Consider the following 288,358-nt stretch of genomic DNA (forward strand, 5'->3'; position numbering starts at 1 on the left):
CTACATTAGCTTAGTTCAAGTGGCAGGTCTTAATTCCAGTATAGAGGAGAAGGCAAAAGAGGTCAAGCAAGTGGCAGCAGCAATTACACTTCAGAGGATGTTCCAGGGGTATCTGGATGACGCAAAAGAGGTGTATGTGGATCACAACCCATTGGTGTATTGGCATGGGAAGATGCGTTAATGGCACAGAATGTGCTGCTAGCACCAATCAGCACGAACAGGCGGTCAAGCAAAACTACGCCCACTCACAGAGTGAGGTAGAATCTCACTTAGTTTCTTAGGCACTCTGCGGACTTCTACAAAGCAGAACTCAGTGAGTTCTGCCCAGGACTATTCCTATGGTCATAGAACCTTTTACTATATCTGGTGCGTCTTCTCCTGCCACCTTGAAAACCTGGGGTTCAGAAACCTTTTTGCTCCAAAGACCTCTGGTGGCTCGGGAGAAACCCGTTAAGCTGATCTGATCAAGGGGCTTTAAATCTGGGCTGAAGACCCAGGTTTCCATGATTCCACATCCTTTTCAGAGGAAACCCATAGGGAGGTGTTCAGGCCTCTTGGAGTCCTCTTTGGCTACAACCTGCAGCCTTGCCAACTGGAGGAGTCTGAGCTCACACAATTGGCTGAGTGCAAATGAAGAAATCTTGACTGGGTGATGGGGCCAAAAGTATCTGGCCAGAGAGTCACCTTTCCTGGTTGCGAAGTTCAAATATCTCCTGCTCAGAGTTTTCCTGCCAAAAACCGGTGACTTCACCGGGACTTCATTCAACGGCTATCTGACTTTGTGGAGCCATTCTTGCCTACAGCCTGCTTCCTTGCACTGCTAAGGATTCTTGACTTCCAATTTTGAGGCTAATGGACTGATTAAAAGTTTGGAGGATGGTTTACATTGTCACAAATGTGACAGATATCTCATTTACCATAGTACAAGTACCATAGGTTGTAATGCACTTGTTATATGATGGATAGGATATCCATCATGCTTGTGATGGAGTAACCCATCCCCCAAACTCTAAATCAGGCCGTAAGTCCAAAGGTAAAGCCACTAACTGAGTCAAACCTTGTTGCTGTATCCAACTTGCACCCTATCACAATTGGCCTCAAATCCCACTTATGTCCCGGTCAATATTAACCAATAAATGCAGTTGGTGTTTAGTGCTTTCTGGTACTAGTTTTTCAATTGAACTGTAAAAATATATATCTCTAGTTTCTTTTTATTAGGTTGTTGTGGTGTTTGTGTATTTATGCACAGTGTTGTCATCAATGATGTAATTTCAAACTTTGCAGTGATGTTATCAACGATGTTATAGAACATATCTTGAGCAATCTTTTTCCATGGGGACATTTTTGTATTTAATGGAATGGGATCATGAAGCCTTTATGGCCCGAGGACCCCAGGGTCTCAGATGGGTACTCCTGTGCCCGCCAAGGGCACCCACAAAACCCTACATTGAGGCCAAGGGTGGAGCACCATAAAGGGGCTGGCAGGAGCTGGTGCTTTTCCTTTTCTCTTACCCTGGCAGGAGACATATTTTACTAATGCTACTGCTTGGCTGAAGCAAAGTGGAGTCCCTGCCTGGGAGAGAGTCAGCACGCTATGTCTACAATCTCCCAGACAAGGAACCACAGTGTTTTGTGGGTGGACTCCTAAGGATATGGCGTATATAACACCCTGGGAGTTGGAGCCACCAGGGTGGACACTAGCACTAGCTTTGTAAATTTTTGGCCCTGGTAGAAGGATTCCCTGGGACACAACAAAAGCTTCAGGAGGGGAGTTATACCCTCCACCCCTTATTTATTCTAAGGAGTCAACCCTAGGGGATGGGGTCCCTAGGGCCCAATAGAGGCTTGAGAGGAGGTTCCATGTCTCCAACTCCTGGAACAAACAGTGGAACCAAATTTGTGATAATAAGTTACTGCAGCCAAAAAGCAGCAGTAGTAAGACCAACAACACAAATGTCCAAATTCTGATACTGCAACACCCTCCCATAGAAAATAATGAAGAGATAGAGACTTAAAATATAAACCCATAGGGATTAATCCATTACTTTCCATTGAAGGATGTTGCAGTACCAGTGGTTGGCCATGAGTGGTACTGGAATTACTTTGGTTTTCAGATGGAGCATATTTACTACTGCGTTTTGACTTTAGTGATTTTAGAAGTTCAGTTTGTCAATCAGAATAGGCTTGCTCTTTTTTGGGTGGGTGTACATTCCTCCCTCAACCCCTTTCTTGCCTTCCCTAATCCCCTTCTTACTCCTCCTGAAACCCCCTGCCCCACATTTAGTAGTAAGTATGTCCCTTTAGCCAGCCATTCAAAGCCCCCATTGTCTACTAACTACTATCTACTAAATAGTAAACATACATGTGTGATGATCTCCCCATAGAAAAGATAGCAGAAGTTTTGGTGGATATTTACACTCATAGGTTTGTAAATTGCCTATTGTGGTACGTAAGTTGTGCTTTATAAATGCCCATTTATATTAAGAGGCCGACACTAGGTCAGCATCAGAGGTCTCTTCTGAGATAGGCTGTGTGTGCGCAGGTAGGGGCCTGAGCCAGACGCAGTTTGGCCGGTGGGGACCCGGGGATGCTGGCGGTCAGTGTTTTGACCGCCAGCATGAGCACGGCGGTTGTTACCGCCGTGTTCATAATGAGGGTCTTTGTGTGCTTTCCATCTTGTGAAGATCTCCAAGGGCTTGATTTAGAGCTTGCCTCCTGTTGTTTGAAGTTTCAGGGACAGCAAAGACTTCTCTCTGCCAGCACCTGGAGTCTCTGGAGAGACTCCTACTCTGCCAAGTGGTGCCCATCCAGTTCCTGTGACCCTGAAAGGAGAAGCTGACAGCCTAAGAGTAAGAAATCCACTCACAGAACGCCGTGCGGGGAAAAGATCGACGTGACTCCCATCTGCGGCTGGAAAATCGACGTGCCGCTGGCTTGGTGGCTGAAAATCGACACTCGCCTGCAACACGACCGGAAGATCGATGCACAGATCTGGGGAAACGACGTGCAGCATCGCTGACAGAGGCTGGTGAGATCGCAACCTGCGCTGCGTGGTTTTTGGATCACCGTGCGGCTGGACTTTTGACACAAACACCAACAAGCTTGTAAAAACAAAGCAAGGCCTGCCTGGACCCAAGCGTGCTGACCGGATCGGCCCATCGCTCTCCTGCGGAAAGAAGAAATGACGTGCCCGACGCGACGAAAGGATAAACAACGCAAGGTCTCGCTTGTGAGTGAAATAGACACATCACAAGCCTTTTTTGACACACACTCGCCCGTGCGGGGTTTTGACGCACCCAAGGTACATTTTCACGTTAACAGTGCTAGTGTGTTTTTAAAACTACATGAAGACTCTTTTTGCTTTTTAATTGATAACTTGACTTGTGTATTGTGGATTTCTGTTCTTGTTTTGTTTAGATAAATATTTTATGTTTTTCTAAACCTGTGTTGTGTCATTTTGTAGTGTTTACATTAAGTTACTGTGGGTGTTGGCACAAATACTTTACACCTAGCACTCTGAAATTAAGCCTACTGCTTGTGCCAAGCTACCCAGGGAGCAAGCAGGGGTTAGCTGAGGGTAATCTAACTTCAATCAAAGACCCCATTTCTAACACTGGTGATCAGCGGTTGGGATTGGACTTGTATTTGTACTTGACATTTAGGCCCTCATTACGACATTGGCGGGCTACAAGATCGGGCTGCCGCCAATGCGGGTGCACCCCCACCGCGGCCATTTGGAGATCCCCGCTGGGCCGACGGGCGGAAACTTAGTTTCCGCCCGCCGGCCCAGCGGGGATCTCGGCTGCAACACAGGAGCCGGCTCCAAATGGAGCCGGAGGTGTTGCGCCCGTGCGACGGGTGCAGTTGCACTGCATAGAAGACAGTGAAAAGCTGCACGCGGCCCTGTCAGGGGGCCCCTGCACTGCCCATGCCAGTGGCGTAGCACTGCCCATGCCAGTGGCATGGGCAGTGCAGGGGCCCCGCGACTCCCCGTACCGCCAGCCTTTTCCTGGTGGTTTGAACCGCCAGGAAAAGGCTGGCGGTAGGGGGACTCGTAATCCCCTGGGCAGCGCTGCAAGCAACGCTGCCCTGGCGGATTACAACCGCCGGGGCCATTGTGGCGGGAAACCGCCGGCCCCGGTGGTGCGACTGCGGCGCTTCCGCCGCGGTTGTAATGCCCTGGGAAGCACCGCCAGCCTGTTGGCGGTGCTTCCTCCAGAACAGCCCTGGCGGTCTTGGACCGCCAGGGTTGTAATGAGGGCCATAGTAATTAAGTGTACACTACTGTTTTCATTTTGGACCACTACGTGACCACATACTACTTATCTTGTGATTTTGCTTTTTCTCTTTGGGACTCCTTTTTGTTCTACTTCCATGATTTTGCTCATCCCTTCACTGATTCTCTTTACTTCATTGGGAACTTGTTTTCTGCCTTTGGAACTTTGCAGTTGTTGCCATCATGTCTCAATCTGGAGATGCAACAGCTGGAGCTGTTTTTGAATTAGGGAAACTGGAAAGGAACTCAGTTGCTCAATTAAAACAGTTCTGTAAAGATCTTGCCTGTCCTGTTAAGAGCTCCACCTGGCAGGGGGAGCTGCAAGAGGCACTGAGAGCCTGGGTGCCAGCCAAGGAGTCTGGGGGGCACACAGAGGATATGGATGGGGAAGTGCAGAGTTTACACAGTGGTTTAGTGAAGGTACCTGTTACACCTGGGGAGGGTCTCTAGGAGAGGTAGCAGTAGGTCCTCCAAGGGTCTGACTCCTGAAGGACAGACAGGCAGAAAGGGCTCGCCAGTTGAAGTCAGACAAGTTGAGGATGCAAAGGGAGTTCCACAAGTGGAAAAGGGACTTATAAATATTTTCTATTTTTCTAAATCTGTGTTGTGTTTTTATTAAGTTAGTTTGTGTGTTGTTGCAAATACTCTACACCTAGCTCTCTGAAGTTAAGCCTACTGCCCGGTCACCATTGCAGGGGTGCTGGCAGACCTTCTCAACACCAGGAGGGACACAGTGACACTAGCCTGGACGACGAACAGCTCTCCACCTCCGCTGGTGCTAATGGACAGGAGGCACAGCCACAGGAACAACAGGCCTACAGCACCCCAGCCCCTGCAGAAGGAGAACCACCTTGCAAACGGTCCCTGAGATCCAGGAACAAGACAGAGAACATTGCCAAGACCCCCGCCAGGAAATAAGACCCCCCCTGAATGTCACCCTTCTGTCCCAATTTGTCACCCTGTCCACCTTAAACTGCCATTGCTCCACTTCCTATGCCCCATTGGACAATGCACCTGTGAAACAAATAGACTGGACTCTGCCATGGACATTCCTCCACTATCACCCCAGCCAATTTCACACCCCTCTCCACTTATTTGCACAGAAATAAACACAGTTGAATCACAAAACAATCTGGAGTCAGTCTGTTCTTTAACTAATGTGTAATTGCAAAACCTCTGGAATATAGCAATGTCAATGTACTTGTTCACATACCAATGTAACACAGCTGTAGGCCAGCAGTAAACATAGCAGAGGGCACAAAGTGGGACCCAGATCTGTGAAATGGAAAGGCAAAGTAACAAGTCAGGGTCCATACACTGAGTGAAATGACAGACTTATGCTAGCTCCAACAATAGTATGAGATGTGGGAAGCAGTTACATCTTCTTACCTGTGTCTCACTGGAAGTATTGCATGATGATGTTGTTTCGGTTGTCAACATCTTCTTCTTCTACCTCCTCTTCTTCACTGTCCACAGGCTCCACAGCTGCCACAAGACCACCATCTGGCCCATCCTCCTGCAGAAAAGGCACCTGGAGTCCCAAAGCCAGGTTGTGCAGCGTACAGCAGGCCACGATTATCTGGCACACCTTCTTCGGTGAGTAGTATAGGGAGCCACCTGTAAGATGGAGGCACCGTAATCTGGCCTTCAGGAGGCAGAAGGTGAGTTCTATAATCCTCCTAGTTCGCCCATGTGCCTCATTGTAGCGTTCCTCTGCCCTTGTCCTGGGATTCCTCACTGGAGTCAGTACCCATGACAGGTTGGGGTAACCAGAGTCACCTGCAAATATCGAGGGACAAGTGTTAGACAGACACTAACCCATAGGGACAACCCCATACCCAGACACTTATGTGAACTGTGTTGGGACCTTGGCCTCACCTATTAGCCACACACAGGGCCATATTTATACTTTTCGACGCACAACTGCGCCAAGTTGTGCGTCAAAAAATCTAACGCCGGCTAACGCCATTCTGAAGCGCCATGCGGGCGCCGTATTTATTCAATGGCGTTAGCCGGCGGAGCTGCCTGGTGTGCGTCAAAAAAAATTACGTACACCAGGCAGCGCCAGCGTAGGGGAATATGGAGCTTGGGCGTCAAAAAATGGGGCAAGTCAGGCTGAGGCAAAATTTTCGCCTGAACCCGATTTGCGCCATTTTTTTTTACTCCCAACCACCATTGTATTGACTCCTGTCTTAGCAAAGACAGGAGTCATGCCCCCTTGCCCAATGGCCATTGGGCTTAGTGGCATGTAGGGGGGCACAAATCAGGCCCCCCTATGCCACAAAAAAAATATATATATATACTTACCTGAACTTACCTTAAGTTCCCTGGGATGGGTCCCTCCATCCTTGGGCGTCCTCCTGGGGTGGGCAAGGGTGACAGGGGGTGTCCCTGGGGGCATGGGAAGGCACCTCTGGTCTCCTTCCGAGCCCACAGGTCCCTTAACGCCTGCCCTGACCAGGCGCTAAAAAACGACGCAAAAGCGGCTGGACGTCATTTTTTTTGACCCGCCCACTCCCGGGCGTCATTTTTGCCCGGACTGTAAATACGGCGCACATGCCTTGGAGTCATTTTTTAGACGGGAACGCCTACGTTGCATATCATTAACGCAAAGTAGGTGTCCACGCTAAAAAATGACGCAAACTCCATGAACTTTGGTGCTAGACGCGTCTAACGCTAGAGTATAAATATGGAGTTTGTTTTGCGTCAAATTTGCGTAAAAAAAACGACGCAAATCCGGTGCAAACAGAGTATAAATATGTCCCACAGTGCCTCAGGAGTTGCCCCATCACATAAGGGATGCTGCTATTCCTCAAAATGTAAGCGTCATGCACACAGCCAGGATACTTGGCATTCACTTGGGAGATGTACTGGTCTGTCAAACACACCATCTGCACATTCATGGAATGGTAGATTTTCCGGTTTCTGTACATCTGTTCATTCCTGCGGGGGGGGACAAATGCCACATGAGTACCATCAATGTCACCAATGATGTTGGGGATATGTCCCAGGGCATAGAAGTCAGCTTTCACTGTGGGCAAATCCTCCACCTGAGGGAAAACGATGTAGCTGCACATGTGTTTCAGCAGGGCAGATAACACTCTGGAAAACAAGTTAGAGAACATTGGCTGGGACATCCCTGATGCCATGGCCACTGTTGTTTGAAAAGACCCACTCACCAGGAAATGGAGTACAGACAGAACCTGCACTAGAGGGGGGATTCCGGTGGGATGGCGGATAGCTAAAATCAGGTCTGGCTCCAACTGGGCACACAGTTCCAGGATTGTTACACGATCAAGTCTGTATGTGATAATGATGTGTCTCTCTTCCATTGTCGACAGGTCCACCAGGGGTCTGTACACCGGAGGATGCCGCCATCTTATCACCTGCCCCAGCAGACGTGCCCTATGGAGGAGAATAGCGAGCAGAGTGTCATCCAACACTTAGGTATCACAATGTGTTGTTCGCTAAAACGTTGGAAAATCGCAATGTGCCGGTATCTGTCTGTATTCCAGGCCTGGATAGGTGTGACGCAGTTTTTTTCCCATCCCATCTGGCCCTTCTGAAATGGCAGCTGCCTGACCTGTAAGGTGGGACAAGGGGAAATGAGGTAACTGCGCTGGCGTTGTTCACCGTCGCGGCGGGCGGCCGAAGACCACTGCGCAATTCAGCACTGGTTAACATTGGGCCCTATGGGTCCCAGGAGCCAATGACGATGTACGCCGGCGGTGACATTACGCACCGCCGCGGACGTGGCCGCCATTTTCTTACTATTCACTCACTTGATACCTGACCTTCAACAGGAGAGGACCTACACTGCAAGTGCTGCTGTGACCTGTGTCTGGAAGCGACGATGGCTACAGTGTCTGGGGAAAGGGCCCCTGCCTTCACTTCGGAGGAGTTGGAGAAACTGGTGGTTGGGGTCCTCCCCCAGTACACGCAACTGTACGGTCCTCCAGACAAGCAGGTTAGTACACTGTGAGCATGGTGGATGGCACATGAGTGTATGGAGTGTCGTGGATGGAAGAGGGTGGGGAGGGGGGCAGGCCAGCATGTCAGGATTGTGTGTGAATGTATGTCTGAGCCAGGGTGGGAGGTGTTTGGCAATGCGTTAGATGAACTGTATGTGCTAGAAACATCCATTTTTACTTCACTTTTCCTCTAGGTCAGCTCCCACCAGAAGAAGGGTATTTGGCGTGCCATCGCCAAGGATGTCCGTACCCTGGGGGTCTACCATAGATGGAGCACCCACTGCCGTAAAAGATGGGAGGACCTGCTCCACTGGAGCAAGAAGACGGCGGAGGCCCAGCTGGGGATGGCCTCCCACCGTGGAAGGGGTTCCCTTCGCACCATGACCCCCCTGATGTACCGGATCCTGGCGGTGGCCTATCCGGAGTTGGATGGGCGCTTGAGGGCATCACAGCAGCCACAAGGGGGTGAGTACATTCTAATTCAGCTGACTCTGCGCGCTTTACGAGGTGTCTGGGTGGTCGAAGTGGGCTGTGGGTTCCCCTAGGCCAGGGCGAACTTGGCAGGTTAGGTCCCCTGTTAGGCAGGATCTGTGGCACCCCAACCCCACTACTGGTAATAGCCATCTACACCTCGTCAGGCTCCTGTGACTTCCAGGTGTGCAGCAATTGGGCTTAGGCCTCGTCCCCCATGGGTACGTGAATTTGCTAGGAACTTTTAGTGCATGGCTTAGTGCAGAGGGCTGCTCCCGGTGTGTTGTGTCCGCCAACGGTAGTGGTGTTGCATGCACTGAACATGTGTTTCTTCTGTCTTTCCTCTCCCTTTTTGTTTTGTCTCCCTGTTCTTGCGTGCAATAGCATCAACTGGCGGAGGAGCAGTAGCACTGGAGCAGGAGGGAGCTGCAACCCACTTGGCCCTAGAGTGTGAAGCAACGGAGTCTGAAGCCACCAGTGGGACGGAGGGCGAGGAGAGCTCCACGACGGGGACAGGAGCATACAACAGGGACAGCGACTCCTCCTCTGAGGGGAGCTCCCTTGCGGTGGCGGGCACCTCTGTGCCCACCGCATCAACAGGTACAGCCGCCACCCCCCCCCACCAGCACCGCCCTCCCAGCAGCCCCTCAGCGTGTGTCCCGTGCCCGATTACCCAGGAGGGTGGGCATCTCCTTCGCTCCAGGCACCTCAGGCCATGCCCCAGTCAACCCTGCTGCCCTCAGTGAGGAGGCTATTGACCTCCTGAGATCCCTCACTGTTGGGCAATCTACCATTTTGAATGCCATCCAGGGCGTTGAGAGGCATTTGCAACAAACAAATGCATACCTGGAGGGCATTCATTCTGGGTAGGCGGCCCAACAGAGAGCATTTCAGGCTCTGGCCTCAGCACTGATGGCAGCCATTGTCCCTGTGTCCAGCCTCCCCCTCCAACTTCCTCCACCCAGATCCAATCCCCTGTACCTCAGCCTATCCCAAGCACACCATCAAACCAGCATGCACACTCATCAACACACAAGAGTGGCCATGGCAAACATAAGCACCACACATCCCACAGGCACTTACATAAGCACCATCCCCATGCAGACACACCAACATCCACTGCCTCCAATGTGTCCCCCTCCTCCACGTCCTCCTCCTCCCTCCCTGTCTTGTCTCCACTCACACCTGCATGCACTACATCCTCAGCCACTACCTCCATCACTAGCACGTCCATCACCACACACCGCTCACGTGCAATCACCATCCCCACTACTATGCACACATCCCCTGTGTCCTCTCCCAGTGTGTCTGTGAGCCCTCCTCCCAAAGTACACAAATGCAGGCACACACCCACCCAACAGCCATCCACCTCACAACAGCCTCCGGCCCATGCACCTTCAGCAAATGTACACCTCCTACAACCACTACCTCTTCCTCCACTCCGAAGCCCTCTCCATCTTCCCGTCCCAGTGTGTCTAAGAAGCTTTTCCTGGCTAACATTAACCTCTTCCCTACACCTCCCCCCATCCTTCCCCTAGGGCCAGGCTTTCCAGGTCCCAGCCCAGCACCTCAGCCACCAAATCCCCAGGCACAGTGGTGCCAGCAACTGCGGGGTCATCAAGTGCGCCACCCATCAGGGCTGCCAGTGTGTCACCTTGCGAGGCCAAGGACATTCCGCCACCTGCCAAGGTGAAGAAGGTGCCAACATCCCAGAGGAAGAAGCCGCACCTACCAGCCTCCAAGGGCTCCACCAAAACAAAAGGGGACAGTGGCAAGACACCTGCGGCACCATCAAAGGTGGGGAAGGGACAAAAGCAGAAAAGCAGGCCAGGACAGGGCACAGTGGCACTGACTGAGGGACTAGTGTCACCCCTTCTGTCAAGGACTACACCAACCTGTACGGTGGCAAACACCGCAACCTGCCCCGCTACCAGCACCACCACTTGCACCGCCACTAGCACTGCCACCTGTACCGCCACCAGCACCGCCACCTGCACAGCCACCTGCACCGCCACTTACACGTCTGCAGCCTCAGCAACAGTCCCCAGCATCTTCCCCAGTGGGCAGCCATCCGAGGCTGCAGGCGACGTCCTGCTGTGTCCCTCAACAGGTGCCGACACATGCACCACCAACAGCACCGCCGCCACAGACACTGCCGCAAGCACTGCCACCAGCCCCGCAACGTGCTCGGACAGTGGCACCACAGCTGACATGGATACCATCACCAATGGGCAGTCGTCCGAGGCTGGAGGAGACTTCCTGGACCCTGCCCAGCTTCCATGAGGCATGACTTTCATCACTGTTTGCACCTGTAGGTGGCAGGCAAAGCCGCAGCAGGGTGGGGTATGTCTCTGCCTCCATGGCGTATCATGCTACCTGTCCCTAGGCAATCTCGTGGCACACACACCGAGGTGAGGGAATGGGACCGGCCACACTACATGTGGAGCACTCTGGGCACCAAGCCCCCTCCAGAACCAGCGGAGAATCACATCCACTACGTAAGTCCTTGGCAGGATGAAGCACTCTGGGCACAAGGCCAGAACCAGTGGAGAATCACATCCACTACATCAGTCCCTGGCAGGATGAAGCACTCTGGTCACAAGGCCCCCTCCAGAACCAGTGGAGAATCATATCCACTACCTCAGTCTTTGGCAGGGTGAAGCACTCTGGGCACCAAGCCCCCTCCAGAACCAGTGGAGAATCACATCCTTTACCTAAGGATAAAGCACTCTGAGCACCAAGCCCCCTCCAGAACCAGTGGAGAATCACATCCACTACCTCAGTCCTTGGCAGGATGAATCACTCTGGGCACAAGTCCCCCTCCAGAACCAGTGGAGACTGTTATCCACTTGAGAGACTGTGGCTTTGCACTCCCCAGGATAAAGCAGTGGGCAAACCACCCACTGTAAAGACTTGAGAGACTATGGCTTTGCACTCCTCGGGATAAAGCAGAGGGCAAACCACCCACTGGAAAGACTTGAGAGACACTGGCTTTGCACTCCCCAGGATAAAGCAGTGGGCAAACTACCCACTGGAAAGACTTGAGAGACTGTGGCTTTGCACTCCCCAGGATAAAGCAGTGGGCAAACCACCCAGTGTAAAGACTTGAGAGACTGTGGCTTTGCACTCCCCAGGATACAGCAGTGGGAAAATCACCCACTGGAAAGACTTAAGAGACTGTGGCTTTGCACTCCCCAGGATACAGCAATGGGCATGGAGCCCCCTCGAGGAGCAGTGGTGTCGTGTGTTCATCTGGCTGAGGTGCCCCCCTCCCCTTCCCCCTTAGGTGCCTGTTTATTTTGATCTGATGCCCCTGCAGTGTTCTCTCCGTTTTTCGCCCATGCATTTTGGGACCACTGGTCCACGGACAATGATTGGTACACTATCCGGACTTGTGTAGTTGGTGTACATATTTGTATATACAGATTTTTGAACTTTCACTATCTGATTATTCATGATAACAATAATTACAATCATTTAATTTTGTCCTTGCGTTCTTCCAGGGGGGGGGTGTATATGTAATGTTGTTGCATGTATTTGTGTGTGTGGTGTTGTGGGTGAGGGTGTGGGTGGGGGTATTGCGTGTTGCGTGTGTGTGTCATTCTCTTTTTCCTCCCCCCCTCCCCTGTGTTGTAGGTGCAGAACTCACCGTGGTCGTCGACGGCGTCTGTCCTGCTCCTGATAGAGCAGGAAGAAGACCAGCATGGGCAGTACGTGTAACTTGGGCTCCATGGCGTCCTGGTTCCTCTTTGGGTGTCGAGAGGTGAGTGGTTTCCCTTCTGTGTACTGTTTCCGCCGTGCTTTTGATAGCGTTGGTTCCGCCCCGGAAAAGGTGGCGGATAGGCCTCTTGTAATACAGTGGGCAGAACCTTGTGTTCCGTCTGTCTGTAGGCGGTTACCGCTGCGGTGTTTGTTTCTACCGCTGTGGTGGTTGGAGTGTTAAAGTGGCTGATTATTTTAGCGGTTTCCGCCACGATCATGATTCCATATTTTTTCCACCGGCCTGTTGGCGGTATTACCACTGCTTTACCACCATCCACTAGGTTTGTAATGAGGGCCTCAGTATTTTGTATTGTCACTGTCATGTTCCTCATCATCATCAGAAACAACAACTGTAACAAATTTAGCAGTGCCTTTATTTTTGCAAGATCATTGAATGGTGCACAATATTAACTTTATTGCAATGTATAGAATGACTAAAATTAAAATCTATTGCAAGAATTGACTCAAATATTTTCATTGACAAGGGTCGAAAGACTCCACCTGTAATGTCTCAATACCATTGGAGCTTGGGTCTGGCCTATTCTATATCTTGTATAGTTTCTTAGCAGGCTCCTTAATATTATATTTCTGCTCATGTATACTACTGCAAGATGGATGCAACACTGATTATCAAAGACAGCACAACCCCCCCCTTTGGCTCTTAAAGGTTAACCTAATATCTTCTATTTTGAATTAACATTAGTTGTACTATCTGCAACCTCAAAGTTATTGCTGTAGAATTTGAAGTTTATTCTGTGTTTCCTATTTCATTTAAAGCAGCAGTTATCCACACAGTATTAGTAATGGCCCACCTACCCCTCCTTTTTCATATGGATGATCATCAAATGTCTCAGAGCAGGAATGATGTATCCTGGATAACAAGTGTCAACCCAATTTAAGTGTAGCCATGAAGTGGCTTGTGACCTGCAAATGAAATGTGCATGATGTCCTTCTGGGTAGCCCTTAAGAAACAATAGTGGTGGGACTTAAAAGAAGGTAATTCAAAAGGAATATTCTATTTTGTTAAATCACATTTACTGTGTCCAAGAAATACACTTGAAATGTTTGCTTGTCAGTGATCATAACTAAATCCTTGTTGAATCATCGCAAGGCAGCTGGCAAGTTACAGTCCAAAGGATTGCTCACAGTGGATAGATGAAGTCAAGTATCACTATTACCGATGGGTAATCTGATGCAAGGAATGCTGTCTCCCACATTAACAAAAGGTGTATTCAAAACTATCCAAAGGAAGAATTAATTGCATGTACTTTTCCAACAACATCACATAGGAATTACCTTTGTAGGTTTGCTGCAGGAATCTATATTATCACCAACCAAACACTCAGAGCATTAGCAAAGAAAGCATGTCAGACACACAGAGTTCTAGTATATTGAAGGAGGAGGCTGCTTGCCCCAGACAGAGGTAGTAGTGATGAGAAGGTTTAAGGTCAACATCATGTGGTGGGAGTGGCACAGAAGGTAGAAACAAAGAACTTAATCCACCAGCAGATCACGGGGGAAGAGCAGAAACACTTTCAGTAGGTGATCTGGGGCCACAGGCCCAGAAGCAGGAATACTGTTATATCAAGGCTGAGTAACACACTTGTAGGAAGAAGAGTGGATCCAAGTTGCCAAACCACAATAATTGACAAGTATTGTTAGAAATGGGGTCTCTAGTTGGCAGAGGTATACACCCTTGTCCAAGTAGGGACCACAATCGTAGTCCGGGTAAGTCACACACAATCCAAATTATCCTGTGCCCACCCTTTGGTAGCTTGGCACTGAGCAGTTAGGCTTAACTTAGAAGGCAATGTGTAAAGTATTTGTGCAATAAATCATGCAATAACATAGTGAAAACACCACAAAAATACACCAACCAGGTTTTGAAAAAAATAAAACATTTACCTGATTATACTAAGGTCAAAACGATCAAGATTTGATAAGCACAACTTGAAATATCACTTTTGCAATGATGAGAAGAATCTTAAGTCTTTAAAAATCAACAATTGTCTCTTGTGTGCACAAAGTACCTGGTTTGCATCAAAAAAGGGTGGAAAAAGGAAGGTGTGTGTTGGGTTGCTTAACGCGGCACAGACGATGCATAATATTTCCCATGCTGCAAGGGCTTTGCATCGATTTCCATTGATCTTCACTGCGATACGGGGTCTTTTGACGCCCGGGACGATGCATGGAAACCCTGGGCATGTGGGACGAAGTCAGAGGTGCTGCGTCGATCCGGTTGGGGATGCGACTGAGTTTCTGTTGCATGGCAGGCGTTGCGTTGATTCTTCACTTAGGAAGTCGGGCTGCATCGTTCTGGCTTGGCTGTGCATTGATCCAGTATGGCTGTGCATTGAAGTTCTGGTCGCAATGCAGGCGCTGGTGGATCTCCACTTGGGGAATCGGGCTGCGTTCTTCCTGTTCGGCGATGTGGCAATTGTCTCATCACTGGGCAGGCTGTATGTCATTTCCAGCAGGCGGTGCATCGATTTTTGCTGCACAAGGAGTTTCCTTGAAAAGAGGAAGTCTTTTTGGCCCTCAGACTTCAGGAACAGGAGGCAAGCTCAATTCAAGCCTTGGAGAGCACTTCTCAGCAAAGTCAGAAGCCATCAAGGCAGCAGGACAACAGCAAGGCAGCAGCCCTTCACAGCAAAGCAGTCCAGGTGAGTTCTTTGGGCAGCCAGGCCTCCTCTTGACAGGTTGCAGGATCTGATCCAGAGTGTCTGTTCCAGGAAGTATCTGATTTGTTGGGGTCAGGGACCCAGTTTATATACGCAAAAATGCCTTGAGGTGGGGGAGACTTGAAAGAGTGATTTCGAAGTGCACAAGGTCCCATTTCAGTACAGGTCTGTCTACCAGGGTCCCAATAGAGGTTTGGCAGTCTACTGTGTGAGGCAGGCCACTAGCCTTTGAAATGTAAGTGTCAGGCCCTCCACCCTTCCAGCCCAGGAAGACTCATTCAGTATGCAGATGAGTGCAGTTGTGACTGAGTATCCTGTATTTGTGGTTGTCTGGGTGAAATGCACAAGGAGGATGACAACTAGCCCAGACGTGGATTTGAGACAGTCTGTAAGGCACAGATGGATTTGAAGTGCAGAGAAATTCTCACTTTCTAAATGTGGCATTTCTAAAATAGTAATTTAAAATCCAACCTCTCCAATAAGTAGGATTTTCTATTACCATTGTGGCCATACAAACAATGACCTGGCTACCCCTTTCTGATCAGAATCTACCACTCAAATAGTATATGAGGATAGCCCTAATGCTATCCTAGGAAAGGAGAAGGTTTCACAGTAGTGGAAAATTAATTTGTGGTTTTTCCACTACCAGGACATATAAAACACACATGTATATGTCCTGCCTTTTACCTACACAGCACCCTGCCCTATGGGTTGTCTAGGGTCTAACTTAGTGGTGACTTACATGTAGAAAAAGGGGAGTTTAGGGCTTGGCAAGTACTTTGAAATAACAAGTCGAAGTGGTAGTGAAACTGCACACACAGGCCTTGCAATGGCAGGCCTGAGACATGGTTAAGAGGCTATGTATGTGGGTGGCACAACCAGTGCTGCCTGCCTACTAGTAGCATTCAATCTACCGGCCTTCGGCACATGTAGCACACTTTACTAGGGACTTACAAGTAGATCAAATATGCAATTGTATATGAACCAATATTACCATGTTTATGGGAGAGAGCATATGCACTTTACCATTGATTAGCAGTGGTAAAGTGTGCAGATCCTAAAACCAGCACAAACAGTGCCATAAAAGTGGAGGGAGGGAGGGAGGGAGGCAAAAAGTTGGGGGATGACCACCCTAAGGCTGTCAAGTCTAATAACTATGTTTGTGATAAACAGAAATGAATAAGGCTCACTCCAGTGACTCTGAAGTGTAGTCTTCCTCTAGTGTGTTCAAATATAAACCTCTCACCAGGCTGGAGAGAATGGCAGGTCTCAGTCGCACACTTGGGTAAGGTTGCATGCACCTGCAGATGGAAACTGTAAAGACATTGAGGCCTATTCACAAATTTGATATTACATTGTGCAGTACTACATTAGTACTACATTAGTACTACAAACTTTCTAGAAAATGCTATCCACAAATCCACAAGCAAAGCCTTTGCTTCTCCTATCTTTATCTGTACGGAGATTTTCACCTGGCCACCAAGTCTCAGCACACATTAGTACATGTTTTAGTGCTAAATGTTGGAGGGATGGGGGAGTGGGTCAAACATGAGCAATATTTACCAATAAAGAAGAAGGTCTTATAGAGATGTAAGTTGTGGTCAGGAATAATGTTTAAAATATACAAATAGTAAATATTTCAGTTAATTACATAGTGTTTTCATAATGCTTTTGCATTTAAAAATCATGTGATCATAAATTTTATAAAAAAATATTAAATTACTTTTAATGAAATCTATATATAACTTTTAATCATTTTTAATGTATGTTTTTCACTTTGTTTAGGTAGGAATTTATTTTTTTAATTTAAACTTGGGAAATACAATTAATTTAATATAATTTTAAGTTAAAGGTGGTGTAATATGTTTCCTTTAGTTCTACATTTATAATACACTTATGAAAATAGTTTACAGAAAAACTTAACATAAAACATTTTTACAAACGTTTTGTAAGTTTAATATACTTTTGTTTTACTTTTCCTTATACTTTACCCTAGGGAGACCTTGCAGTCTGGGTTGAGCTCTACATATGATAAAATATAGGGAAAAGTTCCTTATCATTTACCATAATGAAATTTCTGTAGCCTGGGCAGATATTTTAGTATGGCAATATGTAGGGACAAGTTTCAGGTTTTATCAGGTACTCAGGTATATAGTTATCTTTTTCTCCGAGTCAACTTTTACCTTTCTGGATTATACTGAGTAGATGAATCCCACATCATTGGCTGTTTTGGACCACAATGTGGGTGGTAACTGTGAAAGCAATTCATTTTAATAATGGAAAGTAATAACCTTACCACCTTCATCTTTGCAATTTAATCTGTCACATAATAGTGCAAGTTCCTGGTTTCCTTGTTATATAAAACACAGTATAATTGATCTACATAAGATATCCATGCCTAACAATTTCATTGGGGAGGTTGGGCTAAGTAAAAAGGAATGCTTATAACTAATGGGTCCCTTGGAAATGCATACGGTGTCAGTAATGTAATGAAGAATTTGTCATCTAGAAATATTGACTGCATCTGTGGACATGTCCAAGAGAGGTAAACAGGGAAAGTCTGAGGTTTTGAGGGTGAGCAACTACCATTTGTGCCTATTAAGCAAGTAGTATATTTTCCATCAATTACACAATTAATATAAGGGCCAGACTGATATACTGAGATTAGGGTATACATAATAACATTGAAACTTCTTGGCTCTCCTAAAATTCAGGTTAAAGGTTTTGGACAACTTGATAGAAACCATACTAATTGGGAAGGTCTGGTGTATTAAACACAGTATTAGGACTGTCTCATTTCCAATGCCTCAGCTAACCAAAACTGAAACAATAAAATCCCACTGCAGAGGCCGCCCACCAGCTCCTTGCACTCCCTCTCTCAACTCTCCCACTTCCCTGTCATCCCTTTTGGTCAACTCCTCTGTGAAGCCCTGTGTGCCACCACATTGACTGTTTTGCTGCCATCACCAGTTCAGTCAGCCTCTGCTGTGTAATGCAGATTGTTGTTAACTGACACCTAACATAAAAGTCCCTGGACTAAAACAGCACCTACAACTTCATGAACCATCTTAATCAAATGGGTCATGTACTGCTACCTTTCAAACACATCCTTAAATCTTTCCACCTGGTGCTCATCCATATTTTGTGTATAATCTTCTTTCATCTGGCTTTCAATGGGCACCCATCGACAATTGCATTCAACAATTCATCCTGCTCAATTCCCCATCATTTTCAAGAGCAACTCTCAGCCATGACACTTTCTCCACCAGTCGATCTCTCACCTGCCTCAGCACCAACACTTGCAATAACTGATTCACATCTGCACAATTGCTTCTGTAAATCTCACATGCACTTGGTAGTTCTTCTTAGAACTGATGGGATTTTCCCAAAATTTGGGGTATTGTTTCTCATTAAATTGGAGGGAGTCCATGTGACATAGATCATAATTCTACCTACAGAAATAGGGTAGTCTGCCAAGGGGAGAAGTGGGGGTTCTCATCATCTGCATCACTTGGATGGGTACAAGGAAGATATATTCTAGATAACTATTCTGCCATCTGTCTCAAGCTTTCTAGGGTAATAGTAGGACTTCATTGTCATTGGTCTCTACATCCTGGAATGGATTGTGCGTGCACTCGAGACTCACCCACAGTAGTGAAATGTGTCTTCAACCTGGTCCTTTTACTGCTAGCCAATCACGTGCAGTGCTTGTTTGTGTGTACCTCCTTATGCCCCAGTCATGGGAGGTCCCACAAAAACTATTCTAATTCTGGGTACATCAGCAGCTGTATCTATGGTCCCAGTTCCCGACATGTAAAATATGTGTTCTTTCTCCTTTTGTGGTTAAGGGATCTGAGGGAATAGATAAGGAGGAGGCAAAGCAGCTGGAACACACGCCTCAAAGGTTTGTTGATGGTCCAGTATCTCCTGGGTATCTCTCATAACTTAGACTTTAAATTTGTGCCTATATTTGTGTACCTCCTCATGCACTGAATGAAAAGAGAGTTTTGTTCATTAGCTATCTTACCTGTAGGATCCCTCAGATACTTCTGTAGAAAGCTAATCATTCTATATCAAAGAAACATTAAAGGACTTTTCCCATTCTCATTAATGAGTGAGAACCACTTTTCACATTCATTTAGAATATTGTTGATACATAGTATGAACAAAAGTTCCTTTTTTCCTTATAATGGGAGCTTGCTATGTTCAGATTGTCCATTCCTCATCACCATTCTTTATAGCTTACTCACACCAGGTAACAAGGAAAAGGGTCTACAAGCGTTCTGACCTTAAGTCATCCCATTGAGGGAGGAATGGAAAACAGGATAACATTCCCTTCAGGAGGAACTGTTGGATGTAACTGATCTCATGGAGGGAGGGGTGAGAATATTGTTCATTCACATCAAAAGATCTGTTTGCATTCAAAGGACATTCAGTCAGCACCCAGAGGAGGTCATAAAGGAGTAAGGTGGCTAGGTCAGAGAGTCTCTTTCCCTCTCAGATGTTCATCCTTCAATGGTCTGTGCTTCAAGTTCTAGAGCTAGCTGCAGTTCTGATGCAGTGACTGACTGCAAAATGATGCAGGTCTTAGTGGCTGTTCTGATCCATGCAGAAGCAGAGATCCCCGTGCGACCACCTCTTTTATTTTAATATGTCCCTGGGACCTGGCCCAACCGGGCTCCTGCACTTGTTTTTTTTTTTTTTAAATTGCTGTGAATTTGCAATGCTGTTGTGAATTTGAGGCAAAACTTTAATGCAAAATAGTGTTTTTTTTTTTACCTGGCAGGGTCCCTCTAGGACCCAAGAGCTAAGGGGTCATGGTAACTATACCCGTCACCCCCACCTTATTTTTTGTACTTTTTTTGTGGGACTCGGCTGAAGCCGAGTCTTAATATGTCTGGCAACACTTCCTGGTTGAAGTGTTTGCAGCCAATCAGCGCTCTGTAGCACTATATACCTGAGTACCTGATAAAATCTGTGCACAAGCTCTTATTATTCGCAATATCGTTGGGAAGGATCCACAGCCCTAAACAAACACATTTATTTTCCCTTTGATATCTCAAAAGCTACTGAACAGATTTACACTAAATAACAAAAAGTCTAATCTGTTTACCAAAAGCTACTGTTGTGCCTAATTTGGTGTAATTTCATCTAGTGATTCAGGCTGTAATATTGTGTTTGAAACTCCTAAGGGAATTAACATGGGAAACACATGTTTTCTGACCCCCCTTTCCCTTGGAACCCGCTTGATGGATCACCCTGAAACTTCCCATTTGCAACAAGAATTGCTAGCACACTTTTTTGGGAAAATTTGGCAAAGATTTGTCAAACAGTGGCAAGATGTAGGCAAGTTAAAAAACGCTTTTTCTATGGAAACATGGTCCTAACTATAACTATCTACTGGCGACTGCCCGCCAGTAGGTAATGTATATGTAAATATGTATATGTATATATATATAAATATATATATATATATATATATATATATATATATATTGTTTTATTTGCCCTTAAATTTCTCCTAAACTACGGAACAGATTTACGCCAAATAAAAAAAAACATAATCTGCAGACCGGCACCCAGTGATTTGGGCTGTAGACATGTTGACAGGTCCTATGGGAATATACTTGAGAAACGCAGCGTTATTTGAGCCCCCTTTATTTTGGCCCCCGCTTGCTGGATCACCCCGAAACTTCCTGTGTGCAACAAGAATCACCGGGCCACATTTTTGGAATTTTTTTTGAAGATTTGGGAAAAGGTGTAAAGATATAGACAAGTAAAAAAATACAACATGGTCCTAATATATATATATATAGTTTTATATATATATATATATATATATATATAAACACTTAACTTCGGCAATTCCCTTGCCGCTCCTAATCGCCAATGGTGCCTGGATAAGACGCGCGCCACCACGTCTGACATACAAACACAACCTTATTTTTTAATAAGGCAACCGGCACTCCGTGAATGTGCAGATCTAAGGTTTAATACAAAAAACAGGAACGCGTTTCGGCGTCTCCGCCTTTCTCAACCTGTGTGGGCCGCCATTTTTGCCCCATTTAAATACAAGTGCATTTCTTAAAGCAACAAAGTAACAAAAATACTGATAGTTAAACATATAATATTTACAACATCCATCATTGCGCCTAATTGCAAAAACATGTGTAAATGCATATATAAATAAATGCCTATGAATTTTACCACTTATTTTACATGTTTTGTCTATGAAAACCTTGTGCTTATCCAAAAACGAATCTAATCTAAGTAGTAAATAGAAGCAAATATGTAGGCAAAGATAACAAAAAGAAATTGAATTGAAACTCTCATACTAGTTATTAACTAAGCATAATTCAAAGATTAATTGCATACCTTAATCAACGATTTACCAACAACAAAAACGAAGCTATACTATACTATGTAACCATGAAAAAATCTTAGAAAAATCGTAAACATGTTGGAAACACATATAAATACTGCAACGACCATGATCTAACACAATAGCAATAACTATGTACTTAAACCTGTGGAATATTATGGTACCATTGTTTTCACGACAGTAAAGAAAATATTATTAATTTTTTATTTTTAATTTTTAATTTTTATGAAATGGTACCATATGTCTCATGCAGAAAAAAATGTGTGTATCAACAGACAGAACATGTGACTAAAAAGGCCTAAATGAAAGAATATGCTGAATAAGGAACCCACTTAGTTCAAATGAATATATAATTCTTCACTGGAGTTTAATCCTACTGGCTCTCTAGAATCAAGTGTCAAAATATATCTGGATTCCAACTTTCTCAGGTTTTTCTCCCTGTCCCCTCCACGTACATCTTTTTTTATTCCGTCAATTACACTATATTTGATACTTTCCATTCGTCCTGCATGGAACTCATGTACATGTCTAGCAACAGGGTATGAATCGTCTTTGTTGGTTATCGCCCTAAAATGTTGGAGTATTCTTTTGTGCACTTGGAGTTTAGTACTACCAACATATATCTTGGGACAACTGCATTTTAAAATGTAAATGACATATTCACTCCTGCAGTCGTATCTGCCTTTTATGGTGTGAATAGTTCTGTCTCCTTGCTGGATACTCTTAATGTTTTCACCATTTTTACATGCTTTACATTTGGCACATTTAAAAAATCCATTTTGCGATTGAAGCCAGCTACTTTGCATGGTCTTCCCCTGTCTCACATCGCTTTTCACAAGGACATTTCTCATTGACGTCCCTTTTCTATATGTTATTGTAGGCCTATTTTTCAAATTAGTGCCTATCACAGGATCACTTTTTAGCATGTGCCAATGTTTCTGTAAAATCTTTCTGATGGATTCATGAGCCCTATTAAACGTGGTTATGTATCTAACATTAGCAGTATCATCATGTGTATTGCTATTTTTCTTTCCACCTTTACTGCTTTGTTCTGAAGCAAATAGCAACTGATCTCTGGACCTGGATTTGACTCTAACTGCACTGTGTTGTAATAACTCACTGGAGTATCCTCTCTGTTTTAATCTGTCAATCATGTTGTCTTGTACTTTTAAATAATCACTTTCTTTACTGCAAATTCTCTTGGCTCTCAAAAATTCTCCAAAAGGAATGTTATTCTTCAGAGGTTGAGGATGGTGACTTTTAGCATGCAGGATGCTGTTCCCTGCTGTGGCTTTGCTAAACAAGGTTGTCTCAATTTTGTTATTTTCAATGAATACTCTGATGTCTAAGAATTCAATCTCATGGTTGTCAATTTTCCCAGTGAATTTCAAATTACAATGATTAATATTTATTTCTTTGATAAAATTGCTAGCAGTACCTCGATCACCCTTCCAAATTATGAAAATATCATCGATATATCTGAGCCACAGAACGATGTTATCATTCCATTTATCTAGCGGGAAGTTGTTAAGTATCTGTTCTTCCCACCACTCCATGAATAAGTTGGCATAACTTGGAGCAAAGCATGTTCCCATTGCTGTACCGCATACCTGCTCAAATATCTCATTATTGAAGAAAAACATGTTATGTTGTAGACACCATCTTATCATTTGGCTCAGCATTTTGCTATGGTGGTAAAAACTGATTGATCTCATTTTCAAAAAATATTCTACTGCCTGGATTCCCAATTCATGTGGGATACTTGTATATAATGCTGTAACATCAAGTGTCATCAACAAGTATTCATTGTCCCAGCCAACATCAAAAATCCTCCTCAGAAAATCACCACTATCTTGCAGATAGGAAGATAGATTTCTAACTAGTGGCTGTAAAAACTTGTCTATGTATTGTGATACGGTTTCAAACAAACTTCCTTTAATGGACACTATAGGTCGCCCAGGGGGTTTGTGTACATCTTTGTGGATCTTCGGTATCAGGTAAAATACAGGTAACTTGGGAAAGTCTACTTTCAGAAAACTGTATTCTTGTTGACTGATGAGACCTTTGTCACGCCATTGTATCAATTCTGAATCAAATTGTATTTTAACACTCTCAACGTGATCAAGGTCAATCCTTCAATAACATTTGTTGTCATTCAATTGTTTGTATGCTTCATCCATGTATTGTTTTGTTGACCAGATCACTATATTCCCTCCTTTATCGGAGCCTCTTACTACAATGTCTGGGTTATTGGAAAGTTTATCTAATGTTTTATAATATCCACCCTTTTTGTTGTTGAATGCACTCCAAGTTCTGGCTCTCAAAATTTTCAATTCTTTAGTCACAGTCTCTGAAAATTGGTCAATCATATCTCCACTGGGTGAGGGGACAGTTTTTGACTTTGGTTTCAGACCTGATGCTCCATCTTTGTTAAGACAGATTCCTTCTGATTCCAATCTGTCTAACATCTGTTCTTCATTAATTTCACCCATTGTGCTCTCTTCCAATTCCCAAAGTTCTCTCATTAGTGACACATCCTCAATTGTTAGATTATGACTGATTAGTCTTTGTGTGTTATAACTGATTTCTTCTGTACACTCCCCTTGTGTTGTTACTTTTTTACACTTCGCTTGATGGATTTTTGACAATTTTAATTTATGTATAAACAGAAACAAGTCTATACGGCTTTGCACATAATCAAAATCACTGGGTTGGCAGTACGAGAGGCCTAACGATAAATTAACTTTGTCCTCCTGGTCCAATTGTATGTCTGATAGATTAACCACAGTTTTATTGTCAGTTAGTACCGTTTGCTGCTGCGAGTCATCTTGCTTCCCTCGTCGCTGTGGTTTTCTTTTGCCCCCTCGTCTTTTCTGCCTCTGCCTCTTCCTCTTATTCGAGTTCCTCCTCTCCATGGTCTGTGATTTGTTCTCCGATCCTTCCTTAAAAAATCAAACTCTTCTTGTAATGTGGTGTGTGACTTTGTTCTTGATGTTTCTTCAAAATCTGTATCAGAACTCTCACTCATGCCTACATTGGATGTCCTTCGTGCAGTGCTTTGAATTTGGCTTGCTGATTCCTTCACTTTCAATTGTCTCCAATAATCAAATTTCCTAGCAAATGTGTAAATTTGTCCCGTCTCATAATCAAATGCGTCTCTGTTGAATTTCCGTGATTTCTTGGAAATGATCTCTTCCTCGATCTTGTTCAATCGCTCTTCCTTGGCATTACTCAAAGATTCAACTAACTTTTTGTCCGAAAAAGCTTCAATTCGCTTAGTAACACTATTGATTTGTTCTATAACTGTCTCTCTCTCGATTTGTGCATACTTGATTAATATTCTCATCATTCCTGCAGAGCTTGCAGCATTGTGAGCTGCCCATTCCTTTAGAAGATCAGGATTTGAGTCATCATAATTAGGCATAATAAAAATTCTTAAGCCCCTGGGTACTCTATCCACTTCCAAGTACTTATTAAGAGACTCACATTCCCACCATTTGCTTAGTTCTTTCTTTTTCAATTTTTCTAGTTCTTTAAATGCCCCATAAATGTCCGTGCTTGCTGCTGGGGAGTCCCCCCTGGTTGATTGATCATTCCCATTGTTAGTACATTTAGCAAAGGCTAATTCTGCTCTTAATTTTCTGTTTTCATAGACATTTGTAGTTTTGTTAGCCATTATTTTGTGTGTATATGTAATATGAATGTCTATATCCAAAAAATACCTTTCGATCCTCCAATAAATTACTTATACTCTAATGTTGGTCACATAGCCGTACATCCCTTTTATGCACAAAGGCGCATCACACTGAATTCATGATGACAAAAATCTTCGCATTAGGCAAAAAATATATATTATGCGGCTACTCTCGTCTTGATGTGGGTTTCTCTTGAAAACGAACATGCCACGCTCATTTCATAATGACTAAAACATTCGCGTTTTCCAAAAAGTCTTTTTATGACTTCTCATATCTTTAGAAAATCTGTTGTCAATGTGCGCCTGGGTATAATGTTGCCAATCCCTTGTGAACACCACCGGTCCGTACTCCAATCTACACACTATTCCATGGTTAAATAAGCTTTGAAGTCCGTCTGAAAACAGTACTTTGTTTATATTGAAAAATAATTATGCTGCGTTCAGTTCGTGATAACTCAAAAGTTCGTGTTTCCCCAACACTGTTATACGGCTTTTCGTGTCTTTGAATAGTCTGTTTTCCCAAATGAACATGGATACATTGTTGCCGATCCTTTGTAAACACTTGTACTGATATCGTTTTCTTTCAGCATTCACGCACCGTGTAAAATGCAGATAACTCCTGATCTCTGCTCGGCGCTTGGCTCCGTTTTGAAGAAAATATTTATGAAACTAAACGAGAACCTTTTGCTTACCGTACAACTCGACTGTCGACTCCGGTGTCCTCCGACTCCGCGTAGACTGTCGGGAACGGTATGCAGGTCTCTCTCAGTGAAAATCCATTACGGGGGCAGCGAGGTTAATTTAGAAACACTTAACTTCGGCAATTCCCTTGCCGCTCCTAATCGCCAATGGTGCCTGGATAAGACGCGCGCCACCACGTCTGACATACAAACACAACCTTATTTTTTAATAAGGCAACCGGCACTCCGTGAATGTGCAGATCTAAGGTTTAATACAAACAAACAGGAACGCGTTTCGGCGTCTCCGCCTTTCTCAACCTGTGTGGGCCGCCATTTTTGCCCCATTTAAATACAAGTGCATTTCTTAAAGCAACAAAGTAACAAAAATACTGATAGTTAAAACATATAATATTTACAACATCCATCATTACGCCTAATTGCAAAAACATGTGTAAATGCATATATAAATAAATGCCTATGAATTTTACCTCCTATTTTACATGTTTTGTCTATGAAAACCTTGTGCTTATCCAAAAACGAATCTAATCTAAGTAGTAAATAGAAGCAAATATGTAGGCAAAGATAACAAAAAGAAATTGAATTGAAACTCTCATACTAGTTATTAACTAAGCATAATTCAAAGATTAATTGCATACCTTAATCAACGATTTACCAACAAGTTATATATTTATATATATCTCAAAGCCACCAAAGAAAATGCTGAACTCTGATGAACGGGTGCTACCCATGCATAATGGTGGAATCACAATAAAAATATACAAACAAAGTTTGGGAGCATTCACAGGTAAGTTAAATCCATTTGATTTTGCCCACAGACAAGTTTCAGCAAATACTGCCTTTCTCAATGTTATTGGCGAACACTAGGTCTTGTTAAAGGGATAAAGTAGATTACGAAACAGGGCAGATATACACGTATGCAAAACAAAATTATTTTTGGAGGAATCAAAATGTTAGTGAGTCACAAACCAAAATCTTAAATGTGGAAAGAAAAAAGTCCAATGTGGACATTAGTGAAAGTTCGGACACGGATGCCGACGAATCAACACGATTACAAACTCATACATCTTTACAGGAGGAGTTTGATTTTTTAAGAAGAGACCGTAGATCCAACCACAGACCATGGCGGGGAGGAAACAAACTAAGAGGAAGAGGCAGAGGTAGAAGAGACGAGGGGGGAAAAAAAGTTCATTCAGAAGGACACGAGAAGCTAACCCGAAGCAACAAACGATATTAGTGGATGATAAAACTGTTGTGAACTTATCCAAGCTGGTATTGGAAGAAGAAGATATAAAAAATCTTTCTCTCTGCCTATCATACTGTCAACCTAACTATTTTGAGTACGAACAAAGTCGGATAGACCTTTTTTTGTTTATACGAACACTGAAGTTGTTAAAGATTCATAAACTTAAAAACAACAAAACACCACAAGAGGATAAGTCATTGGTAGTTGATGGTGATATTCAAAGTAAATTGTTTAAAGACAATTTATTAATTGAAGATGCTACATTAATGAAAGAATTATTGGAATTGGAGGAGAATATCAACACAATGGACGATCAGCAAGTCAATACTAGATCGGAGCTGGAAGGGATAGTAACTGATAAAACTTAAGTTTCAGGGCTAAAACCCAAATCCAAAACCGTTCCAGCACCCAGTGGTGATTTAATTGATCAGTTTTCAGATACCATAATCAAAGGTTTAAAGGCACTGAGAACAAGAGAGTCGAAGAAGACAAGGAAGACCAAGAACAGTTACCTCAAAACTCTGGATAAGTTATCTAAGAACTCACAAATAGTAGTCAGAGGATCGGATAAAGGGGGGAACATTGTGATTTGGCCGATTGAGGAATATATGGAGGAAGCTTACAGACAGTTAAATGATTCAACATGTTATGAGGGAATGAACATGAAATATGTGGAAAGTGTAAAGCACAATTTTGATATGGAATTACAGCAATGGAAAGACAAATGTTTAATTACTGATGATGAATATAGATTTTTAAAAGTTGATCATCCTAAATTACCTGTTTTTTACTTGATACCCAAAATACATAAGGACGCAGTTAAACCACCTGGGAGACCTATAGCTTCAAGTAGAGGCAGTCTCTCTGAACCTTTATCGCAATACATAGATAAGTTCCTGTCCCCTCTGGTTTGTAATTTGTCATCTTATCTGAAGGACAGTACAGATTTCCTAAAAAGGATTTTTGATGTTAAATGGGAGGAAGACTTTCTGCTAATGACGCTAGATGTGATAACATTGTACACTAGCATACCCCATGATTTGGCAATCAAAGCCATTGAACATTTCTTGAAAGTTAGACCTATCAGGTTTCGCCAACATAGCAAAATGTTAATGAATATGATTCACTAGTGTTTACGACACAATATGTTTTTTTACAATAATGAAATATTTGAACAAAAGTGCGGAACAGCGATGGGAACCTGTTTCGCTCAAAGCTACACTAATTTGTATATGGGGTGGTGGGAAGAACAAGTTTTAAATAATTCCCCCCTAGATCAGTGGAACCAATATATTGTTTTGTGGCTCAGATACATAGATGATATTTTCATCATTTGGAAAGGAGATACTACGACTGCACTACAATTTTTGCATGATGTCAATAATAATAATTGCAATTTGAAATTTACGGGAAAAGTGCATTCTACCGAAATTGAGTTCCTGGTTGTGAATGTGGTGATAGAAAATAATAAAGTAGAGACAACAGTGTTTAGAAAGCCAACTGCAGGCAACAGCATCTTACATGCTACCAGTCATCATCCTCAACCATTAAAAGATAGCATTCCTTTTGGCGAAATGTTGAGGGCCAAAAGAATTAGCAGTACAGAGACTAAGTTCAAAGAAGTACAGGGAGAAATGACGAAGAGGTTGCAGAGTAGGGGTTATGCTGACATGACATTAGAAAGAGCAAGTAGAAAAGTGAAACCCCGGACTAGAGAGGAGTTGCTGTTCTCTTCACATCGCAACATAAATGAGAAAAATAAAATAAAAAACTAAGGGAAAAGTGTTGACAATACAGTGAGGTTTATCACCACATTCAATGTGGCACACAAACAGGTGCGCAATTTACTGCAAAAACACTCGAACGTATTAAGGAGTTACCCAGTGATAGGGCAAGATTTAGCAAGGAGACCTCAGATAACCTTTAGAAGAGGGAAATCAATGAAAGATGTTCCGGTCAAGAGTGACATAAGACAGTATAGTAAACAGCATACATGGCTCAATATGCAGGATGGCTTTTACAAATGCATGAAATGCAAAGCGTGCAGAAATGGGGAAAACATCAAAAGTTTATCTATTGGCAATATGACACTGCATACTATTAAAGGGAGATACACGTGCAAAAGTGATTATGTAATTTATATCCTTAAATGCAGTTGTCCTAAATTATATGTAGGAAGCACGAAGCTCCAGGTACATAAAAGAATCTTACAACATTTGAGAGCCATTTCAAACAAGGACGACACATACCCAGTGGCTAGGCACATGCATGATGTTCACGGAGGGAGAGTGGAAGAGCTATGTTACAGCGTAATTGATGGAATTTCTAAAGAGAGCAGAGGGGGAGATCGAAAGAAGAATTTACGTAAGCTAGAGTCGAGGTACATATTATCCTTAAACACCAAGGAACCGAAAGGACTAAACATTAGTGAAGAGTTATATATTCATCTTCACTAATTCATGAAATTAATGGAAACATCATTGACCATGATATGCTATAGCATATCATGGACTATATATAGGACATAAGTATTAGAAAATGTAGTCAAGTGAATCACAACCATGGGTATAAAAATATGAGTACCAACGGCAAATATCGGCTTGTGCCCGCAGGACAAGGAGAAATGGTGTCATGTGGAACAGTAATTTGCATGCTCTATGTAAATTAGGTTTTCGGTTTTAAATACAAATGAATGATGAATGCTAGATTTAAGGAATAGTTGTTTAATTTTATCAACTATACGAATTATGAGAAAAATACATATAGCTTAAGTAGGTCATCACAAGCATCAGTTAAAGACAAAAGTAAAACGGGGAACAATAATGATTGAAACATTGTTTTATGACCACAGGACGAGTAATAATACCAGCAACCCGAACTTTGAAAAGTAATTCTATCAACATCGTTATATGAAAGTTTGATAGTTTTTGTACGCCCAAAGAGAGATCAATATAAGTGTAAGTTGTATGAAAGAATTCTCATTGACATGAATTACGTTAACTGCAGTGCAGGTCATTATAAGCATTAGTTAAAAACATAATTAAAACGGTGAACAATAATGGTTAAAACATTATTTTGTGGCCACAGGATAAGCAACAATGCCAGCATACCAAAATGTAAATTGTAAATCTATCAACATCGTTATATGAAAGTTGGATCGTTTTTGTAAGCCCAAACGAGAGATCAATACAAGTGCAAGATTTATGAAACACTTTGTGAGTAGGATAAACACATACTTTGGTGCGAGGGGGCGTAGGTGATTAATGATATATCATCATGTCGAAATTTAATTGCATTTTTTTCAACATCTCTATACAGAAGTTGAAACGTTTCAGTAAGCATATGCGTGAAATTAAAATAAACATAAGATTTATTAAATATATTTTTTCAAATGTTAGGAATTGTACTGAATGTAGATAGTCGCAATATGATTTTGAGAGTTAAATAGTAAGATTTTCTGTTGTAAAGTAGGGTAGGTAATCAACGATGGGATCACATGATATAAAAAGTAAAGTAAAATGGCGAACGATAAGCTGACGAAGGTGGCAACACCAAAACGCGTTCTTGTGCAAATAAATCCTGATAAACCAGGATTGCCATGGAGTGCCGTCTTTCCTTCAACCAGGAAAAAAGTGTGGAGAATTAGGCGAGGTAGCGCGCGCCATTTGACGAGCATCAGGAGCAAGACCGGCACGCTGACATGAAGTGTTCATATATATATATATATATATATATATATATATATATTATTCTTTTTTTTGCATAATTTATGAGTCACTGTTTCTGGACAAAGCCAAACTCCTCTGAAGAGCTCCAATGAGAGCAAAGCACGTGTCAGGGGGTTGCTTATACTCATTCTAGGTTGGCTTGGATGGTATTGTACCAGTCCAAAGCTGTAATACTGTGACTGGAGTGGTAAATGGCTTTTGTCACAGCTCAGTGAGGATTACACTGTGTCAATCCTATGCTTAAAGATTTAGCTGTACAAATGGCAAAAGACTTAGGCCTTCCTTGTGACATAGGCGGTAAATGCCGCCTACCGCCATGGTGAAGGCCGCCAAAAGACCGTCGCCGTGGATACCTCACGTCTGCCATATTATGACCTTTGCTGGAATTCCGCCATAAGGGTGGTGGAATTCTTGCTACGATCATGGCGGTGAAAGGCAGTAAGTTGACACTGCTGCCAGCAGCAGCGCAATGCCAGTAGACCGCCGCCGACCGTATCATGATCCATGATACGGCCTGGCTGTGTTCTGCTGTCAGACGCTGCTGCTGGTAGCAGCGCTGCGTCCTGTCTCCTACCGGAGGACCCCCTGCAAGCAGGTAAGTCGGGTGCTCCGCCAGAGGAGGGAGGAGGGGGGTGTGTTGTGTGTGGGTGTGTGTATGTTTCTGTGTGCTTGCATGCGGGTGTGGAGGCGATGGAATGCGTGTTTGCATGAATGGATGTGCGTGTCTGTTGTGATGTGTGAATGTGTGTGTGCTTGTATGTATGTCAGTGTGTGGATGCGTGTGTTCATGGATGTATGCATGCGTGGGTCAATGTAGGTATGCGTGTGTGGATGCTTGTGTATGTCTGTGCATGTAGGTGTGTGTATGTCGGGGGAGGTTGGAAGGGGAAGGGTGAGGGTGCGGGAGGACCCAGGGGAGGGGAGGGGGACATGGGAAACCCCTATCAGTGCCAGGGAAGGAATTCCCTGGCACTGATAGTGCCTACCACCATGGTTTTCGTGGCAGTAAAAAAGCCACGGAAACCATGGCGGTGGGCGGGGTCATATTACCATGGGTGGCATAGTGACGGCCACCGGGCTGGAGACTGTAGTTTTCAGCCCGGCGGTCATTAACGTTGTGTCGGTCGGTATGGTACATTGGCGGTTTGGCTTTTGCCAAACCGCCAATGTCATAATATGGCGGTATGTACCGGCAGCCTGTTGGCAGTACTACTGCCACTATAACACCGACCGCTGGGGTCTAAATGACCCCCTTTGTCCCTATCTGGCTCGGCATGGATAGCACTGTGCTGATCCTATGCTTTAAAACTTGGCTAGATATATTTGCCGCCACAAGTCTGCCTTTTTTTTCAATTGTTTAGGAACATACCTGCATCAGGGGTCCTACATGATCTGTATAAATACATCTCACACTGTCAAGGTCATTAGAGGGATTCCTACCCGATTGTATTGATGCCAACTATGCTGCACGTCATCCTGATGCAGAGCTAGCCTTTGTGTCTCCACAAAGTCTGATCTAGACCTCATTCCAAGGTGACAAGGGTTGAGGGTGCTTCTCATGGACATGGTACTGGCAGAATAGGTTTGTCACACCTAGCTTTCGGTAGGTTAGGATTAAGTTCCCTGTGTTAGGAATTTTACATTTCATGTTTATTGCAATATGGTGGGCGTCTTTGTATTCACAACTCTTTTCTTAACAAGCATGCTTCTTTTTTGTGCATTATCCTAATCATTGCAGCTCATGCATTTTAACGTAGATTGCAGCCTTTTTAATAAATATATTGAACACTCTCCTGTATCTCTTTTATTGCCTGTGTGTGACTAAGACTCATTGCTAGCGTGACTCTCCTGTATCTCTTTTATTGCCTGTGTGTGACTGAGACTCATTGCTAATTTCTTCCATTCCACCACAACTCTCCTGAGATGTCACACTCTAGAGTCCATGTGTAAAGGCTGCCAGAAATTACCTTTTACTGTTTGGGTTTTTGGTGAGGCACTGCTTCTGAGCCGGAAGGGTTGGACTGACAGTTGCGACTTATTGTAGGAATGGCCTAGTCACCTACGAACAAAAGGGCTGTCATCCCTAAACCAGAGGTCTCTGCTAGGAGTGAGAGTCCAACTACGACAGTACCATCCTGGCCGAGCTGTAAAATGACAAAAGTCTTTGACCACTCCAGGCACAGTTTACCATCTTGGCTGTAAAATGACAAAATGAGGTGAGCAAATCTAGAGTGTCACTGTTGTTGTAGAGTGTTCCTTACTCGAGTTGCTCTCCACCTAAACTTGGGAACTACCTAGAGTTCTCTTTTCTTTTTTGATTAATTTATACATCACTCTAACCCTGAAAGGGCTTTGTTTTGACTTATAACGGGTAGTCCTTTGTGTCTGGACAAAGCTAAACCCCTCTGAAAAGCTCTAATGAGAGCAAAACATATGTCAAGAGTTGCTTTTACTCATTCCAGGTTGGCTTGGATGGTATTTTACCAGTCCAAAACTGTAAGTCTGTGCTTGGAGTGGTAAATAGCTTTTGTCATTTTACAGCTCAGTGAAGAAGACACTGTGTCAATCATATGCTTAAAGATTTTGCTGTACAAATGACAAAATACTTTGTCCCTATCTAGCTGGGCATGGTTAGCTCTATGCTGATCCTGTGCTCAAAAACTTTGCTTGATAAACAGACATTTGAGGTGAGCAATTCTAGAGTGTCGCTGGTGTTGCAGGCTGCTCCTTGCTGGAGCTGCTCTCCACTTAAACTTGGGAACAACCCAGAGTTCTCTCTTTTATTTTGTATATGTATGTATATATATATATAGATATATATATGCACTCTGGGGGGCACTATATATGCCCTGGGGAACACCCAGGAGACATGGCTGGTCCCCAGGAGATGGGATCCAATGGGCTGAAATCAGCCCAGGGATGGAGGCCGCACAGCCCCCCTCCCCTAGAGTCCATGATTCTCCATTTATTTTGCTACAATTATGCAAATGTGCAAATCACCTGCATGGCCCTGCACTGTCTACCTTAGTAGTATGCAAATGTCTTCCTGCCTTTTGCCAGGATGATGTACAGCTTTTGGTGGTGCATTCTTGATGCCAAGGAATGTGAAGACTCCAGAAAACAAAAAAAAAACACTTAGGTCATAAAGACCCTGGTCTGGTGAGGATTTATGTCTTTATTGTCTTTTTGGCCTCACTATATGTGGATTCATGTTATCACAGAATTCCAGAGAAAGATGCAATGGGAACAATCATGCTGCCAAAATGCACACAATGTCACTGGTGACATTTCCTTGTGCTACATTACACAGCTGTAGTGTAGAATACATACTGGACATTTACCCAAGGAGGTAGAGAGAACTCCACTTGGGTAGCTACTTTGTGCAAAACTGTGAACTGTTGTTGAATAAAAGGGCAGTTGAGGCCAAATTACTCACAGAGCTACTGACACACCCACACAGACACTCAGACACCCACACACAGATGCACTCAGAGACTCCAGCACTCACTCACATACAAACTTATACACGCATGAACCTACTTACACACCCACTCAGACATTCACGCGCCCACTCACAGACCCACTCAGAATTTCACACACCCACTCATAGACCCACACAGACACTAATACACCCACTCACAGAGACACTCAGAGACTCCTGCATTTGCTCAAAGACCCACTTAGATACGTATGCAACCACTCACAATCCCACTTAGACATTCTTGCACCTACTCACAGACCCTCTCAGACTCTGAATGTGAGAAAACAGGGCTGATTGCCGAGGCCTTCTGACTTTTTGCCCCCATTTTTCACTTTTTGCTGGTGTTTTCTCGACTCTGATGGTGCCCTGGGTACTGCTAAGCCTGTGCTGTCTGTAAAATCAGTATGTAAATTAGGCTAATTATAATTGGAAATGTCAACCTACCTATAAGTCCCTAGTATATGGAGGGAATGTAGCCTAGGTAGTGCACTCATAGGTGTATGGCTGATGTGCCCAATGTCATTTTAAAGGCAGGCCTGCCTTGCTGGCTGCTTTTAAATTAAAGTTACATGCAAGGACCGCCGGGGTCGGCGGGAGCACCGGCAACAGGCTGGCGGTGCTCCTGAGGGCATTCTGACCGCGGCGGTATGGCCGCGGTCAGAACCGGAAAACCGGCGGTGTCCCGCCGGTTTTCCGCTGCCCTGAGGAAAGCTGCGCCGCCATGGGGGATTCCGACCCCCTCACCGCCATCCTGTTCCTGGCGGTTTCGACCGCCAGGAACAGGATGGCGGTGAGGGGTGTCGTGGGGCCCCTGGGGGCCCCTGCAGTGTCCATGCCAATGGCATTGGCACTGCAGGGGCCCCGTAAGAGGGCCCCACTTTGAATTTCAGTGTCTGCTTAGCAGACACTGAAATTCGCAACGGGTGCTACTGCACCCGTCGCACACCTTCCACTCCGCCGGCTCCATTCGTAGCCAGCTTCCTCGTGGAAGGGTGTTTCCCACTGGGCTGGCAGGCGGCCTTTTGGCGGTCGCCCGCCAGCCCAGTGGGAAACCCAGAATGACCGCCGCGGTCTTTTGACCGCGGGACAGTCTTCTGGCGGTCCCAGCCAGGCCGGCGGCTACCGCCGCCGACCGGGGTCAGAATGACCCCCAAAGAGTTTTAAACTTTTCCTAAAAAGTTTCCAACTTCAGCCATGTAGTGCTTTCCTCTGATTGGGCAGCCTTTGGCAGCCTGGCCAGGCTGCCATGATGAGGTGGGAAGTAGCCTGGGCTGAACACAAAGAGATGTGCCCGGAGGAGGATAAATTCCCCCAGCAGATGGAGCAGCAGGAAGGGGGGCTGCAAAACTGGTCTCGAAAGGCAGGGAAGGACATTTGGAGCAACCCAGCACCTCCCTCAAATCCTGTACACCCAGACAATTAGGTTCCCCCCTAATTAGATCAGTAGAGGGTAGGAGAAGGGTGTGTTTAAGATTTTTAGCCACATCAGTGGGTGGGCGCAGCCACGTGTAACCTCCAAAAATCAGTTTCAGCCATGATGGATTTTTGAGGAATGTTGCTCCCTGGGATTGATTTTTGCCACACTTCCCATGAAGTGGTCATCACAGGGGGAATGACCCTGCACCTGATTGGAGAACCAGACCCTCCTGTTTGTCACCCAGGAGCAAGGATAAATATGGCAGAGCTGCACCCACACCTCAGTTCCCTACCAGATCCCAGCAAGGAAGAACATCACAAGAAGAAGGACCGCCCTGCTCGGCCCCTGACCTGCACCTGGCCACTGCACTCAAAAGGAATGCACCAGCTGCACACTTGGGCTTCACCACTAAAATAACTGTGCCTGACTTTTACTGCTTCAAAAAGGGACTCACTGTTTGCTACAGGTTCAAAGGAGCTGCCCAGAGTCTCTGCATCGAGTCCTGCACACAGAGCCCAGCTGGCCAGCGTCCAGTGGCCATTTGAGGATTCTGACCAGGTACATTCTGGGAATTGTAGTCCCAACTCCCAAGAAGCAACTCAGAGCTTCTAGAACCTTGGATCAAGTTATGGACACTTCAAGGACTCAAACAATTACATCTGGAGGAAGATCCAGAAGTTTGGAGATGTTTGGAGCAACTCCATAAGTTGAAGAAGTGCATTGTGGGAGTTGTAGTCCCAGACCCCAAGAGGCAAACCAGAGCCTCTGACCCCTTGACACACCCACTCACAGTCTCACACAGACACTCACACACCCACTCACAGAGACAACCAGATATGCCTTCTATTTCCTAGCAATAACGTCCCTGTATCCTTTGATTTTTCAGTGAATTTCTATGTATCTAGAATTTAAAAAAACATAGAAATTCACTTAAAAACCAAAGGTTACAGGGTCGATATAGTTAGGTTCTGAATTTCGTCGCACAAAAACTTAAAAATTTAGCAGTTATATGTATAGTTATTTCAAGTAACTATAACTCATGCCCCAAGGTAACTATAACTGGAGCCCTCTCCATGCACTGATATTTACCCAGATATTACTCATGACAATGGAGAGGGGGAGCAACCACCAAAGCACAGTGCCACATGGGAAAGCATCACAGTGAACAAAGCACCAATAATGAAATAATGAATGAGAAAAAGTTGACTGTTGTTACTCTCTCTACCCTTGAACTTACCCCTAATGAATTATCACTGTTGGAATTAGGACTGTCCTTATGTCCTGTGGCCAATTTTGAGTACAGTCAAATGTGCATTGATCTACTTCTATTTGTGCATAAATTGATGAAAGCTTTTTTGCAGCAGGAGAACAAGAAAAATTTGAGTGTGGCTTTGCCCATAAGGACTACCTGTGATACCTTTGATAATTTGTAACTCGAGGACATCAAGGGGCTAGCTAGCCTTGTGGAATTGGGAGGTGATGAGTCAGGTTGGGCTTCAGAGAGGGACTTTTTGCAGCTTCTGGGACTTAAGATAGATGGAACAGTGATAAGCAAATTCAAATCTTAATCTAGGTGTAATCCATCACTACCACATGATACCATAGACACTCTTCAAGATGTCATGATATGTGAATTGATGCGGATTTGGACGAACACTAAAAACAGGCATGCACATAATCTCACTGTGCGATAAAGGGTGGCACTCAGTACCCTGAGCAGGGGTCCCAGTTTTATTATCAAACACTCAGATAAGGGAGGAATGTGGTGCTGTGGGAAATAGAGGAATATAGACAGGAAGCCAACAGACAACCCATGGCTTCAGGTAACTATGAGGTAGCTACGTTGGAAGATTACATATTGATGATTATGAGGTATCATGATTTACTCCTTAAGCTTAAAATGGAATGAGAGGGGTTTGCTTGTGGAGGAATATCAATTCCTATGCAACAAAAAACCGACTGTGTCATGTTTGTATATGTTTCCCAAGGAACACAGGAGTATGATAAGTCCTCCTGGGTTACCAATTGTCTCAGCAAATGGTAGTTTGCTTGAGCATACATCAATGTACTTGGATTATTTTTTGTTCCCATATGTTCTAAATCTTCCCTCCTATTGTAAGGACAGTACAGATTTTCTTAGCAAGATAGGGGTGATACTTTGGCCACCTACTTACAGGTTGGTCACCATTGATGTGGTTTCCCTATACACCTGCATAGAGCATGAATTGGGGATCAAAGTGTGCAACATGTTTTCAGTGATAGACCAATATAGCTGTATGATCATTCAATGATGTTGATTGATATGCTTAGATTTTGTTTAGAATATAATTTTTCCTATTCAAAAACAGATGGTATAAACAATTGGTTGGGACTGGCATGAGCAGTTGTTTTGCACCCAGTTATGCCTGTATGTTTTTGGGATGGTGGGAGGAGCAGTCTGTATGGATTGTGACTAGTCATGTGATATTCTGGACTAGGTATATTGATGATTTGTTTGTGATCTGGGATGGTTCCAAACCGGATTTGGATGGATCTATTGATCGGATTTTGAAGAATGATTTGAACCTATGATTCACATACAAATCGCATCAAACTGAAATGTATTTTTTGGGATTTGGAGATAAGGATTGTAAATAAAATCATTCAGACCACTTTACGCAGGAAGGAAACCTTGGGTAATAGTATTTTATATGCCCAGAACCACCATCCTAAGAAATTGAAGGAATTGATCAAAGCAAAACAGAATTGTAGTATGCCACAGGCATTTGGTGAGGGGAAACAGAGGGTGGTGGGAAGACTTAAGATCAGGGAATATTTCCCCAATACACTTAGACCAGCTTGTCTGAAAGTGGGGAACCTCCCCAGAGAGCACTTCCTGGTTAAAAATCGGACAAGGCAGAGTCAGAGCAGCAGTGTGAGAATGATTACCACATACAACACTGAAGCCCTCATTGTGACCCTGGCTGTCTTAAGATGGCCAGGGTCATGGTGGCGGTTGGACCACCGCCAGTGTGGTGGTCCAACAACCACAATATGACCGCTGTGGTAGCACTGTGGTCGGACCGCCAGCACTGCCACTTTTCCGCCACAGGATGGACTGGCAGTGCTGGCAGTCCTAATCCACCAGGGCAGCCCTGCAAGCAGTGCTGCCCTAGGGATTACGACTCCCCTCTCCACCAGTGGTTTCATGGCAGTAGCACCACCATGAAACAGCATGTACTTGACATGGGCACAGCAGAGGTCCCCCTGGCCAGAACCTGTCACGAAGTTCACTGTCTGCTTTGAAGACAGTGAACATCACAACGGGTGCTTGTGCACCCTACGGACTACAGCATTGACGGTGGTTCTATTATGAGCTGGTGAAAATGCTGTAGGCCATTTCCTACTTGCCCATTGGGAAACTTATAATGGGGCCTGTGGGGAGGTGGCTGCACTGGTGGCAACCTGCCCACTGGGACTTCGGCAGACAGGTGTTTCCATCCACCAAAGTCATAATCAACGTCTGAGTCTCCAACCATTCGACGAGTACTTAATAAACACTGACATTTGGTTAAAAATGATCCTTTTTTAGGAAATAAAGTTATGGCTTATCCTTTGATGACATACCGTAAGTCTAGGACTTTACAAGTATTGCTGGTGAGGAGTTACCTACCAAAAAATAAGCAAACAGGATGGTTGAATGAGCAAAACGGATTCTACAAATGTGGACAATGCAAGGCATGCAAGAATAGTAAAATTAAGAAAAGTAACTGTCTCATGACAGGGAAAATGGGTAATGTCAAGAAGTTTATTACTTGTAATAGTGATATGTCCTACAGTGTCTGTGTGGTCTCCAATACATGGGGAGCACAATCTCCCCTGTGAAGAAGAGAGTGCTGGAGCATCTGAGGGTTATCAAAAATGCTGATTTTTCTTATTCCACTGCAAAAATATTGGAGTAAATTACACATCAGCGATGCTGATTAGGTTTCTTTTTCTTCATTGATAGGGTGGCTTTGACCCCATGGGGTGGCGACAGGGAGTAGAAGCTGAGGATCCTCGAGTCAGAGTACATTATTCTCCTGGCAGTAAATCTCCATTTGTCTTAATCAGGATGAAGAAATGTTTGTACATATTGGACGATCACCTGATTTTTATATATATTGGTTTGTATATATTAGGCTCTATGATCTGTATTATAGCACATAGCTGTCTGTTTAGTCCTGATTTGCACCTGAAGATAAAAAACCAATTTTTCAATTTTTCAATGTGACATATTAGTGACTGGTGGGTTTTAACCTTATACTTTTCATTTTTTCTTTTCTTTAATTTGAAAGGTACTGAGGTGGTATCACTCCCATGTTAAGTATATCCATTATGCATTCCTTTAGTGTATTTCATGTTTTGTTAATGGGTATGGTGTCTTTGTGGAAATAGCGTAATATATGTGTGCAATACTATCAGGTAGCAGAGGTGATTAAACACCTTTATGCATATTCTTTTGGACTTTGGAGTTTTACTTAATGGGAGGCAAATTTATGTAATCACTTAATGGGTCACTTGATGGCAAAGTATGTGTTTTGATGGGTTAATGTGATCAAGGTCCGGTCACTTGACCTTGTTGGCAAAGTATGTGATTTGTTCCATGTATGCCATAGATGGCAAAGTATGTGATTTGTTCCATGTATGCCATAGATGGTGAGATAATGTGACTGAGGTCACTTGACCTTTACCCTGTCTCAAATTACTTTCTGTAAGTTTGACCTTGGCCACTGCAGATCAGCCATGGTGGGCATTTCAAGTTGAATATTTTTTGTCACATGTTGCTACGATGGTAATTATTATTTTCATGCACTGTCCATTTATAATGTGGATATAATTTACCCCTGTAATATGTATTTTGTTCTTTTGGGTGATGAGTCTGTCGATGGGCTCTCAACAGAGTCTGTTGTTGATGTTTATCCCAAGCAATGAGAATCTTGTCTGTCTTCTGTGTTGCCAATGTTTAAATATTTATATGGTGCAGAGCCTGGTTGTTTTAGGCTGTGATAATGACAGCAAGGTCGAAACGAGTTACAAGCAACAATAACTTTTTTACTGAGAATGTAATCCTGGAGAGCGACTTCTCCTCCCAGCATCCTGGGCGGGGGGAAACTAAAATATATATATACATATATATATATATACAGTATATATATATATATATATATATATATATATATATATATATATATATATATATATACGTATAACCTTATGGCGGTCATCACAAGGTAGTTGAGAAAAAGGGGGGAGGGGGGTCAAAAAACATACGTTTCCAGTGTTAATTTTCTTTGGAGTTTTGAACATGACTACAGCCCAAACCGCTGGATGGAACTACATCACATTTCCCAGAAAGGTAGCTTTCAGTACGCAGATTACACTATCAGTTATTTGCTGTAAAACCATTCAGTAGTTTTTGAGATATTAAAGGGAAAATAGATTTGTATATCTACTGCCACGGATCTTTCCTGATAAGTTTGCGAATAATAACGAGCTCGTGCACAGAGCTGCTGCACTCTGAGTGGCTGCCAACACTTCAACCAGGGAGTGTCTGCAGTCATTTTGGGCACTCAGCTCCAGCTCCAGCTGAGTCCCACAAAAAAAGTTAATAAGAAGAACCCCGTCCGGACTAAAAATTATTATTATTTTTACATTTCTGCTGCTATTTCATGACACCTTCACAAATTTGCAGGAAAAATTAAAAAACAAACAAATCGCAGGCTGCTGCACATGTTTTTAATAAGGCCCCAGGTGGGCCATGTCCCGGGGACATTGACCTTTTGAATGTGTGAGGTTTACCCAGCCTCCCTGCAGCCCCAGGGGCCACCACCTCCCCGGGTAAAGTTTCTCATTAAATGCGGGGGCCACCTGGCGTCCACCTGCAGCCCCAGGACCACTCTCTCCCCAGGGCACAAGTTGAAATCAAATGCAGGGGGCTGCCCGCCCCTCCCCCCTTGCAGGCACGGGACTGCCAACTCCCTGGGTCTTTAAAGTAAATACACATGAGGGGCTACTCAGCCCCCCACAACCAAGGGGACCACCACCTCCCCAGAAGACTATTGCTAATGAAATGCAGCCCTGGGGACTTCCACCTCCTGGGGCACAACATTTATTGTTATGGAGGAGGGCCCATGCCCCCCCTGCAGCCCCGGGGACCACCACCTCCCCGGAGCTTTAAACTAAATACATGCGGGGTCACCCAGCCCCCTGAAGCCCTAGAGACCGCCACCTACCCGGGGCACTATCACTAATGAAATGCAGGGGGGCCACTCAGTCACCCTGCAGCCCCGGGGACTTTCACCTCCCATGGACACAACATCTATTGTTGTGGAGGAGGGCTCACGCCCCTTGCAGCCCTAGGGACCACCACCTCCCCAGAGCTTTAAACTAAATACATGAGGGGGCCACCCGGCCCCTCGAAGTCCCAGGGACCACCACCTCCTCGGAGCACAACTTCTATTGTTATGCAGGAGAGCTGCACAGCCCCCTGCAGCCTTGGGGAATGCCACCTCCCAGGCCACATCTTCTAAATCTAATGTGGTGTGGCTGCCCTGGCCACCAGCAGCCCCGGGGCCTGCCATCTCCCTGGTGCTAATTTAAAAAAAGATAGGGGGTCTGTTGTGAATCCCTGGGCCTCAGGGACCACCACCTCCCCAGGGCTATTTACATTGGAGGGGGGGCTGCATGACCGCCTCGAGGAGCCACTGATGAGCCTGGGTATAGCAACCCCGCCCAGGGATAGCTCCTTCTATGTCCTGGGGGTGCCACCCTTGGGACATACCTGTTTGCTCTGACTTGGTGGGAGCTTTGGCAGCTCCCGCCAAGTCAAGCAAACACTTCACTTTCTGCAATTGAGAGCTGTCAAACTGCTCTCACTTGCAGGCAGTGAAGTTTTCATCTGTTTCCCTGCACTTAAATATTCGTGCAAGGAAACAGATGAAAACATTGCTCCCCCAAGGAGGGAGCTGCCATTTAATGCATATACTGCACCACGTGCTGCTGAGTACCCCTTAAATTATGGCACTCATGAAACCTTTGATAACATAATTGTTAAAATGAATGTAATATTCGCAGTAACATTTTTGATTAAAAAAACTGTGCATGGTGGGGGCTAGAGTTAGAGTTACCTTAGGGCACGAGTTACAGTTACTTGAGAAACTAGCGGATTTCTATGATTTTGCAGGTTTAAAATGTGAGTCTAACCTAACTTCCCTGTAACCTTTGAATTTTTAAGTGAATTTCCTTATTCTATTTCTTATCTATAACTATTAGCAGTAAAATTATTGATGAGATAACTGTGCATGGTGGGGGCATGAGCTATAGTTACGGCTCGGAACAAGTTTAGTTACTTGAAATACCTCTAACTATAACAGGTGAATTTCGATGGTTTTGTGCAAGCGAATTCAGAACCTAACTATTACGTCCCTGTAACCTTTCTTTTTTCAGTAGAAATATATATATATATATATATATATTTGTGCAAAAAAGAGTTTTGGCGGAGAGCAGTTCCAGTAAGGAGCACCCTGCAACATCAGCAACACTCTAGATTTGCTCACCACATTTTGTCATTTTACAGCCAAGATGGTAAACTTGGGAACTACCCAGGGTTGTCTTTTCTTTTTTGCATAATTTATGCATCACTCTAACCCTAGCAGGGTTTTGGTTTCACTTATACTGGGTGCTCTCTTGTATCTGGACAAAGCGAAACCTCTCTGATGAGCTATAATAATAGCAAAACATGTGTTACGGGTTAACTTTGCTATTTCAGGTTGGCTTGGATGGTGTTATACCAATCCAAAGCTGTAATATTGTTCCTGGAGTGATGAAAGGCTTTTGTCATTTTACAGCGCGGCCAGGATGGTACTGTCATAGTTGGACTCTCACTCTTAGGAGAGACCGCTGGTTTAGGGATGACAGCACTTTTGTTTGTAGGCGACTAGGCCATTCCTACAACAAGTCGCAACTGCCAGCCCAATCCTCCCGGCTCACAATCAGAGCCTCACCAAAAACCTAAATAGTAAAAGGTGATTTCTGGCAGCCTTTACACATGGACTCTAGAGTGCGACATCTCAGGAGAGTCGGAGTGGAACGGATGATATCCTTTTCTCACATTAGCAATGAGTCTCAGTCACACACAGGCAATAAAAGAGATGCAGGAGAATTTTCAATATGTTTATTTAAAAGGCTGCAATTTATAATAAAATGCATGAGCTGCAATGATTAGGATCATGCATAATAAAAGAAGCATGATTGTGAAGATGAGAGTTGTGAATACAAAGACCCCTACCATATTGCAATAAACATGAAATGTAAAATTACTAGCACAGGGAACTTAGGGCCAGATGTAGCAAATTCTGAAAGTTGCGATTCGGAAATTGCGAGTCGGTGCGACTCGCAATTTCCGAATCGCAAATTCGGATGCAGAACGGTGTCTCAGACACCGTCTGCGAATCGCTAAGGGGTCGCAAAGACCCACCTCATTAATATTAATGAGGTGGGTTGCATTTTGCGACCCCATAGCGAGTCCCTGCACTCACAGGGATGGTGGCCTGCTGAAGATAGCTGACCTCCATGTCTGTGACTGCTTTTTAAATGAAGCAGTTTTTTTTTTTGTATTGCAGCCCGTTTTCCTTAGAGAAAACGAGTTGCAATACAAAAAAAATAACGAAACCATTTGTTTTTGTTTTTTCATAGTAGGCAGTGGTTCATTGGACCACTGCCTGCTCTGAAAAAACATAAATGGCGACATTCACAAAGGGGAAGAGGTCCCATAGGGACCCCTTCCCTTTTGCGAATGGTTACCACCAGTGTGACACTGGTGGTAACTGCGAATTGCTTTGCGACCGCGTTCACGGTCACAAAACAATTTAGCATCACGATGTGAGTCGCAAATAGGAAGAGGACACCCCTTCCTATTTGCGAGTCGCATTCACATTTTGCGAGTCGCTACCGACTCGCAAAATGTAAATGAGCATTGCGATGAGCATTTTGCATGGCGCAAACTGCGATTTTCGCAGTTTGTGCCACGCATAATGCTTCCTACATCTGGCCCTTAATCCCTAACCTAACGAGAGCTAGGTGTGATAAACCTATTTTGCCAGTACCATATCCATGAGACGCACCCCCAACCCTTGTTACCTTGGAATGTGGTCTAGATCAGATTTTATGGAGACACAAAGGCTAGGTGTGCATCAAGGTGACGTGCAACATAGTTGGCACCAATACCATCTGGTAGGAATTCCTCTAATGACCTTGACAGTGTGAGATGTATCTATACAGATCAGGTAGGACCCCTGATGGATGGAGGTATGTTCCCAAACAATTGATGAGAAGGCAGACTTGTGGCTGCAAATATACAAACAATTCCTGACAAGAGTACATTGCGTTCCTATAAAACATGGGTGACTAAGGGGGTCATTCTAATTCTGGCGGGCGGCGGAGGCCGCCCGCCAGAATTTCGCCCCCATAATACCGCTCCGCGGTCAGAAGACCGCGGAGGGTATTATGAGTTTTTCCCTGGGCTGGCGGGCGGTCTCCAAAAGACCGCCCGCCAGCCCAGGGAAAAACTCCCTTCCCACGAGGATGCCGGCTCGTAATCAAGCCGGCGGAGTGGGAAGGTGCGACGGGTGCAGTAGCACCCGTCGCGTATTTCAGTGTCTGCAAGGCAGACACTGAAATACCTTGCGGGGCCCCCAGGGGCCCCGCGACCCCCCCTACCGCCATCCTGTTCATGGCGGCTTTCCCGCCATGAACAGGATGGCGGTAGGGGGGGTCAGAATCCCCCATGGCGGCGCAGCAAGCTGCGCCGCCATGGGGGATTCTGAGGGCAGCGGTAAACCGGCGGGAGACCGCCGGTTTACCCTTTCTGACCGCGGCCAAAGCGCCACGGTCAGAATGCCCTGCGGGGCACCGCCGGTCTGTCGGCGGTGCTCCCGCCGACCCTCGCCCCGGCGGTCGAAGACCGCCGGGGTTAGAATCAGGGCCTAAGTGTCATGATGATAATACCTACGTACATCACTGATTATAACTCTGATAGTGATGCCTTCAGAGAGTGGCCCCGATAATGTAAATCAAATAATTTTTATACCCATAAGCAATAGCAGCCATCTTAAAAGAAATAATAAAATAAATGGCATAAAACAGAGCACACTAATGGCCTTATTGCAACTTTGACAGAGAAGTTTCCTCTATCACAAATGTGGCGGATGTCCCGTCCGTCATATTACGATCCTCATTGAGTATAATGGGATCATAATACGGCGGACAGGATAACCGCCGCATTTCTGCTGAAGGCCAGCTCCTCCATCAAGGTCGTAATAGGGCCCTATGTAAGTTAACAGTCACTAGATGACGGGGCCCAGGCCTGCAAACCAAAGGCTAAGCTAACTCCTTAGTCCCAATGAGAACTAACATGGATTCACTACACCCTCTCCTTTGTCGAAACAAGGATGCCTCAATAGCAAGGGTGCATGAGTTCAAACTAAATGCTCTGTGTTAAAAGCATGTCTAAAACTTAATTAAAAACGAAGCTAAAATCATACAAAGAGATATGATGTCAATCATGACAAGCACAGTAGGCCAACTATAAGCCAACATACTAAAGGCAATTTGGTGCTATATTTTATCCTTTTTAAAAAAAAAAACCGTTGGTCGAATTTATTCAACAATAATCATAATCTTGAAGAATATCTTCAAGGTCATAAAATGGGACTGTATCCAGGAAGGATTCCACATCGTCACAAGCCATGGCTCATAAGTGGCCTCCCGAATCACCCTCAGTCTCATGGGGCATGACTGTGAATGAACCCTCATCAGGAATGTTAACAATTGCTGGTCCACCGAGGCACTGGGTGAACAGCAAGACAAACCGCTGGTAGATACTCGAAGAGGCACCAGGTGCAATGAAAGACAGGTTGCACACACCATAGAACTGATTGGAAGGAAAGTGACCAGTCATGCTCAAATTCCTCCAGCAACGAAGCACCAAAAAACTATACCATGTGATCAAGGCACAATTGGGCTAATGGTTGTTGCTCTATCACTCTGCTTCACTGAGAAGGCACAACCACTGTGTATTAACTACAGCAGCAGCAGTATCCCGCCAATCAGCACTAAAGTCATGGGAAAGCCTCCAAACACACTTGAAAAAAGTAAATGGATAACTGATGGAATTACTCCGAAGACAGTCTGGAAGATCAAAACAAATTCTGACCCAACAGCCTTAAAAAGGTGTACAATCCCTGTAGTGCTCGAGGTATTGAATATTCTGAAGACCAGTTCTCCAAAGTGCTTGGGGAAGTTTAATAGGAATTCTATCTGAGCTGATGATCTCGCTATCTGGATTGCATACATCCCTCTGGCCGATTTCAACACCACTTGTACCGCAATCAGTCTGCTCAGCTTGTCAAAGTTGACATTACTAGTGTAACTGTGAGGCCACATTTCTACTACTCTTATCTCTTGTGTGGGGGGAATAAAATATGCCTTCTGTACGTCACAATTTGAGAGACTGAAATTGAGTAGGCAATCCCAGGGCTCAGTCTGCAGCAGCTCTCATCATTTAGGACCACATAACTTCCATTCCAAAGTATATGAAATACCGACGAGTCAAAGGGTCGGGAATACCCTTCAGAAAACATGCCAAATTTGTGACCTTTGCATTGCAAGAGCAGTGAAGAGACACCTGTTTACAGAGCTTACAATGACTAACAGTAGTCTCACATGCGCTTCTGCTGAGACCACTGTTTCGCCGTTTAGACATCTGAATGAAAAGGGCAAATCCAACTCCTCATGTATGTAGCTGTCTTCTAGCCACTCATATCTGCCTACAGCGAAATGTTTCAAACATTTTGTGAAATGAAAGGTGGAAACTGGCAAATGTATAACCCAATGTACATGGCATACTGTTGATGGAGTCTCTGCTATGGTGAAAGGCAGTTTATTTAACCTTTCTATGTTAAACATGGTATAAATTGCTTCCATTTTAACTATTATCTGCTGCTCCCTGGACAAATTAAATACAGCACGCAATTTTCCACCGTTAATACATTTCCAAGAGATGCAATCATTTTTCAATATCTGTAATGTCCAACCTAGTTGCATGATGGAACGCAGCTGACTTTGCCCATGTTGTTAACCCCTTAGCTGCCAGGCCTTTTCCACCTCAGGTGCCAGGCCTTTTTTTGGCTATCTGGGGCAGTTAGCTCTTAGGCCCTTAGAACATTTTGTCCACATAAGCTACTGATGCCAAATTTGTGTCCTTTTTTTCCAATATCCTTGGGATTCTGGAGGTTCCAAGAGTTTGTGGGTTCCCCTGAAGGAGACCAAGAAATTAGCCAAAATACAAATGGGAAAAGGGGCTGCAGAACAAGACTTGTGGGTTTTCCCTGAAAATGGTATCAACAAAGAGTTTGTGGTGCTAAAATCACCATCTTCATAGCTTTTAGAAACAGGCAGACTTGAATCAGAAAACCACATTTTTCAACACAATTTTGGCATTTTACTGGGACATACCCCATTTTTACCATATTTTGTCCTTTTATTCTCCTTCCAGTTAGCAACAGCAATGTGTGGGAAACGAATGCTGGATCCCGGAAAGCAAAACATTTCTGAAAAGTAGACAAAATTCTGGATTCAGCAAGGGGTAATTTTTGTAGATCCTTCAACGTTTTTCTACAGAAAATTAACTGCTGAATTAAAAAAATATTGAAATTGAGGTTAAAAAACTGCCATTTTTCTCCACGTTTTACTCTGTTACTTTTTCATGCAATGTCAGATATTTGAAAGCAATATACTGTTACGTTTACTGGACTCCTCTGATTGTGGGGATATATATGGCTTGTAGATTCATCACGAACCCTAGGTCCCCAGAGCCAATAAATGAGCTGCACCCTGCAATGGGTTTTCATTGTATACTGGGGGTACAGCAATTCATTTACTGAAATATAAAGAGTTAAAAATAGGTATCAAGGAAACCTTTGTATTTACAAAAAGGCACAATATAAGGTCTTGAGAAGCAGTAGCTATTTGCACGTGTCCAAATTCCGGGGTGCCCATACTAGCATGTGAATTACAGGGCATTTCGCAAATAGACGTCTTTTTTACACACTGTCTTACATTTGGAAGGAAAAAAGGTAGAGAAAGACAAGGGGCAGTAACACTTGTTTTACTGTTCTGTGTTGCCCCAAGTCTCCCAATAAAAATGGTAACTTACTTTTGTGGGTAGGCCTAATGCCTGTGACAGGAAACGCAACATGGACACATCACATTTGTACATTGAAAACTGGCGTGTTTTTTGGTAAAGTGACTAGCTGTGGACCTCTAGCTCAGCCGGCACCTAGGAAAACCTAGCAAACCTGTGCACTTTTGAAAAATAGACACCTAGGGGAATCCAGTAAAGGGTGAAAATTTTGGTCAAAAAACACTTTTCCCTCACATTTCTGTGACAGAAAGTTCTGGACTATGAGAGGAGCCACTAATTTCCTTCCAAACCGCATTCCCCCAAGTCTCCTGATGAAAACTGCACCTCACTTGTCTGGGTAGGCCTAGCGCACGCGACAGGAAATGCCCCAAAACACAACGTGGACACATCAGATTTTCCCAAAGAAGATAGAGCTGTTTTTTGCAAAGTGCCTAGGGGAATCCAAGATGGGGTGACTTGTGGGGCTCCCACAAGGTTCTATTACCTGGAATCCTTTGCAAACCTCAAAATGTGGCCAAAAACCTCTTTTTCCTCACATTTCGGTGACAGAAAGTTCTGGAATCTGAGAGGAGTCACAAATTTCCTTTTACCCTGTGTTCCCCCAAGTCTCCCGATAAAAATGGTACCTCACTTGTATGATAGGCCTAGTGCCTGTGAAAGGAAATGCCCTAAAACACTATCTGGACATATCAAAATTATCAAATACAGAAGTACCTATTTTTACTGAGGGGGGCACCTGCGTTTTTGGTCCTGGGATCTGTAGCCACATAGGGAAACCTACCAAACCCAAACATTTCTGAAAACTAGATACCCGAGGGAGTCCACGGAGGTGTGACTTGCATGGATCCCCCAGTTTTTTTTCCCCAGAATCCTCAGCAAATCTCAAATTTAGCAAAATAATCTCATTTTTCCCTCATTTCTGTGTGGTATGATCACACCAGGACAAATTTCCTACCATCCAATGTTCCCCTCTGTCTCCCGATAAAAATGATACCTCACTTGTGTAGGTGGGCCAAGTGCCTGTGACAGGGAAGAACAAAAAACATGTTGAAATTGAGGGTGAACCAAAGCGGGTCCAAAAGGGCAGTTTGAAAAAACCCCAACATTTTTAGGCTGACAAGTGGGGCAGAATTTGTATCGGTATAGATGAGACAATGCTTGATGGTAGGAATTTTGTGGATTTCTGCAGATTACGGATGGTTCCATCACAAAAATGTGGGAAAGATGTGTGATTTCCAGCAAAATTGGAGATTTTCAGGGCATTGTGGGTAAGAAAATTGTGCAGGGGCATGTGAAGCACACCACCCTGGACTCACCCAGATGTTTAGTTGTCAGATGTGTCTAGGTTTTGTGGCTTTTTCTACATGGCAGCGTCCTAAAGTCCAAAAAGTGCAGCCCTCACCATTCCAAGTGGGATGATTTTGAGAGTTAGCCAAGCTCTCATGGTCCAAATGTAAAACCAAAACTCACAATAATCAAATGTCCTCTTGCTTGCCATGGGATAATATGTTTTAGTGTGCAGGGGAAAGCTGAAAGACTGTTACCCCCTTCAGTTGGGGTGGGGGCATAACCATGCCCATATTGGTTGGTAGCCACAGCCCACTATTTTTTATGTTTTTTTATTTCCCTAGCATCTAGTAGGCTTTCTTCCCCTCCAGGGAGTGGATCGGGGTACTTGCGCCATCTGCCCACCCGTGGGCATAACAACTTTGTCCCCATTTATCTGGGTTGGGGGTATGCCCATACCCCACCCTCTTTTTTTAAAACAATTCTTCACTGGTGTCTGGTGGGGTTTCTGCCCCCCAGGGGGCAGATGAGCCTTACAAAAATAGGCTGATCTGCCCCCAAGGGGCAGAAGTGGCCTAAAATAACTTAGCCCCCAGGGGAGCGACCCTTGGGTAAGGGGTAGCTCCCCTTGCGTGAAATTGGCTCAAAAAAAATAATCCCTGGTGTCTAGTGGCTTCTGCCCCCAGGGGCCTAATCAATATAGACCAATCTGCTCCCGGGGGGCAGAATAGGCCTAATAAAATTATTGCTCCCTGGGGAACGACATTTGCCTAAGGGGTTGCTCCCCTTATGCCAATTTCATTTAAAAACATCCTATTGTATAGTGGCTTCTGCCTCCCCCGGGGGGCAGATTGGCCTAATCAAAATAGGCCAATCTACCCTCCGGGGGGCATGAGAGGCCTAATACAAAAATGTCCCCCAGGGAGCGACCCTTGCCAAAAGGGTTGCTCCCTTTATGCCAGTTTTATTTTTAAAAAAAATCCCTGGTGTCTAGTTGCTTCTGCCCCCACAGGGGCAGATTGGCCTAATCAAAAATAAACTGATCTGCTCCCAGGTGGGGGGGGGAGGCAGAATAGGCCTAATAAAATTATTGTCCCCTGGGGAGCGACCCTTGCCTAATCAGTAATTGACATTTTGAAACATATGGAATTTGTATAATTTTGGTAGGCCCGTATATATCAAAGAGAACTTCATTCCAAACAATCTCATCTGGAATTGGCACTGGTGAAATGTTCACGAGGGACCAGTCTCTTCCGACCTTCTGTGAGGAAATATAGGGTGTTAAAACTTCATCCACTGGCTCAACAGAACAGCGTTCAGGAAGATAATGACCATATATCAGGAGTTATGAAACCAATCTATAACAGAAAGGCAAGCAATGTCAGAAATATCCAGAGATAATACCATTGGTAAACCAAATAGTTATTTTTAATTTTAAGCCATAGAAACAGATTACATGCATTACTAGTGGGTGGTTCACCAAATATCCACTAATAGACGGTCTCTACACGTAAATCACTAATTTTAGTCATTGTTGTAACTTTCACTTGGTCTTGAGCTTTGACTACAACACATACTGTGCCATGCCGCATGAAACCTTACTCACGTGGTTACAATCGCACATGCATCCTTCCCTAGCGGATTATGGGTTCACCACTATGTCTTTAATACTGAATTAGTACATACCTTCAGACCAATTGTACATATCGGTATGTTTCTATTACTTCCTTACAGCCTTGATAAAGTCACTTGCGTGACGAAACACGTGTTGGCTGTTTCCTGTAAAGACGACACAAACCTATACCTGCGAATAAAGACTCTAACATATCAACAACTTGGATTCATCGCTTTTACTCTCCACCTCTGGATGTACAATACTTGGGCTTTACTTACGTCCCAGAAACATTGAAGAACTTTTACCTTTTTGTGTGCCTTGGTCTATCTGTGCTCAATGTATGGACAACTTGATCCTCTGGTAGCTTATAGTTAAGATCAGCCACCCTCCCCTACAGAGGTCTGGGTATTATGGTGTTCCCCTTTGAATCTCGGAACCCGTTCAACCGCCAATGATTGAGATATTCATTGTAGGACTGGACACAATAATATGAATTACACACAATCAATGTCAGCTGTCCTGGATTTGTATGTTCTAGTGCTAAGCTAAGAGTCTTAAGTTCAGCCTGCTGAGTGGTGCAGACCCCCATGGTCTGCATGTAGGTATGTGGAGGGTAGAATATGTTGTGATTCCCTGACCTGTATCTTCTTTTTGTATTGTGTGTAATGCACTACCACCCGATTGCTTGCTTGATCATGTTCAGTTGGGGTAGTTATGTTAAGGTGTAATTGTAGGGAAATGCCTCCCTTGGCATGGTTACCACCTAACATTTAGCTTTTTGTTGATGCTAGTTATGATTGAAAGTGTGCTGGGATCCTGCTAACCAGACCCCAGTACCAGTGTTCTTTCCCTAAACTGTACTTTTGTTCCCACAATTGGCACAGTCCTGGCACACAGATAAGTCCCTTGTAACTTGTACTCCGTATACCAAGTGCCCTGTGGCCAGGGAAGATCTCTAAGGGCTGCAGCATGTATTATGCCACCCTGGAGACCCCTCACTCAGCACATGCACACTGTCTCACAGCGTGTGTGTGCTGGTGGGGAGAAAATGACTAAGTTGACATGGCACTCCCCTCAGGGTGGCATGTTCTCAACCCTATGCCTGTGGCCTAGGTAAGTCACCCGTCTAGTAGGCCTTACAGCCTTAAGGCAAGGTGCACTATACCACAGGTGAGGGCATAGTTGCATGAGCACTATGCCCCTACAGTGTCTAAGCCAAAACTTACATATTGTAACTGCAGGGTAGTCATAAAGAGTATATGGTTTAGGAGTCTATAAATTATGAACTCCACAGTTCCATAGTGGCTACACTGAAATCTGGGAAGTTTGGTATCAAACTTCTCAGCACAACAAATTCACACTGATGCCAGTGTGGGATTTATTGAGAAATGCACACAGAGGGTATCTTAGAGATGTCTCCTGTATACCAGTCCAATTCCTAGTGTTAGGCTGAGCAGTTCCTGCCAGGCTGCCACAACCAGATGGGTTTCTGGCCACATCGGGTGATTGCCTTTGTCACTCTGTGGCCACTAGCAAAGCCTACACTGGGTGGAGGTACTTCTCACCCCACCCACCCCTGCAGGAACTGAAACACCTGGCGGTGAGCCAAAAACACTCATGCCTGTTGTTACAGCACCCCAGGGCATCCCAGCTAGTGGAGATGCCCACCCCTCTGGACACAGCCCCCACTTTTGGCGGCAAGTCCAAAGGAGATAATAAGAAAAACAAGGAGGAGTCACTCACCAGTCAGGACAGCCACTAAGGTGTCCTGAGCTGAGGTGACCCCTGCCTTAAGAAATCCTCCATCTCGGTTTTGGAGGATTCCCCCAAATAGGAATAGGGATGTGCCCCCCTCCCCTCAGGGAGGAGGCACAAAGAGGGCGTAGCCACCCTCAAGGACAGTAGCCATTGGCTACTGCACCCAGACCGAAACACACCCATACATTTAGAATTTACGGGCGGCCCTGAACCCAGGAAATCAGATTCCTGCAACCTAAAGAAAGAGAAGGACTGCTGACCTGAAACCCCGCAGAGACGACGGAGACGACAACTGACTTGGCCCCAGCCCTACCGGTCTGTCTCCCGACTCAAAGAACCTGCACAGCAACGCATCCAGTGGGACCAGCGACCTCAGAAGACTCAGAGGTCTGACCTGAACCCAAAGGACCAAGAATCTCCCAAGGACAGTGGCTCTGTCAAGAAACAACTACAAAACAGCAACAAGAAACCAACTTTAAAGAGACTCTCACTTCCCGCCAGAAGAGTGAGTCTCCACACTCTGCACCCAACGCCCCGGCTCGAGTTTGGAGCAACCAGCACTGCCAGGCAATTCCAATGATGTGGACACCCTGAGTCGACCTCCCTGCACCCCCACAGCGATGCCTGCAGAGAGGATCCAGAGACTCCCCCTGACCGCGACTGCCTGGTAACAAAGGAACCCGATGCCTGGACCAAGCACTACACCTGCAGCCCCCAGGACCGATAGGAACCACCTACCAGTGCAGGAGTGACCAGCAGACGGCTCTCATCCTAGCCCAGTCAGTGGCTGTCCCGAGAAGCCCCCCTGTACCCTGCCGGCAGTGCCAGAGTGACCCCCGGGTCTCTCCATTGTTTTCAATACAAAATCCAACACCTACTTTGCACACTGCACCTTGCCGCCCCTGTGCTGCTGAGGGTGGGTTTTGTGTGCTTCTGTGACCCCCCCCAGTGCTCTACAAAATCCCCCTGGTCTGCTCCCCGAGGACCCAGGTACTTACCTGCTAGCAGACTGGAACCGGAGCACCCCTGTTCTCCATAGGTGCCTATGTGTTTTGGGCCCTCCTTTGACCTCTGCACCTGACCAGCCCTGTGTTGCTGGTGCTGGGGCTTTGGGGTTGCCTTGAACCGCTAAGGGTGGGCTGCCTATGCCCTGGTGACTGACTGTGTAAGTGCTTGTCTTACCTGAGAAACTAACTATTACTTACCTCCCCCCGGCACTGTTGATTTTTTCAGTGTCCACTTTTAAAATTGCTTATTGCCATTTTAACCAAAACTGTGTGTACTACTGCTTTAAATCAAAGTTCTATATTTACCTGTGTGAAGTACTTTACAATGTATGTACTTACCTAAAATTTGAATCTTGTGGTTCTAAAAATAAATTAAGAAAAAATATTTTTCTATATAAAAACCTGTTGGCCTGGAGTTAAGTCTTTGTGTGTGTGTTCCTCATTTATTGCTCTGTGTGTACAACAAATGCTTAAGACTACCCTCTGATAAATCTACTGCTCGACTCTAGTAAAACAAAATAGAGCATTAGTATTATCTAATTTTGCCACTATTCAACCTCTAAGGGGAACCCTTGGACTCTGTGCACACTATCTCTCACTTTGAGATAGTATATACAGAGCCAACTTCCTACAGTAATGTTTACAGTTATTTGGAAAAATCTTGTTCCCTTTCTAGATTGAAACATATGTACACCATGTTTTTACCAAAGGCTTGTTTACCCTGTGTTTTATGATTTTATCAAGGCTTGTTTACTGAACCTCCACAAGGTTCTTTGGAGCATGTACAGAGTTAATTAGAAACACCTGAGCCCCTGCACATTGTTGGACATCCTTCTCTGATTGTCAGGCAGACCTCATGTTTCTAGAGCCATGTGCTAATCCTGACTCATCACTCACAGGTATTTGTCAGCACTTGACTTTGTTCCGGTTCTTCTTGAAGCTGACATTGAGAGCCTTGGAATTCCCTGCAAAGAAGTTGCTGGCAAGAAGAGAAAAAAACATCTTCTTCAACCTCTGCACTGGCAGCTTTTTACTTAAGGTAAGTGTGTAACTAATTTATTTTATTTTCAAGAAAGAACAAACATTTTGAGGTTGATTGAGAAAGTGTATGGAAAAGCTTAGAGTTTTGACATTTATTGTGCATCTGTCCCCTGCCTTGTTGATTCATTCTAAAATCGGAAAAGACATCAGCACGCAAAGAGAGTGTTGTGAGGTTAACAACATTCATATCTGTGTGACTTTGCTAATTATGTGTGTGCTGCTTGTTATGATAATGATCCTCATTTTGCCGGAACTCTTTTTGTATTGTCTAGAATTGATATTAGTGATTCCTCAAAAACAGTAGGCTTTCACTTGACTGTATAAATCAGTGTATGTTTATGCCTTTTTGGAAAGAGTTTTTGTTGTGTGTTCGTGTGCTATACATTTTCAGTGTGAACAGCTACACCAAGAGTGATTACTCTAAGGAGTGTGAGATACAGAAGATACAGGCAATGATGTTGCATTCCTGTAAGGCCAATTGGGTGGAGGGGAAGTATGAGGAACGTGTTGAGTGACAAGAGATTAAGGCCCTCATTACAACATTGGCGGTAAATGCCGCTAACTGCCGAGCAGAAGACCACCAACACACCGCCGCGGCCGCAGAATTCCGCCACAGCTATTACGACCCGCAGCTCGGAATCTGCCAAAATCTAGACACCCACACAAGTCCGCCACACCAAAGGTCAGTGATAAACTGGCGATAACAAAACCTCCATCGTCACGCCAACAGGAATACACCCACACTATCACGACCCACGAATCCATGCAGCGGTCTTTCAACCGCGGTAAACCATTGGCGGTACACACCGCCGCGCTCAAAATACACACACATTTACAAAACACAACCACATTGGACAATTCCAAATACACACACCTGATACACATACACACACCACTCCCACACACCCATTACAATATAAAACACCCGCCCACATCACCCACAAACCCTTACTACCAAAAATTTAGACGAAGGCCAGACAGACAGCACAGCAAAGACAACACCAGCATACAGAGGCACATAACACCATCACACATACACAACCACGCAAAAAACACCACACACCCATAAACATCACCCCACACATCACAACACACACCACCTCACACATCACCCACAACACCCCAAGGCACCGAAAAGACACCCCAGGTTTTCTGAGGAGGAGCTCAGGGTCATGGTGGAGGAAATCATCTGGGTAGAGCCACAGCTATTCAGATCACAGGTGCAGCACACCACCATAGCTAGGAAGATAGAGCTCTGGCACAGAATCGTGGACAGGGTCAACGCAGTGGGACAGCACCCAAGAACACGGGATGACATCAGGAAGAGGTGGAATGACCTACGGGGGAAGGTGAGTTCCGTGGTCTCAAGACACCACATTGCGGTTCAGAGGACTGGCGGCGGACCCGCACCTCCTCCCCCACAACTAACTACATGGGAGGAGCAGGTCTTGGCTATACTGCATCCTGAGGGCCTCGCAGGAGTAGCAGTAGGAATGGATTTTGGTAAGTCAAATCTCAAAACTATTACATCCCCCACCCTACCTGCATGCTGTTACATACCCCCACCCTCACCCCAACTCCTCACATATGTCCCACTATCACAAACCACCCATCCCAACACCAAGCCCTGCATGCAACAACAAAGCATGGACACCAATCACCAATGCATGTCCACTACACATACCCACACAGACCCCTAAACAATTAGCACACAAGGTCCTACACAGGGATGCAAGCACTGGGGTACAGGGTCACCCACCAATTGCACACCATGGCACACACAGATGCAATAATCATGCCTTTACACCCCTGCAGGACCCCTACCCAACATCACCGGACAGGAGGTTCCAGACATGTCCACTCCACACACAGAAGAGGCCCACAGTGATGACAGCAGCTCTGTCCAACTGGATCTAGATGACCACCCCGGCCCATCTGGGACCTCGGGACAGTCGGTTCCCATCACACTGGCACAAGCCACAACAGAACCTCCCCCCTCTGGAAACACCAGCACAGCACCCACCAAGCGGGCCCATACCTCTGTCCCCAGGACACGTCAAGCAGCAGTGTGTCCACCACTACAGGGAACCCAGGCTAACCCACCACCCCAAGAAGAGCAGGGACCTGGGGGCAGTGGTAGTGGGCACACGGTTCAGGGGACAGAGGCATAGGAACACAGGGGAACTGGGAGGTCTGCTGTGCGACAGGGGGAGGACAGGCCCAGGGAACCCACTCTCCACGAGGCCCTCTCCAACATCATGGGAGCCTACCACCATTCCCAGGAGACGATGGCAACGGTACTGGCCAAGTTTCAGTAGACCCAGCGGCTGCAGGAGGAACAGTATTTGGGGTTTAGGGAGGAACTCAAATCCATCAATACCACCCTGGGCACCATTGTAGGGGTGCTGAAGGAACTCATGAACACCAGGAGGGACACTGTGGCACAACAAGGGGCCCCTAACACTAGTCTGGACGATGAACGGCCCACCACCTCCGCCGGCGCTAGTGGACAGGAGGCACTGCCACTGGATCATGACACCAGCACCCCACCCCTTGCAGATGGCGAACCACCACGCAAGCGGTCCCTGAGATCCAGGACAAAGACAGAGAACAATGCCAAGACCTCCGCCAAGAAATTAGACCACCCTGATTGTCATCCTTCTGTCCCACTTTGTCACCCTGTCCATCCTTAATCTGCCCCAGTTCCACTCCCTATGCCCCTTTGGACAATGCACCTGTGAGACTAATAGACTGGACTCTGCCATGGACATTCCTCCACCATCACCCCTGACCATTTTACAACCCCCTCCACTCTTTAGCACTTAAATAAACACCCTTAAATCACAAAACTATCTGGAGTCAATCTGTGCTTTCACAAATGTGTATTTGCAATAACTGAGGGAAATAACAATGTCCATGGTATTGTCAACATACCTATGTCACACAGCTCTAGCCCATGAGGAAACATAGCAGAGGTCACACAGTGGGACCCACATCTGTGAAATCGAAAGGGAAAGTGACAAATCAGGATCCATACACTGGGTGAAAGTGACAGACAGATGAGAGGTAGAACAAGTGTGTCAGATGTAGGAGGCAGTGATGTCTTCTTACCTGTGTCTTGCTGGAAATATTGATGAATCACGGTGTTTCTGTTGTCGATATCCTCTTCTTCTGCCTCCTCTTCTTCACTATCCACAGGCTCTACAGCTGCCACAACACCTCCTTCAGGACTATCCTCCTGCAGAAAAGGCACCTGTCGTCGCAAAGCCAAGTTGTGCAGCATACAGCAGGCCACGATGATCTGGCACACCTTCTTTGGTGAGTAGAATAGGGGACCACCTGTCATGTGGAGGCACCTGAACCTGGCCTTCAGGAGGCCGAAGGTCCTTTCTATAACCCTCCTAGTTCACCCATGTGCCTCATTGTACTGTTCTTCTGCCCTTGTCCTGGGATTCCTCACTGGAGTCAGTAGCCATGACAGGTTGGGGTAGCCAGAGTCACCTGCAAATGTCGAAGGACAACTGTTAGACACACACTAACCCTTAGGGACAACCCCAGACCCAGACAAATATTCACACTGTAAAGGGTCCATGTCCTCACCTAATAGCCACACATGGTGCCTCTGGAGTTGCCCCATCACATAAGGGATGCTGCTATTCCTCAGAATGTAAGCATCATGCACTGAGCCAGGAAACTTGGCATTCAAATGGGAGATGTACTGGTCGGCCAAACACACCATCTGCACATTCATAGAATGGTAACTCTTCCAGTTTCTGTACACCTGTTCACTCCTGCGGGGGGGACCAAGGCCACATGTGTCCCATCAATGGCACCTATGATGTTGGGGATATGTCCCAAAGCATAGAAGTCACCTTTCACTGTAGGCAAATCCTCCACCTGAGGGAAAATTATGTAGCTGCGCATGTGTTTCAGCAGGACAGACAACACTCTGGACAACACGTTGGAGAACATAGGCTGGGACATCCCTGATGCAAGGACCAATGTCGTTTGAAAGACCCACTTGCCAGGAAATAGAGTACTGACAGGACCCGCACTAGAGCGGGGATTCCTGTGGGACGGCAGATAGCTGACATCAGGTCTGGCTCCAACTGGGCACACAGTTCATTGATTGTGGCATGGTCAAGTCTTTAGGTTACTATTACATTTTTCTCTTCCATTGTTGACAGGTCCACCAGCGGTCTGTACACCGGAGGATACCGCCATCTCCTCACCTGCCCCAGCGGACGTGCTCTATGGATGAGAACAGCGAGCAGAGGGTCAGCCAACACTGAGGTACGAAAACCCAACTTTATTCCACACATTTGTCAATCCGCTATGTGCCTGTCTTAGTGTGTATGCAAGGCCTAGATATGGGTGACACATTTAAAATTAATGCCATGTGGCCCCCTGAAATGGCGGCTGCCTGACCTGTAAGGTGGGACAATGGGATATGAGGTCACTGCGCTGGCGTTGTACACCGTTGCGGTAGGCGGTCGAAGACCGCGGCGCAATCCTGCATTGGTTAACATTGGACCCTATGGGTCCCAGGAGCCAATGACGATGTACGCCGGCGGTGACGGTAGGCACCGCCGCGGACGTGACCGCCATTTTCTCTCTGTTCACTCACTTGATACCTGATCTTCGACAGGAGAGGACCTACACTGCAAGTGCTGCTGTGACCTCAGTCTGGAAGGGACAATGGCTCAAGTGTCGGGGGAAAAGGCCCCTGCCTTCACATTGGAGGAGTTGGAGAAACTAGTGGATGTGGTCCTCCCCCAGTACATGCTACTATACGGTCCTCCAGACAAACAGGTGAGTACACTGTGAGCATGCTGTATGGGCAATGCCTGTTTGGAGTGGTGTGGATGGGAGAATGGGGGGGGAATGAGGCGTTCATGAAACGACGGTGAGTGTATGTGCGTCAGGGCAAGGGTGGGAACGTGGGCTAATGACAGTGATGGTCCGGACGGTTATATCTTCTCCTTTTCCCCTGTACTATTCCTCTAGGTCAGCGTCCACCAGAAGAAGGATATTTGGCGTGCCATCGCCAAGGAAGTCCGGACCCTGGGGGTCCACCACAGACGGAGCACCCACTGCCGTAAAAGATGGGAGGACATTCGCCGCTGGAGCAAGAAGATGGCAGAGGCCCAGCTGGGGATGGCCTCCCAATGTGGGAGGGGTGCCCGTCGCACCATGACCCCCCTGATGTTCCGGATCCTGGCGGTGGCGTACCCGGAGTTGGATGGGCGCTTGAGGGCATCACAGCAGCCACAAAGGGGTGAGTACACTCTCATTCAGCTGATTCAGCGCACTTGGGAGGTGTCTGGGTGGGGGAGGTGGGCAGTGGGTTACCCTAGGCCAGGGCGAGTTTGGCAGGCAAGGACTCTTTGTGAAGCAGGCTCAGTGGCACCCCATCCTCACCAGTGGTAAGAGCCATCTCCCCCTAGTCAGGCTCCTGTGACTTCCATGTATGCAGCAATGGGGCATAGGCCTTGTACCCCATGGCCCTGTGATTAATTAGGGAACTCTTAGTGCATGGCGTAGTGCAGAGGGCTGCTGTGTCTGTAGTGTCAGCCAACTATAGCGGTATTGCATGCACTGAAGATGTCTTTCTACTTTCTTCCCCCCCCCTTTTTGTGGTCTCCCTGTTCTTGTGTGCATTAGCATCATCAGGCGGAGGAGCAGTGTCACCGGAGCAGGAGGGAGCTGCATCCCACATGGCCCTGGAGGGCGAGACTATGGACTCCGAATTCACCAGTGGGACGGAGGGCGAGTGGAGCTCCACGGCGGAGACAGGAGCTGAGACCAGCGACACCGACTCCTCCTCTGATGGGAGCTCCCTTGCAGTGGCGGGCCCCTCTGTGCCCACCGCATCTACAGGTACAGCCGCCACCCCCCCCACCAGCACCGCCCTCCCAGCAGCCCCTCAGCGTGTATCATGTGGCCGCTCACCCAGGAGGGTGGGCATCTCCTTTGCCCCAGGCACCTCAGCCCATGCCCCTGTCAGCCCTGCTGCCCTCAGTGAGGAGGCCATTGATCTCTTAAGATCCCTCACTGTTGGGCAGTCTACCATTCTGAATGCCATCCAGGGTGTAGAGAGGCACTTGCAACAGACCAATGTATACCTGGAGGACATTCATTCTTGTCAGGCAGCCCAACAGCAAGCTTTTCAGACTCTGGCCTCAGCACTGATGGCAGCCATTATCCCTGTGTCCAGTCTCCCCCCTCCAACTTCCTCCACCCAGACCCAATCCCCTGTACCTCAGCCTATCCCAAGCACACCATCAGACCAGCATGCACACACCTCATCACACAAGGGTAGCTCTGGCAAACATGAGCACCACACATCCCACAGGCACTCACACAAGCATCATTCCCATGCAGACATGCCAACATCTACTGCCTCCGCTGTGTCCCCCTCCTGCACGTCTCTCTCGTCCCTCCCTGTCACATCTCCACTCACACCTGCATGCACTACATCTTCAGCCACTACGTCCATCACCAGCACGCCCATCACCACACACACGCTCACGTGCACTCACCACCCCCACTACCATTCACACATCCCCTGTGTCCTCCCCCAGTGTGTCTGTGTGCCCTCCTCACAAAGTACACAAAAGCAGTCACACACCCACCCAACAGCCATCCACCTCACAACAGCCTCCAGCCCATGCACCTTCACCCAAAGTCAGCAAACGTACACCTCCTACAACCACTACCTCTTCCTCGACTCCCAAACCCCCTCCATCTACCTGTCCCAGTGTGTCTAAAAAACTTTTCCTGTCAAACATTGACCTCTTCCCTACACCTCCCCCACCCCTTCCATCCCCTAGGGCCCACCTGTCCAGGTCCCAACCCAGCACCTCAGCCACCACATCACCGGGATCAGTGGTGTCAGCAGTAACCGGCTTCTGGAGTGCGCCAAGCAGCAGGGCAGCCATTGTGCCAAGAAGCCAGCACAAGGACATTCCCCCACCTCAAAAAGTAAAGAAGATGGCCACCGCCCGCCGGGAGAAGGCCAAAACACCTGCCACCAAGGGCTCCCCAGGACTACAGTTGTGAGTGGCAAGACAGCTGTGCCACCATCGAAGGTGGGGAAGGGCCAGAGGAAGAAAGGGAAGTCGCTGCCAACCTGTACGGCGGACAAGACCGCCACCGGCACCACCACATGCACCGCCGCTCAGGACACCCCCGCCAGTAGCACGCTCACAGAGCCAGCCACCAGCATCGCTGCCCAAGACACCACCGCCAGCAACACGCTCACAGAGCTAGCCACCAGCAGCCACCAGCACCGCCGCCCAGGACACCGCTGCCAGCAGCACACTCACTGAGCCACCCACCAGCACCACCACATCCTGTGCCAGTGGCACCACGGCAGATATGGCTGCCATTCCCAGTGGTCGGTTGTACGTGGCTGGTGGTCAGTTCCAGGGGCCTGGACAGCTTCCATGTTGGCCCACCGTCAGTGGAGAATGACATCCACTACCTCTGTCCTTGGCAGGATGAAGCACTCTGGGCACAAAACCCCCTCCGAAACCAGTGGAGAATGACATCCACTACCACTGTCCTTGGCAAGATGAAGCACTCTGGGCACAAATCCCCCTCCAGAACCAGTGGAGAATTACATCCACTACCTCTGTCCTTGGCAGGATGAAGCACTCTGGGCACAAAGCCCCCTCCAGAACCAGTGGAGAATGACATCCACTTGCAAGACTGTGGCTTTGCACTCCCCAGGATAAAGCTGTGGGCAAACCACCCACTTGAGACACTTGAGAGACTGTGGCTTTGCACTCCCCAGGATAAAGCAGTGATAAAAGCACCCACTTGAGACACTTGAGAGACTGTGGCTTTGCACTCCCCAGAATAAAGCAGTGGGCAAACCACCCACTTGAGTCACTTGAGAGACTGTGGCTTTGCACTCCCCAGGATAAAGCAGTGGGCTAACCACCCACTGGAGAGACTTGTGAGACTGTGGCTTTGCACTCCCCAGGATAAAGCAGTGGGCAAACCAACCACTGTAGAGACTAGTGAGACTGTGGCTTTGCACTCCCCAGTATAAAGCAGTGGGCAAACCACCCACTGGAGAGACTTGTGGGACTGTGGCTTTGCACTCCCCAGGATAAAGCAGTAGGCAAACCACCCACTGGAGAGACTTGTGAGACTGTGGCTTTGCACTTCCCAGGATACATCAATGGGCATGGAGCCCCTCGTGGAGCTGGCGTCGTGCACTCATCCGGCTGAGGTGCCCCCCCTTCCCCCTGAGGTGCCTGTTTTATTTCGATCTGATGCCCCAGCAGTGTTCTCTCCATTTGGATCGGGTATCTTGTGTGGGCCTCGCCCATGCATTTTGGGCCCAGTGGTCCACAGGCAATCTAGGTGCAGTACATGGACTTGAAATTTTGGTGTACATAATTGTTAATAGTGTATATATATATATATATATTTTTGATTAATGGATTTTTACTCATTACAATCGTTCAAATCATTTTCTTTTGTCCTTGCAATCTTCCAAGGGGGGTTAGGGGGTGTAAATGTAATGTTTCAACATGTATTTGTGTGTATGTTGTTGTGGGTGAGGGTGGGGTGGGGGTGTTGCGTGTGTGTGTCACTCTCCTTTCCCTCCCTCCTCCCCTGTGTTGTAGGTGCAGTACTCACCGTGGTGGACACCGCCGTAGGTCGTGCTCCTGGTAGAGGAGTAGGAAGAGAATGGCAGGTAGAATTTGGAGTTTCGGCTCCATGGCGTCCTGGTTCCTCGTGGGGTATGTAGAGGTGAGCGTTTTCCCTTCCAAGTCCTGTTTCTGACGTGTTTTTGTTCACGTTGAATCCGCCCCGGAAAAGGTGTTGGATTGGCCTCTCATAGTGGTGTGGGCGGTACATTGTCTTCCGCCTGTCTGTTGGCGGTAACCGCCATGCTGTTTGTTTCTACCGCTGTGGTGGTCGGAGTGTTAAAGTGGCTGTCTATGTTGGCGGTTTCCGCCACGGTCATAATTCCATTTTTTTTACCGCTGGCCTGTTGGCGGTCATGCCGCCGCTTTAACACCGACCGCCAGGGTTGTAATGAGGGCCTAAGTGAGATAATAGACTGTGTACATAAATACTGTACAAGAGTGCCTTCAACACATCACTCATCCCTTCCCTTTCCTTTCGCGTATAACTCTGGACACTCACCAACTAACACTGACAGCGATTACCTGCATCCCAAAGCATCGGGAGTCCGGCTAGGCCAGGCAGTCAAGACAGTATCTTTTCTCTCTTTCTCTCTCTTTCTCTCTCATCCAACCCTCCACCCTTTTAGGGACACTTCCTGGGACTCCCGTATTACGTCAGCAATGCTGAGACATCATTGCCCCTGCAGACAACCTGACTTTCAGGTGAGTGGTCAAGCCCTTACAGAATTTACCATCCTTCCTTACTCCACTCACGACGGCCCAAGTGGCTAAATACTGATGTTTTGTATTTACAGCTGGTTGTGCTGAGCCATCAGTGTAAATGACAGTGTGGGATCTGTCAAGAGGCAAGATGTTGACAGGTGTAGGGTACTCCTGTTCGTATTGGAGAATTTCTTGTGTTTGAAGTTTTGGGTCAAAGATGTAATCAACATCAGTGGGAGTCAGGGAGGTTGCCCATTGAATCCAAAGAGGATGTAATGCTTTAGCATTAGGAACACTTGCTTTGGTGACAACCTCTGAGGTGGGCACTGGGGTAAAGACAATAATGTGTTTCCCTTGGGCAAGTGGCCTCTCGGTAATGATCGCCATCTGTACAGCAGTCAGAATCTTCTCTGTGGGTGCAAAGCGTTTTTCTGTGTTTGAGTTTATTGTGATATATATGCATTGGGCACCATGTCACCCTCATTAAAGGTGACATAGGTGAACGAACCCAGTGGCACCAGCAATTATTCAGATGACCAAACTAATTTTGTTGTCACATGTGTCTAAGTGTTTTGCTTTTAGAATGTCTTACAGCAATCCCCTAAGGATGTGCATGTGTTCAACCATCCAATGTCTGCTTGAGAAATCTGGGCAAATCAAATCATAGGCCCTCATTATTACATTGATGCCAGTGATGGCAGTAGTACCGTCGCCAGGCTAGTGATGAAGACAACCAAATTATGACCATGGCAGTGAGGCATCCCATAGTAAGCTAATGTACCACTAGTGCGGTCCGTCCACTGACCAAGGCGGTAGCCATCTTCGAGCAGACAGAAGATAATGACCCGCCCAACATATTATGACATAGCAGACCACCAGGATGGCCACCACCAAAAGCCTGGCAGAAACACATCACATAAAAGTAGACACTCACCTCCAGGAACCCGAACTGGAAGTTCTGCCGATGCTGTACCACATGATGGCAGTCCGGGAGCAGCAACACTGAAGATGACGACAGTGAGCACAGCCACCTAGCAAACAAGGGAGGGAGGGGAGAGTGACACACCCACATGCACAACACACACCAAACACACATACCGAGAACAATCTGCAGAGTTAATCAATATCAACATAACCCAGGAGCAAAGAAAGCCAGGACATACACCTCTGATCCTACCACTGTTATTCTGTGGGAACAGCAACCTCAATCCAGCCCTTGCTATATATATATATATATATATATATATATTTAGATAAACAGCAAGGGCTATTGGCCAGTCCATAGTTAATAAATGGCCACAGGGCAACGCCCAAAGCCCAACATGACTCCTTACAGCCCAAGTCACTCCACTGGGCAGGGACATCACGGTGATGGTAGGCAGGCACCTCAGTGGGTTTGGGGGAGATTTTTCTTTGAAGGAGAGTCCTTGGATTTGGGTTTGGGAGGGGGGTCTTTACTCTTCTGTTTACGGGCAGAGGAGTGGGCTTGGGGTTGGGGGCCGGAGTGCCACTCTTGTGCTCCTTAGTGGCAGGTGCAGCTTTAGGGGAGGAACAGGAGTGGACTTGGAGCTGCAGGGCCTGGGATGGGGGAGAGGGATCTTTCTCTTACGGGTAGAATGGGGGAAGGAGGGAAGACTGTTCGGGCTGGACTGTTCCCATGGGGAACAGGGTCAAGACTGATTGGCATATGGCTGGGTTCAAACTGGGGTGTCATGCTGAGCAAAAGATTTGATGGATTAAACCCAGATCTGTGACTGGGGTGTAATGTTTGAATGGTTCCGCATTCTGTCCATCATTTCTGTCTGTTTGCTTTTGTCACCATAAGTGTCCCAGGTATGCCTAGACTTGAGTCCTGGGCTCACTATGCCACTGGATTCAAGCTAACCTGGCTGATAAAGGGTGATACCCTAAAACTGGTTCCAGGATGCTTCTTTCCAATCCAGGGAGGACCTGGCCTAGCAGTTTGGGCTGGACTATTTCCATGGGGACAGGGTCAAGCCTTATTTGCATATGGCTGGGTTCAAACTGGGGCGGCATGGTGAGCAAAAGAAATGATGGATTAAACCCAGATCTGTTACTGGGGATTATTTTTTGACTGGTTACGTATTCTGTCCATCATTTGTGCCTATTTGCTTTTGTCACAGTAAGTGTGCTGGTATGCCTAGACTTGGGTAACAGGCTCAATACGCCAATGGATTCAACCTAGCCTGGCGGATGAAGGTTGGTGCCCTGAAACCAGTCCCAGAATGCTTGTTTCCGGTCCAAGGAGGACCTGGCCTGGCAGTTTGGGCTGGACTGTTCCCATGGACTGATTTGCATATGGCTGGGATCAAACTGGGGTGGCATGGTGAGGAAAAGAATTGGTGGATTAAACACAGATCTGTGACTGGGGATTAATGTTTGATTAGTTATGCATTCTGTCCATCATTTGTGTCTGTTTGGGAGGAGGGAAGAGGTCAAGGTGGAAAAGAAAAAGCTTCACAAGACCAATGGAGTGTATTGTGTGAGGAGGCTTAGTAGCTGAGGTGGAGGGAGTGGTTGTAGGAGGAGTAGGTGTGCTGGACTTGGGTGCAGGTGCATGGACAGTGTGCATGTGTAAGGCAGATGGCTAAGTGTCTGAGTGGGAGCGTTTATGTGTTATTGGGGGGCAGACAGGGTGGGAGAGGACAATCAGGATGTGTGTATGTATGTTGTGGTATTTGCAAGTGAGGTGGGTGTGCTGCATGAGGTTGTGATGGTGGTGGTGGTGACTGCGCATGTGGTGTGTCAGGTGTTTGTCTGCATGTCTGATGTTGTGGTGACTGTGGGCAGGGCTGTACAGGTGGCAGGAACTGGGACTGATAGTGCAGTGTATGCAGGTGTGAGTGTTGATGTGACTGTGAGGGAGGAGGAGGAGGGGGAGAAAGTGGAGGCAGTAGCTGTTGTTGTATGTGCATCTGTGTATTGGCTGTGTGTGTGCTTGTGGACTGAAGTGTGTTTGTGCGAGTCCCGTCTGTTGTTTTGGGTGCATGCTTGTCTGATTGTGTGCGTGAAATGGGTTGGGGGAAAGGGGCTATGGAACTTAGGAACAGGCAGTTGGAGGGGGGATGGAAGAACCAGGGACACTGGCTGCCATCAAAGAGGAGGCCATAGGCTGAAATGATCTCTGTAGGGCAGCCAAGCCACCATGAATGCCCTCCAGATAGGCATTGCTGCATCTGGGATGCCAGTCCTTGGATGCCATTCACTATGGTTGACTGCCCTACTGAGATGGATCTCAGGAGGTCAATAGCCTCCTCACTGAGGGCAGCACGGCTGACAGGGGTAGGACCTGAGGTGCCTGGGGTGAAGGAGACTTCCACCTTCCTGGGTGAGCGAGCACAGGCAACAGGGTGGGGGACTACTGGGAGGGCGGTGCTAGTATGGAGGTGGCAAAAGATCTTGGACCTGGGGTGGTCCCATAGTGGTCCGCCACCACCAGGGAGCTTTTATCGGAGGAGGAATCAAAGTCAGATGTCGATGCTCCAGTCTCCCCCATGGTGCTGCCCTTGCCCTCAAACCCACTGGTCCCCTCGGCATTGGTGGACTCTGCCTCCTTAGTCCCGTGGGCTGCAGCTCCCCCACTCACCAGTGCCCCTGCTCCTTTGCCTGCTTATGCACACAAAGATAGGATGAGAAAAGGAGAGAGGGTTGGTGAGAAAGAAATGGAGCACAGGATCAATCACAGCACCAAAAGCACATATGACATACACATCACAATCACCCACTTGGACTAACACTGTGCAGTATGGGTCACAATGACAAACCATTACCTGGGTATAGCAGCAGTAAATAACTCAAGCAGTACCACCTGCACACCTACTGGGACTCCCTAAGCCCTTTCTGCCATGGTATACTACTTACTTTCTAATACCAAATATACATACCAACCTCCATTGCTAAGCAGGACCACACAGGAAAAGCTAAACTGGCATATTGGGGCATTCACTGAATAGAACCTTGCACCCAAACCTCATGGCAGGCACAAAAAAACCACAGTCTGTACTCACCCCCTTGTCACTGTTGTGCTGCCCTCAAGCGCCCATCCAAATCAGGATTGGCCACCGCCAGTATGCGGGCCATTAGGAGGGTCAGGCTCCGATGGGCATCCCTCCCTCATTGGGAGACCATCCCCAGATGGGCCTCCGTGGTCTTCCGGGACCTGCGTCTCAGGTCCTCCCACAATTTCCTGCAGTGGATGCTTTGCCGGCTACGGACCCCCAGGGTCCGCACGTCCTTGGCAATGGCACGCCACAACCCTTTCTTTTGATGGTCACTGACCTGCAGAGGAGACACAGACAGAAGGACACCATGACCTCAGCAATCCATTCTGTTACACAAATAGCTTACATACTGCATATGACCCACATTAAGCACACACATGACCGGTACCTCTGCATACACATTGCATGCCGCCAAAATCCCCCAAATTACACACTGCCAGTACACACATACATCTTAATGCAGCCATGTAGCATCCAATGTACCCATTATGACCTTTTGTTCTGGGGGCCCACACAACTGCCCATACAGGGGTAGGACCCCATCCACAAGCTTCTCCAACTCTTCGGATGTGAAGGCTGGGGCCCTTTCCACTGTAGCACGGACCATCACAGGTTCCAGACACAGGACACAGCAGCACACGCAGTGGAGATGTTGAACCGGAGAGAGTCAGGAATCAAGTGAAGTGGTACAGAGAAAATGGCGGTCCTGTCTGCGGCGGTGAACACCCTCACCCCCGGAGTTGATCATCATTGGTTCTTGTACTCTATGGAGCTCCATGTTAGCAAATGAGGAGTTGCATGGCAGTGCAGATTGCCTTCCGCCATGACGCCAAACGCTTGTGGAGTGAGGTCACTTCCACATGTCCCTACATACAGGACAGGTGGTTGCCATTTCCTAATGCTAGTACTCATGTTGGACAAATTTATGTGCGTCATTTGTATCGATTGTACACACCAAGACAATTTCAGTCTTCTACATAGGTACATGCTCTGTGTACCATGATATTGTATGTCCTTACTTCCTGTATTCGCACACATCTCATTTTTGGCTCACTTAGATACCCACCACTGCGGAGGAGGAGGAGGAGGCAAGCACCCGTGTACAAACCCCTAGTGCATTTGGCTACACTGGAGGACCGTCACATCTTACTCACCTATCGTCTGGACAGGGCCACAATTACTGAGCTGTATCAACAATTGGGGCCAGATCTGAGTCTTGCTATCTGTAGCACCACAGCAATTCCCCCTGTAGTACAGGTACTGTCAGTGCTCTACTTCCTGGTAAGTGGTTTATTCCAGGTGATAGTGGGCTTGGCTGCAGAAATTTTATAGCCAATGTTTTCGATAGTGCTTGGAAGGGTTTTGGCTGCCTTGCTCAGACACATGAGCAGCTACATCTCATTCCCTGAGAGTGAAGATTTGCCCACTGTGAAGGCTGGATTCTATGCAATGGGACACATACCACATGTGATTGGGGCCGTTGAGGGGACCCATATTTTCTTGGTCCCTCCCAGGGCAAATGAGCAGGTCTACAGGAATAGGAAGATGTTCCACTCTCTAAATGTCCAGATGGTGTGCCTTGCTGATTAAGACATCTCTCATGTCACTGCCAAGTTTCCTGGATCTGTGCATGATGCCTATGTATTGAGGAATAGCAGCAGCCCACAGGTGATGGCATGACTACAGATGCACAGAGCGTGGCTCGTATGGGAGCTTGAGTCTTCACATAGTGTATGTCAGTGTATGCCAACTGGAGTTGCACTCCATGCCATTGCACATGGATAACGTGTGTCCCTCACTACTTCCAGGTGACTCTGGCTACCCAAACCTGTCCTGGTTGTTGACCTCTGTGAGGAATCTGAGAACAGGGGCTGAAATTCAGTAAAATGAAGGAAATGGATGTACAAGGAGGGTTGTAGAACACACATTTGGTCTACTGAAAGCCAAGTTCAGGTGCCTCTATCTAACAGGTGGGTCACTATGCTACGCCCCTAAGAAGGTCTGCCAGATAGTGGTGTCTTGCTGCATGCTGCACAATTTGGCCCTCAGACACCATGTGCCCTACCTGCAGAAGGAGGGGGATGACAATGCACCTGTGGCAGCAGTGGACACTGAAGACAGTGATGAGGAGGAAGAGGATGTGGACAACAAGACACACATCATACAGCAGTACTTCCAATGACACTCAGATAAGACTGGAATTCTGTTCATATCTCCATTTCAGTTAAGTGCTGTGTGCCAGCTGTGTTGTGTCAATCACTAGCTTTTCATTTCAATTGACTGACACTTATGCCTTCCCTTTTTGCAGATGTTGGTGTGGTCACAACTGTGTACTGATGTGATGACTAAAGACTGCTTAAACACATTTGTTGGATGGATTCACACATTACAGGACATTTGCACAGGATAATACAGTCCAATACATTGCACGTTTCTCTATGATAACGCACAAATACTCCAGTTGTGTTCAAGGGTGTTTATTGAAGTGAAAAAAAGGAAGGGATAGTGCAATAGAGTTGGGTGATGGTGGACGAAAACTTCAGTGTAGTGGCCAGTTGGTTTGTAGCACAGGTCCAGTGTCCAGGGGGCCATAGGAAAAGGAGCAATGGCAGTCCAAAATGAACAATTTCACTCAGTGGCACACAAGGGGGACATTCTAGAGAGGCTCATTTCCTGGCAGTGGTCTTGGTTTTGGCAACATTCTCTGATGTCTGGGTCGCAGGGAACGTTTGCGGGGTGGTTCACCTTCTGCAGGGGGAGGGGTGCTGTTGGCCTGTGGGTGATGTTGCAGGTCCTCCTGTCCACCAGATGCAGCAGATGTTGATGGCTGGTGAGAGGACTGGATAGTTGAAGTGGGCCACTGGTGTGCTCTGTTCTCCCGCATGCTGCTGGCCATGTCACCCATCACCCCTACAATGGAGGCCATGTTGGCATTTAGGCCCTGCAACTGCTGCATGACCTCCTGGTGGTATACCCCTGCAGCTGGCTGTTATCCTGCATGATGGTGATCACCTGGCCCATCCTCTCCTGAGATTTTTTGTATGCCCCCGAACATGTGTGAGTGCCTCCTGGGCAGTCGGTTCCCTGGGCCTGGTCCTCCCGGTGCACACATGACCTCCCACTGTCCCTGGACCCCCGTGCCGGTGTCCCCTGAATGGTATGCCCACTCCCTCTTACACCAGGACCTTCATCATCTTGCCTGTGTGGTGTGGAATCAGGTCCCTGTACAGGTGGGCACACTATTGATCGACGTGTCTTGGGGACAGGGGTCTGGGGACGTTGACTGCCTGCTGTAGTGTTGGAGTCAGAGGAGGGAAGCCCTGTGGTGGACTGACTGTGGGATGTTGAAGCCGACTGACCTTTGGTCCCAGATAGGCCAGGGAGTTTATCCAGCTTGGGATATCCAGAGTTGCTGTCATCACTGAGGGCATCTTCTGGTGGAGGACTGGGTTGCCGTAGCACCTGCTCGCCGCTGACATTGGCTGGGAAATGTGGAGATGTAAGTGATTTGTTAGGGTCATTGTCTGTCATATTTTCCGCATTTCTGGCTTTCACTATGGGTTTGGTGTTGTACTCCCACCTTTGATAATGTATGGTGATCGATTGTGGGATTGGCAGTTCTACATGCTGTCCATGCAAGGCTGGTGTGTGTGCATGCAGAGCTGGGAGGGATGTGCTTGCACTGGGTAGGGCATGCAGGGGTACACATTTGAGTGTGGTCATTGGGGTTGTGCACTGTGTGTGGTGGAGTGTGGTGTAGCGAGTCAGGTTGAGGGGGTGACATGCCATCCAGGTATCGGTGGAGGTAGGTTAGTAATGGTTACTTACCAGTGTCCAGCCCTCCAGTGACTCCAGTGAGGCCCTCAGGATGCAGTATACCCAAAACTTGCTACTCCACTGCTGTCAACTGTAGGGAAGGAGGTAGGGGTCCACCGCCAGTCGTGATGATGGCAACATGGTTCCTTGATGCAATGGAACGCACTTTGACCCGTAGGTTGTTCCACCTCTTTCAGACGTCTTCCCTTGTGCGTGAATATTGTCCCACAGAGTTCACCATGTCCACAATCCCCTGCCGTAGGTCTATGTTCCTGGCAATGGAAATCTGCTGGACCTGGGCACCAAACAGCTGTGGCTCTACCCTGACAATTTCTTCCACTATTACCGCAACTCCTCATCAGTAAAACGGAGGTGCTTTTGTGGGGACATGTTTCTTGTGTGTTGTGCAGAGGGTGTTCAGTGTTGAGGTAGGGAGTGTGGTGTGTGGTGCATGACAGATGTATAGGTAGGTGTGGTGTGTTTGAGCAGTTATCTAAGGGATTGGCCTGGCAAGGTGTAGCAGTCTTTTCATGTCTACAAAGGATTGTGGGTTACCTTGGGGTGTATTTTATCATGCTGTTGGGTGTGTGTGTATATGTGTCAGGTGTGGGTTTTTTGATCTGGCCAATGTTGGCTTCAAGTGGTGTTGGGTGCCCAATTCCGCCACAGCGGTGTGCACCGCAAATTGCTACCGCTGTTGAATGTCCACTGTGGTGATTCGTGGGTCATAATTTAGAGGGTGGTGTATTGCTGGTGTAGCGGGGAGGGTGGTACGTATGACAGTTTTTTGCATTTGTTGGGTCTGGCGCACTTGTGGTTGTGGCTCGTTTCTGTTGGTTTTGTGTTTGTTTGTCATAATCTGGCAGGTATATTACCGCCTCCGTGGCGGTCTATTGGTGGCCGTCACTACGGTGGTCTTCAGAATGGACTACCAATGTCATATTGAGGGCCATAGAGCAGTTTGATGCGTTGTGCATAACATTGAATGTGAGTTCTGCCAAACAAACTGAGTGGTGACTGTAGTTTGGTAGTTGAAGTTGAGAGCATTTTTCTAGAAAGTGCAAGTCCAGACTCTTTTGATAGTTTGTATCCCAGGAACAGTATGCTGAGAAACACTATTTTAGTTTTCCTAAAGTTAAATTTGTAGCCAAGAGCTGTGAATCCCAAAACGACCCGATCAACTCTGGCAAGATGAATGTTGAGGCCATTGTCTGTGAGATAGACTTCATCCGCATAAGACAATACCTGAGGAATGAGCAGTGCAATGATCCCCCTGCCCACCACCCTCATTCAGGAAGTGCACGTTATGAGGGCACTGGTGCCCCATGCGGGTGGCAGCATTGCCACCGGCTCGATTACGAGCCAGCGACAATGCTGCAGCCACTTTCCCACTGGGCTGACGGGCGAAAACCTTGGTCTTAATATGGCCATCAGGGTGGTCACCAGGAAGGTTGGCAGACAGGTCTTCCAGTCCACCGAACTCGTAATGAGGTCCTAAGTCACTACTCCAAATACACCCATTTATCATATCATCCATATGATTGACATATCCAGTTCACCTCAGGTGATCTTAGTATAAAGAGGTGATCAAATTAATTGGTACAGAATACATAGGATTTTCTAATATCTCCTTACAGTTAATGCAAGGAAAGTAGATACACTGGTGAGTCCAATCAGAAAATTCTTAGTGGCGTTTTACCTGCGGCCAGGCCTTGGAGCCAATCCTCCATAAGTATCCAACACTGCACTGCGCCTGACACAGCCTTTGGACAAGCGCAGCAGGGTTGGCTGCAAGGCTTGACCTGTGGCCAGGCCCTCTGTCCAACCACAGATAACCACCTAACCCCACACTATGCTCTGCCTTTCTTCCTTGCAAAATAGGAGAAACATGTTGCATATCACTAATGTATATGGGGCAGTGCCAAAAGGATGGAGCTTCTAGATTATTTCACATACATGTATTTTTTTAAAGGGATAAAACTTTTAACACAATATCTGGTCTCAGCAGCAGTTTACAAGAAAGAACCCACAGTTACTACTTGAAATATGTCGCTCAAAAAGCAAGGGTGCAAACACCTCCATCTAGGTTTACCAATAGTTTTTCAAGGTCAAAATGCTGAACTAAACACTTGCTTTGCCTTCACCATGCACAAGAAATTTGGATGATTAGTACTTTACAGAAGTGAAGCTTCAACTTGGGCACCTGCTTTGTTTATACTGTATATGTAAATCCTTCCTGTTGAGATTTAAATACTGTGAAATGAGCACCGTGCCAGAACGATTAAAGCCCTGCAGAGTTATCCAAGAAGAGGCCAGTATTGTGTTCAGAATGCCTATCCATCTGGCATACTTTCTACTGGTCATAAGAGGACATGGTTGTGCCTAGTACAGAAGATGGGGTGACAGGAACTTTTGCAGTGCAATCGTCTGCTTTGAGTGAAAGCTGAGCTGTGTAGCTTAGGTGAATGGCAGGGACAACCACATCTCCATTCTGCCACATGAATCCCAGGTGTGCAAGCACTGGCAAAAATAACTAATTTTACAACTGGCCTGTGGTTAGTTCGTACATTAAAATAATTAGGTTGAAATGAGTTTTTAACATGCAATGGTTAATATTATTACACACGTTGGCATCAGACCCCTTCCTCATCTCCATTCTCAATTATTATGATGCACTGTTTTTACGTTGACAGCTTGGCCGTTGTAGTTGAGTATCTTAGCTTCTGCCCTTCGGCGTATAACCCATGTCTCTGATGAGTTTTGCAATAACTTTTTACAAAAATAAGATGTTTTAATGAAGTGTGCGAATTCGGTGCAACGTGCAATTCTGCAATACCTTCTTTTGGAGTTCATTAGCCAGTGGTAGGGTCAACAGATAATGTAACCACCACTAAATGAAAGAAACCTTGTAAAGGACTGATAGTTGACTCTGAACCCATGTGAATGTTGCAAGAACAGTAGGTTATTTTTCAATGGGAAATGGCGCCGCTTGTTGACCACTTTTTAATGAAGCGTGTATTGCTGCTTTATGGTTTTAATGTAAACAGCTCCAGAACTGTTATATATTGTGCAGTGCTTGAGAGTCCTAACACAAGGTCGCTGCTGCAAGTAACTAGGGGCCAGATGTAGCAAACTTTTTGCACGTCGCAAACAGCGAATTTCGCTGTTTGCGACATCCAAAAAGCATATTGCGATGCCCAATCCTCATTTAGCGAGTCAGTAACCTGGTTACCGACTCGCAAAACGGGACTGCGAGTCTCAATTAGGAAGGGGTGTTCCCCTTCCTAATTGCGAGTCGCAGCGCGATGATGTATTGCTTTGTGACCGGGAACGCAGTCGCAAAGCAATCGCAGTTACCACCTGTGTCCCATGGGACCCCTTCCCCTTTGTGAATGGCATGGAAAACAATTTTTTCAGAGCAGGCAGTGGTCCTATGGACCACTGCCTGCTCTGAAAAAATGAAACGAAAACGTTTCATTTTTTCGTTTTGTAATGCATCTCGCTTTCCTTTAAGGAAAACGGGCTACATTACAAACAAAAGAAAACTGCTTTATTTAAAAGCAGTCAAAGACATGGTGGTCTGCTGTCTCCAGCAGGCCACCATCCCTGTGAGTGCTGCAAGTCTCAAGGGGGTTGCAAATTGCGACCCACCTCATTCATATTAATGAGGTGGGCCTTTGCGACTCCCTTGCGAGTCGCAGATGGTGTCAGCGACACCATCCTACATTCTGAATTGCCAGAGTCTCTCTGACTCGCAATTTGCGAGTTGCAATTCAGAAAATACGTACATCTGGCCCTAACTGCGGTATTACCTGCAGCCTTCCACCGGTTCATCACTTGTTTTCATAGTTTAGTTATTACACTCTTGAACTAGATCCATGGTAGCCGGGGCATTTTAAGTTGTCAATTAAATTTGTGGCAACAGGCTTGTCAGATTTCCTTCATTATTTTCATGCAATGTTTAGGTGATCAGAGCAGAGCATGTTATTTCCATGTAAAAACTAAACAGCTAAGGTCACTTGCAGAAACATTAAAAAGTAAAATGGAAGTTACCCACCCTACGTACAATAAGAACATCGTGGTTATGGGCAAGATAAATTACATATTTTATTAGCCTTGCACATTTGGCTTTTTGGTGGCTGTTGTATAAAATATACATTTGACCACGTTAAGGTTCCAAAACGATTATTATTGTTGTGTTTGTCTTTTCAGGATGTATCATTTTTGAGATCCTATATGGTTTTATCAGGTTTTCTGCTTTTAGCCTGGCTGATGAAGGGTGATATCCTGAAACTGGTCCCAGGATGCTTGTTTCCGGTCGAGGGAGGACCTGGCTTGGCAGTTCGGGCTGGACTGTTCCCATGAGGAACAGGGTCAAGACTGGTTTGCATATGGCTGGGTCCAAACTGGGGTGGCATGGTGAGCAAAAGAACGATGAATTAAACCCAGATCTGTGACTGGGGGTGAGTGTTTGCATTGTTCAGCACTCCGTCCAAGAAATGTACACAGTCATAACTTGTTTTTCAAGAATTAGGTACAGATTGGCTGCGTTGCCTAAATATCCTTTGGCCCACATGCTGGGAAGCTGATTGCAATTGTTGATGTAATGGCCAAAACAGGGCACTAGTGGATGGTCATTTTCGTGGCATCAACAGGCAAGCTATTCCCTTCACCTGCAGGCAGCTTGCTGACTTTGTGCACAAGTTCCCCCACAGTGCTCGTCAGAAGATTATAAAACGTGCTTGGGAAAGTGAATATGTAAATGAAGAATGGGCTCAAACAAGATGGGCAAAGGAGATCGGTGCCAAGGAGAAGAAAGCTAAGAGGACAGATTTTGACTGTTATTGTGTCATGAAGGCAAAGAGGATGAGAAACAAAATCATCAAAGCTGAATTAAAGGAATTCCAAAAGGAAGCTTCCAAAAAGTCAGAGTAAATGAATTGGTTCATTAAAGAGTTCTTTAATACTGGCTAATTAGTAAATGCTACCATGTTGGGTACATGTGTAGTGCATCTCTTACACTACAGCTGGGTAAAGGAAGCCAAGGCAATTGCTCCAGTGAAGTTGTCTGTCTGTAACTTTGCCACTGTGATTGTTCCTTGAGCGTCTTCATCAGATTACTTTATAGGGTGGAACTGCATAAAAAACTCACTCAAATTGTACTTTCTAGAAGCAAGTGCTTCTGTCTTTCTTTGTTGATGTGAGGGCCAGCGGGAAGCATCTCGGTCTCCGTGGTCCTAGCCAGCTCTCCCCCTCCTGCAGGAGCCAGCATTGCCCCTGCACACAGGATGCTGCTGCAAATGGCAGCTTCTTGCACGCGGGAGCAATAATTTAATCATTTTCCCTGCCAGGAGGTCTGCAGGCAGGGAAAAACATGGAATCTCTGCTTCCAGCAAGCTGGAACATTTTTAAAGCTCCTGCTTGCTGGAAAAAGAGTGTTTGCTTTGCCGGAGCTGTCATAACGACTGTCAAGCAAAAGCAAACATCAGGAGCTGTCCCTGTGGATTCAGTCCCGATGGCCATATATGGCTCCTGAAGGGAAGCAACATGCCCCTCTTCTTTGATCTTCATGGGCCAGCTCCCGGGAGATGGTGGTCCCCGGGACTGTAAATGGCTCAGGAGGGGGGGCTGTGTCGCTCCCCTCCTACATAAAAAAATAAACTTATAGGCCCTGGGGAGATGGTGGTCCCTGGGGCCCGGGGTGTCCACACGTCCCCTGCATAATTTGATCTACCCCAGGGATGGGTAGTACCCAGGGCCTGGGAGGGTCTGCGTGGCCCCCTCGCATGTGTAATGTTGTTGCTCAGGGGAGGAGGTAGTCCCTGGGGACAGGGGGAGTCTGCACAGCCACCCCGTACATCATAAAATGTAACCCCAGGGAGGTGGTGGTCCCCAGGCCTTTAATAAACCCTACAAGGGGGCACAGTGCACCCCCCTCCATTTCTAAAATTACTACATGCAATGCCCCTGGGACGTGACCCACCTGGGGGCAAATTAAACAGTAAGCATGGGGACCTGCACACTTTTTTTCATTTTTCCTGGATCAGCTATAGATTTGTCCAAGAATATTTAAATATATATATATTTTTAGCCAAGCGGTTAGGGTATACATACCCTGCCCCTCTATCTTTTTCTTTTGCATTTATTGTGGGACTCGGCTTAAGCTGAGTCCCAAAATGGTTGCCAACACTTTTTATTTGATGTGTTGACAGCCAATCAGATCTCAGCAGGGGATCTCCCTAGATCCACAACCCTAGATATACATATTTATTTTCCATGGAACATCTTAAAAAATACTGAACAAAATTACATCAAATTAAAGAAAACATGATCTACAGACCAAAAGCTACTTTTTGCCAAATTTGGTGTAATTCCATCCAGCGGTTTGGGCAGAAGGCATTTCTAAAGAGTCTATAGGAATTAACATGGTTAACGCTCTCCTGCTCCTTTTTTCTCAGCCCCCGCTTGACGGATCATCCCGAAACTTCCAGTGCACAACAAAATCCTAGAGGGCACTTTTATGGAAAGAAGATTCATCAAACAGTTCCAAAGATATAGGCAAGGCAAATAATGCTTTTTCTATGCAAACTAGATTCTTACTTTACTTACTGCGACCACCAGTAGGTGATGTATGTATATATTATATGTGTGAGTGTGTGTGTGTATATATATATTTTAAAGAGTAGAGCCATAGCTAGGATTCCCAGAGAGAGAAATTCCTCACATTTTTTACCGTTAATTCCTTTGTCCCCATTTGATAAATGTACAAGGAACTTTGCAGACGTACTAATATTTGTACATTGACAGGCAATGCCAAATATTACAGTGATTGGTCAAGGGGATGCCAAGAAAAAACAGGATTCTTGGAACGCGCTTATCAACGAATGCATTTTCCATACACTTTGTACTCTCAGCAAATAAACGGCGAATCGGATTTTGATTAAATTTGGTAGGAATTATAAGTTATGATATGTGGATGATCTTCTTTGTTACAACATGGAAGTAGCATGCTAATTTTGAAAGTTATAATGCATTTCAACTTAGTGACTTCTGGGGCCTGAAAATACAGGGACATATCATGAAATATTGCAAAATATCATTCTAATTTCAGGGTACTTGCGGATAGCAAGGTAGTATAAAACTGGGGAATGGGTACTGTTATTAAAGTAAAATGCAGCCATGTTTTAGCAACACTCTGGCTGTGTTCTAGAGTAGGGCCTTAGAAATAGGTAATTGGTAGGTTTGATATTTTTCCCTTCATATTACCACTTGTTAAAGAGGTAATAAGTAGGGATAATTGTTCATAAGATTCTATATGTTTGAAATAGTCAGGGAGTACCGCGGTACCACCTAGACAGCACTGCAGTACTTAAAAAATAAAATGTAAAAAAATAAATATGGAAAAAATTTAAAATACAATGTACCTCACAATGTTTCACAAACATAATGTATTACAGTATTTTCCCAACTGTTTAAACATTTGCTTAAAAAAATTAAATAATTAGAGCACCACACTACCACTTACAATTCAATGTGTTGCTTAGAAAAGAAATAAAATCATTTGTGAAAACTACAATGTACTACACTATATTTCACAAATACAGTGTACTACACTGTATTTATTTTATTTTTTACACATTTATTTGTAAATTTTCCAATAATTGCCACGGTACTTTGTACATATTAGTGTGGTACTCCATAAACATTTAAAAACATATATATAGAAAAATAGTAATAATTTAATAAAATGTTCAAAATAAACATGTAGAAATTGAGCAATACACTGTACTACACAACATTTCACAAATAGAGTATACTACATTATTTTTTATAATTGTTTAAATATTTATTTTTTAGAAAATACATTAACAGAGCTCCACACTACTACTTCCAAATGACTGTGCTACTTAGAAATTAAAAAACAAAATAAGTTGTAAAAAACACTGTAATATTTCGCAAAATAGTGTACTGTAGTGTATTTTTATTTTTGAAATATTTACTTTTTAATTTTCCCGTAACTACCGTGGTACTCTGTAGCTATTGTGCGGCACTGCATAATTTTCCTTATCTATTACCACTTTAATAACGCTGAAAGCGGGAGGAAACAACATAAAACCTAATACTTACTTATATCTAGGGTTCCTGGTTTTGTTGTATTTGGGCTCAGATTTAAGAGAGCCTAGCACCATTCCAACACCACATTAGCATTATTTAGTTTACGCTAATGTGGCGTTGGAAGGCCAAAAACACTGCGCCGTATTTACGAAGTGGAGCAATGCTTGCATTGCATTTACAGCTAATACAAAAAATTACCCTTTCACTCCATAATATATATATTCCTGCCTAAATTCATCTACATCCACTCAGACACTTTCATGCGTCATCCCTTTAAACTATACTCTTCTTCACCACACGCCACTCCACTGTACTCTATACCATTACACTCTGTGTCACTTCTCTCTATGCCAAGTGACTCTATACTTGACTCTTCGTCACTCCACTGTACACCACTCTACTCTATACCACTCAACTCTGGGCCAATCCACTCTATGCCGCTTGACTCTTTGCCACTCTGTGCCAGTCCACTCTAAGCCACCCCACTCTATACTGTTCCATACTATTCTCTTCCACTCCATGCTACAATATTACATACATTGCATTCTATGCCACTCCATTCTACTGCACGTCACTGTTTTTCTACACCACACGAGCATATGTCACTCCACCAACACTACTCCACTTCTCACCACTTCACACTATGCCACTCAACTCTACATTACTCCACTGTATGCCACCACACTCCAATCCACTCTATGCCACTCCACTCTATACAACTCCCTTCTATGCCACTCCATGCTATGCCACTTCATGCTATGCAATGCCACTCTACAATATTCCACTCTATGCCACTGGACTCTATGCCACTCTACTGCATGTCACTCCACTCTACATTACTCCATGGTGCACCTCTCTCCTGTACACCACTCGTCTGTATGCCGCCCACTGTACATCACTCCACTGTACATCACTGCCATCAATACCACTGCACTCTATGCAATTTCATCCTATGACACTTGACTCTATGCCACTGCACTTTACATTATTACTTTCTATGCCACTGTACTCTATGCCACTCCACTTTACACTATTGAACTCTATCCCGTTCCACTGAATGACACTCCACTGTATGCTACTGTACTCTATGCCACTCCACACTACACAACTCCACTCTTTGCCTCTCCATTTTACATCGCTCCACTCTACACCACTCCACTCTGCCTCTCCAATCTATTCAGTTCCACTGTATGCCTTAGTTGTGTGACTTGCACAAGTAATGGGTCTGCTCCCGACCAGCACTGGGAACCAAACACCCCACTGTAGCACTTGACTCTAATAGGTTAGCGTTGCAGAGCAGTCCAAGGCTTACTCAGGGGAGGTGGTGTAGACTAGTAATCACCATTCACAAGCTCACAAGAATAACACTCAATAAATTATTGTCCAGTGTGTGCTTTGTCTTTTAATAAAGTAAAAGTACATTTATTACACAAACTACTCAATACTATGCAACAATTTACACATATACACAAGCTGAAGGAAATACTTTTGGATGAAATTGTGTAACCATTCTGGTCTCTTCCAAAGGGAGGTATAAACCAACAATCCACATGGCAGAACATTCACTTGCATTCCAATACAATATTTGACTGTAACTTGGAGTGAGGGCCCCTAATATTGGCACTAAAGTACATCTACTTTGATCACTAGTGGCTGTCAGTCTCATCACTCAAATATGCATCAACAAGGAACATGTCTAGGTAGGCTGGAGTGGTTTCTGTGGCTGGGATTACTGTCATTATCTACACAGTCTACCCACACCCCTAAAGGGTGTGGGCCAAGGGTCATCAAATCCCACATTCAAACATTCAATATCAAATTGATTCACTAATGCCACAGTCCCTGAAGGACATCACTTTGCAGTTATCAATTATGTAATACTATCTTTCACCCTGGGGGGTGCCTTTCTATCTGACCCTTCAGAAGTCATGTCATTGGCCACAACACTGCAACCATACATTTTTAAACCCATTTAGCATAACATGCTACCATTTGAACCATGGTCCTAAAGAACTCCATTACTGTAAACATGCATGTAAGTATAGCCTTTCACCCCTAGAGAGCGTTTACCATTTTAACAATCCTGTTGTTATCACCATTCAGGCCATAAAGACTGAAACCATGATCTTTGCCCCTAGAAGGTGCAATTCCAGCACCCTGAAAGGTTGCAGCTTGGACTTGCTCAGAAGCACATTGAAACCCTCCTGGGTTTATCATGTCCTAGTCCCATCCAACCTAGGATTGGGAAACAAAACTCCTTGTGGGTAGGGGGCTGTAGTGCTCCTGCAGACCCCCATCCATTTATTTCCATTAGTGTGGCCCCATCTTCCTGGGGGCACCACAAGCTGAAAAAGAGCACTTTCTGTGGCCAAATTGTTGTGCCTTGCAAGGCATTATGGTGTGCTCCTCGCCTGAGGGTGCATATTTTATAAGTGTCTCTCCTACATTGCTGCTGGATAGTGGTCACTGCCTTGGGTGTGTCCGGTCCCACCCATACACCCCCACTCCAGATGAGTGCTTTGTTGGGGGGGTGGCGCAGGAAACCCACCCCTGGCTACTCCTGTCAGCTTCATGCATGGCCAACACCTTCTTGTCCTGCTGCAGGAGCTGGCGCCTTGATGTGTCTCTTCCCCCTCCAATGGGCAGACGTATCTGGAGCTGTGGCCAGGTATGGCACAGGGGGACTGCAGCAGCATTCCACCCACCTTCCCAGCACCATTGGAACCCAGGGATGGGGTCCTGGGCCCCTCCTCATGCTTCACAGAGAGTATGATGTGCTCCCCACCTTCTTCTTCAGCCGCCAGCCCAGCTCTCAGTTGGCAGCCATCTTTCTGGAGACCTTGATGGTGCCCCCTGACTGTACTTCCGACATGGCCCCTGGATGGCATCTGGAATCCCTCTGCCATCTTTGTGGGGGGCACAATGGTGTCCCCCAGTTGAATTCGTTGCAGGCCCCAGGATTGGTTTTGGGGCCCCTCTGCCATATTCATGGGGGTGCAATGGCATCCCCAATCTTTGCTTGTTTGTAGGTCCCCAGGATGGGGTCTGGAGCCCCTCTTGATCATGTTCCCAGGGGATGCAACAGCATCCCCTGGCTTATCTTTGTTACACCGATGAACAGGGATGGGGTATTGGGCCCCTCGCCTTCAATGGAGTGTCTTGGCAGTCCCTTCAGACAGCCTCTTCACTGGGGACAGGTGACAGAGCTCCCCGGCTCCATGCTTCGTGGGGGGTAGCCTTCATGCTCTGATCCATCCCAGGTGCACATTGCTGGTCAGTGGCAAAGCCCCACATGCTTTGTCGTTGGTTAGGAAAAGGTCAAAGGTCACCATTCTCAATTTTGTCAATCTTCATCTCATTTTGCTCCTGGCGTCGAACCCTTTCTACTTGGAGCACTCTCAATAGGCCCCCTGACCTAGATCTTTCCCAAATTGGTCGGGAACTAGTCCCTCTGACTCCCTGCACCAGCCTTTCAACTGGGTGCCTTCTTTTCTTCTGGGAAGCACAGTCTACTTGTGCCAGGACCCAGACTTTCCCTCATCTGGTCCTCAGGGGGTGTAAGAGGACCAGTTTACCTGCTCATGGAGTGTGCCACACTGGATGTGGGGTTCTTCAGTGTCAGAGTACTTACCCCAATGGGCAATCAGGGGTTCTTCTTTCTAGTTTTCCATGATTCCCATCTTCACTCCCAGTGTTCTGCAGAGAAGCACAATCAAGAGAGAGAGCCCTCCTCAGCGCAGACCTGTTAAGTGGGGGCAGAAGTGTCCAGCAAGACTGCGCCTCTGGCCTATCCGGATGTGTCACATCACTTCTCTGCCCCTGTCCCAACCTTCCTGCACAGTCTTCTGGGATAGCTTAGGATGGCCCCGTCCAGGAGTTAGTTGCCCCATGTGCTGTGAGAGATTTAGCCCCTCCTCCCTAACATTTCCTTTCAGGCCTCTCCCAGAAATTCCTCCAAGGAGTCCCCTCCTCACTGAGGAGCCTGGGGCAGGACTGGTCCCTGGCATGGAGTGACAGCTGGCTGATTGATGCAAGGCCCTGCTCTTGCAGCTGGACAGAGCAGTAATTGGCCTTTCTCCTGAACTGAGTCAGATAAAGATTACATTCTTAGATGACCCATAAGCTGTACAAATATGCTTTTGCAACGTATTGCATTATTATTTTAATACACGTTACAATGGTCATTGGTGCTACTCTGGAGTCTGTGGACCCTAGGGTACCTGAGTTGCACCTTAGACCAGCCTTTCCCATTGGCATATTATTGAGTGTCACTACAATCAATACAGTAAATCACACTGACTACCCCTCACATGTGTACACCTATCTCATAAGGTCTACTCCAAGTCACCATTCACTCTGCATGGTCTCTTCTGCACCAGGCTACCCAAGTGCAATTCTTAGGCATCACATGCCAGGAATCCTCCACATGCAGCCTTCATATGGGTGCACATGCGTGGACACACGTGCTCCCGTGTAACTTGCCCTGGGCCCCCTACCTTTTCTGCATCACAGCAAACTTTGCTTAACACTGTGCCATTGGAGGTAAACACGCGCAGTCCATTTTACCATGAGTTTACTGTGGATGAGTCCCAAACTATGAGGCTTCTTCACAGTAAAAGGTAAAAAACTAGGTGATCAAGCAAAACTTGAGGGTGGACCGGATAGTCAGAACCATCCACTCTATGCCATTCCACTCTATGCCATTTCACTCTATGGTACTCTACTCTACAATTTTCAACTTTATGCCACTCCACTCTACACCACCCCAGTGTACACTACTTCACTTTATGTCACTCCATTCTATCCCATTCCACTCTATGCTACTTTATGCCACTTCACTCTATGCTATTCCATTTCACCCCTCTCCACACTGTGGTTTTCCACTCTACTCAACTCCATGTATACCACTCCACTATGTGCCACTCCAATGTATACAACTACACTCTGTGGCACTCCACTCTACTGCACTCCAGACTTTGCTATTCCACTCAATGCCCCTTCACTATACACCACTCCACTCTATTCCACTGTGCTCTATGCCCCACCACTCTACCCTATTCCACTCTATGCCACTCCATTGTATGCCACTCTACTCTATGCCACTCTAGTCTATGTTTGTGTACTCTACATCACTCCACTTTATGCTACTTCAGTCTACCCAACAGCACTGTATGCCACTCCAGTCTACACTATTTCCAGTCTATGCCACTCAAGTATGTCACACTGCTCCACTGAACATCACTTCACTATACATTACTCCACACTATGCCACTCCACTCTACAATACTCCAATATAGGCCAGTTCACTCAGTGCCACTATACTCTATGCTTGTCAGCTCTACACCACTCTGCTCTATGCCATCCTAGTGCAGTGTACACTACTTGACTCTACACCACTTGACTCTACTCCATACTCCACTATTCTACTTTATGCCACTCTACTTTGTGCTACTGTATTGTACCCCTCTTCGCAGTATGATATTCTACTCTATGCCACTCCACTCTATGCCACTCCACTATAGACCAGTCAACTCTATGCCACTACACTCTATAACATTCCTCTCTACACTATTTCACTCTGCGCTACTCAAGTGTATCAATCAATCAATCAATCATAGCATTTGTAAAACGCAGCACTGTCACCCCTAAGGGTATCTGCTGAGGGTGCTGTGTCTCAGTTGAAAAGCCATGTCTTGAGTCTCCTTATGAAGTCCGCCAGGGAGGGAGCTGTTCAGAGGTGGAGGGGAAGGCTGGTCAAGGTCTTGGCTGTTGTGTAGTGGAAGGAGCAGCCTCGGCTGAGGCTGCAATGGATGTGGGGTGTGTTTGTATGAGTATTAGAAAAGCAGAGAATAGTTGTCTTGCTGGGACGTAGAAGCTCAGTCGCTGGTTGATGTAGAATGGCCATGGGTTGTGGAGGGTCTTGTATGCAAGTGTGAGGATTTTTAATTGGCATCTCTCCTGGATGGGGAGCCAATAGAGGTTCCTTAGCTGTGGCATGATGCTTGAGCACTTGGGGAGGTTGAGGATGGGCCTGAGTGCAGTGTTCTGTAGAGTCTGGAGTCTTTTAAGTAGCTGGGAGGACATTCCAGTCAAGGTGCCTGTTCCATATGAAGATTCGGCAGAGCATACGGAGGATGTAGAAAAAAGAGGAGGAGACTGACTTTACTTGTTGATTCATGGATAGTTGGCAGTCCAAGATGATGCCGAGGATTTGTGCATGGTCTGATGGGGAGGGAGTTGGTCTGAGTTCTGCTGGCCACGAGAGGTGGTCCCATATGGAAGTGTTCTTCCTGAACATCAGGACTTCCATCTTGTTGGTGTTTAGTTTGAGGCAGCTGTTTTTCATCCATGTTGCTACATTGGTCATGGTGTTGTGGAACCTGGCTTTGGTGTTGTGGGGTTCTTCGAGAAGTGAGAGTATTAGCTGAGTGTCATTGGTGTAGGAGACTACATTGAGTCTGTAGGATCTGATGATGTCTGCAAGGGGGGTCATGTAAATGTTGAACATGATGGGACTGAGGGAGGATCCTTGGGGTAGGCTGCAGGTGATGTTCTTGGGTGCAGAAATGAAGGGAGGATGGTGGATGCTCTGAGTGTGGCCTGAAAGGAAAGAGGCAACCCACTTGAGGGTGTTTTGATGAATGCATATGTTTTGGCATCTGTTGAGGAGAGTGTGGTGGAAGATTGTATTGAATACTGCAGAGAGGTCCAGAAGGATCAGAGCTGCCAACCCTCCTCAGTTGAGGAGCATCCTTATGTCATCCGTGGCGGCGATCAGTCATGCTGAAGTATGCCTGGAATCCTGATTGTGAGGTGGTTTTGTTCGAGGTAGTCGTGAGTTTTTGGTTGAGCTTTCTTGAGCACTTTGTCCGGGAAGAGTAACAAGGAGTTCAGTCTGTAGTTTTTTAGGTTGCTGGGGTTGGCAGAGGGTTTCTTTAGGACTCTGCGTGCTTCCATTTGTCCGAGAAGTTTGCCATGGAGATGGAGGTGTTGAGGATGCCGGTTAGTTCTGTGCTAATAGTGTTGGCTTTGAGGTTGAAAAGCCAGTGAGGTGAGGGGTTGGTGGGTGCCTGGAGTAGATGGATGACAATATGGCTGTGGTGGTCTGTGTGGTAATCGAGGACCAGAAGGTTATTGTGTGGCTGGTGTTCGCTGCTTGAGAGATGTTGTCTAGGCTGGAGGTAGAGAGTTGGGGTCAAAATTGTTGTATATTGTGGTGATCCTGCTGTGGAAGTAGTCTGAGCGGGTGTCACAGAGTTCGTGGGATGGGTGGATGGTGGTCTCGCTGGCTATTGGGTTAGAGAATTCCTTGATTATTCTGAAGAGGTATTTTCTGTGGTTTTGTTGCAGTGTTGATGCAGGCGTGATTGCTACACTTTTTTCTACCTTGAATTGGTGGTGGTAGTTGTTGAGGGCTGCCTTGTTGGTGGTTTTGTCAGAGGGGCCCTCGGTCACATGCCATTATTTCTCATATTGATGGCAGTCATGTCTGAGCTCCGGAGTGTACCATCTTGCTGGCTTGGAGGTGTTATTGGTTTTAGCTGCTTTCAGCTGGGCAACTCTGTTGTCAGATTTGGTGATCCATGTGGTGAAGTTTTGGATGGCCTGGTTGAGGCTGAGATCTGCCATGGGCTCGGGTTGTGTAGTGCCTAGGGTCTGTGCCCATAGGATCTTGATTACCTTGTCACAGCTTTAGTGGGGGATGCTGAGGTGCTTGGAGATGGTATTGTGGGAATTGGAGATGTTAAAGTGGAGGATGACGTGGCTGGTCCAGGTGAGTTCAGTCACATGGGCGAAATTGATTCTGTCACTAGAAGTGAAGAAGGCATCCAGTGTGTGACCAGCTTTGTACATGGGTTTGGTAACCTTTTAGGTGAGGCAGATGTTGCTGAGGTTCTCTATCAGGGAAGTGGAGTTGGTGTTGTTATGGAGGAAATCGAGATCACCAAGTAGGACGCAGTGGAGGGAGTTGATGGCGAGAGGGTGATGAGGTTAACAGTGGTGTTAAAGAATGCTGGAGGTGGCCCCAGAGATCCGCATGTGAGGGTGCCTCATATCATGGTTTTGACAACAGTCTGGAGTTGGAAGTTGGGTGCTCCATGAGAGGCGTTGGGTCATCGTTGGTGATGGTGCATTCAATGGTTTCCTTGAAGATGATGGTGATGCTCCTGCCATGTTTGTTGGTGCAGTCTTGGTGTATCATCTTGTAGCCATCACGGGTGGCTGTGGCAATGATAGGGTTTGCGGAGGGTGTTAGCCATGTTTCAGTGATGAAGGCAAAGTCCATTCATAGGTGGTGATGGTGTACCAGATTTCCGTTGCTTCTTTGCAAAAGGAGCAGGCAATTAGCAGGATGCACTGGAGTGGTGCTTGGTTGTTCATAGTCTTCTTGCAGTGCGGGCATTAGTGTGAGCAGGTGGGCCTGCGTGCAGGAGAAACGGCAGTGTAGGCAGGTGAAGGGTCATTTGGTTGAGCATAAGGAGGCTGTGCAGTCCAGGTGCGGCCAGGTACAGACAGGCGTGCACTTAACGTGTATTTTGCATGCCAGCTGTGCACCTGCCACTCGTGTCCACTGCGCGCTTTCGCTGTGGCCCCCATTATATGGCCTGGGAGATGGGAGGGGTTATGCATAAGGTTTGCACCCCCTATATATAAGTATATTGTAGATGAAGAAAGCAATGTTCATATGAAACATAAAGTACTGTCAAGGGTGCCAAAATGGTGAGCACACAGCCACTTCGGGTGCAGTTGTGTCGGATAAAGATCAATCAGCACATGAGGATACAATCTTGATATACCAAGGCGCACCATAAAAGTCAGTTCCTTGTTGTTGTAGTAATAAAGTTCCAACTCAACGTGAGTATATAGTAGATATTTTTATTCCTCAAAGTGCTTCAGAGAAGTAACAGTCATTGTGAGTCCAAAGATACATCAGCCAACACGTGTTTCGTCAACAAGACCTTTTCAAGGATGTAGAATATATATAAAAGGAAAAAAAAGAATATATGTATATAAAATATATAAATCCGTAAACACGATACCAAGCAAATAACAGAGAAACTAATTCACAAGAATCTCCCAATACAGGGATCTGTGCCAGGCATGCTGCAAAAAAGTGTAACCTGTGTACATAAAAGCGTGCCAAAACAGTGAGAACATGCAGTTCCATGTGACTTAGGTTGAAAATATAAGGTGTCTTGATTAACTGGGCCCTATATCTATTTCGTAACCAGTTATCACCTCCAGCCAATGTGCAGTGACTGATACAACAAGCAGACCATAGAAAGTCTGTAATGAGAATCCCGTTACTAAATAGAAAAGATGGAGGACTGAGAAAAGAAGAAAAATATAACATAACCCAGTAATAGGTATATTCTGAAAACCCCAAAATATTTTTTTGCGGGGTGCCGAAATTTCTGAATGGAACAAAATTACGAAATAGGATTGTCAAAACTGCATCATGTATGTATTATTATCAATAAGTTGCAGCCATGATAAGCCTAGGTAAACAAAGAAAAGAAACACAATCATGACAAGGAACAGAGGTACACAAAATGTGTGCTATCGCCAATAAGATACAGCCAAAATAAGCCTGAGTAAAACCGAGAAGGAATCACAATGCAGGACAAATTTCATATATGGTAACCAAAAAACACTATCAACAAACCTTGAGAAAAGTCCACAGTATTTGCAAACACCCATACGACACGGACTCACTATGCACATGATCAGCTGGTCACTAAGAGAGTATATATACGTATGACCAGACAGGTATATGAGTAAAGCAGTGAGGAGAAAATACCTATTATGTTGTAAAGCTATCAACAAAAAAAAACAAAAAAGTTGACAAGAAAAACAGGTATATGGAAATATCGCCTTCCCAAATGTATGTATGATTAACGCTTTGTCGAGGACAAAAGAACTGGCCCAGCTGGCGAGAACAAAACAAAACATCCTCTGACCGTGTAGATATCATAACCCAGGTGCACGAAGTATTGCTGCTGTGCAAGTGTAGCCTTCTTGGACTATATATCAGAAAAAATAATCGCTATAGAAATAGGACTTGGAAGATTACTTGAAGCACAAATTACGATATAAGAAATAGAGAAAAGCCTTCCAGTGTTACCCTAACATTGAAGTCAAGTAAGGTTTCAGAAAACCTATGAATCACCGGAAATAGCAATACTTGTAAATAAATAGAGCCATGCCAAATGTGAACCCGCAAATATCGTGAATAAGAATAATGTGAAAAGAAAAGGGTGAAGAATGAGAAATTTCCTAGCTATCAAGAAGGAAAGTTTCAATTCTATTAAGGACACGGAGGCGAGGATTATGCAGAAATTTCTTCACTTTTTATTAAGTAGCAAGTTCAAAGTTCAACATATTCAAAGTTAAACTACAACTTCCATGAGGCAAATGTCTCTATGGTAACCAATGTCCAATCACAGTAAATTCCGACGGTGTGTATATATATATATATATATCCTGAGGTGCCGTCGTCCGTCCTCGATTTCACTGCGATAGGAAGTTAAGGTGTCTTCAAGTTGTTGCATTCTCTGTTCCCAAGAAGGAATGTAGTACAATGAGCCATATAGACGAGTTCCCGTTTAAAAGTCTAAACAGTTAATATATCTAAACAGTCTGGAAAACATTTCCTCCTCATAAACATCATTAATGTATGAAAAAACAATATCCATAATTAGTATTAATCAAATTAAATAGCAGGTTGTATCCTTGATCTTTGAAGGAAAGTAGATACCACCTCCAGTGTTGGTGCATCCGGTCCCGGGTGGGCGACACTTCCCTAGTGTCGGGCGGGATAATCCTCGCCTCCGTGTCCTTAATAGAATTGAAACTTTCCTTCTCGAAAGCTAGGAAATTTCTCATTCTATGTCAGGACCGGAGGCGAGGATTATGCATGTTTAAAGCTTACTTACTACCAATGAGGCTGCTTAGTCAATAGGTTTAAAATAGAATTTTTTGAACGTAGACTCTGATGACCAGTCAGCAGCACTCATGATGTCTTCCAGTCTTCCACCTACCTAAACGGCTTTGGAAGCCATGGCACCTCGGGTGGAGTGTGCCCCAAAAACTTGTACATCAATGCCCGCTTCCATCAAACCCATTTGATCCACCTAGCGATGGAGGGAGAAGAGACCACCTTAAAGGGTTTCTTTCTTGAAATCAATAATTGTCTTTCCCTAGGGGGACGGTGTTCGGCCGTCACTTCTTCATATGTCTTCAGACACCATATCACACACAATTTAGGCATATGCTCGAAAACTGGATAAGTTACTGACCTTGTATTGCATTTTGTACGTCTAGATATCGTGAAGGTTACTCCCTCTGAAGAGAAAACCCTCGCTGATATATCCAGGGCTCTCACGTCCGATACTCATTTGCACGAGATGAGGCATAGCAGAAAAGCTAATTTTGCTGACAACTCTTTCCGGAAGAGATACTGGTTATCTTGCCAAGAGGTTAAGAGATGCAGAACTTGGTTCCCATAGTTCTGAATACCTGGGTTTAGGAGGTCTGGTCAACCTGATACCTTTCAGCAATTTTCACACCCATGGGTGTTCCCCCACCGGGCAGTTGTTAACGTGGGGGTGTCCCGCCGAGATTGCAAATCGAAAGGAATTAATCGAGCAGTTAGACAGGCCAGATTCCGCAAGATCCACTAGAAAATTTATGACATCTGTAATCTGGGCCCCCATGGGATCGATGTGCCTTTCCATACATCAACGAACCCAGCGGTTACAGGCTGATCTATATCTCTTACGTGAGCTCAGAGCCCAGGTTTGTCTGATGAATTTTTCAGCATGTTGTGAAAGTCGGTTGTCTTCCCAGCGACTCCGGAAATCTTCCAGGCTGCCAGAGTTAGATGGCCTTGGAGGACCAGCGGATGAGGATGACCCAATGCGTTCAAGAGAATCGACGGGAAAACTGGGAGTTAAATCGGATAGTCGCAAGAGAGTTCCAATAGGGATGGGAACCACACATGCGACCTCCAAAGGGTGGTAATTAGGACCACTGTAGCTACTTGGGGACGCACTTGGGCTGCCTCTCTTGGAATTAGAAGGAAAGGGGGGAACGCGTAACTCTGGTTCTGACCCCAATCCTGCAGGAACGCATCCGCCGCTGTTGCTCTGGCATCTGGACGCCAGCTGAAGTAGTTTGGGAGGTGGGCGCTCCATCTGGACGCAAAGAGATCCACTGAACAGGGACGCCAGAGTTCCATGAGCACGAGAAACAAACCTCTGTCCAGTTGCAAGTCGCTGGGATCCTCCAGGAATCTGGAGTTCCAGTCTGCATGTGTGTTCTGGGCCCGGGAGGTATTCCGCCATCACTGATATTTGACGTTGGAGGCAGAAGTGCCAGAAATCCTTTGCCAGTTCTGCTAGGGCTCCTGAGCGAGTGCCCCCCAGGCGATATATGTAGTGCACCGCCGATACGTTGTCCATTCTCAGGAGAATACAGCACAAGACTTTGTCCTGAGTCAGGGACCTGATCGCAAAGGATCCCGCCAGGAGTTCCAGGCAGTTGATGTGTAGGTGGAATTCCCGTGGGGTCCAATGTCCCCCGAACGAGATATCTCCGCACCGGGCTCCCCAGCCGAGACGGCTGGCATCCGATTCTATCACGAGGTCTGGCGAGGATCCGAAGATCGCTTTGCCGTTCCACGCTTCCATGTGGTCCAGCCACCACTGCAGCTCCATCCTCGCCTCCTGGGGAAGAGTTATGAATTCTGAATAGGTGAGTCCGCGCTGGAGATGGTGAGCTTTTAGGCGTTGAAGAGCCCTGTAATGCAGCGATCCCGGAAAAATGGCCTGGATCGAGGATGAGAGAAGTCCCACCACTCTGGCCAATTGCCTGAGGGAGATTCTTTTGCGTCTCAAGACCGTCCTCAGCTACTTCTTGATCTTGGATATCTTCGAGATCGGGAGACTGAGGGAGGCCGCATTGGGGTCGATGAGGAACCCCAGGAAAGTCATTGATTGCAAGGGAAGGAGATCTGATTTCTGAGGGTTGAGAATGAACCCCAGGTCCCGGAGGAGCGTAAAAGTTGTTGTCGCATTGGAAAACAGTTGCGTGTGAGATTGGTCCATCAGGAGAATGTGGTTGAGGTAAATGATCAGGCAGATCCCCCTGGACCGTAGGTACTCCACCACTGGTTTGAGCAGTTTTGTGAAGCACCACAGTGCTGACGATAGGCCGAAGGGACGTGATGTAAGTTCTAACACTTGGTTCTTCCAAAAGAATTGTAGAAATCTGCAATGTGGGGGAAAAATCGTGACCGTTAGATAGGCATCCTTGAGGTCCAGATGGATCATCTAGTCCCCTCGTAGGAGGAGATCCCTGAGCAAGTGAATGCCTTTCATTTTGAAGTGTCTGTACACTACCCACTCGTTGAAGGCTTTGAGGTTGATTACTGGCCGGAAGCCTTTGTCCTTTTTCTATACGAAGAAGAGGTTGCTCACGAAACCTCTGGGATGAAGGGTCGACTCGCGAATGGCCTCCTTGCGCAGGAGGTCTCGGACTTCCGAGCCTATCAGTGTGTAGTCCCCTTCTGAAAAGATCAAAGGTCTCGGCATACTCTCTTGAACTGGTGTTCCCCAGAACTCTATGTGGAACCCCGTCACTGTCTGTAGGACCCAGGCATCTGATGTTATGTGTGCCCACTTGTGTGTGAAAAAACGCAGTCTCCCTCCGATAATTCGAGGGGAAAAAAGGGTACTGCTTATCATTTGAACCTCCTGGAGCGTTTGCTCCTCCGCGGGTGCCTCTATTCGCTCTGTTCCTTCCTCTGCCCCGGTTAAGGAACAAGGCGCCTTGACAGCCGTCTCACCATCGTTTATTCCTATTGAGGTAGGAGCCTTGCTGGTACATGCGGCCGGAGAAGCTCTTCACCGGTCTCTCCGGGCAGAGATCCCTCCCGGAAGGGTGGTTGCTTAAGCGCGTGCACACTCTTGTGAAAAATGTCGGTTAAGCGATCGAAGCCTTCCAGGTGCCCCGCGTCACGCTTGCGCACTTTCTTGGGAACCGTCGCCGTTACTTTAGGGTCAGCGCCCGTTCCCCCAAACATGCCTGTCCCCTTAAAAACCTGGTCAGATAGTTTTGCTACGCTATCCTTAAGGGGGGCCAAGGCCCTGGATATGGCCTGGGTAAGAAGTACATCTACCTCAGGAGGTAGCGTGCGTTGGGAGGTGCCCTCCCCTGCGGACAGGCTGGGGTAAAAATCATGGTCCTGAATGGACTGCATAGGGAACACAGGAGGGAGAAGGGCAGGATAATGTTCTCCCTTAATACAGTAAAGAAGGAAGCCCCCGCACTCCTGACAAAATATGAGCCCAAACTGCCTCAGCGCGCGAAATAAACGATGCGCTGTGCTCTGAAAGTGGGAGCAGTTCTTACCGCAAGCGTGGTGTTCTGCAGAGGTTGGAGGGTTAATTTGAGCCTAATGCTCAAGAAAAACCCTGTTGCGTTGTCCTAAAGCGATCGAGCGCTTACGGCGTCCCAGATCGCTGTGGAAACGCTTCGGGACACTATCGCGCGTGAAAGAGCACCCTCTGGTGGACCCGACGTGTGTCAAGAAAAACGATCTGCGCTCGGGCACAAAGCCTACCGTGCTAGAAGCATTCCTAGCAACAAGCGATCGGAGCGTTAAACAGTAGTGCTGGCACAAGGCTAGACATTAATAAAGATGTTAGAGATAACAATCACTCTTCCCAAATCAGAGACAGTTATTCAAGGGACTTAACTGACGATGAGCAGTGAAGAAAGAGGACGGACGACATCACCTCAGGATATATATACACACCGTCGGACTGTACTGTGACTGGACATTGGTTACCATAGAGACATTTGCCTCATGGAAGTTGTAGTTTAACTTTGAATATGTTGTACTTTGAACTTGCTACTTAATAAAAAGTGAAGAAAGTTATGCATAATCCTCGCCTTCGGTCCTGACATAGAATTCACATTACCAGAGCCACAGAAAATATGTGAACTGGAGGAAAACCAAAAACAAAGGCACATGCACTCCATATTGAAAAAGGGATGTTACGTATACATTTATCTGGGAGCCCGGAAATATGTACAGTCCCCTAAGATATGTAGTAATCATGAATCCATGATAACTGAAACAACCGGTTAAATAATACATATTAAAGGGGATATTAATAACAACCATTTTAAAGATCGCCACTCGTCCTGCCATAGAGAGAGGGAGTTTGATCCAATGCTCTACGTATGTGATGAGTTTTTCAATGGTGGGGCCATAATTGAGACAGAGAATCTGATTATTTTCCCCATGTATGTAAATGCTAAGGTACTTAGTGGAGTCAGTGCTCTAAGACATGATGCTCTAACATTACATATTGCTTACAATCAGTCAGAGGAAAGAACTAATATTTAGCCCAGTTTATTTGGAGGACAGAAGGACCTCAAATTGCAAAACTTCACAGATCGGAGGTGGGAGATTGTCGGATGGACAGCAGACAAATAGCAAGATATCATCGCAGACATGGAAACTAGGAGGGCTCGGTTGCAAATTGGAGGCCTTTGTGCATGTGTTTTCCTGAAGGTGGCAGACCAGTGGGTCCATTGCATTAATAAAAAGAAGTGGGTTGAAGGAACAGCCTTATCTAGTTTCCTTAGTGACAGGGAAGGGGCCCGTTAGGGAGCCATTCACACATAGGCCCTCATTACAACATTGGCGGTAAAAGCCGCTTACGGCCGTGCAGAAGACCGCCAACACACCGCTGCGGCAGCGGAATTCCACTACGGTCATTATGACCCACAGCTCGGAATCCGCCAAAATTGAGACACCCACACAAGTCAGCCACACCAAAAGTCAGTGATAAACTGGCGAAAACAAAACCTCCACTGTCACGCCAACAGAAATACACCCACACTATCACGACCCACGAATCCACACAGCGGTCTTTCAATCGCGGTATTCCATTGGCGGTACACACGGCTGCGCTCAAAATACACACACACTTACAAAACACTACCACATTGGACAATTACAAACACCTGATACACATACACACACCACTCCCACACACCCAATACAATATAAAACACACACCCACATCACCCACATACCCCTACGACCAAAATCTCGAAAGGCCAGAGAGAGACACTACAAACTACAACAAAGCATCCACAGGCACATAATACCATCACCCACATAACTTCCACGCACCTCACACAACACACCACTAAATTTCACCCCACCCATCACAACACACACCACCCCACACATCACACACACCACCCCATGGCACGGCAAAGACACCCCAGGTTCTCTGAGGAGGAGCTCAGGGTCATAGTGGAGGAAATCATCTGGGTAGAGCCACAGCTATTCGGATCACAGGTGCAGCACACCTCCATAGCTAGGAAGATGGAGCTATGGCGAAGAATAGTGGACAGGGTCAACGTAGTGGGACAGCACCCAAGAAATAGGGATGACATCAGGAAGAGGTGGAACGACCTGCGGGGGAAGGTGCGTTCCGTGGTATCAAGAAACCACTTGGCGGTTCAGAGGACTGGCGGCGGGCCCCTACCTCTTCCCCCACAACTAACAACATGGGAGGAGCAAGTCTTGGCTATTCTGCATCCTGAGGGCCTCGCAGGAGTAGATGGAGGAATGGACTCTGGTAAGGCAATTCTTTACTACTATATCCCCCACCCTACCTGAAGCCATCACATACCCCCACCTTCGCTCTCACCCCCATCACTCCAACTCCTCACAAATGTCCCAATATCACAAACCACACCAAGCCCTGCATGCAACAACAAAGCATGGACACCCATCACCAAAGCATGGCCACTGCACATACCCGTACACCCCCCTAAACCATCATCACACAAGGTCCCACACAGGAATGCAAGCACTGGGGTACACGGTACCCACCCATTGCACACAATGGCACACACAGATACAATAATCATGCTTTTATACCCCTGCAGGACCCCTACCCAACGTCACCGCACAGGAGGGTCCAGACATGTCCACACCACCAACAGAAGAGGCCCACAGTGATGACAGCAGCTCTGTCCAACTGGATCTAGATGACCAGCCCGGCCCATCGGGGACCTCGGGACAGTCAGTTCCCCTCACACAGTCACAGGCCACCACAGAGCTTCCCCCCTCTGGAAACACCAGCACAGCACCCACCCAGTGGGCCCATACCTCTGTCCCCAGGACACGTCAATCAGCAGTGTGTCCTCCACTACAGGGAACCCAGGTTAACCCACCACCCCAACAACAACAGGGACCTGGAGGCAGTGGCAGTAGGCACACGGTCCATGGGACAGAGGCCCAGGGAAATTTGGCACCTGGGAGGGCTGCTGTGCGACAGGGGGAGAACAGGGCCAGGGAACCCACTCTCCATGAGGCCCTCTCCAACATCATGGGAGCCTACCACCATTCCCAGGAGACAATGGCAACGGTACTGGCCAAGTTTCAGGAGACCCAGCGGCTGCAGGAGGAACAGTATTTGGGCTTCAGGGAGGAACTCAGATCCATCAATTCCACCCTAGGCACCATTGTAGGGGTGCTGAAGGAAGTCCTCAACACCAGGAGGGACACTGTGGCACAACAAGGGGCACCTGACACTAGCCTGGACGATGAACTGCCCACCACCTCCGCCGGCGCTAGTGGACAGGAGGCACTGCCACAGGACCACCACACCAGCACCCCACCCCCTGCAGAGGGAGAACCACCCCGCAAACGGTCCCTGAGATCCAGGACAAAGACAGAGAACAATGCCAAGACCCTCGCCAAGAAATGAGACCGCCCTGAATGTCATCCTTTTGCCCACCTTGTTACCCTGTCCATCCTCAAACTGCCCCAGCTCCACTTCCTATGCCATTTTGGACAATGCACCTGTGAGACTAATAGACTGGACTCTGCCATGGACATTCCTCCACCATCACCCCTCACTATTTAGCACTTAAATAAACACCCTGAAAGCACAAAACAATCTGGAGTCTGTCTGTGATTTTGAAATGTTGTATTATCAATTACAGTAACAAAATGCTCTTTCAATTGTAATGTCAACATACCTATGTCACACAGCTCTAGTCCATGAGGAGCAGATGTCACACAGTGGGATCCACATCTGTGAAATCGTAAGGGAAAGTGACAACTCAGTGGCCATACACTGGGTGAAAAGGACAGACAGTAGAGAGGTAGTAGTGTTAAAGTACATGTAGTAGGCAGGTTTGTGTTCTTACCTGTATCTCACTGGAAGTATTGCAGGATCAGAGAGTCCCTGTTGTCGACGTCCTCTTCTTCTGCTTCCTTGTCTTCGCTATCCACAGGCTCCACAGCTGCCACAACACCTCCATCTGGACCATACTCCTGCAGAAAAGGCACCTGTTGTCGCAAAGCTAAGTTGTGAAGCATAACGGCAGGCCACGATAATCTGGCACACCTTCTTTGGTGAGTAGAATAGGGAACCACCTGTCATATGGAGGCACCTGAACCTGGCCTTCAGGAGGCCGAAGGTCCACTCTATAATCATCCTAGTTCGCCCATGGGCCTCATTGTAGCGTTCCTCAGCCCTTGTCCTGGGATTCCTCACTGGGGTCATTAGCCATGACAGGTTGGGGTAACCAGAGTCACCTGTAAATGGCGAGGGACAACTGTTAGACACACACTAACCTGTAGGGATATCCCCAGACCCAGACAACTATTCCCAACAATTATGTTCCAGGTGCTCACCTAATAGCCACACACGGAGCCTCTAGAGTTGCCCCATCACATAAGGGATGCTGCTATTCCGCAGGACGTAAGCATCATGCACTGAGCCAGGGAATTTGGCATTAACATGGGAGATGTACTGGTCTGCCAAACACACCATCTGCACATTCATCGAATGGTAACTCTACTGGTTTCTGTACACCTGTTCACTCCTGCGGGGGGGACCATGGCCACATGTGTCCCATCAATGGCACCTATGATTTTGGGGATATGTCCAAGGGCATAGAAGTCACCTTTCACTGTAGGCAAATCCTCCACCTGAGGGAACACGATGTAGCTCTGCATGTGTTTCAGCAGGGCAGACAACACTCTGGACAACACGTTCGAAAACATAGGCTGGGACATCCCTGATGCTATGGCCACTGTAGTTTGTAATGACCCACTTGCAAGGAAATGGAGTACTGACAGCACCTGCACTTAAGGGGGGATTCCTGTGGGATGGCGGATAGCTGACATCAGGTCTGGCTCCAACTGGGCACACAGTTCCATGATTGTGGCACGATCAAGCCTGTAGGTGATGATTACATGTCTTTCCTCCATTGTCGACAGGTCCACCAGCGGTCTGTACACCAGAGGATGCCGCCATCTCCACACATGTCCCAGCGGACGGTGCCTATGAAGGACAACAGCAAGCACAGAGCCAACCAACTCAGAGGCAGGTAAACACAACTTACTCAGAAATCCATTCAGAACCCGAATGTTGCCTGTATGAGTGTTGAGCCAAGGCCTAGGTATGTGTGACGCAGTTATAAATCAAGCCATGTGGGCCCCTGAAATGGCAGCTGCCTGACCTGTAAAGTGGTACAATGGGATGTGAGGTAACTGCGCTGGCGTTGTACACCGTCGCGGTAGGCGGTCGAAGACCGCAGTGCAATTCTGCATTGGTTAACATTGGACCCTTTGGGTCCCAAGAGCCAATGACGATGTACGCCGGCGGTGACGGTACGCACCGCCGCGGTGTGACCGCCATTTTCTATCTGTTCAATCACTCGATACCTGATCTTCGACAGGAGAGGACCTACACTGCAAGTGCTGCTCTGACCTCAGTCTGGAAGAGACAATGGCTCGTGCGTCTGGGGAAAGGGCCCCTGCCTTCACCACAGAGGAGTTGGAGATACTCGTGGATGGGGTCTTCCCCCAGTACACGCTACTCTACGGTCCTCCAGACAAACAGGTAAGTACACTGGGAGCATGCTGTATGGGCAATGCCTGTGTGGAGTGTGGTGGATGAAAGGGTGGGGGGGAGAATCAGGCGTGCATGAAACAACGGTGAGTGCATGTGCCACATGGCAAGGGTAGGGATGCGGGCCAATGACTGTGATGGTGCAGTTGGTAATAACTTCTCTTTTTCCCCTGTACAATTCCTGTAGGTCAGCGCCCACCAGAAGAAGGATATTTGGCGTGCCATAGCCGAGAACGTCCAGACCCTGGGGGTCTATCACAGACGGAGCACCCACTGCCGGAAAAGATGGGAGGACATTCGCCGCTGGAGCAAGAAGACGGCATAGGCCCAGCTGGGGATGGCCTCCCAACGTGGGTGGGGGCCTGTTGCGCCATGACCCCCCTGATGTTCAGGATCCTGGCGGTGGCGTACCCGGAGTTGGATGGGCGCTTGAGGGCATCACAGCAGCAACAAGGGGGTGAGTACACTCTCATTCTGCTGATTCAGCGCGCAGTGGAGATGTCTGGATGGGGGAGGTGGGCTGTGGGTTTCCCTAGGCCAGGGCGAGTGTGCTAGTTAAGTCCCCTTTTTCAGGCAGACCCTGTGGCACCTTCCCCACCTGGGTACAGTGCCAACTACACCTAGTCCGGCTCCTGTGACATCCATATGTGCAGATATCGGCTGTAGCCTTGTAGGCCATTTACCAGGCATTGAATAGTGTACCCCAAGTGCGCGGCATAGTGCAGGGGGCTTCTGTGTCTGTTGTGTCCGCCAACGGTAGCGGTAATGCATGCACTCAACTTGTCTTTCTTCTGCCCCCCCCCCATTTTGTGGTCTCCCTGTACATGTGTGCATTAGCATCATCAGGTGGAGGAGCAGTGGCACCGGAGCACGAGGGAGCTGTATCCCACATGGCCCTGGAGAGCGACCCTACGGACTCTGATTTCAGCAGTGGGATGGAGGGCGAGGGGAGCTCCATGGCGGGGACAGAAGCTGACACCAGCGATACGGACTTGTCCTCCGATGGGAGCTCCCTTGTGGTGGCGGCCCCATCTGTTCCCCCGCATCTACAGGTACAGCCGCCACCCCCCCTCCAGCACCGCCCTCCCAGCAGCCCCTCAGCCTTTGCCCCGTGCCCGCTCACCCAGGAGGGTGGGCATTTCCTTCGCCCCAGGCACCTCAGCCCCTGCCCCAGTCACCCCTGCTGCCCTCAGTGAGGAGGCCATTGACCTCCTCAGGTCCCTCACTGTTGGGCAGTCTACCATTTTGAAAGCTATCCAGGGTGTAGAGAGACAGTTGCAACAAACCAATGCATTCCTGGAGGGCATTCATTCTGGTCAGGCAGCCCTTTAGCAAGCTTTTCAGACTCTGGCCTCAGCACTGAGGGCAGCCAGTGTGGCAAGGAGCCACAGCATGGACAGTCCCCCACCTGTCAAACATCAAAAGTTGGCCACTGCCCGGCGGGAGAGAGGAAAGACAACAGCCAGCAAAGCCGCTCCCCGGGGCACAGGTGGGAGTGTGGAGTCGGCAGCGACACCTTCCAAGGTGGGGAAGGGGCACGAGAAACCCGGCAAGTCTGGGAAGATCACCACAGCGGAGAAGACCGCCAGCTGCCCCGCTGGCCCAGACAGGACTGCGAGCATCAGCCCCGCTGGCCCAGAGAGGACCTCCAGCAGCAGCCCGGCTGGCCCAGAGAGGACCGCCAGCATCAGCCCCGCTGGTCCAGACAGAACCGCCAGCAGCCCCGCTGGCCCAGAGAGGACCGCCAGCAGCAGCCACACTGGTCCAGACAGAACCGCCAGCAGCCCCGCTGGCCCACACAGGACCGCCAGCAGCAGCCCCGCTGGCCTAGAGAGGACCACCAGCATCAGCCCCGCTGCCCAGGAGGTAACCGCCAGAAGCCCCGCTGCCCAGGAGGCAACCGCCAGCAGCCCCGCCGGCCCAGAGAGGACCGCCAGCAGCAGCCCCGCTGACCCAGAGAGGACCGCCAACATCAGCCCCGCTGGTACAGACAGAACTGCCAGCAGCCCCGCTGGCCCAGAGAGGACCGGCAGCAGCAGCCCCGCTGGTCCAGACAGAACCACCAGCAGCCCCACTGGCCCAGAGAGGACCGCCAGCAGCAGCCCCGCTGGCCCAGAGAGGACTGCCAGCATCAGCCCCGTTGCCCAGGAGGCAACCGCCAGAAGCCCCGCTGCTCAGGAGGCAACCGCCAGCAGCCCCGCTGGCCCAGAGAGGACCGCCAGCAGCAGCCCCGCTGACCCAGAGAGGACTGCCAACATCAGCCCCGCTGGTACAGACTGAACCCCCAGCAGCCCCGCTGGCCCAGAGAGGACCGGCAGCAGCAGCCCCGCTGCTCCAGAGAGGACCGCCAGCATCAACCCGCTGGCCCAGAGAAGACCGCCAGCAGCAGCCCCGCTGCCCAGGAGGCAACTGCCAGCAGCCCTGCTGCCCAGGAGGCAACCGCCAGCAGCCCCGCTGGCCCAGACAGGACCACCAGCAGCTGAACCGCTGCCCAAGACAGGACCACCACAAGCACCGCTGCCCAAGACAGGACCGCCACAAGCACCGCTGCCAAAGACAGGACCGCCACAAGCACCGCTGCCAAAGACAGGACCGCCACAAGCACCGCTGCCCAAGACAGGACCGCCACAAGCACCGCTGCCCAAGACAGGACCGCCACAAGCACCGCTGCCAAAGACAGGACCGCCACAAGCACCGCAGGCCCATGAGTGCCAAATGCACTCACGCTACTGAGGCCGCCACGAGCAGGATGAAGCTCTCTGGGCACCCAGCCCCCTCCAGAACCAGTGGAGTATCACATCCACTACCTCAGTCCTTGGCAGGATGAAGCACTCTGGGCACCAAGCCCCCTCCAGAACCAGTGGAGTATCACATTCACCACCTCTGTCCTTGGCAGGATGAAGCACTCTGGGCACCAGGCCCCCTCCAGAACCAGTGGAGACTTTTATCCACTTGAGAGACTGTGGCTTTGCACTCCCCAGGATTGAACAATGGGCAAACCACCCACTGTAGAGACTTGAGAGACTGTGGCTTTGCACTCCCCAGGATTGAACAGTGGCCAAACCACCCGCTGTAGAGACTTGAGAGACTGTGGCTTTGCACTCCCCAGGATTGAACAGTGGGTAAGTGGCCCCATCATGGATTTGGCGTTGTGCACTCAACTGGCTGAGGTGCCCCCCCTTTCCCTTCCCCCTGAGGTGCCTGTTTTATTTCTATCTGATGCCCCTGAAGTGTTCTCTCCGTCACGTTCGGATATCTTGTGTGGGCCTCGCCCATGCAGTGTGGGCCCAGTAGTCCACGGACTTTAAGGGTGGAATACCCTGGACCAATATTCTTGGTGTATATATTTGTAAATAGTGTATGTATATTATTTGACTACTGAATTTTAATATACTACAATCGTTCAGCTCATTTCCTTTTGTCTTTGCTTTCTTCCAGGGGGGTTGGGGAGTGTAACTGTAATGTATTATGCTGTATTGGTGTGTGTGTTGTAGTGGGTGAGTTGGGGATGGGGGTGTTGCGTGTTGCATGTGTGTGTCACTGTTTTTTCCCTCCACCCTCCCCTGTGTCATAGGTGCAGTACTCACCGTAGTCTTCGCCACCGGCGTTCGTGCTCCTGGTAGATGAAGGCTGGTAAAATGTGGAGCTCTGGTTCCATGGCGTCCTGGTTCCTCGTGGGGTGTGCAGAGGTGAGCTTTTTCCCTTCGGAGTCCTGTTTCCGCCGTGTTTTTGTTCGCGGTTAATCCGAAAAGGTGGCGGATTGGTAGGTTGTGATACTGTGGGCGGTACATTGTCTTCCGCCTGTCTGTTGGCAGTGACCGCCGTGCTGTTTGTTTGTACCTCCGTGGCGGTCAGAGTGTTAAAGTGGCTGTCTTTGTTGGCGGTTTCCGCCACGGTCGTAATTCCATTTTTTTTTCACCGGCCTGTTGGCGGTCTTACCGCCGCTTTAACACCGACTGCCAGGGTTGTAATGACCACCATAGTTTGGCCACATGGTTGGAATAGAGGAGCTTGATCAATAAGATGAACCCTGGAGGTAGGCCTAGTTAGTTCAATGTTGCCTTCAAAAAAGCCCATTCTAAAGAGTTGAATGCCTTTTCCACATCTAATAATGCCACCACTGGCAGGTGATTTGGGGGAAATCCTGTTCAATACAGCAAAGATTTTCCATAAAGTGAAAGATGTGGATCTGTGTGGGACAAAGCCCATCTGGATGGGGATGGGTGTGATAATTAGTGTAATCAGTAGGGACAAGTAAGCATCAAGGACATTGGCTAAAATGTTATTATCGAAATTGAAAAGGTAAGGTGGGCAATAAGAAGTACATGTGTGGAGGTCTTTACCAGGTTAAAGGAGTAGTATGAGGACAGCTTCTCATAGCATGGGTGGTAGAGTACCTGTTTCTAGAGATTCTGCATATACATTGAAATGATGTGGTGCAAGAACGTGCTTGTAAACTTTACAGAAAGCACCAGTGAGGCCATCAAGGACAGAGGCTTTGTACCTGCAGAGGAGTGTAATTTTGTGATACCCACTAAGTTGATTTGGGCAGAGAAGATTTTCCAACATGCGGCTGGGTCTCTCACCTTAACCTTATCGCTGAGTGGCAACATGTTTACTTATGTAAGCTATTTCTCCATCTGCTAAGTCCCAAAACTCGGACATTAGGACCAATCACTGATGTAGTTGGGGAAAACTATGGGATTGGGAGTATCCTTGATTGATGTCATGTAGTTCTTCCTCAATACAAGATAAGTGGAATCATATGTCACGCAGTATACCCACATGTTTAGAAATACACACTCTGTGGATATAGGCCTAAAAGGCCTAACAAAGGGTAACCTGTGTAGAGACCGATCACCAGGGAATCACCAGCTGCACTCCAGACCTCCACAATATGGTATCTTGAGCACTAGTTTGACTGGTGAGTGATCAGACAGCATGCATGGTAAGTAAGACACATCAGTGGTCCACTAGGTCATATTTGCAGCAAGGAGCCAATAGTCAAGTCTCGTCCAGTGGAGGCAGAATAGAATGTATAGTCAGAGGTAGAGGGGTGTTTTAGCCTCCACATTTCATGGAGTAACTGACTGAAATGTTGCAGAAAACCTTCAGGACATGGGGTTTACCATGCACATGTGTGTTGGTGGAATCCTCTGCCCGGCTCTGCACTGTTTTAAAGTCATCACTCATTAGGACAATGATGCTCTCCACCTGACACATATGTTTGTAGACATCATGATAGAATTAGGATGTGTCGATATTTGGGCATAGACATTTATCAGTAAGGCTTGCTTATCAACCAGGACACCAGTTAAGATGATGTAGTGGACCTCAGTATCCAGGAAGCTGGAAGTAAGGGTGAAGGGGATACTATTATGAACGAGCATGCACATGCCTCTTGAGTGTGATTTATAGCATGAAAAGTAATGATGTGCCCCCCAGGAGGATTCGAAGATGTGAGAGACCTGAGACGAGAGATGGGTTTTCTGGAGGAAGGTTTTTGTGGTCCCACGGAGTGGGAAGAAAGCACCTGCTTCCCCTTACAGGGGTTGTTAAAGCCACTTATTTTCCAAGTGAGAAGGGTATATTCTGTCACCCTCTACTGGTTGCCTCGTGGTGTCATCAGGAGCATGGAGACTTGATCAGTGGTGTAGTGGCAATATGACATGCAACATGTACCAAGTTGGCAATAAAGAACATACAGAATGGAATGATACCAACCTAAAACAAACCCTACCTACCCACACTAGATGAAAGTGCATCCAGTGAACCCCAAACACCCAACAGAACAAAAAACAACTGTTGGTCAAGCACCATTTTGGAATACACCTCAGGGGGAGGCTACATCTTGGCAGGTCCGTCCTACATTATGTGTGATACCTGAAAGAGATATGCATCATCACAGGTCGCAATATAGGAGATGAGGATTAACATTATATCGTATGAAAGCAGGGAGGCATTTGTGACATGGACGGTACAATGTGAAGGGGCCTTATCAAAATCACCAGCAGATAAACATAATCAATAAGTGAGGAGTATCCATCAGGTCAAGGGTAACTGTTCAGTGGCAAGGAAGAGAAAGAGCGATCTGGGGTACTCTGCCTGGACCCCACGCTAGTTGTAGCCTGGCATTTACAAAGCTCCACAGCATCAACTGGGGTGTCAAAAAAGTGTGGTTTCCATTAATTTCAATCTGTAACCTCACAGGGTAAAGCATGGTGTAATTGAGGCCCAGTTTATAAAGAGAGTTCTTGACATCGGCATATTTACACCATACCTTTTGGACCACAATAGTATGGTCAGGGTGAAAAGAATAGGTAGAGCCTTGATAGGGCAATAGGCCTCGTCCATGGACCAGTCTATGTGTGGTGTCGCTGACCCTGTAGTTGAGCAGATGGATGATGATGGGGTGAGTGACCATAGGAGGTTTAGGGCCCAGGGACCAATAGAAATGCTCTATGATGAAGGTTGATGCGAATTGTCTCAGTTAAATAGGTCTGTAAGAAGGCATTCCACAAAGATGTCTGGGTACCCCATGTATGTGGTTTATGCAATGCCCAGAATGCAAATATTGCTCCGGCGGGAGCGTGCTGCAAGGTCTTTGTTTTTGATGGCTGCCGTCTTGAGAATGTGTTTCATTTTGTCTAGATGCTTCCCAATGGTTGTCGCACTGTCCTCCAGCCCTAACATTCATTCCTCTGTGCCAGCCAGTCTTGTGGCCTGCTTGTCCAGGGACTCACCCATATGATCTAAGTGACTGGTGAGGGCATTAAAGCATGCAACAATAGAACAAAAATTGGCTCTGAGTTTGGCAATGATAACAGCGCTGCCATCTGTGCCATCTATGGGATAGGGGCCCACATCTCCATCCGGGGTGTTCATCCATGTCTGATTGGGCACCCTGACACTGAGAGGGCTTAGTCTGTTGAAAAAGTAACTTGCGTTGCTTGTGTCTCCGCAATCCATCATGAGCAAGAGATCGATGAAGCAGATGACACTGATGAGTAGTAATGTAGCATCCTGGGTGAAATGATGACTTGGAAAAGAGGGTTAGTCAGCTGCTCAGTGTATAGACAGCAAAAATTAGCAGGTGGTACTGTGTGGGGCATCCTATGTTGGGTCAATGGTGCAAATGGGCAAGGTAAATCCACCAAAGTCGGGTCAGGCAGGATTCCCCTTATAACAAGGCGCCCCAGGAGTGTTTCATGGAGATGGGGCACAGCTCGTGATGAGACGATGGAAACTCAGTCGTAACTCTTGCAGCCCACCACTCTGTCAAATATCAATGTCATTACATATTGCTAGTGGTTCCCAGCATTTAGGTTCAATCAGGCCATGTGCATTGCCAGGGAGGAGGACATTGAGAAGGAGGGCAGATCTGCTGGGCTAGGGTGAAGAAAGTAGGCCTCAATGCAAGAGAGAGTGCTGCAGTGTTTTGCAGGGGAAAACAGTTGGGATAACGGACCCGTGGTGTCCCAGCCAGTCCAGCAGTAGGAGCAGCATGTCACCTACCTGAGGATAGTCAGTGAGATTGAAAAGGCCTCCGCACCGGGCCAGATCTCCTTAGGGCCAGAAGTCCATGCAAGCTTTCCAGTAGTGCCTGCAGGATTCATCAAGTGGCACGTTGAGGCCAGTGCATGTAGATGGCCTCAGGGGGGAACACCCCAGTCTCTCTGCTGCATCCAGTTGTGCCGTCCATTCCCCCAGGGAGATGATGTGAGGAAGATGATGTCACTGTGGGTGGGTCTCACCCCACACCACTCTGGGGTCCTCACCTGGTGCTGCCCATCTGGGGTCCTCAACTGGTGCCATGGCAGTCACCCGCCTACCCATCGGTTTACCTGATGTTAGAAAGCAGATGCCTGCAGAGCCTGAAGAGGGCTCCTGGCTGCATCAAAGCTGCAGAGGATTGTGCCCCATCCATAGCCCCATGGGGAAGCCAGTGATGATGGTGATTGGGCTGCCTGATGCTCCTATGTGTGGTAGCATGTACGTGGTCAGAGGGGGAGAGGCCTGCAGCTCCACTCGACCGAGCCCCCTGTCACAGCTGGGCCTCTGAGGCAGTGTTGGGTAATGTGGCCTCTCACAGGTTTGCAGGTCACCGAGCCTTTTCCTCAATACCCGGAGCCACCATCAGTGCCACCTTGGCTTCATGATTGCTGTCCTATCATGTGGATGCTGTTGGATGCAGCATTGTCTGCGACCTGTGTTGTAGAAAGGCCGAGTCTGCCGGAGCTTCACTCCTAGTTGGCCATCATGGTAGCTGGCATGGCCATGCCCCTTTAACACTCCATTTAACAACACTCCACTAAAAGATTTGAATCACTTTGGGCCTAATTTAGATTTCGGCGGATAATTATCCATCACAATGGTCATGGATATCCTGGCTGCTGAAATATAAATCCCATTATTTCCTATGGAATTTATGTTTCAGCAAACAGGATATAAATCACAGTTGTGATGGAGTAACCCGTCTGCCAAAATCTAAATCAAGCCCTTTGTTATTAAAAAGTAAAAAATGATATTCAATTGAAAAACATAGGTTTAAACTTAGTTGTTGTTAGGAAAACTTTATCTATTGTTTCTATACATATCAAACTTAAACTAGACAAATATTAGACATTCTAAAGCTATAGTTGTACCTTAAATATATAATTTGTGCACCAGCTGAAATTGCTATAAATCGCACACCTTCCAACAACGCAGCTTTGTGATACACTGCTTATACCCTTCCATATTACATCACTTATACTATGTGAAATCATAGCTTTCAAACCGTATTTATAGCATCTCAAATTAGATCATGTGAGAACACTGTACACCGTAAAGGTGTACGAGTTATAGTTAAACAATATTTGCTCAGGACCCGTTTCACTTTTTATACTGATGACAACCACTAAAAGTGGTAATGGAAATTATAAGTGAGTTCCCATATCCTTGAAGTGGGTAGCCCAATTCTCTCCTATGGAATCTGACAAAGGACTGAGCACATATCTTGTCAATGGAGGTTTGCTGTCATGATTGGAGAGATGGAAATTTCCTACATTGACGATGAAATGGCACCCCTGGTGTCTGAGACAAATAATGCAAGAGCACGGTTTGCAGAGAGGAAGAACTGTCTCTTGGTAAAAGCTTCCTTTGAATTTCCTTTAGAAATAAAGTGGGCAGTGGGTGTGAAAATCTGAAAGCAACTTAACTAGAAGACGTGTGGTTCCGGTTGGAAAAAATACATCAACACCCAACGGAAAAATAATTCTCTTGAGATATGACATTTAAACAGTGTATTGTCAAACACAAGGAATAGAAAGCCAGGTTAAGTGTTTAGAATGGAGGATCATTTTTTGTGTCAGGTTGAAACGCAGAAATATTAGAAATATGAGTTGCATGCAATCATTCCACAAGCCCCTCCGAATACATGATGGGAAATGCACTAGTTTATTTGAGCTGTTTTTTATTCATGCTTCCATTGGTAAAGCTCACGGTTTTCTTTAATACAGTAGTTTGAAAAGAATGATAAAACTAGCCAGACTCCTGGTATGTATGCCAACTGTGGGTCAAATTGTTGAATTCATTTGCTGGACTCACTTTTAAGAAAAAAAAATGAATATTTCTAAAACATTGCATCCTCAATATTATGCAGTGATATTAGAGCTGTGGTCTGGATGATATTATCAGCATCTGATTTTCCTTTAATAAGCCACTATTTCAGGGTGAGAAAGTGTCAGGATGTTCCATCCCATGTTAGAGTTCTCAGTGGATGACCTGTTACAGGACTCCAATAGACTCTTATGTAGCTACTCAAGGTACAGTCCCTTAGTATACCAGAAAATACACAAGAATTTCTAGTAGGCACTGTTAGAAATGGGGTCTTTGGTTGGCAGTCAGGTTACCCCCCCTGTCCAAGCAAGGATCCTCTCTCTATTCAGGGTAAGTCACACACAACCCAAATTAACCTGCGAGTTAGAAGGCAATGTGTGAAGTATTTGTGCAATAAATCATGCAATAACACTGTATAACACTACAAAAATACACCACACAGGTTTAGAAAAATATAGAATATTTATCTGAGTAGATTAAGGTAAAAAAACGATCAAGATTTGATAAATACAAGTTGAACTATCACTTTTGTAATGATATGTAGAGTGTTTAGTTTTTAGAAACAGCAATGGTCTTTTGTGGGCACAAAGGCCCATATTTATACTTTTTGACGCTAAACTGCGCTAACGCAGTTTAGCGTCAAAAAATTTAGCGCCGTCTAACGCCATTCTGAAGCGCCATGCGGGCGCCGTATTTATGGAATGGCGTTAGCCGGCGCAAGCAGACCGGCGCTGCCTGGTGTGCGTGGAAAAAAAACACGTAGACCAGGCAGCGCCGGCGTTGGGAAAAAATGACGTTAGGGCGTCTTAAAATAGGGCAAGTCAGGTTGAGGCAAAAGAATCGCCTCAACCCGATTTGCGCCATTTTTTTACGACGCCCAGACGCCATTTCATGACTCCTGTCTTAGTAAAGACAGGAGTCATGCCCCTTTGCCCAATGGCCATGCCCAGGGGACTTGTGTCCCCTGGGCATGGTCATTGGGCATAGTGGCATGTAGGGGGGCACAAATAAGGCCCCCCTATGCCACCCAAAAAAAATTTAAAAATATAAAAAATTATACTTACCTGAACTTACCTGAATGTCCCTGGGGTGGGTCCCTCCATCCTTGGGTGTCCTCCTGGGGTGGGCAGGGGTGGCAGGGGGGGTCCCTGGGGGCAGGGGAGGGCACCTGTGGGCTCATTTTGAGCCCACAGGCCCCTTAACGCCTACCCTGACCCAGGCGTTAAATAGTGGCGCAAATGCGGGGTTTTTTGACCCGCCACCTCCCGGGTGTGATTTTTGCCCGGGAGTATAAATACGATGCATTTGCGTCGCCGTCATTTTTTTAGACGGGAACGCCTTCCTTGCATCTCATTAACGCAAGGAAGGCGTTCACGCAAAAAAATGACGCTCTTTACTCATACTTTGGCGCTAGACGCGTCTAACGCCAAAGTATAAATATGGCGTTAGTTTTGCGCCGAATTTGCGTCGAAAAAAACGACGCTAATTCGGCGCAAACGGAGTATAAATACGGGCCAAAGTACCTTGTTTGCTTCTGAATTATCCACACGGGACCACAGAGGAGGAGATGCATCGAAAACGGGGAGGTGTACGTTGGTTTCTCTGCGTTCCAGATAATGCGTCAATGCTTTTCCATGTAGCAAGGGCTTTGCATCGATTTACGGCGTGCAGGCTTGGATCCTCTTTGGGTTGTAGGAAGTTGGACCCCGTCTTTCTGGCTCAGCAATGCATCAATCTACTGGGCTGTGCGTCGAAGTTCTGGTTGCAATGCTGGCGCTGCATCAATCTCCACTTGGGTAGCCGGGCTGCTTTGTTCTGAATCGGCGATGCAGTGATTTTCTCACTGCAGGGCAGGGTGTGCGTTGATTCCAGCAGAGTGTGTGTTGATTTTTGCCACACAAGGAGTTCTTTGCAGAGATTAAGGGGGTCATTACAACCCTGGCGGTCAAAGACCGCCAGGGCTGTTGTGGTGATTGCACCGCCAACAGGCTGGCGGTGCAATCCAGGGAATTATGACCGCGGCGGAAGCGCCGCGGTCGCACCGCCGGGGCTGGCGGTTTCCTGCCACATTTGCCCCGGCGGTGATAATCCACCTGGGCAGTGCTGCTTGCAACGCTGCCCAGGGGATTACGAGTCTCCGACCCCCAGCCTTTTCCTGGCGGTTTGAACCGCCAGGAAAAGGCTGGCAGTACGGGGAGTCGCAGGGCCCCTGGGGACCCCTGCACTGCCCATGCCACTGCATGGGCAGTGCAGGGGCCCCCTGACAGGGCCCCATGCAGCTTTTCACTATCTGCATAGCAGACAGTGAAAAGCGCGACAGGTGCAACTGCACCCATCGCACGGCCGCAACACCGCCGGCTCCATTTGGAGCCGGCTCCTGTGTTGCGGCCGAGATCCCTGCTGGGCCGGCGGGCAGAAACCAGGTTTCTGTCCGCTGGTCCAGCAGGGATCTCATAATGACCACGGCGGGAGTGTGGCCGCATTGGCGGTCGCCCGGCGGTCAGATCTTGGCGGGCGGCTTCAGGGCCTAAGTCTTTTTGGCCCTGAGACTTCAAGAAACAGGAGGCAAGCTCAATCCAAGCCCTTGGATAACATTTCTCAGAAGAACCAGAGGGCAGCAAGGCAGCAGGGCAACAGTAAGGCAGCAGTCCTTTATAGCAAAAGAGTCAGGTGAGTTCTTTGGGCAGCCAGGCAGCTTCTCTTGCCAGGTTGCAGGTTCTGGTATACAGAGTTTCTTTCCCAGGAGGTATCTTTTCAAGAATTGTCAAAGTTGGTAGGGTCAGGGACCCAGTTTATATACCTAAATGTGTCTTTGAAGTGGGGGAGACTTCAAAGAGTGGCTTAGAAATGCACGAGGTCCCCTTTCAGTTCCATCCTGTCTGCCAGGGACCCAGTAGGGGGCTTGGCAGTCCATTGTGTGAGGGCAGGCCACTGTCCTTTGACATGTAAGTGTCAGGCCCTCCACCCTCCCAGCCCAGGAAGACCCATTCAGTATGCAGATGTGTGCAGGTGTGACTGAGCATCCTGTGTTTGGGGTTGTCTGAGTGAAATGCACAAGGGAGCTGTCAACTAACCTAGCCAGACATGGATTGTAAGGCATAGAAGGACTTAAGTAGAGAGAAATGCTCACTTTCTAAAAGTGGCATTTCTAAAATAGTAATATTAAATCCAACTTCAGCAGGACTTTGTATTAACATTCTGGCCATACTAAATATGACCTTGTTACTCCTTTCAGATCCGAATCTACCACTCAAACAGTATATGAGGGTAGCCCTGATGCTAGCCTATGAAAGGTGCAGGCCGCAGAGCAGTGTAAAACTAATTTAGGAGTTTTACACTACCAGAACATATAAACTACACAGGTGCATGCCCTGCCTCTTCTCTACATAGCACCCTGCCCTAAGGGGTGCTTAGGGCCTACCTTAGGGGTGACTTATATGTAGAAAAAGGGGTGTTTAAGGCTTGGCAAGTACTTTTAAATGCCAAGTCGAATTGGCAGTGAAACTGCACACACAGGCCTTGCAATGGTAGGCCTGAGGCATGGTTAAGGGACTACTTAGGTGGGCGGCACAATCAGTGCTGCAGGTCCACTAGTAGCATTTAATATACAGGCCCTGGGCACATGTAGTGCACTTTACTAAGGACTTATAACTAAATTAAATAGGCCAATTGGGTATGAGCCAATATCACCATGTTTTAAGGGAGAAAGGATATGCACTTTAGCACTGGTTAGCAGTAGTAAAGTGTGCAGTCCTAAAACCATCAAAAACAGTGTCAAAAAGTGGAGGGAGGCAGGCAAAAAGGTAGGTTTGACCCCCCTAAGGCTGTCAGGTCTAACAGGCACAAAATAGCCTTATCGTCAAATTTCAATTTGGGCATTTGTCATTTTAGGTAACTGTCAATAATAGGAATAGAATTCCTTTAGAAGACCAGCTGCTTGTCAAGCTGCATGGGTTAAGCAATCCTAATAAAGCAACACTTTCTAACACCCAGGCTTAGAATTCCTTGATATCCAACTGTTTAACTTGCCACAACAGCACACAAATTATAACCTTGCCAGTTTTTCCTGCTTCCAAAGCAGATCGAGTGTCACAAGCAGTATCATGAGGTGGTAGGAAGACCGCCAGGGCTATCCAAGGGGCATTTGCCCAGTGGGTTGGAGCATTTGAAGGGCAATAATTAGGACAGAGGGTAGATTGGTGCTAGCACCTCTGCCAGCTTCCTCAGGTAAATACAGCAGGCAGTGGAGTTTGGGGAGAGGTGGGGGAGAGAGAGGGAGAGATAAAAAAAACAGGAAAGGGAGGTGGGCTGACTATTTTGGCCACGGGCTGCTTTTGGTTTCAAGTCCAGCCTTCATGCCCTCTCACCATCCTCTGAATTCTCGCAATTAGCTCAGTAAACCAGTTGAAGCATTATCGACGTCATTTCGAAATATCCTGTTACCCAATCAATCTCCAAACCACAAGTTGTGAAACTGACTGTTTCAGATCCTCAACAGTTTTGCAGAAGTTGATTTGTGTGCACGGATTTGTCTCACGAACCTAAAGAAGTAAAAAAAAATGTTCGAAAAACTGCAGAGTGGAGAACAATAGACTAATGATGCTTCTAGGATTGTAGTGGCAAAGCTAGCACAGAACCCTTAGCCACGCTACTTTTAAAGGGCACCTGCAGGTATAAAGAAATGTTTTTGTAGCTGAATATCAGTGTGTGTTCAATAAACCAAGGTGAGACATTCATATATAGTGTTTTCCCTTGAATGATTGTGCCCTATTAGAAGCCTGATCTAAACCATTTTTCCTTTTTAATTAATAATTGAAAACAAGTGCAGTTCAAATGTCTCATATGGCCATCTAATATCCAAATCATAGATTTGTTTAAAAAAATTCCTAGTCCTCAACAATGTAAAGTTTACACCCAATATGTACTGTAAATATTACTGCCGCCTTCCATGCTGTGATAGCTTCATTCCTGTCGTCCACCTCAACACGTGACCCTCACAGTAATTATCAGCTCTCCATTGAAGACGCAGAGGCAGCCTTCATAAACAAAAATTGCCCCTGCAAATGAAGGCCCTGACGGAGCTTCCTGGACGTAGCTTTAAGAAGAATCGCCAGGGGCTGCTTAGGTGAAGTTCACAGCATTTTACACCTACTGCATGGCCAAGAGCTTTCCACGTTTTACATCTCCCTAAGCAGCCGCAGTTTTACCACACACGTTGAAATACGCAGTTCAGATGCATTGTTCCCATGTGGAACGCATAGTTCTTTCAACCTATAGCAACATTACCAATCCAAAGCAAAGAGGCCTCCGATCAAATAGCATGTATCCTCTGCGGTCTCTATTGAAAAACTGTTTGTTTAAATCCACTTTCAATACTCCCACCTGCACTATAGAATTCAACAAGAGGTGAAGTGCCTTGTACTACCAATGATAATCAAAATAAAAAATAAAATAACACGCAAAACGCATAATACCCAGCTTACAAATCTTTGTGAAAGCGAGTGATAAACAGCCGTGAAGGACAGATCGACAGGAAGGTAGACAGACGAATGGATGGACAAAGTTAAGAGTTGATGGACTGATGGAGTGAATGGATGAACGCAAGTATAAATTAATTGAATCGATTTTAATGCAGGAATACAGACTTTCTATGGACCAAACTTCTCCAATTAGTAGTTCGTGAGCTACTGATAGCTTTCCAGCTACCTGTGTGTAGCTCTCCTGTTTACATCCCGCACAACTAAATTAAAAGCTTTTTGCTTTGTTGAATTAATACATGTATAGCAAATTTTAAAAGCATGTATTCAAGATGAAAATGTGTGTATTTTCACAACTCATAAGCTAATATTTGGAGAAAAATGGCTGAATTTCCAAAATATATTTAAGGCTAGTTGAAAAAAATGAAATGGAGGTAGGGAGGTGTAATACAAATATTGTCACCTTGCTTGCTAGAGTGATTGCAGTCATGGCTGATATGTGTTGCCCATGAGGAGTCATTCCAGTTTGATAAAGCATTTAATGCATTACTGTTGGGAACTGTGCCTGGGGCACTTAAATGATCACTGCTGGTCATCCTGCCATATGGTGGCTGCTAATGCAGTCTTGTCCGATGTGGTAACTATAACCTCTTTAATAGTATTAGGAGCTCAGGATGGTTTTCATTGAACATAAGTAGCTCTTTTTTGCTGCGAAATGTTTTTAAAAATCAAGGTGTTTCTAAATTGAATCTGTGCAGAGCACCCTAGTTACCACCAGCAGCTCCTCCTCTATGGAGGAGGAGCGTTGTCCACCCACCACCAGCAGCAGCTGCAAACCTTGAAAAATAAAACAATAATAAACCATGTTTATTATAATTTAATTTGTCAGGGGGGCGGGGGCATGGGGAATGACAGGCAGAGTTGGGGGTGTGGTGGCCCTGCTATCAGTGCACATGTGGGTTTGGGCGGCCGTCTCAGGACAGCCAAACCGACATTCGCACTGAGCTGTCGCCAACCCGAGCTGTGTTGCCTGGTTGGAGACAGCAGGCAGAGGCTCCCAGTCTGCCTGGGAGAGCAAATTCAGGGCACTCAGGCCAATCCTGATGCTGCTCCTATGCTGCCAGCATCATTAGAAAGGGCTGCAGGGCAGGCTGGGAGCCCCTGCCTGGCGAGCGGCGATGCAGCAATTTGATGATGCAGCGATGGGCAGGTACGTTTTTTTTTCTGTTTCTGTTTTTTGCACCTCCTCCCCCATCACTTTGCCTCTGCACCAATCATGACTGCTAGTTACTTCCTTTCTGTAACTCAAATTGACCTTTAATTAAATGCTAGTCTGTACATTTTTAATGTTAGTACTGTGTCAAGTCCAGTGTGGCTGTTGATCGGGCCGCATGTAAAGGTCTGGAGGGTTGCATGTGTCAACTTTTTATGAATTATTTGACACCAAAATGACAAAAATCCAATCAGAGTTATTACATTTTTAAGTTTAATTTTCACAATAGTGCTTAAAAGCAAAAAGCAGCAGCTGCAGTCATCTGGTCACTTTAGATTGTGGTTAAATCATAAATTAAGGCTGACTACAATGGAGCATGGTTCAGATACACAAAGCGGATTGGGCCTGTTCACCATTTGCCTTCAGACTTAGAACATTTTAGAAGAAAAAGTCTCTGAGAAGGTGCAAGTTTAGCAGGACAAGATTGCAGTAGTGTCCTAGGAGGGAGCTTCGTTATCGGATAGCTGTGGAGTGAAGATGTGGTGAAGATTTTTACCTTTGGACTTAGTTGTTGAAATGGAAGTCAAAAACCTCCAATATGATGACCCAGAAGGCTGTAGCCGAAGTCAGTTCCATGAGGTTGGATACTCCTTTGGCGAAGGACCTCTCAAATTGATTTGCTGTTGCAGAGAAGAAATTGGAAATTGGTCACATGGGCAAATTTAGCACCACAAACAAGAGTCCAGGAGTGGATGGAAACTTCTTGGGGGCTCAGGATTCACTCAGGCTGGTTCCAGGTGTGGGCTCAAGATGGTGGGTGCCTGTTATTTCCCTATGGCTCTGAATAGAAGGCCAGAAAACTAGCCCTTGGAGTCACTTCTGGAAGTCCTGGGTGCAGCTGAAGATGCAGGGCTCAACAGGACTCAACAGTCTCCAGGCAGCAAAACAGTCCTTCCATGTACAGCAGCAGACTAGTAGAGTGCACAACAAGTCATAACAGCAGGCAGTCCTCTGAGATTCCTTCTGCAAGTCCAGTAGCAAACTGAAGAGTTATCTGAGAGCCCTATTTTTATACCCTGGTGTCCTGCTCCTAGAAGGTGGGGGACGTTTCTGGAAAGGTCCTTTGTGGTTCTTAAATGTTCTTGCTTCCCTTGCTCCAAACTGGCTGCACTGATTGTACAGGGTTGTTAAGCCTATTGTGATGAGTCAGAGCACAGCCTATTCAGGTGTAAGTGGGGTTGTGCTCAGCTCCACCCTCCACATCCTGCCACTTGATGGGTCATTCAGGCTCTGCTAATCCCACCATTGTGTGACCCTCTTGGGTTGAATTCAAAAAGCCCTGTCAGTTACACCTAGTCATGTGACCTAAGGTGGGCTGCAGGCACAGAGGGCTAAGGGCAGGAAAATGCCAACTCTCTAAAAGTGCCATTTTCACACTTGTAATGAGAAATTCAACCTTACCATTAAATAGGGTTTATCATTACAAGTTCATAGTTACCAAACATGCCATGTCTACCTCCTCTCATTTAGGAATGACAGCTTATTAAATGTAATAAAGAATCCCCAATGTTATCTTATGAGAGCGGTAGGCCTCACCGTCGTAAAAAACAAATGTGGGAATTTTTCAATATTAGGACGTGCAACACGTAAAAGTACATGTCCTACTTTTTTATTACACAGCACCCTGCCCCTTGTGCTACCTAGAGCCTACCTCAAGGGTGAACTTTATGTGATAAAGAGGAGTTTAAGGCTTGGCAAGGGGTTTTAAATGGCAAGTCAACATAGCAGTGGGGCACTGCCTTAAGGCTCCAATGGTAGACCAGGGACATGTTTTATGGTGCTATGTAAGAGGGCGACACAGTAAGTGCTGCAGGACCACTGGTAGCATTTAATTTACAGGCCCTAGGCCCTAGGTATTTGGTATACCACTTTGCAAGGGACATACAGGTAAATTAAATATGCCAATCAGGTATATGCCAATCAAGCCATGTTTAGGGGAGTGAGCACAAGCACTTTAACACTGGTTGGCAGTGGTAAAGTGCACGGATTCCTAAGGCCAACACATCAAAAATCCAGAAAAAAATGGAAGCAAGCAGGCAAAATGTTTGGGGGAAGACCACCTTAAGACTGATAGGTCTAACAGCTTCAGATTGCAATATGCTTCTGTAGTGTCAATTCTATCAACATTTGTAGAGAGCAAACAATCACCTGAAAAGGTGTCCTGGTGCAATAAGGAAATGCTGAAGAAGGCAGAATGAAGACCTTTATCAATCCACTGTGAAAAGCCAGCTTTGAGGAGTTTCCTGAAGGTAACATGGGGAGGAACCTGACATAGAGATAAAATAAGGGCATTCCAGTTGATGTGGCCACATAAGTAGAAGATCATCCGTTTCGTCTTAGGGAAGAAACCGGGTACCAGGAGGGAAAGAAGTGAAGAGGATCTGTGTGTTCTTGTCAGCTCATCAGGCATTGACCAGTCACAAACGTAAACTGGTCTTCCTTGATGGACTGCACGAACAATCAAGCATAGAAACTTGAACAAAATACATTTTGGAATATATATGTGTTTATATATAAGGAACTGTATGATCACTACAAACTCGCACACGGATGTTACTAAATAAAAGGCTTTCTTGGAGGTTAATTAAAACATTTTCAGGGTTTACATAGATATAGTTAAAAATCGTCTGCTTTTTCAAGATTAAAGAAATGAGAAACAAAGAAAACGTTTCTTGGTGTCAATATTTAAACATTTGACATCACAAATGTTATTCTCGTCCTTGTTATAATACGAGACAAATGGCATCTCCACAAGCCCTTTCAGCAGCTTTGATATGGATGCTTTCCACCAAGTGCCCTGATATGGCATTAGTGGTCTACAACTGCGTAAAGTGTGCAAAAAGGAAGATCTTTGGAGCCCGCATAGGTAGCCCTCCGCCTAACTAAAATAAGTACTATATCAGGCGTACCAAAATTCTGCCGGAAGAAGTATATTAAAACAGAAACAAAAGCTGCATGCCAAATGTGATTGGAGAGAGGTCTCTGTGGAAATGTTTGTCTTTAGTGGTTCTAAAATTAGCCTGCCCGTGTTTCGAGCAGGAAGTCCTATAAATGTTTTGTGCGAGCCAGGCGCGGCCCGTCCTTTAGGGTGGAGGGGCCACGCCCCCCTCACCTATTGCCCCTCATGAACAGTGTCTGTCAGGCTGAACAAAGGTCAGCCTGACAGACACTCTTCATTTTAAGCTCAGACAGCCAGGAGTGAGACATGCACGATTTGCGCAGACTCCTGGCTGCCTGAGCTGAACTTTGCTGGGCTGAGGAAGTCACAGCTCCTATGGAAGTGACCTCCTCGGCTCAGCAAAGGTGCCTCGAGGCCCTCCCCTGGGCGACGCGGAAAGCGTGACCCATTGACACTCACCCTGGGCACTTCAGGTTTAAGCCCTGAAGCGCAGAGGGCGAGTGTCAATCAGTGACACTTCGTCACAGAGTAGGGTGGGGTCAGCAGTCTCAATGACCCCATCCCACTCTGTGACGAGGCTGGGACTGCTGCCTTCCCTCATTGGCTGACCTAAAGTCAGCCAGTGAGGGAAGGCAGCAGTCCCAACCCTCCTGGGACCTCGAGGCTGAAGTTAAGTGTGTGTGTGTGTATGTGTGATGTTTTAAAATTAATGTTTGGTGCGTGTGTGCATTTTTGAATGTTATGAGTGTTAATGGATGTTCATGCATGTGTGAAAGAATGAGTGTGTGTGTGTGATGTTTTAAAATGAATGTTTGGTGCATGCGTGGATGTTTGAATGTTTTAAGTGTCGTTAATGGATGTGCGTGCATGTGTGTGAAAGAATGAGTGTGTGTGTGTGCTTCCCGACCGCCCCGCTCCCTCCTAAAGCTGCCGGCCACCACTGGTGCGGGCATTGCCAATGTGAAGTCTTCGTTGAGTTGAGAGCACAGCTCAACTTTATACCATGAGTCCCCCAGGCCATCCTGTAACTGAAAGGAGTCCCCAAAACACAGCAACACAAACTGATTACCATGCAGGGGAGCATGGACTGCCTTTCAGGCCATCCCAGAGTTGGGGCGGTTGGGGGGGAGTAGCATGCATTATTGAAAATAGATGTTGAAAAACTGGGTCTTAATTTATAAAGATAGCTGAAACAGTTCTAACCAGTTCTGACTGAAACTTATTGTGCCAGTAGAAGCATTTAGTGAGCTAAAGTGGGCACACAGTGACTGGTCCAGCAAACTTACATACTTGCCGCATTTGGTTATAAACTACTAGGTTAATGAAGGCAGTGTCGGCTAAGATTGGACTTGCAGATGGGCTTACTTATCCTATTTTACAGCCTCCTTAATGAGAAGGCCTGAACAATTGGTTAGCTTTCTAGGGTGGATTGGTGACACCTTTAATTGCCTCCTACAAACCAATAACCTAACTTGATGTTCGTTACTCCAATGGGGTGTTTAGGCACCAGGCATCTATTTGTAGACTTGTCAATTAAAGAGGTCAACCTAGGTCTTATAGGCAGTAACTACCAATCTATTTGTATTGCAATATTCATCCTCTAGATTGATCTCTGTATGTCTCAATACAATTGGTCTTCTGTAGCGCAAACTGAGCTGACTAGCAATGGAGCAGAGGTTAGAGTTTTGATTCTACAGGCATAAAATGCAGAACAATATGCTGTTTGAATGTGCTAATTTTCTAAAAAGTCAAAGATGAGTCTCAAAGAAGAAAGCTGTATATGTTATGCATTATTCAAGGTTTGCGTGCAGCAACGATGCTATTGTACTAGACTATTCACTTTTTTCTTTACTAATACCCTTTCTTTACAACAGAGTTATGATGTGGAAGAAACCCTCTAATTAACACTGTAAGCTGAGTTTTCTGAAGGCTTGAAAGAAAAAAAATCTTGCAAGAAAACGTTTGTCTCCATCAATAAAAAATGCATTTCAGAGTAGCAGAATGGAAGATTTAAACCTTTCATTATTGGAAACAATAAGCACAATTGAAATGTCTGTCTTGCCACATGTAAATCATCTAATATATCCATTGAATAGAATGGATGATTACACTTTCTCAAAGGTAGATAAATGCTCCCCAAACTTACCTGCTCCAATGGGCACGCAAAAATAAGATAAAACATTAAGGAGAAACCCCCAGCAACTCCAAGAGAATATTAATGTGTTATGTTTCACTGTACAGGAACAATGTAAAATCTGAGGGAAGGTTGACTCATGTTGAACAGCCAAGAGGAACATCAGGGCTTGAATTATAGTTACAGATGCTTATTTCTGACTTTGTTCTGAAATACTAAAATGTTTTCGACTTTTCCTCTGTGAACTTAAGCTGATTTAAGCGAGATGTGTGCATACAGTACAGGTAGGTAGGGGGAGTCATGCACACTTCCCCAACCATTCAAAAACCCATCTCACTACTCTTTTAATGTGAAAAACTTTGGGATAAAAACAAGCATCTGCAAAGCTCAGATTTACACTTTTTTTGGCTGTAGTAATTTGGTATAAAGTTGTATCACAATGTCACTTTAATGCAAGGACTATAATGCCTAACTTTTCAAACAATACTTCATAATTACTTGACTGCCCTCTTACCCGAATCCCCATGAGGAGAATTCCAAGAGGCCAAACCCACTGTAGCCTTAGATCTCCCACCGTCCAGCACAATTACCTCATTACTGCAAACTATGAGCCTCATTTACAAGGATTGACGCAACGCTGCAGCAGTGTTGCATCAACATTTTTATTGCAGTGTAACAACAGATCCTAACGTTATGCTTGCACCATATCTACAAAACGGCACTAAATGGTGTTAGGATCTGAGCAGCATAAAAAAAATGCCACATCATAAACCAAACTGACCCGAGTGCTGCAAAAGTGAACCTAGCCTGACTAGTGACATATAATGTGACGGTAGCCAGCCTAGCATTACTTTTGCGTCTAAAAGCATCAGAAATACACCCACAAAATGCAGTTTCACAAAAAATAGAAACAGGAGATACTGCAGAGGCAAAAATGAAGACCCCTGAAGACCAGACACCCCAGGACAACACCAACAACCCCAGTACCAGCCAGACCCTGGAGAAAGGTAAGAAGAAGAGGAAGTGCAGGTTTAGTAAGGAGGAACTCAACATCTTGATATGTGAGGTGATGCAGCATCAGCAACGGCTCCTCGTCCCCTCAAAATTGCCATTAGGGAAGAAAGAGGCCATATGGCAGTCCATAGTGGACAAAGTCAACAGTGTGGCACAGGTTAGGAGGACAGTCATTAAGCATAAAAAGCGCTGGCATGATTGCAAGCGCAGAACAAAGGAGAAACTGTCCAGCAACTGCAAGGAAGCATTACAGACTGGAGGTGGAAGTCCAGCACCCCAGGAACAGCTAGATGACCTGGTAGAAAGGGTGGCAGCCATCATTCCTGAGTAGCTGTTGACCAGAGTCCAAAGACACAACAGTGCAGCATATGATAAACTATAACAACCACAGGGTAAGTCCCAGTGGAGGGGAATGTGGTCACTGTGCAACATCAAAAGTGTGTGGCAGCCATGTCCCTGCACCAAAATGCACTGTCTCCAGGCTATAGTGTAGTATGCTGGCACACTTATAGTTAAACAGCAAAGAGATGTACTGTGCACTGACCTCACACAATTTGCACATCTTAGGCCAGAACCATCACATTGTGTGAAAGGCAGCATCAATTCATGTTCACCTCAATTTGGGCCTCATTTACGAGGCACTAGCAGCATGCTGCACCATCAGAGTGTCAATTTTTATTGACGCTCTGGAGATGCAATGTGCCAGCCCATATGTTCAAGGCCAAGCAAAGCCACCTTGCATTGCTTTTCGTGGTCTTGTAAACATGGACAGCTTTCACACATACACTGCATGAAATGGCCATTCCTATTGGTGTTGCATGGGGTGTTCACTTGCAACAACCATGGAACCCAAAGGAATTTCACACAGTCACAGATTTACAAGTTTGGGAATGTGTCACATTCCAACACTACCCCAGGGGTGATGTTAGAATCGTGCAACAGGAAGAAATATCATGTCATCCTGTTTTTACCGCTTACTATGTGTGCTGCAGAATACAGCACACATAGAAAGAGGAAACACGTCTTGTGATTGTATCTTGTGCAGGAAGGTGTCACTTACTGTACAAAAACATTCATCCCATCCAGGCAGGCATTATGCACCATGGTGCAAGGATGCCCGCACTGGCACTAAGCAGCAATTTGTGCACCAGTACAGACGAAGAGGAAAGAAATGCACCTCAGCTTGTAGATGAGGTGAATTTCTGTCCTTTCTCGGTGGTACAGACCGGTGCAGCAAGGTAGTTGCTGCACCACCTGCAATGTAAATGAGACCCTTTGTGCATCATGTTTGAGGAAAAGATTCCTTCCAGTCAGTCAGCTTGCTGTGCAGCGCTGTGTCATGTAGAAAGTGTAAGAATGCGTGGTATGCACTTAACTTCAAGGCAATCCTGAACTTTCCTAAATGATGGCACACAAACTGCTGCCTAGCTCGAATCCTTGCACCATGTAGCTACTTGGTCTCACTTGGGCCTATGCACACTAATCTTTCATGGAAATTCTCTGAATGGAATGGCTGTGTCACAGGACAAACAACCCATCTGAGGGGTGTCAAGTGTGGCGATTGGATGCATATACACATAGGGACATGGCAAGAGACATGTCTATTCAACCCTGCATGAAACTAAATTGCACCCAGATGTCATGGTGGGCAGGGGACTGCACAGAGGTGTCATCTGCCACGGAAGGGACCACAGGAACTCATCACAAATTGGCAATTGAACGGGGAGATGTGAAATATGTACAGCACTGGACCATGTGTGTGCAAACTGATGATTATGTGTGGGCATGATGGGACACTACTACTGCTCTGCCTGGTAGGTGCAGACTACTTATGGCAACACTACAATTGGTCTGAGTGGGGAGTCTGCATATACTGGTGAGGATGAAGTGGACCTGTGTGCTTATGGTACCTACAAAAATACACATGCACCACTGGTTCTGACTGGACAGTACTTGTGGCACTCCTGGGAAGGGATGAGAGTGAAAAAATTTAGGAGACCACAAACTTCATGTCATGAGGACCAGGAGTACCATGCGGCATATGCTGGGAAGGAGAATGATGCATCAATGTCTCATGGTGCCACATGTAGAATTTGGAGGAGGTCAAACAGAGATTTGACAAAGGGATACCAATAAACACCTAACCAGCACAAATCATGGCACTAATGGATTTGCTTAGGCTGGAGTGGGTGGGCCTGCTGATGTGGGATTCAGATGTAGGGAATTTCCACCAATCATTACACCACTACAATGTGGGGTGAGGTCCCAACAATTGCTGTCTGTAAAAAAAACAACTTGTAGTCTCACTGGATATGGACATGCATGATCAACCTGTTAGCCATGGGAGAATGAATGTATGAGTTGAGTAGGTTCACTGTGTGCCACTTAGCAGTGTAGCTGGACTCAAAAGTGGGTAATCCGAGGAGGTCTGAACACATACAATGGCATGGGTCCGAGTCATATGATGTGTGACATTCTGCTGATCAACAATTCTCATCAGTATGTTATGGGGAATGTAAGTGAGCCAGAAAACACACTAGTACAGAAGCCCACCCCCTCAGAGCTGGCACACCTTGCCTGTGAGAACAATACCTTTGCAATGCAATTCTAGGAAAAACGCACAATAATACCCATGGCCAACATGTGTATGACACATCACTGTCCAACTCAGGGCCCCATGTATGAGGAAATTATGCAACGTGGTGATGCAAACCATCTTGCTGTGCTGTGCTTCATCATTTAGAAAGTGCCTGGATTTGTGGTAGTTATCAAAATGCAACCTAGACCTGTACTTTCCTCCATGATGGTGTACTGCCTGCTTCCTAACACCAACACAGGCAACCTTGCACCATGGTGCAAGAATGCTTACATTGTGGGGATGATTGCTTTTGTGCAAGAAGCAACACCTCCCTGCACAAAAACCATTGCAAGAGGTGTTTCCATCTTACTATTTGTGCTGCAGAATGCAGCGCCCGTAGGAAGGGGGAGATATGGGGACTGATAAACAGATTTCTCCCCATTGCACCACTCTTACGTCCCCCCTTGAAATGGTGTAAAATTGTGATACATTCTCAGCCTTGTACATCTGTGAATACACCAGATACCTTCAGCATCCATTGGTGTTGCATCGGTATACGCCAAGCAACACCCCTGGAATGCCCCTTTCACACAGTGTTATGCATGTAAGTTGTCCATACTTACAAGGCTATGAAAAGCCATGTAAGGTGGCTTTGCATGGCCTTGTAAATGTGGACTGGTCCACTGTGCCAGCGAAGTATCCATAAAATGTTGCTCTGATGGCCCAGAGTGGCACAAGGGCCCGGAAACTGAGGCTCCTAGTCCCTAATGTATGGACTATGGCACAGCTGATGTCCCATGTATGTTGCATGTGACCACCTCCCAGTATAGATGTTGCACCTCCTTTGCACATAGAGATGTACAGCAGATTTCCCGTCTCACATGCATGGTTGTGTGCCTTTATATCATGCAACATGTGCAATAGAGGCTGGAAATGTCTTCACCTGCATGTCAGGATGATTTGCATTAGATATGGGTACGGAGGCATGGTGTATGTATGTATGACAGGCCCTATCGTGCAGTCTCTATCAGTGCAGGCAGACGGTTGTCTGTGTATTGTGTCCCCTATATCTATTTGTTATTGTGTCTGTTAGTTACTTGCTGTTTGCGTACCAACCAGCAGGCCATTTCCATTCTGTCAATCCTGAAATCTCTGGTTGATGATGGACTGGGGGACGATATAAGCATCACAGACACTGCCCAGGTATTTGGCCAGCACATTGATGCACAACCCAAGATGGTCCCCAATAGAATGCACATTCATTGAGTGGGTGTGCGTCCTGTTGCGGTATAAGTGTTCAGTTGCAGCACGAGGTACAAGTTGCACACGGGTGCAGACCATGGCTTTGAGCCCATGGGGAAACTCAGCAATGGCATAAAAGCCCTGCTGCAATTGCTGGGTGTTGGGGAAGAGGATGTGGGGCTGTGAGGTGGATGATTGCATCCTGGACAGGGGGCAGGAATACAAACAGGGATGGCTGTCATACTCCGCTCACTCGTGCTGGTGGTGTGAAAGGCTCAAGATGCAAGCAAATGAAGCACTATGTCGTGGGCAGTGCAGAGGCCTCCCTGCTCAGTCCTCTCGAAATGCGCATTTTCTGCTCTGCAGACAGTGCGAACCCAGAGGGTGCTGGAGTGTTAGGATATTGGCCTTGGCTCCCATTGCCCCTTCGCATGTCAGGCCTTTTCGTCCTCAGGTGCCTGGCCTTTTTTTGGCTATCTGAGGCAGTTTGCGCTTAGGCCCTCATAACCTTTTGTCCACGTAGGCTACCCACGCCAAATGTTTGTCCTTTTTTTCCAACATCCTGGGGATTCTAGAGGTACCCAGAGTTTGTGGATTCCCCTGGAGAAGACCAAGAAATTAGCCACTATACAGCGAATATATTGTTTTTTTTTTTAAACAAATGGGAAAAAGGACTGCAGAAGGCTTGTTTTTCCCCCTGAAAATGGCATCAACAAAGGCTTTGCAGTGCTGAAATCACCATATTCCCAGCTTTCAGGAAAAGCCAGCGTTGAATCAACACAATTTTGGCATTTTACTGGGACATACCCCATTTTTACTATATTTTGTGCTTTTAGCCTCCTTCCAGTTAGTGACTTAAATGGGTGTGAAAACAATGCTGGATCCTGGAAAGATAAACATTTCCGAAAAGTAGACAAAATTCTGAATTCAACAAGGGGTCATTTGTGTAGATCCTACACGTTTTTTCTACAGAAAATAATAGCTGAAATAGAGAAAATATTGAAATTGAGGAAAAAAAAAACAATTTTTCTTAACGTTTTCCACTGTAACTTTTCCTGCAATGTCAGATTTTTTAAAGCAATATCGCATTACGTCTGCTGGACTTTTCTGGTTGTAGGGATATATAGGGCTTGTAGGTTCATCAAGAGCCCCTAGGTACTCAGAACCAAGAAATGAGTTACACCTTGCAGTGGGTTTTCATTCTATACCCGGTATCCAGCAATTAGTTTGCTGAAATATAAAGAGTAACAAATTTGTATCAAGGAAACCTTTGTATTTCCAAAATGGGCACAAGATAAGGTGTTGAGAAACAATGGTTATTTGCACATCTCTGAATTCCAGGGTCCCCATATTAGCATGTGAATTACAGTGCATTTCTCAAATAGACGTCTTGTTTACACACTGTCTTACATTTGGAAGGAAAAAATGTAGAGAAAGACAAGGGGCAATAACACATGTTATTCTATTATGTGTTCCCCCCAAGTCTCCCGATAACAATGGTACCTCACATGTGTGGGTAGGCCTATTGCCCGCGACAGGAAATGCCCTAAAATACAATATGGACACATCACATTTTCCCAAAGAAAACAGAGATGTTTATTGCAAAGTGCCTAGCTGTGGATTTTGTCCTCTAGCTCAGCCAGCACCTAGAGAAGCCTACTAAACCCATGCATTTTCTAAAACTAGACACCGAGGAGAATCCTAGATGGGGTAACTTGTGGGGCTCTCACCAGGTTCTGTTGCCATGAATCCTTTGAAAACCTCAAAATGTGGCAAAAAACACTGTTTCCTCACATTTCGGTGACAGAAGGTTCTGAAATCTGAGAGGAGCCACAAATTTTCTTCCACCCAGCGTTCCCCCAAGTCTCTCAATAAAAATGGCACATCACTTGTGTAGGTAGGCCTCGTGCCTGTGACAGATAATGCCCCAAAACACAACGTGGACACATCACATTTTCGCAAAGAAAACAGAGCTGTTTTTTGCAAAGTGTCTAGCAAAGTGCCTAGCTGTGGATTTTGGCCTCTAGCTCAGCCAGCACCTAGGGTAACCTACCAAACCTGTGCATTTTTTAAATCTAGACACCTGGGGAATCCAAGATGTGGTGACTTTTGGGGCTCTCAACAGGTTCTGTTGCCAAGAATCCTCTGCAAACCTCAAAATTTGGCCAAAAAATACTTTTTCCTCACATTTTGCTGACAGAAAGTTTTGGAATCTGAGAGGAGCCACATATTTCCTTCCACCTAGCGTTCCCCCAAGTCTCTTGATAAAAATGGTACCTCACATGTGTGGGTGGCCCAGGTCCCTGCAACAGAAAAAGGACAGAAACCTGTAGAGATTGAGAGAATAGCACAGAGAGTTGATTAGCATATATTTTTCTTTTATACATCTTTAGGCTGACTCTGCTTTGGGGATCCACACAAGTGAGGTATCATTTTACTTGGGAGACTGAGTTGAAAGATGGGTGGTAGGAAATTTGTGCCGGAGCAGTGATCCTGCAAAGAAAAGTGGAGAAAATATGTTTTTTCAAGCACACTTTGAGGTTTGCAGAGGAGTCTGGGTGAGAAAATGTTGGGGGATCCACACAGCTCACACCTCCCTGGACTCCTTGGGGTGACTAGTTTAAAAAAAATTGTCTGGGTTTGTAATCTTTCCCTAGATGAAGGCCACATCCGGGACCTAAAACATAGGTCCCCCCCCAAACACAGGTAGTTTTGTAATAGATCATTTTGATGTGTCCACGTACTTCTGTGATGTTCCAAACTCTACAATTGTGAAAAGAAGCACACGTAGGTTATTTTAAAAGACCCCTCACCCACCAACCAAGTTGATGGCATGCTTCATCATCGGGGTCCCACCCGAGACACCTAGCGTGTCACTGGTGTGCTGTGACGCCTGATTAAAGCGGAGCAAGTTTTGTCATTTTTACCACACATACTGGTTGGATTTGGCACGAGGGTGAGTGATGGTTCAGTAGATAAAATTTTATTAACAAGAGATTTCACAAAAGTGAAATGCACTGTTAATAACTGAAGTGCCAAAAAACTGAACCAGTGACTCACAGCTCATGAGCTGTAAAGCCACAACAAGGCACCAACTGCTTTACAGTCTGTTCAGATACCTTTCATAGATGACATGCACAAGACATTTCATGTCGCCAGCCACGGGCCCAGCACATTAAAACACTTGCGTCGACAAACAGCGCCACTAAAGGGCCCATCACTTTCATAAGCCCACATGCCTGATACAGCAATCACACCAGCTGATGGGAGTGTTTGGACTGGCGTTTGGTAGGCACCGCCAGCCAAGATCCACTCCACGCACACCGCCAAACAAGCGCCACTCCACGCACACCGACATCACTTTTTTATTTATTTTAAACAACAGAGAAACCAGTAACTAATTATAAATAAGTACAAAACTACAAATAGAAACACGCTAACTGAATACATGACAGTAATGCCAACTGTGAAACTGGACATATGAAAAATAAAACAGCAGTTTATGCTCATGGTAGTTCCCAGTAATTTTTCTGGCTATGGTAAGTCCTGAAACAGCCAGCCACACACAGCCCAGGCTTTGAGGGACAGTCTGGGCAGTACATCCGGCTCTCCCACCAGATACTTCTTCGGGCACAGACACTACATTTCTTAGTGAGCATGTCTTTTTTGGGAGCGGGAGGAATGTGATCAGGAAAGTGGCAATCTTTCAATCTAGCCACATCCTCCACCACTGCTACTCTAAGAACTGTTGTCTGTTCCACCACAATAAGGCTCTCTATCATTGACTCCTGAAATTTATCAAATTTCATCCTTGACTCAGGGGAACAATCCTTGAACACAATAAAAGCATTACAATTTGCCAGATAAAATAAATGGATGGCCAACTTTTTATACCACATGTAAGACTTACGAAGAGCAGTGTAAGGCTCCAACCGCTAATCTATTCTATCAACACCACCCATGTGCTTATTGTAGTCCAAAATACACGCAGATTTGTGCACTTCCGCAACCTGACCCCAAACAGCTACAGGTGAAGTACTCTCATCATGGATGTTAGTTAGCATGTACACATCCCTCCTGGCTGCAAATTTCAGAGATAGCAGCTCATTACTATGCGAGGTACTGCACTGTCACCTCTCAAGTTTTTTACAGACAAACTCCCTTGGATAGCCTTTCTGGTTATTACGGATTGTGCTCAGTGTTCACTCTGAGCAATCCCTTGAACAACTGCACTCCAGTGTAGAAGATATCTATGTACAAATGGTGACCTTTGTTAAACAGGCGTCTACCAAGTTCCCACACACATTTCTCACTAGCTCCAAAAGTGGGCGGACAACCAGGGGAGTCAATACTGGAATCCCTACCAGTTTAGACCCGATAAACTATGCACATATCCTGTACTACTTTCAGACAGCATATACACTTTAATTCCATACCGTGCCCTCCTGCTAGGAATATACTGCTTAAAAACCAAACTCCCCTTGAACAGGACCAAAGACTCTGCCACACTTATTTCTTTGCCTCGAACATACACCTCTGAAAACTGATCTACAAAATGATAAAAGACATGCCTAATTCTAAAAAGATGGTCACAATCAGGGTGATCTCGTGGAAAGGCTAAAGCACTGTCAACAAAATGCAGGATCTGGAGAAGAAGCCGATTTCGAGTCCTGTTTGCAGAAAATATAGCCATTGCCATGAAGAAACTAGTAGACCAATTGGAAGCCAGTGACGGCTTCCTTATCAACCCCATCAAAAAGTCAAACCTAAGAACTTTGTAATCTCTTCCAGATTTGAGGGAATCCACTGGGTAGCTCTAGACTGAGGCCTAAGTCTGGCAGCGTTGTCCCTCAAATACTGCTCTGCATACAAATTAGTCTGCTCAACAATCTCTTCTAAAAATACATTCTCCATAAACAACTCAAAGAAATTGATAGACAAAAAGTTTTCCATATTTACTCTACACCATTAAAGGCAGGCAACTGTGGCTGCTCAATGTTTTGGGGCAACCCAGGTGTTCTTCCAATGGGAAACCTTTCAGCCCCAGGCTGCTGCTCTAGTGGCACATCAGTGTCCTCCTCTAAAACAGGCCCTTCACCTGCACTCAGAGTGGCCTCCTCTCGGACAGAAAACTCACTGCCAGAATCTCTCACTTCCTCCTCTGCCTCAGTTGCAGAGTGAGTCTTAATCATGGTTAGAAGACAACTTAAAAAGCATGGCAAAAACCTGCTGAATGGTCACTCTGCTGCTATCCATGATCCTTTCTTGACAATAACCAGCACTGTCTAAAATAAGTAATAAACAAAGTGTGGCTTTATCACAAAGAGTTATGTACTAAAAAACTATACCACTCATTTGCATGAAAAAGCTAGACTCAACAGCAACTACTCTGCACAGACAGCAATCAAAATGATACCCCACTAAAAAGAAAAAGGAAAAGATAATTAGACATGAGACAACACAAATATCATTGTGCACAAATCTAAGGACAATTTCACACATAATCCTGCATTTCGTGTACCACCTACAAACATGTCATTCATGCCTGGCAACAATACTCCTATGGACTAAATTTATTTTATTTACCTAAAACATGCAACTACACAAACCACAGGTCAACCACTGCCAAAACCACAAGGAGCAACAGCAATGGAAGCAAAAGCTTTGAACTAGAACAAAAAGGAGAAATTAATTGTTAAAATCACAAATGCAAATGCTTTGCCAGTTGACAAACACCCTGCCACCAAGCATTTACAAATTTTTCCTGGGGCCTAAGTGGATTCTGTCCCTTTGGCGGCACATGGGCCTACAAAAAATAGCCAGATCTGCCCTCCAGGGGGAAAGCAATGGCCAACAGTTCTGTGCCCCCTTTGGGAGGCAACCCCTGCCAAAGGGGGCGCCCCCAACACAAAAAAAACGAAGGGAAAAAAAATACTGGCATCCTTGTGTCTTCTGCCCCCCTTGGGGGAAGATGGGCCTAAAACAATAGGCCGATTTGGCCCCAAAGGGGGCAGAAATGGCCATCAGTGATGTGCCCCCTCTAGGGGGTGACCTTCCTAAAGGGGCCGTCCCCCACTCAAAACACACACACACACAAGATCCTTGGTGCCTAAGTGGATTCAGCCCCCCTTAGGGGTAGATAGGCCTAAAAATGGTAGGCCGATCTTCCCCCATGGGAGGCAGAAATGGCCAACAGTTCTGTGCCCCCTTTGGGGGCAACCCCTGCCAAAGGGGGCCCCCCAACACAAAAAAACAAAGGGAAAAAAAGAACTGCCATCCTTGTGTCTTCTGCCCCCCTTGGGGGAAGATGGGCCTAAAACAATAGGCCGATTTGCCCCCAAAGGGGGCAGAAATGGCCATCAGTGATGTGCCTCCTCTAGGGGGTGACCTTCCTAAAGGGGCCGTCCCCCACACAAAACACACACACACACAAGATCCCTGGTGCCTAAGTGGATTCGGCCCCCCTTAGGGGTAGATAGGCCTAAAAATGGTAGGCCGATCTGCCCCCATGGGAGGCAGAAATGGCCAACAGTTCTGTGCCCCCTTTGGGGGCAACCCCTGCCAAAGGGGGCGCCCCAACACAAAAAAAACAAAAGGAAAAAAAAATGGCATCCTTGTGTCTTCTGCCCCCCTTGGGGGAAGATGGGCCTAAAACAATAGGCCGATTTGCCCCCAAAGGGGGCAGAAATGGCCATCAGTGATGTGCCCCCTCTAGGGGATGACCTTCCTAAAGGGGCTGTCCCCCACACAAAACACACACACACACAAGATCCCTGGTGCCTAAGTGGATTCTGCCCCCCTTAGGGGTAGATAGGCCTAAACATGGTAGGCCAATCTGCCCCCATGGGAGGCAGAAATGGCCAACAGTTATGTACCCCATTTTGGGGGTGACCCTGGCCGAAGGGGGCAACCCCCCCAAAAAAAATCCCTGGCATCTAGGTGGCTTCTGCCCCCCTTGGGTGTATATGGGCCTAAAAAATAGGCTGATCTGACACCAAGGGGTAGAAATGGCCATCAGTAAATGTGCCCCCTCTGTCGGGTTGACCCTTGCCAAAGGGGCTCACCCCTCCAAACAAAACACACACGCATGTACACACACACAAGATCCCTGGTGCCTAAGTTGATTCTGCCCCCTCTTAGGCCAAATGGGCCTCAAAAAAATAGTCTGATCTGCCTCCACGGGGGCAGAAATGCCAATAGTTCTGTGCCCCCTTTGGGGGGGGTGACCCTTGTCAAAGGGGGTGCCCCCAACACAAAAATACAAAAAAAATCCCTGGTGAATGAGTGACTAAAGGCCTAAACAAAATTGGCCGATCTGCCACCGGGGGGGACAGAGATGGCCATCACACTCATGCCCCTTTTGGGGGGGTGATCCTTGCCCAAGCGGTGCCCCCAAAATATTCACAAACACATAACACAAATATAACAAACCCTCTGGCCTAGTGGGGTTCAACCACCCCGGGGGCCAGATCGGCCGAAAACATGGCCGATCTAGCCTCAGGGGGGGCCAAAACATACAAAAATATAATTCCCCCAGGGCAGCAACCCTTTCTTAAGGCGTCGCTGCCCAAAAATATAAAACATAACGTGATCCCTGGTGTCTAGTGGTTTTCAACCGCCCTGGGGGTCAGATCGGCCGAAAAAACGGCCGTTCTGGCCCGCACAGGGTCAAAACATGGAGGCCTAGTTGCCCACAGGGGAGCAACACTTGCCCAAGGGGTCACTCCCCAAAATACCCAAAAAACAATCCCTGTTGTCGCCCATGATCGTGGAGCAGGAATCCACTCAAAACAGGCACAGGGGGAAAGGAAAAACTCTTTCCTTTCCCCGTGTCTGTTTTTCCTCCTAAAATCCCCCCTGGAGAAGGACTCACATCTGTTGGGTCCTCTCCGATCAGTGCACAGGAAGCAAAAGGCTGCCAGCGTGTCCCCGCAACATTTGATGATGTTGGCACGCTGTGAGCGCGCTGATGTCATCAGATTGCCGGGGGGGGGCAGGGTGGAAGGGGAAGCAATTCCCCTTCCATCCCCAAGTAGAAGGTGTGGGAGGGAGACCCACAGGGGAGCGCTAGTGCTCCCCCCATGGGCCGGGTGCAGGACGAGCTGGTCTCGGCCCTGGCACACGGGAACCATGACCGAGGACGAGGCACCCAGAGGGTTAAGGGAGCTGAGGCCAATATCCTAACACTGTCCCACCAGTCAGCCTGGCAGGAATGCGTATTACAATATTCCTACCGGTTAGCCCAGCAGGAACAGTGTTATATGCTCAGGGGGAATGTCACTGCTATGGTGGTGGCATCGTCCCCATGAGTTTTGCGCTCCCATGGTGGAACCGCCTAACTCGTAATGAGGCCCTAAGAATTGGACACAATGAGAATATACCAACTTTAGAATCAATAAAGTCTGGCAGGAAAATGACTGAAAATTGTAGAAGAAGGGACACTTGAATATCGAGAAGCTGGACCACAATCCACAGCAGGGATGGTATTGACAAGTTACAATGAACTTGCAGGTTAATCAAAGCAGGAGAGTATTTAATAGCTGCCATTATTTAGACAACATGTTTGTGACGATTTGTGGTTTCATTGGTCGAATGCTTCATAGGTGTGCTCAGCAATTTAGCATCCTTGTTGTGTGCCCTCTAGGTCTTTTTTCATATTTTTTCCCTTTTACCGTGTTGCCTCATGGTGTTTGACTTGCACCATGACTGGGAGTGAGCCATCTTCTGTTCCCTGGTGGTTTCTGATGCCTGTGTGTCCAGGGGACCATTGGTAGAATGCAGGTTGACAATAGTTCTCATGACCACTCCTCCTACTCAGTATTCGGATAAACTTGCTTCATATAATCACCTGTATTGTATGTTGAAAGTGTGTGTTCAAATTATTTTGGTTTACTGATCTGTCTCCTTTCTTGCTTTCTTGCACTACTTTAGCTCACTGCGCCACGCCTTACAGAGTGAGTGTTGGGTTCTTCCATCAACTCTGCCAGCTCAGTCTAGTTTTTGTCTTCTCCAACAAACTTTAGCAAGTGCTCCTCTGTTTCTGTCTCCCATCCTTGATTTTCATTTCTTACGCTACCAGAGATAGTTGGGGAGAACCCACTCTCTCAGTGTATTCATGCCTTTGTATCTGTCTTGACATGCCCTCAGCCATTGACCAAGCACTGAATCAAGCATGTCCTTAGTGGTGGTATCAGTGATGTAAATGGTGAGGTGAAATGTGATATCACTCATAATGTTATTGATGTGATGTCATCTGTGACATCTTGTGATAAGTCGTGAGCTGTTCATTGGGGGCAAGTCATGGGTTGGTTGCCAAAAATTAACTGGTCAATTTCAGTTGTTTATAAGTGTTAATTTATAACCAGGCTTTTTTAGCTGTCATTTTTTCTGCTTCGTTTTGGAGGATACAGGATTCAATACCTGGTATTCTTTTATTGACAATCAAAGCTTGGACATCCTGAGATCTTCTGAAAGTCCAAAGAGCTTGCATTGAACAAAAGGGAAACTCGTCCCAGTAAATGTATTTATTTACTTATTTATTTATTTTTCCCATGTATTCTTTTCAGATGATTCAAAGATCCAGATCCACGATAAATAGGAGAATACATGGTCAAGATATATAATGGATTAACCAATTAAAGCCACATTGAATGGATTTACACTAAACTACCAAAACAAGCCTTCCAGCGAATAACGTTCTAGTTTCGTGCCAAGCTCATTGTTATTCTGTTCAGCAGATTTTTATTCAGTTGTGAGCAAAATGACATTGCGAGCTTACACGAAGAATACACCTTGCATACCCACCGGTAAAACCTTCACACATCGATCTGCACAAAAAATGATATTCCGAAATTTAGCCAGATGAACAGGGCACGTGACGCATTTCATACTGCTTAATAAACCATGAGCAACGTTATAGACACACCAAAAAAACATCATATGAATGAACATTGAAATGGACCACAATTACACAGCTGCTATCCCCGAACTGTTTATGTATAAGTAACTCATTGGATCCTGGTTTTGGTTGCATGTATTTGTTAAAACAAATACACACGACAATGTCAGGGCATAAATCATGTATGCAGATGTGAAGAACATAATCAAATTATTTTTATATTAATACCTTTATTGAGTGCTCTCTTATATTTCTAGTATCTTTGTGATGGACAGCCTAAAGGCCTAGTGAGATGAACATTACAAGTTCATTAAAAGTTCCTAAAACTTTGAGTGAATTAAATCAAAAGGTTACTTTTAAAGAGACAGCACTAGATTCTAATGAGATACTCCGAGGTTATCGGACCTATTCATGAAGCGAAAAAGCACGTTACTTTTTTCTCTACGTGGTAATGTTCTGAGCATAAGTATAAACCCTGTTTGGGCAACATGTCTTTGGAGGGGGAGTAGTAATACCAAACAAAGCACTTGCAGGTACTCTATTATAGTTAACTGTTTCTGCAATTGCATAAATATTCCGTATACCATCTTGTTTGGATAATGTATCTATGAGCCAGATGGATCATACAACCAATTTGCGATTCTCAAATAGCGATTTTTAAGAAATCGCTATTTCAGAAATGCAAAAAGGTATTATGATTTTTGCGATTCAGTAATAGCGATTTCTTAAAAATCGCAAATGCTATTACCGAATCGCAAATACAGAATCTGTCCCCATTCGCACCTATGGGCCTGTTGGCCTATATCTGCGAATTTTTTGCATTTCCAAAATTGCAATTTCTTAACCAGAAATCGCAATTTTGGAAATGCAAATCCCCAGGGTGCTGGGGGCCTAAGGCCCCCTCTGCTGCACCCCACCAAAAAAAATTGGGACATGTAAGGTGCACACATGCCAAAAGGGCATGTGTGCTTAACATGTAAATTTTAAAAAAATGCATTTTTAATGCATTTTTAAATTTTGCACATGGTTACCACCAGGTTCCACCTGGTGGTAAATAGCGATTCCTAAATGCCCAAATCGCATTTAGGAATGGCTTCATACATGTGCTAAGAAATCGCAAATAAGGAATCCTTATTTGCGATTTCTTATTTAGAGAGTCGCAATTTGCGACTATCTAAACAGGTCGCAATTTTAAGGAATCGCTATTTTTGCGATTCCTTAAAATTGCATTCAGAATGTCTTTCATACATTCTGAACTGGCTTTTTGCATTCGGAAACGGGCATTCGCACCGTTTGCAAATGTAAAAAACCTTGATACATCTGGCCCTATATCTCTTAGCATTGCCAATGATATTCCTTTAAATTCACTTAACATGCTTCACGTTTTATTTTGAACATATTGGAACTAAAATATTTAGACATCATAAATAGTGTCCATTATGAAAGGTGTCACTGATGTTTAATGTCAAGTCGCAAACGTAATATTCTATCCTACATTTAAGTTTACACCACAGGTTGATTTACATGAAATGCTTGCACAGTTTCTTGTAAAACACGTTTTCTTGCTTCCCTTCATATTTCAGATGTAATCTCCTTTATGAAAATCAAGCTGTATCTTTTCTGCTTCATGCATCATCATTTTGAAATCACTTAAGTACAGCCAAAGAACATAAACAAGTTCAGATGGCAGAATGATTAGTGGGGGACATTCTAAATGATGATGCATGAAGCAGCGGGAAGGTGACTTGATATTTATTTTGTATAAAGCCAGGTTAAATGTAAAGTGCTTAGGTTAGCCACAGGGAAAACAAAATGACACTAAGTGAACATATTTCTTCTTCTGCACTGTAAAAACCTGTTGTGGAACCACATTTTAGAATTTAAATGGGGCACATGAGGAAATCGTAGGGTATATAGGCTCTCCTTCCCCTTAAATTGTGTTCTAAGACCTTCTATAGAGTCCACGGAAAACAAACACATGCACGACCACACACAAGCATGCATGCATGTGCGCATGGGCACGCATATAGACACACATGCACACATACCACACTAGCAAACACATTGGCTGAACTGATATTGATATATGGGTCCCTATTGTAACTATATAGCCCCGAATTTATCTCCAGTCCATTCTGTGCCATGAATGAGCTATTGCAAAAATGTTGAAGCACTGAAATGTGTGACGTCTCTGAGTTAGTGCTGTAGTGGTTCAACCATCAATTTTAAATCTAACACTTACTTCATTTCCATAAACAATTTTATGATCTAATGATTGAATTTGTTTAATTCAATGGTCAGTTATGATTCGTGAAATCATCATCCTTTTCTTCCTTGGATTTCACACACAATCATCATCTCTTGTTCCCAGAGGCTTCATTTATAAATCTTTTTAGGACTGAGGTCACAATGAGTGCTTATTGGGCATTATGTGATTGATTTTTCTGGGTAAAACCAACACTAAGGCGCATATTTAGGAGCCCCTAACTCCACCATAGCGTCATTTTGTTGACGCTTAGGGGGCACTAAAGTGTCATTTCCCCACACCATATTTATAAAGAGGCATTACACCACTTTGTAACCCATTGCACCACATTATGCCTGCACCAGACATAATGTATGCAAGGGGGAGTTCCCTTTTTAGGGGGGGGCGAAAAAATGGTGCAAGGAAATCTAAGAGATTCTGCACTTTTTATGCCTGCTCAGAGCAGGCGTTAAAAGGAGGCATACCATTATCTATAATGGGCCCCTATGTACTCTGCAGAAGTAGCACCAACATTTTGGCACTACTCCTGCAGAGTACATCAATAGCGTAAAAAAATGACACTATCGCCCACTACCACTATTTTATATAAGGCGCACACATGATGGCGGTAGGGGGGGCGCTCCGGGGAGCAAGGAAAGTGGTGCTGCATGGGTTGCAGGCCACTTTTCTTAAATTTGCCACTAATTGTCTTAACATCCCAACTTCATACAGAATCTAAAATTAATCTGGGTAAATTCCAGTCCAGCTTGCACCCAAACATAGAAGCAGATGTCTTACAGGACTGAATCAATGGCAACATCTCCAGACCCAGGCTAGATCAACAGTTCCTTTTCCTAAAGCAATCATTGATACCATCCCCTTTCCAGTATTGTTCAAACAATGCCACAGCAAATCAATTGTCACCAGCAGCTTAATCTTCCCACCAAATCATGTTGATCATCAGCATAAAGAAACAGGCTGCTCATGCACTCAATGAAATATGTCTACGAAAAATGGACCCACAAGCTTGTTGATGCTCCAATGAACAAAATAAAGAGGATTGCTGGGTGGGAATAAAACTATCTTAGTCTCTTGTAGACATAGTCTAAGACTACATTTAAAATCTGCACAAGACAAAAATCTAACTTTATCAACCTCATTTTATTTCAAAATGTTTTCAGACCAAAGATATAGTTGCAAAAATCTCATGATGTCAAAAATATTTAGAAAGAAAAATATTGAAGGTAAGCATATCACTACTAGCCTTGTTTCTGATATTGTTCTGAAATATACAGTTCACTAAGTATATTGTTGTGTATAATATTGTTTTTACAATATGTTTTTAATTAGTTGTGAACTTGTTCATGCATTTAATTTTAAATAGCTTTTATGTACAGTTATACTAATGCTTATTGTTTTAATTTTAAAATCTTAACAATTAAATAAAAAATGTTTAATAACATTTTGATAGCAGGATGCTGGGTTTACAAGGGAAAAGGAGAGGAGATTTTTGAACAATGTTTGTGTAATGTTTTCAAATGTAATTTTAAATTATTTATTTAGTTATTTAAACATTTTGAATTTTAAATTTGTAAATATAAATGTGAAAGTAAAACATGTCTGTGTTGCTTTTGATAAAGCTGTCAGTTTAATCATTTAATTCAAGTTATACATTTAGTTTTACATTTTTACTGACCGTTTGCTATGTTATTTTGTGTATATTTTGTTTTTATGAATAATTAAAAAGTGCATCAATGTAGTATTTTAGAATGTATGAATTGTTTATTTTAAGTTACTTATTTCATTGCTAATATAAATGTTTGACATTATATTCAAATGTCCTTTGTAAACAAAAAAGTGCATTTGGTATGTTTAGTAAAGATATTTTATGCTTTATTTTTTTATTTTTAAATAGAATGATTATTGATATTTGTATTAGTGGGAAGTTATGTTTACATGGGAATAGGATGGGGTGATTTGTACTGTATTTGTTGTTTAGATTCATATTTTATTTAGTGTTTTTCATTTTAAGTATTGTACTTACATTTTATTAAAAGTTTCATGTTTAGTGTAAATCTTAACTTTTTTATTGTTTAAATTTTAATTTTCATTTTGTATTAATAAACCATTTTTAATCTTCACTTTATTGAAATGTTCTTTTAATTATGTATGTAAAATGTATTCTTATTTTGTATATGTTTATTTAATGTATGCTTGTATTGTATTACATTTTAAATTGTTATTTTAGTGATTCATTTTTACATATTTATAAATGATACAATTTATAAAAATGAATTAAAAATTAAGTTTTAAGTTATCAGTTGTTAAATTGCATGCTATTTCTAATGGTAATAAAGTGTTTCTAGAGAATTAAAATGTTGTACTTTATATTACACTTATTTAATTATTGTAAAATTATTTTACATTTTTTTATGATTGTTAAATGTTTTTGTTTGTTTTTAAATGTTCATAATTGTAATGTTTGACTTTGTATTGCTTTATGTTTATTTTTAGGCATATTTATGTAAGTTATAAGTTATATTCATTTTATTTGTATTGCTATTTATAATTTAGAAATAACTTTTGGCTTGTTCGAATATTAAATATTACCCTGTCTGTGCCCAAAAACTTGCTAAAATGGATTAGATTGGAGAGGAAATAACAAATGTAACACTTTTAGTTTCCAACACCTTCACAGACATGGTTTAGATTGGGTGGGAATATTATATGTAACCCTTTTAGTGTCCAAAACCATTCTTAAAATGGTTTGGATTGGAGGGGAAATAGTATCTTTAACCCCTTTAGTTTCCATCACTTTCCCCAAAATGGTTTAGATTGGAGTGGGAATAATAGAAAGAACCCATTTAAAGTCAAACACCTTTCTCAAAATAGTTGAGATTGGAGTGAGAACAGTAGATGTAACCCCTTTAGTGTCCAAAACCTTCCCTAAAATGGTTTTGGGTAGAATGAGAACAGTAAATCTAACCTCATTAATGTCAAACATATCTTCCCCAAAATGGTTTAAATAGGAATGGAATTGATAAATGTTGCCCTTTTAGTGTCTAGCATCTTCCTCAAATTGGTTTACCGTGGATTGAGAATAGGAAATTTAACCCTTGTGGTGTCCAACACCTTCCCCAAAATATGATTGGGAAAATCCTTTTTAAAAAAGATCATTATTTTGATTTAATTTAAACCACCATCAATTTCTAATTACCTTTATTGTTTGATTTTCCTAGTGCTGTTTTTAAGTTAAATTTGCTATGTTTAATGGTTTCCAATAACGGTGGATTATTTCTGTAGATTAATTTGAAAATGTCTTTTAGCATTTTCTGACATTTCTTACTTTTTATTCATGTTTTTTTTGTTTGTGGGTAGGCATTTGAGGGGTGGATCAAGAATTTCATCTAAATAACTGTATGTCCGATATTTTCATTTATTTATGTGTGAAAAATGTTATATTTTACATGTGTATGTATTTTGCTTTTTCTCTACCTGAAAAGCTTTATTTGGTATGTGTGTTTTAAGTCTGAAGCTGCTTTGTGTGTTTGTTGATTGCATCTTTTTGGTTTTCCTAATAATATTTGTAGTTAAATATTTAAAAACACTTTGTTTATCCATCTGATTTTCTATTTTGCTAAGATATTATTGTTATATACTGATTTATAAAAAAATACGGTTCTAATACTGAATCAAAATTGTTTGTTATAATGGTTATATGTTTTGTTTGATATTGTGAGTATACTGGTAGATAGGTGGTTTACAATAGTGATTTCTAGGTAGGTACCGCCTTTGTTAATTACAATGAAACTGACTTTCAATTGGAGCATTTTGTACATTTCCCTCTTCTGTTCAGTTATTTTAGTTTTGATTTTGTTTACTGACCAATCTATCCTGGTTTGTTAGTAGCCTTGTTTTTTTGGAGAGCTTCTATGAGTTTGTAGTGTGCTGGTTCAGTTTTTCCTAACATGGCTTGGCCTGTATTGTAACATCCTCCCACTGGGTTGTTGGTTTTGGCTTGGTGAGCCTTGATGCTGTTGTAGACATTCCTTCATTGTACTGTATTTGGAATTTGAGTTTGTGTCTCTGTTTAGAATGGTGTAGTCTGCCATCATAATGTATTTAAAGTAATCCATTAGTAGACATAGGTTTTTGTTTATTTCTTTGCTAAAATGTGGGTTTTATTAGCATGTTATTGAGGTTAGCTACATCTGATACAGGTACATATGCCAGAGGTATTCATTTTTAAATTTCAAAGCCAAACTGGCTGCTTGCAGATTTTTCCAAATGCTTTGGTTGAAGTGGTAATGGCAGCCTTGTATGGCTGTGTATGGTCATAGTTCAGTTATTGTTTGTATCATTGTCTGTTACAAACGTCTATTGTAATTGTGTGTTTTTACTTTGATGAGGTATAAAAGTTCATAGTAAACTTGCACTTTGTTTGTTAGGCAACAGTGAATGAATTAGGGGCATATTAGAGTTACGACATTCACAATGCATTGTTTATGCCTGTGTGAATGATGGATGGCACATTTTAAAAGTTTGGTCCTTTATCCACTTTTCACATTAATTTAGTCTTAGGACATTTTTTTCAGTTCCAAGTATACTTTCGTTGTTATCATAGTTGTTTAGGTGGAAGATTTCTTCATTATGTGTACTGGTCAGGTGTCCTGGAATCTGTATGTCATAGTATCTTCTATATCTTCTAGTGGCAGCAGGGCTTTTTTAGTAAGATATATTAATCATTTTGAAGCAGGATCGTTGGTAGCTGATGTTTCATGTGGTCAGGTACTCCAGGGAGTATATCTTTCAACATTTTAGTAGTGGGTTCATAGGAACTAGTGCTTGCCTCTTTTAAATCTTGAAGTATGCACCTTATTTCTAACTCTGTTACATTTTAAGGGTGGCTATGTTCTCTGACATTACTCAAAATATTGTTTTCTGTTGTAGCCCTCCCATAACAAGCATTTGCGTTGTAGTATGTGCATTTTTAATTCAGAGTGCTTGTGATTTCTTGGCTACACGTGTATCTCATGTGCAAAAGAAATTGTTTGGCTTTCTGTGATGTGATATATGGTGCTCTTTCTGCCATTGTGTCTGAAAGTACCATACATTTAAAATGAATTGTTGTGTTAAAAATATTTATTTTGTTTGCTAACATAATTTAAACATGCCTTCACACATTTTTTATGTTATACGTATATTATTTTGATTTAAGTTGCACTTGATTTAGTTTTGTTTGTGTTTGAAATCATTGAGTTTTGGGTCAGATAAGCTTTCTTTCTTTGTTGGTGAAAATATATGTGTGTTTGATACATGTTAATCATGCAGGTTTGATTAGCTTTGGGGATGCTGGGTTGTTAGTTTTAAGTTCCATTTATAGTGGCTTTTTATTTTTATGCCTGCATTTATTTTACATACTTTGAAAGTGCTTTTGTCCAGGATCATGAGTGTGGAGTTGCATTTTACAGTGTGAAGAGCTTTCTTTTTGCTGAAGTGCTTCTTCACTATCTATGGATTAATATGCACAAGAAAAGAGAGAAATTAGTAATGTATTTTTAGATTTTCCTTTTATAATTAAGCCAGTTTACATTGTAGTTCACTAAATTTACTTGCAAATGTGTCTTGTTATTTTCCTGAAGTTTTCATGCAGGCTGGCAGTGTGTTATTATTTTGCAGATACGTTTTCCTCTAAAAAATAGTGTGGTTGTTTGATGTTTTGATGGTGTTCACTTAATTATATTTATGCTTTTATACTTATGCTTTTCTTCATGCAGGCTGACAGATTATTTTTTTCTTGCAGTGATGTTTTCTTGTGAATAATAATGTGATTACTTGCTGTTTTGATGGTGTTCTCTTGATTATGTTTATGTTTTTATTAATTTAATTGTTTTACAGGAATGTTTATTGACTGCTTTGTGTGGTTTAATTTTTTTTTAGTTATTACACTTTTTGTTAGATGCTAATTTGTGTTTCTGCTTTATGTTGAAATATCTGTGTAACATTTACTCTATAGTAGTAATGCCTGTCTTAATAAAACGTGTTTTTTTAGTAAATGTATGTTGAATATATATTGTTGTGTATGTGAACAATTTTAAGTTTGTTTTAACATATTATTTTTGTCATTTATTTATCATTTTACTAAATATTTAAATTAAAAACATATGCTTAAGATGTAAAATAATTTTGGATATGTTTAGTGATATCACTGTAGTTGATATTGTGTATTTCAATATATTATATTGTGTGCATACTCAAATAGGATTTTTTGTGTATTGATAACTGTTTGTTCTATATTGTTAGATTTTACATATTGACTGCAATCTTTTATCATTAATATTTCTGTTATTTTTGGTTGCATATAGAATGGTGATATTTTCATAATTAATTTGTTTTTGGTGACCTTCTCGTGAGTTGATTTAGTTTTCCACATATTCTGTCATGGAACAATTTAAAAATAGTATTTTTCCAAAAAATGTAGTTAATTAATCGAAAGAGATAACATAATCATAAGTATTTACACCGATCTGGGAATAGATTGTGCTAGAGTCTGTACAGCACATCTTTTATAATGTTTTAGGGACAGAAGGCAAAACATTTCATAGCATGACATCACTTAGATGGATTGGATTAGAAATGTTTCATTTATGACAATCAATCAACCTATTAGTGTGCACAATACCCCTAAGGTATTGCATTGGTTAAAGCTGTACATATGTAGTTAAAAAGATAAAATCATACACCTTCGAGCCCAGGAACACAATAGCTTGTTTAACTACAGCGGCACTTGGCTATGCAACCTTGAAAGTTGAAACAGAAAGATTATGCCTCCCATCTGAGGGAACAACAAAAGATTATGCAATTGTATTAGGTCAGACCGTGACCGAAGCTTTATTTTTGAAGATGAATGCATGTGGAACCCTCGTACACCTAGAATAAACATGCACTTATTTGCAGCATTTTATGAATGATTGTCAAAGCGGCATGGCGTGGCTTAGTTAAGCTATCAGAAGCACTTCTAAATTAATCATTATTTTTTAGGAAGGTAAACATTCTCTACAAGCTTAGCCCCACAAAAACTGCAAATGCGCTCATTCACTACAAAACCATGCCTCCAATGCATTTGCCTTTGTCATCATGATTGAATATGCATTTGCCTTTATCATCATCAATGAATACCACCTAGATGATGCACTGGCAGAAATATGGTTTGATGACAAGAAAGTGATCCCCTTAAATGGCCTTCTTGCATCAAGATATAAAATCATCTGCAGGCATTGAAAATACAAGAGAGTTGACAGTGTAACATCAGGGTACTCACAGGCACTGTCCTGCATATAAATACCTGTTAACCAATATTCTTACTTCTAATGTGTAGCCACCAACTGCTAAACCACCTAAAACAATCCAATCATTATTCCAATGATTTAATGACCACCCACTTTCAACCACATTCTTAAATAGAATCCTTCAATTGGCTTCATATCTACAATTACTGTTCAAGAAAGTCCTCTGAGTTTGAAATGTGAATTTGTGTCAACAAAACCTCTATTAGAATAGAAGCAGAAGTACTTTCAGAAATGCTTTCAATAGAAAGTAAAGGTGTAGTTTAAGAATGTATTTAGATTTTGATAAATAAGCAGCATGCTCCAATCATTGATGACAGTCATACCCACCTCCAATAGGGTGTAAATAAGGTGAAGACCACAACTGCAACATTTTAGTGGATGCCTGACATCCAGAAAACTCTACATAGTTCCTTTATCTTTGTGAGAAAACTGGACTGATTGCAAAAGCACTTCCACTTTTTGCCCCAACAATAAACTGTGTTTTTGAACCCGGATCGTGCCCTGTGCACTGCTAAAACGTCCCAGGGCCACTGCTCTGTTCAAAATTGTATATGTAAATTAGGTATAATTGTAATTGTTATTGATTAATCCTAGGAAGCGGTGACATTGTAAAAGCAAGCCTGCCTTGCTGACTGCTTTTAAAATAAAATTACCCCCAAATTCAACTTTGGAATTAAAAGCCTTTCAAGAGACTCAATCTACCTTATGTTTACATATGTCACCCCTATGGTCTTTCCTGGGTGACCCAAGGGTTTAGTGCAGTGTAACTATAAGCAGGGACTTTATATTAGATGTTGTATAATCCCTGGTGAGGGAAAAACTGTAATAATAGTTTTTCCCCATTGTGGTACATTAGCTCCATAGGCTAATATTAAGAGGCTTTATTTAAAAGTAATAATGTCTCATCTCTGTTAGAAAAGAGCTACATATATCATGTTTGATATCAAATTAAAAGTTAGACTAAATCCAACAAACTTCCAATGTTGGGTTTATTATAACTAGTAGAGAGAAACTCTTTCTGGAAGTTACCAAAATCAGCCCTGTAGTGCCCTTTACTGATTGGTCAGCCTCTGGTAGTCTGAGCCAAGCTACCTTAATGACGTGTGAAGTGGCCTGTGCTGAAACAAAGGAAGCACCTGGTAGGAGGAGAAATGCTATAGCAGATGGCAGATGGCAGATGGCAGAGCAGGATGTGGGTAGAGTGGCCAAATTGGCTTTCAAAGGAGGGAAAGCCACCTAGGACTGAAATTAGACCTCCCCCATTTCCTGCTCCCCCAGCCACAGGGGAGCACCAGTCATTAGATTAGGATAGGGTCTGGAAGGGGTGTGTTAGGGAAATGTAGCCACACCAGTGAGTGGGCTCAGCCAGACATAACCTAAATGGAGACATTTTCTCCATGATGGATTTTTAAAGACTCTAGCTTTCTGGGATTGATGTTTGCCACACTTTGCAGGAAATGGTCACACAAGAGGGTGGCACCTTCACCCCATTGGTCAGGGGTGCTCCCCTGCTTTCCAACCCAGGAGCAAGAACAAATATGGTAGAGATGCTCAGCAATTCAGATCTCTGCTAGAAGAATGTACTGGAGAGGAAGGACTGCCATGCTGAACCCTCGGTCTGCACCTCAAGGACTACACCACAAGGACAGTACCAACTGCGCACCCTTGGCTTCACTACAAGAAGGACTTTGCCTTTCTTCTGCAACTTCAGGAGTGGACTTCCTGACAGCTACTTTTACAAAGGAGCCGACCAGAGTGCCCTTCATCAAGTCCTCCAAGAAGAGCCCAGCGGACCAGCATCTAGTGGCCATTTGAAGATTCCGACTAGGTGCATTCTGAGAACTGTAGTCCCAACTTCCAAGCAGCAACACAGAGCTTCTGGAACCTTGGATTAAATGTGTCAGCACTGCAAGGACCCAAAAAGGACTTGTAGAAGAAGATCCAGAATTTTGGAGAAGTTTGGAGTAACTTTGTGAAAAAACTCCATAAGATGACCGACCTGTTAACAAGAGTCAAGCCGGCGACGCTGAGCCATGACCTAGTCTGAATTTCAGGCCTGTCCCGCTGAAGCGCCAGAGCCTGTACCTGTTGACAAGACTTCCAGGACTTGACCGGGACCATGCACTGAGACAGGCCCATTTGTTTGCATCGCAAGCCAGCCTGAAGAAGAGCCTTAACCAATGACGAGAGAAAAAGCTCCAGAGAAGAGATTGTGGGGCAGATTTATGGAAAGTAGCGGGGCAATAGTGTCATAAAAAATGCTATTGATGTACTCTGCAGGAGTAGCGCCAAAATATTGGCGCTACTCCTGCAGAGTACACAGGGGCCCATTCTTAAGAATGGAAGCCCCCTTTTAACGCCTGCTCTTGAGGCAGGGTAGGGACATATGGAAAAGAGCAAAGTCAAAGTGTGCGCCTACAGTTGCTCATGTGTATGATCTACAGCCCAATGCAGGCATTCTAGTACTATGCTGCACCGTGTGGCAGTGTTGCAGGTAAAGGTTGCATTATCTTCCGGAAGGTGTCCCATTCAGAATAATAACAGTCCCTAATGTATTTGTGGACTCCTAAAGTGTGTAGGAAAATTGTGCACACATAGTGAAAGCTAATCTGTGAAGCTATAATCGTATAAATCCAAAATGTGCCATGCCAACCCCATCTATGGGCTGGTTTCAGTACATTTCCCATTGCCTCAGGTACAAGTATCATTGTATAGGTAATGCAGTGTCAAATGCAATGGGTTTTGCCCGGGTATGTCCAAAGCAACAAGCATAGAATACCCCTTGCCACATCAAGGGACACGCTGTGTGTTGCCGAGGGGGCAGGAGCCCTTTAAACTTTGCCATTGTGATCTGATTGGCCACGAGGCCTTATTTCACTAAGGAAGCGCGCCCGCTGCCGCGGGACACGCTGTGTGTTGCCGAGGGGGCAGGAGCCCTTTAAACTTTACCATCATGATCTGATTGGCCGCGAGGCCTTATTTCACTAAGGAAGCGCGCCCGCTGCCGCGGGACGCGCTGTGTGTTGCCGAGGGGGCAGGAGCCCTTTAAACTTTGATACCGTGATCTGATTGGCCGCGAGGTCTTATTTCACTAAGGAAGCGCGCCCGCTGCGCGGGCTGCGCCCGGGCTAAGCCCGGGCCAAGGGCGGGCCCGTCCTTCGCCCGTCATCGACTGGAAGAGGCTGGGCTGGGCACCCCCTCTTTAACTTTGCTCTAATTTGGTCCCCCAGTGACTAGAGCCTTCAAACTCTGTGCCCAAAGTGAAATATCGAAAGTACCCCGCCCAGTTGTTAGCGACCGAACGTTCTTCTTCCATCTTGTGCAGTTTGACTGGGAGGGGAAGGCCAAGGGCTATTCCAAGTGACTTTAAGATATTGCATTAAGGGGAACTGTTCTATACATACGAAAACAGCCCCCTGAGTAACAGGCCACTACGTAAAACATGGGTAAAAGGAAACATTCAAAATTAAATAATTCAACAAATTTAAAAGATAGTTCATCTATATTAAAATACATCTCCGGGCCGAAGGGAATGATAGATAAGCGAATCGCCACCGTTGAAGGGAAATTGTCATTACCTAAAGACCGATCCCACGAATCACCAGGGTCTGTACAATCACATCATAACTCCCCGTCTAGTGAATTTGGGGATAAGCACTCAAAAGTAAGGCTTACAAATGGTTGTATCAAAGACACCTCGAATTTAATCTACTCCGTGGATGAAATATCCCATGTTGCTAAGCGACCAAGGAAACCGGAGACGGGTCTGGCGGACAAGACCCCAAAAAAACAAAACGCCAGTGATAGATCTAATAACTACCCCAATTAAAAAACACTCTAAAAAACTAACGCGGAAGAAACCCTCAAGCTTAGCAGGAGACACCATTCGATAGCTCCTTATAAATCTCCATGAGATAGTAAATTCACTGAAATCATCCATTGGAGTCACCCTTGACTCTATGTCGGAGGGCCTAAAGGGGGTGGAGTGCAGCCTTGAGGCAGGTCTTGAAATGATAAAGTCCTTACAACGGGAAGACACGAATTATGAAATTAAGGACTCCAAAAAAGTATTGCGGTCTTCAGAACACGAGAATAATACACAACCTATCCCGTACAATAGGCCAATTGGTATACATCGGAATGTTAACTTCCAGAATGAGTCACAATCTCAACCATTAGCTCCTCCTTTGAATCAAAATACTCAACCCTCTTTTTCACCGATCACACCACATAGGGGGTCATTCTGACCTCGGCGGTAAAAGGCCCTTACCGCCGGTCAGAAGTCCGCCATACTACCACCGCGGCCGCGGTAGACCGCCACGGTCATTCTGACCACCAACTGTGAAACCGCCAAAAATCCGACATCCAAGGAAGGCCGCCACATCAGCGGGCCGCGGAAAACTGGAGATGACCAAACCTCCACCGTCACGCCAACACAAACACGCCCATGCCATTACGACCCACGAATCCACGCGGCGGTCTTTCAACTGCGGTATTCCATTGGCGGTACACACCGCCGCCGTCAAAATACACTCACAGCACCAAAACACTGCCACATTGGACATTTTTAAATACGCACACCTGAGACACATACAAACAACGCTCCCACACATCCAATCAACTATAAAACACACACCCACATCACCCACAAACCCCCACTAGTTGGAAATCGGAGCGAAGGCGAGAGCGAGAGAGATAGAGATAGCGAGCACAGCATTAGAAAACCCAAACACACACAGGAACCCAACTTCATCACCCACACCACATCTACGCACACATCACCACATATCACCACGCACATCACCACAAACACCACCCCACACCTCATCCACACCACCCCATGGCACCCCAAAGACACCCACGGTTTTCGGACCAAGAACTCCTGGTCATGGTGGAGGAAATCATGAGGGTTGAGCCCCAGCTCTTCGGCACACAGGTGCAGCACACCACCATAGCAAGGAAGGCTGAGCTATGGCAAAGGATCGTAGACAGGGTCAACGCTGTGGGACAGCATCCCAGAAATCGGGAAGATATCAGAAAGCGATGGAACGACCTACGGGGGAAGGTGCACTTGATGATCTCCAGGCACAACATCGCTGTGCAGAAGACTGGCGACGGACCCCCACCCACCCCACCCCAATTCACAGCATGGGAGCAAGAGGTGGTAAACATCCTGCATCCTGATGGCCACGCTGGAGTACACGGAGGAATGGACTCTGGTAAGTCGAATCTCAACTACTTCACCCCCCCAACCACCAGCATGCCAACCCCCCCCCCAATATCACCCCCCAGCACATAACCTCCCTGCCAATGTCTCACCAGCACAACCCACCCTAAACAACACCAACCCCTGAATGCCAACACAAACCATAGACAGCCACCACCAAAGCATGACCATTGCACATACCCATACATCCCCCCCAAACCCTCACCACACCTCCCACAAGGGAATGCCAGCACTGGGGGACAAGGGCACCCAAAATGCACGCCATGGCACACACAGAAACAATAACCATACTCCTTCACCCCTGCAGGGCCCGAACGCCAACACACCGCCACGGAGGGTCCAGAGATGTCCATCCCACCCCCAGAACAGGCCCCCAGCGAGGACAGCAGCTCTGTCGACCTAGAACCTGACGACCAGCCCGGACCATCGGGGACCTCTGGACAGTCGGTTCCCCACACACAGACACAGGCCACAGCAGACCCAAACCCCTCTGGGAAGACCAGCACAGCTCCCACCCAGCGGGCCCATGCCTCTGTCCCGCGGACGCGTCAATCAGCGGTGTGTCCGCCACTACAGGGCACCCAGGCTGACCCAACACCCCAACAACAACAGGGACCTGGGGGCAGTGGTAGTGGGCACACCGTCCAGGGGACAGAGGACCGGGGAAACAGGGCAACTGGGAGGGCTGCTGTGCGACAGGGGGGGGAGGACAGGCCCAGGGAACCGACTCTCCAAGAGGCCCTCACCACCATCATGGGAGCATACCATCACTCCCAGGAGACGATGGCGACGGTACTGGCCAGGTTCACCGAGATCCAGGCACAGCAGGAGGAACGGTACATGGGGTTCAGCAATGAACTCCGGGACATCGCTACAGCAATGGGGACCATAGTCCAGGCCCTCAACCGGATAGAAACCACATTGCGGGACCATGTGGCACCGCAAAGGGCCCCTGTCACTAGCCAGGAACAGCCTACCACCTCCGCCGGCGCTAGTGGTCAGGAGGCCCCCACAGAACGACGGGCCACCAGAACCCCACCTCCTGCTGAAGAACAACCACCCCGCAAGAGGAACCTGAGATCTCAAAGGAAGACAGAGTAGGATGCCAAGACCCCCGCCAGTCTAATATCCCCCCGGATGTCATTCCACTGTCCCACAGTGTCACCCTGTCCAACCTTGAACTGCCCCTGCTCCATCCTTCCACAGCCATATGAACAATGCACCTGTGCGACCGAGAACTGGACTCTGCCATGGACATAACTCCACCCTCGCCCTTCACCGTTTTAATATCATGTACCAAAATATAGCACTAAAAATAAATCACTCATTGCACATAAATCATTCTGGAGTCATCCTGTATTATTTACAAATGTATAACACATTACTTATCAATAATGTTCTGTTATTTATGTGTGGACAACATACCGATGTCAATAAGCATTAGTCCATGGGCTAACCAAGCAGAAGTCACGCAGTGGGTCATACAGCACTGAAAAGGGAAGGGAAAAGTAAACTTCAGTTTAAAAGAACTGGGGGGAAATACACAAAGTAAAGATGCAGGGGGCATTCAGTAAATGGTAAATGGCGTGGGTGATTCCTACCTGTGTGCTACTGAAAATACTGATGGATAACTCTGTCCCTGTTGTCTGGGTCGTCCTCTTCGTTTTCCTCCTCTTCACTCTCCGCATGCTCCACAGCTGCTTCAACACCACCATCTGGACCATCCTCCTGCAGGAAGGGCACCTGACATCGCAATGCCAGATTGTGAAGCATGCAGCAGGCCACGATGATCTGGCACACCTTCTTTGGTGAGTACATCAGGGATCCCCCTGTCATATGTAGGCACCTAAACCTGGCCTTCAGGAGGCCAAAGGTTCTTTCAATGACCCTCCTAGTTCGCCCATGGGCCTCATTGTACCGTTCCTCTGCCCTGGTCTGGGGATTCCTCACTGGGGTCAATAGCCAAGGCAGGTTGGGGTAACCAGAGTCACCAATTAGCCACACACGTTGTCTCTGTAGCTGTTCCATCACATAAGGGATGCTGCTATTTCGCATCACATACGCGTCATGCACTGACCCAGGGAACATGGCATTCACATGGGAGATGTACTGGTCAGCCAAACAGACCACCTGAACGTTCATCGAATGGTAACTTTTCCTGTTTCTGTACACCTGCTCATCGTCTTTTGGGGGTACAAAAGCCACATGGGTCCCATCAATGGCACCAATTATGTTGGGAATATGTCCAAGGGCATAAAAATCACCGTTCACAGTGGCCAAATCGACCTCCTCAGGGAATACAATGTAGCGCCGCATGTGTTTCGTCAGGGCAGACAACACTCTAGACAAGATCTTTGAAAACATAGGCTGAGACATTCCAGATGACATGGCCACTGTTGTCTGGAATGAGCCACTTGCCAGAAAATGGAGGACTGACAGAACCTGCATTAGAGGGGGAATTCCTGTGGGTTGGCGGATGGGGGACATCAGGGCTGGCTCCAGCTGGGCACACAGTTCATGTATAGTGGCTCGGTCAAGTCGGTATCGTAGTATGATGTGGCGTTCTTCCATTGTCGACAGGTCCACCAGCGGGCGGTACACGCGAGGATTCATCCTTCTCCTCGCAAGTCCTAGCGGACGGTGCCTAGGAAGGACAACATGGAGCACAGAGTCAAGCAAGTCACAGGTACGTTCACCACTGCATGCACAGTACACGAAAAGGTATGGATGGCTATGTTTGGATGTGTGGCAATGCAAGGCCTAGGCCTGTGTGACGCAGTTGAAATTAAGCCATGTGGGCCCTTGAAATGGCGGCTGCCTGACCGGTGAAGTGGGAAAATGGGATGTGAGGTCAATGCGCTGGCGTGGCACACCGTGGCGGTAGGCGGTCGAAGACCGCTATACGAAGCCGCATTGGTTAACATTGAACCCTATGGGATTCAGGAGCCAATGACGATGTGCGCCGGCGGTCGCGGTACGCACCGCCGCGGCCGTGACCGCCATTTTCTATCTGCCTAATCACTCGAGACCTGATCATCCACAGGAGAGGACCTATACTGCAAGTGCTGCTTTGACCTCGGTCTGGAAGTGACAATGGCTGCTGCGACTGGGGAAAGGGCCCCTGCCTTCACGTCTGAAGAGTTGGAGAAACTAGTGGATGGGGTCCTCCCCCAGTATGCGCTACTCTACGGTCCTCCAGACCAACAGGTGAGTACACTGAGTGCACATTGAATGGGTTATGCCTGTGTGGAGTGGGGTGGATGTAAGTTGTTGGGGTGGGGAGAAAATGAGGAGTGCAACGCACGACAGATGAGAGAATGGGCCACATGGCAAGGTTGGGGAGGGGAGGGCATGTACTCCAAACATGCCGAAATTTCACGTTTTCTCTTTCCCACCCTGTACATGTCTAACAGGTGAGCGCCCATCAGAAAATCGACATTTGGCGTGCCATCGCCAAGGAAGTCCGGGCTCTGGGGGTCTACACCAGACGGGGCACCCACTGCCGCAAGAGGTGGGAGGACATCCGCCGCGGAACCCGAAAGACCGCCGAGTCACTGCTGGGGATGGCCTCCCGACCTAGGAGGGGTGCCAGTCGTACCCTGACCCTCCTGATGTCCCGGATCCTGGCGGTGGCCTACCCTGATTTGGATGGGCGCTTGAGGACATCACAGCAGACACAAGGGGGTGAGTACCTGCACATTCTGCTATCCTTAAGCGCAGTTGAGGCGTCTGGGTGGGGGAGGAGGGCCGTGGGTGACACTAGGCCAGGGCGCTTTCTGTAGTGTAGTCCCCTCCCTTAGACATGGCCCTGTGCCCCCGCCCCCCACCTCTGTAGGGTGCCAAGTACAGCTATCCATGGTTCTGCATCACCCATGTGCGCGTCTGTTGTCCCTAGACCTGTTGGCCTAGTCAGAAGTACTGAGTAGTGTAGCCCAATTTTGCGGCTTAGTGCATGAGGCACCTGTGTCTGTCCTCTCCGCCAACGGTATTGACAAGGCATACACTCAACTTTGTTTTATTTCTCCCCCCACCCTTATTCTTTGTCTTCTTGTGCATTAGCATCGTCAGGCGGAGGAGAATTGGCGTTGGAGCACGAGGGAGCTGCAAGTCACAAGGCCCCGGTGGGCACTGGAACAGACACCGAGGGCACCAGTGATCCGGAGGGCGAGGGGAGCACCACAACGGGGACCGGTGAAGACACCAGCGACACGGACACGTCCTCGTTTGGGAGCTCCCTAGCGGTGGTGGCAACATCCGGGCCCCCCGCCTCCACAGGTACAGCCGCCACCCAGCGCTCCAGCTCCGCCCTCCCAGCAGCCCCTCAGCCTTCGCTCCGTGCCCGCTCGCCCAGGAAGGCGGGCGTCTCCTTCGCCCCAGGCACCTCAGCCCCTGCCCCAGTTACCCCTGCTGCCCTCAGTGCGGAGCTCATTGACCTCGTGAGGACGCTCATTGTTGGGCAGACTACCCTTTTGAATGCCATCCAGGGGGTGGAAAGGGAGGTGCATCGGAGCAATGCCTACCTGGAGGGCATTCATTCGGGTCAGGCTGCCCATCAACGATCGTTCACTGCTCTGGCCTCAGCACTGACGGCAGCCATTGTCCCTGTCTCCAGCCTCCCTCTTCTAACTGCCTCCACCCTTTCTCTGTCTCCTGTTCCTCAGCCTATCCCATCCACACCATCAGACCAGCCTGCACACACCTCAACACCCAAGGCCAGATCATCCAGACACAAGCACCACAGGACACACAAGCATTCACCCCAGCAACACCCAGATGCAGACATTCCAACAGTCACTACCACCTCTGTGTCCCCCTCCTCCTCGTCTCCCTCCTCCCTCCCTGTGACGTCTACACTCACACCTGCATGCTCACCACCATCAGCCAGTGCTTCCATCACCAGCACACCCTCCACTACAGTCCTCACACGTGCAGTCACCACCCCCACTGCCATCTACACGTCCCCTGTGTCCTCTCCCACTGTGTCTGTCACCCCCTCTTCCAAGACACATAAACGCAGGCAGACACCCAAACAACAGCCAACCACCTCACGACAGCCTACGCCTCAGTCACCTGCACCCAAAGACAGCACACCTGACTCTCCTACAACCACATCCTCTTCCTCCACTTCCATCACCACTACTCCTACCCTTTACCTTGGTCCTAAGAAATATTACCTCTCTAATCTTAACCTCTTTCCCTCCCCTGACCCACCCCCTCCATCGGTTAAGAGTCCCAAGAGCACCTCATCCACCACCAGCCCAGCTTCGATTCTCCAAGTGGTGCATGGCTTCTGGAGTCCACCCTTTGGCGGCAGTGACACTTCACTGAGCAGCAAGGGGACATCCAGCCCACCCCCAGGCAAGAGGACACGTAAACTGAAGGGCCGACGTGAGAGGACTGAGACGGCTGCCCCCAAGGAGCCAACAACGGCCACTTCACCTGCCACAACAGCCAGGGGAGGCAAGGGCCCGAGAGCCCCATCTAAGGAGCGAAAGGGCAGCAGGGCGGAGAGGTCATCCATCAGGAGCGCGGAGCTGGAGGGCCCCGCAAGCCCCATCCCGCCTGCAAGGGACGACAGCAAAGGGCCCAGGACTCCGTCCCCGAAGGGGCCTGCCACTGCACAGTCGGAGGGCGAGTGAGCAGGGTGTCCAGCCCAGGTCTGGCTCCCTAGACTTCCTGGAAGAGCACCGCTGAAGAGGGCCCCGCCGTGAAGACAGGCACCGCTGAACAGGGCCCCGCCGTGCAGAAGAGCACCGCTGAAGAGGGCCCCGCCGTGAAGACAGGCACCGCTGAACAGGGCCCCGCCGTGCAGAAGAGCACCGCTGAACAGGGCCCCGCCGTGCAGAAGAACACTGCTGAAGAGGGCCCGCCGTGAAGACAGGCACCGCTGAACAGGGCCCCGCCGTGAAGACAGGCACCGCTGAAGAGGGCCCCGCCGTGAAGACAGGCACCGCTGAACAGGGCCCCGCCGTGCAGAAGAGCACCGCTGACCAGGGCCCCGCCGTGCAGAAGAGCACCGCTGAAGAGGGCCCCGCCGTGAAGACAGGCACCGCTGAACAGGGCCCCGCCGTGAAGACAGGCACCGCTGAAGAGGGCCCCGCCGTGAAGACAGGCACCGTTGAAGAGGGCCCCGCCGTGAAGACAGGCACCGCTTGTAGGAAAGTACCATCTTGCCTGGCATGTTACCCCCATTTTTCACTGTATATATGTTGTTTTAGTTGTATGTGTCACTGGGACCCTGGTAACCCAGGGCCCCAGTGCTCATAAGTGTGCCTGTATGTGTTACCTGTGTAGTGACTAACTGTCTCACTGAGGCTCTGCTAATCAGAACCTCAGTGGTTATGCTCTCTCATTTCTTTCCAAATTGTCACTGACAGGCTAGTGACCATTTTTACCAATTTACATTGGCTTACTGGAACACCCTTATAATCCCCTAGTATATGGTACTGAGGTACCCAGGGTATTGGGGTTCCAGGAGATCCCTATGGGCTGCAGCATTTCTTTTGCCACCCATAGGGAGCTCTGACAATTCTTACACAGGCCTGCCACTGCAGCCTGAGTGAAATAACGTCCACGTTATTTCACAGCCATTTTACACTGCACTTAAGTAACTTATAAGTCACCTATATGTCTAACCTTTACCTGGTAAAGGTTAGGTGCAAAGTTACTTAGTGTGAGGGCACCCTGGCACTAGCCAAGGTGCCCCCACATTGTTCAGAGCCAATTCACTGAACTTTGTGAGTACGGGGACACCATTACACGCGTGCACTACATATAGGTCACTACCTATATGTAGCTTCACCATGGTAACTCCGAATATGGCCATGTAACATGTCTATGATCATGGAATTGCCCCCTCTATGCCATCCTGGCATTGTTGGTACAATTCCATAATCCCAGTGGTCTGTAGCACAGACCCTGGTACTGCCAGACTGCCCTTCCTGGGGTTTCTCTGCAGCTGCTGCTGCTGCCAACCCCTCAGACAGGCATCTGCCCTCCTGGGGTCCAGCCAGGCCTGGCCCAGGATGGCAGAACAAAGAACTTCCTCTGAGAGAGGGTGTGACACCCTCTCCCTTTGGAAAATGGTGTGAAGGCAGGGGAGGAGTAGCCTCCCCCAGCCTCTGGAAATGCTTTGTTGGGCACAGAGGTGCCCAATTCTGCATAAGCCAGTCTACACCGGTTCAGGGACCCCTTAGCCCTGCTCTGGCGCGAAACTGGACAAAGGAAAGGGGAGTGACCACTCCCCTGACCTGCACCTCCCCTGGGAGGTGTCCAGAGCTCCTCCAGTGTGCTCCAGACCTCTGCCATCTTGGAAACAGAGGTGCTGCTGGCACACTGGACTGCTCTGAGTGGCCAGTGCCACCAGGTGACGTCAGAGACTCCTTGTGATAGGCTCCTTCAGGTGTTAGTAGCCTTTCCTCTCTCCTAGGTAGCCAAACCCTCTTTTCTGGCTATTTAGGGTCTCTGTCTCTGGGGAAACTTTAGATAACGAATGCATGAGCTCAGCCGAGTTCCTCTGCATCTCCCTCTTCACCTTCTGATAAGGAATCGACCGCTGACCGCGCTGGAAGCCTGCAAACCTGCAACATAGTAGCAAAGACGACTACTGCAACTCTGTAACGCTGATCCTGCCGCCTTCTCGACTGTTTTCCTGCTTGTGCATGCTGTGGGGGTAGTCTGCCTCCTCTCTGCACCAGAAGCTCCGAAGAAATCTCCCGTGGGTCGACGGAATCTTCCCCCTGCAACCGCAGGCACCAAAAAGCTGCATCTCCGGTCCCTTGGGTCTCCTCTCAGCACGACGAGCGAGGTCCCTCGAATCCAGCGACACCGTCCAAGTGACCCCCACAGTCCAGTGACTCTTCAGCCCAAGTTTGGTGGAGGTAAGTCCTTGCCTCACCTCGCTGGGCTGCATTGCTGGGAACCGCGACTTTGCAAGCTTCTCCGGCCCCTGTGCACTTCCGGCGGAAATCCTTCGTGCACAGCCAAGCCGGGGTCCACGGCACTCTAACCTGCATTGCACGACTTTCTAAGTTGGTCTCCGGCGACGTGGGACTCCTTTGTGCAACTTCGGCGAGCACCGTTTCACGCATCCTCGTAGTGCCTGTTTCTGGCACTTCTCCAGGTGCTACCTGCTTCAGTGAGGGCTCTTTGTCTTGCTCGACGTCCCCTCTCTCTGCAGGTCCAATTTGCGACCTCCTGGTCCCTCCTGGGCCCCAGCAGCGTCCAAAAACGCCAAACGCACGATTTGCGTGTAGCAAGGCTTGTTGGCGTCCATCCGGCGGGAAAACACTTCTGCACGACTCTCCAAGGCGTGGGGGATCCATCCTCCAAAGGGGAAGTCTCTAGCCCTTGTCGTTCCTGCAGTATTCACAGTTCTTCAGCCTAGTAAGAGCTTCTTTGCACCAACCGCTGGCATTTCTTGGGCATCTGCCCATCTCCGAGCTGCTTGTGACTTTTGGACTTGGTCCCCTTGTTCCACAGGTACCTTCAGACAGGAATCCATCGTTGTTGCACTGCTGATTTGTGTTTTCCTTGCATTCTCCCTCTAACACGACTATTTTGTCCTTAGGGGAACTTTGGTGCACTTTGCACTCACTTTTCAGGGTCTTGGGGAGGGTTATTTTTCTAACTCTCACTATTTTCTAATAGTCCCAGCGACCCTCTACAAGGTCACATAGGTTTGGGGTCCATTCGTGGTTCACATTCCACTTTTGGAGTATATGATTTGTGTTGCCCCTATCCCTATGTTTCCCCATTGCATCCTATTGTAACTATACATTGTTTGCACTGTTTTCTAAGACTATACTGCATATTTTTGCTATTGTGTATATATATCTTGTGTATATTTACTATCCTCTCACTGAGGGTACACTCTAAGATACTTTGGCATATTGTCATAAAAATAAAGTACCTTTATTTTTAGTATAACTGTGTATTGTGTTTTCTTATGATATTGTGCATATGACACTAAGTGGTACTGTAGTAGCTTCACACGTCTCCTAGTTCAGCCTAAGCTGCTCTGCTAAGCTACCATTATCTATCAGCCTAAGCTGCTAGACACCCTATACACTAATAAGGGATAACTGGGCCTGGTGCAAGGTGCAAGTACCCCTTGGTACTCACTACAAGCCAGTCCAGCCTCCTACATTGGTTGTGCAGTGGTGGGATAAGTGCTTGAGACTACTTACCACTCTTGTCATTGTACTTTTCATAAGAGAAAAATATACAAAACAAGGTCAGTGTATATACACATAGCCAAAAAGTTTTGCATTTCCTCTTTTCACTCTTTTCTAAGTGCTGAAAAGTACTTCTAAACTTTCAAAAAGTTCTTAAAAGTTTAAAAAGTTTTTTTTCTGTCTTTCCAAAAAGTTCTGAAAACTTTTTTCTCTTTGTCTATCACTTTAACTCTCTCTAAAAATGTCTGGCACAGGCCAAAAAGTTGAACTGTCCAAACTTGCATATGATCACCTTAGCTGGAAAGGAGCAAGGAGTCTCTGCATAGAGAGAGGTTTGAGTGTAGGGAAGAATCCTTCCTTAGAACTGTTAATTAATATGCTTAGAGTACAGGATAAGGCCATAAGTGCCCAATCTGTAGAAAAAGTAGCTAATGGTTCTCAATCTGATCCAGGGACTCCCCCAGGAAAAGGTTCTGGAAAGAAAATTCTCAGCCTGCCCATTACTAGACAGTCTAGCATAGTTGGTACAGAGGTTGAATCACATCATACTGATGATGTGCTCTCACATTATACTGGTAGCCAAGCTGTTAGGGTGCCCTCTGTAAGGGACAGGTCTCCTTCTGTTCATTCCCATCATACCTCTGTATCTAGAAATGTCCCTCCCACCCACCCTGATGACAGATTGTTGGAAAGGGAGCTCAATAGATTGAGAGTGGAGCAAACCAGACTGAAGCTCAAGAAGCAACAGCTGGATTTGGATAGACAGTCTTTAGAAATAGAGAGGGAAAGACAGAAAATGGGTTTAGATACCCATGGTGGCAGCAGCAGTATTCCCCATAGTCATCCTGCAAAAGAGCATGATTCCAGGAATCTGCATAAGATAGTTCCCCCTTACAAGGAGGGGGATGACATTAACAAGTGGTTTGCTGCACTTGAGAGGGCCTGTGCTGTACAGGATGTCCCTCAAAGGCAGTGGGCTGCTATCCTATGGCTATCATTTACTGGAAAAGGTAGGGATAGGCTCCTTACTGTAAAAGAAAATGATGCTAACAATTTCCAAGTTCTTAAGAATGCACTCCTGGATGGTTATGGCTTAACCACTGAACAGTACAGGATCAAGTTCAGAGATACCAAAAAGGAGTCTTCACAAGACTGGGTTGATTTCATTGACCAGGCAGTGAAGGCCTTGGAGGGGTGGTTACATGGCAGTAAAGTTACTGATTATGACAGCCTGTATAACTTAATCCTGAGAGAGCATATTCTTAATAATTGTGTGTCTGATTTGTTGCACCAGTACTTGGTGGACTCTGATCTGACCTCTCCCCAAGAATTGGGAAAGAAGGCAGACAAATGGGTCAGAACAAGAGTGAACAGAAAAGTTCATACAGGGGGTGACAAAGATGGCAACAAAAAGAAGGATGGTAAGTCTTCTGACAAGGGTGGGGACAAATCTAAAAATGAGTCTTCATCAGGCCCACAAAAACACTCTGGTGGGGGTGGTGGGCCCAAACCCTCCTCTAATCAGAACAAGGAAAAGAAACCATGGTGCTATTTATGTAAGATAAAAGGCCATTGGACAACAGATCCCAGTTGTCCAAAGAAAGGCACCACAGCTCCTACCACTACAACCCCTACTGCTACACCTAGTGTCCCTACTAATAGCAGTGGTGGTGGGAGCAAACCTACTAATAGCCAATCCAAGGGAGTAGCTGGGCTCACTTTTGGTAATTTAGTTGGGGTTGGTCTGATTAGGGAGACCACAGAGGCTACTTTAGTCTCTGAAGGGGCTATTGACTTAGCCACTTTGGTTGCTTGCCCCCATAACTTGGAGAAGTACAAGCAACTAACCCTAATAAATGGTGTTGAGGTCCAGGCCTACAGGGACACAGGTGCCAGTGTCACAATGGTGATTGAGAAACTGGTGCACCCTGAACAACACATACTTGGACACCAGTACCAAGTAACCGATGCTCACAACATAACACAAAGCCACCCCATGGCTGTTGTAAATCTCAACTGGGGGGGGTATCTGGTCCAAAGAAAGTTGTGGTAGCTTCAGATTTACCTGTAGACTGTCTATTAGGGAACGATTTGGAGACATCAGCTTGGTCAGATGTGGAGTTGGAGGCCCATGCAGCAATGCTGGGCATCCCAGGGCATATTTTTGCTTTGACAAGGGCTCAGGCCAAAAAGCAAAAAGGACAGGGAAGCTTGGATCCTGGAACAATGGACCAAGTGCTCCCTAAAGCTAGGGCTAGTAGAAGCAAACCACTTCCTACTATCCCTCCCTCTACAGTGGATTCTACTTCTGAGGAAGAAGAATTCCCTCCCTGTGCAGAACCTACACCAGAGGAGCTGGAAGCAGACACTGCTGAGCTTTTGGGTGAAGGGGGGCCTGCCAGAGAGGAGCTGAGTGTGGCACAGCAAACCTGTCCCACATTAGAGGGTCTCAGACAGCAAGCTGTCAAACAGGCTAATGGGGATGTCAGTGACTCACACAGAGTTTACTGGGAGGACAACCTCTTGTACACTGAGCAAAGGGATCCTAAACCTGGAGCTGCCAGGAGATTAGTGATTCCTCAGGAGTACAGAAAGTTCCTCCTAACACTGGCACATGACATTCCCTTAGCTGGGCACCTGGGTCAAATGAAAACTTGGGACAGATTGGTACCACTGTTTCATTGGCCTAGGATGTCTGAGGACACAAAAGAATTTTGTAAGTCCTGTGAAACCTGTCAAGCCAGTGGCAAGACAGGTGGCACTCCAAAGGCACCCCTTATCCCACTGCCTGTGGTTGGGGTTCCCTTTGAAAGGGTAGGGGTTGACATAGTTGGCCCCCTTGACCCTCCTACTGCTTCAGGCAATAGGTTTATCTTGGTGGTAGTGGACCATGCCACAAGATATCCTGAAGCTATTCCTTTAAGGACCACTACAGCTCCTGCAGTGGCAAAGGCCCTCCTGGGAATATTTTCCAGGGTGGGCTTCCCAAAGGAAGTAGTATCAGACAGAGGAAGCAATTTCATGTCTGCATACTTAAAGGCCATGTGGAAAGAGTGTGGTGTAACTTACAAGTTCACAACACCCTATCATCCACAAACAAATGGACTGGTGGAGAGATTTAATAAAACTCTCAAAGGCATGATTATGGGACTCCCTGAAAAACTCCGCAGGAGATGGGATATCCTTCTACCATGCCTCCTTTTTGCCTACAGGGAGGTACCCCAGAAAGGAGTGGGCTTCAGCCCCTTTGAACTTCTTTTTGGACACCCTGTTAGGGGTCCACTCACACTTGTAAAGGAGGGTTGGGAACAACCTTTAAAAGCTCCTAAGCAGGATATTGTGGATTATGTACTTGGCCTCAGATCAAGGATGGCTGAGTACATGAAAAAGGCCAGTAAAAACCTTCAGGCCAGCCAAGAGCTCCAGAAGCAATGGCATGACCAGAAGGCTGTTTTGGTTCAGTACCAACCAGGGCAGAAAGTGTGGGTCTTGGAGCCTGTGGCCCCAAGAGCACTCCAAGATAAATGGAGTGGTCCACACACAATTGTTGAAAAGAAGGGTGAAGTCACCTACTTGGTTGACTTAGGCACTGCCAGGAGTCCCCTTAGGGTGCTCCATGTCAACCGCCTGAAACCCTACTATGACAGGGCTGATCTCACCCTGCTCATGGCAACAGATGAGGGACAGGAAGAAGACAGTGATCCTCTACCTGATCTCTTCTCTTCCACAGAACAAGATGCTCTTGTGGAAGGGGTAGTTTTGGCTGATTGTCTTACTGCTGAGCAGAAAGATAATTGCATAAATCTCCTAGGACAATTTTCAGAACTCTTCTCCATTGTGCCAGGCACCACTTCTTGGTGTGAGCACACTATAGATACTGGAGACAGTTTACCTGTCAAAAGTAAGATCTATAGGCAGCCTGACCATGTCAGGGACTGCATAAAGCAAGAAGTTCAGAAGATGTTGGAACTAGGAGTGGTTGAGCACTCTGACAGTCCATGGGCTTCTCCTGTGGTACTGGTACCAAAACCCAATTCTAAAGATGGAAAGAAGGAAATGAGGTTTTGTGTAGACTATAGAGGTCTCAACTTGGTAACCAAAACAGATGCTCACCCTATACCCAGGGCAGATGAGCTAATAGATACACTGGCATCTGCCAAGTATCTAAGCACTTTTGATTTGACTGCAGGGTATTGGCAGATCAAAATGTCAGAAGATGCTAAACCTAAGACTGCATTTTCTACCATTGGAGGACATTACCAGTTTACTGTAATGCCTTTTGGTTTGAAAAATGCACCTGCCACTTTTCAGAGGTTGGTGAACACAGTCCTGCAAGGGCTGGAAGCTTTCAGCGCAGCATATTTGGATGATATAGCTGTCTTTAGCTCCAGCTGGGATGATCACCTGGTCCACCTTTGGAAAGTTTTGGAGGCCCTGCAAAAGGCAGGCCTCACTATCAAGGCTTCAAAGTGCCAGATAGGGCAGGGTAAGGTGGTTTATCTGGGACACCTTGTTGGTGGGGAACAGATTGCACCACTTCAGGGGAAAATCCAAACTATTATTGATTGGATTCCCCCTACCACTCAGACTCAGGTGAGAGCCTTCCTAGGCCTCACTGGGTATTACAGGAGGTTCATTAAGAACTATGGCTCCATTGCAGCCCCTCTTAATGACCTCACATCCAAGAAAATGCCTAAAAAGGTATTATGGACAGCAAACTGTCAGAAAGCTTTTGAGGAGCTGAAGCAGGCCATGTGCTCTGCACCTGTCCTGAAAAGCCCTTGTTACTCTAAAAAATTCTATGTCCAAACTGATGCATCTGAATTAGGAGTAGGGGCAGTCCTATCACAACTTAATTCTGAGGGCCAGGATCAACCTGTTGCTTTTATTAGTAGAAGGTTGACCCCTAGAGAAAAGCGTTGGTCTGCCATTGAGAGGGAGGCCTTTGCTGTGGTCTGGGCTCTGAAGAAGTTGAGGCCATACCTGTTTGGCACTCACTTCATTGTTCAGACAGACCACAAACCTCTACTTTGGCTAAAACAAATGAAAGGTGAAAATCCTAAATTGTTGAGGTGGTCCATATCCCTACAGGGAATGGACTATACAGTGGAACATAGACCTGGGAGTAGCCACTCCAATGCAGATGGACTCTCCAGATATTTCCACTTAGACAATGAAGACTCATCAGGTAATGGCTAGTCTTATTTTCCTTCGTTTGGGGGGGGGTTGTGTAGGAAAGTACCATCTTGCCTGGCATGTTACCCCCATTTTTCACTGTATATATGTTGTTTTAGTTGTATGTGTCACTGGGACCCTGGTAACCCAGGGCCCCAGTGCTCATAAGTGTGCCTGTATGTGTTACCTGTGTAGTGACTAACTGTCTCACTGAGGCTCTGCTAATCAGAACCTCAGTGGTTATGCTCTCTCATTTCTTTCCAAATTGTCACTGACAGGCTAGTGACCATTTTTACCAATTTACATTGGCTTACTGGAACACCCTTATAATCCCCTAGTATATGGTACTGAGGTACCCAGGGTATTGGGGTTCCAGGAGATCCCTATGGGCTGCAGCATTTCTTTTGCCACCCATAGGGAGCTCTGACAATTCTTACACAGGCCTGCCACTGCAGCCTGAGTGAAATAACGTCCACGTTATTTCACAGCCATTTTACACTGCACTTAAGTAACTTATAAGTCACCTATATGTCTAACCTTTACCTGGTAAAGGTTAGGTGCAAAGTTACTTAGTGTGAGGGCACCCTGGCACTAGCCAAGGTGCCCCCACATTGTTCAGAGCCAATTCACTGAACTTTGTGAGTACGGGGACACCATTACACGCGTGCACTACATATAGGTCACTACCTATATGTAGCTTCACCATGGTAACTCCGAATATGGCCATGTAACATGTCTATGATCATGGAATTGCCCCCTCTATGCCATCCTGGCATTGTTGGTACAATTCCATAATCCCAGTGGTCTGTAGCACAGACCCTGGTACTGCCAGACTGCCCTTCCTGGGGTTTCTCTGCAGCTGCTGCTGCTGCCAACCCCTCAGACAGGCATCTGCCCTCCTGGGGTCCAGCCAGGCCTGGCCCAGGATGGCAGAACAAAGAACTTCCTCTGAGAGAGGGTGTGACACCCTCTCCCTTTGGAAAATGGTGTGAAGGCAGGGGAGGAGTAGCCTCCCCCAGCCTCTGGAAATGCTTTGTTGGGCACAGAGGTGCCCAATTCTGCATAAGCCAGTCTACACCGGTTCAGGGACCCCTTAGCCCTGCTCTGGCGCGAAACTGGACAAAGGAAAGGGGAGTGACCACTCCCCTGACCTGCACCTCCCCTGGGAGGTGTCCAGAGCTCCTCCAGTGTGCTCCAGACCTCTGCCATCTTGGAAACAGAGGTGCTGCTGGCACACTGGACTGCTCTGAGTGGCCAGTGCCACCAGGTGACGTCAGAGACTCCTTGTGATAGGCTCCTTCAGGTGTTAGTAGCCTTTCCTCTCTCCTAGGTAGCCAAACCCTCTTTTCTGGCTATTTAGGGTCTCTGTCTCTGGGGAAACTTTAGATAACGAATGCATGAGCTCAGCCGAGTTCCTCTGCATCTCCCTCTTCACCTTCTGATAAGGAATCGACCGCTGACCGCGCTGGAAGCCTGCAAACCTGCAACATAGTAGCAAAGACGACTACTGCAACTCTGTAACGCTGATCCTGCCGCCTTCTCGACTGTTTTCCTGCTTGTGCATGCTGTGGGGGTAGTCTGCCTCCTCTCTGCACCAGAAGCTCCGAAGAAATCTCCCGTGGGTCGACGGAATCTTCCCCCTGCAACCGCAGGCACCAAAAAGCTGCATCTCCGGTCCCTTGGGTCTCCTCTCAGCACGACGAGCGAGGTCCCTCGAATCCAGCGACACCGTCCAAGTGACCCCCACAGTCCAGTGACTCTTCAGCCCAAGTTTGGTGGAGGTAAGTCCTTGCCTCACCTCGCTGGGCTGCATTGCTGGGAACCGCGACTTTGCAAGCTTCTCCGGCCCCTGTGCACTTCCGGCGGAAATCCTTCGTGCACAGCCAAGCCGGGGTCCACGGCACTCTAACCTGCATTGCACGACTTTCTAAGTTGGTCTCCGGCGACGTGGGACTCCTTTGTGCAACTTCGGCGAGCACCGTTTCACGCATCCTCGTAGTGCCTGTTTCTGGCACTTCTCCGGGAGCTACCTGCTTCAGTGAGGGCTCTTTGTCTTGCTCGACGTCCCCTCTCTCTGCAGGTCCGATTTGCGACCTCCTGGTCCCTCCTGGGCCCCAGCAGCGTCCAAAAACGCCAAACGCACGATTTGCGTGTAGCAAGGCTTGTTGGCGTCCATCCGGCGGGAAAACACTTCTGCACGACTCTCCAAGGCGTGGGGGATCCATCCTCCAAAGGGGAAGTCTCTAGCCCTTGTCGTTCCTGCAGTATTCACAGTTCTTCAGCCTAGTAAGAGCTTCTTTGCACCAACCGCTGGCATTTCTTGGGCATCTGCCCATCTCCGAGCTGCTTGTGACTTTTGGACTTGGTCCCCTTGTTCCACAGGTACCTTCAGACAGGAATCCATCGTTGTTGCACTGCTGATTTGTGTTTTCCTTGCATTCTCCCTCTAACACGACTATTTTGTCCTTAGGGGAACTTTGGTGCACTTTGCACTCACTTTTCAGGGTCTTGGGGAGGGTTATTTTTCTAACTCTCACTATTTTCTAATAGTCCCAGCGACCCTCTACAAGGTCACATAGGTTTGGGGTCCATTCGTGGTTCACATTCCACTTTTGGAGTATATGGTTTGTGTTGCCCCTATCCCTATGTTTCCCCATTGCATCCTATTGTAACTATACATTGTTTGCACTGTTTTCTAAGACTATACTGCATATTTTTGCTATTGTGTATATATATCTTGTGTATATTTCCTATCCTCTCACTGAGGGTACACTCTAAGATACTTTGGCATATTGTCATAAAAATAAAGTACCTTTATTTTTAGTATAACTGTGTATTGTGTTTTCTTATGATATTGTGCATATGACACTAAGTGGTACTGTAGTAGCTTCACACGTCTCCTAGTTCAGCCTAAGCTGCTCTGCTAAGCTACCATTATCTATCAGCCTAAGCTGCTAGACACCCTATACACTAATAAGGGATAACTGGGCCTGGTGCAAGGTGCAAGTACCCCTTGGTACTCACTACAAGCCAGTCCAGCCTCCTACACCGCTGAAGAGGGCCACGCCGTGAAGACAGGCACCGCTGACCAGGGCCCCGCCGTGCAGAAGAGCACCGCTGAAGAGGGCCCCGCCGTGAACAGGCACCGCTGAACAGGGCCCCGCCGTGAAGACAGGCACTGCTGAAGAGGGCCCGCCGTCTCAGGCACCGCTCCGCTGGGCCCTTCCTGTCAAGCACCGCTCCGCTGGACCCCGCCGTCTCAAGCACCGCTACGCTGGGCCCTTCCTGTCAAGCACCGCTCCGCTGGGCCCCGCCGTCTCAAGTACCGCTCCGCTGGGCCCCGCCGTCTCAAGTACCGCTCCGCTGGGCCCCGCTGTCTCAAGCACCGCTCCGCTGGGCCCTTCCTGTCAAGCACCGCTCCGCTGGGCCCCGCCGTCTCAAGCACTGCTCCGCTGGGCACTTCCTGTCAAGCACCGCTCCGCTGGGCCCCGCCGTCTCAAGCACTGCTCCGCTGGGCACTTCCTGTCAAGCACCGCTCCGCTGGGCCCCGCCGTCTCAAGCACCGCTCCGCTGGGCCCTTCCTGTCAAGCACCGCTCCGCTGGGCTCTTCGTGTCAAGCACCGCTCCGCTGGGCCCCGCCGTCTCAAGCACCGCTCCGCTGGGCCCTTCCTGTCAAGCACCGCTCCGCTGGTCCCCGCCGTCTCAAGCACCGCTCCGCTGGGCCCTTCCTGTCAAGCACCGATCCGCTGGTCCCCGCCGTCTCAAGCACCGCTCCGCTGGGCCCTTCCTGTCAAGCACCGCTCTGATGGGCCCCGCCGTCTCAAGCACCGCTCCGCTGGGCCCTTCCTGTCAAGCACCGCTCCGCTGGGCCCCGCCGTCTCAAGTACCGCTCCGCTGGGCCCCGCCGTCTCAAGCACCGCTCCGCTGGGCCCTTCCTGTCAAGCACCGCTCCGCTGGGTCTTTCGTGTCAAGCACCGCTCCGCTGGGCCCCGCCGTCTCAAGCACCGCTCCGCTGGGCCCTTCCTGTCAAGCACCGCTCCGTTGGGCCCCGCCGTCTCAAGCACCGCTCCGCTGGGCCCTTCCTGTCAAGCACCGCTCCGCTGGGCCCTTCGTGTCAAGCACCGCTCCGCTGGGCCCCGCCGTCTCAAGCACCGCTCCGCTGGGCCCTTCCTGTCAAGCACCGCTCCGCTGGGCCCTGCCGTCTCAAGCACCGCTCCGCTGGGCCCTTCCTGCAAACACAGTTCACGGTTCACTGTGGCCATCATGCATCCTCCTTGACCAGTGGAGCAATTCCTCCACCTGATGGACTGTGGCTTTGCACTCCCCAGGATATGGCAGTGGGCAATCCAACCACTGTAGAGACATTGAGAGACTGTGGCTTTGCACTCCCCAGGATATGGCAGTGGGCAATCCAACCACTTTAGAGACATTGAGAGACTGTGGCTTTGCACTCCCCAGGATATGGCAGTGGGCAATCCAACCACTGTAGAGACATTGAGAGACTGTGGCTTTGCACTCCCCAGGATATGGCAGTGGGCAATCCAACCACTGTAGAGACATTGAGAGACTGTGGCTTTGCACTCCCCAGGATATGGCAGTGGGCATTGTGGCCCCTTCGTGGGTCTGGCGTCGTGGACTCATGTGGCTGAGGTGCCCCCCCTTCCCTTCCCCCTGAGGTGCCTGTAGTTTTGTCATCAGATGCCCCTGCAGTGTTCTCTCCAAAGGACTCATGTCTCGTGTGTGGGCTTTGCCCTTGTGTTGCTACACTTTGGCCCACGGACAAATCGTTAATACGTCAAATGTGCAGGACTGATTTCTTCAGTTGTCCACTGCTGTGTATATAGACTTTTTAAATGTAAATATTCTGGCTAGTTGACCAATACTTATCGGAGGCTATTTTGGACATAAATATTTATTGTCAATTTTGAAATGTCATTGCATTTTTTACGGGGGTTTGGTTGGTGTCACTGTGACTTGTTGCTCTGCATTGGTGTGTATTGGGGGGGGGGGGTTGCATATGTGTGTGCCCGTAACCTTTCGTCCTCCCCCCTCCCGTGTGTCGTAGGTGCTGTACTCACCGTTGACGTCTGCGTCGGAGTTCGTACTCGTGGTAGATGAGCAGGTAGACGAGAGCAGGTATGATGTTCAATTCGGGTTCCATGCTGTCCTCCGTACTCGTGGAGTGCGTAGAGGTGAGCGTTTTCACATTCGTAGTCTGTTTCCGCCGTGTTTTTATCGGCGGGGCTCCCGCCCCGGAAAAGGTGGCCGATTGGTGGGTCGTGATGATGTGGGCGGTACATTGTCTGCCGCCTGGCTGTTGGCGGTGACCGCCGCGCTGTTTGTTTGTCCCGCGATGGCGGTCGGAGTGTTAATGTGGCAGGCTGTGTTGGCGGTTCCCGCCAGGGTCAGAATTCCATTTTTTGGACCGCCAGCCTGTTGGCGGGTTGGCCGCCGCTTTATCACCGACCGCCAGGGTTAGAATCACCCCCTTAATCTTTCCCCAGATAAAAAAGTTTAAAACCCTACACTATGTAAGACAGCAGGCAACGCTATGCGTAGGACAGCGACTACCTATCCCCATTTAAATCCAGGAAGAAATACACCTAGCAGGACCAGATCCCTGATTTTCGCTTACCTCCCTAGTGACCTACTACATCTCCCCCGGAGGCTACACCATATGTAGTGGTCTTGGCCAACGTCCCACCGATAGATGATCAACAACGAGAAACATGGACGGCCTTGAGAAACAAGGCCCTTAATTGGATCGGGGCCCGAATGGGCCCTGGAACGGTGAGGACTCTTTTTGATGATATAAAAATGGTCAGAAGAATTAAGTGGATAGGAAACAGTAAGAAAGCGCTGGCCGGAGATTGTGTAGTCCTCTCTTTTGGCTCACCAAATCTAGTGAATAGAATTATTCATGACTTAGGAGCCAGACAAGTTACTTTACAAGGAAGCTCGTTACTACCTCTGGGTTATTTCTATCAAAGACTAGTGGGGAACAACCCCATTCATCCACAACGAGTCGTAGCACCCTTATCCAGTCCAGACTTACCTATAAGGTGCAATAGATTCTATCCCCTTTCAACTTTGGAAAATATAGATTGACTCAATAAGAATCAGTCAGTTCTCTTTGATGGAGTAGCCCAGACAGTACACACACCAGGTACGGACCTACAAAAGGAAGGCATATCGCATACAATGGTTCCTATAAGGAACGAGATACTACTGCACCTAAGTCAGTGTGATCTTTCTAGAAATATACCACACACAACCCGCGGCGATATCCCCTCTCATTCCCCAAAGGACCAGCACTGCAATTTTAAACAGAACTTTAACCAGAAATCGGAAATAGTCTTATCATTTTGGAACATTGCAGGTCTAGCTAATAAGTTAGGCAGTGAGACCTGGGTTAATTTTTTAGAAGATTATTCATGTGTTTGCTTACAAGAGACATGGCTCTTAACCCCTGTCCATCTAAATGGCTACAAAACATTTCATACTCCTGCCGAGCAGTCTAGGCATTGTAGACCTAAGGGGGGATTGTGCACATACATTTCCAATAAGTTATCCTTACAGAATCCAGAGATGCAATTTATGGGTCCATACTACCAAATGATAGAGAGTAACCTGGACCAGAAGACCCATTTAGTCATTGTTAAATTTTATATCAATGTTGCTCCAGGAGAATTCTCTAACATCTTATTGGAAATGGGAAATGACCTAAGAAAAATATGTGAAAAAAATAACCGAGAGATTCTACTGATTTGGGGTGGTGATTTTAACATCCATCCGTGCAAGGAAACCTTGGATAAGATATGTGGTTGGGACTCGGAAGGTGTAGGTGCAAGGCTTCACTTCTCTCATAACACTCAAGGAGATGAAATTAACCTATTGGCTCAAACTTATAACCTATCCTTTGTAAATGAATTATTTTTGGACGAATCACAGTTTGACCAACGTACAATGGAAGGGGCGCAAATACTGTGATCGATTATGCCCTAATGTCAACTCACTTTGCACACTATCTTACAAATTACACCTTGCATGACATTGCAATTAGCGATCACTACCCCCAGAGTATGAATCTCTTACTACTCCCCCTTTTAGCAGCTAGGGAGGATATGATTACATTGGTAGATGATATTGAATTAGTGCCGCACAATGGATACACTGAAGTGGTCACAGACAGACCCCAAGTCTTTGTTGAAACACTTAATATGCCAATGTAAACACGCTTTCGCAGACTGTTTAAGAGTGAACCCACAACCAGGGCAATGTCTAAGTGCGTTTATGCTGATTACTCAAACCATAAAAGAAGCCCTCACTATTAGAAGTAGTAAGATAAGAAAAAAGAGGACATGCGGATGGTTTGACCTTGACTGTACCCAAGCACATAAGAGACTGAAACAGGCTCTAAGTGCCCCAAAAAGGTGCTTAAGTGATATACGTAAATGTAGACAGGAATATAAGACAGCAATAAAGGAAAGGAAACTGATTATGAAAACAACTTTGTGGGAAACTCTCCATATAGCAAGCCATACGAAAGATAATATACTCTTTTGGCAGACAATAAATTCCCCCGTGCTAGGGGATAGAGATATCCCTAGGATGGAAATCGCGATCTCCGAAGAAGACTGGGTTGCACATTTCTCTAAAATATATTCATTGACTAGTGATACAACAGACCGCACACATGATCAAGATTCACAGGAAGGTCCGCGCTTGGTTATAACCCCCCAATTTAGTCTTCAGGAGGTAGAGGAAGCTATAATACTAAGCAAATCAGGGAAAGCGCCGGGCCCTGATGGTGTTCCGATCGACATATTCAAGGCCAATATTGAGCTGTGGGGGCCAGTACTGACGCAGACATTGAGGGCCATCTGCATATGCGGACCCCTACCATCTTAGAGAGATTTCAACATTATTCCAATATACAAAAAGGATGACCGCCTTAATCCAGCCTGCTACAGGCCAATTTCCCTGCTGGACACAACAGCTAAATTAGCGGGGAGAATAATCCTGAATAGGCTGCAATCATGGGCGGAAGAAAAGAACGTTTTATCCCCAGTCCAGTATGGATTTCGGAAAGGAATCGGAACAGTGGAGCAAAGTTTACATTTAAGCCTCATCATTGGAAAGTATACTAAGATCAGAGCAGGCAATCTGTACCTGGCCTTTATTGACTTATCATCGGCCTTCGACTGTGTAATTCATGATAAATTATGGGATATTTTAAATAGCATGGGGGTAGAAGCGGCCTTAATTCAATTTATACGTCAAATGTACACAGGGTGCAGAGCAAGAGTGAGGTATGGGTTAAAAGGGGAATGTACTCGCCCCTTTGGTCTATACAGAGGAGTGCGCCAAGGCTGCGTTCTCGCCCCGTTCCTGTTTTCAATGTATATAAATAATTTAGATAAAGAATTGGCTACTAAGTGTAAAGATCTACCCCAAATAGACAACCGAGCCGTTCCGGCATTACTTTATGCAGACAACGCAATATTAATGGCCAGGACCCCAATAGCTCTCCAAAAACTCTTAACAACCTGCATCACATATATGTCACAGCTGGGTCTTACTGTTAATCGCTGCAAAACCTTTATTATGAATTGTGGAGGGAAGCGCGGCAAGACTTATAAAACTACTACTGCAGAAAGGAAGGTTGAAATTGCACAAACCTTTTCTTATTTGGGCATAATGTTCGATAAGCAGGGTTCTTGGGCCAACTGTAGGAAGACAAAGAGAGTGCACCTGATCAAAACAACGATGGCATTAAGGCTTTTTTCCAAAAGGCTCGGGGGATTACACCGCCAAACATGATAAAGATTTATAAAGCCAAGTGCATTCCGGCTGTCATGTATGGGGCAGGAATTTGGGGATATGCAAACTGTGACTTGGTACAGACAGTGGAAAACGATTTTCTAAGACATTTGCTGAGGGTTCCAAATGGCACTTCAACGTACGTCATTCATTCGGAACTGGGGGTCCCCTTTATTGTAGACTTGATAAAGATCCAGCCACTATTATTATGGCATAAAGTTTGGACCTCTGAACATACCGGTTTAAATAATGCGTTTCTGACCGATTGCATGGAGTCATTATATACACAGAGGGTACCATGGTTAAAATACATTATGAAAAATGGGCAATAAAGCCTACTACACAAACCCAGCCTCGCTGGGGAAAATATCTAGGAAGGACCTGAGTGTCCTGGCATTAAAGCATCTAGAAGATATACGCTGGGGGGCTGAATAAAAAAAAAACACCGTCATTCACAACCAATTAATTTTGACGGTTGAGGGCATGCAGCAGTATCTGGCAAATGTGGTACACCTTCGTCATCGTTACGTTCTTACCAGATTCAGGCTAGATATGTTTCATCGCCTAGTTTCATTCCCGACCATGAACGATTGGTCGACCACACTAAAGGCATGCCCCTGTAATGCAAAAGCACCCCAATCCACAATTCATGTGGATTTATGCCTACCAGAGGAAGCGCCTAGTAGTCCCAATTTTAATGTCAATCAACCTCCCCCAGTGTCGTACAGCTTACGTCTGCCTTCAGTCACTATCCTCTTTAGAGACGTGTGGAACTCTGGCTAACTTTTTATGCTCTGTACTAAAGATAAGGAAATCTATGGGGGTGGTGATGTAATTGTAATTTATTGTGATAGGGATTTTATCGATACACCAGATAGTTTGTCGTTGTGTGTTCTCATTTTTTACTATTTTACTTATTTAATTTTATATATTGAAATGTATTATAATTGGATATTTTTATGACTTTTATGACTTGTTGAAAGTCGAATAAAGTTTGTGTATATATAGTGTCATGCAAGGATTGCAAGCTATACATCATTGGACACTAAAGTACAGTAACACAAATGTTTGCCTACACCCCCTGCCCTGTTATCTAATAGGGACTTACAGGTCAATTGGTGTTAGCCTTGCCCTATTAGCTGCTAGGGACTTACATGACACTGTGGTATTTGGTTTACGTGTAGTACTTCTGAGCTTTTATGTTTCATTTGTTAATATTGGGACAGGGACATGTGTGCAAACCGGGGTACAAAGAGTGTCAGTTCCAACATGCCTCACTCCTACTTGTGAGTGCTGTGCTAGCACACTGGGGGACATTGCTGACAGTGTGAGTGTGATATAATGTAGCCTTCACATTGTGTAATCTTGTGTGTGGCCTTACATGACCACATTATTGATTTGTGCACCAAATTAGGACATTATGTAGTGATTCCCACACATTGCAGCTACCTTGTGTACTGTAGGGTTCAGGTGTCACTTGGCTGCCACTGTTTCCTTATATTTTTTTTGCTTCTCATCTTTCTCATCCTTACTGTCCATCCCTTCATGCATGTTACAGTATTTGGTCCACACAATACTTGCTGATCCAATTGTATTAATCTACAGTACTTAAACTACTTGCTGTAACACTTCCATTGTATGCAGGATTAGTGATTGGCATCTACACATTTACAAGCTTCATCCACAGCACTTGTGCAGTGTGTGAGTGGCCTCCACAAAGTGGCTGGTCCAGTTGAGTACTGGAGTGTTTCAGCATGTGTACTCCTGCACAGCTGCAGCCAACATCCTTTGTCAGATGCACAACGAGCGTGGATTACTTGTTTGATTTGTTCTGATAGTTATGAATACAACATGCCTGTAGTAATATGTCTGTGTCCTGATTGACACATGCATATTATCTACATATTGAGACATGCTATGTCATAGATATACATGCAAGATATCCTACCAATGCCTAATATTTGAATGGAATTCATCAATTGGACATTCATTTTGTTGGCTGTCATGTTTCAGTATGACTGAGTTGCGGGATATGAGTGCATACATTTCACTTGCATGTTCCTTAATCGATGCATTTAGTGTTTTTGTTGGGACTTCTAGAGTGTGTGAATCCTGGTCTACCGACTGTTGTGGGTTAGACATCATTTAAGATTTGTGGGTGATTTGCAGTTGCATCCTAATGTAAAAAAAATACTCAAAGACAGTTGTGTGAATAAGTGATTTATTTACAGCAGTGGTGCACAGTGGGTAATTGTTTATAATGTCATGAAAAAATATTTTGGACTAAAGTTGCCCTTCTGCGTATGCCAGCAGCAGTGTTAAGCAATCCTCTTTCATGTGGTGGAGCATCGGAGTCCTCAACTTCTTCGCTGGGATCCCCCCTCTTCCTCTAAGGGGACAGTGGTCCTCACACAAATGATGTGCAATATAGCACAGACCATTATTAATTGGCACACTAGTGATGGTGAATATAACAGTTTGCCACAATAAGAATCAAGGCATCAGAAGCAGGCCTTAAGAATGCCAAATGTCCTCTCCACCATGTGCCTGGTCTTTTTGTGTGCCTCATTATATGCCTTCTCTGGGTCCGTTATTGGGTTGCCCGTTTGGGGTCACCACTCCTGGTTGGATGCCATATCCCCAGTAAGCTTCAATGGAAGAGGAGAGACAGGGTTAGACTTGCCCTTCTGTTTCTTTTTCACTGGCCTGGCCCAAAATAGATGTATGAATTAGTGACTCTGGCTTTCTTCTTGCATTCTGTGAGTTCCTGTTTGCATACATGATTATATTGGTGTGTTGTGGCACTCCTTTCAGTCGAGTATGCAGCATCAGGGGCATGGTGATTATGTTATTTGAAAGACATGACATAACACCCATTCAGGATGTGTGTGATGTCAAAGAATGTGGAAGTAATGTTTGGAAACGTCACCTGCCAGAGCCATGTTGTGTGATTTTGCACCTTTTGTGTGTTCTGTGCCATGAGACAGCTGCTGTGCCCTGTGTGTAGCCTGTAACCCCCTCCTCTTTGAACATGGTACTCCCCCTTACACAAATGGCATGTGTGTGTAGGGGAGTCATACAAAATGTGGCATAGTAGCTTGGAATGTATTGGCATGTATGTGGATATTATGTTAGCCCCCGTGGCACAGGATGGGCAGGAATTGTCTTCCTGCACCACCCAGCACCACTGGGACATACTAGCAGTATGCCATGACTACTAGATATGGTGCATTGCTGTCCTCACCCACTCTGCTGACACTAACTAGCACCTTGGTACTATGATGGCTGCATTGCAGGGGTGATTGCTTATGTGCATGAAGGTGTCCTTTTCTGCACCTGACATATCAATGTGGACAATTTGCTATTGCTATTTGTGCTGTTGACTGCTTTACACAATAGGAAACCAAAATAAAAAAATGTTTTGAGTAATTCTTCTTGTTTCACAATGGTGAATGCACTCCTAAGGTGTGCTTAATTTTGTGTGCTTCCTTGGATGGCCATATTGCTATATATGTGAGCCAAAGCCAAAATGTGATGTGTTATATGGTGGCATACTCACATTATGACACAATGTACAGTCTTTCCACACTTAGTGATGCATGTGAAATGGCAGTATTGACAATGCGGCATTAGACACAAAAGAGTTGCTGAACACCACCTTGTCTGAATGCAGAGGAGGCACTGCTATATAGAAGCATCATTAAACATGACATTCCAGTGGCACTAGGGGCTTGTACAGTGGTCCATGTGTGTTGGAGATGTGGAATGGATGTCTGTAGTGCTGCATGTTGCATACGTGTTGCTGATTGTTGATCCATGTGTCCCTATCCTTGTGTGGGGACTGTTGTGTGTGTATTGTTTGCCCCATGTGTCTTCTGTGTTATATGTGTTACACAACTGCTGTTTGCTTGCCTATTAGTAGGCAATTGCCATATAATCCATCCTGGAAGTGTTAGTTGATGGCAAAATGCTGGAAAATGTAGGCATCATGCACACTTCCAGGATACTTGGCCAAAACAATGCTGAATAGTCTGTGATGATCCACAATAGCTTGCACATTGATGGAATGTGTGTGCTTCCTGTTCCTGTACAGGTATTCGGTTTCAGCAGGAGGGGCGAGTAGCACAGGCATGCAGTCCATGGCACCCAGAACATGTGGGAACCCTGCAACTTCAAAAAGACCATGTTTGGTCTCCTGCTGCAGTTGCTGGGTGTTGGGGAACGTGATGTGGCTGGTAGTGAGGCGGATGATTGCATCCAAGACAGTAGGCAGTAAGGCTGAGAAGGAGGGCTGGGATAATCCAACAATTTCTGCCACAGTTGACTGGAAAGAGCCAGAGGTCAGCATGTTCAGCACAGCCAGGAGCTTGGTCATTGGTGTTATGGTGGTTGACATATGCAACCTGAATGTAATTGCTGGTGCGATGTCATGAAGCTAGCGTCAGCCGGTTGTACCTGATGACAGTCTCCTCTCTTTGGCCAAGGATGGATGTGCGTAGTCTATTGATGCGCTGTCTCCTCCTGCACTGCCTGTGTGGTCTGTGTAGTAGGGATGGAGGCTGCTGCGGTGATAGTGGCAGTGCTTGGCATTATCACTGTCTTCTTCTCTATGTGCCCAGCTGCATCAGTAACAGGTCTATGTTGCCACGGTGGTTGTCAGAGTGCTTAATATGAGTATTACTTATGTACCTGTGCCTTTGCACCATTTTAACACCTGGTCTGACCAGGTGTTCAGATTTTGTCGCTATCAGCTATTTGCACCATTTTTACAAAGCACCCTCAATTTTTCGGCAGGATTGTAAATATGGTGTTAGTCAGCTAGCATCATTTTTTAGTAGGGAATGACTACCCTGCATATCATTTTCGTTAAATGGCACATGGTTAGATGGCACTAATAAAAAAAGGCGCAATGTCCTGAAAAGTGGCACTAGAAAAGTCTAGGGCCACTTTTTAAATATGGTGTTGATTTTTCACCACTGTTGCACCAAACATTGTGGGGCAATGGAGGGACGTTATCCTTGTAAATCTGGACTTTGTTATTAGGCATTACAAAGCACATGTTTACTTTTAATCTTTGAAAATTCATATCTCTACCCTGCTATTGATTTTGGTCATTTTGGTGTCATTCTAAAGATAAAACTAATTCCTATGTTTGTAAATTGGTGTTGGATTTTTATTGCATTTTGTGTCTTGTTTAATGCATTGGTGTTTTTTAATGCTTCAAACACCTAAGTTAAGCCTGCCTGCTCGTTGCCACCTACCAAGGGTTTAGCAAGTAATTAATTTACTGAGACTTTGAATGGATCTTACATTTTGATTGTGGCCTTATGGCTGGTGGTTGGTATCTACGTACCACTAATAATAATCCACTTTCGAGAAAACTTCATCCAGGGAAGAAAATGAAAGAAAGAGAGAACTTGCGATCATCTCCTAATGCTGAAGTACCTCCATGCAACATGCAAACGGTTTATCACATCAGCCTAAGCAAAGTGCTATTCCAACATCATCAGTGAAGCTATTAATAGAAGCAGAATTCTCTCCAAATAATCAAGCACTGGATCAACCCCCTGCCTAAACCTATCATCTCACACTCAGACAAGTGTAATGCCATCAACCTCTTCTTCGCTGAAAACATGTAGATAATCTGAGAGCACATTGACAATACTAAGCCTGATTTTTCAGTTAAATCCAGCGCTTCTTAAAGAATCATGCCATAATGATCTTTTTAAAAGCCCTAGCTCTCGCAGGGCTTGTTACCTCCTTCACAGTCACTTACTATGAAGATTTCTCCCCCGTAGTAACCATTATCAACACCTCCCTTTGCTTAAGAAATCTTCCTCAAAGCTCTCAAAACAAGCCAGATCTTTCACTCCTATAGAATCCTACACTAGACTCCTAATGATCTCACCATTAGCAGCCTATCACACACCTACCGTTAACCTTCAAGATAATTGAAAAAGGAGTGTATGCTCAACTCCAGGATCACACCAGCGTTAACCATCCCCTGCACAACTATGAGTCTGACTTCAAATAGCTGTAGCATGAAGACTGCTACATAACACATCAAAGATGATGTCCTCCTGCCAACAGATGAAATGGACCCTGCTTCTTGATGCTACTTGACCTCTAAGCTGTCTTTGACATATTTGACCCTCTAGAGTCTCAAATGTGATTCACTAGCAATGAACTTCACTGGTTCATTTGCCTACCTTTCCCACTGACATATGTTCATTCAGATGGACACATCCAGGTCACAAAATATTCCATATCACCTGTGGAGTCATCCAGGGTTCCATTTTGTTCCCTGTCATCTTTAACGTCTACATGAAGGCACGACTCACAGATATCAGCATTGAAATTCACTAATATGTCACAAATACACAAGTCTTCTCCTGCTCCTGATGGTAATGCTGTGCACCATGGCTTCTTAGGCTCAACATTGGCACCCCACAGCAAGTCTGTTAGACCAAATACATCACATTAGACACTTAGGGGCATATTTATACTCCGTTTGCGCCGCAATTGCGTCGTTTTTTTTGATGCAATTTCGACGCAAAACTAACTCCATATTTATACTTTGGCGTTAGACGCGTCTAGCGCCAAAGTCCATGGAGTTTGCGTCATTTTTTAGCGTGGACACCTACTTTGCGTTAATGAGATGCAAGGTAGGCGTTCACGTCTAAAAAATCGACTCCGAGGCATGTGCGTCGGATTTATACTCCTGGGCAAAATTCACACCCGGGAGTGGGCGGGTCAAAAAAAATGACGTACGCCCGCTTTTGCGCCGTTTTTTAGCGCCTGCAAAAGGCAGGCGTTAAGGGACCTGTTGGCTCTGAAGGAGCCCAGAGGTGCCCTCCCATGCCCCCAGGGACACCCCCTGTCACCCTTGCCCACCCCAGGAGGACACCCAAGGCTGGAGGGACCCATCCCAGGGACATTAAGGTAAGTTCAGGTAAGTGTTTTTTTTTTTTTTTTGTGGCATAGGGGGACCTGATTTGTGCCCCCCTACATGCCACTATGCCCAATGACCATGCCCAGGGGACAGAAGTCCCCTGGGCATGGCCATTGGGCAAGGGGGCATGACTCCTGTCTTTGCTAAGACAGGAGTCATTTCTATGGGGGTTGGGAGTGAAAAAAAATGGCACAAATCGGGTTGAGGCGAAAGAATTGCCTCAACCTGACTTGCCCCATTTCTTGACGCCTAAGCTCCATTTTCCCCTACGCCGGCGCTGCCTGGTGTACGTCGTTTTTTTTAACGCACACCAGACGGCGACGGCGGCTAACACCGGCTAACGTCATTCAATAAATACGGCGCCCGCATGGCGCTTCAGAATGGCGTTAGCCGGCGCTAATTTTTTTGACGCAAAACTGCGTTAGCGCAGTTTTGCGTCAAAAAGTATAAATATGGGCCTAAGAGGCTGATATAAGAGAAATGGTGCACCCCTTAGCGCCCCCTTACAGGGTCCCTATGGCCACCATGTATTTGAAATACGGGCACCATGGTGCAGGGTAGCGGGGCAATAGCATCTGAATTTCTGATGCTATTGATGTACTCTGCAAAAGTAGTGCCAACATTTTGGTGCTGCTCCTGTAAAGTACATAGGTGCCCATTGTATTAAATGGCATGCCCCTTTTAACACCTGCAGGTATTAAAAGTACTGAAAAAAATGGTGCAAGGAAATCTCTTAGATTTCTTTGTGCCACTTTTTCAGCCCCCCCCCCCCCCCTTTGCATACGTTATGCCTGGCGCCACTTTGTAAATATGGTGCAGCATCTTTGGCCATCTAACACCACATTAGTGTAAAAAAAAATGAAGCTAATGTGTCGTTAGGATGTGCTAATGGCTCTTAAATAAGCCCCTAAGGCTCTCCTAAAATGATTTTTTACAAAATAAACCACATTAGACATACTGGTGGAGCAGTCTCATAGAATCAACAGCACAACACTGACATGTAACTACATTGCCTCAAGTACATTCTGAAGTCAACTACAATGATAACTATTGTCTTAAAGAAAATCATCAACATAAACCTTACCAAATACTTCAATGACCATCAACTGCTTAACACAACTCAGTCTGGTTTCAGACTCAACCACAGCATAGAAACTGCCTTTATCACTGCCATTGATGACATCTGCCTGATACTGGACAGAGTAGACACAGCTGCCCTCATCCTCATGGACCAGCATTTGACAAGGTATCCCACCCCATCCTCATCCAATACCTACGCTACATCGGAATCCAGGGACTTGAAATCCAATGGATCTGCCTTTTCCTGACTGGAAGGATTCAGTTAATCAGCCTAGCACCATACTCACCTCTGACACCCACAACCTCATCTGTGGAGTACAGTAAGGATCCTTCCTGAGCCTGACACTCTTCATTACACACATGATCCCTCTAGTCAACATCCTCTCACAGGCTGATGACATGCAACTCTTTCTTTCCCTCACGGACAAAACACCCAGTACCCAGATCAAGTTGAATGTCTGCATGAGTGAATTTGCCCACTGAATGAAGGCAAACTCCCTACACCTGAACACCAATAAGACCAAAATTGTGATATTTGGAAAGATCTCTTCACTGTGGAATTCCAGACAGTGGCCAACAAAGCTAGTACCGATACCAATCCCACCACCCACATCAAGAACCTCAGAATTGTCATAAACTTGACATGACCGTCCAAGTCAGTGCCATCACTGCCTCAAGATTCCATACCCTGAAGATGCTGAGGTAGATTTCAAATGACTCCTAATCTGCACCAAGGAAAATGTCATGCATATCTTGGTCACAATCAAGCTGGACTTCGTGGCCACCCTCTGTGCTGGGATCAACATAAAAACTCTCTAAAAGACTGCAGAACATTCAGAACTCTGCGGCCAATATCACCCTCAATCTCCCATGCTGCTTTCACATCACAGCACACCAAGAGGAGTTTCACTGGCTCCCTGTTCACAAATGAGCACAATTCAAACTCCTCACCCACACTTTCAAGGCACTTCATATCACTGACCCAGTATACCTCAACAATCACATCTGCTTTCACAAACGTTTCACGCACTTCCGCTCATCTAGACTCCTACTTGTATACATCCCAGAAATATGGAAAAACAGATTTGCATCTGTAATTGACTAGAAGTGCCAGTTTATTGATATGAGAAAGGTAAGTTCTTTCCTTATGTACATTTGGAGACAAAGCTTCGTAGGATTCACCAATTTCTTTCCACGTTTATGCTTCCCTGCTGAACAGGTATATGTATGTTTTAACATTTTACCATTTGAACTGTTGAATTGTTCCATTCAAAGGGCTCTGCAGCACTCAAGTCAGCACCACCTAACAAGGTTGAGTTCCTCTGTATAACTTTAATGGAAGCGAAACATCATGATGTCAGGAAAGTACCCTCGTGAAAAATCAAACTGTTTAAATAAAAGGAGATTGGTCAGGCTTTTACAGTCTTTGGTTCTGAAGCCCTGTGGTCTATTCTACTATTCCTATGCAAACAGGACTAAGGATAATCCTTTCAGAACTAGACTCTCAGTGGTAGCTATGGCAATCATTAGCATATTTCTCAGGGTGTTAGTGTGGGGATGCTCCAGCTCAGGGCTGAAAAAAGCAAATTAAGCGAATGTACAACTCATGTGTATACCTAAAGAAATACTAAACCTTAATTTAGCCATAACAAAATTTATATTAATGACCATTGTTTTTAGGTATGATTTTCCTTTTATCTGTTATCTAACCTTGGTCCCCATTTTCTTCTTCAGGTGGTTCATTCATCCCTTTAGGGTTGGGTATTAGCTTCATTTTGGCTCAGAGGAACATCTTCCCTCTAATGTCCTTGTGCTCATTCTCTGTAAGTACAGTCTTTCATAGTTTCTGACTACCTGTAGTGGAATAGTGCTTTGAGTGGATGGTTGTCTTTCTTCTCAGTGTACCTGTACCCTCCCTACCTTCTCTAACAATTAACTCTATCTGAGATGTGTTTTATGCTGTTGGAGAAACTGCATGACAGATTCAGATTTTATAAGCTGGATTTGGAGCAGTGTCTGGTGCCCCCACAGGGTTTGAGTAGACAAGAGTGACATTCCCATGTGAATGCTTCATCTCAATGCAGACAGGTGAGTCTAGCATGAGCGTACTCTCTGGGCAATTTATTTTAGCTCTTCTCAGCCAGGTACTTGCTGATTTCCACTGCTGTTGCTGCTACCCACAGGTGCATTTCATGTTGTCAGTCGTCCATGTACAGGCCTATGTTTAACTCAGGATAACAACTCAGTCTGAGCCTTGCTGACATAGTTTGAGTCATTCTACCTCCCACCAGAAACCACTGTGGAGAGATTGTACGTGCCACAGACACAGGTGTCCACCGATTGCTCTCCTCTGTGTTCTCCCTATAGATGTCCTACAGGTGCTGCGGACTGGGTGTACCTATTTCTTTCTGGACAGACACTCTTCCTGTGTGGTCCCTAGGATGATTCCCTGTCTCAGCAGGCACTCAGGCTATAAGGTGCATCCAAACAGTTATACAGGTCTTTAGGTAAGGTGTCAGAGTCAGGTGAAGTTCAAACAATTCTTGGAAGCTAGCTGCTTGACAGACTCACGCTCTGGTTGCACAGCAGTCCCCTGTGAGGACTTAAATCTTGATCAGAGAGAACGTGGAACTGAATCAGCAATTGTGATAGTGTTGTCCCACTTTTACACTGAACTGACAGACATAAAATGTGGATCCACTGTCTGAATTTTCATAATTGGTTTGGGGTGGTTCTTCCTTCAAATGTACTTTCTTGGCAGCTCTCATGACAGGCAGATGCCTATCCCTGTAGCGATATCTCTATTCATGAGCATTGGCAACAGAACCATCATGATTTATGAGGTTTATTTGCCTGTCTATTAACAGCCCAACTGAGCAAGTAATCCAGGGCATACAAATGAACAGGACTCACCTGAATATGTAAGCAATTTGCACAACAAAGTCTGTTTTCCCATCCCTTGAACTTGCCATTCACCAAATGGCAGTTGTGAGACAGAATAATCAGAAGTTCCATGCAAACCAAAACCACTCATAGAGGGCCTGATGTACAAAGTGATTTTACAGTTGCAAAGATAAATGTTGTGCATTTGTGACTGCCAAATTTTTTTTTTTTAATCTACAAACCCCAAAATGTAACTCAATTACAATTTCGTTTTCAAACAAAATACAGGATAGGTATTTGGAAGGGGCATTGAAAATCAAATTGGCTTACTGATTGTGGGGGGTGGGACCCTTCTCAAGTAGAAACCACAAGTTTTGGCAGGGTGAAGCCAAACTTAAACCCTATTTTAACCTGTGGTGAACCCTCTGGCAGCTTGGAAAAGAGCAGTCAGGTCTAACTCAGAGGCAATGTGGAAGCATTTGTACAACACTCCAAACAGTAATGACGTCAAAACCCAACATACAGAAAATCAAAACTAATTTAGAATAATAGAGTAATTTTCTTTAAATAAAACAAGACCAAAACAACAAAAATGCAATCAGTAGAACCAGAGAAATGCAGGCATAAATATTTCAGTGAAAATAGCACCGAAAAGCACAAAGCAGTAACTGTTGATAGCTGGTCACACTGGATGTGGAAAAAGTCACAAGTTCAGGATGATTGCACTTGAGCACAAGCTGGCTACAGGGTCCCAGTTAGGCCAGCTGAAAATGAGTGCCTTAAATCTTAGTTGAGAATCATTGTGAGGTCCCGCATCAAGGAGGCATTGTGCAAATGGAGATGTGAAGTTCAAGTTGTAGATGTATCGCACAGCGTAGGTTCTGGAGAGCTGTGAGGCTGTGAAGCGAGTTCTGAGTCATCATTGAGGTTGTCATCGAAGAGGGAGCTGCGTCATAACTGAGGATGCTATAGATAACTGGATTATGATACAACGGCCTGCATCAAGGATGTGTCGCACTGCAGTGGTTCTGATGAGTCTGCGGTGGTGATGCAGAGTCCTTGTATAGGGAAAGTCCACTCAGCAGAGGCAGTGCATTGGTTGTGCTCTGGGTTGTGCTGTGCAGTGGAGGAAATACGTCTGTTCTGCTAGATTCACAGATGACCTGGCACAGCACCTTCAGGTCCACTTCCAAGTATCCAGGACTGAAGTGAAACCACTTGGGAGTGTCGGACTCGCAAATGCAGTGTCCTGGTGCTGGTTATAAGAGGACCTGGGTAAAGGTTGCAGGTCCAGTCCTTTTTACCAAGGTAGGAGAGCAGCAGGTCAGCAATTCAGGACAGAAGGACAGCAGTCCAGCAGAGAGGCAATCCTTTCAGCAGCACAATAGTCCTTCTTCCTGGCAAAGCCTTCAACAGGTCCAGAAGTACACTGAAGAGTTGGTGTCTGAAGTCTTATACCTAGTGCCTGCTTTGAAATGTGCAAAGCTTCTAGAGCACTAAGGCCCTCATTATGAGTTTGGTGGGCGGCAGAGGCTGCCTGCCAAACTCAAACCACTGAGAGACTGCTTGTGCGGTGCAAACACCTCCGGCTCAATTTGGAGATCACCGCAGGGCCAGTAGGTGGAAACAGCATTTCTGCCCAGCGGTGAAAAGGGCCTTAACATTGCAGCTGGCTTGTAATCGAGCTGGTGGCAATGTGGCAGTGCGGCGGGTGCAGAAGCACCTGTCACGTATTTCACTGCCCATAATTCGGGCAGTGAAATGCATGACGGGGTTGTGCATGTGTGCCCCTGCACTGGCCATGCCAAGTGCAGGGGCCCCCAGAGGGCCCCAGATACCACCATTCCCCCAGCCTTTCCATGGCGGCGGAACCGCCATGAAAAGGCTGGCGGTATGAGCACTCGTAATCCAGAGGGCAGTGCTGCTTGCAGCGCTGCCCTGGTGGATTAAAACCGCTGGGACCACCAGGCTGCCAGCTGGTGGCAACCTGGCGGTGTCAGTCGTCCGTTGTAATGTGGTGGTCAGATGACCATGACCGTGGCGGTCCGACCACCACCATCGGTCTGATGATCTCAAGATCACCAGACTCATAATGAGAGCCTAAATGTCTAAGGCAGGAAAATGCTAACTTTCGAAATGTGTCATTTTAAAAAATGTAATTCAAAATCATATTTTACCATAAAAGAGGATTTTTAATTACAATTTGAAAGACACTAAACTTGATCTGGTGACCTGTTTCCATTTGGCAGTTATCCTTATTAAATGTAATAAGGTAACCCCAATGTTATCCTATGAGAGAGGGAGGCCTTGCAATAGTGAAAATGATTTTACAAGTTTTTCATTTCATGTAAAACTTAACATTACATGGCCTACTTGTAAATACATTGTGCCATGCCCTGTGCACTGTTTAGAGCCTACCCTTGGGAGACTTAAAGTTTGGGCCTGGCAAATAAAGGTATATTTTGCCAGATCGACATGGCAGTTCAAAACTACACACACACAGGCTATAATGGCAGGCCTGTGAAAGGAATGAAGAGCTACTTAACCAGGTGGCACAAGTACTGCATGTACCTTATTTGCATTTAATTTACAGACTCTGAGTACATTCTGGCTAATAGGGACCTATAAGTAAATTAAGTATGGCAATTGGGGATAAGCCAATGTTAACATGTTCTCAGGAGTGAACGCATGCACTTTCGCACTGTTTATCAGTGGCAAAGTGCACAGAGTCCTTAGGCCAACAAAAATGAGATCAGACAAAAAATGGAAGAGTAAGACATAAAGGGGGTCATTATGACCCCGGCGGTCAGTGTAATAGTGGCAAAAGAGAAAAACACCAATGTACCACACCGACCACCACGGAGGTAACGACCGCCGGGCAGGAGACTACAGTCTCCAGCTTAGCGGCCATCACTAGGCCACCCATGGGAATATGACCCTGCCCACCACCATGGTTTCCGTGGCTTTTTTACTGCCACGAAAACCATGGCGGTAGGCACTATTAGTGCCAGGGAATTATTTCTTGGTGGAGGGGTTGCGCCATAACAAATGTGGCGGATATCTCGTCCACCATATGACTATGCCCAGAGGCTATTATGAAACCATAATACTGCAAACAAGGTGGGGTAACCCCCTCTGTCAACATCTAAATTAGGACCAAAGTTTGGGGGAAGACCACCCAAAGGCTTACAGGTCTAACTGGCATTTAAAGAGCATCCCTTCCAAATACTGATTGCTTAACCTTTGTATCAATGTTTTGCAACCAAAACCCAGTTACAAAATATTAAAATGTTGCCACCAAATCCAATCTGATGGTAAGCAATTGCAAAAGGGATGGGGTCCCCAAAGAACCCCTTGCCCTTTGTGAACATCGGCAAAAACATTCTGTCTAGTGTGTAAAACTGTTCATTTGCTTTTTTAAACTCATTCAATCTTCCTTTTAGGAAAATGTGCTGCGGTTTATTTCAAAGCAATCACAGAATTGTTGGTCTGCTGACCCCTGCAGGCCACTTGATAGACTTTTCATCCTTGGCGTGGTCTGCCTTAACCTTTTGCCTCTGTTTCCCAGGTTGTTAATGTGTGCTGGACTCTGATTTTGCTGTTTTTGTTACTCTGTGCACCTTACCACTGCTAACCAGTGCTAAAGTGCAAGTGCTCCTATACAAAATGTGTATGTAATTGGCTTATTCATGAATGGCATATTTGATGTATTAGTAGGTCCCTAGTACAGTGCACTATAGGTCCCGGGGGCCTGTAAATCAAATGCTACTATTGGGGCTGCAGCTCTGGTTGTGCCACCCACATAAGTAGCTCTATAATCATTTCTCAGACCTGCCACTGCAGTATCTGTGTGTGCAGTTTTTAACTGTAAATTCTGCTTGGCAAGTGTACTCACTTGCCAGGCCTAAACCTTCCCCTTTCTTACATGTAAGGCACCCCTAAGGTAGGTCGTAGGTAGCCCCAAGGGCAGGGTGCAGTGTATGGTTAAGGTAGGACATATATGAAATGTGTTTTATATGTCCTGACAGTCAAATATTGCTAAATTTGTTTTTCACTGTTGCAAGGCCTGTCCCTCTCATAGGTTAACATGGGGGCTACCTTTAAATATGATTAAAGTGTAGATTCCCTTTGGGAGCAGAAGGTCATGTGGAGATTGGGGTCTCTGGGCTCATAATTTAAAAATACATCTTTTAGTAAAGTTGATTTTAAGATTGTGTGTTTGAAAATGCCACTTTTAGAAGTGAGCATTTTCTTGCTTATACCATTTCTGTGACTCTGCCTGTTTGTGGATTCCCTGTCTGGATCAGTTTGGTTGCACCTCACACTAGACAGTGACACAAAGGGAGATGGGGTGTAGTCTGCATTTCCTGATGAGCCATCTGTGCTAGGAGGGAGGGGAAGAGTGGTCACTGACACCTGAAAGGGCTGTGCATGTCTCCAACCCCCTGGTGAGTGTTTGGGGCCTGGCCTGAGCAAGGCAGGATTTTACATTCAAAAGAGACTTTGCTTTGAAGTAGGCCTATTTCAAAGGGGAAAATGGGTATAAGAAGGGCACCCAAAACCACAGACTTTAGAACACTTCTGGAAACCAAGAGGAACCTCTGCCTGGAGAAGAGCTGAAGAGCTGAGGAAGAAGAGCTGCCCTGCCCGTGACTGTGCTTTGTGGAGATATCCTGCAGTTGCTGTTTCTGCCAGTGTAAGAGGGCAAAGACTGGACTTTTTGTGCCTTCCATCTTGTGAAGATCTCCAAGGGCTTGATTTAGAGCTTGCCTGCAATACGACCGAAGAATCGACGCACGGAGCTGGAAAAACGACATGCAGCATCGCTGACAGAGGCTGGGAGATCGCAACCCACGCGGCGTGGTTTTTGGATCATTGTGCGGCTGGATTTACGACGCAAGTACCCCTGGGCGTGTAAAAACAACACAAGGCCTGCCCGGACCCGAGAGTGCTGACTGGATCGACGCATCGCTCTCCTGAGGAGAGAAGAAATGACGCGCCCCGACCTGACAAATGGAGAAACGATGCAAGGTCTTGCTCGTGAGTGAAATCGATGCATCGCAAGCCCTTTTTGCGCACACTCACCCGTGCAGGGATATTTTTGACGCACCCAATGTACATCTTCACGCTAACAGTATCAGTGTGTGTTTAAAACTACATGAAGACTCTTTTTGCTTTTTAATTGATAACTTGACTTGTGTATTGGGGATTTTTGTCATTTTGGTCTTGTTTTGTTTAGATAAATATTTCCTATTTTTCTAAACCTGTGGTGTGTCATTTTTTAGTGTTTTCATTAAGTTACTGTGTGTGTTGGTACAAATATTTTACCCCTAGCACTCCGAAGTTAAGCCTACTGCTCGTGACAAGCTACCAAGGGGATAAGGAGGGGTTAGCTGAGGGTGATTCTCTTTTACCATGACTAGAGTGAGGGTTCTTGCTTGGACAGGGGGTAACCTGACTGCCAACCAAAGACCCCATTTCTAACACCACCCACCATGCCTATTATTCTAACCAATCATGGTGGGTTTGGAATTTGCAACCTACCTAATGCATATTAATGAGCTGTGTTGAATTGCGGCACACTAGAAATTGGCATTTTGTGAACCAACCTAATAATAAATGCTTAGGTGCTCAAAATGCTAATGCATTCGGTGGAAGTCTGTTTGCAAATTGCACCCACGTCTACTAAATCTGGTTTATTAGCTTCCTAATAACAAATGGCACAGAGTGTCCAAAGAAGTCATGTCACCCCACCTTTCACTTCCGATGCCTTTTTTCCAGCCGCAGGAATGGAAGCAATACATCTCCAACCTGGGTCCATAGTCTTCACTCTCCATCTTGTGCGAACTTACACAAAACATATTTAGGACATAGGCTACACACAACAACAACATTAAAGCACAGTCTACCCTGCATGTTAGCACAAAGGACTGAGCAAGATCATAGAACCCAATGACAAGTGAGTGACCACTGCATCAAGCTCTATTTGAACAGGTATTCTGTCATAGAACAGTCGGGCTAAACTAAAGAGACAATGTGTAAGGTAATTTTGCCCACACAGAGTAACACAGTGAAAACACCACAAAATGGCTTCACACCAGTTTTACAAAATAGCCAATATTTATTTGAGTCAAACAAGACCAAAAGGACAGAAATTCAACATACACAAGTCAAGTTATGAATTTTCAAAGGTTACATCAAAGTGCAGTGCTTAGAAGACAATAGCTTCGACTGAAGCTATCTGGTCACACTGGACCAGAGCAAATCCAAAAGTGCAGTCCAACCGCGATGGAGTGAAGACCCATTACAAGAGTCACACAGACAAATTGATCCAGGGGAAGGGATGCATAGTGCTTGCAGATGATGTGTAGTTTCCTATTCGGGCAACATCATTGATGCATCATTGTCCTGAAGCGATGAGTACCCGTTCCAATGTGTCAGTGCTGTGTCGGCCAAGCCGGGGCTGCATTGTAAGTCAGTGTGGTTGAGTCAGCAAACAGTGTCCGTGGATTCAGTACAGACAGTAGCATAGCAGCGGCGAAGCAGGATTTCTGCAGCAGGATGCGCCAGTTCCAAGTGATGCGCCGGTGCTGTTTTTATCAGTTCTTGTTTTGCAGCTCCACCCTCGCCTTCAAGGATCCAGCACTGAATTTGGCCCCACTTAGTAGAGCTTAGGTGCTGGTAGCAAGATGCAGGAGAAGTCTTTGATATCGCTGAGACTTCAGAAACAGGAGGACAGTTCGATCAGGCCCTTGGAGAATCTTTAGATTGGAGGATGTAAAGAGTTTGATCCAGTCTTCTCGCTCCCAGGCAAGAAGTAGCAGGACAACACAGCATAGCAAACAGAAAACAACAAAGTGGCCATCCCACCTGACAGCACAGCAGTCCTTCTTTGTGGTAGAATGTCCTCAGTCCAGAAGTGTTCTGAGTATATGGCATCAGAGGACTAATACTTTTACCCAAAAAGGCCTTTGATGTAGGGTTAATTTCAAAAGAATTCTCTGAAGTGCACAACAATACCTTTCAACCCAACCCAATTTCCAGGCTACCAGCAAGAGGTAATCAGCCTTTCTCTGAGAGCAGGACACAACCTAGTCAGATTAAAGTGTAAACTGCCTCCCCCTCTCCCTGCACATGATGACTATCAGTATGCAGATGAATGCAGATGTATCTCCTGTCACACCCAGCCCTTTCTGTTTTTGACTGTCTGGAGAGATTGCACAAATGTGGCTGTCACCTAAACCCAGACGTTTATTCATAGATAGGCAAAGGCAAAGAATGGTTAAAGTGAAGAAAATGCCTCAAGGTGGCATTTTCAGGCCTGCAATCTAAAAACCAACTTTACCAAATTATGGGGGTTATTCTAACTTTGGAGGAGTGTTAATCCGTCCCAAAAGTGATGGTAAAGTGACGGATATACCACCAGCCGTATTACGAGTTCCATAGGATATAATGGACTCGTAATACGGCTGGTGGTAAATCCGTCACTTTTCTGTCACTTTTGGGACGGATTAACACCTCCTCCAAAGTTAGAATAACCCCCTATGTTTTTTAAATTGTGAGTCTGGAGACACCAAACTCCATTTTTTTATTGTTTCCCAATTGAAAATTACACTGAAAAGATGTTTCAAGGTAACCTCAATGTTAGCCTATGGAAGAGATAGTCCTTGCAATTGTGAAAAACAAATTAAAGTTTTTCACTATCTGTACATTTTAAACTTAAAAAGTACATGTCCAAAATGTAAATACACTGCACCTTGCCCTTGTGGCTAACTAGGGCCTACCTTAGGAGTGACGTACAAGTATAAAAAATAATCTTTGGGCCTGGCAAGTGGGTACATTTGCCAGGTCAGTTAAACTTGCACACCCAGGCTCTGCACTGGCAGGCCTGAGACATGTTTGAAGGACTACTGTGGTGGGGGGAACAACCAGTGCTGGAGGCCCACTAGTAGCATTTGCCTTACAGTCTCCTGACACACATAGTGCACTCTAATAGGGACTTACCAGTAAACCAAATATGCCAATCATGGAGACACCAAGGTCACCATACTTTAGACAAAGAGCACTAGAAAGCAGTAGTAAAGTGCCCAGAGTCCTTACGCCAACAAAAACAGGGTCATAAAATGAGGAGAAAGACAAAAAGTCAGGGGATGACCTTGCAGAAAGGGTAATTTTCAATACCTCCTCAATGTGTATGACTTCTGGCCATGTGGAGCAGAAAGTTGGCTACAGAGTCTGCCCACTAGTCAGACGCTGCACCAACCCCACACACATTTGGCTGTGTTCAGCAGGGTCTTGGCCACAGAACCTGGCTTACCTCCAGGGCCTGCACCAAATGTTATGTGGATGGCCAACCCCTTTGCTGGATATGACACTCTGCAGGTAGCCAACCCACAAGCTTTTCTACCAATGGGTTGTAGTTCCTTGCAAGCATCATTTGATAGTGTTGGTACTGTGGTCTCTGTACCTAAAAACAAAGCTTGCATCAGTCTGTGACACACTGGTGGGGAAGCTAGCTATGTCTCAAGGACCAACTGCCATATCACATTAACATTGCGGTCTTGCATTCATACCGCAGTACTATTACCCAGAATTTATTTTTATTTTTTAACATCAGGGTTCCCCCACCCCATCTACATTTGCAAGTGGGTCAAGGTGTCTTCACCCTTCCTCCTTATGTACCCATTCTTCCAAATTTTCAGGAACAATCCCCAAGTACTGTTAAGGTAGTAACAAGATTTTTTTCCTATGTTGCAGCAAGGCAATCTCATTGTCTCTGTATCCTAAATCCTTCTCCAGATAGGCTGTAGTGAAATTGCTAGCCAATGGTAAAGAAAGCTCCATCAGATGATCAAAACTGACTGGAATTTTAATTTTGAGTACCTCAGTGGCACAGTGGAACTTTATGTTCTAGATATCTCTAGCTTTTTATCAGAATTAATCTCTTTATGACCTTCCTAAGCACCTTCACAAAGGCAAATTTCTCAAAAACTTCTAAACAAATTTACACCAAATGAAAACGGAACACCTATAGGTTTAGGGAATCAGCACGGTGGCACTGACTTCAGCGCTGCCCTGGCTGATTCTGACCTCCACCACCATCAGCCCTTTGGGACTGAGAATCCTGTTGGAGATGGCGGTCTGACAGCCACCGTGACTATGGCAGTTTGAGGACCGCCACACTCGTAATCAGGCCCTAGACATTTAAGTCTCCACTTCATTGAAGCTGCCTTTTCACTGCTCACTGCAAAACTTTCCAAGAAGGAATATGGATGATTTCGTTTATGGGAAGCCTTGTGCAGACTCAACAAATTGCTCACTGTATAATGATTTCTATTTTGTTATTTGTTTAAATAATATATTTATTTACTAAAATCTTTTTGAAAACATTTGTTTGAAGATTTATTTATAAAAATGAATACAACTGCATGATTTGATTATAATAATAATTTGCAGCATTTTGGTAAGATTTTTAACATAGTGTAACACATCTATGCCAATAAGGTTTTTTGTAGCATTGCATCAGAAATGTCACGATGTCAGTAAAAAAATCATACTGTGGGAGGGGCCACATCTTCTTTTTTGGATAGGTTACTAGTTGAGAGGGGTTTGTTTTGGAGTTGTTGAGTGAGTTATATCACTTTGCTGTGATATTGCAGCTGGTACAGATCGGGCAGTGTTGTGTTTATGTGTTCAGATATGAATTATTCTGAGCTTGTCACCAAAGGTATTTGCATGTACCTAATTGTATATTTTTTGTAATTAATACATAGTATGTCAGTACAATAAGGGCCATATTTATACTCCGTTTGCGCTGGATTTGCGTCGTTTTTTTTTACGCAAATTCGACGCAAAACGAACTCCATATTTATACTCTGGCGTTAGACGCGTCTAGCGCCAAAGTTCATTAAGTTTGCGTAATTTTTTAGCGTGGACACCTACTTTGCGTTAATGATATGCAAGGTAGGCGTTCCCTTCTAAAAAATGACTCCGAGGCATGTGCGCCGTATTTACACTCCCGGGCAAAAATGACGCCCGGGAGTGGGCGGGTCAAAAAAAATGATGTCCAGCTGCTTTTGCGTCGTTTTTTAGCGCCTGGTCAGGGCAGGTGTTAAGGGACCTGTGGGCTCGGAATGAGCTCAGAGGTTCCCTCCCATGCCCCCAGGGACACCCCCTGCCACCCTTGCCCACCCCAGGAGGACGCCCAAGGATGGAGGGACCCATCCCAGGGAACTTAAGGTAAGTTCAGGTAAGTTTTTTTTTTTTTTTTTGTGGCATAGGGGGGCCTGATTTGTGCCCCCCTACATGCCACTATTCCCAATGACCATGCCCAGGGGACATAAGTCCCCTGGGCATGGCCATTGGGCAAGGGGGCATGACTCCTGTCTTTTTCTAGACAGGAGTCATTTCAATGGGGGTTGGGAGTAAAAAAAAAATGGCGCAAATCGGGTTGAGGCGAAAATTTTGCCTCAGCCTGACTTGCCCCATTTTTTGACGCCCAAGCTCCATATTCCCCTACGCCGGCGCTGCCTGGTGTAAGTCATTTTTTTTTACGCATACCAGGCAGCTCCGCCGGCTAACGCCAGCTAATGTCATTGAATAAATACGGCGCCCGCATGGCGCTTCAGAATGGCGTTAGCCAGCGTTAGATTTTTTGACGCACAACTGCGTTGGCGCAGTTGTGCGTCGAAAAGTATAAATATGGCCCTAAGTGTAATAAAGTACTTACTTTTCCTTTTTATTAGAAAAAGCACTACCAGGGCAATGATTTCAGTGTTGTTGTTGAGCACCAGTGAGCCAAGCTGACTAGCACACTTCACTTTCCTTGAGCAGGTCTTGAACGGCTCTTTTTGTCATGAAATGTGAGCTTGGTTCCCATAATAAGGAAATTGTTGAATTGCATCCTTCACAACTAAAACCTAAATTTCTTACATACTCCCTGATATTTTATGATTGCACATTATGGCTCAGTGTTACACAGCAGATGAGTAACTATTTGATTCAGACATTCACTGGACATGCACTAGTGTACCTTTTACTCCTTATTTCTCCCCCATTAAAAGTATGTGAACCGCTTGCATGCCATGGACTTAATGTTTACATCCTCAGCTGCAGTGCTGTTATGCCAAGGACATAACTGTTACGTCCTAGACCTGACCCATGGGGGAGCGCTAGTGCTCCCCGATGGGACACCCCCCTATACCTCTGCACCTGGAATGGAGACGGAAGACCTTCCACTGCTAACAGACCCCCCCTCAGTTATCTGATGACATCATCACATGCAGCTAGGGGTGCGCTGAAAGCATTTAGTTCCAGCGCCTTGAGGAGAGAGGACTCCTTTCTTGTACGTCCTTCTCCTGGAGGAGTTGATGGGACGAAAACAGACACAAGGGGAAAGAAAAGAGTTCTTCCTTTCCCCGTGTGCCTGTTTTGAATGGATTCCTGTTCCACTATCGCAGGTGAGGGCCGTGAACGTGGGGCAGGAGTCCATTCACTAGGCAATAGAGATGTTTTTTTAAATAATTTGGGGGAGCGACCCCTTAGGCAAGGGTCGCTCCCTGGATGGAATATTAGATCCGTGCTTCAGCCTGCGGGCTAGAGTAAATGTTTTTTTTTCGCCAATCTGTCCTGGGGGGTGATGGGGGGGGTCAAAACCCACTAGGCATCAGGGATTGTTTATAATGTATTTTTTAGGGCAGCAGTCCCTTGGGCAGGGGTCACTTCCCTGGAGGCAATATGTTTCTCCATGTTCCCCCCCCCGGGGCTAGATTGGCCGTTTTTTGACCAATCTGGCCCCAGGGGGAATCAAAACCCACTTGGCTCTATAGATTCATATTTTTTTACATTTAGGGCAGCGACCCTTTGGGCAAGTGTCACTGCCCTTGGGGCGATATGTTTCTCCATGTTTCTGCCCTCTTGTGCTAGATCAGCCCTTTTTTCTGCAGAACTGACCCTTGGGGGGGTCACAACCCACCAGACGCCCTTGAGCAAGGGTCTCTGCCCTGGGGGCAGTAAATAGTTCTATGTTTTGCCCCCCTTGGGATAGATCAGCCATTTGTTCAGCCGATCTAGCGCCAGAGGAGGGGACGAAATCCATTAGGCGCAAGGGACGATTATTTTTTTGTTACATTTATGGCAGTAACCCCTCAGGCAAAGGTTGCTGCCCTGGGAGCAAAAGGTTTTTCCATGTTTTGGCCACCCTGGGACTAGATTTCCAATTTTTCATGCTGATCTCCCCGGGGGAGTTGAAACCAACTAGAAGGCTGTGGTCATATGTATAATGATTATGGGGAGCAACCTCCTTGGCAAGGGTCGCCCACCTTTTGGAAGTAAATATTTTGGCCATTTCTGCCCCCTTTGGGCCAGATCCGCCATATATTTTTAGGCCCATCTGCCCCGAAGGTGGGGCAGAAGCCCCTAGACCACTAGGGATTCTTTTTATGTGCCACATAATATTTTAGGAAGCGGGCCCTTGGGCAAGGGTCACTCCCTTTTTGGAGGTGAATATTTTGGCCATTGATCGGCTCTATATTTTTGGGCCCATCTACCCCCACTGTGGGGAATGGGCCACTAGACCATCGGGGATTTTATTATATATGGCAAATAGGTCCTCATTAAGACATAGGTAGTAAATGCTGTCTACCGCCACGGTGACTGCCGCCAAAAGACCGTTGCCGTGGTTACCAGCTGACCGCCAAATTATGACCGTAGAGTGAATTCCGCCAGAATGCTGGTGGAATTCCGGCCATGGTCATGCCAGCGGATGGCAGTAAGGTGGAGCTGCAGCCAGCAGCAGTGCCACGCCAGTAGATTGCCGCAGACTGTATCATGATCCGAGACCCCTAGCAGCCCCAGGGAAGCAACTCCCTGGCACTGATAGTGCCTACCACCCTGGTTTTCATGTTGGTATGAAAGCCATGGGAACCATGGCAGTGGGCGGGGTCATATTCCCGTTGGGGGCCTAGTGATGGCCGCCGGGCTGGAGACTGCGGTTGTTACCACCGTGGCGGTCGGTTTGGTACATTGGAGGTTTGGCTTTTGCCAAACCGACAATGTCATAATATGGCGGTGTGTACCGCCAGCCTGTTGACATTACTACAGGCTACTACCGCCACTATTATACCGACCGCCGGGGTCATAATGACCCTCAGAATGTTTTTGGGAGTGGCCCATTTGCCCTAGGGTTGCTGCACTTGAGGGGGTATATATTCTGGCCATTTCTGCCCCCCTTGGTGGCAGATCAGCTAAATTTTTAGGACCATCTGTCCCAAGTGAAAGGGGCAAAAAAACACAAGGCACCAGAGAAAGTTTATGTGTGTGTGAGCTGAAGTTCAGCTGATGGTTTGCGTGTACTTGGTGTGTATGGGATAGCGATTTGGTTGGTGGTGTGTATGGACAGGCCCTTGGCTTGGGGTGTGCGTGAAATGGCGCTTAGTGGGCAGTGTACGTGGACTGGCATTTGGCTGACATTTGAATGGTGATTGACAGACTTCATGGTGTTTTATAATGTTAACTGTTTTATTGTTTGTCATTGTTTGTGATAGTAATGTTTTATTTCTAGTGCAAAGCTTTTGTTTTCCTTTGGTGTGACTCATGCTTGCAGGTTCAGCACTGCCAGTTCTGCAAATAATTTAGTTGCAAGTGTTTGGTAAGAAAACCTTTTTTTGACTGTTTACTTCAAATGACCTGCATGCATGTGTTTTTTGGAAATGTAATAACAGCAGCATATTTAGCCTCTGTTTGAATGTGTGTGAAATTTCCTTGCATTTGTGCACAATGTGTATTGTGTTTGCTTGTGTGGAATTTTGCTTTGTTTTTCCTTTTTAGTGGGATCTCATTGGTGCTTGCTGTGTCTGTGCAGAGTAGGTGGTGGTGAGTCTAGCAGTCTCTGGCAAGTGAGTGGTATTTACAGTGTATAGGTGTTTGGGTGATTTGATTGACTTTACCTTGCAATTGCTATATGCCAGTGGTTTTACTTTTTGTTTGATAAACCCACACTTTATTTATTATTATAGTTTGTCAAGTTATTTTTTCTATTAAGGATTATGGCTAGTTGCAGGGTGACTGCTCAGCAGTTTGTTGGTATGCTTTTCAAATCTTCTTCTGGCCCTGATTATGAGAATGACTCTTTATCTGAGGCAGAGGAGGAAGGCCAAGATCCTGGCAGCGAATGTTCTGTCCGAGAGGAATTATCTGATGATGAAGCCACTCTCTGTTCAGATGAGATGTCACTTTTAGAGGAAGACATTGATGAGCCAAAAGTGCAACAAGAGGCATCTGGATTGCAGATATGTTTTAGGATAAGATTGTTGAGGAGACTAATTTGTATGCTGAACAGTATTTGAGGGACAACAGTGCCAGACTTAGGCCACACTCTAGAGTTGCTCTGTGGACTCCCACAAATCTGGAAGAGTTGAAGAAGTTCTTGGGTTTAACTTTTTTGATGGGACTGATAAGGAAGCCTCCACTGTCTTCATATTGGTCTACTAGTCCCTTGATGGCAACAGCTATATTTCCTGCAAATATGAGTCATAATCGGTATATGCTTCTTTTTCAGATGCTGCATTTTGTTAATAATGCTTTTGTATTGCCACAAGATCACCCTGATTGTAACCATCTTTTTAAGATTTGGCCTGTCATTGATCACTTTGCAGATTGTTTTTCAGAGATCTATGTTCCAGGGAAAGAAATAGCTGTGGATGAGTCTTTGGTCCTGTTCAAGGGCCGTTTGGTTTTTAGGCAGTACATTCCTAACAAGAGGGCACGTTATGGAATTAAGATATGTATGCTGTCTGAGAATAGTACAGGATATGTCTATAATTTCCAGGTCTACACTAGTAGGAATTCCTGTATTGCCCCCCTGGTTATCCGTCCACTTTTTGAGTTGGTGAGAAAAGTGTGTGGGAGGACGCAAAAGGTCACCATTTGTACCTAGATAACTTCTACACTGGTGTGCAATTGTTCAGGGAATAGTTCAAAGTGGACACTTGCTTGTGGCACAATCTGCTCTATCCGTAAGGGCTATCCAGGGGAGCTTGGGTTTACAAAACTTTAGGGGACAGTGAAGTGCCTTGCATAATGATGAGCCACTAGCTGTGAAATATGCAGAAAGGAAGGAGGTCTACATGCTGACTATTATCCATGATGAGCGTACTTCACCTGTGACTGGAGTCAGGTTGCTGAAGTGCGCAAATCTGCATACATTTTAGACTACAATAAGTGCATTGGTGGTGTAGATAGAGTAGATCAGAGGTCGGAACCTTACACTTGTGTTTGTAAGGCTTACGTTTGACATAAGAAGTTAGCTATACATCTCTTCCATTTAGCAACTTTTAATGCTTTTGTTGTGTTCAAAGATTGTTCTCCTGAGTCAAAGATGACATTTGTTAAGTTTCAGGAGTCTGTGATACAGAGCCTTGTTGTAGTGGAACAGGCAAGAGTTCCTAGAGAAGCATTGGTGTAGGATGTGACTAGATTGAAATATCACAGCTTTCCTGATCACATTCCTCCCACGCCCCAAAAATACATTCCCACTAATAAATGTAGAGTTTGTGCTCGAAGAGGCATCTGGAGGGAGACTTGTCTGTGCTGCCACAATTGTCCTTCTAAGCCTGGGCTGTGTGTGGCTGGCTGTTTCACAAGTTTCTACACCCTGAAGAAGTATTGGGAAATACACGGTTGGCATTACCATCATGTATTTAGTTAGAACATTTGAGTTTATAGTTTTGTAACTACTTATTATTAATTAGTGTTTTGTTTTTTGTTAAAAAAGTGATCTCAGTGTGTGTAGAGTGGCGCTTGGCTGGCAGTATGCATAGAGTGGCGCTTGGCTGGAGGTGTGCGTGGAGTGGAGCTTGACTGGCAGTATGCGTGGAGTGGCACTTGGCTAGTGGTGTGGGTGGAGTGGCACTTAGCTGTCGGTATACGTGGATTGGCGCTTGGCTGGTGGTGTGCATGGATTGGTGCTAGGCTGGCAGTGTGCGTGGAGTGGTGCTTGGCTGGTGGGGTGCAAGGAATGGTGCTTGGCTAATGGTGTGCGTGGAATGGCATTTGGCTGCCGGTGTGCATGAACGGCACTTGCATGGTGGTGTATATGGAGTGCCGCTTGGCTGGCAGTGTGTGTGAGCTGGCGCTTGGCTGGCAGTATAAATAGTGACTTTCTGTTGGTCACTACAACACACTGCTAGCCAAACACCAGTTCACAGACTCCATCAGCTGATGCGATTGCTGTGTCAGGCATGTGGGCATATGAAAGTGATGGGCCTTTGAATGGCACTGTCTGTTGATGTGAGTGGTGTAATGTGCTGGGCCCGTGGCTTGCGGCATGAATACTCTTGTACATGTCACGTATGAAAGGTGTATTAATGGACTATAAACCGATTGGTGCCTTGTCATGGCTTTACAGCTCATAAGCTATGAGTCACTAGTTCAGTTTTTTGGCCTTTCAGTTATTAACAGTGCATTTCATTTTTGTGAAATCTCTTGTTAATAAAATGTGATATATTGAACCATCACTTATCCTCATGCAAAATCCAACCAGTATGTGTGTGGTAAAATTAAACATGAAAAAACTTGCTCCGCTGTAATCAGGCATCCAAGCACAACCATGACATGCTAGGTGTCTCGGGTGGGACCGAATGATGAAGCATGCCTCCAACTAGGTTGGTGGGTGAGGTGTCTTTTTAACAAACCCTAAAACTCACAATTTGAGTGTTTGGAACATCATAGAAGTAAGAGTCTTGGTTGTGTGCTTGCGTCTTCTCTAGAAGAAAGTACCAACTCTAGGAAACTAGACACCCGGTGGAGTACAGGGTGGTGTGCCTCTTGTGGATCCCAACAAGTTTAGCCACAATGCCCTGTTGTCACATAGGTTCTCATTAGGGTATTGAGGCTACTGGATTTGGGCGGTAGGTTTGCCTGGGTTGTGGGTACTGAGTACAATTCCACACCATGTGACGCCTGTCGGCCTAACCTGGGGTTTCTGGCTAACTAGCAGCACCCCATCTCTGACCGAGTTCGTGACACAGTTGTTCTGGTGGCAGCGCTCTCAGTCCTCCATGTTGTAAAGGGACAGCCATTGCGCAGAAAAACTAGCAACAGCAAGATGCCACCAATTACAGCCAAAGTGATTGGAAATCCCCCCAAAACACTTGAAAAAAGTGAGTGGATGGCTGAAGGTATTAGACCAAATACAGAGGAGAAGGTGTGAATGAAACCAGAAGCAACAGCCTTAAAAGAGTGAGCAATTCCACTAGTACTGGACGCATTGAACATCCGTCCCACGAGTTCACCAAAGTGTCTCAGAAAATTAGTATTTAAAAGAGACTGAAGGGGTCATTCTGACCCTGGCGGTAATTACCGCCATGGCGGAGGTCGGCGGTAGCACCGCCAACAGGCTGGCGGTGCACCGCTGGGCATTCTGACCTCGGCGGTTCAGCCGCGGCCAGAAACGGAAAGTCGGCGGTGTCCCGCCGACTTTCCGCTGCCCTTGAGAATTCTCCATGGCGGCGGAGCGCGCTCCGCCGCCATGGGGATTCTGACACCCCCTACCGCCATCCAGTTCCTGGCCGTTCTCCCGCCGGGAACAGGATGGCGGTAGGGGGTGCCGCGGGGCACCTGGGGGCCCCTGCAGTGCCCATGCCAATGGCATGGGCACTGCAGGGGCCCCCGTAAGAGGGCCCCAAAAAGAATTTCAGTGTCTGCCTAGCAGACACTGAAATTCGCGACGGGTGCAACTGCACCCGTCGCACCTTCCCACACCGCCGGCTCAATTCTGAGCCGGCGTCCTCGTGGGAAGGGTGTTTCCCGCTGGGCTGGCGGGCGGACTTTCGGCGGTCGCCCGCCAGCCCAGTGGGAAAGCCAGAATGACCGCCGCGGTCTTTTGACCGCGGAGCGGTCTTTCGGCGGGAACCGCGTGGCGGGCGGCGACCGCCGTCCGCCGCGGTCAGAATGACCCCCTGAATCTCCGTTGATGAACTTGCAACTTGAAGCACATAGGTATGGTAGGCTGATGTAAGTGCCACATGTTTTTGGAACAATAAGGCCTTTAGTCTGCTCAACTTGTCAAAATTAACATCAGAAATAGCAATATGGGGCCAGATGTCTGTGACTCCCTTGAATTGTGTGGGGAGAAATCGGACATTCCCACAACATGTAACAATTTTTGAGATGGAAATTACATAAGGTATTCAGGCTTACATTCCCAACAGCTCTCACTGTTAAGAAGCACATATCTGCCACTGGAGAGCACCTGGAACGTAGGTCCATTCAAGGATCCCAGGACTCCCTTCAGATAACAAGCTAAATACATTCCATGTGCAAGAACAGCTGTTTACAAACCATTGAATGGCTCACAGAAGTCTTGCATTCGTTGCTGCTAAGAAAGGCCTCTTTCATGCCACTGAAACATTTGTACAAAAAGGGAAGCTCCCACACCTCGTAATTATCTCCCAGCCTTTCATATCTGCTCTATTCTCAACATGATATATGTTGCTTCCTTCTTAGCCATCATTTGTTGCTGTTGTGTTAAATTAAATGTTGAAAAAATCTCCCTTGCTCTCACACGCTGCCAGGGGGACGTGACCTGCCTTCTGTGTTTCTAATGTCCAACCTAACTGCATGATGGATCATAGCTGACTTTGCCCATGTTGCAGAAACGACACATCACCATTTTAAATTTCATTGTATGTTTCATATATGAAGCGTTTTATGCTTTGTCTTCTGGGTCTAACAGGAAGCCCTGTAAATCTTTGTTATTGGACAGGAGACCAACATGTTCATTCAGCATCTAGTGGGGAGACCTTCATCCATTGCTGGCTTAGTTTCCTACACCATGGGGGTCATTCTGACATCGGTGGTAAAAGGCGCTTACCACCGGTCAGAAGACCGCCATAACACCGCCGCTGCCGCGGGAAACCGCCATGGTCATTCTGACCCGCAACAGGCAAACCGCCAAAAACCCGACATCCACAAAAGTCCGCCACACCAACGGCCAGCGAAAAACTGGCGATGACCAAACCTCCACCGTCACGCCAACAGAAATACGCCCATTCCATTCCGACCCACGAATCCACGCGGCGGTCTTTCATTGGCGGTACACACCGCCGCGGTCAAAATACACACACAGCTCCAAAACACTGCCACATTGGTCATTTTGAGACACACACACCTGATACACATACTAACACCACTCCCACACACCCAACACAATATAAAACACACACCCACATCACCCACAAACCCCTACGACCCAAAATTATTGACGAAGGCCAGAGAGAGAGCACAGAATAGACAATCCCACCACACAGAGGCACACAACACCATCACCCACACAACATCCACGCACAAAACACCCCACACCACCACACGCACCACACTCATCACCACAAACGCCACCCCACACCTCATCCACACCACCCCATGGCACCCCAAAGGCACCCCAGGTTTTCAGACGCTGAACTCAGGGTCATGGTGGAGGAAATAGTTCGGGTAGAGCCCCAGCTCTTCGGGGCACAGGTGCAGCACACCACCATTGCCAGGAAGATGGAGCTATGGCAAAGAATAGTGGACAGGGTCAACGCTGTGGGACAGCATCCACGAAATCGGGACGACATCAGGAAGCGGTGGAATGACCTACGGGGGAAGGTGCGTTCCATGGTATCCAGACACAACATCACGGTGCAGAAGACTGGCGGCGGACCCCCACCTCAACCCCCAGAATTTACAACATGGGAGGAACAGGTCTTGCACATCCTGCATCCTGAGGGCCTCGCAGGAGTAGGCGGAGGAATGGACTCTGGTAAGTTGAATCTCAACTACTTCATCCCCCCCACCCACCGGCATGCCAAATCATACCCCGCCCTCTTCCCCACCCCCATCACACATCCTCCTTGCTAATGTCTCACCATCACAACCCACCCATCCCAACACCAAGCCCTGCATGCGACCACAAACCATGGACACCCATCACCTAAGCATGCCCACTGCACATACCCATCCCCCCCAAACCACCGTCACAACAGCCCCCACAAGGGAATGCCAGCACTGGGGTACACGGGCACCCACCCATTGCACGCTATGGCACACACAGAAGCAATAACCATACTCTTATACCCCTGCAGGACCCGAACACCACGACACCGCCCAGGAGGGTCCAGAAATGTCCATTCCACCCCCAGAAGAGGCCCACAGTGATGACAGCAGCTCTGTCTCCCTGGACCCAGATGATCAGCCCGGCCCATCGGGGACCTCGGGACAGTCGGTTCCCCTCAGACAGCCACAGGCCACAGCAGACCTACCCCCCTCTGGGAACACCAGCACAGCACCCACCCAGCGGGCCCATGCCTCTGTTTCCAGGACACGTCAATCAGCGGTGTGTCCACCACTACAGGGCACCCAGGTTAACCCACCACCCCAACAACAACAGGGACCTGGGGGCAGTGGTAGTGGGCACACGGTCCTGGGGACAGAGGCCCAGGGAAACAGGGGAACTGGGAGGGCTGCTGTGCGACAGGGGGGGGACAGGCCCAGGGAACCCACTCTCCACGAGGCCCTCTCCTCCATCATGGGAGCATACCACCGCTCCCAGGAGACGATGGCGATGGTCCTGGCCAGGTTCCAGGAGATCCAGGTACTGCAGGAGGAACAGTTTATGGGGTTCAGGGAAGAACTCAGAATCATCAGTTCCGCAATGGGCACCATCGTTCTGGCTCTCAATCAGATTGTCAGCACATTGCGCACCATGTGGCACCACAAAGGGCCCCTGTCACTAGCATGGACCAAGAACAGGCTACCACCTCTGCCGGCGCTAGTGGACAGGAGGCCCCGACACAAGAACAGGCCACCAGAACCCCACCCCCTGCAGAAGGAGAACCACCCTGCAAGCGGTGCCTGAGATCTAGGAAGAAGACAGAGTAGGATGCCAAGACCCCCGCCAGGAAAGGATACCCCCTGATTGTCATCCCACTGTCCCACATTGTCACCCTGTCCAACCTTAAACTGCCCCTGCTCCACCTTCCACAGGCATATGGACAATGCACCTGTGAGACTGAAAATCTGGACTCTGCCATGGACATTCCTCCACCATCACCCATCACCGAATTGCAACCATTTCCCAAAATTTTACACTTTAATAAACACACTTATTGCACAAAAATAATCTGGAGTCTGCCTGTATTTTTGAACAAATGTATTACACAGAACCGTGCCAAAATGCCCAGTTACATTGTGATGACAACATACCACTGTCACACAGCTGTAGTCCATGGGGAAACAAAGCAGAGGTCACGGAGTGGGGCCCACATCTCTGAAATTGGAAGGGAAAGCCACAACTCAGTGAACATACACTGGGTGGAAACTCAGACAGTAGAGAGGCAGGAGACTTTAAGTAAATGTAAATTCCGGTGTTGATTCTTACCTGTATGTTATTGAAAATACTGCTGTATTACTCTGTCCCTGTTGTCTGTGTCGTCCTCTTCGTCTTCCTCCTCTTCACTCTCCGCAGGCTCCCCAGCTGCCACCATCTGGACCATCCTCCTGCAGGAAAGGCACCTGGCGGCGCAAAGCCAGGTTGTGAAGCATACAGCAGGCCACGATGATATGGCACACCTTCTTTGGTGAGTACATTAGGGATCCACCTGTCATATGGAGGCACCTAAACCTGGCCTTCAGGAGGCCGAAGGTCCGCTCGATCACCCTCCTAGTACGCCCATGGGCCTCATTGTACCGTTCCTCTGCCCTTGTCCTGGGATTCCTCACTGGGGTCAGTAGCCATGACAGGTTAGGGTAACCAGAGTGACCAATTAGCCACACACTGTGTCTCTGAAGTAGTTCCATCAGGTAAGGGATGCTGCTATTTCGCATGATGTACGCGTCATGCACTGACCCAGGGAACTTGGCATTTACATGGGAGATGTACTGGTCAGCCAAACAGACCACCTGGACATTCATGGAATGATAACTTTTTCTGTTCCTGTACACCTGTTCACTCGTGCTGGGGGGGGACCAAAGCAACATGTGTCCCATCAATTGCACCAATGATGTTGGGAATATGTCCAAGCGCATAGAAATCACCCTTCACCGTAGCCAAATCGCCCTCCTCAGGGAAAACAATGTAGCTCCTCATGTATTTCAACAGGGCAGACAACACTCTGGACAACACCTTGGAAAACATAGGCTGTGACATCCCTGATGAAATGGCCACTGTAGTTTGGAATGACCCACTTGCCAAGAAATGGAGTACTGACAGAACCTGCACTAGAGGGGGAATCCCTGTGGGTTGGCGGATGGGTGACATCAGGTCTGGCTCCAGTTGGGCACACAGTTCCTGTATAGTGGCTCTGTCAAGCCTGTATGTCAGTATGACATGTCTTTCTTCCATTGTCGACAGGTCCACCAGCGGTCTGTACACAGGAAGATTCCTCCATCTCCTCGCAAGTCCCAGCGGACGGTGCCTAGGAAGGACAACATGGAGCACAGAGTCAATCAACCCCCAGGTACGTTCCCACAGCTTGCACAGTACACGATTCTCAATGCATTGAATGGCTTGTATGAGTGTTGATGCAAGGCCTAGGTATGTGTGACGCAGTAGATTTTAAGCCATGTGGGCCCTTGAAATGGGGGCTGCCTGACCTGTGAAGTGCGACAGTGGGATGTGAGGTCAATGCGCTGGCGTGGCACACCGTGGCGGGAGGCGGTCGAAGACCGCGGCGCAAAGCCGCATTGGTCAACATTGAACCCTATGGGTCTCAGGAGCCAATTACGATGTGCGCCGGCGGTCGTGGTACGCACCGCCGTGGTACGCACTGCCGCAGGTGTGACCGCCATTTTCTATCTGCTTAATTACTCGATACCTGATCATCCACAGGAGAGGACCTATACTGCAAGTGCTGCTGTGACCTCGGTCTGGAATAGACAATGGCTGCTGCGACTGGGGAAAGGGCCCCTGCCTTCACTTCTGAACAATTGGAGAAACTCGTGGATGGGGTCCTCCCCCAGTATGCGCTACTCTACGGTCCTCCAGACCAACAGGTAAGTACACTGGAACCATGCTTTGTGGCCAATGCCTGGGTTGAGTGGGGTGAATGAACGATGGTGGGGAGGGGAGCGAATGAGGCATGCATCAAACGACAGATGAGAGCATGTGCCACATGGCAAGGGTGGGGATGGGGGGCCACTCACATCGAGCATGCAGAAAATGATTGTTTATTTTTCTCCCCCTGTACATGTCACATAGGTCAGCGCCCATCAGAAAATCGACATTTGTCGTGCCATCGCCAAGGACGTCCGGACCCTGGGGGTCCACAACAGACGGGGCACCCACTGCTGTAAGAGGTGGGAGGACATCCGCCGCGGGCGCAGGAAGACCGCGGAGGCTCTGCTGGGGATGGCCTCCCAACGTAGGAGGGGTGGCACTTGTCAATTGACCCCCCTGATGTCCCGGATCCTGGCGGTGGCCTACCCCGATTTGGATGGGCGTGTGAGGACATCACAGCAGACACAAGGGGGTGAGTACAAATACATTCTGCTGACTTTGCGCGCAGTGGAGGTGTCTGGGTGGGGGAGGAGGGCTGTGGCTAACCCTAGGCCAGGGCGATTTCCGTAGGCTAGGCCCCTCCATTAGGCATGGCCCTGTGCCCCCACCCCCCACCTCTGTAGGTTGCCTAGTACAGCTAATCATGGCCCTGTGTCACCTATGTGTGGATTAGTCGTCCATAGGCTTGTAGGCCATGTCCCACGGATTGAGTAGTGTACCCCAAGTGCGCGGCGTAGTGCAGGGGGCTTCTGTGTCTGTCCTCTCCGCCAACTGTGTCGCCAATGCATGCACTCAACATGTCTTTCTTTCTCCCCCCCCCCTTTTTTTGGTGGTCTTCCTGTTCATGTGTGCTTTAGCATCATCAGGCGGAGGAGAAGTGGCATCGGAGCACAAGGGAGCTGCATCTCACATGGCCATGGCGGGCCATGCAACCGATTCGGAGTTCACCAGTGAGACGGAGGGCGAGGGGAGCTCCACAGCGGGGACACGTGGTGACACCAGCGACACAGACACGTCCTCGGAAGGGAGCTCCCTTGTGGTGGCGGCAACATCCGTGCCCACCGCAACAACAGGTACAGCCACCACCCAGCGCACCAGCTCCGCCCTCCCAGCAGCCCCTCAGCCTTCACCCCGTGCCCGCTCACCCAGGAAGGTGGGCATCTCCTTCGCCCCAGGCACCTCAGGCCCTGCCCCAGTTACCCCTGCTGCCCTCAGTGAGGAGGTCAATGACCTCCTGAGGACGCTCATTGTTGGGCAGTCTACCCTTTTGAATGCCATCCAGGGTGTAGAAAGGGAGGTGCACCGGAGTAATGCATACCTGGAGGGCATTCATTCGGATCAGGCTGCCCATCAGCGATCGTTCAACGCTCTGGCCTCAGCACTGACGGCAGCCATTGTCCCTGTCTCCTGCCTCCCTCCTCCAACTTCCTCAACCCAGTCCCACTCCCCTGTACCTCTGCCTATCCCAGACACACCTACAGACCAGCCTGCACACACCTCAACAGCCAAGGGAAGCTCATCCAGACATAAGCACCACACATCACACAAGCATTCACCCAAGCAACAGCCACATGCAGACATGCCAACAGCCACTGCCTCCTCTGTGTCCCCCTCCTCCTCGTCTCCCTCCTCCCTCCTTGTGACGTCTCCACTCACACTTGCATGCACAACATCATCAGCCACTACGTCCATCACCAGCACACCCACCAGAACACTCCGCACACGTGCAGTCACCACCCCCACTATCATTTACACGTCCCCTGTGTCCTCTCCCAGTGTGTCTGTCACCCCCTCTTCCAAACCACACAAACGCGGGCAGCCACCCACCCAACAGCCATCCACCTCACGACAGACTCCAGCACAAGCACCTGCACCCAAAGACACCAGACTTGACTCACCTACAACCACATCCTCTTCCTCCACTCCCATACCCACTACACCTACCCTTCCCACTGCTCCAAAAAAGTTTTTCCTGTCCAAAATTAACCTCTTTCCATCACCTGACCCACCCCCTCCATCTCATAAGACTCCAACCAGCACCTCATCCACCACAAAACCTGGACCTACAAGGACAATAGTCCAAGGATTTTGGAGTCCAACACCTTCAAGGCCAGCTACTTCGGCTAGCAGTAAAGATACAGCCAGCCCATCCCCTGGAAAGAAAGCCAAAAAAGCCAGTGCCCGGCACGAGAGGCCAGAGACAGCAGGCTCCAAGGGCACTACCCTGGCACCGTCAGGAAGTGGGGTGCCACCTGGCACACTGACAAAGGGAGGAAAGGGCCACAGAGGAGCAGGGAAGGGTGGCAAGGGCAGCACGCCCGACAAGTCCGGCAGCAGGCGAGCTGCCCAGGAGGGCCCCACCAGCCCCATTCCAGGGGTGAAGGAGGACACCCATCGGGCCCGGGGCGGCAGCACAGGAGGGCCCCGCAAGCGAGAAGACAGATGTGCACGAAGGGCACAGCAGCCACATGTCGGGTGGCGAGTGAGATCCATGTCATGGCCGGATCTGGTGCCCTGGAGACACATGTCAAGAACCGCTGAACAGGGCCCTTCAAGACAAGCACCGCTGAACAGGGCACCGCCGTCTCAAGAACCGCTGAACAGGGCCCTTCAAGACAAGCACCGCTGAACAGGGCACCGCCGTCTCAAGAACCGCTGAACAGGGCCCTTCAAGTCAAGCACCACTGAACAGGGCACCGCCGTCTCAAGAACCGCTGAACAGGGCCCTTCAAGTCAAGCACCGCTCCGCTGGGCCCTTCAAGTCAAGCACCGCTCCGCTGGGCCCTTCAAGTCATGCACCGCTCCGCTGGGCACCGCCGTCTCTGCACCGCTCCGCTGGACACTTCAAGTCAAGCACCGCTCCGCTGGGCACCGCCGTCTCTGCACCGCTCCGCTGTGCCCTTCAAGTCAAGCACCGCTCCGCTGTGCCCTTCAAGTCAAGCACCGCTCTGCTGGGCCCTTCAAGTCAAGCACCGCTCCGCTGGGCACCGCCGTCTCTGCACCGCTCCGCTGGGCCCTTCAAGTCAAGCACCGTTTTGCTGGGCCCTTCAAGTCAAGCACCGCTCCGCTGGGCCCTTCAAGTCAGGCACCGCTCCGCTGGACACCGCCGTCTCTGCACCGCTCCGCTGGGCCCAATCAAGTCAAGCACCGCTCCGCTGGGCCCTTCAAGTCAAGCACCGCTCCGCTGGGCACCGCCGTCTCTGCACCGCTCCCCTGAGCCCTTCAAGTCAGGCACCGCTCCGCTGGGCACCGCCGTCTCTGCACCGCTCCGTTGGGCACTTCAAGTCAAGCACCGCTCCGCTGGGCACTGCCGTCTCTGCACCGCTCCGCTGGGCCCTTCAAGTCAAGCACTGCTCCGCTGGGCCCTTCAAGTCAGGCACCGATCCGCTGGGCACCGCCGTCTCTGCACCGCTGGGCCTTTCAAGTCAAGCACCGCTCCGCTGGGCCCTTCAAGTCAAGCACCGCTCCGCTGGGCACCGCCGTCTCTGCACCGCTCCGCTGGGCCCTTCAAGTCAAGCACCGCTCCGCTGGGCCCTTCAAGTCAGGCACCGCTCCGCTGGGCACCACCGTCTCGGCACCGCTCCGCTGGGCCCTTCAAGTCAAGCACCGCTCCGCTGGGCACTGCCGTCTCTGCACCGCTCCGCTGGGCCCTTCAAGTCAAGCACCGCTCCGCTGGGCCCTTCAAGTCAGGCACCGCTCCGCTGGGCACCGCCGTCTCTGCACCGCTCCACTGGGCCCTTCAAGTCAAGCACCGCTGGACAGGGCATCGCAGTCTCATGCACCGCTGGCCCATTGGCAGAAGGGGCAGGGCCGGATCTGTGTCGGGCAGGGCTGCACGAAGCACTCTGGGCACCATGCCTCCTCCAGAACCAGTGGAGTCTGTAATCCACTTGATTGACTGTGGCTTTGCACTCCCCAGGATGGCACAGTGGGCAATCCACCCACTGTAGAGACTTGTGAGACTGTGGCTTTGCACTCCCCAGGATTGAACAGTGGGCATGGAGGCCCCTCGTGGATCTGGCGTCGTGGACTCATCTGGCTGAGGTGCCCCCCCTTCCCTTCCCCCTGAGGTGCCTGTAGTTTTGCTATCTGATGCCCCTGCAGTGTTCTCTCCAATGGATTCGGGTATCGTGTGTGGGCTTTGCCCATGTGTTTAGGCCCATTGGCCCACGAACAATGGCTGATACCCAATTTGCACAGGACAATTTACATTTGTAATATAGTTATAGATGTTGGATATATTTTTTAACTTAGCCGTTCAATATACTTAAAAAATCATGAACATTTTATTGTGTCTTTGCATTCTTCCGGGGGGTTTGGGGGTGTCACTCTGAGTTGTTGCTCTGCATTGATGTGTATGTAGTTGTGGGTGAGGGTGAGGGTGGGTGTGTCGCATATGTGTGTGCCCGTAATTTTTTGCCTCCCCCCTCCCCTGTGTCGTAGGTGCAGTACTCACCGGTGTCTTCTGCGCCGGCGTTCGTGCTCCTGGTAGAGGAGCAGGAAGACAATAGCTGGTAGGATGTGTAGTTCGGGTTCCATGCTGTCCAGATTCCTCGTGGAGTGTGTAGAGGTGAGCGTTTTCCGTTCGTAATGTCTGTTTCCGCCGTGTTTTTATCGGCGGGGCTACCGCCCCGGAAAAGGTGGCGGATTGGTGGGTTGTGATAAGGTGGGCGGTACATTGGCTCCCGTCTGTCTGTTGGCGGTGACTGCCGCGCTGTTTGTTTGTCCCACCGTGGCGGTCGGAGTGTAAAAGTGGCGGTTTCTGTTGACGGTTCCCGCCAGGGTCAGAATTCCATTTTTTTTACCGCCTGCCTGTTGGCGGGTTGGCCGCCGCTTTAACACCGACCGCCAGGGTTGGAATGACCCCCTATATGTTGTCATAATACCCGAGTGTTCTAAGGATATATAGTGAGGGTCCGGCCTATTAGTTTTAAAACCCCCCGAGGAGTTTACAAAATGCGTATGGCACCCATTGGTGTCTACAGGGCACATTAACCACCCACCAGGACATGATAATGACGTATTAAATGTTCCGTTATGGATCCATTCATTAAGCTAATCTTCAGATGCATTTATATACTTTTGCCATTTGTTAACTTTTGCAGGGATGGGAATACTGGGCACATTCAATTCCTTAATGTTTGCTAAGCCTAAACAGCTAATTTGTTGTACTTCTTCATTTAAAAAGACAGGCCCTCATTACAACCCTGGCGGTCGGTGTTAAAGCGGCGGTAAAACCGCAAACAGGCCTGCGGTAAAAAAAATGAAACCGCCAACATAGACGGCCACTTTAACACTCCGACCGCCACGGCGGTACAAACAAACAGCAGGGCGGTCACCGCCAACAGACAGGCGGAAGACAATGTACCTCCCACAGTACCTTTTCCGAGGCGGATTCAACGTGAACAAAAACACGGCGGAAACAGGACTTGGAAGGGGAAACGCTCACCTCTACACACCCCACGAGGAACCAGGACGCCATGGAGCCGGCACTCCATATTCTACCTGCCATTAACTTCCTGCTCCTCTACCAGGAGCACGAACGCCGGCGGCGAAGACCACAGTGAGTACTGCACCTACGACACAGGGGAGGGGGGAGGGAAAAGAGAGTGACACACACACGCAACACGCAAAACTCCCACCCCCACCCTCACCCCCACCCTCACCCCTCACTACAACACACACACAAGTACATGTTGATACATTACATTTACACCCCCAAACCCCCTGGAAGAATGCAAGGACAAAAGGAAATGAGTTGAATGATTGTAATCAATAAAAATCCATTACTCAAAAATATATATACACTATTAACAAATATATACACCAAGAATTAAAGTCCATGTACTGCACATACATAGTCCGTGAACCACTGGGCCCAAAATGCATGGGCGAGGCCCACACAAGATACCCGATCAAAACGGAGAGAACACTGCAGGGGCATCAGATTGAAATAAAACCGGCACCTCAGGGGGAAGGGAAGGGGGGCACCTCAGCCGGATGAGTGCACGACGCCAGATCCACGAGGTGGCTCCATGCCCATTGATGTATCCTGGGGAGTGCAAAGCCACAGTCTCACAAGTCTTTCCAGTGGGTGGTTTGCCCACTGCTGCATCCTGGGGAGTGCAAAGCCACAGTATCACAAGTCTTTCCAGTGGGTGGTTTGCTCACTGCTGCATCCTGGGGAGTGCAAAGCCAGTCTCACAAGTCTTTCCAGTGGATGGTTTGCCCACTGCTGCATCCTAGGGAGTGCAAAGCCACAGTCTCACAAGTGGATAACAGTCTCCACTGGTTCTGGAGGGGGCTTTGTGCCCAGTGTGCTTCATCCTGCCAAGGACTAAGGTAGTGGATGGGATACCCCACTGGTTCTGGAGGGGGCTTTGTGCCCAGTGTGCTTCATCCTGCCAAGGACTGAGGTAGTGGATGGGTTACTCCACTGGTTCTGGAGGGGTCTTTGTGCCCAGTGTGCTTCATCCTGCCAAGGACTGATTTAGTGAATGCCTTTCTCCACTGGTTCTGGAGGGGGCTTTGTGCCCAGAATGCTTCATCCTGCCAAGGACTGAGGTAGTGGATGGGATACTCCACTGGTTCTGGAGGGGGCTTTGTGCCCAGAGTGAATCATCCTACCAAGGACTGTGGTAGTGGATGGGATACTCCACTGGTTCTGGAGGGGGCTTTGTGCCCAGAGTGCTTCATCCTACCAAGGATTGAGGTAGGGGATGTCTTTCTCCACTGACGGTGGGCCTACATGGAAGCTGTCCAGGCCCCTGAAACTGACCACCAGCTTCATACGAGTGACCACTGGGGATGGCAGCCATGTCTGTGGTGGTGCCACTGGCACATGATATGGCGTGGCCGCTGGTGGTGCTTGCGGCGGCCTCAGTAGCATTGGTGCTTGCGGCGCTTATTGGCCTGCGTTGCTGGTGGGTGGCTCAGTGAGCGTGCTGGTGGCGGCGGGGTCCTGGGAAGCGGTGCTGGTGGCGGCGGTGTCCTTGGCAGAGGTGCTGGTGGTGGCGGTGTCCTGGGAAGCGGTGCTGGTGGCGGCGGTGTTCTTGGCAGCGATGCTGGTGGCGGCGGTGTCCTGGGAAGCGGTGCTGGTGGCGGCGGTGTGCTTGGCAGCGGTGCTGGTGGCGGCAGTGTCCTTGGCAGCGGTGCTGGTGGCAGCAGTGTCCTGGGAAGCGGTGCTGGTGGCGGCGGTGTCCTGGGAAGGGGTGCTGGTGGCGGCGGTGTCCTTGGCAGCGGTGCTGGTGGCGGCGGTGTCCTCAGGAGCGGTGCTGGTGGCGGCCGTGTCCTGGGAAGCGGTGCTGGTGGCGGCGGTGTCCTTGGAAGCGGTGCTGGTGGTGGTCTTGTCCGTCGTGCAGGTTGGCGGCGCCTTCCCTTTCTTTCTCTGCCCCTTCCCCACCTTGGATGGTGGCGCTGCTGTCTTGCCACTCCCAACTGTAGTCCTGGGAGAGCCCTTGGTGGCAGGTGTTTTGCCCTTCTCCCTCCGGGCTGTGGCCAACTTCTTATGTTTCTGAGGTGGGGGACTGTCCATGGTCTGGCTTCGTGGCACACTGGCTGCCCTGCTGCTTGGCGCACTGCAGAAGCCGGTTACTCCTGGCACCACTATTCCTGGTGAAGTGGTGGCTGAAGTGCTGGGTTGGGACCTGGAAAGGCGTGCCCTAGGGGACGGAAGGGGTGGGGGAGGTGTAGGGAAGAGGTCAACAATTAAGAGGAAAAGTTTTTTAGACACACTGGAACGGATAGATGGAGGGGGTTTGGGAGTGGAGGAAGAGGTTGTTTTTGTAGGAGGTGCACGTTTGCTGACTTTGGGTGAAGGTAAATGGGATGGAGGCTGTCGTGAGGTGGATGGCTGTTGGGTGGGTGTGTGACTGCGTTTGTGTACTTTGGGAGGTGGGCTCACAGACACACTGGGAGAGGACACAGGGGATGTGTGAATGGTAGTGGGGATGGTGTGTGCACGTGAGCGGTGTGTGGTGATGGGCGTGCTGGTGATAGACATAGTGGCTGAAGATGTAGGGCATGCAGGTGTGAGTGGAGACGTGACAGGGAGAGAGGAGGGAGATGAGGAGGAGGAGGACACAGTGGAGGCAGTGGATGTTGGTATGGGTGCATGGGTATGATGCTTGTGTGAGTGCCTGTGGGATGTGTGGTGCTTATGTTTGCCAGAGCTACCCTTGTGTGTTGAGGTGTGTGCATGCTGATCTGATGGTGTACTTGCAATAGGTTGAGGTACAGGGGATTGGGGCTGGGTGGAGGAAGTTGGAGGAGGGAGGCTGGACACAGGGACAATGGCTGACATCAGTGCTGAGGCCAGAGTCTGAAAAGCTCGCTGCCTGACCAGAATGAATGCCCTCCAGGTATGCATTTGTCTGTTGCAACTGCCTCTCCTGGATGGCATTCAGAATGGTAGACTGCCCAACAGTGAGGGATCTGAGGAGGTCAATGGCCTCCTCACTGAGGGCAGCAGGGGTGACAGGGGCAGGGTCTGAGGTGCCTGGGGCGAAGGAGATGCCTACCCTCCTGGGTGAGCGGCCACAGGGCACACGCTGAGGGGCTGCTGGGAGGGCGGTGCTGGTAGGGGGGTGGCAGCTGTACCTGTAGATGCGGGGGCACAGTGGGGCCCGCCACCGCAAGGGAGCTCCTATCAGAGGAGGAGTCTGTGTCGCTGGTCTCAGCTCCTGTCCCCGCCGTGGAGCTCCACTCGCCCTCCGTCCCACTGGTGAATACAGAGTCCATAGTCTCGCCCTCCAGGGCCATGTGGGATGCTGCTCCCTCCTGCTCCGGTGCCACTGCTTCTCCGCCTGATGATCCTATTGCACACAAGAACAGGGAGACCACATAAAGGGGGGGGAGACAGAAGAAAGACATGTTCAGTGCATGCAATACCGCTACCGTTGGCGGGCATTACAGACACAGCAGCCCTCTGCACTACGCAATGCACTTAGAGTTCCCTAATTAATCACAGGGACATGGGGTACAAGGCCTATGCCCGATTGCTGCACACATGGAAGTCACAGGAGCCTGACTAGGTGTAGTTGGCTCTTAACGCTGGTGGGGTGGGGTGCCACATGGCCTGCCTTATGAGGGACCTTGCCTACAAAACTCGCCTTGGCCTAAGGGTACACACAGCCCATCTACCCCACCCAGACACCTCCAATGCGCGCTGATTCAGCTGAATGAGAGTGTACTCACCCCCTTGTGGCTGTTGTGATGCTCTCAAGCGCCCATCCAACTCCGGGTATGCCACTGCCAGGATCCGGAACATCAGGGGGGTCATGGTGTGCGATGGGCACCCCTCCCACGTTGGGAGGCCATCCCCATCTGGGCCTCCGCCATCTTCTTGCTCCAGCGGTGAATGTCCTCCCATCTTTTCCGGTAGTGGGTGCTCCGTCTGTGGTGGACCCCCAGGGTCCGGACTTCCTTGGCGATGGCACACCAAATATCCTTCTTCTGGTGGGCGCTGACCTACAGGAATAGTACAGGGGAAAAGGAAAACATATAACCATCCGTACCGTCACAGTCATTGGCCCGCGTTCCTACCCTTGCCATGATGCACATACACTCACTGTCGTTTCATGCACACCTCATTCTCCCCCCCGTATCTTCCATCCACACCACTCCACACAGGCATTGCCCATACAGCATGCACTCACCGTCGTTTCATGCACACCTCATTCTCCCCCTGTATCTTCCATCCACACCACTCCACACAGGCATTGCCCATACAGCATGCTCACAGTGTACTTACCTGTATGTCTGGAGGACTGTAGAGTAGCGTGTACTGGGGGAGGACCCATTCCACTAGTTTCTCCAATTCCTCCGTGGTGAAGGCAGGGGCCCTTTCCCCAGACACATGAGCCATTGTCGCTTCCAGACTGAGGTCACAGCAGCACTTGCAGTGTAGGTCCTCTCCTGTCGAAGATCAGGTATCAAGTGAGTGAACAGATAGAAAATGGCGGTCACGTCCGCGGCAGTGCGTACCGTCACCGCCGGCGTACATCGTCATTGGCTCCTGGGACACATAGGGCCCAATGTTAACCAATGCAGGATTGCGCCGTGGTCTTCGACCGCCTACCGCGACGCTGTATAACGCCAGCGCAGTTACCTCATATCCCATTGTCCCACCTTACAGGTCAGGCAGCCACCATTTCAGGGGGCCACATGGCATTATTTTTAAATGCGTCACACATATCTAGGCCTTGCATACACACTAAGACAGGACAATACCGGATTGAAAAATGTGTGCAATAAAGAAAATTGTGTTTTCGTACCTCAGTGTTGGCTGACCCTCTGCTCGCTGTTCTTCTCCATAGAGCACGTCCACTGGGGCAGGTGAGGAGATGGCGTCATCCTCTGGTTTACAGACAGCTGGTGGACCTGTCGACAATGGAAGAGCGACATGTAATTGTCACCTACAGACTGGACCGTGCCACAATCCATGAACTGTGTGTCCAGTTGGAGCCGGACCTGATGTCAGCTATCTGCCATCCCACAGGGATACCCCCTCTAGTGCAGGTGCTGTCAGTACTCCAGTTCCTGGCAAGTGGGTCTTTTCAGATGACAGTGGCCATAGCCTCAGGGATGTCCAAGCCTATGTTCTCAAACGTGTTGTACAGAGTGTTGTCTGCCCTGCTGAGATACATGCGCAGCTACATCGTGTTCCCTCAGTTGGGGATTTGCCTACAGTGAAAGGTGACTTCTATGCTTTGGGACATATCCCCAACATCATAGGTGCCATTGATGGGACACATGTGGCCTTGGTCCCCCCCTGCAGGAGTGAACAGGTGTACAGAAACCGGAAGAGTTACCATTCTATGAATGTGCAGATGGTGTGTTTGGCCGACCAGTACATCTCCCATGCGAATGCCAAATTTCCTGGCTCAGTGCATGACACTTACATTTTGAGGAATGGCAGCATCCCTTCTGTGATGGGGCAACTCCAGAGGCACCGTGTGTGGCTATTAGGTGAGGACATGGTCCCTATACAGTATGAATAGTTGTCTGGGTTTGGGGTTGTCCCTAAGGGTTAGTGTGTGTCTTACAGTTGTTCCATGACATTTGCAGGTGACTCTGGCTACCCCAACCTGTCATGGCTACTGACCCCAGTGAGGAATCCCAGGACAAGGGCAGAGGAACGCTACAATGAGGCACATGGGCGAACTAGGAGGGTTATAGAGAGGACCTTTGGCTTCCTGAAGGCCTGGTTCAGGTGCCTCCACATGACGGGTGGTTCCCTTTTCTACTCACCAAAGAAAGTGTGCCAGATCATCGTGGCCTGCTGTATGCTGCACAACTTGGCTTTGCGATGACAGGTGCCTTTTCTGCAGGAGGATGGTCCTGAAGGAGGTGTTGTGGCAGCTGTAGAGCCTGTGGACAGTGAAGAAGAGGAAGCAGAAGAAGAGGAGATTGACAACAGAAACACCGTGATTCATCAATACTTCCAGTGAGACACAGGTAAGAAGACATCACTGCCTGCTACATCTAATACACTTGTTCTACCTCTCATCTGTCTGTCACTTTCACCCAGTGTAAGGACCCTGATTTGTCACTTTCCCTTTCGATTTCACAGATGTGGGTCCCATTATGTGACCTCTGCTATGTTTCCTCATGGACTAGAGCTGTGTGACGTAGGTATGTTGACAATAGAATGGACATTGCTATTTCCCTCAGTTATTGCAAATACACATTTGTGAAAGCACAGACTGACTCCAGATTGTTTGGTGATTTAAGGGTGTTTATTTAAGTGCTAAATATTGGAGGGGGTTGTAAAATGGTCAGGGGTGATGGTGGAGGAATGTCCATGGCAGAGTCCAGTCTATTAGTCTCACAGGTGCATTGTCCAAAGGGGCATAGGAAGTGGAGCTGGGGCAGTTTAAGGATGGACAGGGTGACAAAGTGGGACAGAAGGATGACAATCAGGTGGTCTCATTTCTTGGCGGGGGTCTTGGCATTGTTCTATGTCTTTGTCCTGGATCTCAGGGACCGCTTGCGGGGTGGTTCTCCCTCTGCAGGGGGTGGGGTGCTGGTGTCGTGGTCCCGTGGCGGTGCCTCCTGTCCACTAGCGCCGGCGGAGGTGATGGGCAGTTCATCATCCATGCTAGTGTCAGGGGCCTCTTGTTGTGCCACAGTGTCCCTCCTCGTGTTCACGAGTTCCTTCAGCACCCCTACAATGGTGCCCAGGGTGGTATTGATGGATTTGAGGTCCTCCCTGAACCCCAAATACTGTTCCTCCTGCAGCCGCTGGGTCTCCTGAAACTTGGCTAGTACCGTTGCCATCGTCTTCTGGGAATGGTGGTAGGCTCCCATGCTGTTGGAGAGGGCCTCGTGGAGAGTGGGTTCCCTGGGCCTGTCCTCCCCCTATCGCACAGCAACCCTCCCAGGTCCCTGCTGTTCTTGGGGTGGTGGGTTAGCCTGGATTCCCTGTAGTGGTGGACACACTGCTGCTTGACATGTTCCGGGGACAGAGGTATGGGCCCGCTGGGTGGGTGCTGTGCTGGTGTTTCCAAAGGGGGGAGGCTCTGTTGTGGCTTTTGTCAGTGTGAGGGGAACCGACTGTCCCGAGGTCCCAGATGGGCAGGGCTGGTCATCTAGATCCAGTTGGACAGAGCTGCTGTCATCACTGTGGGCCTCTTTTGTGGGGGGAGTGGACATGTCTGGAATCTCCTGTCCGGTGACGTTGGAGAGGGGTCCTGCAGGGGTGTAAAGGCATAGTTTTAGTATCTGTGTATGCCATGGTGTGCAATGGGTGGGTGACCCTGTACCCCAGTGCTTGCATTCCTGTGTAGGACCTTGTGTGCTAATTGTTTAGGGGTCTGTGTGGGTATGTACAGTGGACATGCATTGGTGATGGGTGTACATGCTTTGTTGTTGCATGCAGGGCTTGGTTGTTGTTGCATGCAGGGCTTGCTTCCCCCATAGATCGTTCCACCTTTTCCTGATGTCATCCCGTGTTCTTGGGTGCTGTCCCACTGTGTTGACCCTGTCCACAATTCTGCGCCATAGCTCCATCTTCCTAGCTATGGTGGTGTGCTGCAGCTGTGATCCGAATAGCTGTGGCTCTTCCCGGATGATTTCCTCCACAATGACCCTGAGCTCCTCCTCAGAAAACCTGGGGTGTCTTTGCGGTGCCATGGGGTGGTGTGGGTGATGTTGTGAGGTGGTGTGTGTTGTGATGTGTGGGTTGATGTTTAGGGGTGTGAGGTGTTTTGTGCGTGGATGTGTATGTGTGATGGTGTTGTGTGCCTCTGTATGGTGGTGCTGTCTTTGCTGTGCTGTCTCTCTGGCCTTCGTCAATATTTTAGGTAGTAAGGGTTTGTGGGTGATGTGGGCGGGTGTTTTATAGTGGTGTGGGTGTGTGGGAGTGGTGTGTGTATGTGTATCAGGTGTGTGTATTTGGAATTCTCCAATGTGGTTGTGTTTTGTAAGAGTGTGTGTATTTTGAGCGCGTCGGTGTGTACCGCCAATGGTTTACAGCGGTTGAAAGACAGCTGCGTGGATTCGTGGGTCGTGATAGTGTGGGCATATTCCTGTTGGCATGACAGTGGAGGTTTTGTTATCGCCAGTTTATCACTGACCTTTGGTGTGGCGGACTTGTGTGGGTGTCTAAATTTTGGCGGATTCCAAGCTGTTGGTCGTAATAGCTGTGGCGGAATTCCATGGCCACGGTGGTGTGTTGGCAGTCTTCTGCACGGCGGTAAGCGGTATTTACAGCCAGTGTTGTAATGAGGGCCATAATCTGTACAGGAATAATTCAAGTTCTAAATAAGGCTTCTGTACCTCTAATTTGCCAATTTTGTGCTCCACACACACTTTTTAAATCAATTGAATTAATCCAATGTTCATAACCTTCTATGACCAATCGGGAAACAAAAGAATCAGAATATATTAATTGTGTATCAGTCAATAATACATGCAAATCTTCCATCACTAGAAATTTGAAATATTATGACTCAGCATTCTTGACATTGTGTCCAGAAAAATATGCAAACTTTTCAGTATACGTTTTTGAACTGCCTATTGGTGGAGTCGGACAGTGTTCCCATTGTGGATATTTAAAAACAGTCTTTGGGGTACTAGCTTTACAAATGAAATAATGTCCATAATGATAATAACAGAATATATGTAGATAATTTCCTTTAAATTGGTACAATCACCATTTTCAAAACTGTATAATACTGTAGTTCAGACGTCATAGTATGAACTCCATCCCAATCATCAGAAATCACTCCAGATGTAATTACATCAGTCAATGAAAGCCGGAACACATAAGGAATTTGAATGATCTCTGTAGGACCATATATGTTGAATAAGTCTTTATCCCATACAATCCCATCAGGAATTGGCACAGCTGTAATGTTCACTAGGGTTCAAGTCTCTGCGTAATTTATGTGAAGTAAAATGAGGTTTTAAGTCTTTATCCACCAGTTCAACTGTAGAGCGATCGGAAAGGTAATCACCATGAATAAGAAAGAAAAAATGACAAATCCAATCTAAAGAAGAAAGGCAACCACAGTCAGTGATAACCATGGATAGTTCCATGGACGAGTGAGATAGTTAGGGGCATATTTATACTCCGTTTGCGCCGAATGTGCGTCAAAAATTTTGACGCACTTTCAGTGCAAACGTTGCCCCATATTTAAACCCTGACGCCCGATCCGGCGCACCAGGAAAATGGCGCTATGTGCGCCAGTTTTTGGAAGCGGCACCCCGCCCTGCGTTAATGACATGCAGGGTAGGCGTTCCCGTCCAAAAACAGACGCACATAGCGGTGCGTGGTATTTATGCTCCAGGGCAAAAATCACTCCCGCGCGGCAGGCGGCGCAAAAAAATGGCGCAAAGCACGAATAGCGTGAAATTTTAACGCCTGGGTCAGGGCAGGCGTTAAAATGGGGCAAACACACCTGTACTTAATCAGAACACACAGAACAAACAACAGAGCAGCAGAGCAGCAGAGCAGCAACAGGGAGACATGGAGGTGCTTTTTCTTCAATGTGCACGTAAACGCAGAGCCCTGCAGCAACAACAGCAGCCACAACAACAACAGCAGGGACCCCAAAGACAGCGCAGAAGGCAGGAGAGGATATTCCGCCCACGAACAACCCTGCATGGCCTCAGGGAACGAGACATCATCCAGAGGTACCGGTTGAACTGGCAGGCCATTCAGCAGCTGCTGACAAATATTGAACAGCAATTGGCCCCCACTTTAGTGACTCAACGCACTATCCCAACCGAAACAAAGCTGCTTGCCGTACTTCACCTGCTGGCAAGTGGCTCGTTTCAGACAACTGGTGCCCTGGTTGGTGGAATCTCACAACCATCTTTCTCCGCATTCCTGCCTAAAGTACTGGATGCCATCATTGGACTGACACCCCGCCACATCTGCTTCCCTAACACAGTGCAGAAGCAGCAGGAAACAAAACAGGGGTTCTACGCCATCAGTGGCTTTCCGCACGTCCTTGGTGCAATCGACTGCACACACGTACGCCTTGTGCCACCTGCTGCGAGTGAACACCTCTACCGCAACAGGAAGCACACACATTCCATCAACGTGCAGACCATAGTCGATCACCAAGGACTGATCAGCAACATTGTGGCTAAATATCCTGGGAGTGTACATGACACATTCATCTTCCGTCACTGCACCATCAACCAACACTTCCAGGATGGACGGTATGGCAATGGACTACTTGTTGGTAAAGACAAAAATCTACTTATATACTCACTGCACAGAAACCCTCTAGGATAAACAACCCATACACCACAATAGCAACACCTAGACAGGAACACACTGAGGTACTCACATCACTAGCCATGTGTCACAAGTCACCATTGAACCTCTCACACATTTGAATTTACTCCACAGCTTAGTGTGAAGACATTCATGACTGTGGTTGCCTAAATGTCACCTTGCAAATTGGAAGTCTCACAATAACCTGTACACTAATACAATGCATAACTTTTAAGGGATGGGATGGCCTGGCTATGTTCATATGAACGTTTCTAATACCCTTTCATGTTTCAACTCTGCATGGAACTATCATCACACCCCCAGTGAGGACACACGGACACCTGTGTCACAAGTCACAATGCAAGGGAGGGCACACTGTACTTGAGAAACCAATACATCCTGCTGACAAACAGTTAGACAACAAACACTTGCTCAGCCAAGGACAAAAAACAATGCCAAAGTTTCCACCAACAACCATAGGTTGTCACATTAGTACACAAAATAGTCACAGACAACACAACACAACTACTGCCATCAAAGATACGTACAACAGTGCCTCCTACATCTAATTGATACCATTCTGTGTTTCTCTTTCAGCTGATCAGGGGTATGGCATCCAGCCTTGGCTAATGACACCATATGGGAACCCAAATACTGCTGCTGAGCGGGCATACAATGACGCCCACAAGAGGACACGCAGCATTGTGGAGAGGACCTTTGGGATCCTAAAGTCAAGGTTCCGCTGCCTTGACATCACTGGCGGAAGCCTACTATACTCCCCAGAGATGGTCTGCAAAATCATACTCACTTGTGCCATATTACACAATATTTGTGTACAAAGGAACATTCCCCTCCTTGAACCGGACCCAGACATGCCTGAGGATGATGATGAGGAGGATGCTGGCCTGCAACAGGAGGGGGAACAACCTAACACCGCAGCAGGAGTGCGTAGGCGCCAACAGCTTGTGAACAATTTTTTTACTTAAGTTATTATAATCACTTGTATTCCACACTTGTAAATAAACACAGATAACAAACACCACATCATGCTTTGGCCTATTCATTTCTGACCACCTTTAGTTTGAAATAGCTGAAGATGAATGTCGTCTCATTGATCAAGAATGCCATTAAAATTCATCACACCAAAAATAAACATCACAACTGTATGCACAGAGGGTAGGATGTGACATGTTACATTACCATACACAGAGCCCAACAAGAGTACAAATGTGACAATTACACATGCCGGATCCAAACAACTGAAACAGTCTCTCATCCAGCCCAAAATTGGAGATCATTTGAAAGTCACATCACACGTGTTCAGAGACAGGGTGGGACCATCCATGTGTACGTGAACATGTCATCAATGGCTTCTCTCAAGTGTATGATGTGAGCAATACACAATTGCAACAACATCAGCTGCCACTAACTCAGGAGGAGACCTTGAAGTTACAGTGACAACATACACACAGACAGGTCATACTGGATCCACATTCCCACACACATGTACACATATGTCATACAACCAACCTAATATTTGAAAGTAGACCATCACAGTTGTGTCCCAGTTTGAACCTAGCAGGAAGATTGTAACATGACACTAAACCAGTTTATGCAGAAAGGGACACAGACAAGCAAAACAATCTTCGCATTATCACATCGTGAACGCTGAGAGTCTTGCAAACTTAGGGGGTCATTCTGACCCTGGCGGTAATTACCGCCATGGCGGAGGTCGGCGGTAACACCGCCAACAGGCTGGCGGTGCACCGATGGGCATTCTGACCGCGGCGGTTCAGCTGCGGCCAGAAACGGGAAGTCGGCGGTGTACCGCCGACTTCCCGCTGCCCTTGAGAATCCGCCATGGCGGCGGAGCGCGCTCCGCCGCCATGGGGATTCTGACACCCCCTACCGCCATCCTGTTCCTGGCGGGTCTCCCGCCAGGAACAGGATGGCGGTAGGGGGTGCCGCGGGGCCCCTGGGGGCCCCTGCAGTGCCCATGCCAATGGGCACTGCAATTCGCAGACACTGAAATTTGCGACGGGTGCAACTGCACCTGTCGCACCTTCCCACTCCGCCGGCTCCATTCTGAGCCGGCGTCCTCGTGGGAAGGGTGTTTCCCGCTGGGCTGGCGGGCGGACTTTTGGCGGTCGCCCGCCAGCCCAGTGGGAAAGCCAGAATGACCGCTGCGGTCTTTCGGTGGGAACCGCTTGGCGGCCGGCGACCGCCGACCGCCGCGGTCAGAATGACCCCCTTAGTCATATGAAAATGGTATGCAACTTAGCTCCAAATCATCATTACTGCAAACGTCAAATGGGCTAATGAGATGAATGAATGGTCAACAGTCATTCATACCATATGGCCTTACATTCGCCCGCTGCTGCAGGTTTGCCAGGATATGATAAAAATACTCCATGGATACAGTAGCTATTCTGGATGGTCAAATCCTAGGGTGCTGGGGGCCTAACTCCACCTCTACCACCCCCAAAACATACAAGAATCATGTACTTGTGAACTAAACACATGCATAAGGCACATGTGTGGCCTCCATGTCACAAGTCCTACACAAATATGAAACACAAAATCATAATGGGACATGGTCAGCCCCATAAAAACTGAAAGTGACTCTCCCACTCCCTGTTAGGACTACAGATAAAAGCATCCCCATCATAAAGGTGGGGACATTTTGGAGACGGAATACATAATGGTATCAAAAACATCATTTCAAAATAGCCATCAGCAATTACACCAAATATGTTGTCAAAGATGGTCAATACATTAGTTAACGTATCCCAAACATCACAGTGTGAAGGCCGTCTATACATAAAAGTACGGACATTTGTCATATACAAACACAAATGTGTCTCACATCGCACCAATTGACCATGACAAATCACCTTTCCAAAGCTAAACACATGAAGACATTTGGATAAATTTGCTCCATATTCTACGCATACAGCATGGCCGTCATAATTTGTTCACGTACATGAGTGCACACAATGCAGAGTCAGATACAAATGTATCCAAAAGTGTCTTGATATTTCACCTTCAAATTATTATTTACATCCACAATATTTTTGACTCTGCATCATGTGCACTACTGTACGTGTAAAAAAAAACACGCCCATGATGTATGCGTCGTGAAATTGACGCTACATGGACAATATGTTGGTCATTTCATGTACAGTATTAATTATTAATATTCATATCATATTTTTTCACTCCGCATCATGTGCACCACTGTACGTGTAAAAAAAACGACTCCCATGATGTATGCGTGGTGAAATTGACGCTACATGCACAATATGTTGGTCATTTCTTGTACAGTATTAATTATTAATATTCATATCATATTTTTTCACTCCGCATCATGTGCACCACTGTACGTGTAAAAAAAAAGACGCCCATGATGTATGCGTGGTGAAATTGACGCTACATGCACAATATATTGGTCATTTCATGTACAGTATTAATTATTAATATTCATATCATATTTTTCCACTCCGCATCATGTGCACCACTGTACGTGTAAAAAAAACGACGCCCATGATGTATGCGTGGTGAAATTTACGCTACATGCACAATATATTGGTCATTTCATGTACAGTATTAATTATTAATATTCATATTTTTTCACTCCGCATCATGTGCACTGTAATGCGTCATAAAAAATTGACGCACAACTGTGTATGCGTGAAAATATGACGCATAATGGGAAAATAAAAACGGCGGCCATTTTATGCAGGAAGTGATGTAATAGGATATCCTGTTTACAAAATCTGTACTGGGAGGTAACTTTCACTTTCACTTTGCAGTCTCAGATTTCTCTAGACTGTGTGGTTGTGTGAAAGGTGTTGTCCTGTGTTTTACTGCTCTAGTGTCCTGTGTGCCTTGTATTTTGTCTTAGTGTCAATCTATTATTGTTATCATTGTCTCAGTCTGTTTAGTGTTATTTTGTCTATACCTGTGATAGTTTGTATTGTCTGTGGGAGTCTGTTGTGGGTAGCATAGTTTGGGGGGTTAGTTGGGCTATTTTTCTACTTCTCCTTTTTCTTTCACACCTCTACCTTTCCCCATTTCCCCCTTTATATTTTATATTTTGTTGGTACATTCTTATCCCTCTCAATATGTCAGGTAGGCCTCACCTGTCCAGGATGGGGGAAGACGAATTGGGGGGGTTCATATGGCTCGTAAGCCATTTCCTCCCACTAATGCTGGAAGCTGGGGGCCGTGTGATACAGGGGTATCACACAGAGGCCAGGAAAATCCAGTGGGAGAAGGTGCGCCATCACCTGGTCCAGGTCTATGGGAGTCTCAGGAATGTACACCAACTCAAGCACCGCTGGGCAGATCTGATCACCAGGGAACAGGACCTGCTGGACCACCTGGGACTCCAGATTGGTGGCCATGTTGGTGAGTAAAAAACAATTACATGGGAATGACAGAAATCGGTGTGTGAACATGTGATGATTGTTAGCGAATCTGCAAAATAAGTAGCTGAGTGTGTGTAATGCCAGGGAAACCTAGGCCCATGGTTATACACATTAATCCCCATTCTTGCAACACATGTACACGCAATGACAGCTTTATAAATTCAACATCTATTTGTATTATGCTAAGTCGCCCCCTCTCTGCGTCCCAAAATGTTTCAAATGCTGCGCTACAAAGGTATACATATGTGTCCTAATGTGTATTTGTTGCAGAATGTGTATGAAGACCTATGCTACCAGTCCGATGGATCATTTTTGCAACACATACCAGATGCCTGTAGCTGCATGTAATGTAGTGTTGCCTTTGTGTCAGAAAAGCAACACGTGAGCGGCTCCATTTGTACTCCACTGGTCATAATGGCCAGTGAGTACGTCATGTAGAAACAACATACCTACAGATGCAGACGCCATAGCTAGACAGAAAATTGGAAACACATGATGATGCTATACATGTGTGTTGCCGTCACGTCACATGAAGTTAGTCATGTTGTTCACACATATGTCACATGTGTGTCTGGTTGCTGTCTGTTGACCCTGTCCAAATAGCCTGTTTTATTGTGAGTGGTCATGCAGTCCTCATGGAACCAGTTTTGGAATGTCTCTCGGGGATGCACATGCTGAGATGTATGGATAACATTATTGTTGGGGCATACTAATGGAGGATTAACTTGGACGACACCTGACTGTCCTGACCACTGCATGAGTGTAGTAGGGTGTGACACTGGAGCAGGAGACTCATCCAATGTTAATGTTGAATACAAAGTGATCCATGCAGGATGAGCATGTGTGAAAGTCTATCATTACCATGTCATTTTCACACAGTGTCATTGTAACAGAAATCTTTTGTCCGTTCACCCAGTCTGAGTATAATCTTTGTTTCATGCTTTACAGGTGGACCAGCCCCGTACACCGTGGGAGAGGTGGCCCATTTTGACGACCCCGATACCTACAGTGAGTGTCGCCTGAGTGCTATTTACATTGTTTGGTAATGACGCATGATGGATTACTGTGTGTTCAAGAGAATTCATGATTTGATGTGCTGGCCGTTCATTGGCTTTGTTCTTTTAGTGTGATATCAAATTAGAATTATGTTTCTGCAAAGCAATACGTAGTCATCTCTCAGATTGAGGGGCTGTAGCCCATTCAATTATGGCGTCAATTGGGAATGGTATGACTCATTTCGAATAGACTGGTCAATGTTAGATTTGGTCAGGGACTTGCCATGAACTGAGTCTGCATATCAGACTGACAGTCTCCCAGATAGCTAAGGCACATGGCATTGATGACAAGTGCTTCTTCCTAGTTGAGGATGTACTGTGTACACTGTAGGTTGGATCTTCCATGGGCATGTACTTCCACAAGGTGAACTCGAAGTGTTTGTGACTTGAGTGCAATGCCCTAGGTGTTCAGTTGAATCATGTGAATGGGTGTACTACCTCCCCTGTGTGTGTTGTTAAACATGCCTCACTAATAGTATGTTATGTTGGGCTAAGTCATAACATTTTGACATGTGTGGACCTGGGATGTGACAAGGTTGGGCTGACTACAACGTGTTGCTAGCCCTTCATAGGTGTTGTGTGTGAAGGCACATAATTGTTGCACTTTCTGTACACTCCTGGGTGTGCATTGAACATGGGATTGTTGGTTGTTCTTCCCACACCACCCACAAAGACTGGGATGTTACTGTGAAACAGGGTACCTAGGACTGTAGCAACCAGTATGTTACACGTACTTAACACCTTTTGTGACTTGAGTTAGTACCTTGGGCCAGAGTGAGAAAAATGTCTACACGTTGCAAATGGCATAAATATCTGTGTGGGATTTGCAAACGTCTGTTTCCTAATCCAAAATGTCTTTGGTGGTCATGTACATATGAGTAAAATGCTTTTCAAAATTGATATAATGAAGGGTTTTACCAGACCTACTTGCAAATCACAGTGGTAGGCAATCCCATTTGCAACCGAGTACGTGGTTGCAAAGTGAGTAGCTGTTATCATCCACTTGAAGTGGATGGTAACCACCTTGCTGACTGGAAGGGGTCCTCATTGTAAAGCTTCAGCCTTTGTGAGTGGACTAAAAGAATCCTGCACAAAAAAGCCAGTGGTCTAAGGGACCAATAATTACCGTGAAAATTTCCAAGTACAATTGTTGTGATTTAAAAATAATTGCAGCTCATTTTTCTTTCCGGTAAACGGCCTACACTTGGGGAGAAATAACTTGCTTAATTTAAAAACAGTCACGTCTATGGAGTTCTGCTGGTCCCAGCAGGCCACCATCCCCGTGAGTGCCCATGTTGCTAAGGTGGGGCAACTTGGAACCCACATCATTGATGTTCATGAGGTGGGTTTTATGGACCCCATAGCGACTCGCAGACGGTGTCAGAGACACCGTTCTGCTTTGCAATTTGCTAGTTGATTTTCCTAATTTCCTACATCTGACACCTAGTGTGGACACATGATTCTGGGCCAGGGGTTCAATCTTAGCACACAACTAATTAAAAATGCTATTGAGTGAGGAGTGTGAGTGTAATCACATAGAATGACATATGTACTGAAGTCAGTATGCGGAAGAGCTGGTGCCATAATGTCAAATGCCTTAGGTATGATTTGGATGAGTAGTTTAGGGTGATGTCATCCATCATGTAGAGACATGGATATGCTAGGTGTGATATGACCTTAGGGATGCATGATTCACATGCACTTCCTCTGAGCATTTCCGTGAACTATGTTGTAACAATTGCTGCATACAATATATTTCTAGTAATGGACAAATGAGCCATTGTGGGATTCAACCCACTGTAAATTCAATGCTCAATATTTCCCTTTTCTCTTCACAGCTGCAAACCTGAGTGCCGCAGAGCGCAACCATTTTGAGCACAGGGCAATGAGGTACAGGCACATCCTGCAGGTGCAGTGTGGGTATCGGAGGATGGCCCGCAGATACAATTCCGATCGGGCCTCCGGGACGTGGTATGCCACAACACAGGCTCCACCAACGGTGCCACCTACAACCACCAGGTCTGCCCAAGGGGACCCAGCGACGGACCAGCCATCTTCCTCAAGACCTGGACCCAGCCGTGTGTTGGGAGCAGGGCTGTCCCGTGGCCACTCCACTCCAGCGACAATCTCCACCTCCACCGGCACTCAGACCAGCAGTGACCCTCCAATTGTCCCTGCAGCCTTCCAGGCATTGTCTAGGAAACTGGACAGGTTAATTCAAAAGGTGGACAACCTGACGGAGGACATGGCGGAGGTTAAAAAGAAGGTGCGCTCCATCCGGCGCACACTTCAGAGGGCAAATCTTTAGTTATTTTGCCCTCCTGAACTTTTACCCCTCCCCTCTCCCCTCTTTCCTCTTTTCATACTGTTAGTTGGGTTTGGGGGGTTAGTTATAGGATAAGTATAGGTAATTAGCTTAGTTAATGTTAGGTAAGAGGGTGGGGGGTCCTTCTACTTTCTATCTAATATTTTTGTGTGGGTGGGTGGGTGTGTTGGCAATGTTGGGATTCCTGTTTAATTAAAAAAAAAAAAAAAAAAAAAAAAAAAAAATATATATGTTTGTTTAGGATAGTATAGTATGTGTGTAGGTTAGTAAGTGTTGTCCTGCATGTGTCTTGTCTCTTAATGGTGGGTGGGGGGTTGATGTTTAGATCGTTTCGTTACATGTGTAGAGTAAGTTTAGCTTAGGTTAGTTAGGGACAATTGTGGGTTAGTAGTAGTCAGGTTAGATTAGTGTAGGTTTACCTTTCCCTTAGTTGCCTCTTTTATTACTACTTTTAAATAAAAATGTTGTTAACCCTTTACCTGATGCGTTAGGTGCTACCTTTTCATGGCCTTGACATCAGTGTAGCAGAAATGTTAAGTATGACATTTGTGTTCCATGCTCCCTATCCCCAGGCTTATGAGGTTTAACATGCCAGCTACCCGTGTGCTAACTTGGTAAGTATCCACCATGTTGGAGAGCCACCATTGGTAGTGTGCATTGATCATCAAGGTTTGGGGTTGGTATGTATCCTACTTCACAAAGAGTGCTTCCAGACTTGTTATTGTAGGTAAATAGATAGGTCGGACAGCATTGTGAAGTTCAGGGAGAGCTTTATAGATGATGATTTGTTCACACTCTTGTCTTGTTGCTATCATTGCTGACCTACATCATGTGTGTACTGATTCAGCATGACTTTCCTTCATGGAAGTATACGCCGTAAGGGTGATTGATGCAGTGTAATTTGTTTATCATTCCTTTCATTCTACAGCATAATTTCAAATGTTAGTATTGCATGGTGCCTACATTTCTCAGCCACCATTAGTTGTGTAGAATAGCTATAGATGGTGCATCATTCTGTCCAACACAGCATGATTGTGTGTGCTTAGTCCCTTTATCAGTTATTTTCCTCAGTATAGTAAATCTATGATGCAATCCTGGCCACTGCACAGATGATTCAGTATACATGAAATCAGGACAGTAGTATAGAGAATCGACATGGTTTCCACACAGCCACTTTGGAGTTATCTACTGCACAGTTGAATTTTGAAATGACACAGAGAGACAATAGGTGTGCAAGTGATATTTATTTATAAGTGGTGTTGTGCAAAATGTCCATTCACCATGTTTGCTGACTCCTTTCTGGTGCATTATTACATGGTGATCCTACAGAAGGGGTGTGGATGATGCTCCTGACATGCTGGGGTGATGTCACAGACAGTGCAGAGGAACATGAAATGCCAAATGGTAGGAGAGAAACATTCACTGGCAAGGTGGACAAGTCAGACAGTGGATTGCCGAACAGTCATTGAGGTTAGTTGTAGTGAGACTGGCATGTGTCAAAATGTAGGACCTTGGTCAGAGTAGGGCATGGTGCAGGGACTAGGGCTTCCGGGTACTCTTGCGTGTGAATGTTATCTGTTCCATGTCTTCTTCTTGCCTGGTGTGTCCTTGTTGTTGTTGGTTGTGAAGGGGCAACACACACCTCAGTGTTAGAAGACATGGAGGCAGACATCCCGGGGGCTGATCCCTGTTGAGTAAGGAAGGGCAGTACTGCAGCAAGGTGGGCCTGCTGGTTTTTCAGAATGGCAGCCACATCCCGATGGTAGGCAGCCAGGTCGGCCCTGAGGGGTTCTATGTTGCATTCGTGCACACGTTGAGTGGCTTGCAGTTTGAGTTGTTGTGTCAACTGGATGACAGCTGTGCCAATTTCCTTCAGTGTTTTTGAAATGTCCTCCAAGAGAAAATTTCTGGCTTGCATTGCAGCTGCCTGATCAGCAGTTGACAACATGCACGAACGCACCCCCTCAAGGCTGGCTGCCATATTTTGCATCCCCACCCGCACCTCCTTGGCCAGCTCCCGCTGGACCCCAACGACAGTTCTTTCGAAGCTGGTGCCAGTGTCGTCAGAGTCCTCAGCTGTGTTGGAGCTGGCAGGTCTTACAATGGGGTGGCGGGTGGTTCTACTGTGGTGGCTGCTTCTTCTGTGCTCCTCCTTGTGACTGAAGGTGGGGTTTGGAGGCTTTCAAGGACCATGTCAATGGTCTCTTGTGGGAGGTTGATGGTGTCATCATCCATGTCATCAGGGAACTCATGGACAGGCAGATCAGCAGGAGATCCGTGTTCCTCTGCAATGAAACAGGGTACAATTAGTGTGTCTGTGTTGTGACAATTTTGCAGTGAGATACAAGCCTTTGGATGCCTTAACATTGTACTCTGTGTTTGTCTAGGTATCTGCTGTCCGTCATAGGGCATTGTTGTAGGCCTATGGCCCACCTGTGTGTCACATGTTTGATATGGATCTTTCAGACATGTCTGCCAGGTCGCCTCTAGGTGTTGCTTTGTAATTATTTAGGAATAGGTGTTTTTTTCTCCAACTCCTCCCTCGGTGTTTCACTATTGTTATGGAGGGACATTTTGTAGGGTGGGCTCTCATTATCCAACATGTGATTCTTGGCTTTCTAGGCAGCAGGATAGCTAATGGTGTGGGGGACTAAGTTTGACCCACTTGAAAATAACTCTGTCACCCAGATATTCAATTTAGCTAAGACTAACTAGCAGTGCCTCTGGTCTCCCACATCAAAGGAATGTTTAGACATCCGAGCGCATGACATCTTTGGAACTTCTCAGGGAAGTGGTGGTCACTCAGGTCCTACACATTTGTATCTTTTCCGGTAGGTTCCCATACACAAATGACATAGACAGTATTAGTTTGATATGAAGTTTCATTGTACAACTGACTTGTAGGAATTTAGGTGTGAGCCCCATTTACACAAACAATACACACTGTTAGAATTGAAATAGTCCGCAGGAGAGTAATACATTAGTACACAGCTTTCATGGTGCCTAACTGTTTCTACTCTCCCCCTGCATGTTCTATGTGTAGCACAGCTTGTTAAGTTTGGAGGTTGCCTGTCAGAATCACAGGGGAGACATCATCCCTCATATCAGAGGAATGGGCTAGGATCTGGTTGTGCATCAGCAGCAAGGCAGGCAGCATCTAGTTGTTATTTTCTGTTTGGAAACTCCCCCATGCGTGTCTTGGGACAAGGGAGTGAATGTAAAAGACATATGTCATGGTGATGACAAAGTTTCCCTAAGCAGGAATGCCAAACCTTGACCCCTACCACATCTATCAGCAACGTACCAGACGGTATCCTTGACTGGGGCACAGAGTGAATATGTTCTGGCAAACTCCAGTGCAGAAGTAGGCAAAACAGTGTGATTTGACTAATTGACAACACCTTAGGACTGACTATTTGCTACATTAACTGATAGGAAGGGCAATGAGAATCATTTAGTGCAAATTGCTCTGAGGCACTTAGATGTGAGCAAATGAGTATAAGTACATTCAGGGTAAGGTGCACAAAGGCCTCCAGCCTGAGGCTAATGCGCAAAGTATACGTTTCACTTGCCACACTACACTTTGACTGACTGTGGGTGTTGTGACTGCCCTGCCAGCACACTTGCCTCTCAGGTCCTGCCCCATACACTTTTTATTCACATTGCATGATCTGTACATGTAACGTGGCATTACCTATGCATGTCAATGTTAGGATGTGGTATGGATGTAAACATTCTTGATGTTTTGAGATGATGTTGGGTGATGTGTTTTGAATTGGATTGGCCTGTTTATCGTATGAAGGTCCTATTTGTTTGTCCGACTTTGCAGGTGTGTTTCAGTGACCAGTTGCCTGTGTCCCCTCCTCAATGTTGTTGTCTGAGCAGTATGACATTAGTGATGTAGCCTTGTTAGCCAGGCACGTGAGGGACCCTGACGTATGCAGCATGTGTGTATCGTTAGTGCTGTGTGGCTCATATTGCTGTTTACTTAGGCTTATGTATGTGTCAGTTATGGACATTCGGCATTTGAGTGTACTGGTACCTTTGTCTTATTTCTAGGAGTAATTGCAGATGTCACCCTCACCCCCTAATTTAGGTATGTATGTTCCAGGGTGGGGTTTCTGCCATTTGGTACTATAGCTGCACAGAGATGAGAGGTGTTATTGTCAACTGTGTTTGCAGTTAAGTTACAGTTGTTGTATTTGCTACTGCATTACAGATAGGGACCTAGTTGATGTAGAATAGATTTTGCAATACAAGTGCCTGGATGTGGATTTGAGGTAGTGTCCTTCCCACCTGTCACTGCTTTCCCTTGGCTCTCTTGTTGTAATTACAGGATGTCCCCGTGGGACTGTTGTGGTTGCTGTATTTTGTCGTGCCCCAGCTTCGGTCAGTACTGGGCATGCCCCCCTGCCGTGCCCCTTTCCCCATGCCACTTCATATATGTGCTGACTTACATGCATTGTGTAGTAGGTATCCCCCCCTGCTTACAGTCCCCATTATTGTATTATGATTCCCCATGCGACTTACCCTGCATGTGCGTAGTGTTGTGGTAGTCTGTGCTGTCCAGTCCTTGAATCCCTGTGACGATCTCCTCTGGGATGACGGCTGTGACCATCTCCTCCATGTGGTCCAGGGCCTCCTGTTGTGCTGGACTCCCCCCTCCAGTCTGCATTGCTGCCTTCCTGTTCCTGGCCATTTTCTCTTTGGTCCTACGTTTGCAGTCATGCCAGCGTTTCTTACACTCGGTGACTGTCCGGCGTTCTTCAGCCACACTGTTAATCTTGTCCACAATTTGTTTCCAGATGGCCTCTCTCCTACTGAGTGGCAATTTTGAGGAGATGAAAAGTTGGTGCTGGTGTTCCGTCACCTCTTTCACCAGGATTTCCTGCTCCTCGGCACTGAAGCGACACTTTCTTTTCTTTTTTTTAAATGTCCTGGGTCCTGTATGCTTCCTCCTGGCTGGTTCCTGGTCTGCTCTCATCCTCCTGGGGTCTGTTGGGGCATCTAGGATCCATTTTGGGTCTCCTCTCCTGAAAGGGCAGTTTTCGCGCAAAAATGTGACGCAATTGCGTGAAAAAAAATGGCGTTTTCACGATTGCGCTGTCGTAAATCGACCCACAGTGATGTGCGTCGCATTTACGTTGGTTTCCTTTACGACAGACCGACGCTGTGTGCGTCACGAAATAATGACTCCCACCTGTTGGTTGCGCCGCCGTACGTCAAAGTATAAATTTGACGCCCGCATGGCGCATCCAAATGGCGTTAGACGGCGCAAATTTTTTTGACGCAAAATTGCGTTAGCGCAATTTTGCGTCAAAAAGTATAAATATGGCCCTTAATTTTTAGCCAGTGTATTAGCTCACGTGCTCTTGACAGTTCAGTCACAGTTGAGAAGAAAAGTCGTCAGCATCCACAAAATAATCATCATCTGTACAAACAAATGCTGGAGGTGTATTTGGAAGAGGAAAAACTGCAGAAGATTCCCTCGGTGGTGTGTAGTATGTTACAACATCCGTTTGTGCGGAATTTATAGAAGGTAGCTCCATATTAGCATAAATCAATGAAATAGTAGACATCAGTGGAACCAATGAAAGCTTGTTTTCCACCCTACCCAAGCTCGGAGAGGTATCAGTATTGTTGATGATGACTTGTAGGGGAAGATCCTCATTAGTAGTGGGAGGGACTGGGTTAATACCTTGGAGTCGATTGAGATAAAGCGATTCTCTTTCAAACCAGGCAGCAGTGGTAGAATGACAGTTCTGGTACCTTGTATTCCCAGGACCAGGTCCGGTGCTTAATAAGAAGGACCAAACTCCTTTTTCACAGCAATCTTTTCATGTACTAGATCTCTTAGCTTGGTAATCCAGCGGGTAGATGTTACTGGTACATCCCTAATTCCAGAGGAGGCAGCACTGGCAGATGCGTTGTCATCATGGAATAGTTGTAACTCCTGCAAGACAATGATACGTTCACTTATGCCACCTCCATGCCAGGAACATCAAGATCTGTAACATACATTCGAGTTCCAAACAGTCACTCGCATGAAGTACGCCCTCCCAGGGACCTTCTGGGCAGATTTTTAAGTACTCTCTGAACTCCATACTGGTGTGTTATCCAGCTACTACCCATTCCTAATACTCTAGCTGTTAAGGATTGCTTTAGATCGTGGCTTTGTCGCTCCACAACACTATTTGACTCAGGATGAAATGGAGACGTGTAATGCAGTTGGTCCTCTAATGAAACAATGGTATCCCTGTAAGCCCTTGAGGCAAAAGCAGGGCCCCGGTCTGAATGGAAAGCCGCAAAAGCATATGTACCAACAAAGACGTGCAAATCTTTAATAACAGTTTGAGCGCCAGATGAGCATTTTGGCCAAACCCATAGAAATCTGGAGCATGAGTCTACATTGACTAAAATGTATTTGTATGCACTGTCTCGAGTCAGAGGGCCACAATGGTCCAAGTACACACATTGTAAAGGTTTGTTGGAACTTAAGAGAGGTGTCTGTGCTGGGCACTTAACACTGGAGCCTTTTATTGGTTGTCAGATGTCACAACAAAGGACATACTGCTTGGCCTGTTTGTAAAGGCCTGGCCACCAATAGCATGATTGCAATATTGAAATTGTAGTGGCCACACCAGCATGTGCAGATGCAACTCGCTCGTGTGCTGCTTTCACTAACTCTGGTCTCAGGTCTTTGTTGGGAATCACTCCGACCCCCACGCCTGGAATTTTTACTCCTGCGTCAAACATGCCTCCCATCCGGTAGGAATATTTAGTGTGATAGGCTTTGGACATAGTTGTGCCCTCAGCCATCGCTCCTATAGTTGCTAATGTTTCATCATCCACTCTTATTTTGGAGCGTGTTAATGCTGCAACCAAAGTCATTGCTACTGCCGGCTTTGCTGCTTCATCAGCCAAAGTGTTGCCTTCAACGTGTATTCTAACACATTGGTGTCCTAGTGTATGTACAACATGGACATTAGGTAGTTTCTCCTTCTGATCCGCTACCTTCCCCCATGGAAATCTCTGTTTATGGTATCACCTTTTGAATCTCTGAACCCATTTTGTCACCAGTAATGCAGGTATTCATTGAAGAACTGGACACAGTAGTATGAATCACAGACAATCAGAGTCATATGTTCTTGATCCGTATGTTCCAGTGCCATCACCAGAGCCCTGAGCTCTGCAAGTTGTGCTGTACAGTCCCCTAAAGTCTGTGTCTATGAGTTCCTCTGGATGGAACTTGCCATCCTTCAAATATCCACTCATGACAGCGCAAGCAGCTGAGTATTGGTATTTGGTGCCTATTGCCAGTTGTGCTGAACCGTCAGTGTACAAGATTTTTTTGTATTGTTCAATAGGTAGTGTATTTGCTGGAACTGGATATTCAAGTTTGTATTGTAGGAATTCTTGGAGCTTTAATTTGGAATCAAACACATAATCAACATCAGTGGCCGTCAGAGACTTTGCCCATTGAATCCAACATGGGTGTAATGTTTTAGCGTGTCGGACACTTGCTTTGGTGACAGCCTCAAGAGCTGGGACTGGGGATATGACAATAATGCATTTCCCTTGGGCCAGAGGTCTCTCTTTCAGGACCGCCATCTGAACAGCAGTGAGAATTTTCTCAGTGGAAGCAAAGTGTTGTTCAGCTGTAGAATATAGGTGTGATTTATATGCAATTGGGATGGTCTCACCCTCATTGAAAGTCACATAGGTGAAAGCAATGGCACCAGCAATTAATCTGATGGCCAAATGTTTTTTGTTGTCCCTTGTGTGTAGATGTTTTACTTCAAGCATGTCTTTTTGTAGTGCTTTGAGAATGTGTGTGTGTTCGACTGGCCAGAATTTGATGGCAAAGTCAGGCTTCATGCGTTGTGCATAGTCTGTAATGTAGGTTATGCCAAAATTCAGGAAGCACAACACTGATTGGAGCATTTGTATTGTATTTGGTGGTAGTTGAGCGCATTTTTCTAAAAATTGGGGTGCCAGGCTCTTGCCTCCATCTGACAACTCATATCCCAGAAACAGGACACTGAGAAAGGCTATTTTTGTTTTTTAAGTTGAATTTGTAGCCGATTTTGGCAAATCCTACAAAGTGGGCTAACTGTCTAAAAATTTTGTATGAGGTCATCATCCGTGAGGTAAATATCATCCCACAGCACAATGCCTCAGGATCTATGTTGTGTAATAACAGTGTCACACAAGCTGAGAACAGTCCAGGACTGTTCTTGTAACCTTGTGGGAGTCGGCAAAACTTTTTTTAACAGCCTAAAGCACTGAAACTTTTAAATCCCTACTTTTAGGCGCTATGTTTTGGCAGAAAAACCCATTGGATATATCCTGAGTTGTTTTATATTTTTTCCGCACAATGTTGTCCATTAGTACTGTACTATGTGCCTTTTGTATGACATATGTTTTTGAGTGGCTATTTAAGTGCCTATAGTCTAAGACTATTCTATATGAATGGTCATGTTTAGCGACTATGTTAGAAATGGGGTCTTTGGTTGGCAGTCAGGTTACCCCCTGTCCAAGCAAGGACCCTCACTCTAGTCAGGGTAAGTCACACACAATCCAAATTATCCTGTGCCCACCCTCTGGTAGCTTGGCACTGAGCAGTCAGGCTTAACTTAGAAGACAATGTGTAAAGTATTTGTGCAATAAATCATACAATAACACAATATAACACCACAAAAATACACCACACAGTGTTTGGAAAAATATATAATATTTATCTGGATATTTGCGGGTCAAAACGATAAAAGATGCAATAAGAAATTGTAGAGAAATCACTGAAAAGTGATATGAAGTGTCTTAAGTCTTTAAAAAGCAAACAAAGACTCTTTCAAGCACAAAGTACCTGGTTTGGAGTGAAAAATCTCCGCAGAGGGCCGCAGAGGAGGAGATGCGTGGAAAATGGTGTGTGCGTCGGTTTTGCCCCTTCACACACGGACTTGCGTCATTATTTTTCACGCGGGGAAGACGTTGTGTCAATTTCCGATGCGTGGACAGTCTCCTCTGTGGGACGCGGGGTTTTGAGACGCCCCGGGGTCTGTGCGTGGAATCCTGGGCTTGTTGTCTGGCTGCGCGTCATTCAGGTGGGCTGTGTGTGGAATTTTCTCCCTCACGGCAGGCGCCGCGTCAATTTCCTCTCTGGAAGTCGGGCGGCGTTGTCCAGGCGGGCCGTGCGTCGAAGTTCCAGTCGCACCGCAGGTGCTGCGTCGATCTTTTCCTTGCAAAGTCGAGCGGCGTTGTGCCGGGTCGGCGTGCAGTGAATTTTTCACCATGGAGCAAGCTGTGTGACTAATTTTTCGCTGCACAAGGATTCCAGTTGAAAGAAAGAAGTATTTTTGGTCCTGAGACTTCAGGGAACAGGAGGCAAGCTCTATACAATCCCTTGGAGAGCACTTCTGCAGCAAGGCAAGAGTTCAGCAAGGCAGCAGGGCAACAGCAAGGCTGCAGTCCTCTGTAGAAAGCAGTCAGGTGAGTTCTTTGGGCAGCCAGGCAGTTCTTCTTGGCAGGATGCAGGTTCTGGTTCAGGTTTCTTCTCTAGCAAGTTCTGAGGTGGTAGGGCAGAGGCCCTGTTTTATACCCAAATGTGCCTTTGAAGTGGGGGAGACTTCAAAGAGTGGCTTAGAAGTGCACCAGGTCCCCTTTCTGTTCAATCCTGTCTGCTGGGGTACCAGTAGAGGGTGTGGCAGCCCTTTGTTTGAGAGCAGGCCCTCCACCCTCCCAGCCCAGGAAGACCCATTCAAAATGCAGATATATGCAAGTGAGGCTGAGTACCCTGTGTTTGGGGTGTGTCTGAGTGAATTCACAAGGAGCTGTCAACTAAACCCAGCCAGACGTGGATTGTAAGGCACAGAAAGATTTAAGTGCACAGAAATGCTCACTTCCTAAAAGTGGCATTTCTAAAATAGTAACATTAAATCCAACTTCACCAGTCAGCAGGATTTTGGATTACCATTCTGGCCATACTAAATATGACCTTCCTACTCCTTTCAGATCAGCAGCTACCACTTCAACAATGTATGAGGGCAGCCCCAATGTTAGCCTATGAAGGGAGCAGGCCTCACAGTAGTGTAAAACGAATTTAGGAGTTTTACACTACCAGGACATGTAAACTACACAGGCACATGTCCTGCCTTTTACCCACACAGCACCCTGCTCTTGGGGTTACCTAGGGCACACATTAGGGGTGACTTATATGTAGAAAAAGGGGAGTTTTAGGCTTGGCAACTACTTTTAAATGCCAAGTCGAAGTGACAGTGAAACTGCACACACGGGCCTTGCAATGGCAGGCCTGAAACAAGGTAAAGGGGCTACTGGGTGGCACAACCAGTGCTTCAGGCCCACTAGTAGCATTCAATTTACAGGCCCTGGGCACACATAGTGCACTCTACTAGGGACTTATAGGCAAATCAAATAGTCCAATTGGGTATGATCCAATGTTACAATTTTTAAAGAGAGAGAGCATATGCACTTTAGCACTGGTTAGCAGTGGTAAAGTGTGCAGAGTCTAAAAGCCAGCAAAGACAGTGTCTAAAAAGTAGAGGGAGGCAGGCAAAAAGTTAGGGGTGATCACCCTAAGGCTGTCAGTTCTAACATGTGTCCCCCCCAGCTGAAAGTGGGGAGAGCTACCCAACCTCCTGGGAGCTCTCATCGCTAAGGCAGAAGTATCTGGAGAGACCATCAGCATTGGCATGGTCAACCCCTGGGCAATGCTCCACCGTAAAGTCCATCCCCTGTAGAGGAATGGACCACCTCAAGAGTTTGGGATTTTCACCCCTCATCTGCATGAGCCATCTGAGGGGCCTGTGGCTGTCTGAACCCGGAAGTGAGTCCCAAACAGGTAGGGTCTTAACTTCTTCAGTGCGCAGACCACAGCAAATGCTTCTCTCTCAATAGCACTCCACCTCTGTTCCCGTGGTAATAGCCTTCTGCTGATAAAGACTAATGGTTGGTCTGAGCCCTCCTCATTTAGCTGTGCTTGAACAGCCCCTATGCCATGCTCTGAAGCGTCTGTCTGCACAATAAATTCCTGGGAGTAGTCAGGGGCCTTGAGCACGGGGCGGTGCACATGGCTTCCTTCAGAGAATCAAAGGCTTTCTGACAAGCCTCTGTCCAATTCACCAACCTAGGTTGTTTCTTGGAAGTGAGTTCTGTCAAGGGTGACACCATGGTCCCATAGCCCTTGACGAATCTGCGGTAGTATCCAGTGAGGCCTAAAAAGGCTCTCACCTCAGTCTGTGTTCTAGGTGGTTGCCAGGCCTTGATAGTTTCAATCATGGCCTGGAGTGGCTGCACCTTGCCACCACCTACTAGGTGTCACAAGTACACCACAGAACCCTGCCCAATCTGGCACTTACTAGCCTTGATGGTCAGGCCTGCCTGTCGCAGAGCCTGAAGCACCTCCTTGAGGTGGAGCAGGTGTTCCTCCCAGCTGGAACTGTAGACAGCTATTTCATCCAGGTAGGCTGCACTGTAGGGATCATTGCCAGCTAGGACCCCGTTAACCAACCGTTGGAAGGTAGCAGGGGCATTTTTCAACCCAAATGGCATCACCCGGAACTAGTAATGGCCATCAGGTGTGGAAAATGCTGATCTCTCTTTAGCCCCCTCACTCAGGGCGATCTGCCAGTACCCTGAAGTAAGATCAAACGTATTCAGGAACTTGGCAGAGCCTAGCCTGTCAACGAGCTCATCAGCTCAGGGGATGGGGTGAGCATCAGTCCGTGTGACTAAGTTGAGACCCCGGTAGCCCACACAGAACCTGAGTTCTGGCTTCGCACCTGGGGGAGTAGCCTTAGGAACCAACACCACAGGGCTGGCCCAGGGACTACTGGATTTCTCAATAACCCCTAAAGTTCACATCTTGGAGACCTCCTTGATGCTGGCCTTCACCTTATCCGATAACCTGTAAATTTTGTTCTTCACAGGGGGACTGTCACCAGTGTCAATGTCATGAACACAGAGGTGGGTCAGTCCAGGGGTAAGGGAGAACAGGGAGGAGAACTGCTCTAACAGCTCATAGCAGTCTCATAGCAGTGTCCTCTCTGGTTTAGAGTCAGGGAGTCAGAGAGAATGACACCCTCCACTGACCCTTCACCTTCTTTGGCAGAGAGGAGGTCGGGGAGAGGTTCACTCTCCTCTTCCATGCCCTCATCTGTGACCAGGAGCATACTGACCTCAGACCTCTCAAAGTGAGGTTTGAGCCGGTTGTGATGGAGTACCCTTAGGGGGTGCCTAGGGGTCTTGAGATCCACTTGGTGAGTGGCCTCCCCTTTACGCTCCTTGATCTCAAAGGGGCCAGTCCAGCGGTCCTGGAGAGCCCTGGGCTCTACTGGCTCCATTACCCAAACTTTGTCTCCAGGTGAGAACTCAACCAGAGTCGTACCACTCCTTCATCACCTCTTGACTGGCCTCAAGGTTACTCTTGGCCTGCTTCCAGTAGTGTTGGGTTTGGTTGCAGAGGGCCAGCATGTAGCTGACCACATCCTGGGGAGGTGTCTTGGGAGCTTTCTCCCAGCCCTCTTTAACAATGCTTAGAGGTCCCCTGACAGGGTGACCATAGAGAAGCTCAAAGGGGCAGAACCCCACCCTTTTCTGGGGCACCTCCCTGTAAGCAAACAACAGGCATGGTAAGAGGAAGTCCCACTTATGCCTCATGGCTTCAGTCAGGCCACTAATCATGCCCTTCAGGGTCTTGTTGAATCTCTCAAGAAGCCCATTGGATTGAGGATGATAAGGGGTGGTAAACCAGTAGGTCACCCCACACTCATCCCACATGGAGTTCATGTATGCAGACATGAAGTTTGTGCCCCTGTCAGACACAACCTCCTTAGGGAATCCCACACGGATAAATATTCCCAACAGGGCTCTGGTCACCACCGGTGCAGTCACTGTTCTCAGAGGGATTGCCTCTTGGTAGCGGGTGGCATGGTCCACCAAAACCAGGATAAACCTGTTGCCCAAGGCAGTTTTGGGGTCCAAGGGACCAACAATGTCAATGCCCACTCTTTCAAAGCGGGTGCCAACCACCGGGAGTGGGAGCAGGAGAGCCTTAAGCTGTTTCCCTGTCTTTCCACTAGCCTGGCAGGAGGGGCAAGCTCTGCAGAAGTTTTCTGAGGCTATCCTCATTCTGGGCCAATGGAAGTGGGTGACAAGCCTGTTAAAGGTCTTGTCTTGGCCCAGGTGTCCTGCCAGGGGGATGTCGTGAGCCAGACCCAGTAGGAAGGTCCGGTAACACTGGGGGACCACCAGCACACAGGCTGCGCCAGGACCTAGAACCTTCGGCTCACTGTAAAGGAGATCATTCTCCCAGTAAATATGGTGAGTGCAAGAGGCGTCACCTGCTGCTTGGGCTGTGGCCTGTTGCCTCAGACCCTCAAGGGTGGGGCATTCCTTCTGCGCCTTGCAGAATTCTGCCCTGGTTGGCCCACCCTCTACTTGCCAGCCAGCAAGTTCAGGTAGGTTACCCAGGTCAGCTATGTCCTCCCCAGTTGGCTCAGGGGCCTCCTCCTCCTCAGGGGCCCCGTCCACCACCCTGGGAATATTTGAGGTGGGTTTCCCGCGCCTCTTGCTCTTCCTCTTTGCAGCCATTGTTCCAGGCTCCAGACGCCCTTGACTCCCTTCCCGGGCAGCCATGGACCATGTGGTCATGCAGACCCACTCAGGCAAACTTAACATCTCCAGGTGGGATCTGAGCTCTACCTCTTTCCAAGCAGTATGCTCAATATCATTGCCTAACAGACAATCTACAGGCATAGCAGAACTCACAGCTACTTTCAGAGTACCAGAGACAGCCCCCACTCAAAGGTGTCAGTGACTATGACCTGGTGGAATGTATTAGGGACTATCTGCTCTGTTGACACCAGCTGATTCTTGACAGTAGTCATACTGGCTCCTGTGTCACGCAGAGCCTCCACCCTTTGCCCATCAATGGTGACCCACTGCCTATACTTTGAAGTATTTTGGGGCATGTGGGCTTTGGGCACTATTTCTATTTCTCCCAGGGATACTAGGGAAACCTCTGCCTGCTCCCCAAAGCTATCTGGGTCTGTCTCCCCCCGAGCGCTACACTAGTCAACCCAGGTGTCTGTCCGGTAGTGGACGGTGCTCTCTTGCAAGACTGGGAGTCGCCCTTAGAGTGACCATACTGGTAGCACTCTAAGCATTTGAGGGTGAATTTCCCTGATGATTTATCAAAATTCCTTGGCTTTTTCCCAAATCTGGAAGAGGAATAGTTGCCACCCCCTCCATGGGAATTCTTTTGGGTGCCTTTTGAGAGTTCCTTATCTGTAAGTTTATCTCCCCCCTCTTTCTTCTGTTGGGAACCCTGACCACCTTTGTGGGTGTTCCCCTCAGATACCTTTTGACACTCTGGTACTAACCCAGAGGTCTGTCTCCTCAGCAAGCTTCCTGGGGTCAGTCAGCTTACTATCTACCAAGTGCTGGCGCAACCCTGTAAAAGAAATACAGAGTATATGCTCTCTCAGAATCAAGTCATGTAACCATTTGTAATCATCTACTTTGCTGCCCTGCACCCATCCATTCAGTGCCTTACTGGAAAAGTCAAAGAAATCTACCCATGTTTGTGTGGATTGTTTGGTGCTGTCCCTGAACCTCTGACGGTATCCCTCAGGGGTCAGCCCAAACTTGGCAAGTAAAATGGCTTTCTGAAGTGGGTATGTGTTTTGATCCTTTATGTCCAATGTGAGAAGTGTATCTCTCGGCAATGGTGGCACATAACTCCACATAGCTGTACCCCATTGCCCTTCAGGAACCTCATGAGCCCTTATAGCAACTTCATAAGCAGCTAACCATTTATCTATGTCATCTCCCACCACAGAACTGGGCACCACATTTTTGGGTATACAAACCTTCTTTTCTCCAGCAGGTCCTGTCTGTATGCTGCCACCATTACTGCTGGACTCAGACTGTCTTGCCTTGATCTCCAGCTCCTTGAGCCAACAAAAGTTTATTTTCAGCCAAGGCTCTCTCAGCTGAAGATTTAGCTCTTTTAGCTTCAATCTGTTTGGCTGCTCTTTCAGCCTCAGCTTGCTTGGCTTCTCTCTCTGCCCTCCTTTCCTCCTGTTGAGCCTCAAATTTTAGCCTTGCCATTTGCAACTGAAACTCTCTCTCCTCTCTCCTTTCCTCTGTGGTCAGGCTGTGATCAGAGACACTTCTCCCTGGTTTTGCAGGGGGCACAGTTGCAGTGGTAACATCCACTGATGGCAAAAAATCATCTGGGGGGCCATCTTCTGGCTCCCCTTCCTCCTCAGCACTCTCCTCTGAATGGGCTTCTGCCCAGGCCGTCAGCGCCTTTTGAAATTCCTCCTTTCTGGAGGCACCTTGGGTGGGTACTCCCATCTCCCTGCAGAACCTTTTTAGCTGTTTGACAGTGTATGTCTCAAACAGGGCTAGGTCAAAATCTCCTGCTTGAGACCCAGCCAGAGACATGTTGAGTGAGGATTTTAGTAAAAAAATTGTCAGGAAAAATTAAATTGCAGAAAGAATATAAAAATCAAGTTGACCTTCAACTGTGGGTAGGTAGTGAAATACTTAGCTACTGTATGTCACTGCACAAATACAAGTCCTATCCTCACCGCTGATCACCAATGTTAGAAATGGGGTCTTTGGTTGGCAGTCAGGTTACCCCCTGTCCAAGCAAGGACCCTCACTTTAGTCAGGGTAAGTCACACACAATCCAAATGATCCTGTGCCCACCCTTTGGTAGCTTGGCACTGAGCAGTAAGGCTTAACTTAGAAGGTAATGTGTAAAGTATTTGTGCAATAACTCATGCAATAACACAATATAACACCACAAAAATACACCACACAATGTTTGGAAAAATATATAATATTTATCTGGATATTTGCAGGTCAAAACAATAAAAGATGCAATAAGAAATTGTAGAGATATCACTGAAAAGTGATATGAATTGTCTTAAGTCTTTAAAAAGCAAACAAAGTCTCTTTCAAACACAAAGTACCTGGTTTGGAGTGAAAACTCTCCGCAGAGGGCCGCAGAGGAGGAGATGCACGGAAAATGGTGTGCGTGTTGGTTTCACCCCTTCACACACGGACTTGCGTCCTTATTTTTCATGCGGGGAAGACGTTGCATCGATTTCAGGCACGTGGACCGTCTCCTCTGTGGGTCGCGGGGTTTTCAGACGCCCCAGGGTCTGTGTGTGGAATCCTGAGCTTGTTGTCTGGCTGCGCGTCGTTCCGGTGGCTGTGCGTGGAATTTTCTCCCTCGCAGCGGGTGCTGCGTCGATTTCCTCTCTGGAAGTCGGGCGGCGTTGTCTAGGCGGGCCGTGTGTCGAAGTTCCAGGTGCACCGCAGGCGCCGCGTCAATCTTTTCCTTGCGAAGTCGAGCGGCGTCGTCCCGGGTCGGCGTGCAGTGAATTTTTCCCCACAGAGCAAGCTGTGCTTCTAATTTTTCGTTGCACAAGGAGTCCAGTTGAAAGAAAGAAGTCCTTTTGGTCCTGAGACTTCATGGAACAGGAGGCAAGCTCTATCCAAGCCCATGGAGAGCACTTCTGCAGCAAGGCAAGAGTTCAGCAAGGCAGCAGGGCAACAGCAAGGCTGCAGTCCTCTGTAGAAAGCAGTCAGGTGAGTCCTTTGGGCAGCCAGGCAGTTCTTCTTGGCAGGATGCAGGTTCTGGTTTCTTCTCCAGCAGGTGTCTGAGGTGGTAGGGCAGAGGCCCTGTTTTATACCCAAATGTGCCTTTGAAGTGGGGGAGACTTAAAATAGTGGCTTAGAAGTGCACCAGGTCCCGTTTCAGTTCAATCCTGTTTGCCAGGGTCCCAGTAGGGGGTGTGGCAGTCCTTTGTGTGAGAGCAGGCCCTCCACCCTCCCAGCCCAGGAAGACCCATTCAAAATGCAGATTTATGCAAGTGAGGCTGAGTACCCTGTGTTTGGGGTGTGTCTGAGTGAATGCACAAGGAGCTGTTAACTAAACACATCCAGACGTGGATTGTAAGGCACAGATTTAAGTGCAGAGAAATGCTCACTTTCTAAAAGTGCCATTTCTAAAATAGTAATATTAAATCCAACTTCACCATTCAGCAGGATTTTGTATTACCATTCTGGCCATACTAAATATGACCTTCCTACTCCTTTCAGATCAGCAGCTACCACTTCAACAATGTATGAGGGCAGCCCCAATGTTAGCCTATGAAGGGAGCAGGCCTCACAGTAGTGTAAAACGAATTTAGGAGTTTACACTACCAGGACATGTAAACTACAGAGGTACATGTCCTGCCTTTTACCCACACAGCACCCTGCTCTAGGGGTTACCTAGGGCACACATTAGGGGTGACTTATATGTAGAAAAAGGGGAGTTTTAGGCTTGGCAAGTACTTTTAAATGCCAAGTCGAAGTGACAGTGAAACTGCACACACAGGCCTTGCAATGGCAGGCCTGAGACAAAGTAAAGGGGCTACTAAAGTGGGTGGCACAACCAGTGCTGCAGGCTCACTAGTAGCATTCAATTTACAGGCCCTGGGCACACATAGTGCACTCTACTAGGGACTTATAGGTAAATCAAATAGTCCAATTGGGTATGATCCAATGTTACCATGTTTAAAGGGAGAGAGCATATGCACTTTAGCACTGGTTAGCAGTGGCAAAGTGCGCAGAGTATAAAAACCAGCAAAAACAGTGTCTAAAAAGTGGAGGGAGGCAGGCAAAAAGTTAGGGGTGATCACCCTAAGGCTGTCAGGTCTAACAGGCTGGAAATAATGCGTTATTCATTGATGAGTCTGAGGGTTCAATGACACCCTGGTACTCTAATTGTATGAGGATTTCCCTCACTGGGGCTTTTGCATTGTATATTATTGGGAACTGAGGTTGGGATTTTATTGGTATTGTGTGGTAGGGAGAATCTTTGTCCCACTCTACATGATTGCGATATAGTGCAGGTGCCTGTGCCAATACTCAATCAATGGCGTAATTTTCAACAAGCTCTTTCGGAACAAGGGGCTAGACGGATTTTTCAATAATGTCCTCTCCATATGGGAGATCACGGACAAATACAGGTGGCCAATCTTTTTGGGCCAGCAAAATATCATAAATAGAGACAAAGCAGTCCCAAAAGATGGCGTCTATTATGCGGTCGATGTCCCCTTCTAACTGAATAGTTACTTTATACACTCATTACGACCCTGGCGCTGAGTGATAAAGTGGCGGTAATACCGCCAACAGGCTGACGGTGAATTCCGCCAAATTATGACCATGGAAGTGATAACTCCCATAGACAGCTAATGTACCACACCAACCGCCAGGGCGAAAACAACACTCACCACGGCGGTAGCTGCCAATAAGCCAGACGGAAGACAAAGTACTGCCCACCATATTAAGACACTGAAAACCGCCTCCTTTTCTGGAGCGGTACCAATGCCATCAAAACCCTGGCAGAAACAGAGCTCAGAAATGAAAGGACTCACCGTTGGAGACACAGGGAAGAACTACGGCACCATGGAACCTGAACTGCAAGTCTTTCTGATGATTTTCTACGTTATGCGCCACCTGGAACACCACTGCCGACGAAGACAACAATGGTGAGTACAGCCACCTAGCACACAAGGGAGGGAGGAAAAATACAGTGATACACACACACACGACAGACACCATTTACACACACACCATACACACAACCAGCTGCACATGTAAACCAATGGCACATGACACACGTCATAATAAAACAAGGACCAAATTTTGGAAGTACTGACAATGTATTAGCATAGAAAAACTCACCACACAAAACAAATATATACAAATGTTCACAAAGGGCCAATGGCCAGTCTAAAGTCATAAGGGTGCACAAGGCCACAGGGCAAGGTCCAAGGCCCTACTTGTATCCTGACACATCTGGAGAGAACACTGCAGGGGTATCAGTTTGCAAGTGGGCAGGCACCTCAGGGAGATGGGGGCACCTCCGCCGAATACAGGAACTTCCCCACTGGTTCTGGAGGGGGCTTCATGCCCATTTACCAATGCTGGGGAGTGCAAGGTCACAGTCTCTCAGGTGGGGAATGTTCCCACTGATTCTGGAGGGGGCTCCATGCCCATCTCCCAGTGCTGGGTAGTGCAAGGTCACAGTCTCTCAGGTGGGGAACGTTCCCACTGGTTCTGGAGGGGGCTCCATGCCCATCTCTCAATGCTGGGGAGTGAAAGGTCACAGTCTCTCAGGTGGGGAACATGCCGCTGGTTCTGGAGGGGCTACCATGCCCATTTCTCTTTGCTGGGGAGTGCAAGGCCACAGTCTCTGAGCTAGGGAACATGCCTACTGCTTCTGGAGGGGGCTCCATGCCCATTTCTCAGTGCTGGGGATTGCAAAGTTACAGTCTCTCAGGTGGGGAACATGCCCACTGTTTCTGGAGGGGGCCCCTTGAGCAGCAGTCCCTGGCAGTTGGCCTACATGTCCTCTGCTGGTGGTGATAGCTGCACTGCCTCAGCTGGTAGGGAGTGCTGCTCTGTGGCAACAGGGGATGGTGCCTCCTGGCCTGCCTCTGCTGGTGGTGATAGCTGCACAGCCTCAGCTGGTGGGAAGTGCTGCTCTGTGGCAACAGGTGAGGGTGCCTCCTGGGCTTCCTCTGCTGGTGGTGATAGCTGCACTGCTTCCTCTGGTGGGGAGTGCTGCTCTGTGGCAACAGGTGATGGTGCCTCCTGGGCTGCCTCTGCTGGCAGTGAGGGCTCCATGACCACAGGTGGTGGTGGTAGTTTCATCCTCCCAGCCTCTGATGGAGTTGAGGGCTTAATTCCCTCCATGGCAGGAGGTGTGGGTTCCTTCCCCTACCTGGCTGTAGTTGTTGTGGCCTATTTCCCCTTCCTGGCTGTGGGTGTAGTGGGCTCCTTTCCCTTCCTGGCTGTAGGTGTTGTGGGCTCCATTCGCTTCCTGGCTGTAGGTGTTGTGGGCTCCTTCCCCTTTCTGGCTGTTGGAATGGAATCCCTCACAGTCCTGCCTCCACGACTTGGAGGTGCCACCACTGTTCCTGTGGACTGTTTGGCTGAGGTGCTGGGCTGGCTGATTGGCACCCTGGTTCTATGGGACGGGGAGGGGGAGGAGAGAGGTCAAGTTGGGCAAGGAAAACCTTTTTAGGGACGGTGAGGTGGGAGGGGGGATGGGAGTGGAGGTTGAGGGAGTGGTTGTTGGAGGTCTACGTCTGCTGGACTTGGGTACAGGTACATGGGCAGTCTGCGTGTGTGACATGGATGGCTGTTGGGTGTCAGAGTGCTTGTGTCCTTTAGGAGGGGGAACAGACACGGTGGGAGAGGAAAAAGGGGACAAGTGGATGGATGTTGTGGAGGTGTCTGCTAGTGAGGTGTGTATGCTGCTTGGTGTGGTGATGCTGTGGTGGATGTTGAGGCAGTGAATGCAGGTGTGAGTGTGAATGTGACTGGGAGGGAGGTGGAGGAGGATGAGTGAGACAGTGGAGGTAGTGGATGTGGTTGTGTCTGCAACTGGATGGTGTTTGCGTGAGTGCTTGTGGCATGAAGTGTAGTGCTTGTGTCTGCCTGTGCCACTCTTGGGTGTTGTCTTGTGTGCATGCTTGTCTGTATGTGTGCCTGGGATGGGTTGGGGTTGAGGAGAATGGGACTGGGAAATGGTAGTTGGAGGGTGGACAATAGGAAAAGGGACAATGGCTGCCATCAGTGAGGAGGCCAGGGCCTGAATAAATCTCTGTTGGGCCACCAATCCACTGTGAATGCCCTCCAGGAATGCATTGCATTGCTGCATCTGAGATGCCAGCCCGTTGATGTCATTCACAATGGTTGATTGACCTACAGAGATGGATCTCAGGAGGTCAATAGCCTCCTCACTCAGGGCAGCAGGGCTGACTGGGTCAGGGCCTGAGGTGCCTGGGGTAAAGGAGATGTCCACCCACCTGGGTGAGTGGGCACGGGCAACTCGCGGAGGGGCTACTGGGTGGGCGGTGCTGTTGTGGGGGGTGGTGACTGTACCTGCAGCTGGGGTCGTCACAGAGGCATCCGCCACCACCAGGGAGCTCCCATCGGAGGAGTCATCTGAATCTGTGTTATCTCATCCATTCTCCAACATGGTGCTCCCCTCACCCTCCATCCCACCGGTTACCTCGGTGTGGGTGGACTCTGCCTCCAGGGACCTGTGGGATGCAGCTCAGTCTGTCGCCGGTGCCCTTTCTCCTCTGCCAGATGATGCTAATGCACACAAGGACAGGATGACAAAACAAGAAAGGGGGGGAGACAAAGGGGCATATTTATACTCTGTTTGCGCTGGAACTGTGTCGTTTTTTTTTGACGCAATTCCGACGCAAAACTAACTCCATATTTATACTTTGGCGTTAGACGCATCTAGTGCCAAAGTCCATGGAGTTTGCGTCATTTTTTAGCGTGGGCACCTACTTTGCGTTAATGATATGCAAGGTAGGCGTTCCCGTCTAAAAAATTGACTCCGAGGCATGTGCGCCGTATTTACACTCCCGGGCAAAATTCACGCCCGGGAGTGGGCGGGTCAAAAAAAATGATGTCCGGCCGCTTTTGCGCCGTTTTTTAGCGCCTGGTCAGGGCAGGCGTTAAGGGACCTGTGGGCTCGGAAGGAGCCCAGAGGTGCCCTCCCAAGCCCCCAGGGACACCCCCTGCCACCCTTGCCCACCCCAGGAGGACACCCAAGGCTGGAGGGACCCATCCCAGGGACATTAAGGTAAGTTCAGGTAAGTTTTTTTTTCTTCCTTTTTTTGTGGCATAGGGGGGCCTGATTTGTGCCCCCCTACATGCCACTATGCCCAATGACCATGCCCAGGGGACATAAGTCCCCTGGGCATGGCCATTGGGCAAGGGGGCATGACTCCTGTCTTTGCTAAAACAGGAGTCATTTCAATGGGGGTTGGGAGACGAAAAAAAGTGGTGCAAATCGGGTTGAGGCGAAAAATTTGCCTCAGCCTGACTTGCCCCATTTTTTGGCGCCCAAGCTCCATATCCCCCTACGCCGGCGCTGCCTGGTGTACGTCGTTTTTTTTCACGCACACCATGCAGCGCCGGCGGCTAACGCCGGCTAACGTCATTGAATAAATACGGCACCCGCATGGTGCTTCAGAATGGCGTTAGCCGGCGCTAATTTTTTTGACGCAAAACTGCGTTAGCGCAGTTTTGCGTCAAAAAGTATAAATATGGCCCAAAGGATACACTTGGTCAATGACTGCACCAACACCACTATTGGCATGCAGATCACCATCACACACATGGAACAGGCTTAAGCACTATGCATTGCACTACCAGTGATATGGCTAGTCACTAAGGCAAGATGAGGACCTCACACCACCAAATGCAGCACACCTGGGACTCACGATGCCCTGCCTGAAATGGACTGCTGACAAGCTGGATTAGCTGTATTTGCCATGCACCCATTACCCTTCAGTTGACCCAATCTGCAATGTCTGGCCCGGCCTTAGGGGCACCCACTAACACACATCCAGCACCCGGATACCACACTACCAGCCAAAATATGTAATGATACTTACTGTACTCACCCCATTGTGGCTGCTATGATTCCCTCAAGTGCCCATTCAGTTCAGGGTAGGCCACCGCCAGAATACGGGCCATTGGGGGGGGTCAGGGTCCGACGGGCACCCCTTCCTCGATGGGACGCCATCCCCAGCTGGGCCTCCTCAGCCTTCCATGCCCAGAGTCTCAGGTCCTCCCACCGTTTCCGACAATGGGTGCCCTGCCCGCCATAGACCCCCAGGGTCCACACATCCTTGGCAATGTCACGCCATAATCCCTTCTTTTGCTGGGTGCTGCCCTGCAGGGGCAATACAGACAGGAGAACACCATTAAATAAACAATTCAGCCTGTCACACAAATGGCCCACCATACCCATTTCCATCACCATTGGCACACACATAGGCCAGAGCACACCATGTACACTGCCAACAGACAATCCCTCCACCCTCACCCACCATTACACAATGCTTTCACACACATTTCCATGCATCCTTGCCACATGCATCATGGCCAAAGTGTACTCACCTGTTGGTCTGGAGGCCTGTACAGCTGTCCGTACTGCAGTAGGACCACATCCACCAGTCATTCCAACTCCTCCGAAGTGAAGGCTGGGGCCCTTTCCCTGGTCACATGGGCCATGGTAGGTTCCAGGCACAGGTTACAGCATCATCTGCAGTGTAGGTGTTCTCCTGTTGAAGATCAGGAAACAGGTGAGGAATCAGATAGAAAATCACAGTCACGTCCGTGACGGTGTACATTGTCACCACCGGCGTATATCCCTATTGACCTTTGTACTCCATAGACCCCCATATTATCCAATGAGAAATTGCACGGCGGTGCAAGACCGCCTTCTGTCACGACGCCCAACATCGGCAGAATTACCTCACTTCCACCTGTACTTCCATCCAGGACAGGCGGGCGCCATTTCGGGGAGGAAGGGAACAGGCCTATCGACAATTACTGCATCACAGATTGGATTGGTACATACTTCGCCATTTACACTGTCCCAATACATAAGTGAACCATGTGGACTGCAGTTGTGGTTTTATTGCTCCAATTGTGACAGCCTACTCACTCTTGTGTCCCTTAGATACCTACTGATGCAGATGAATAGGAGGTGCAGACATAACCCTCTGTACAGACCTCTGGTGGACTTGGCTTCACTGGAGGACAGGCACATTATACTGAACTATAGACTGGACAGGGCTACAATCTCAGAGCTGTGTGCCCAATTGTTGGAAGGTAGCCTCTTTCTAGCCTTGTTACCCCACTTTTGGCCTGTTTGTGAGTATATGGCAGGGTGTTTTTACTGTCTCACGGGGATCCTGCTAGCCAGGGTCCCAGTGCTCATAGTGAAAACCCTGTGTTGTCAGTGTGTTTGATTTGTGTCACTGGGATCCTGCTAGCTCACGTCAATGCTAAGTATCCTGGGTCGGTGCATGATGCCTTTGTTCTGAGGAATAGCAGCATCCCAAATGTGATGGTCCAACTACAGAGGCACAGGGTGTGGCTAATAGGTGAGCCTTGGTTCCCACCCACTGTATGTTACAGTATGCCTCTGGTGTCAACCCTCGAGGATTGTTTGTGGCTAAATGTTGTCCCTCAATACTTGCAGGTGACTCTGGCTACCCAGACCTATTGTGGCTGCTGACCCCTCTGAGGAATGCCAGGACATGGGCTGAAGAATGTTATAATGAGGCACATGGGTGAACCGGACGGATCATCGAGAGAACCATCAGCCTCCTGAAGGCCAGGTTCATGTGCCTCCATCTGACAGGTGGATCCCTGTGCTACTCTCCCAATAAGGTCTGCCAGATAGTGGTGGCATGCTGCATGTTTCACAACCTGGCCCTCAGACGCGATGTACCTTTTCTGCAGGAGGAGGAGACTGGAGATGCCCCTGTGGCAGCAGTGGACCCTAAGGACAGTGAGGATGAAGATGCTGAGGACAACAGCACATCAGTAATCCGTCAGTACTTCCAATGACACACAGGTGAGATAGTGTAGATTAACATTTGTATGACTACTGGTGTATTCTGTGTGCCTGTGGGAAGATGGCATTCACTTCCTTTTACCTCTACTTACTGTCACCTATGGTTTGTCATATTGCAGACTGCAGCCGTTATCCAGTCGTTATCTCTATGCTATCACAATGTACAGTACATTTGCAATGGATGTAACTGTTTCCATGAATACACATTTTCAACACATGACATACATGTAGTCAAGTTGTATCGAAGGGTGTTTATTGTAGTGCTAAAAATTGAGGGGAAAGTGCAAAGGAATGGGGTGATGATGGAAGAAAGTCCAGGGTATTTTTCAGTCTGTTTGTAGCACAGGTGTAGTGTCCAAGGGGCCATAGGAAGGGGAACAAAGTCAGTTCAAAGTGGACAAGGTGACACTCTGGGACACAAGTGGGACAATCAGGAGAGTCTCATTTCCTGGCTGTGGTCTTGCCAATTGTCTCTGGCTTCTGGCTGGGTCTCAGGGAACGTTTGCGGGTGGTTCACCTTCTGCACGGGGAGGGATGCTGCTGGCCTGTTGGTCCTGTGGAGGGGCCTCCTGCCCCCTAGCGGCACCGGAAGTGGAGGGCTGGTCGATCGACTGGCTAGTGGTAGGGGCCCACTGGTGTGCTGTTGGCTCCCTCATGATGTTGGCCATGTTCGCCAGCACCCCTGCTATGAAGATCAGAGTGGTGTTGATGGCCTGCAAGTCCTCCCTGATACCTTGATACTGTCCCTCCAGCAGCCGCATGTTTGCCTTCACATTGTCTAGGAGCTAGCCCATCATGTCCTAGAAATGTTGGTAGGCTCCCAGGATCTCTGAGAGTGCCTCCTGGAGAGTCGGTTCCATAGTCCTGTCCTCCTCCTGGCACACAGCATTCCTCTCAATGTCCTTGTTGGCCTGTGCCTCTGTCCCCTGAACGGTGTGCCCACTACCACTGACCCGAGGTCCCTGATTGTCTTGGGAGTGAGATGTGGCCTGGGGTCCCTGTACAGGTGGGCACACTGCTGATTGATGTGTCCTGGGGACAGTGGGGTGGGTACGCTGGGTGTGTGCTGTGGTGTTGGATCCTGACGGGGAGGCTCTGCCGTGGTCTGTGAGAGGGCTTTGGTGACCGGCTGTCCAGTGGTCCCTGATGGGCCAGGAAGGTCATCCAGATTCAGAAGTCTAGAGATACTGTCATCACTGAGTGCACCTTCTGTTGGGGGACTGAATAGTCGTGGCACCTCCTCTTCACTGACATTGACTGAAGTATCTGTGGGGATGTAAGTGATGTATTATGCTTCATGTGTGTGACATATTGTACATCCCTGGCTTCACCTCTATGGTTGCTGTTGCCCTGCCACCTTTTGTTTGTGTATGGTGTTGTATTGTGGGATTGTTAGTTTCCCTATGCTTTGCATGCTTTGGTGATGGGTGTCCATGCAGGGATGGGAGGGGTAATCATGCATTGGTATGGCATGCAGGATTTGTCATTGGTGTTCGTCATATGTTTAGGTGCAGTGCGTGGGTTGTAGTGGAGTGATGGGAGTGAGGGTGAGGTTGTGAGATGGCATGCAGTTATGGGGGGTGATAAGTGGTAAATGTTGAATTACCATTGTCCACTTCTCTGGGTACTCCAGCGAGTCCCTCAGGATGCAGTAATGCCAGTACTTGCTCCTCCCATGTTGTGAGCTGTGGGGGAGGAAGTGGGGGTCCACCGCCAGTCCTCTGTATGGCGAGCTGGTGCCTTGTTTCTATGGAACGTACCTTCCCCCGTAGGTCATTCCACCTCTTCCTGATGTCGTCCCTTGTTCTTGGGTGCTGTCCCACAACGTTCACCCTGTCCATGATTCTCTGCCATGGGTCCATCTTCCGGGCAATGTAAATATGCTGTACCTGTGCTCCAAACAGCTGTGGCTCTTCCCTGACAATTTCCACCACCATGACCCTTAACTCCTCCTCAGTGAAATGAGGGTGCCTTTGTGGTGCCATGGGTATTGTATGTTGTGTGTTGGTGAGAGTGTGGTGGTTGATGTGGTGGAGTGATGTGGGGTGTGTGAGGGATGTATGGGTGTCAGTGGTGCGTTTGTAGTTGTCTTTGTGATATTGGTGGCTAACTCTTGCAGTCTTTTGGTGTTGGCAAAGGGTTGTGGGTAATGTGGGTGTTTGTTTTATAGTGGTGTGTGTGTGTGGTGTGTATGAATGTCAGGTGTGTGTCTTTGGTATTGGCCAATGTAGAGTTGTTTTGTATGTGGGTGTCCACTCTGAGCGCGGCGGTATGTACTGCCAATGGTTTACCGCCGTTGAATGTCCACAGTGGTGATTTGTGGGTAATAATGTGGTGGGCATTGTTTTGTTGGCGGAACAGTATGGGTGTGGGTACCACCACATTAGCACTGACCTTTGGGCTTGCGGATTTGTGTGTGTGGCAGTATTCTGTCAGATTGGTGTGTGTGTGTCATAATATGGTTAACGGATATCCGCCACTGCGGCAGTATGTTGGCGGCCGTCAGTGTGGCAGGAAGCAGGATTTACTGCCAGTGTCATAACGAGGGCCTCGATCTGGTGTGTAGACACTCATCCCCACAGTCTCTACTTGTAGGTAGTCAACAGTTGCTTTTACCTCCAGATGCTCTAGAAGAACCCGGCGAACTATTGTGACTTCTTGTTCTTTAGTAAAGCCCTCTTCTTGAGTGGCATGTCGTATTGCAATGGCTGCCACTTTTTTCTTTTTAAATTGTGGTTTTCTGTTGTGGGAGTTTTTCTTCTTTTTTACTGATCTGACTGCCCACCTCTCTAACTTTTTTGGTGAGTCCTGAAAGGAAGAAGATTGATGTGTATCAGTATACTGATATCTGTCAGGCATTTTTACATTATCCCTATTTCTAAGGTACAGTTGCAGGATTTATACCTGGCATTGCTGCATGTGCTTGCGCTGAAGTAGCTTGTGCTGTGTTTGTGTTCAATGCTTGCGTAACAAATTGTACTAACTGGTAAAATTGTATGGGGTAGGGCTCCATCAAGCCAATTATTGTGGTCTTGATAAGATAAGCGTATTTCTAAATATGCATAAGCTCTGTATTGTGCAGGTGGATTTACAGGTTTATAGTTATGAAATGTATTTGTGTTCCCATCTACAGCTGGAAAGGTGACCCAAGACTGAAAATTTCTGTTCTGCAGGCTGCATGGGCTTCTACAACAAATGTAACTGGACTTCCCTGGGCCGTTAGGACACTTGCCAATAAAGGTGCAGTAAGGGGGCCTCTCTTATTTACTGCTATTGCTACCTGTTGAGGGTTTGCCATATTACTGATTTATGTGTTCAGAGATAAGGATTCTGTAGGAAAGTACCATCTTGCCTGGCATGTTACCCCCATATTTTACTGTATATATGTTGTTTTAGTCTATGTGTCACTGGGACCCTGCCAGGCAGGGCCCCAGTGCTCATAAGTATGTGCCCTGTCTGTGTTCCCTGTGTGATGCCTAACTGTCTCACTGAGGCTCTGCTAACCAGAACCTCAGTGGTTATGCTCTCTCTGCTTCCCAAATTTGTCACTAACAGGCTAGTGACTAAATTTACCAATTCACATTGGCATACTGGTACACCCATATAATTCCCTAGTATATGGTACTGAGGTACCCAGGGTATTGGGGTTCCAGGAGATCCCTATGAGCTGTAGCTTTTCTTTTGCCACCCATAGGGAGCTCTGACAATTCTTACACAGGCCTGCCAGTGCAGCCTGAGTGAAATAACGTCCACGTTATTTCACAGCCATTTACCACTACACTTAAGTAACTGATAAGTCACCTATATGTCTATCCTTCACCTGGTGAAGGTTGGGTGCAAAGTTACTTAGTGTGTGGGCACCCTGGCACTAGCCAAGGTGCCCCCACATCGTTCAGGGCAAATTCCCCGGACTTTGTGAGTGCGGGGACACCATTACACGCGTGCACTGTACATAGGTCACTACTTATGTACAGCTTCACAATGGTAACTCCGAACATGGCCATGTAACATGTCTAAGATCATGGAATTGTCCCTTCCATGATCCCCCGGGTCTCTAGCACAGAACCCGGGTACTGCCAAACTGCCTTTCCGGGGTCTCCACTGCATCTGCTGCCAACCCCTCAGACAGGTTTATGCCCTCCTGGGGTCCAGGCATCCCTGGCCCAGGAAGGCAGAACAAAGGACTTCCTCTGAGATAGGGTGTAACACCCTCTCCCTTTGGAAATAGGTGTGAAGGCTGGGGAGGAGTAGCCTCCCCCAGCCTCTGGAAATGCTTTGATGGGCACAGATGGTGCCCATCTCTGCATAAGCCAGTCTACACCGGTTCAGGGATCCCCCAGCCCTGCTCTGGTGTGAAACTGGACAAAGGAAAGGGGAGTGACCACTCCCCTGACCTGCACCTCCCACGGGAGGTGCCCAGAGCTCCTCCAGTGTGTCCCAGAACACTGCCATCTTGGAAACAAAGGTGTTTGTGGCACACTGGACTGCTCTGAGTGGCCAGTGCCAGCAGGTGACGTCAGAGGCTCCTTCTGATAGGCTCTTACCTCTCTTGGTAGCCAATTCTCCTTCCTAGGTAGCCAAACCTCCCTCTCTGGCTATTTAGGGTCTCTGCTTTGGGGATCTCACCAGATAACGAATGCAAGAGCTCACCAGAGTTCCTCTGCATCTCCCTCTTCACCTTCTGCAAAAAGGATCGACCGCTGACTGCTCAGGACACCTGCAAAACCGTAACAAAGTAGCAAGACGACTACTAGCAACCTTGTATCGCTTCATCCCACCAGCTTTCTCGACTGTTTCCAGGTGGTGCATGCTCTGAGGGTAGCCTGCCTCCTCTCTGCACCAGGAGCTCTGAAGAAATCTCCAGTGGGTCGATGGAATATTCCCCCTGCAATCGCAGGCAACAAAAGACTGCATCACCGGTCCTCTGGGTCCCCTCTCAGCACGATGAGCGTGGTCCCTGGAACTCAGCAACTCTGTCCAAGTGACTCCCACAGTCCAATGACTCTTCAGTCCAAGTTTGGTGTAGGTAAGTCCTTGCCTCCCCACGCTAGACTGCATTGCTGGGTACCGCGTGATTTTCAGCTGCTCCGGCTCCTGTGCACTCTTCCAGGATTTCCTTTGTGCACAGCCCAGCCTGGGTCCCCGACACTCTAACCTGCAGTGCACAACCTTCTGAGTTGTCCTCCAGGCGACGTGGGACTCCCTTTTGTGACTTCAGGTGGACTCCGGTTCACTTTTCTTCTAAGTGCCTGTTCAGGTACTTCTGTGGGTGCTGCCTGCTTCTGTGAGGGCTCCCTGACTTGCTGGGCACCCCCTCTGTCTCCTCATCCAAGTGGCGACATCCTGGTCCCTCCTGGGCCACAGCAGCACCCAAAAACCCAACCACGACCCTTGCAGCTAGCAAGGATTGTTTGTGGTCTTTCTGCGTGGGAACACCTCTGCAAGCTTTTTCACGACATGGGACATCCATCCTCCAAAGGGGAAGTTCCTAGTCCTCTTCTTTCTTGCAGAACTCCAACCTTCTTCTAACAGGTGGCAACTTCCTTGCACCCTCAGCTGGCATTTCCTGGGCTCCTGCGCACTCTCGACACTGTCGCGACTATTGGACTTGGTCCCCTTGTCTTACAGGTACTCAGGTCTGGAAATCCACTGTTGTTGCATTGCTGGTGTTTGTTGTTCCTGCAGAATCCCCCTATCACGACTTCTGTGCTCTCTGGGGGTAGTAGATGCACTTTACACCTACCTTTCAGGGTCTTGGGGTGGGCTATTTTTCTAACCCTCAGTGTTTTTTTACAGTCCCAGCGACCCTCTACAAGCTCACATAGGTTTGGGGTCCATTCGTGGTTCGCATTCCACTTTTGGAGTATATGGTTTGTGTTGCCCCTATACCTATGTGCTCCTATTGCAATCTATTGTAACTTTACACTGCTTGCATTACTTCTTTTTGCTATTATCTGCATAATTTTGGTTTGTGTACATATATCTTGTGTATATCACTTATCCTCATACTGAGGGTACTCACTGAGATACTTTTGGCATATTGTCACAAAATAAAAGTACCTTTATTTTTAGTACTTCTGTGTATTGTGTTTTCTTATGACATTGTGCATATGACACCAGTGGTATAGTAGGAGCTTTACATGTCTCCTAGTTCAGCCTAAGCTGCTTTGCCATAGCTACCTTCTATCAGCCTAAGCTGATAGAAACACTTCTTCTACACTAATAAGGGATAACTGGACCTGGCATAAGGTGTAAGTACCTCTGGTACCCACTACAAGTCAGGCCAGCCTCCTACAGATACCAACTGAGGATCAATCCTTTTATGGTTCAAGCTTGAACAACCTACAGCTCAGGATAGGTACGACCTACCTAGCTTAGGAGGAAATCCTCAATACCACGGACGTCTCCGTATATAGTAAAGAGGTGTCTTTAGCCTTCAGTGAGACAGAGATACTTAGAAGAATCAGATTTCTCGTGCCTGAACAAACGTTGGGCGCCATGTCGCGTAGGTTCTCATTAGGATAATGAGGCTACTGAATTTGGGTGGTAGGATCGCCTAGGTTGTGGGTACTGAGTACAATTCCACAAAAGATGACACCTGTCAGCCTAACCCATGATTTCTGGCTAGCTAGCAGCACCCCATCTCTGACCAAGATGATTGTGGCAACCGGGTTCATGGCAAGATAGGCTCCCCAGGGAATCGTGGTACATCACATCTCATCCCTTTCTCTCACATACCAAAATCTCACTCAGGCAAAGACAACGGAGGCAGAATATATTTCAATAAGCATTTATTAAAACATCTGCATCATAGATAAAAGCATGTGCATAGCAATAACGAGGATAATGAAAAACAAGAGGAGTAGGAATGTGACTAAATGTGTAAAACACATATACAGTCCTACCATGCTTTCTAAACAGTGGAGTGGATCTATCACCCCTCACCTACGCTAAATATGAGCACAGCACACCAAGGCTAATCTGCCCTTCGGGTTTCCCACTGGGGGAACATTATCTCATACCTGTAGAAGAGGCCAGAAGTATGGATAGACATGGTCCCCATCGGGATCAGTGTTCAGTTGTGTAAGCAGGTAGCTGTAGTAAAGCTTGCATCGATCAGCATACAGTAATGATCATCTGGCTGGAATCTCCCTCTAACATATCTGGGACAATGGGGTATGCTAAAACAGCAAACATTCTGAGAAATAGCTGCCACCTATGAATGTGTGTTTTTCTATGACTTTTAGAGACACAGCAATCCACGTTTGTCGGCAGCCCTATCTAATTGTAGCCTTGGAGAAAGCACAAATTGAACTACATGTCATACTAAGAACATGATGCTTCCCTAGGCGAAATAACAATAAGATAGAGAAAATAAAACAACACCGCAAATGTAGCTACTGCTAGAAAAATAAAGCAATGCTGAATAAAGTATAATAGGGTTAAAGTGCACAGCAACAGGCCTAGTTAGCTAAAACAACGTGTCTAAAATATGGCTAAAATAGCTATATAACACTGTAAACTTTAAAATGTGACTAAACTCACACATTTTTCATGCATTTCCGTGCCGTATTCTTCCAGAAGCAAAAAAAAATACCAGATACTTTGTACCACCCACCGTCCCCTCAGTCACCTGATGAAAAGGCTACCTCATTTGTGTGGGTGAGCCAAGTTCCCACAACAGGGAAGGGGACAAAACAGAAAGTGGACACATCAAAATTATCTCTTACAAAACAACCTGTTTTTCTGGGGGGCACCTGCGTTTTTGATCCCGGACTCAGCGGCCATCCAGGGAAACCTACCACACATTTCTGAAAACTAGACACTCTGGGGAGTCCAGGGAGGTGTGGCTTGCATGGATCCCCCAACATCTTCTTACCCAAACCCCACTGGAAACCTCAAATTTAGCTAAAAAAGCACATTGTTCTAACTTTTGTGTGTAAGATCACCAAACCGGTGCAAATTTCCCATCAGAATTCAGAACTTTGCACCACTGATTTTGAGGTTTGCAAAGGTTTCTTGGTGACAGACCCAGTGCGAGCCCCATAAGGCACCCCATCCTGGATTCCCCTACGTGTCTACTTTCCAGAAACGTACAGGTTTGGTAGGGTTCCCTAGTTGTCGGCTGACCTAGAGGCCAAAATCCACAGCTGAACACTTCACAAAAAACATGTCCATTTTCTCTGGGGAAAGTGATGTGTCCATGTTGTGTGTTGGGGCATTTCCTGTCGTAGGCACTAGGCCTACCCACACAACTGAGGTGCCATTTTTTTCGGGAGACTTGGGGAAACACAGAATAGAAGAGCAAGTGTTATTGCCAATTGTCTTTCTCTCTGCTGTTGCCTTCCAAATGTGAGACAGTGTTTAAGAAAGAGGTCATTTTGAGAAATGCCCTGTAATTGACATGCTGGTATGGGGATCCTCAAATTCAGAAATGTGCAAATAACCACTGCTTCTAATATACTTATCTTGTTCCCATTCTGGAATTAGGTTTTCCTGATATCTATTTTTCACTCTTTATATTTTACCAAATGATTTGCTGTATACCCAGTATACAATGAAAACCCATTGCAAGGTGAAGCTCATTTATTGGCTCTGAATACCATGGCATCCTGAGGAACCTATAAGCCCTGTATATCCCCGCAACCAGAAGAGTCCATCAGACATAATGGTGTATTGCTTTAAACAATCTGCCATAGCTGGAAAAAGTTACAAAAGTAAATGTGGACAGAAATGGCTGGTTTTTTTCAACTCAATTTCAATATATTATTTTTAATTCAACTATTACTTTCTTTAGCAAAACCATGAAGGATCTATACAAATATTTTCTTGCTGAATTCAGAATTATGTCTACCTTTCAGAAATGTTTAGTTCTCCTGGATTCACCATTGGTTTCACACCCATTTCTGTCACAAAGTGGAAGGAGGTTGAAAGCACAAAATTAGTAAAAATGTGGTATGCCTCAATAAAATTCTAAAACTATGTTGAAAATGTTGTTTTTCTGGTCTCCCTGGTCCTGAAAGCTGGGAAGATGGTGATTTTAACACCATAAACCCTTTGTTGATGCCATTTGCAGGGCAAAAACCAGATGCTTTCTTCTGCAGCACGTTTTTCCCATTTTTCTAAAAAATCAAAATTTTAGCTGAATTTTGGCTAATTTCATGGACTCCTCGAGGGGAACCCACAAACTCTGGATACCTTTAGAAACACCAGAATGTTGGAAAAAAGGACGCAAATTTGGCGTGGATAGCTATGTGATCAAAAGGGTTATGAGCGCCTAAGCGCAACCTACCCCAAAGAGCCAAAAAAAAGGCTTAGCACAGGAGGGGGAAAAAGCCTGGCAACGAAGGGGTTAAGCTAAAAAATTGATCTGACACTGTCGATATTATAACCAAGATATTAACATCTCCTCACTATCACTTAGATACAGGCAGACTTGCATTTATTGCTAGATTCTTGTCCTTTTGGCTGCTTGATAATGAAAACATATGTGCAAAGTTGTATTTTTTTTCGTGTATATTGTTTGGTGTATTACTTAGGGATCAGCCAACTGTGATTAGCTACAAAGAAAAAAATAAGTTAAACATGTTGATAATTTTGGTAAAAATGTCTTCATAGTGTATTATTAACATGAGAAACGTCTTAGGTATCAATGTGGAAAGTAATAAATAATGTTAGAAATATAATTATATTATAATGACATTATGTATATTTAATAACTTAACAGTTCATTTTAATACAATCGGCATGGATGAAAAAGAGAGATGTACCAGGGCAGATTTAACAATTTCAAACAGTGGAAAGTGGTTTGAGGCATCTGAGGACAATTTGTGAACAGGCCTGTCAATTGCGGAGACAGTCTGAAGAATCTTCAGCTTTAGATCCTCCTCTTCCATCACCGTGGACACCACAGCTAAAATTACGAGAAAGTAAAAGACAACCTAGGAGTCACAGAAGGTAAAGTCAATGTGTTGTTAGCCCAAGAAGGAGAAATCAAATAATTGCAAGGTTAAGGGACATTGAGAAACTACTAAAATGTGCTAAATAATCTAGGGACAGCCAATGAGAGTCTGTGCTTAGTCACTCTAATCAGCTGATTGTATTCTATTCTTACATAATTGTTTAGTTCTGTATTCCTTAGGCTACGGCAGAGGTCTTCAAACTGGGGGGCGGGCCCCCCTTGGGGGGCCTCAAGAGATCCCAGGGGGGGCGCCAAACTCTGGCCAAAAGAAATATTATGCAGGTAACATGCCTTTGTTTTAAGCAGAAGCATGTTATTGCAGTTTTAAAACGGTAAAAAACGGTAACCGTACTTAACTGCAATGTTTAAATAGGTTTAGACCTATTTAAACATTACCATCTTTCTAAAATGATTGTGAAAAATTTTGAGGGGGGCCCAATGATTTTTATTTTTCAACTGGGTGGGGCGCGGCATTAAAAAGTTTGAAGACCACTGGGCTATGGGATGAGGCTTGTCTGAGACTGTTGGCTATTTGTAATGTTTTTATTTTTGTAGTTTTGAAGAGTACTGTTTTTCTGCAAAAATGTTTGGATTTTCAATTGACTCATTAGCTATGGTCAAAGAACATGGCTTTGGTCACCTATGGTCAAAAATGTAAATCTATGTTTCAAAAATGTATTTGTCACTGGAATATTTTTATCCTTTAAATTATACATTTAGGGGCATATTTATGGAAAATGACGCCCCACTGCGCTAGCGCAGTTGTTAATGATTTTTTTAATGCAAGCTAGCGTCATTCTTTAGCACCATCAGTGTGCTATATTTATTTAAGAAATGACGTAAGGTGGTGCTAAGAAATGGTTAGAGTAAAAAAAAAGCAAGGCTACCATCTGTGACATGCCGTAAGGAAAAATTACGCTAATGCTGTAAAATTGGTAGTAGACCGTTTTGCGGCACATAAACATGTCGCAAAAGGGTAAGAGCCATTTTTTTACCATGTTAGAGTCAAAACAAAACACACAAGCAGGAAAGAGTGCAGTTGCAAGAGAAGTTGGAATTATCAGGCCCCATGTAGTAGCCAGGAGGGTCCAGAAAAGACCCAGGAATAGGAGAAGAGAATGTGCAAGTGTCACTGTAGAGAGGAGGAGAATGATATCCTGGTCACCAGCTCTTTGTCACCTCCAAATTGCCAGTTGGTAGGAGGGACGCAATATGGCAGCAAATAGTGGACAAAATCAACAGCATTGCAGAGGTGAAAAGGGCTGTCACGATTGCAAGAAGCGCTGGCACGATTGCAAGAGCAGGACTACGGTGAACCTCGCCAGGAACAGAAAGGCAGCACAGCAGACTGGAGGTGGAAGTCCCACACCACAGGAGGATCTGGATGAGCTGGAGGAGATGGTTGCAGCGGTCATCCCGGGGGAGCTGGTTACTGGAATCGCAGGACAGAACAGTGCAGACTACCAGGAACAACCACAAATGCAGGGTAAGTTGGAGGGGGTGATATCTGGAACCCCACGAATGTCAGAAGGGGGAGGCACATTAGACACACTCAATGCGTGCTAAAGTGTTGCATCAGGACACATAGGCCATGAGTCATCATGCATCATCCCCATCTATGCCATACATGTACTGACGCTTTGGTTGTGCTATGCACTCCAACAAATATACAACGTCAACATAGGCCACTCACTATGGCTATACTCCACCATGTAAATATGCACCACATTGCCTGGTAGGCACGTGCAAATACTGTGGCTGTGCCATTACAACACCCACTGCATATTGTCTAAGCACCTGTACCAACAGAATGTAGACATGAGAGACTAGGATGGAAGCCAATACCACCCAGGCTTGGTGTCAGGGTGGTGTCTCTGGCCAAAATGCTTCCCTTCCTCATTGTTGCATTGCCTTTACTCATGTGTGCAGCATATTGCAGCACATAATGAAATGCCATCTCAGCCAAAATAGCTTGTACATGTGCAGGAAAGGACACCTCCCTGCACATGCACAAATCATCCCTTCAAGGCAGGCTCCCCGTCATCATGCTGCAACAGTGCCTTTGTTGGTGCAGGGAGAACAAATCTGTGCAGACCCAGGGAGAGTTGCAGGGCTGTATTGTATCCAAGTAAATATATCACATTTTTGCGTATCTAAACAGCTGCAGTGCACTGCAACACATATTGCAGCTGCCCTGAGCCAGGCCACATGGGAAAAATCTGCCCTAAACCTGTGGAACACAACCCATACACGGTGAACCCACAACAACTTAGACACCATGCACTATATGAAAATGCCCACAAAATAAATTATACCACACATTGTGCTTGTCTGTGAACATCATGTGTTCAGCAATACAGGTAGCTGCAATCTCACCATATGACAAGATAGAGGGCTACATCAAACAGAAACTAGTGGTGTGAGCTGCTGTGCCAAATTAGGCAGCATCACACACCATCATTTTCAAAACGCAGAGATGCACCAAATACATAAGAATACAGCACACCCCTGTGTACCCCTTTGCCCAAATGGAAATTAGCTGTTGTGTGCCAATGCAGCCACCCTTGCACCATAGTTCATGGATGACTGCATCGAGGGGGAGATTAGTTTTGTGCAGGAAGCAACACCTTCCTGCATAATAACAAACTTAAATGGCGATCTGTTCTTACTATGTGTGCTGCACTGTGCAGCACACATAGAAAAAGCAAAAAATCCAGTAGAAATGTAAGCATTATTCCTACATTTTGCCATGATAAACCCACCCCTGGGCTGGTGTTAGATATTGGTGCAGCGTCTGGTTTACAAATATTCCAAAATCTGGGGCAGTGTCAAAACGCAATGAGTGTTGCTGTGGCACAGCCACAGCAACACCCATTGCACACACCTTCAACTCAAAGTGCTGGGCGTGAAGGGGCCATATATACAAGGTGGCATCAAGGCACAAAAAGTGGCTTCATGCCACCTTGTACATACAGTGCCAGGCATTACGCCACCTGAATGTCCTCCAAAGTGACACTCAAGTGACGCTTTGGGCATCTACATACGCCACAAAATACCTAGTGAGCTTGACCCATGTGTGATGCACAATGCTACACATAAGTACAACTACAACCTTGGGTCAGTGACATGTCACTGAGCCGCCAGTGGCAAATAAATGAAGTCCCATGTCAAGAGCCAAAATGATCGAATATTGATTTTACACTATCTCATTGCAGAGGAGGATGGCTTACCTCCTGCCGACCTGCCTGTCCTGGATTTTGTAAATGACATGGATGACCAGCTGCCAACCATCAATTAACAGACTCACCACAATGTCCTAGGATCACTCCAGTCACCACCTCCAGTCACAGGGAGGACACCCAGCATTGCAGAGTCTCCACATGAGCCACCCAGCTGCCAACACACACCGCTAGCCAGTAATCACACAGCCCTGGACTCCGAGGACCCAGAGATCAGCTTTCAGAGGACAGTGGTAGGAGTCCAGCTGGAGCTGGCCAAACACGTGTGTCGGCGGGGATTGAGATCATGGTAGCCTAGAGGGAGTGCTGTCTAAATAAGGACAACTCAGCTGCCATCACATGGAACTCACTCCCCACTATCTGCACTCCAGCAGTCTCTGGCTGACATAGCTGTTGTCATGAAGCAGAGGCTACAACAATTGTCCTTCCAAACTGGCAGCAGCATAACAGACAACAGGGTGTGGGCAATGCAGAATACCCTGGAGTCCATACAGTGGGAAGTGGTCTCCCTCAGGGAAAACATGGCTGCCTACCACTGTGATGTTGCTGTGGTGTTGAAAAATCAGCAGTTCCTTCTTGCTGCAGTGATGCCTTATGCGTTTCCACAAATGGCAGCTGCTGGGACCTTTGACTCCACATCTCTATCCCCTGAAGTGTGTGTGGCTTCCTCTATCTCTACAACAGCATCAGCCATGGCACCGGAGGCACCACACACAGCAGAGTATGAATATGTAGAAGGAGTAACATTCACAAGGAAAAGCACTCGGTAGCACCAGTCTGTGCCACATGGACAGTTTTGCCTTAGTTCGGGGCTTAAGATCATGCCACTGTTGTGACAGTAGGAAATGTGCACTCTTCACCTAAGCACTGTTGATTTGTATGCTATGTACTGTTGTTGGAAATTGCCTTTCTACAGGGTCACCCCCAAACAGTTTGCCTCCCTCCTTTTCATTTTCTGACCTCATGCTTGCTGGCTTTAGGACTCTACACACTTTACCACTGCTAATCTGTGCTAAAGTGCATATGCTTTCTTCATAAAACATGGAGACATTGGCTCATTCCCCATTGGCATATTTAATTTACTTGTAAGTCCCTATCAAAGTGCACTACATGTCTCTAGGACCTGTAAATTAAATACTACTAGTGGGCCTGCAGCACTGGTTGTTCCACCCACATAAGAAGCCCTTAACTATGCCTTAGGCCTGCCACTGCAAGGCCTGTGTGTTCAGTTTCACTGCCACTTCGACTTGGCATTTAAAAGTACTTGCCAAGCCTTAAACTCTCCTTTTTCTACATAAGTCACCCCTAAGGTAGGCCCTAGGTAACCCATAGGACAGGGTTCTATGTAGGTATAAGGCAGGAAATGTACATGTGTAGTTTAAATGTCCTGGTAGTGTAAAACTCTGAAATGTGTTTTCCACTACTGTGAGGCCTGCTCCTTTCGAAGGATAGCATTAAGGCTACCCTCATATACTGTTTGAGTGGTAGATTCTGATCTGAAAGGGGTAACCAGGTCATATTTAGTATGGCCAGAATGATAATATAAAATCCTGCTTATTGGTGGAGTTGGATTTAATATTGCTATTCTAGAAATGCTACTTTTAGAAAGTGAGCATTTCTCTTCACTCAAATCCTTCTGTGCCTTACAGCATGTCTCCAATCAACCTCTGTGTAGTTGACAGCTCCCTAGTACATTTCACCCTGACAACCACAAATACAGGATGCTCAGTCACACCTGCACACATCTGCATTCTGAATGGGTCTTCCTGGGCTGCAAGGGTGGAGGGCCTGAGACTTAAATTTGAAAGGACAGTGGTCTGCCCTCACACAGTGGACTGCAAACCCCCCTACTGGGACCCCGGCAGACAGGATTGTTCTGAAAGGGGACCTTGTGCACCTCTAAACCACTCCTTAAAGTCTCCCCCACTTCAAAGGCACATTTGGGTATATAAACTACGTCCCTGACCCTACCAATGCAAACACATCTTGACAAGATACCTACTGGGAAAGGAACTCTGAAGAAGAACCTGCAACGTGCTAAGAGAAGCTGCCTGGCTGCCCAAAGAACTCGCCTGACTGCTTTGCTGTAAAGCACTGCTGCCTTGCTGTTGCCCTGCTGCCTTGCTGTCCTGTAGTTCTGCTTAGAAGTGCTCTCCAAGGGCTTGGATTGAGCTTGCCTCCTGTTTCTTGAAGTCTCAGGGTCAAAAAGATTTCTTCTCTGCGAAGAACTCCTTGTGTGGTGAAAATCGAAAATTGACGCGCAGCCTACCCTAGTGAAGATTGACACAGCACCAGCATTGCGATCTGAACTGCGACGCACGGCCTACCAGATGGACGATACGTCAAGCCGGAACGATGCAGTCAGAATTCCTTCGAGAAGAATCACTGCAGCTCCTATGACTTCATCCTGCATGCCCTGGATTTCTCCCCATTGCCACGGGGCATCCAAATACCCTGCAACCAGAAGAGGATCCAAGGCTGCACGCCAGGAATCCACGTAAAGCCCTTGCTGCGTGGAAAAGCATTGACACATCGTCTATGTGCGCCCAGAGAATACAACGCACAACTCCCTGTTTTCCACTCATCTCCTCCTCTGTAGTCCTGTGCGGTTAATTTAGAAGCTAACAAGTTACTTTGTGCTTGCAAGAAACAGTTATTGCTTTTTTTAAAATAAAGACTCTATTTATCATTACAAAAGTGATATCTCAACTTGTATTTATCAAATCTTGATTGTTTTGACTTTAAGCCACTAATATAAATATTCTATATTTATCTAAACCTGTGTGGTGTATTTTTATTGTGTTATACTGTGGTTTTGCATGGTTGATTGGACAAATACTTTACACATTGCCTTCTAAATAAAGCCTGACTTCTCAGTACCAAGCTACCATAGGGTGGGCACAGGATAATTTGGACTGTGTGTGACTTACCCTGACTAGAGAGAGGGTCCTTGCTTGGACACGGGGTAACCTGACTGCCAACCAAAGACCCCATTTCTAACAACTGTCATTGTCTCTTTCATACCAATTGGCAATTTTGTAACTCCTCACTAAAGCACACTGCTCCTAATCATGTCTCATGACTTGTCCCTCAACCCTGGACTCCGATTGTGCTTCATATGGCTAACGTTCACTCATGGGGTCTGTGAACTGGACATTGTATAAAATTCACAAATACAATTGCACCTGTAAAGAAAGCACCTTCTGCACATATAGCATTTCTATATTTACTGTGATCCATCTACTCAGCCAAAAAATAGCATTGTGTCAATCCAGGTCAATGTGTACAGAATATCAGTACATGAGTGCATGACTGCCAGACACAAAGCCACACACTAGGATCCTAACATGAGAAAAGGTGAATGATGGTGTTGTCGGCTACAACCAACTTACTGAGCATTCTATATACATTTTGAACAGATGTCTTTTGTAGTAAACATATGGCATGAATGGCTCTGAACCAAGTCAATGGTAATTTACCCAGATGGGAGTACAAGTACTACTTATATGTGTGGTACAGGAGAACGTACCTTATCAGTGATGGCCATCTGTCAGTGTTGCAGGATACAGTTCCAAATTTGCCAGGTGTCAAATGTGCCACACTTGCTAACAATAAAATTGCAGGACCCCACCAATGACAGGTGAAGTACCAAATTTACCTGTCCAAGATAAAGTATGCATACACGTTGTGAATAGATGGAGCACTGTATGCGAAATGTATGCACTAGTTGACGGTATGTAGCAGCCAATCTGACAGCTCTTTGGTTATAGGAAATGCAGATGGTAATCATAGGAAATCAAGACAGTAAGCATACCCTAGGCCACTCCTCCAACTTGGTCAGTGGACTCATGTGAACTCCCAGACACTCAATCAACTTAGAAAATTTTTAGGCTAATAAAAATAGTATTTATTGTAAAACCATATACCTACAACTAACCTGGAAACTATCCTATGCTAAACTATCCTATACTAACATAACTATCAACTACACTTATCTAACCTATTCTAAGCTTAACTTACACATGTAACACCAAACTCTAACATTGGCCACCACACCTCCCTTAAGAGAAAATATACAAGTAGGACAACCTAAACTATGACTACACATGTACTAACCTAAGCTGTGGCCTAAACAAATATATATTTTATGGTATTTTTGTTTTATTATGTTTTTTTAAATTTTTTTATGCACAGACACCTTAATATGACCCCCACCCAACCCCCACCAATACAAAATGAAGAAAAACCCACCCCCACTATATTTAACCTAACCTATGCCTACCCTAACCTAATACTACCTATCTAAAACCAATCGAAAAACTATGTGAAACAGTAAAAGGGAGGAGAAGGAACTGGGAGGTTGTAGAACAATATCAGTTAATTTCTTAATTTTCTTTAGTTTCTTTTTGATGTACAGCAACATCATCCGGTTCTCAGCACTCTCCTCCTCCAATTTTTCAAGTTTGGCTAAAACCTTGGCCATGTCCCATCTCATGTCAAGTTCAAATTGACTAGCAACAACTGCAGCAGGTGGCTGAACAGGTGCCTGGCTCCTGACAGGTGCAGCTGATGTGGAGGGCCTTGGACCTGCTGAGGCCTCCTGCACCCTGATGTTTTTCCAACAGTTTCCTTGTGTGGCCATGGCTGCTGTGGAGGTCCACCATGTGCAAACGCACATTATTCCCCAAATGCCTTTTCATTGTGTAACCTCCTTCACATTTGGTGGTATCCTGCTTCCACCTCCATTATGTGCTGGTAGCGTTTGGCCCTCTTATAAAAAGCGTGCCTCTGGTCTGGTGTCGTATTGGCAGCTGAAATATGAGGAGAAACAAGCATCAGTTTAAGCATTGGGTGGAGGTTGTACAGACATATTATGTACACTACAACTGTAGATAAAACATACAGTCCACCACACATTCCTCAACAATGACTTTCTCCTCATCTATGATTATTTCCTACCAGCCATCTAAAGTATCATGTACATGTCACTGGGATGATGACTATCCATTGGTAACCAACAGGGCACAGAGCTGAGTGGACACATTGTCCGTGATCAACATTTGTGTCATCAAGATTGTTACGATCATGTCCCCCAACAAGTTTGGATTTCCTGTGTCCCTGTGTATACAATCCATCACCTCGAAACCTCTGGTGAAATATCAAGGCTTACCCAGTCATCCTGGATGCAAGGTGGGTGCCATATGATAGGGGGTCTGGAAACTTCCCTGCGGCTATTCTAGGGTTTGGTAAATCATCATTCATATGTCCTGGTGTAAGACCTGATCTCACCATACGTTACAAGGGGGCACTCCATTGCCCATGATGTGCCCACATGTACAACTGATGCAATGTCCCCAGAAAGTTTGGCCAAAGCCTGACCTGCACCTCAAAGTTGTCTACACATTACGGAACTAAAGCCCCCTACCCTGTGCTATGTTGTGCTACATGTGTTAAACGGTACGCACATGGTGGCTGTATGGGTGGCCTTAGGTCAACAATGAGTTTGATCTAGCCTCTTCATGAAATCTAATCAGCAGAAATATGCACACTCCCCTGCAGTCAGACAAATGCACAATTGTGATCAAACAAACCAGGATATCAACTTTTCCTCTGCAGTACTTGATGTCAGCCTTCTCCTCTCATGCACAGAGGACTGTGTGCTTGTATTTGTAGGAGATGTCTCATTATTTGATATCCTTAGTTGCTTCCATGGGCAGCTAGTTTAGGGGTTGTATATCTGTTATTACTTCAATTTTGGGAATGTGCCAGGGTACAGATGGTGTTGTCTGTCACTGCCTTCTGTCATGGTGGCATGTGATGGGTAAATACCAGAGTATGGTAGTGACAAACCTGACTGGGTTATGTACTTACCTGGCCACCCTCTATGTACATATGTTAAATGTTGACATGTAGACATTGATGTGTTGCATAGTCAGTATTGGTCTGTGCGTGTTCTTTCTCCGTGTTTTCCCGCATTACTGGTAAGTTATGTATTGTCTCCTACATTGCTCCCATTTTTTAGGCTGCTTGCACTTTGTACAGATTTTCAACAGCAACATTGTGTGGTCATACCTGGGCAGGATCTAACATGTGACTTGTGTAATTTGTAGATGTACACCCCTCCTACTACTGGCTACCTGATAGTTACCGTCTGATTGACAGTATTTGTGAGATGTAATGAGTGCCACGCACAAATGACATTACACCTGCCACAGCACTTTTATTGTCTCCAAGTGACCTCCTGTGTTGTATTTGCCAGTATATGCGGGTATCCCTCAGCTGTCCATCCACATCCTCATTTGAATATGAGTTTTCATTTCTTCCAGCATGCCACACATGATAGAATGATGTTGAGTTGGGAAATCATCTTAGTGCTGTACCTATCGTTATCCAAATGCAACGTATATAGCTAGGTCTACTCCCACTCAGTTTTATGGTGGGTCTCTGACATTATTGAACAATGCTGGACATAGTTGCACATCCCACACCTGATTGAGATGTTGGAGCCCAAAACATGCATGGGTTAATTTGTTGCTATTGCTAACATGCACTTGTTCTATCATGTGAGTGATAATGAGTGGTGAGTATTGCTATGTGCTGTGTGATGTTAGAAAGAGCACACTAGGTGAACATGCTGGCATATGTAAAACCCATTGCTATCTAGGACATACACCAACACATCAGTCTTCACATTAAGGGCCAGATGTAGCAAAGGTTTTTACCCATTCTGTGTCTATGGAAAAAAAAGGGTTCGTACATATGGCCCTAAATTCTCACAGTATATCATAACAATGAGTCATGTGTTTGGATGTTGATTCTGCACCCATAGCTGCTTAATTTGTCTGGCAACCCATTGTGCACTCCTTAGCTAATATGTGTGTGCCATATGTGAGGTACAGTCCACCATGTGTCAGGGTTGTGCCCAGTGGAAGTGCCAGGACATAATCCCATGGATACACTGTACAGGCTCTGTATCTGACATTGGTTACAATCCCTGGACAATTACTGAAGGACCATAGTTACCTATAATGTCCCCCCCCCCTTATCACACATGTACTCTTCAGGCAAAGAAGCAATCGCTTTGAGATGTGACAGTATTCAGTTCCAACATAACGTAAACTCTATTTGTTCACAGCCCCTACCTTATGTGTACCCCCCTTGCATACATCTTGGTAGGCATGGAATGGTGTTGTTGTGGGAAATGGGATAGGAATTAGCACCTTGGCCACTTGACGGCACAATATATGTAGTGGTGCATGGATCTAGGCTGTCAGGAGTCACATGCCCATGAATTGTGTGTCACTGTGAGAAGGAGGCAGTATACCCTCTTACATCACAAACAATGTGGCTACCATACTTGTAACTTTTGTGTTTCTTACCTACAGCCTGAGGTTTGAGACACATTCCAATGGTAAATGTAGTGGAGAATGAGTAGACCAAGGAGAATCAGGTGCAAAGTATTTTATTTGTGCTATTTACAATGTGATGTTGTTATTCCAGTCACTATGCATAGAAGTTTTTAACAAAGTGGAGTCTCTTGCGAACTCCTGCTGCAGTGTTCTGTTGTTCCCCCTCTAAATAATCTGCTCCATCATCATCCTCCTCCTCATTGGGGACATCAACCTGGTCATCCCAGGAGACATTTGTTCTGACACAGATGATGTGGTGTTTGCATACGAGTGGTGGAGCATACAAGAGGCTTCCTTCTGTCAGGGACAGGCACCTGAACCTTGATTTCAGAAGCCTAAATGTCCTCTCCACCACATTGCGTGTTCTTCTGTGCCCTTCGTTGTAGGCACACTCTTCCACCATTGTGGGGTTGGCAAATGGAGTCATAACCTATGTCTGTATGCTGTAACCTTGATCAGCTACAAGGAGAGAGAGAAGATGTGTTGGTAAAGCTTGCTGATGGTTTGGAATATGCCATGACACTTGTTAGTTGTAGGTAGAATGGTGACTCAGACTTGCTTGTGGTATAGTGTATGTTCCTGTTCTTGTGAAATGGTTTCTTTGGACTATGTTCATGGACATGAAAATCTTGGGTAGTTGCTCAAGGTTCTGGGAATTTTCATACTGATTCCAAAATGATGGTTATAATGTATCTAAAATTTGTTGTGTTGTCCATATTTGAAGCAGTGTCCAGTTGTTAGATGGAAACTACCACCTTTTTGCACCACAATGGTGTTAAGTATAGAGTTTGAAGTAAAAAGCCAAATTGTGCCATCCATGTGGCACTACGCATGTGGCAGATGATGGTTGTTCCAGCCATCAAGTGTACGAGGGTGTGTATCACACATTTGTAAGATGATCTAATTTGGTGCAGTAGTATCTCCTAGCTTCCAATACATGATTTCTCAAAAACACTTCCAACACATTCACAACGCAGACTTTGGGAGGGGGCACAGCTATTTTTCATATGCATGTAAGGTCAGGTATGACCTATATATTCCTACAGCGTACTATTATGGCTTTCATTATTTTTACAGTTTTTTTTTCACAAACTCTGCTCCATGGTGGGCAATGTCTGGTATATGGAACAGGCATGGAGGTGTTAGGGGGCACATGTGAGGTGGCACTGCAGCAGTTGCTGCCTTATTTCTCATGATTCTGCCCCATGGTCTTTAATGACAAGTTAATTTATACTCAAATGTGTGCGACATAATGCAGCAGACAGGTGTATGTGCACACTACAGGTATGTCAGGTATGTAGTTCGTAATGGCACCACTTGGATGGCATTTGGTATAGGTTCTACCAGAGGCTTGCACATCATGAGTTACGTGGGACTGTGCCTATGTATGACTTTCTTTAAATGGCCATGGCCTATGCCATTGACATGGCTTAGCTATTCTTTGTTTGGTGTAATGTGTGTGTTTTCTGTATTTAGTTGTTAACCAATGGACACTTGTAGTGTGAGCAGCTTCTGTATGCAAAGTGGACTTGGCTCCACCTGTCCACATGTGGTGTGCCAGTCAGGCTGTGGCTGTGTTATGTACATGTGGGTGTATGTGTTTGTGAATTACAATGGATGTGGTGTAGAGTGGCATGTTGCATATGTGTAGTTGCCTGTACATCTATGTTTCCCTGCCCATGTGTATTTAGGGTGGTGTTTGTCTTGTTTGTCGTACATGGTTGGTGTGTTGTGTGTAATGACTGTTATGGTGGCTTCCCTATGAGTAGACCTTTGCCATATTGGCCATCCTGGAACCACTTGTTGATAGTGCAATGGCAGATTATGTAGGCATTGTGGATGCTGCCGGGATATTTTGCCATGATGTTGGTGAAGAGCCCACGTTGGTCCACAATGAACTGCACATTAATTGAATGTGTGTGCTTGCGGTTCCTATAGAGGTGTTCAGTTGCTGCAGGTGGCACCAGTTGGACATGGGTGCAGTCCATTGCACCCAGCTCATGCAGGAGCCCAGCAATCAATCAATCAATCAGTGTATTTGTAAAGCACGCTACCACCCGCGAGGGTCTCAAGGCGCTGAAGGGGGGTGCTGCTACTGCTCAAATAGCCAGGTCTCGAGCCGCTTTCTGAAAGTCAGCAGGTCTTCGGTCTGTTGTGGGGGCAGGGGAAGGTTGTTCCAGGTCTTGGTGGTGAGGTGGGAGAAGGATCTGCCTCCGGTAGTCACTCTTCGGATGCGGGGGATGGTGGCAAGGGTGAGGTCGGCTGAGCGGAGTTGGTGGGACGGGGTGTGGATGTTGAGTCGTCTGTTGAGGTAGGCTGGGCCGGTGTTGTGGAGCGCCTTGTGTGCTTGGGTGAGGAGCTTGAAGGTTATCCTTTTGTTGACGGGGAGCCAGTGTAGGTTTCTCAGAAGGGGAGTGATGTGGCTGTGGCAGAGGGCATCGAGGATCAGGCGTGCGGAGGCATTTTGTATGCGTTGCAGTCATTTGAGGAGTTTGGCCGGGGCTCCTGCGTAGAGGGTGTTTCCGTAGTCAAGTTTGCTGCTGACGAGGGCTTGGGTGACTGTTCTTGTATCTGTGGGGATCTATCTGTAGATCTTGCAGAGCATGCGGAGGGTGTTGAAGCAGGATGAGGAGACGGCGCTGATTTGCTTGGTCATGGAGAGTGTTGAGTCAAGGATGACGCCCAGGTTGCGTGCTTGGTTGGTGGGTGTTGGGGGTGCTCCTAGAGCGGTCGGCCACCAGGAGTCGTCCCAGGCTGAGGGGTTGGTGCTGAGGATGCGGACCTCTGTCTTATCTGAATTCAACTTCACTTTGCTATTCCTCATCCATTCGGCGATAGCCTTCATTCCAATGTGAAGGTTGGATTTGGCGGTGAGGGCGTCCTTGGTGAGGGAGAGGATCAGTTGGGTGTCGTCGGCGTAGGAGATGATGTTGAGGTTGTGTAGTTTGGTAGAAACCTTGCTTGGTCTCCTGATGCAGAAGTTGAGTGTTTGGGAAGCAGATGTGGTGGGGTGTGAGACATATGATAGTGTCCAGGACCTTAGGTAGGAGGACAGAGAAGGATGGCTGGGACATACCAGCCACTTGTGCACCCATTATCTGAAAAGATCCAGACGCCAGCATGTGGAGGATAGCGAGAAGTTTTGTCATGGGTGGAATAGTAGTGGGAGTTTGCACCCTTGCTGTCATATGTGGTGCAATGTCATGCAGCAGACGTGCAATGGTCTCCCAGTTCAATAGGTACATCCTGATCACATCTTGTTCCCTGAGGCCAAGGATGGTTGTGTCCTATCTGAAGATCCTTTCCTGTTGTGTAGTCATTCTAGGTATAGCTCCATACACATTATTTTAGCAAAACTAGGCCTCCCGCTGTGCACTTTAGCCTAGACATATTTTATTCAGCTTTGTTTATTATTTTAACAATAGCCACATTTGCAGTCTTGTTTTACTTCTCTCTATCTAGCTGTTCTTTGCCTAGGGCAGCATTGCGTTCTTAAACAAGACATTTTTTTCACTCTGTGCTTTTCTCAAGGCTGCAGTAAGATAGGTTGCCAGTAAACGTGGTAAGGTTTTGTTCATAGAAACATACACATCCTTACGTAGGGACATTTTCTCAGAACATCAGCTGTTTTATTCTAAAAACACTTCTCTGTCCCATACACGTTAGAGGGAGATTCTAGCCAGATGACCACAACTGTATGCTGATTGCTGAATGTTTGACTACAGATGCTTATGCAGACTGCAGGCCTTTTGCTCAGAGGATGATGGGGGATGATGTCTTCCCAGGGGAACCTGAAGGGCAGAACTAGAGATTACCATGCTGTGCTCTAACATAGCCTAGGTAGGAATTACTTTTATTGATTTGAGTGACAATAAGGTAGCGTTATTTTTAAGCTTCACTCTCCTTGTCACAATCTCAATCCTGTCATGCTTCATCGTCCTGGTTATTGCAGTAAACCTTATTGAAACATAACTGCCTCTGACTGTATATGTGAGACTACTGTAAATGAGAGAAATGCATGCGATCTGAGTGATCACGGTTTCCCTGAGCAGTAAATTGTGTCATGCGCTCAGCTTCCCAATCATCTCTGCACTTGGGTAGAGATGAGGCACTGCTAGTTAGCCGGAGCAAAACCCAGACTAGGCCGATAGGTGTCTTCTGTAGTGGGTTTGACTCAGTCCCCCTACACCGCAGGTGATTCTGCCGCTCAAATCCAGTAGTCTCATTAGAATATTGAGAGCCTATGCGACATGGCGCCGCCAATGTTTGGTCAGCCTCTAATTTTCGGGTCCTCCTGATTATCTCTGTCTCACCACATGCAAAGACACCTCAGTACTACATACTGAAGCGTCAGTGGTATTGAGGATTTCCTCCTCAGAAAAGTAGGGAGTACCTAACTAACACTGTAGGTTGTTCAAGCTTGAACCGTTAGAAGGATAATCCCCATTTGGTGTGATTATCTCTGAACAAAACTTACCATTCATTATGGCGAACCCACAACAGGTAGGAATTGCAGTCAATATGAGACCACCCCTTACTGCACATTTCCTGGCACATGGCCTAACGTCCCAGGGGGTCCAGTCACATTCGTTGTTGAGGCTCATACAGCCTATAGAACCGATATTTTTTATTCTTGGGTCACATTTCCAGCAGCTGATCGGAACACACATACATTTCATCACTATACACCTGCAAATATACTTGCAAATATACCTGCACAATACAAAGCATATACATAGCATAGAAATACCTCTATCTTATCAAGAACATAACAATTGGCTTGATGGCATCCTACCCCACACAGTTTTACATGTTAGGTTAGGTCCTTTAAGTCATGATGGACCTACCTGGCCTTTATTGGCCACTTATACACCTCACCATGATGCAGCAACCTTGGCAGTAGCAGAAGTCTGTCGCTTATACGCTGAACTGATGTAAATATATAGATGATTAGTACAGTTTGTAATGCAAATATTAAAAACAAACCCAGCACGTGCTGCTCTGGAGCAACCACATGCAGTAACACCAGTCATTAATCCTGAGACTGTACATTCGATCATGGGTAAGGTACCCACCAAATGAGAAGAAATTCCGTTTTGGTTAGCTCAAAACAAATGCACTGTAAGCAGTATTTCCCCATATGGGACCTCAGGATAAGCATAGAATATTACCTATGTGCGTGGCATTTGGGATCGTTCCCACTATTGATAACTGTAATACTTGGGGCAAGGTATTTGCCACCCTCTATACTACCGCACATGGTACACCGACACTTGCCAATTTACCATAAATGTTGAAACAAATTCAAGATGAATACGGAGCTGCCCCGGCCCTGGACTTGGGAATACAACTAATTGGCAACTTTGCCACAGTATCCTCAATTATATTAAGTATCCTTAAAGGGGAAACAGTTGGACTAGTGGTGCGCATGCGGCTCCAGGACATTCCACTACAGGATCAAGATTGTGAGCTGCCAAAGATTATAGTGAAGACCTACTCTAGCATTGGTCGAGATAGTCTGGGGGCCAGACTTACAAAACCACAATTGCAAGGTAAATCTAATATAGATTCTACAAAGCAAGCTCCTGGAGGTACTAAGAAACGCTGGGATAAAAAAACACCAAACACTTAAAAAAGAAAGGGAAGAATCTCTGCATATGGAGACCCACTGAATAGATGTAATCTCAGAAATAAAGATAATATAAAAATGCCTGACAGATATCAATATACTGATACATGACAATCTTGTTTCTTTCAGGACTTACAGGAAAATCGCAGTGAGAGAGGTGGGCGGTCAGATCAAAGAACTGAGTACATTAAACCAAGACAGGAATCACAATGCTCAACAGACGTTTCTGTTAAAAAAGAAGAGAAACTTCCACAACAAAAACCCCAATTCAAAAAGAAAAAGGTGGCAGCAGTTGCAGATCGACATGCCACTCAAGAAGAGGGCCCTATTGAAGAACAAGATGTGGGCATTAGCGCTATTAGACACAGCGGCAGAGGTCACAATAGTTTGCCGGAATCTTCTAAAGCATCTGGAGGTAAAAGCAACTGATGACTTCCTACAAGTAGAAACTGTGGACCTGCATGTCTCCATACCTGATAGGGTGTACAAAGTAACATTACAGTCAGAAGGAGACATTGAGCGCACAATAGACACAAACTTTTGGGACCACGTCATAAATATATATGATATTCTACTGGCCGAAAGGGATTGGCCACCTGAATTTGTCCGTACTTGCCCATATGGGGAAGATGGTGTCAAACCTTCTTTCTTGCCCCTTGTTCCCGAGGAGCTCACTGAGTCCTATGCCACTGATTGGGCATTGGCACAGGCACCCACGTTATATCGCAACCACATAGAATGGGGTGAAGATTCCCCCTATCGTGTAATCCCTATGAAAAATAAACCCCATCCACAACCCCAATACCCAATTCAACACGATGCAAAAGCACCCATGAGGGAAATCCTCACACACCTGGAGTACCAGGATGTAATAGAACCCTGTGTCTCATCAATGAATAATCCCTTATTTCCAGTAGCTAAACTGGACCATTTGTACAGAATAGTTTTAGACTACAGACACTTAAACAATCATACGCGCACATACGCTATACAAAATTCACATAGCACAGCACTCATGAACAACATAGTGCGTAAAAAATACAAAACAACACTGGACATTTCCAATAGCTTTCTCTGCCAAAATATAGCGCCTGAGAGTAGAGATTTAACAAGTTTCAGCACACTAGGCTCCCAGAAAAAAATCTGTTGTTTACCCCAGGGGTACAAGAACAGTCCAGGACTGTTCGCAGCTCATGTGACTTCAATATTGCACGACATTGACCCTGAACCATTGTCCTATGTAGATGATATCATCTCATGGATGATGAATTACTGCAACATTTGAGACAGGTAGCCCGCATTGTTGTGGGATTTGCCGAGTTCGGCTACAAATGTAATACATTTTTTTTTTAAAGTAGCCTTCCTTAGAGTCCTGTTTTTGGGGTATGAGCTGTCAAGTGAAGGAAAGCGCCTAGCGCCACAATTCGTGGAAAAACGCACACAGTTACAACCTCCAAATACAATTAAAAAACTCCATTATCTATTGGGTTTTCTAAATTTTGGCAGAACTTACATTCCTGATTACACATCACGCATAAAACCTTTATATGACTTAACACATCCTGACTTTTCAAGTAAATTTTGGACAGCCGAACATACACACATTCTCAGAGCTTTGCAAACAGACATGCTTACAGCACAACACCTACACACAAGGGACTACAAAAAACATCTGGTCATCAGAGTAATTGCTGGTGCCATTGGTTTCACCTATGTAACTTTCAATGAGGGTGAGGCAGTCCCAATTGCATGAAAATCACGTTTGTATCCTACAGCAAAACAGTGCTTTGCTCTCACTGAGAAAATTCTCACTGCTGTTCAAATTTGCTGTCATAAAAGAAAGACCACTAGCCCAGGGGAAATGCATTATTGTCGCCTGTCCAATTCCAGCCCTGGAGGCTGCTACCAAAGCCAGCATTTCAAATGCTAAAGCATTACATCCACGTTGGATTCAATGGGCAACGTCTTTTACAGCCACTGATGTTGACTATGGCCCTCATTATGACATTGGCGGTAAATCCCACTTACCGCCAGGCTGACTGCCACCAACACACCGCAGTGGATATCCGTTCACCATATTATGGCACATGTATACCAATCCGTCACTATTCAGCCACATGCACAAATCCGCCAGTCCAACGGTCAGTGATAAAGTGCGGGTGTCAAAACCCACACCGTTAGGCCAACAGAATAATGCCCACCACATTATGACCCACGAATCACCACGGTGGACATTTAATGGTGGTAAACCATTGGGGGTACATACCGTTGCGCTCAAAATACTCACACATACATAACGACACCACATTGGACAATTCAAACAACACACACCTGACAAACATACACACACCACACCCACACACCCACACCACTGTAAAACACACACCCACTGTACCTACAACCCTTTATGACTACAAACCATTGGCATGAGACAGACACCAAGACGAACAGAGAAAACGAGAGCCACATACTACTTGCACCCACACACCACTCACGCACCTCATATCACACACCCCAACACATCACCGTACACACCCTCACCGACACACCTCACTCAACAACCATCTCACCACAATGAAGATACCCCTGATTCACAGAGGAGGAGCTAAGGGTCATGGTGGAGGAAATCATCAGGTAGAGCCACAGCTATTTGGAGCACAGGTGCAGCAGATATCGATAGGTAGGAAGATGGAGCCATGGTTGAGAATAGTGGACAGGGTCAATGCCGTAGGACAGTGGACAAGAACTAGGAATGACATCAGGAAGAGGTGGAACAACATACGGGGAATGTATGTTCCATTGCAGCAAGACACCAACTCGCTGTACAGGGGACTGGGGGTGGACCCCCACCTCCTCCCCCACAACCAGCAACATGGGAGGAGCAAGTCTTGGCAATCATGCATCCTGAGGGCCTGTCCGGAGTAGGAGGAGGATTAGACTCTGGTAAGTCAACTCTCTATTACTACTACCCCCCTACCTGCATGCCATCACATACCCCCACCCTCACCCTCACTCCCATCACTCCACCACTTCCCACACACCCCACAATCACATCTCACTTATCCCAATGCCAAGCCCTGTATCTTATACCAATGCATGGACAACACTCACAGACCTGCATGGACACCTATCACTAAAGCATGCACACTAGAGTGAATCAGCTAACCCACCATATACCAACTTACACAAGTAAAAACTGCCACGGCAAATACAACCAAAGATGGCAAGATACGGATGCACAATATGTCAGACACTGAAACAATAACATGGCATTTACATCCCCACAGGTACCCCAGCCAATGTCAGCAGAGAGGAGGTGCCAGCAATCTCCAGTCCCCCAACAGAAGAGGCCCACAGTGATGACAGCAACTCTGGTCTTCTGGATCTGGATGACCAACCTGGCCAATCAGGACCTCTGGACAGCCGGTTACCCAGGCCCATTCACACACCACCAGAGAGCCTCCCCCATCAGGAAACACCACCAGAGCACCCACCCAGCTTACCCACACCTCTGTTCCCAGGCCATGTCAATCAGCAGTGTGCCCACCTCTACAGGGACCCCAGGCAACACCTCATACCCAAGACAATCAGGGACCTGGGGTCAGTGGCAGTGGGCACACAGTTCAGGGGACAGAGGCAGAGGCTAACAGGGAAACTCAGAGGATTGCTGTGCGCCAGGGGGAGGACAGGCCCAGGGAACCAACTCTCCTGGAGGCACTTGCAGAGATCCTGGGAGCATATCAACATTACCAGGACACGATGGGCCAGATCCTGGACAATGTGCAGGAGAACAGGCGGCTGCAGGAGGGGCAATACCAGGGGATCAGAAAGGACTTGCAGGCCATTAACATAACCTTGATCTCTATTGCAGGGGTGCTGGCAGACATGGACAACATTATGAGGGAGGCAGTCTCACACCAGCGGGCCCTGACACTAGCCAGATATCTGAACAGCCTTTCACCTCTGCTGCCACTGTTGGTCAGGAGGCCCCGCCACAGGACAAACAGGCCACCAGCACCCCTCCCCCTGCAGAAGGTAAACCACCCCATAAACGTTCCCTGCAATCCAGACAGAAGCCAGAGACACTTGCCAAGACCCCCCCCCCCAGGAAATGAGACTCTCCTGATTGTCCGTCTTGTGCCCCACTCTGTCACCCTGCGCACCTTGAACTGCCATTGCTCCCCTTCCTATGTCCCCTTGGACAATGCACCTGTGCTACAAATAGACTGGAACTATACCCTGGACTTTCCTCCATCATCACCCCATCCCATTGCACTTGCCCCTCCATATTTTAGCACTTCAATAAACACCCTTGGAAAGAAATTGTTTTGGAGTATGTTACATTTTTAAAGTATGCATTCATTTCAACAGGTACAGACATTGAAAATGAGCATAGGTGTATGACCTGTAGCTGGCTGCAGTGATCACACCAGGGGCATTTGTGAGGTCACCAACATCTGTAAAATTAATTGCCAAAGGGTACAGTAAGTGGGCATAAAAGTGGGAAATAACAGCATGCCAGTGCCACAGAAATTCCAAACACTTTCATTGAAATGTGAAGTAACACTGTCTTACCTATGTGTGATTGGAAGTACTGTCTGATGACTGATGTTCTGTTGCCTCATCCTCATCCTCTGCCTCCTCACCCTCACTGTCCACAGGGTCCACTGCTGCCACATGGGCATCTCCAGCCTCCTCATTCTGCAGAAAAGGCACATGGCGTCTCAGGGCAAGGTTGTGCAACATGCAGCATGCTACTATAATCTGGCAGACCTTCTTAGGTGAGTAGCACTGGGCTGCAACTGTTAGATGGAGGCACCATAACCTGGCCTCTAGGAGGCCAAAGGTCCTTTCTATTATCCTTCTGGTTCACCCATGTGCCTCATTATAACATTCTTCTGCCCTTGTCCTGGCATTCCTCACATGGGTCATCAACCATGATAGGGTTGGGTAACCAGCGTCACCTGAAATATTGAGGGACAACATTTAGCCATACACTATCCTATATGGCCT

The sequence above is a fragment of the Pleurodeles waltl genome, chromosome 2_2 (genome assembly GCF_031143425.1).
Source record: "Pleurodeles waltl isolate 20211129_DDA chromosome 2_2, aPleWal1.hap1.20221129, whole genome shotgun sequence".
NCBI lineage: Eukaryota > Metazoa > Chordata > Amphibia > Caudata > Salamandridae > Pleurodeles > Pleurodeles waltl.